The following is a 274,700-nucleotide window of genomic DNA, read 5'->3' as shown; positions in this document are numbered from 1 at the left end:
TTGTAAAACTACCTGCCAGTTGGAGAAAATCAGCAAAATCTGTGGATTTCCCGAAGACAGGGATAGCAATAGCGTGTGAAAGCGGGACGGAGATAGCCGCTCCCCATAAATACGGAATGGACCGCTCCAGCTGGCATGTGTTGTTTTGTTCAGTTCAGAGAACAAGTGCTCCAAGCAACAAGTGATCTGAAGAAGCAAGAACTGAGAAAAGGAAGCGAATAATAAACGCGAGAAGTCTCAGCAAGTGAAATAGTGGTTTTATTCCTGCAAGTAGCACCTACTACGCCTGACATAGTAAGGGCAAGCTCTCAACGGCAGTCATCATCGTCCGGTCAGCGCTCTCGAACACACACAAACGCATACAGTCCACTGCAATCCACCACAATCACGTTACATACTGACATAATGACAGTGCTAAAAATACTTTTTATCACGTAGGTGTATCCGTGTGATCTAACAACAGTAGACTCATGTTCAGAGCACCACCACCTACTCACATATTCCCACGACATACCTACATAAGGAATTGTTCACATTTAAATAAAATGAGTGCCTAGTGGCCGATGACATTTTACTTTTATTTTACGATCTAGGAATTATTGATAAATCGTGATCAGAAAAATGTATCAATCAAAAAAGAAAAAGATCAGAAAAATGTAGTACATACAAAAAATATTCGCTTTATAACATAGGTCAACGCCATAGTATGACTGAGCATGTTTTTTTTTATCCACAACGAGGAAGCTCTTGCCTGTATCTCATCTGATGGTACGTGATGATCAGGCCGAAGGTGGAAGCGAGCTTCACCCGGAATCCTCAACCACGGAGGAACTGGCTATCATACCTCTAACTGCCGGAACACAACAATGCATGCAATGAATGTTCTTCACATTGGCGTGACATTTCGGTTTGCGTTGCATGAAAGTTCAAGCGCGATGCAATTTGACATTTCAGTAATGGCTATATCTAGAGTCTCGGTAGTCTTTTTTTTTTTTTTTTTTTAATTTGCTGGTATGTCATTGTTACTATCGATATAGTGTGAAAAATGGAAAAACGGTCAGAGAAGAATAGTTGATGATGCGAGCACTGTGATATTTTTCTTCTGTTCATTATTATTTTGACATAATATCTGTCTGATATAATGTATACCATAGCAGAAAAACAGTTGATGGACCACATGGAATCATGACGTGAGTAAGAGTATGAGAAACGCAGTAAACTATTAATTCCGCATCGCAGGTGAAATTCGCGTCACTGTGTTCGAATATTTACATTAGAACTAAAATTTAACAAAACAGAATAACATATCAAGGTTTTTGTCACCTAATGTTAAAATATAAATATAGACTAGAGATCAGAAGCAGAACACAAGGTACTGGCGTTTTACAAGTGAAACTACTACTACTTACTAGCTCTATCTATTACCTACTTAAAATATTTTCGGAACCAATTTTGTTTTGGCACAGACGACCGTAGGTGTGACCTAGGCCCTTATAAACTTAGGTTCTTCATGACACTAATGATACGCAGACAAGACGGGCAGAGGCTAGTTCACACTAACAATTTGATGGCATCTGTTACTGAAGATGATAGGCATAATAGGTATGTCTACAAGTATGTCTGGAAATGTTTTTAATAATATCTATTCCTCACTGACACCTGTTACGACTCAGCGCCAGACACATCGATTCGTGGAGACGTTTAACTTTTTATGTCTCGGAATATTCGAGATGTTGTGAGTTGTGATACAATATATTATGTACGATGGTATCGTTATAATAGGATAGGATACGTGTATGGTTATTCATAAAGTAATTTTGTCTTTCTTAACGTCAATTTAGTTGTACTACAGTTCGCGTAGTTAATAAATAATAGTAAGCTGAGCTTTGCATTAATTGTGCGAGTGATCACTAAAAGTAGAATATAAACTGTCACACCTATACACCACTATCCATGTGCACTCATACAATTGCAAAACTCAGGCAAGCTGATCCGACGAATCACACAATTAATTTCTAAATGTTGACTTTTTCACAGTAGCCACGTCATACATAAATCGTTTCAGTATAAACTGTAACCTTAATCTCATACCGTATTCATGCATAAAATTTATCACTTCACCTCACTCAAGTAGTTTAGCCCTTAATTATCCAACCAAAACAATTAGTGGCCCGTTCCCATAAACATTATTGATGTCATAATGTGTCCCAGAAAATCCGCACTGAGGGTAAACATCCCATAGTTGCGCACGCATCTGTCCACCGACATTCATCATAGGATTAAGTTGATCCTTGTGTATATTATTTTTATTCGACCCTGGGGACGAATAGTGTCCATTTGCCAGATAAGCTCTAGTGATGTGCGAGTGGTATTTATGCTATCGTTAAAGGGTATAAAGTTTAGTAGCTTAATTATTATCATTTACGGGATCGCTACCATGTACCTTAATTGTGAGTTTCCGATATTTCAGCACTGTTGCATGCGACATGGTCACGGAATAACTGAGGAAATTTGCGGGTGAGATGTACATTGTACATGGTATTAAGGTACATGGTAGCAATCCCGTAAATAATAATTACTATGTTAGTGATCATGAAAGTTTAAAACAATAAGTTTAGTAGCTGCTCCTGCAACTTTCATTTAAGAATATTTCAGTGACAATATGTTATTGTGTCTGGTAGTTATGAAAAACCAGTAATATTTATATTACAAAATCATAATTATCAAGTTTTTGGGCTGGGTAAAATGTAATTACAGAGACTCACTAATTGCCTCTATCTGATATTGAGTACGATATCAGTCTTTAAACCAACCTACTCGACTTAACCGTAGAAAGCAAAGCAAAGTAGAGCTTTAAACTTAAATCACTGGCAACCAGTAAATAACTGTGTCACTACAAGAACTGTTTAGAGAGGGCATAACGAAACTTATCGATATAGCTATGTCACAACACTACTACACGTTCGGTCAAAATAATGTGGCACATTACGTTGTTACATTTAAACAAACGGTGAGCAGACGTAATCTCAAAAGAAAGATGCTACTGACCGCACGTATAAAGATTTATTATGGTAAGAAAATCTCGTAAGACGTTGAAACATGTAAACATCAATGCCTGTCAAAAGAATGAATATGTTTTTCAATACAATAACTTACAAGAGATAGTTAGGATGAGTTACACAACCTAACTTTGACCGTAACTTTAACGATAACCGGTATTTTTTGTATGGATTTTGACAGATTTTTGACGCTTGTCAAAGTTAAAGTAAAATGGTGAAACCCAGCCTTAATACATAGTCTCGTATCAAACGTTACATTGCCTACGCTCTAATTTTATCGTATACAATCATCATCATCATCAACAGCCCTTTACAGTCCACTGCTGGACTATGAGCCTCCTCCACTATAGTAGAGGGTTTTGCCATAATCCCCACGCTTGGCAGGCGGGTTGGAGTCGGTATCGTATACAATACCTTGTCATATCCACTCGATTTCATTATAAATCTTGTGTAAATTCACATTATTAGCAACATACCCTTATTAAATATTCAGTACCCAATCTCAGATGAACGTCAAATTATCTTCTCATGAAATTAATCAGGAGACGCCAATGTAGGTAACTGCTTCATGGTCGAAGTATTATAAGTAGATTAGGTTGGTACCCCTGTACTACAATACAATTTTCCGGCTGAGTTGCGCCTCCATACGGTCGGAATGCGAATTTCTGGTACGCTGTGACAGGAAGGTTGGATTGTCTGTAATCGTGTATGTTTTGGAAAAGGTGGTATAAAAACACTGTGTAGTGGGAACTACTGCAGCTGGTAATTTGACATCTTAAACGTAGATTAAGTTGGTACCCCTGTACTATAATACAATAATTTTCTGGCTGAGTTGCGCCTCCAAACAGTCGAAATTCGAATTTTGAAACCTGAAATCGTGTATGTTTTGGGCTTACCTCCAGTTTCTGCATTCAGAATGCTCATTCTTTACGTACGTGTGAGCTTGCATCTGTTTTCGTTTCTGAATTGATTGGAGATTACTCAAGCCGAATTTTAAAAGTGGATTTATTCTCAAAACAGAAAAAAATAGGATCGAGTTGAGTTTATGCTTTAATAGAGGATGAGCGAATGAGCAAGTTAAGAGTCTAGCAAGACCACGTTTTTTGGTAAGCTAAGAATTTCTACCATTTCATGTTTCAGTCAATACAATTAAGTACGACATATTTTTTTTTTACTTTTTCCAATAGGTTTATCTTTTAATTAATCTCAACTTCTCCTTCCGTCATGCCATTTTGAATTCATCAAATTGGCATCAGTGCAGTATCAAAATATTGTACGAAATCCGCTCAAGAATACTCGAAAAACCCTCAATTACTTCGCTCCCAAGTTTAGTAAATACGCGGCTCCGGTGCGGCGAGCTATTTCGTACTATAAATTTTAAACGAATGGTAATTGCGGTTTATTTTAACCGGTTCTCTTCGGTGATCGGAGTATCGTTATCAGAATAATATTGGCGTAAAAAACATTGAAAGCGGAGTTATTTATAAAATTTATAGTAATTATTTATAAGTACCTACCTACTTCATAATTTTATTTTTATTTGCATTTCAGCCAAAGGACGTCTACTGCTGGACACAGGTATCACCCATGGATTTCCATAATGACCGGTCCTGCGCTGCCCACTCATCTTACGAACTTTACCAGATTGTCGGTCCACCTAGTGTGGGCCTGCCTGCACTACGTCTTCCAGTCCGTGGTCGCCACTCGAGAACTTTTCTGCCCCAGCGGCCTTCAGCTCTACGAGCATGTGCCCTGCCCACTGCCACTTGATGAAAACATATTTTAAGATACTATTATTTTGTGATTTTACGATAGTGTTTTTGAAGCGGTTTTCTGTGACAGACCATTTTCTACGACTAAGGGGGTAAAACGGGATCCACGCGTACGAAGTCGCGGGTGGCTGCTAGTCTGTAATGAAATATTCTAAAATCACACTTATTACACCTGCTTAAGTTGCCCTATTGTCAAGCATGATGTACCGTTATCCCTACATGTCATTAGGAGTAACTGTACCTTGGCTTTAAACCTACACCTGTCATTAAAATGTTAACGAATATAACTTACTCGACTAAGATAGACTTAGCTAGTAAAACACAAAATTAAATTACCTTTAGAGAAACTGTCCACGGTTCCTTAGGTACAGTCAGCTTGAATTACTGAAAATGCATTAAACAAGTATTCATAATAAGAAAATCTGTGGCCTAGTGGTTAGAGACTTGAAATTTCGATCCAGAGTTTCAGAGTTTATGTCTTAGGTGATCACACACGAGAATTTTAAAATCACTTTCTTTGGTCTAAGTTAACCATAAAATTTGATGATAAAGGTTGTGAATACAGTTGTTTTCTTCACGCAAAAAATACTACTAGATGAAACTTCACAATGTCACATCATGTCATCACTCTACACATTTCGGGTACTTTTATTCGATTTTTTTGCAGACGAAGTCATAGGCAAAAGCTAGTATTCTAATAATGTTACGCAGGTAGCATGGTCCTCACTGTACACCTGCCTCCAACGTCGCATGCCCTGCATAATACAATGCGGTTGGTGCGTCCGCACGCTAAATCCCAATCCCAACTAATATTATAAATGCGAAAGTAACTCTGTCTGTCTGTCTGTCTGTCTGTCTGTCTGTCTGTCTGTCTGTCTGTTACGCTTTCCCGCTTAAACCTCGCAACCGATTTTGATGAAATTTGGCATAGAGATAGTTTGAGTCCCGGGAAAGAACATAGGATAGTTTTTATCCCGGTTTTTGAAACAGGGACGCGCGCGATAAAGTTTTTCTGTGACAGACAAAATTCCACGCGGGCGAAGCCGCGGGCGGAAAGCTAGTTTAATATAAATTAACCGGGATAACACTGTAATGGAATTAACTTCAATTTAAGCGACCTAACCAAATACTTTGATCTTGTTAACCGTGGTAACGCGGCTTAGTTATTAAAGTCACAACGAATGCCCCTAAGCTGGCCTTCCTCGGCAAAATTATTAATTTTGTCAAAAATTTCGGGATTTTGCAAGTTATTTTCACCCTATTGCCAAAAGAGTGGTTGTGTTTTTTATAAAACATGCAGTTAGCAGCGTAAATACTCGAGTTACTCAAAATATAACCATTTAGACAATGTTCTGCTTACTCGGTGATATTCATATTTTTTTTTATATTTTTCATTCTATGAACGCTCTAGTTTTTTCTAATTGGCGCCATAAAAATAGTAAAATGAAACTTTAACATCGTGAAATACACGCGTCCATGTTTGGGCAAAATAGAATGAAACTAAAAAGGTAAACTTTTATTTTTATTTTTTTTATGCTAGACAAGGCAGGTATTTGACCGCAATCGCACCTGGTGTTAAGTGAGATGCAGTCTAGGATGGTACATATCTAACTAAATGAAACACAAGGTATATGATAATAATATAGACCAGGCAGTCGTCAACTTTATTTCTAATTTAAATGTCAGTTAATTTCGCCGTACTGCGATTTATGTGCATGTAAGTTTTAAATAAATTAATAAATGCTTAACTATATTTTATGTTTATAATGAGCTTTTCTCTGCAAGCGGATTTCGGGAGTGTGTACTTATTTAACAGCCACGGTATGAATTTGGAATGAACTTATTTGAAACTATTGGTATACTAAAATGCGGTAATGACCCATCCATTACCGAATTTTAGACCGTTTCGACTATTTATTTAGTGGCATTTATCACAAGGTTATTTAAATCAGGTAAGATTAAAGTCAGTCCCAGTTATTATCTCTTGGTAGTTAATATAAATCAAAGTAGAGGTAAGGTGATTTGATAATATCTGACAGACTAGTAGTTTTACTCACTACTCCACCAATTCCTGCTGATCGTTCATTTCACCGACACGTTGTGAATTCGAAACATGTAGTCCAAACAATACGTGGCGCAAATACCCTGAACTGAACTGACTGAAATTCGAGTTACTGTTTCAAGTCCTATGAGTGTGTTGGAGCTGGAAACTGACCGTAGAGAAACATAAGCTAGTTTCTAAGTCATATTAAGCATTCAAGTTGACACGTCTGCTACCTACCTACTTGATTGTAGGTAAATTGTGGTGAAATTTCAAGAATCAAGGATCTGCCAAATTGTTAACCCGAATTGTTACCTATTAAACTTCTACTGAGAAGTGCCTGTGTTGTCTCTAAGCTGTGATAGAGCGAACTTTATCTGGCACGTGTATCGTAGGTAGGTCTGTGAAGAATTAGGATTATTTATATTATTATAATGATTTGCTAGGAAACCAAGCAAATATGTCCTACTAATTCTACATCCTACTACACGAGTATGCCTGATACCGTTTTCACTCTTTTCGACTTGGAAAAATGTTAACCATCAGCTCTACAAAAATCGCCTACATTAAGACAGCTACATGGACGACTCAATTAACTTTACAATTTCAACTTGTAACCATTAGACAGCAACTAATTAGTGAAACTTGATTTTATATACGATTAATCAAACAGAATAAACAAAAAACTTATTTAAGATAAAAACTTTACCGTCTCGACGACAAAACTTTAGTAAATTACTTAAACTTGAGCGAGTACCAACTGACAAAGAAGTGACGCTCGTCAAAATGAGTATCACTCTCGGATGAGTCTGATTACGGAAAATTAGTATCCATCTTGTTGAGAAAAGTACTTTCATAAAATATTGCATGATCCATTGTGATCCAGCGTAGACCTGAGGGCTGAGTGTGAGTTTTTATCAAACGCACTCACTAGTGAGCGCGTCAAAAAATGACATTTAATGTATGACGGATTGTACAGCGCTCCTAGTGGAAAACGTTCAAAAACTAAAAACAACAAACAAAAATTTTCATACATCATCATACTCACACTCAGCCCACTGACGTTCGTTTGCTGCATGTTGGAACAGGCTGAAAATACTTGGGAACTGAAGAACGCCAACTTCAAGAAGATTGATGGATGAAACTGATGAAACCGTCCTTTGTGGTGATCCTTGGGGAGTCCTACTCCAGCTACTCTCATCTTCTCATCCAAAATAAAGATACACCATTTTTTACTCAAATAGTAGGGGGTAAAATGAGCAACATTAAATTAGTAAAATTTTCGTTTAAAAATTGAATTGTTTAACCAGCGACAATTCCAATAAATGGTCCGTAATTTCACTTAATAGCTCCACCCGAATTACAATAGCCAATGATTTGCATTGGCCCCGTCGGAACTGAGCTAATCAGTGGGGGCTGTATTACAGCTGCATTTGGGCACAAACACAGCTTTTGTACAGCTATTTATTTATTTATTTATTTATTTTAACCCTTAATTACTCGCATAAAGAATCTTACATAACTGCTCGCATGGGGTCACAGATGACCCCAAATTGTGTGAGTAGTTTTTAATACATACTGAAATTTATAAGTAAATGAAACTATATTATTATAAAAATGCTTTATTTATTCTTTAATATCTATGGCTAATAACATGAATTTCTTACTAATTATACAAAAACAAGCTAAATTAAAATAATTGTCAATAATTAACAATTTGTACTTAGGTATACTAAGATCATAGGTAATACTAGTATTTTTTTAGGAACTCTCCGAATCATTCTTGTTACACTGTTGACAGTATATTTCAGAGTGATCATTGCACACAAATCTTGTACATTTCTTACATTTTCGATTCACTTGATTGTGCGGAGGATTGTTCGATCTCATTAGCGCTATCATGATCACTTTTTGTTATTTCATCTAACTCTGGCTCAGAACTCTACCCTCCAACTTCTTCTTCATCAGAAACATCTTCCAACCATTGCACAATTTGCAATTTTTTCCTATCTCTACTAACTCTGAAAAAAAAAGACAAAGTAGTAGTAAAACTGAATTTATCAATATTTTTATTGTTTAGAGCTGTAAAAACACATTTATAACAAACATTTATTCACTGAATATACAATAACACAAATATTATTCATAATACACAAAATAAATACATAAAACAAAAAACTTACCTCTTCCAAAAAAGTTACGTAATTACTCGCATGGGGTCACCACTCAAGAGCGCAGCGACGCATCCTTCCACTCCCGTGAATTAGTCGCTATCAAAATACAAACTAAGACGTGTTTTATGAAGCTACCGGGGGCGCGGAGGAAATCGGGCCGCGCCAAGTGCTTCATTTTTGAATCCGAAAATGCTTTGACCCCATGCGACTAATTAAGGGTTAAGGACAGCCAACAAAGCATACACCTTATCTAATATAACCTTAATACATCAAACATTATGTGGTGTTGCCTTACTTAAAGGCTGCCACGGCATGCAAATAAGTGTACTACTAATAGAAGGCAAACACAATTTCAATTTTCTTTTCTCTTTTACATAAATCATGTTTAGAGTCTACAGTTCGTTTCGGATACATAGTCCAATCTTTAGACTATTTATCCGAAACGAACAAGCCATGCAATACAGCTTTAAATTTACGAGGTGAATATGATATTATGTCGATGCTCCCAGAAGATGACCGTGACAGGCGGCTAAACTGCGATTGGATTCTATTGATTGTCGAAAAATGGCCCAAGTTAGTCCTAAACTCTTTTGCTCGGAAAGCCATATACCTAGACGGTCTAGCCAGTTTGTAAGGAGTGTTAAAATTAACCTGAGACAGTAGATCCCGGCAGTCGATTTGCCCATTAATAATTTTGTACAAAAAAAGGTGGTCATAAATTATTCTGCGATTGTCTAAACTATTTAAATTAAAGTATTTCAGTCTGGACTCATATGTAGGAAGGCGCTTTGCCAATCCACATTGATAAGATAGGTGCCAGAGGAATCTTTTTTGAATAGCCTCTAAACGACGCTTATGCACCTCATAATAAGGGGTCCATATTACACTGCAATACTCTAAACCAGAACGCACTAATGAATTATATATTTTTATTTTACTGCCAATTTTTTTGAAGTCCTTACAATTTCGCAATATAAAGCCTAAGAGTTTAAAACTTTTTTTAACTATCTTATCAACGTGGATATGGAAACGGAGCCTATTGTCTATATGGACTCCGAGGTCTCGAATAACTTCAACTTCTTTAATAACTTTGCTATTGATGGTAAACGACTTGTAGTATGGGGACTTTTTTCTAGAAAAATGTATAAAGTAACATTTATCCATATTAAGTTTCATGTTATTGGAATCACACCAAGATGAGAACCGATTTAAGTCTTGTTGAAGTAGAATCTGGTCATTGTCGTTCTTCTGTCGTTTAACTATTTTAAGATCGTCTGCGTATAAGTAAATTTGACAATGAAGAAAACAGGCTGCGACGTCGTTAACGAATATATTGAAAAACAATGGACCCAGATGCGAGCCCTGCGGGACGCCCGACGACGTCTTAAACGCATCTGATGTAAAACCATTCACAACCACCCTCGAGGACCGCTTAACCAGGTAAGATGCACACCATTTAAGCAAGCTGCCACCAATTCCGCAGTGGTGAAGCTTGGATATTAGAATTTGATGATCCACCCTGTCAAACGCCTTACTAAAGTCAGTATAAATGACGTCAACAGGCGTACTACGATCAACAGCTATGTTGTATGGCTCTTTGTGGGGACCTAGCATTGTTTCTCTTTTGGTAATGAGCTTTCAGAATGAGCTATTGAAATTGGGACAAATTAGGTACTCATAATTAAAGAACCTGAATTAATTATCGAGAAATATGATGTTTAAAGGAAGTTTTCTTGGCACTGTTTCTGTTAATAGTTAAAAAAAATCTAGATACTTAAAATTCTAATTTCTTCAAGTGAAGTAGTAAACCAAATAAAGCTTTTACTTTCGAAACACAACAATGCGACAAAAATACGTAGGCTGAGCTGTACCATCTTAATTTAACTTTAACAAACGTCAAACATTTGTCAAACTCCATACAAAAACACCGGTTATTGTCATAGTTACGGTTAAAGTAAGTTGGCAACAGCCTTAATACCACAAAAAGGTGAGAGCACATAAAAAAACTTCCGTCCAAATGGAGTGCTAAGCATCTAAATTAATAATTATTAACGGAGTCGCAGGTGTACACCGCTCTTAGGGTAATATTTCGCCTCGCAAATAATTTAACAACATTAATGCTTGCTGCAAAACTTTGAAATAAACCCACCCTTAAATTTAATTTAAGTAATCTTTACGGCTTTGTTTTACGTTTCAACGTTGGGGGATAAGCGGTTGAACGATTTTCAAACACTTAGGACTTGTTAAAGAATTAATTAGACTTTAATTAATGTATACTCGTACTAATATTGTCACGTACTGTAAAACGTAGTGTAAGTGGACAACCACTTGGTGGACCGTGGTGTAGTGAAGATCGCGGGAAGCAATTGGATGCGGGCAGCGCAGGGCCGGTGGAAATCCTTAGGGGAGACCTTTGTCCAGCAGTGGACGTCATTTGGTTGAAACGATAACATTTTATTTATTTATTTCATACACATATACAGACAAGTGGAGACCTTATGCAGGCCACTTATTTAACACTAGCTCTCCGCCCGCGGCTTCGCCTGCGTGTAATTTTTAGGTTTTTTATATAACCTATGACACTCAGCAATAATGTAGCTTTCTATTGGTAAAATAATATAAAAAATCGGTTCAGTAGATTCCGAGATTACCCCTTACAATTTAATAAAAATACAAACACACAAACTTTATCTCTTTATAATATTAGTTAAATTGATTAAAAAATCGATTTTTCCCAATAAAAAATGCGTCAATTTAGTTAAAAATTTGAAATGTTGCAAGTTTCAATGTTATGTACCTTTCATGATTAATTTTAGGATGCCAATGAACTCCGTTATTGATACAAAACGGTCACACAAACGCCCATCGATCCATAAATTTGTGGTTTGAAATACAGCGGATTAAACATCTCGAACTTAGTTATTTGTCCCGTTCGACAAACCAAATCCTTTCAAGAACATTGAGTCCCGTATTTATAGTAGTATTAAACTTATACCTTATCCATTTCCAATATCCAGGTTGGCAGTATAAAGGTACTATAATCATAATGTACATAGATTTCAGTATTCCCAGTTATCTCCTCAATCCGTCTTTCAAAGTTGGGGAGTGCAGGATCAATCTTTCATTTATTTTGCTGTGGTAAATTAGAGAAAGTCGTGCTTCTGCAGTGGAGATTAACTGGCCTGATGGTGATGATGATGCCCGGTTAACCCTCGTTGAAGCATGTCAGAGACTGGTAATAACAATGTATTCTTGCTTGATTAAAATAACGCTCTACCTAGGCAGATATTTACTAACCAGGTTCGAAGAAAACCCTGTCCGTTACAAAAGGGTGTGATTCTGGTCTTTTAATATTCATAAACCACTTTTTGTATGGGACCAACATTGAAAGAAATATTTCGCTTCAAATTATACTAACAGCTGATTGGTCAATTAATATGGAGCAGTCGCCATAGCAACAATGTTAACAGCATTGTTGTGTTCCGGCAGTTAGAGGTAAGATAGCCAGTTCCTCTGTGGTTGAGGATTCCGGGTGAAGCTTGCTTCCACCTTCGACCTGATCATCACTTACCAGTGACTACCACTTATCAGGTGAGATACAGGCCAAGAGCTTCCGTTGGGGATAAAAAAAGACCTTTTTTGTGTCAAGGAAATCAGCAGGTCGATTCCATAAAAATCTAAGTGCTAGATTCCTTGCTGATATCGAGTCTACTATCTTAATTTCTTTTATCGAGATAATCTTGGTGTGTAGTCGTTAATGGACGTGGTATATTTTTTATTACAAAAGGAAAAGTGTGCATTAGCGGGCATAAATTCCGAAGGTATTTACATCAATCTTCGGTAATGTTATGGGTGCCTTTTTATGGCTTTCTGGTTACAGTTTATGGTTTTGTTAACAGGTGTACATCGAGTTTTATCAACCAATAACCTAACTAATGGCCATAGATTCCATTATGACAGTAAAATTTTACGAACCTCGTGTGTCTTGGTTGATTTGCAACCATATGGTTCAATAAATTAATATAGGCATATTATTAACATAAGGGTTTCATTGGGCTTTTGAAAAACAACACACAGAACCCTTATCACTCTTGTGTCTGTCTGACCGACTGTCACAGTCAATTTTACCAGAAACTATTCGCACTTGGCGAACAGTGATTCGAAAACTCAATGAAAAAGTTAATTTTATAAATGTAATTTTATTTTATTTGGCAGGTCAATAATAAAAACTGTATGTCTTTCAAAATAAAAGCATTAAAATTTATGATATAAACTTTAGGGATTTTTTACTTAAAGTTGAGTGAATAAGCAAACTACAAAAGATGCGAGTATATTTCAGTGTCAGCGTTGAAAACGCTTATTTATAAACATAATATTTGATGCTGACGACCAAAACGAGTAGGTATTTAATTTCTTGCATGTACAGTCAAAGCCAAAAGTACTACATTCACTTATTTATCTATTCACAGCGCGGCAGCATGTCAATGAGAATACTTAGGCTAAGTTGAACCATCTTATTTTAACCGTGACTTTAACCATATTTGTTATGGATTGTTTTTTATGGACTTTGACAGACTTTTGACGTTTGTTAAACTTAAAGTAAGATGGTGCAACCCAGCCTTAAAACTTACAATGTTTCGTGTAGTTTCGTTTCTGGTTCGTAATAATACCGAAATAAAAACACATTTTAAAATGTTGTTTTTTTGGACCCACAGCTGTTACTGTGAATTTAATCACATTTCATCATCATCGTCATCATCATCTCAGCCATAGGACATCCACTGCTGAACATAGGCCTCCCCCAATGCTTTCCATGTTACCCGGTTGGTAGCGGCCTGCGACCAGCGCATTCCTGCTACCTTTATGATGTCGTCGGTCCACCTTGTGGGTGGACGTCACGGTTATTCACATTTGCTATTGACCAAAAACCTAAAGACAAAAAGAGCAAGCTTTCAAGAGGAGAGCGTATCTTTACCTTAAAGGCCGGCAACGCACCTGTAACGCCCCTGGGTCTGCGGGTGTTTATGGGCGACGGTAATCATTTACCATCAGGTGATCCGTCTGCTCGTTTGCCTCCTATCACATAAAAAAAAAATCTAATCCTTGAACTAAACACAGGCATTCAAAAATCCTTTTTAGCTCTACGCTAGACACTGATACAGAATTTAATGAATGACGCGGTTTCACCGAGGGAATTATAAAGAAAAACCTTTAATCCTCTTATTTCTTATTAAGGCTTGGTATTTCTGCTAAAGTAGGTATTTCGCGCTGTCAAAATCTGCGCGCGCAATACTTCGCCGAAGACAGCGCGCCAAAGAGCTCTCGCGACTACACAGTATATAAATACGCAGTTGGTTAGGTTAGGTTGACTTCCTTCCGTTCAAGCGTCACACTCACAGCACTTTCTAATACAAATCATATCCAAGTGATACAAATTAAAACAACTTTCAAAATTTTTGGGAATATATTTTAGAATCGAATAAATATAGAATATAACTGCCAAAGTAAACACGATTCAAAGAGGCGTGGCGTCACCCGACCTTCCGATAGTTCCGCGCCGGCTAAAAGAATTTTAAGATTACGTCACCCGACCTATCGGTAGATCCTCGGGAGCTCGAGCGATAGGAAAAACATTTTATGATCAGTTACTCGTAGTAGCGATTATTTAGAGCTTGGATAATAAATTATAGTTGTTGCAATTCACAAAGCTTTGCATTTAGTTAATTACATTAATCAGTACACGCATCAATTTTGTTCAGTGTTTTTGTTTATTAATATCATACTAAAATTGCATACATATTTTTTGTTTGTATTGGTCTGGGTGTTTTCTTTCCATAATTTATGTATAACGTATGTACAACCGATGTGAACAACGCCTCAACGTGACCACGACCGCTCTGCCAAGAGCGTAACGAATAAGAAGAAGTATGTACGGGGCTCTGTATCGAAAATCACTATGAGCAATGAGCATCACACACGGTTACCTGGAGTGCATTACCGCAGCAAATTTTTTACAAATGTTGTGCTTTAGAGAGTCGAGAGTATAGCAGAGATAATTAGTCCATCGTGAGCAGAAATTTGTCCACTAATAGCAAAATTCGTTCAAATTATAGTTTTAAAATTATTAGGAAAACATATTTTGCTAGGGTAACGTTTCAAACATTACCCTGGCAATTTTTTTTTTAAAGTCGTTCTATCCCGGAACCAAATACATGGATAGATAGCTCTTGTTGCGTAGTAATTTGTCTACGAATAGCAAAATTTGTTCGTGTTCCGGTTCTCAAGATATTTAGAATTTTGCTGGGGTAATGTTTTGTGATGTCCCAGATCTCGTAAATGGCTCAACGCAGAAGTTTGAAAAAAATACCAATGATAGACCTTGATATGTTCAAATTAGTTCAAACATTAGTCATTGATTTGAATGATAAACACCAGTGTAATTAAAGGATGACATTGCAAGGTGGTGCCAGTCCAGTCTTAAATCCGTTGATATATGCTGCATCTGCCATGTTTTTGGCTAAAAGATTCTTCTATCTTGCAGTTTAGACTTTTATTACAGACCTCAGACAGTATTTTTGGAAAACTTTTACGCATGGTGGAGGAAGGGACGCTCTAGAGACTCAAGTCTACAAGGAGTCACATCAACTCCAGTTTTAAATCCGTTGACATCTGCTGCATCTGCCATCTTTTTGGTTAGAAGATTCTTCCATCTTGCAGCGTAGACCTTTAGCTACAGACCTTAGACAGTATTTTTGAAACATTCTTACGCATGGTGGAGGAAGGGACGCTCTAGAGACTCAAGTCTACAAGGAGTCATATGAACTCCAGTTTTAAATCCGTTGACATCTGCTGCATCTGCCATCTTTTTGGTTAGAAGATTCTTCCATCTTGCAGCGTAGACCTTTAGCTACAGACCTTAGACAGTATTTTTTGAAAATTCTTACGCATGGTGGAGGAAGGGACGCTCTAGACACTCAAGTCTACAAGGAGTCACATGAACTCCAGTTTTAAATCCGTTGACATCTGCTGCATCTGCCATCTTTTTGGCTAGAAGATTCTTCTATCTTACAGCTTAGACCTTTAGCTACAGACCTTAGACAGTATTTTTTATTATTTATTTGTGTCAGTGTGCTCTTCTAAAGAGTGTAAGACGATTGTATGTAGGTACTATTAAAATGTAATTTTAACTCATTGGTTTTGTCTCATATTTGAGGAATGTACTATGTATCATGAGTAGAGTCTTCGTTTAAAAGGATGCGAACGATTTAAATTTCAATAGGTAGACAAAATTGATAATTCTTAATTATCAAAAATTTTAGCTTTCTCCAGTAACACTGATATTATTATACTGTGACTCATCAAAGTCATCATTGTCAAAAATATTGACAAATCGCGAACTGTCACGGCCAAAAAACTGACACGCGTCCGTCCTCCGTAAGCGCCACCGCGCGACTGATTGAGATTGTCCAAGCCGTCATGGACGATTTTTTCCACATTTTTTAACATAGTAACTAAATAAGACGCAATATAAAAATTTCATCCGTTAAAAGCCCTCAAGTTATTTCTGAACTTTAGTTTAGTAAAAGATTTAGAATCTCAAATCGCTTATTTTAAAAATAAAACCATAAATAGAAAACGAATAGAGGTAACTTTGGGAATTTATTCTATCGAGTCAACTTCATCAAATCGTGTTTCCATCCGTTAATAGCCCTAGAAAATATCCTCAACTATGCCCAATAAAAATCTTAGCCTTTAATTTTACTGTTTAGTACCTCAAAAATGAAAAATGAAAACCTCATTTTCGCCATTTTCTCTGCTACCCGGCCTTAACGCTTTTTGTGCCCATCTGTACGTACTTAATTAGGAAGAAGTGAGTACGACTTTGTGGCGTTTCCGCGGCAATTTGCGGTCCTATTAATGTCTTTGAGCTACAAAGAAGTAGGTATGCGGAGTCGATTTCTTATTAATCCGGTTGTAACTTCAAAAATGTTAAACATGTTTGGATATTAAACTTTCGCGTTCCATTTCCACTAAAATAGAAAGACACGTTAACGTGACGTTTATTAAACATTATTAATGTTTATTACATAATGTAACTCATTAATAAACGTCGCGTTAAGACCCGTGTCTTACTATTTTTGTTAAACATGTTCTTTTTTTAATAGTACAGTGTACTTACGAATTACTTGACAAATACTTAATAATTCTGCTACCTACAAAGGAAGAATAAAAATAATGATAAATCAATAGATTTATTTCAATAAAAGTTGGTATCTCAATCTCCCGAATCTTCTTGTTTTAAAACGTACAATCTTTAAATACCTTACCTGACCATACAATATGTGAAATAAACTTGCTAACTTTACTTTAATTATTTGTTTGATAGATTATGTTAGTCCCTGTGACAACTTTATCTAGATACCTAACTGAATCATTATTAGAGAACATTTCGTTGTAGGTGTCATTAATTTTCATAATAAGATTGATAATATTTTTCCACCGACACATTACAGAATTAAATTAATTTTGGTTTTAGCTTAACGTGGTGTCATAATTTATCATTTAGAATGCTTAATATCTAGAATTGTGGGATGACAAAAAAAAAGTATCTTCTTTAATAAGTGTTCCTATTGGATATTGAAGGTAAATACATTGATAGAACAATACGTTCTCACAGCGTAAAATCACTTGAATACCTAATATAATTATGATTTTTTTTTTAACTGAGGTTAAACTTTCCCAACCAACATCACAAAATAAGCAAAAAGAAGTTTATATTAATACTCACTCATAATCACAACTGAACATACGAGTCCTACAAAACTTATTTTGCTTATTTATTTTGATTTCGTTTCGTCTTAAATTAGCGATAGCTGGCAGTTTCACGCCAGGAATGTAGATGGCGTTGTGCTGCTTTAGCACGCGGTATCATTTGAATTTTGTCAATCGTTGATAATGCAAGGGAGCTCTTTGGCAATCAATAAATAGCGATCGCAATGCCGGCCGACGGGACAGAAAGGTTCTGGAATGGAGGCCGCGTACCGGAAAACGCAGCGTGGGACGTCCACCTACAAGGTGGACCGACGACATCGTAAAGGTAGCAGGGAAGCGCTGGACGCAGGCCGCTACCAATCGATCAACATGGAAAGCATTGGGGGAGGCCTATGTTCAGCAGTGGACGTCCTATGGCTGAAATGATGATGAAAAATGATGATCGCAATGCGAATGTTATAAATATATGTTGTGTATGTGTAAACGCTGTGCAGTAGATAAATAGTAGTATCAATATTTGCCAAAAATTTTTTAGTGTGATCTTACTTTGACCGAGTAAAGATCGCATTGAAGCAATTTCGAATGAAATAATTATTTCAACGATTTAATAAAAAAAAGGTAGAGTTAATTTAAAATAACGTAGGATTTTGATGATCCTAATTACCTATTTATTTCGATTGTAAAACTAATAGTAAGTGATTGTACCTTGTAAATGAACTTTTTTCATTAAATAATTCTTTCGACACATTTAATTTCTAGCCAATTACCATTAAATACTTTTAGGTATCGACTTGGCTACCTTTCTTGTAATTGATCACGCAGTAGTCAATTAGGTAATTACCATCCCATTTGTTTAAGCTTTACATCGAGCGTTCAAATTGAAGAAAACCAAACCAAATAGACCCCGCATAAAATGTTTTTGGCTTTCAGCAGTTTCTATTGCCTTGAAAACTCAAAATCTTCTACGATCAAATAATAATAAGTTTACAGTTTTATTCATACGTCCTACTATATTAGGTACGGGCAACTTTCGTTCCCACTGTTGCGACTCCTGTGTAGTCAGGTTCTACAGCTTGATCGCGAAATTAATCAGAAGAATATAAGAGGAATTCGAAGATAGGGTTACTGCCCTCCAGTAGAGACGACACTAATAGTGTCTGCTATGTCTGACATCTAAAATTTCCAATACGTACAAAACCCTTATTAATTACAGTCCAACTACAACGAATCGTCCTATCAGTGACATTGACAGGGGTCCGATTTTTGCCATGTTGGAAACTATGTAGTTGAGCGATGGTGGAGCCTATGTAAAGAGCAGGGCTTCTTTATTCTAAAATTATAGGCGCTGATGAATTTCACAATTTTTATTGACGACTTTCAAGTAATAGCACATTACACGCTTGTTTACCAATGTAAAGAGCAGGGCTTCTTTATTCTAAAATTATAGGCGCTGATGAATTTCACAATTTTTATTGACGACTTTCAAGTAATAGCACATTACACGCTTGCTTTGTCAATGAGTTTGGTGGGACAGTTTATATTTATATTTTTTCAGAAAAGAGCTGTAGCTCTCTTTTAAAAAGGCATCTATAAGCCTCAGTGGTCTCGCATCAAATACACGAACTCTAAACGCTAATAAATCTCCAATGGTGTTTTATTGTATCGAGTCGGAGTGTGGGGTGTTATCACAGCTGGGGTAAAATACGGCCCCGTCTGTTGTCTTGTTCGAATAAAAGAAGATTAAGCGGATATCTCGGAGGTAACCTTGTAAAATAAAACGTTACGTTTGCAGGTTGTATAATGGTTAACAGATTTTTTCTTCGCATTTTTCATTGTGAAGTGGGAAGAGAAACTTTTCTAGATTTAATTAATGTTGACATCATTTTATTACTCAGTATGCTATTACGATTGTGGTAAGTTGGTATTTTGCAATAATTTCACTTTAATGCTATTTGAGAGCCTATAATTAATAATTACAGAAAATAAATGAGTTGAGTGTCTTTTTTCATCATCGAACTGTTTATGTTTTCTAGCCCAATTTAGGTTAAAAATTCCGATATATTATAACCGATATGAACATCACTATACAATATTTTTTCTTTGACCAAAATGCTCCCTATATTATTTTTATTTTTCCCTGTCCTATTCAAAACGCCTATTCGACACAGAATTGATATTTTCTTATCTGGTTACGATATCCATACAAATATTGAGATATGCCATTGAGGTTTACCATAACTATAGATGGTAACTATGAAGGAATTTCCGAGAAACGTAATAATGTCATTTTGGTACCATAATATGAGCAGTCATGAAGCCTCTGATGGCGTATTGTTAAAATATGATATTCATCATAAATAGCATTTTATTATGTTTACCAAATAGCTGTTAGCTAGACATTATATTTGGCAAGGCCTTAGCTAAATTAAGGTCTATTTAGGGGCAATGCCACTTCACGCATACTTCAATAAAATGAAAATATTATAATGCATTTTTCTATACACCAATTTTTGTATCATATTTTATGAGCTATCATAGCTGGTTAGCTGTTATTTTGGCGTGAAGAAAGCAAATTGCAAATATTTTATATCAGCATGTGAATGAACGTGACTTTAAGTAGATATTTCAAGCTACAAAGTAGGAAGGAAGTAGCTTTTCATTACAGTTAATTACTTTAAGCTATTTCAAAACACCCACGCCAAGCGAGGAAATATTCGAGCTCGAAAAATAATATCATGTTTAGCTCAAAATACAGGAGCTGCTTTTCCAGGTCAATTGCAGCATAATACAAAATATTAGCAGTAGCTTATTCCAGGCATTTCAACATAATTGAAGTTTATACTCCTCCGGAACGCTGGCGTCGGCTATGTAATTTCATTATCACATCTTACCTATCTCAACGAAACCACGCTGACCGTGGCGTTCCGCAAGACTCCATACTTGGCCCACAACTATTGCTTATTACACAAAGGCTATCTAGCGTTAATTTTAAACTATAACGTCAAACAACATCTATTATAACTTACAAACTCGATATCAAATACAATCTTCGGGCGGATTCAGCTATGCGCATAATGAAAATCAGAAATTTAATAACGTTTCGCGCAAATAAAGTGCAATGAAACAACGCGGATAGCAGAAGAATTCCGGCTAACGTGTTTTAATTTTAAATTCCTCGGGTGAATTGGTATTTTCAGTACAGCGTGTATCTGGTAGGATTTTAAACAAATGTTTTAACGTGAAGAACGCGTTTTAAATTTTGTCCATTCGCGACATTGTAAAGAAAATATATTTTATTTATTAACTGATATCAATTTAACTGTAAAAGTTAGGTAGCAGCAATAAAGTATTAACACTATAATTATAGTTTTTACATACTCGAATCTTACACTGTTATTCCACTAATAAGTCCAATATCACACTATACCCAACAAGTCTGCACTGTAGTTACACAAAGCACCCTTCCCTGGCATAGTTAGTGAACTCTCACAGCAATCAAGCCATTTGTCCGCTGATTAACATAGTTTCCAAAAAGTTCCAGCTAAAAACTTATTTCTAACGGAATTCATTCCAACTGCATCCCTAGGGCACTAATTCCTGGAATCCGAGCATCAAATTCCAGACTGAGCATTTTGCTTCTTGAGTTGTGTTCCAGATACAGAATTTCTTGTTGTGGACTTTAAAAAGAAACTTTTAGAAGGAAAAATCTTAGCGCCATGCGCCATCCTGTTTTTAATCTTCTTTCTGTTTTTTTTTTTCACTTTTTAATTATTCATGTAGAGTTTTAAGCCATCCGTAAAAAGGCCTAAAATGTAAAAGAGCTTATTTTTATTCCGTCGCCCATACATTTTAATTTCCCTAAGATTTTAGTTGGGCTTGGCTTTTCAAGGTTATTAATTAACGCCCGCGGCTCTATTTGCGTGAAAGTAAAAATTAGATTTTTTTTTTACCTAACTGTTACCAAGTTACTCAATTTCATATCTAACCTGAATAAACGAAGCGCATGAAATTCAAAACTTTTAGATTTAATTTTTAGAAGGAAAATTTAAGAAGCACCTTGAAAAATACTCGTGTCTGGTTCTATCAATACAATATCAATTTTAAAACCCACTTTTTATGGTTTTGAATCTCGATACCTACTCTTTATAAACCTAGTATCCTTTTCTTACATTTATTAATACTAATAAAATGTTTTTCATGAATTAAAAAAACTGTAAACTTGAATATTACTTTGTAATGTTTCCGCTGCTAAATGAAAATTACGCAGCGTTTGAACAAATTGCTGTAGAACATAAAGCATAGTCTACAATGAACGGCGACGACGCGACACGTCGTTCGTTACTCTTTAATGTTTAAATTGAGCAGTTTGCCCGGGTGCGAACACAAACGGCGTGCGTTGCTTTTTTAACTTCGCCGGAACCGGCAGACACACTCCTGTACCCCACCTTACGTTCAATAGGTAAGATTGTACAACTCAAAGGATTTTTAACTCTAAGTTTTCACTAGTAAGGTCGATAATGGTAAAGAGAAAATTCTTTTTTGATACAGTACCTTTGTGAATTTGAGAACAGAAAGACTCCCGAAGTTAAAAGTTGCCAAGTTTATTCGACTTAGAAAATTATCTATGTATTATGTTTCGAAAGGAAAACTTTAACTTATTCCGTGTCTGAAAGCAAACCAGCGTAACTCGCAAATAAAATAAATTATTTTGCGGTGGGATCGTTACACATCCTCGCAAGATATTTTTTGATTACATAAGTACTTTAGCTTCAAGGTGATGTAACAGCTTTTAGTAACGGTTTTATTTTCACTAGCTTTGTACATGGTTTCATTCGTGTGAATTTTCGGCTGCCAGACATTTTTTTCGCATGTTCTGCCATCAAAAATACTTTTTATGGCCTTACCGAAGTCATAAATATGGAATATAAATATTTTTATATTCTTTAACTTCAGTAATAGGATCCCCTACATCTGTTCTTTCAGGTTTCTTTGACATTAAGTTCTTCCCTGTAAATCATCATAGTTAGTCAGTTTGTAGTTATTTAGCCATTTTCTAGTGAGAACGAACAGGTAGACATTATTATTTTTGAAAATGTTTCAAGTCATCTATGCATAAAAAATATTTTTAACCTGTCCGAATAAATTCAACTGGTAACCAACAATCAACCCTATATTTACCAAATTATTATCCAAACAATTTCGGTGGCTGTATTCAAATTGGCCGATTATTCCTCGCTTTAATTAGGTACGGGCAAAACCGGCATGATTATATTTTTTATATTTTTACGCGCGAATATTATAATTTGAAACTCGAACGTTTTTCGCGCCGGTGAGCGCGCGCTCGACTGTGCCCCGGACACATTTCCCTTTGTGCCCTTAAATCATTAAAGATTTGGCACCATCCAAAAATCCGTTATAAATATTTAGGGGCAGATTCATCTCGACAAACAAAGCAAAGAATGATCAAAAAGTATAATTAAAATCTGTTGTTCTTACAGTTTTCCCTCTGAACTTATTTCGGTGCTGTTATTCTGTATTCATAATTGAACCGAACTGTCTCGTTTTTCAATTTACCAAAACACTGAATGGGAAAAATGTTGAATAATGTTTTCTAAGACATAACTTCGGCTTAGTAAGCAAATAAGTTGGAATCATTAGCTTATAACGTAAAGTTTGTGAATTGCTTTCTCAAAAATTGGTTCCCGAACGGCAGTTTCGTTAGGAATTGAATTTTTAAATTAGTTCGCGAGGAAACTGTTGCCGAAGTTAGGGTAATACCACAGTGCCCAGTAACTATAACTGAATTTACTTTAGAGTCAACATTAAGTTTGTAGAGTATACTACAAATAATATGAACCTATACTTAGGGACATATTAAAACCTACATTTAAACTTATTACTAAAACAAGCTTCTGATCTCGGAGTCTTTCGCGCTACAGTTACCGAATTACACAATATTTTTTATTTTTATCTTGTCCCCAGTAAAACCAATTAGTTAAGTTTTGTTTACAAATTAAATAAAACTTACCTCTTATAACTTCAGTGATCTGCCTCTTATAAGCCCCGTCCAAATGGCTCTAGCTGTTTCGGATATTACCTAAAACAGACGAATAATTTAAAAAATACCGATCATTAGTATTCTACTAATAGTCTAGCTCTGCTAGCTTCTATTTTTACAAGCAACCGTAGCAGCAAGTCGAACCTTAATTTCGAACTCCTCCTATGTTCTTCTGATTAATTTCGTTGCGGGTCCAATGACAGTTTAACTTTCCCCCGGGACAAACTTGACCTTCATTGGTTGGGTTAGTGGCGGTTGTGGCGGTCAAGCTGTAGATCCTGGCTACACAGGAGTTGCAGTGGTGGGAACGAGAGGTGGCAATAGTCCCGTAACCGTAGCAGTTTCCATGATGCTGTGTGAACGCGCCCTTACCTATAACTTCGGCGCTTGCGTTTTGTTTAGTCTCCGCTTATTTCAGTCCGACTGGAACGTGAAGTTTGCGACAAAGAAGAGATGCTCAGCTTACTTACACGACATGTGATATTGTCTGCTCATTTACATTCGCTAAATGTGTACTATCTATACTTCTATACTAATATTATAAATGCGAAAGTAACTCTGTCTGTCTGTCTCGCTTTCACGCCTAAACCACTGAACAGATTTTGATGAAATTTGGCATAGGATAGTTTTTATACCGGTTTTTGAAACAGGGACGCGCGCGATAATGTTTTTCTGTAACAGACAAAATTCCACGCGGGCGAAGCCACGGGCGGCTGCTAGTCATTGATACAGCAGTAGCTACGCCACTGTTGGGGTTATTTGCTATTGATTGTTCGTGACGCCCAGTGGTTACAAAGGCCATCTTTGATTACGCAATTAATTTTACCGATAAAAGTGTAGGAGGTAGCCATTCTGTACTAATATTAGAACAGAGGTTCTTCTAATTAGTGTAACTTGAGGTTTCGGGGCTTAAATGTATAGTGAGCTATTTTTAGACAAATACAGTGTAGGTCAACGTCAAAAGTTCGTGACATCCAAAATAGCCCAAAAGTTCGCAATACGTTTTTGTTACAATTGGAATAAGGTTGTGTTGTCAACTTTTTGGCCACTTTGGGTGTCTGACTGTACTTTGCTCCTACTTTTTACTACTTACCTTTTACTCCTAATTGCTACGCAACCTTCATAAAAAAACAATAACTTTGAAAATGGTATAATCTTTAAACCAATTAAAAAGTCAAATCTTTTTCATTCAAAATCTATTTCTTAAAAATATGAATTCCCATTGGTCACGAATAAAAGCAATTTTAAAATGTCATAAGGAAAAAGATAGTAACCATGTAAAAATCAATAAGTTTTGATAACTTAACGAAAAAATCTAGATTCTTAGCGGTATGATCGCCTAAATTATGACGGTTCAATTTTGATCATCATTTTTGCGTAGAGAAATTGGAGTAAAGAACTATTTTAGATATTTTTTTTGTAAAAAAATAAAAGTAAACGGCATTCACTTCACTCACACTAATTCATCTAACATAAAATATAAGCAAATACTTACTTACGCGCCCAATCTGCTCCGGGAATAGGTATTCCATCAATTTCACTTCAATGAAAGCGTCCATTTATTATTCAAGGCTACATTAATTACCTTCAAACTTCGCCAGAAGACAGCAACCGAAAAGAACTTTGCTTTTAAATAAATTAAAACAAGTATACCCTCACTTTTGCCGGTATAGGACTTATAGGAAGTTAGTAGTTGCGATATATGAAGACAGAATTTCGGAGAATCTCTTTTGAACTACGGTCTGCTACTGCAATGTTAATTATTTTGGTGATGTATTCATCACAGTCAGTACCATGTCAAAAGTATTTACTTACCCTTAGACATGTAATAATAATTACTTTTTGCTCGTGGCTTTGCCCGTACGATGGAACTTGTTTGACAGAAAAAGTTTTCAGTTACAGAAATCTTCTTGGTAAATCTGAACCATGCAGATTCACTCTATTTTTTACCATATGAATAGCACAACAAACGTTTTTTTAAGTAACCTTCACTTGAGTTGATGAACTTTCAATTTGAAACAAACTTCACGCGAGCGAAGTCGCGGTCTCTAATAACCAAATTTTCCCCCAACACAATCTTGCACTGTCACACCAATTCTAACCCTGTAAAAGTGCCGTCTTAACTCCCGGCATTACGCCGCCGACGGCGAAGAAAAATGCCGCATAAAACCAAAGTCGGACACTGTGTACTTGTAAACATCTGGCTCGCCCGAAAGTGAGGACAGGAGCAGCGGCAATTACAGAGCGAGAGACATCTGCGCTGGCTTATATGCAATAAAGTAAGAAGACAAGGATTTAGGACTTGCAGTGGAGACGGCGCGATATATACGACCCGTGACGATGCCAGAGCTCTGAGAAATCGCCCGAAATGCTAGTGTCTAATGCTTTTTAATCTGACACCTTCAAGCGCATCCAACAAGAATAATGCTGGTTGGAAAACTAAATGAATATCAAAATGATAAATTAATAGTCTAAATACCAGAATAACCTAAAATACAAAACAATTGCCATCTAAATAAACTCTGATAGTGAATAATGGATGATATCATTTTTCGGCAGCGATTTTTTTATTGTGCCAAATTCAGAATGAATATTTCAAAGCGAAATGATTCGCTGAAGATAAATAAACGATATTTTTAGCAGCGACAGTTTCTGACTATTTCAGTACGAATAAAGATCGTTACTTAGAAGATTAGAGGAGGCCATTAATCAGCTTGTCTAAATATAAAATCGTAGGCAATCTGAAGTTACAAGTCACAGCTCATCCATTAATTCGTTGTTCCATCAGGCTGCTTTAATTAATAAATAAAGGCGGGAAAAAAAGCTAACGGCCCAGCGTCCTCGCGGCTTAATTAAAGTGCAGCGATTAAAATTTCTTCCGTTGGTTTATTAAAAAGTCGAAGTACTAAATGGCTGGAGTGGCGCTATGAGTCTTGGTGCTAACGCTTTGGAACCATTAGTATCAAGATGCTTTACGGACCACTTTAGCAGTTTAGGGTTAAAACAAAGGTTCGGGACACGTGCTAACGCTGCGGCGTAAGTAACTGCTGCCATCTTGTTTTTATTCTTTCCTGGAAAAGCGTTGAAACGGTTTATGTAACACTATTAAAAGAAAAGCTAGAGCAAGTTACCAACATGAAATTGCACTTGGTCGATTCCCAAAAGAGAGCAACTTAACGATTATGATGGTTGTAGTCTAATTAGATAGATACTTCAATTTTTTTTGCTGGGACTAATATTTTCTTTCAAGGCTGAGTTCATCTAACTTTGACTGTAACTTTTACAATAACCGGTGCTTTTTGTATGGAGTTAGACAGATTTTTCACTTTTGTTAACGTCAAAATAAGATAGTTCAACTCAGCCTTAAGTTAGATGAGAAACATTTGTGTTAAAGTTGTGTTGTGTAAAATAAAGTACCTAAATCCTCTTTATTATTAGGCAGGAAAATTAAAAATAATAACATCACATTTTCCCACGATATTGGTGACCTGAAGCAGGTGTGTGCCGACCACAGCAGCCAGTAAATCATCAGATCACCAGTGTTTCTGTTTGCATAGCGAAACCATAAAAAATGACGTATGGGCTGCATCAAGCGCGTACCTCACTGCGAAGCCTGATTTAATAGTTTCGTGTTTCGGTTTGAAAGGAAGGGAGCTCTGTGATATGGCATAAACTAGATATTTCTGACACAGGTGAGTGCCCAAAGATTTCTGTATAAGATTATATGATAATATTTTACTATCACCATAATTTTAGTTAACTGCTGGACGCTAGCCTTCACTAAAGAGCGCTACAATCAATAACATTAATGTGTAAAGAGGATGTCAGTAGATTTTTTTAAAATCTTTATTTGGACATCCTTATTTATTTACTGCTAGAATTATAGGAATCATCATTATCCATTACCATCATCATTTCAGCAACAGGATGTCCATTGTCCACTGAACTTAGACCTCCACCAATGATGGAAATCATGGATTGGCCGATTGGCAGCGGTATACATCCAGTGCCTTCTGTAACCTTTATGGGGTAATCTGTCCACCTTGAGGACCGGCAAATGCAGCGTGGGACTATAGAAATACCGATATTTTTTTGCGACTCTATCAGAAAGCGCCTAATTAAGACTTAACAAGACTAGATAAACAATCTTTCTCAATGTTGATAAGATCACCTTTCCACACGGTCTGTCTCTCTCCAAATATCGATGACGTCATCACCTTTGACACAACGAAATACAATCAATCAATTTTAGACTAGGCGCAGACCATCGATTTTTCGTCGGCCGATAGTTTAGTCAGGCAGTTGATCAGTATGGGCATGTATGGAAGTGCGCACATTACGCCGATTTGATTTGGCCGATTCTTCATACAATTTAAAACCGGGCACAGCTATCGGCCAACTAAAAATCGATGGTCTGCGCCTAGTCTAAACTGGTCAATCCCATTTCTTACTAAAAGAAATGCTTTCACGTTAATCATGTAGCTATTTTTAGTATTTCTTTACAACATCATCTTTATTCGAAATACCATTATTGTAATAAGAATAAGGTTCGTTCTAATCGCTTAACAAAACGGTAGCGCTTTTCCTCCATCAGTTACTTTCTGATCCCTTTTGTCTATGGTAAACAGTCATTAATTGGGTGAAAGTTAACACAAAGTAACAATTACTTCTCTAACAATGGAAAATTTTACGTATCATTTGATTTCAATAACAACAGAACTGTCAAAACAAAGTTACTTTTACGTATGTAAATATTGTTATTGTGACGAAACTTAATTATTCCTTCTGTCCTTTTCTATCTGTGTCTGTCTATACTATATTGCATTAAAATTAGTTTAAGCCTCAGATTTGTAGTCGGCCGATGGTTGGGCCCGATTCTAATTTGTATGAAGAATCAATCGGTGTAATGTGCGCACTTCCATACATGCCCAATTGGCCATACTGATAACTGCCCGACTAAACTATCGGCCAATCAAAAATCGATGGTCGGCGCCTAGGCTAAGAATTTAGGAAACTTTTTTATCGACAGAACTATTTACTTTCTTATCTTTAGTAATAATGATGTGGGAGGCAGAATATAAGGCTAGAAGTTAAAACTGATTTACTCGTGTGTTAGTAAATACGACAATAATAAACTTCATTTGAAATGAAACTTAAATAAGGATACGTAAATTACGAGTTTATTTTTAAACACGTGGGCAGTGTTGTGGACTTCGTTTTCATTATGAGAACCGAATTAAGTCACCCTGACATACTTTCATTAACATAACATTAGCTGTATTAAAAGTAAATTATGATTGTTCGAACATCAACAGAAATATGCTTAAATGTTTTATTTATGTATGTGTTGGATAAAATATTGAAAGCATTGAAGTTTATTGGTGACTCCCATCACTTACTGTCAACTTAAAGCTTCAATAAAAGATAGGTAAAGTACTTGTACTGACAATAGCATGTAAAAGTACCTAAACGCAGTGGCGTCTATCTCGTTGTAATACAGGCTATTTTGCAACAAAATGTACAGTCTGTGCTGTCGATACGTTGGCATAGACGCGCCTATGTAAATGCAATAAACATTACAAGAAACAAATGACGCTATTGAGTACAAGACAAATCGCGCGAATTCCCGCGCACGTCAGGTATCGCCCAACAAATGTTACCAATAAAGTGGCGTGTTGGGATCACGAGGCAAACATTGCGCCTTGTTCGAATGACACATTTTTCGCGTACCACCTTATAAGCTTTTGGAGGTCGCGTCATCGGCGCACCCACGTATGTTCAGGGGCTTTATTGACGGGTAACTTTCTTCAGGAATAAAGGGTTAGTTTTTTCAATAAGGCGGATTATCGTTTGTACTACAAAAGCTAAATTGTATTGAGTCTCAAGCGTTTGAGTCGTATGTAGTCGAAAGTAGTTAGAAAAAAATAGCCTATGTAGATTAACAATATTCGTAATATCTTGTAACTTTCTGACCACTGCAGAATTATGTGACTCTGGAGACATATTAATTAGAAAGGAAGAATTATACAATGGACATCACACAAAGACAAAAAGGTATAGACATAACAGTAGCACAATAGGTAATAACAATACGAAAGAAACCAAGAGTGAACTGAGCAGTGCCACCTTTTCGCAATAGGGATGCCCATTGCCTACTGCAACGGGACCCTACTCAGCATAGCCGTGATCTACAGTGAATAAGGCTACGACCCTGGTTTTCAGTACATCCTGTAGGCCTATGATGCACGCCGTGATAAGCTTTTATCGCGCCATCCAATTTATCGATTTAATGCGTTAAGCCCATAAGTTTCTCGTCAAAAATCATCGACCTGTAGGCCTAAGATGCGCGCCGTGATAACTTTTATCGACGTCAAAATGTATGGGCAAAATCGATAAAATGGCGTGATAACCGCTTATCGCGGCTCGCATCTTAGGCCTACAGAGCGTCGATGTGACGTCACGGCAGGTAGGCGCGCAGTTAACTCGACCGGATAAAAACAAATGAAAGAGGAAAACTGTACATAATTTAATATGTCCATTGTCCATATCACACACAACCATAAGATAATGTATTCATTTGTTCTCAGAAACCGCATATCAGCGGCACTTCATCCCCAGAGCTACACGCGATCGATTTGTCACCGCTGGGCTTTGTTCACCCAAAAGAGACTGTAAATAATGACAATGGATTACACTGTTTTCCCTTTTTATTAGGAAGGAGCAGATTAGGGCGGCAAAAACGGTATCCTGTTGTTTTTGTAACATCACAATGGTTGGATTCCCATTAACATTTTCTGTTGAGTGAATCGGGATTCGTTTGGCCCTTTTTGCGGCGATCCCGTTTTCAATACGGTAAGTTTTTTTTTCAATTGTGATACGTTTGCAAAAAATATTGACTGCTTTTGAAATGTAAATTAAGTTCGAAGAAATTTAAGTAAAGGGGTGATAGAGGCGATAGTAGCCCAAAAGTCATCTATAGACGGTTTGATCGACGAAGACCCGCCCTACCAATTTTCGGTCGAGGGAAGCGCGGGGTGCGGGGAGTTTGATCCGAGCAATCCGAGCGTCATTATTGTAGTGTGCGTGCACCATTCATGGATAATTTTGCGTATACCGATAACACTCAAACATTAGCGGAAGAATGGTGGGGCGCGTCTTCGTGGATGAAACGATCTATGTCTGCCAATTCGAGAGCAGCATTTCTTTAGCTTAGCTTTAGAGGTTATGGGAACAGAATTTGACTCTATTTTAGGAAAAGTATTTTTACACTCTTTATTAAAAAATATTATGGCATTGTGTTTTACATAATAATACATTAAAATTCTTATAACTAAGTTCGTTCTTAATTCTTATAATGTGTAGTTACTTTTAAAATACTTTGGTAAAAAATAAATAACACAACAAGACAGGAAAATTGTTTTCATTGTAATTAATCATTACAACTGGGTATTTTTCCACGAAAGCCGAAAAATGTATGTTAGAAAAAAAAACTAATTTTTTCGTGAAACAGTCGCAAGGTCATGTCCGACATTCATGTGTGTGTAGACTAAAATTCTAGATACTAGGTACTATGCCTCTTTACCCAGCTGCTAGCTATTAAATACAAATAACACCTTTTACACCCCTACTATTCAGCTTAACTCCTTAAATATTTACGCGCTGTAAATTTATGATTTAAACAGGTATCCAAAATGTTTGTAACTGCCTTTGACAACATTGACTCGGCACTTAATAGCTAATAGAGATCTTAGATCCGATTATTTACAGCTTACAGAACCAATTAAGATATTAATTTGGGTGAATTATTAATAATTCGTCCTACCTATTTATTAGTGACTTTAGTAAAACAACTAAAGTAAATAATGCAGAAGTTCTTCGCATTTTAGAGGCTTGAGGGTTTCGAGCGATTTTCAGCTTACCTACTTAGAGTAGGCGCACACCGTTGATTTTTAGTTGGCCGATAGTTGTGCCCGATTTTAAATTGTATGAAGAATCGGCCAAATCGAATCGGCGTAGTGTGCGCACTCCCATACATGCCTATATTGATCAACTGCCCGACTAAACTATCGGCCGACGAAAAATCAACGGTGTGCGCCTACTCTTACTTATTATTTTATTTCACGTTAATCATTAAATTCAATAGAAGTTATGTAAGATCTGTCAAAAGGATCTAAATTTATTTCTTTTCATACAAATTAATAATCCTAGTTTAGTTATTTTACTTCAGTAACACTCCACGTAGTCATCTGAAGCAGAAATTGGCAGTTCCGAAAAAAGGGTTTTGTAAACGAATCCTACATCGTCCCCGCGATAAATTCTAACATTAAAATAGACCCATACATTTGAATAATTTCCTTTACAATTCCTTCTCTATATTTTCTATGTAAAAACAACAACCGCTTAAGGGTTTTCATTAAAATAATTCATTTCATTAGGCCAGTGAAACACGCTAGCGCGTTTTTTTGAAATTAAATTACGTTACAAACTCCTCTCTGCGGTCTAAAACAAACAAACCAAAACAATTGAATTACACAAAAATTAAAAGCTCATATTTATTTTCGTCGGAATCTGAACTGAGATTATGCAAATGGACGTTATCGTGTCTGCCGGCGAATAAAACAAAAATATGCCCACATTTTAGATTTCACTTGTTTTCGAGTGGACAAAGTTGAATAGTGTTTTGTTTTTGAGCCTATTTCATTCATTTGTTTTTGTTGGTTTTTTTTTCATTTAATAAACGTTATTTTAAGCCGGTATGTTATTTGTATTAGTTATGACTATTCGGAGCCGGAATACCGAAATAAACCGGAGAGTTTCTTCTCGATTTAAACTATGATATTGTAAAATATTCGAGGAATATTAAAAAAAAATTTCTTTAATTTGGACAAAACAGTTTATTTTCCGCGTATACCTACGTTAAGGCTAAAACAACGATATTATTTTAGTACAAAACTTTTTTTTTTTAATATTTGAAATCTATAATTTTCAATTATGTAACCCGAGGCAATGTTTTCAATCTTCTTTAACAATGAACTAGTTTTCAATTTAATTTAAAATATATTTATCCTCACCCAAATCAGATTAACGTTATGAGTGAAAACAAAGTACGTAGGTACGTACTTAGGTACTTTACGTAACCTTTAAACCGTTTTAGACTTAGTGCCTACTAAAGCACTAATACCTACTTTATTTTAATATAACGCTAACAATAGCTCGAGTTTAACCCTATCCCGCCAGAATAAACGGACCCCACATATCTATTCTTTGCTTACGAATTTATCGACTTACCACCAGGGACAAGGGACTATCAATTTATAATGTGAACATCCCGCGACATATTAAAGGAAATATTTTGACATGATAATACAGGGACGGGTGCCTTTGTAATTTTCTATGCGATCCTAAGAAAACATTTCTGCCTCTCCGTAGTCAAGCGTATTATGTTGTAGGATGCATATTGGAAATTGCCCTTCGGACGTTGAGGACGGTTCCACTCGAAGGAGAGATGTGTAAGTTAATCGCTGAATTATATTGTAATACTGAGCAGGGTTTGTAATGTTGTAATAATGTATTTTCAGTTCATAGGAATAAATCTTTGTACATTATATTAAAAATACATCTTCTATAAAATGGTAATAGAGCTCATCAGCTACTTTTATCAATAGGACATACGTCACGTTACGTCAATGTCACTATGGCAGCAGCTTATTGGCTATAACGATACCGTTATTTTTTACAGTTTGAGATTTTCATATTAACAGTATGTGAAGAAACCGGTGACCGATCTGGTGTCACCGTCCAATCACAGCACGTAAGATACGTCACTCGAATTTCTGTGGAAGTCGTACAAAAAGCAGTGAACCAGATTACTGGCTTTGCCACAGATTTACAGCGATTATCTGCAGCTCTTGTAGAGCTAAGCAGTGATAGAGCGGTCGTAGTGCACGCGAGAGCGGTGATGGATTTAATGATAGTATAATGATGTATACGCATTAGGGTAATGTTAGAGTAATCAAATGTTAGAGATCTGTAATATTAGAGATATGATTGATGCTAATTAAATAGATAAATAAATATTGTGTTCTGTAATAGACGGTTTAAAATAATTTGAATAATCCTGTGGCTTTGTTTATATGTTTAGTGAGCAGAATCCATTTACAGTACGTAGGTACATAAAGAAGTTCAAAGTACAAAATTAATAGCGAAAGTACTAAAATAAAAAGCTCGTTCTATCGCATATTCTAATGTTTTTAATCTTTCAGATTGCATGTCTTACAATTATTAGAGAAGCGATTGTAGTCTCCGTCCAAATAATAGTTAATAATAGTTCATTTAACATTTAGATAAGTAGGTATGATACCTATCTAAATTTTTAATGAATATGCAAAGAGCTGATACCGCTAAAGGTAATTTTGACCTAATAGCACTGTTTAAAAACTAAGATTACAAATCGCTCAGTCACACGCTTCCTCACTGTACATGAACGAACAAAACGTATATCGGATTTGTGGCGCCTTTCGCTGTCTGCAGCGTGTAATGTAATCAATAACCTATTTTTAGGGTTCCGTAACCAGAGGGTAAAACGGGACCCTATTACTAAGGCTGGATTGCACCATCTTACTTTAAATTTAAAACGTCATCTGTCAAACTCCGTATAAAAAACATCTGCTAAAGTTATTGTTACGGTTAAAGTTAGGTGGTGCAACTCGGCCTAAGACTTCACTGTCTGCCTGTCTGTCACCAGGCTGTATCTCATGAACCGTGGTAGCGTAGCGTGGTAGTAGGTGGTAGGATGATGTATTTCTGTTGCCGCTACAACAACAAATACTAAAAACAAGTTTTTATAGTAAGGGAGCTCTCATACAGCAAACATTTGTCACACGGAACCCTTCGTGCACGAGTCCGACTCGCACTTGGCCGGTATTTTAAGTTGCGTCAAATTACAACGTTGATTGAACGTCGGCTTCGCTGTAATTTTTATTTTGTATTTATGATTATTTCCATTTTACTTACCTAATGGTCCCAATACGTAATAAGATAATGATGATTGATGCCATCATTAGCATTGTCTTATTTTAATATTTTCTTTTAATTTTATTTTAAGCCATTTTCAGTTTTTCCAGTATAAAATTATTCTTCATGAATTTTTCATTATGTCAAGTTTATAATTCGCTGTGTATTAATTCGCTTTTTTTAAAAGTTTTATTAAAAGTTTGGGTTTCTGAGACGATATTTATAGAAATTCACGAAACGTTTTTTTAATATTTTTAGATTTTAAATGAAACATTTTACTTAACCCTTTACACCCGACGCTATACGATCATGAGTTTGACTTTGAAAAATTCTAGACCACACCCGAAACCATTATAGAAGTTGTAAACGTGCGTTAAAAATATTCTACCCGGCCGTTTAATCGTATATCGTCCTTGTCGAGTCGCCTTAGTACACAAATGTGTTTAGCAGTAGTTCGCCAGCGAGATTAGTCCGTTTTTGTGTTGTTTGTCTTTGCCTAATCCCGCCCGCCCGCGCTAATCTACACGTGTTTGTCTAACATTATACTGTGAGATAAACCTACTATTTCTATTTATTTGCTACTTATCTCTACTGCAACATTTAGTAGGCACTTTCGTGCCGCGCCTGAAACGGCGTAGAATTGTTCCTGAATACACCTTAATGTCGGCTTTGAGTGACTGGAAGGTCTATTATACTTACCTACACACTTTTCTGCTTCATTCTATGATACTCTCTTCTACTACTACTGGGTGTATTAAGAGAAGATTATACGTGTATGGGTAGTTCAAGATAAAGTTACCTTAAGGATATTGAGGATTTAAAATTATCACATAAATAATAACTTTTGGTTTCATAGATCTCAGATAATGGACAGACATAGCGATTTGATTTTATTTGACAGTTACATGTCAGTTAAATATCTGTATCAGTAATTTTTGAAACAAGACCCTTTTAAAAGGTGGATATACCTATTACCAAAAGCATCGTAATGTAAAATATGCACCCTGTATTTCGTATTAAAAATAAATGAAACAACGAAAAAGTTTGACGCATGAGTGTTGGGCAATAAAAAAAACAAAACTAAGGTTTTATTTCTTTGAAAAACGATCAATGATCATATTGTACCTACCTACTCGTTGTACTGACTAAAAAAGTTTTTGTCACCTGCTTTTAATGTATATTATACTCGTATGTATTCATCACATGTATTCATGTAGCTTTTCAGACGAAAATACGAGCGTCTATTAATTACGAACCGGAAGACAGACGTTTGGTAATTAAAGATTCATTAATGACAAGTAATGACACAGTGTCATTTAGTTTAAGTTGATAAAAGCAGTTAAATTGTCTAAAAAAATTATCTAAAAAATTGTTAAATTTTATTTGGTTCACAGTTATTATTTTAAATACAAATCGAGATTTAATGTTTTATCATTTTTACGCCACTTCTGATGATGATATTACAACGAACATATAACGATATTTGTGGGCAAAGTTCAGTGTGCTTACCATGAGTTTACGTTAGGTGTCCTCGCTAGCGAGTACGTTAAAAAATGACGTTAAATGTATGACAGATTATACAGCGCCTCTAGCGGCTACTTCCAAGAACTAAAATCTTCATAGATTTTATTGACGTTACTCGCTATATCGAGCACGTCTAACGTAAACTCATGGTAAGCACACAGTTTTGACAACTTTGGTTTCGCTATCGTTTCGTATGTCGACGTGATTATGAAATTGGATCTGTCACTTTCACCAAATCGGACGCATAATGAATTTCTGCCACTATACCAATGACTTATTTGTGTTCCTAAAATAAATTACAGCTTTCAAAGTGGATTAAATGAATTTACCACACGGAAACGTTAAGTCAGTTGGTGTACAGTTGGGACCATAATTCAATCGAACTTCACATAGGGTTGCAAATTGAATTTTGCCGTATCGCACCACCTACGCTCCACAGAGCACCTAAAATAACATACGCTTCCTTTCCGCCCAGTTTCGTTGGCTAAGTCGGAGGCGAAAATTTTAAAATCACACGATATTATTTGGCGAAGTTTACTTTGGTGTTTAGCATTCTGTTGAGGCTGTTATCTTGCTTAAAATGTGGTTTATTCAAGTAAAAAGGGTTTGAGCATTTATGATGCTTAGAGCGAATAATTATATTCATAAGTTTTAAGATGAAAAAATACATGTTCGATAATACGAAATCGCAAAAATTAAAACAAATCTACATCACACAATGACAGGATGGCATATGGGAATTATGAATATTTTACCCATACAGATGTTTATCGGAGTATTTCACACCATTTGGGCGTAGAATCTGGTGTAAGTACTTACCTACTTGCTGTTGACAAATAGTCATTATATTGAAATATGTAACAGGCAAGAGTATAGCCATTAACAGATTTCCCCAAATACATGAAGATTGAAGGTATCTGCTGTTGGAAAATAACGTATGATAAAACTTACGAACTGCTAAAGCAACCAATGTGATATCGTATTCACACCTCAGATTTTTTCCAGTGATAATTTTACTTCACTTTATTTCGAAGGCAACTTTCGTTTGAGTGTTCCTGCTCCACAATAAAGTTTATGCACAATTTCATATTTCTATTTCGCAATGCTACGTGAGTCTACGGAGTTCGTTGAAAAATATCAGCGCAATTTTCTTGTAACTGAATTCATTCGTGGATCACTGATTCAATTTATACATGCAAGAAAAGTGTATAACTTTCCAAGGAATAGAGTGTAATTTAGTTTTTGTTTCGAATTGGGTGTTCGGGTTGGGAAAAGTATGAGTTTTAATTTAAATACGGTAAGGGAAAAATAGATTAAAGAACCGTTTACCCAACAATTACAAGTGGAAACCTTATTTGAGAAGCTTGTAGGTACTTGTATGGGGTGGAGGGTTGGTAACCTGAGACACAGGAATCTTCCTAGTTCAGGTATCAACCCACCAAAATTCTTACTTTGTTTTTCCTGATTGTTTATCATAATATTATCTGTTATGTTGTTGAGAAATAAACATTACTTTACTTTACTTTACTTTACTTAATTAACCCATTATAGACTGAGTTTTCCTAAAGTGACAGATTTTTGTTTTTTTGAAATATGTTCATAATTATGGTCTACATAATGCTATGCAAGCATTAAAAAAATGATCCGACCTGTAATCTAGAAAAAAAATGCTGGTACCATATGGTACCGCTAGCCTCTTACCGTGTCAGTCGGTTAAAACATAACTTTATCATGGAGTTTATAAAAATAGGGTAAATTATATATTTTATTATTATTATAATATGTATTAATATACAAGCAAATAACAGAAGTGATATTAAATGTAAAAAAAAACTATATATTGGGTAAGCAATATTCATTTTTATCTTTGAATATTCAAAAATTTGGAATGGAGCTTGGCATTGCACGCTGCACATAGCCCCACGTTACATTTTCTATACTCTTTTATTTTTCGAGAGTTGCAATTATCTTGAGTTCTTTCTATAAATATCTGCTTCGTCTTGGGACCTTCATCTTCCTCCAAAACTGCCAATGTTTCGTGTAAGTTACATCTAAAATAAATAAAAACCCATGGTTTTGTAAAGTATAGGAAATTATTTTACTTTATCTTCCTGTATACCTTATATACCATTGAATATATCACACACTTCCCAATAAATACAGTAAAAACTAAAAATCATAAAATAATTAAAAAGACACGGTAAGCGGCTAGCGGTACCGTACGGTACCAGTAATTTTGACATACAATATTTCCCATTATTATTACCTATCGACGTAATTTTACACCATTTTACAATAAGAGCACTTATGGAGAATACAAGATTGTAACAAAATCTGGGGGCACGGCAGTGCCCCCGCCAAGTCGAGCGCGAAGCAAACACTGCCGTACCATCTTTACTGGAACCATTTCGCCGCATTTTCAGGCCCCTATTTGAGAACCTCTGGATAAGACTAGAACGCAGAAATTTTCGTCATCTAGTAAGCTATAATCACATACTTAAAATCCAAAATTTCATGTCTGTAGGTCATTTAGTTCCAAAGTTAAGCGAAAGCAAAGTTTCGCATTTATGACACTCACTCACTGATGATCATCAAAATAGAACTAGTACTTCCCATAAACTCAGAGAGCTGAAATTTGGTACAGAGTTAGGGTTTAATGGCCACATAAAGGGAAAACTATAAAAACTAGGATAATCGAAGATCTGGAGTAACATCACATTTATAAATAATCAATACTCCTAGCGCCACACACCGTGGTGTTCGCCTGTACCGCTCACCGCTAGATGGCGCTAGCATTTTGAGCGTCGATTTTCTGCACCGCGTTGTCCAGATTTTTTTTCCTTTCTAGACCCCCCCGTCGATTAAGTTGAATATTGTGTAATTTGCATTTTATTGATTTCGTTTATTATATCGTGAGGTTTGCTAAGGTTAAGTTATTAAAACAATTTGATCTGATTCGTTGACCATTTTAAAGGTCGTTTTGAGTTTATTTGTGTAAATTGTGTTTATCGTTAAAAAAATGTCGATAATATTAAAAGACGACGACGTATAAATAATTATGCCACTTTCTACAAAAAGAAGTGAAATCCCACCAAAAACATTCTGTAAAAAACTAGCCAAGTCTCGATGGAGCTGTTGTTTATCTCTAAAAAGTAATGAAATCTAGACAAAGTCGTGCCAAGTCTATGCTTCCTTACTGCGATTTCTTTATTATTTATAGTTAATGTTGTGTGACTTGGCCGTCTGTCAGTCTGTTTGTTTCTGGTTCGCCTATACATAAGTATTATTGAAATACGCAGCTTTATCAAGCCTGGTGCAATGGTGTCACGGAGCACCTGGTTTTGTACCCTTCAACGGCCAAGTCACACAACATTAACTATAAATAATAAAGAAATCGCAGTAAGGAACCATAGACTTGGCACGACTTTGTCTAGATTTCATTACTTTTTAGAGATAAACAACAGCTCCATCGAGACTTGGCTAGTTTTTTACAGAATGTTTTTGGTGGGATTAGTATTTCACTATCACACAAAAAAAATATGATCACTTACTTGAATGGCGCGTCAATATTCAAGAGAAAATTTTGATGCGCTCACTTCAATCATCAATTACACACAACTGAAAAGAATAACTGTCAATTTTTATTCCTAGAAGCATAGACCATATCTATTGGCTACTACTTGCATCAATCAGAGCACTGCATCTTTTCACGTGTTAATGTATAGAGCCAAATTAAATCACACAAAAAAGTGGTACCATATGGGACCGCTAGTCTATAATGGGTTAATGTTTTTTTGAGGACTTCTACTGATAAACTTTTCCCAAAGATAACTTAAAATATTGGTCCTACATTTCCCGCGGTCAGCTGCTACCTGCAACCTTCACTAGATCGTCAGTCCACCGAACGGGTGACCCGCCTACACTAGGTCTTCCTATACTATTTGTGTTTAGTAAAGTTTTCGTAAAAGCAAATTATCTTTGTATTTACGAAATCTTCCCTCTATCAAATCTGGCAGCACCTGGACTGGAGTCTAAACAAACCTAAGATAACATTCAAATATAATTATTATTCTGTAATCAATCAACCCCTTTAGGATACCTAGAGTACGTAATAGCTTAATAGGAATGGGCCACAGTAGTGTAAGATTTGGAAGGAGCGCTTAAAATTGACAAACCTTATTGACGTATTATTATTTAAAATACCTATATTCGTATTACATTCTGACACGTCCTGAAATAGCAGTATTGCATTGTGAGATCTTTATAATTACTAGCGACATGTCCCGGCTTCGCACGGTTGCAATTGCAACCGTGCAAGCCGGTAAGTTTCTCTTCTATAATATGCATGTTTTCAACCGACTTCAAAAAAGGAGGAGGTTCTCAATTCGACCCGTATGTTTTTTTTTTTTTTTTCTATGTTTGTTACGCGATAACTCCGCCAATTATCAACCGATTTGAACAAATCTTTTTTCGGCGTATAGGTAATACCTCAAGGGTGGTCCCATTTAAATTTAATAATAGAAAAAACAACCCCCAAGGGTGGAAAATTGGGGATGAACTTTTTTATACGCAATATCTCCGCCGATTATAAATCAATTTGAACGATTATTTTTTTGTTGAATAGGTATTATCAAAAGGGTGGTTTCATGCGAATTTGAAGAAAATATTTCACCCCCAAGGGTGGAAAATTGGGGATGAACTTTTTTATACGCAATATTTTTAATTTTTAGTTTTTTTTTGTGTTCACGCATTTGAAGTCGGTTTTATTTTTTTTAAAAGTTAATTATTCTTTATTTACATATAAATCTTCCTCACTTATTTACTTCAATCACTCTTTCAAAAATCCGTTGCGTAGTTTTAAAGATCTAAGCACACATAGGGACAGACAGACAGGAAAGCAATTTTGTTTTATAATATTATAGTGATTGTAGAGTATTTGAAAGAGGTGGATAGATTTAAGATGCACATCTCATTTTACATAGCTGTACACATCAGCTGCTATCTCGAAAATTGACATAAAATTTTGGAATTCACACATTATCGTATTTTTTATACATATACTTTTTTTTTAAATTTTCCAATTTGGGTGGTTATCAATTCAGTTGGGCCTACTTTTCCTGTGTTTTTGTTGTGACTAAACTGTTTCAGTTTAATACCAAAAGCTTATGAATAAGTTATAGTCATTGACGAGAAATGAAACATCTGTTTTGTAAATAACCGAGCTGTACGGATCTATGTTTCAGTATAGTTTCTGATTTAATTGGTGTTTCATTAGGAAACACTAATTTAACTGCGGTTACTGTATGTTTTTCCTTGATTTTTTACGGATTTACAGAATGTATTATTTTGAATGATAAATAATATAAAGGCCTAAGTAAACTCTAGCAAATCAAATAAATGGATTAATGTTAACGTCTCAATTTTTAGGTATACAATATTTTGACATAGTACTTTATTAATTAAAAACATTTTTCTCACCTCAAACATACACATTATTTTTACTATTTACTTGTCCAAAGATAGGTATTTATATCCTAACCCACGATAATTAAAGCCACGATCGGCTAGAACGGCGAAGGGGTCGGACTGGCCGACTCGAGATCCGAGGAACGTGGGTTCAAATCCCACTGCCGCTCGACTATTGTGGTGAGCCCACTCATAACACAAGCATATTTTTAGCTTACCACGAAGCGAAGGGCTAATGGGTACTGGCTATCAAGCGCTTACATCCGATTGTATGATCCTACTATCCTAATATTATAAATGCGAAAGTTTGGATGTCAGGATGTCTGGATGTCTGGATGTCTGGATGTCTGGATGTCTGGATGTCTGGATGTCTGGATGTCTGGATGTCTGGATGTCTGGATGTCTGGATGTCTGGATGTCTGGATGTCTGGATGTCTGGATGTCTGGATGTCTGGATGTCTGGATGTCTGGATGTCTGGATGTCTGGATGTCTGGATGTCTGGATGTCTGGATGTTTGTTACTCTTTCACGCAAAAACACTGAACGGATTTTGTTGAAACATTACAGTATTATTGTTGGTAACCCAGATTAACATTATAGCCTATGATTTATGCCGATTTGTGACACTAAATTTCACGCGGTTGAAGCCGCGGGCAAAAGCTAGTTTTTAATAAAGCCAGCAAAACTATTGATGTTGTTCAAGCGCAAAACTCGACCCTTACCATGTCAACCGTAAGTCCACCTTATTTCCACTATTTTGTTTTCTGTAAGAAACAAATGAACGTTCTTTGATAATGGTACAAAGCTGACGAAGTATATTTATTAGCTATCCTTTTAAGGTCCGATTCCCTATCGCCGGATGGTTCATTACGTTCCCTTTTATCTATCCACTTACAAACAACTAGATTTCCCATAGGTTTCGAAATAAAAATATACGGCGACACCGATACTCAGGGGTATTGATGCGAAATATCAAATACTACGTGGAACTCGGAAGCGTCCAAGTATATTATAGATTTATTTGAATGGGACTTTAAAATGATAGTGAATTTTGAACCAAATCTACATTTACACCTAACCAAACTTCAGTCTTAAAAAAACACTGAACAAATCCAACATTGACTTTTTTCTTTATCACTGATACCACAGCATTGTTTTACCCAATATTATACCCTAAATGAAAAATAGTTCATATTTATATTTAAACGTGAATAAGCAATGTCATTTTGATTTTTCTAAAATATATTTTGCCGTAACTTTTTCCCCAATTCACTCTGTCACTTTTACGATGAAATCTTTTTTAGACATTGACATAACATTGACTTGTCTGTCCTAACCTGTGGTAGCAGCCCCTCTGAAAAAAACCAATTAAAAAAAGCTAAAGTCAAGAAAGCGACAGCTGGTGAGCTAAAGACTTTTTCCTCATTGTTTCTCTTTTGTCTGAGACGTTGTGGTTTTGTAATGTCAACATCATAATGATCTATACATTTTAAAGCACTTAAGAGTAGGCGCACACCGTTGATTTTTAGTTGGCCGATAGTTGTGCCCGATTTCAAATTGTATGAAGAATCGGCCAAATCTAATCGGCGTAGTGTGCGCACTCCCATACATGCCCATACTGATCAACAGCCCGACTAAACTATCGGCCGACGAAAAATCAACGGTGTGCGCCTACTCTAAAAAGAAGCACTTAAAATATCCGTGACGTTTGTAAAAAATAAACTTAGACTAGCTTTTGTTTGCATGTTTACCAGCGTGATTCGTCTGTCAAAGAAATACTTTATTACGCATTAAATAATAATATATTAAACCCGCAACATGTAAGAAAGACAAAGCACTCGATTTGAATACATAGCAGGTACGCATTTATGTGTAACGTTCTGTAAACGTAGTCGTCTTTCAGTATACCGGCCTTGATTATCGCTGTTAATATACTAACATTACCTGGAAACATAAATTGAAGGCATACGAGAAACACGATTTAATATTTCCCTTGTCTCAAGTACCGAATACCTATAACCAATTCAAGTAGATTTACACAAGGTTTCATAAGCATCAAATCGCATTTTAGAGGTTAATATTACTCTCATGTGCACTCAGCGCTAACGTAATACAATAGGCGAGTTCAATATAGGCTTATCGAGAACTCGAGACATCGAATAATCGAGACATCGAGTATCGGATGATCGACAAGTCGACATAACGCTTTGTTTTTAACGGTGCCAAAACAATATCGAGTTGTATTCGTGTAAACAAAAAACACGTTTGACATTCTTCGCAGTACCTACTTATTTGTTGTTTCCTTTCGCTTATAAACTAGCGCTTAGTATTATTACGATGTTATAGTGTTGACATGAAGGTGTTATTACATTGTAATAAGGTCAAAAGGATCAAATCCCTTTAGATTTAGGTAAATTAGGCGTCATGATTGATAAAAGATGGGCCTACCCAACGTATGGGCGGTGAGATAGGATAAGGCGTCTATCGGCGTTGGTTTTGGAAACTATATTAGGTATTTATCACACAATTTATGTAAAAAATCCAAAAAATAACTTTCTATAGCTCTTTGTTATCAGTAATTATGAGTACCTATGCAAGATTCCTGCACTTTTTGTTCTTCTGTAGCGTAGAAATCGACCGCCGACACTGTACCGATAATTATCTAGTGACGTAGGCACATAACGTAATGTGATGTATGCTACTGCGCCGCTTTTGAGTACATCCTCATTTAAGTTCCTTAATTGAAGGGCTACCAGTTGGAATCTACCAGTGCTTCTTTCATCTTTCTTGTTTCATATTTAAAAAGAAATGTAGCCAATTAAAAATTGGCACTCACAATTCTCGAGGAATCTTGTTAGTTCGTTGACGCCAAAATTAATCCTCCACTGGGACATCTTTTAAATCGCTAAAAGCTTTAACATCCATCCCCTTTTATCAGAACGATTGTACAAAACCACTCAACCCTTTTAAACCCCAATCCGAAGTGCGTCCGGTCGTTAGCAGACATTAATGGAATCCACCCGTTTACTCTCCCGTGAAAATAACAAGGAGTAAGGATTTTGGCGACTCAATCTGTTGTTCGCAACAAAATCTGTATTGGTGACGCGCTGACCTTGGTTATGGGTGCCCTCTCACCCTTCTATCGACACAACAACTGGGATCACAGGCTTATGAGCCGTTTCACATGACTCAATTGGATCGCACTTTGCGAAGTACGAAATGTTCTTTTCGAAAAACCTGATTGAATCAAATTAACTGGGGGCAAATACACGAAATTCAACAAAGAAATCTACATTCGTTCAGTATTCCTTATTAAAGCATATAAGAAAGATTAATTTCCTCATAATCAGATGCGACGCCTTTTATTCACTAAACCAAGACGGTCAAGTCTAGGCGTTGACTTTGGTTAACGCTTAGGAGTTTCTTAATTTTATTACAGATACAGCCATCATCAATGAAATCAGTATTATTGACGTGCTAACCTTGATTATCGATGCCATATCACCTTTATATCGACACATAACAACTTAGATCATAAGCATATCAGAGCTTATGAACCGTTTGACATGACTCAATTGCACCAAAGGTTTAATGCGCGCTTTATGAAAAAGCGAATCTTCTTTACGGAAAATAAGTTTGATCTATATTGATTTGATAATGATTTGGAAGCTCTTGGCCTGCACTTTACCTGACCAAAGGTGGTAGCGAGCCCGGAATGCTCAACCACAGAGGAACTGGTAATCTTATCTCCAACTGCCGGAACACAACAATGCTGTTAGCATTGTTGTTATGGCAACAGACTAAGAAAAGATGGTGTTAGCTAGCCAGGCTGACTTGGAACAAACCCTGCCTCCAAAACAACCTTACAGAAATATCTTACCACTAGACCACAGAGGCGGTTTGACCCAAGTTCTAAATAACCTGTGAGCTATTACGCATAACACGGAGTCCCTCCTAGAAATTGAATCAATAATAATATAAACTCAGTTAATAGATTGTAACTTAACATAAACTTTTGGACTATGGAAGCAGACTCAGCCCGCCTAAGCAAAGTAATATTCGTACGTAAACGTTATAACAGCTGTCAAAAATGCTACTTTGTCTAATGCTACTTATGCAGCACCAAAATTTCAGTTTGTGTCTACATAATAAAATATTGCTATCAGGCTCAATTGCTTGGTAAAAGTTATAGCGATTATGCAAGTGATGGGTAAACTTGCTTTTGTATTATCTAAGTTAATAAATATTATAATTATCATGAATGTTACTACTTTGCCGACCAGTCAAAGAATTTATAAATCAGAATCAGTTTTTTTCGAACAACAAAAAGAACAGTTACCAGTAGTTTTAAACTACCTATTTACAAATACCGGCACAATAAGGCAGGTCAGTGCGAGCTTAAATCACTGTCTTGGAACAGTCGACTAAGCTGCAGTGGTCGGGCGAACATAAAGATTTTCTAAACACAACTTGTAGGTACAGTCGAAAACAGTGCTATTTTATTACCATCCGTATTCCTGAGATGGTAAGAATCAAACTTTTTTCACATTTATTGCAAATTGTATTATGGCAAAGGAAAACATGATAGAGAACGCTCGTTCAGCGATTTTTTAATAAAAAGCTTTGCTACAGAGAGTTGATACTCTAAAGAGTATTTCAAATTGGAATACCTATGTAGTTTAAAAATTAAATCAAAGGGCAAAAAAATACCGAAAGTTCAACTTTATTCAAAAGCTCAAAAAAGTTCGTATCCGCGAAAAATATGGAATTCCACAAGTTTGTAACAGAAAAATGATATTCCCGGGAGCTTTCAAATGTTGAGGGCCGACCGTTTGCCCATGAGAGACATGTATCAAACAAAACTAAAAACTAACTTATGAATATTCCTGTGGCGTTAGTACATAAGCTAGGCAGTGTCAATCGTGTCCGCGCATGCGCCGTTCGGGCGCGAGCGCGGGCTTGTGTGTGGATTTTAGTAATTGGCCGACCGCCGACCGGTTTGAACCGCTCTCAGCCGCTCGCAACCGGTTTTTCCCGCTCGTGCCGATCGCGACACCTGTCATCGCGAACATTAAGCCTGTGCGTGTCAAACATAACGTTTAATGGAACCGTAATTTAAGTGAGTGTTAGCACTAAGGAACCCAGTTTTGGAGTTTGTTTCCATGTAAATAATAAATATTTAATACTGACAGTTTAGTAATAACTTTGCAATAAGTAATGTGTGTTGTTTATGTGTCGTCGTGTTTATGTGGATTGCTAGTTATAGGTGAGTACTTTTTGAATAATTTAACACTACTTTGTGATTAGTTTGAAATGTTTGTTAGGTGTTTGATAAAAATAAGAAAAAAAAAAAACAAAAATAAATTAAATTTTATTCAATATCAATTAAAAGTTCTAAAAAGTTTTAAGAACGTATTTTTTAAGTAGCAGAATATTTTAATAATAATTTTATGTCAAAAACAGTTATAATTTTGACTGATTTTTTTATCTTGAAAATAATTAATATCATTGTTTAATTAATTAATGAGACTAAAAATAATATTTAGTTAATTATGAATAAACATCAACTCTGAATGTAACTTATAAATAAGCACCATCATCTTTTGTAACCAATAGTTTAAAATATGTTTTATCTTTAATTAAATAAACTTATATTGTGAAAAAATTGCCAAACAGGAAAAATAATGTATGAGTAGATGCTTATTATTGGAGACAACGCAAAACTTTATCGTAAGTTCAGGAAATATAAAAAGATGGAATGGTACAATTATTATGGGAATTTCCTGTAGTTTAGCTTTCTTTTATTTAGAAGTAGGTACCTACTTAGCTTTTACCCGCACCTTAACTCGGGGAGTTTGGTCTTTCGTAGCATCAAAAAATATAATATTCTCAAAAATAAAAACATGTTACTGAATAATTATGAACTTTAAGGTCCATAACTTGAAAAAATAATTAGATTCCCAAACTAACATTTCAAACTAACCTGCTACGATGCCTTTTTAGTTTATTTTTTAATTAAAAAAAAACCTTTTTTTTTCTTCTTGGATGTTTTTTAAATTACCCAGAAAATCATGATAAATAGTAGACTTTCGCATTGACCAAATGAGGATTATGTCACGCCTGTTTAAGAATACTTTTCTATCCTTTTATACAATGGTGTTTGTTTATTCAGAATTTTACAATTCCAGCAAAACGATTTGTATTTGTATAACAAAATCTCCTGTATACCATTAATGTTTACATTGAATTGGGATGAAGGATCAGGTATCTCCCATTTATTGTGGAATAACGAGCCGCACCGGTTTTGCACGGGTTTTTAATTAAAGAATCAAACTTCCACCATATTCACCATATAAATAACCAAATATCGTATACCTACATTCTGAATTAACTATCATTGTATTCTGTCTTAATCTGAGTTGCACTACCTAACTTTGACGGTAACTATAACGATAACCGATGTTTTTGTATGGAGTTTGACAGATTTTTGACGTTTGTCAAAGTCAAAGTAAGATGGTGCAACTCAGCTTTAATATTCTGTTGTTAGAAAAGTAACTTTTTTTTAACTTAAATTGAAGAACAGACATTTTATTGGAATGGCATTAGGAAGACCCAACCTAATTCAAAAACTTTTATTTTATTGGAGATGTTTTTTTCTAAAAATACACAAGATCTATCATATACGTATACATTTGCGATTAAGTAGGTAACATTAACGAGATACCTACCGCAAAATTGATAAGTCACCTTCAACTGAGAACAGAGATACCCCTTAACCTGTCGTACTATAAAAAACTTTTATCTTTTCCAAAAAGATCAACAAACAAAATAAAGTCTAATAATAAACACTGCGCATTAACTAAAAAGTAAATTCACCGGATTGCAGTTCCAAATGGAACCAATTTAAAACCGCGGGAATGATGTCGCCACCGGACAATAATTTCGGGTGAATCGTGCGAATTGTGCATTCGGTCAATTCTAACTCGGGTGAAATTCGTGTGACGAGTTATTCGATTTGGATACTTTTTTATCCACAATGAGGAAGTTGTGGGCCTGCTGAACTGATGGAAAATGATGATCAGGCCGAAGGTGGAAGCGAGCTTCACCTGGAATCCTCAACCACAGAGGAACTCTATATCTTTCCTCTAAGAACTGGAACACGACAATGCTGTTAAAATTAATATGGAGAGAGAGGAACATAAAACAACCAACCAAACTGAAAAATCTATCCTCACTGGCAATAGAACCTGGGACCTCTAGGTATGAGCAGGTGGTCTTACTAACACACTAACCTCATCCCGAATTCTCTACTGGATTAGCAACGATTTTTGTGCTCGTTATTTGTTACTAACTTTGCCTTTCTTATCAGCTCCAAAAACTTTTTCTATCATAACTATAAATGAGGTACTAGATCCTTATCTTTTCAGCCTAGAATAGAAAAACTTTGTATCACAAAAAGTCTTTTTATTTCCAGAATAACTTACAAGTTAAGCGTCTCGCATGTTTTATAATTCGTTGAACACGAGGCGTGACTCAAATTTAAGACAGGTTACGAGCCCACAGCAATAAAATTACCATTAGGCAGAGTATTAAGAATAATTTTGGTAGAACATGATTTTAGCGAAATTACAGGTGTGTTCTCTCTTAATCTTGGAGTTGGTGGAAGTCTAATGTAATAAAGAATACGAAATAGGAATGTCAATTGTAAGTTTAAATGAGTTACATAATTTTCGATTGCTTTTAAACTTTCCTTTGGAGTGTAGATCAGCATTATAATGTAGCGTCTTTATAATCCATCATAACTATGAAAGAATTTTAACAATATTAGATCAACAAATAATATTAACAAGTGATCTAACCACTATACTAATATTATAAAACGCCCTCATCAATCAAATAGTAGTAGCACATAGCATGTTGACCCGTACACAAGTATCAGACTCAATAATCAACAATAGAGTCAAAGAGCATCTTGAATCGACAGTTAACCCTTAATTACTCGCATAAAGAATCTTACATTACTGCTCGCATGGGGTCACAGATGACCCCAAATTGTGTGAGTAGTTATTAATACATAATGAAATTTATAAGTAAATGAAACTATATTATTATAAAAATGCTTTATTTATTCTTTAATATCTAAAGGTAATAACATGAATTTCTTACTAATTATACAAAAACAAGCTAAATTAAAATAATTGTCAATAATTAACAATTTGTACTTAGGTATACTGAGATCATAGGTAATACTAGTATTTTTTAGGAACTCTCCGAATCATTCTTGTTACACTGTTGACAGTATATTTCAGAGTGATCATTGCACACAAATCTTGTACATTTCTTGCATTTTCGATTCACTTGATTGTGCGGAGGATTGCTCGATCTCATTAGCGCTATCATGATCAATTTTTGTTATTTCATCTAACTCTGGCTAAGAACTCGACCCTCCAACTTCTTTTTCATCAGAAACATCTTCCAACCATTGCACAATTTGTTATTTTTTCCTATCTCTACTAACTCTGAAATAAAAAAGACAAAGTAGTAGTAAAACTGAATTTATCAATATTTTTATTGTTTAGAGCTGTAAAAACACATTTATAACAAACATTTATTCATTGAATATACAATAAGACAAATATTATTCATAATACACAAAATAAATACATAAAACAAAAAACTTACCTCTTCCAAAAAAGTTACGTAATTACTCGCATGGGGTCACCACTTAAGAGCGCAGCGACGCATCCTTTCACTCCCGTGAATTAGTCGCTATCAAAATACAAACTAAGACGTATTTTATGAAGCTAGCGGGGGCGCGGAGGAAATCGGGCCGCGGCAAGTGCTTCATTTTTGAATCCGAAAATGCTTTGACCCCATGCGAGTAATTAAGGGTTAAGCGCCGTTTCAAAATACGCACTTATCTGACTCGTTTGACTCAGAGGTTGGTTCGGTAGACTAATAAGTTACGCGTAGCAAAAAATTCATGTTTTTGTTCTTTGTAATATTATGACATTGATTTGGTACATGAAATTATGATGTTGATTCGAGTAGACATCAAACCGTATGTCCGATTGAGATTTCAAACTATGCCCAAAATGAATGTGTAAGTACGAATTCAAAGTATATAACTTACTCGTATATATTTTAAGCTAAAACATAATATATTATCTAAAACCTTTTAGTAAAGCCCACTTTATAATGTATCGCTAAACGGTTTTTAAAATAAAACAAACAACGAAAGTGGCTAAACCGCTTTGAATATTGAATTTGAATGAGAAGATAACGATTCTATATTGTTATCGCAAGGGATTACGGGATTAAAGTAATTATTTATGTATATAGGTTATCCTGTTTAAAATTCCACGAGTATTGGTTGCTTGGAGTTCATGCTACAGTATAGCTGAATTTTCAGGATAATAAGGCATAAGTAAATTGGGATAAAATATAAAAATAAGTGTGAGAAAAATGTTAAGGTTCGGCAAAACTAACGAGTGCAGCCTGCGTGCGCGATGGCGATGGCGATCCAACTGATTTCTACTGGTCGTACATAACGTAACTCTATCTATACCTACTGACTGACTGACTGACTGACTGATTGACTGACATAGTGATCTCTCATCTCAACGCACAGCCCAAACCACTGGACGGATTGGGCTGAAATTTGGCATGCAGGTAGATGTCATGACGTAGGCATCCGCTAAGAAATGATTTTACGAAACTCCACCCCCAAGGGCGTAAAACGGGATCCACGCGTACGAAGTCGCGGTCGGTCGCTAGTGAGTTATATAAATGTAATGTGAAATGCAATATACTTAGTACAATCATACCCATCTTTCAGATAGGCCTAGCTAGTAGAGCATTTCAATTTTCCACGAATAAAGTTTTAATTCTCACGTCCGAAATACCGCAGTGTCTCAAGTCAAAAGTATTTGACCAGTGTGTGTTGCCAGTGATGGTGTTTGGCTCTGAGACGTGGTCGCTTACTATGGGCCTCATAAGAAGGCTCAAGGTCACCCAAAGAGCGATGGAGCGTGCTATGCTCGGAGTTTCCCTGCGTGATCGAATCAGAAATGAGGAGATCCGTAGGAGAACCAGAGTGACTGACATAGCCCGCAGAATCGCTAAAATCAAGTGGCAGTGGGCGGGGCACATAGCTCGAAGAGCTGATGGCCGCTGGGGCAGAAAAGTTCTTGAGTGGCGACCACGAGCTGGAAGACGTAGCGTGGGCAGGCCTCCCACTAGGTGGACCGACGATCTGGTGAAGGTCGCGGGAAGTACCTGGATGCAAGCGGCGCAGGACCGGTCTTTGTGGAAATCCTTGGGGGAGGCCTTTGTCCAGCAGTGGACGTCTTTCGGCTGAAACGACGAAAGTTTTAATATTGGTTTCAAAGGTACTGAAATTCACGCCTCAAAGTCTTGCAAAATTGAAACAGATCATATTGTGTACAACTTTATTATAACGTTGCAATTTTGACATCAAAACCGTTTAATATCACTGGATAAAAGGATCTGGTGCTAAATCTATCTATACTTATAATAAATCTGTAGAGAGGTCAATTCTGTACATGAAATATATTTTCAAAATGCAATCAGTAAAATTTTTGACAGTCTGTCTGTCTGTATGTTCCTTATAGAAACAAAAACTACTCGACGGATTTTAACGAAACTTGGTACAATTATTCTTCATACTCCTGGGCAGGTTATAGTACACTTAGGAATTCCCACGGAAACGGGATTTAGCGGGAAAATCCTTTTGTATGAAAAATCTAAACCGCTTAAGTAAGACGCTTGAAATTTGGCATGGAGGCACCTTAGTAAACTTAAAGCTTAGTTACAACAGGATATTGCAAAATTCCCACGGGACCGGGAGTTAGCGGGAAAAAACATTTGTATGAAAAAATATAAACCGCGTAAGATAGATGAAGGGGGTAAAACAGGATCCACGCGTACGAAGTCGCCGACGGCCGCTAGTATTTAATAAAGCTGCTGCTCTTAGAAACGTTCTAATTTCGTTCTCTACGTAATAAAGTAGCGCAGTGCTTGTAATTCAGCGTAAAATACTGAACGATATAATAATATTTCTTAAAGGGATAACGTTATTTACCGTTTGGCTCTAGATATTAAAAGGTATTAAACATAGCTTAGTGGTTTCGTTTGAGAGTTCTACTTGAAATAGACGGTCTAGTACGGTTTTTGTACACATACCTAATTCAAAAAAATATTTACTAACTTTTTACTTACGCCCGTATTCACAAACGATGCTTGCATATGTGAAGCAGCAAATCGAACACATAGCGTTTAATAGAGCTCTGTGATTGGTTCACATTCGTATATCACCCTGTGCGTTCACGCGCACTGTGAGACCGCATAGTAATGTTTGTGAATACGGGCGTTAATCTTCCATGTGACTCTACAAATTTTCTGCCACCAGAAAAATAATATAATTTTCTATAAAATACCATCTTGAAAAGCATTATAATTCTAAGCTTTATCTATCTATATAAATAAAAATGAAAACATGTTCGTTAGTCTGATTAAAACTCGAGAACGGCTGGGCCGATTGAGCTGATTTTGGTTTTAAAATGTTTTTCGTAGTCCAGGGTAGGTCTAAACGGTGAGCAAATACGCGCGCGATATTGTTTTTCTGTGACAGACAAAATTCCACGCGGGCGAAGCCGCGGGCGGAAAGCTAGTAGTCGATAAATCTAAGCATTTCGTTTTTTTTCATAGCATAATTCATAGCAGTAAATATCCCTTTCGAATACTTATACTGATTTAATGAAAGACAATTATATGTAACAATAGGTGAAATTGTCTTGGATTCATTAAATATTCAGAAAGTAATCGAGCGAGCTGTTGTAGGCCAATGGAGTAGGCTCAGTTCCAAAACCATTATAATGGCATTTGAAACTTTGGTAGGTATGGTTGTGTTTCTACGTAAAAATTCCCGTATTCACAAACGATGCTTGCTTGCAGCGAATCAAACGCGCAGCGTTTAATAGAGCTCTTTGTTTGGTTCGTGTGTCACCCTGTGCGTCCACATGCACTGTGAGACCTCATAGTAATGTTTGTGAATACGGGCGAAAGTCACCTTAATGTGCGTAGCTTCTGTAAAGCAAAGATTCTAAAGAGAGTTGACTCAAGCATGCCAAGCGCATCGCTTGGAAAGACAAATATCGTCTTTTGAATTCAACCCTATACAGCGTGCATGCTTTTTGTGTGTCTGATATGAAATAATCTTACTAAGATTACTCCAAGAACAAAAATTAGGGATTAGTACATACGAGCAAATGATACTAACAGTCACAACTTTTGTTTTTATTTGGATAACGTGCGGCACTTTTAATAGGTTTAAAAGTAAAATTATATGACGATTGATAAAATACGGTGTAAATATAAAATTAATTTAGGTTCTGCAGCTAGTAACTCATACAAAGTTTGGATAAATTTATTACTCGGTAGACTGGGGCGTGTGCCGTCTACCGTTTTACCTGCATTGTATTGGTCATAAATGCGTAATTATTGTTTTTCGTTTAGTGTTAGAGGTCAAACCTAGATATTGATATTGGTACCATTAGTTTTATAAACAAAGATTATTATAAACTGCGACAAAATGTGTCTTCTTTTCTTGTTAGGATTTGTTGTTTTTTAGTCACAAAATATTACTCTCAAAGACGTAAAATGAAATTTTGACTTCGATAATTCCTAGTAAGTAACTTTATGAGTCTTATTGAGTGCTTATTGATTTCTTATGAATTGCCACTTCAATAAGTTCAAAGTCTGGTGTAAAATTTATAAGAATTCATAAATTAATGTATTTTTGCAAGTAGGCTTTTAAAAGCACTTTTACTTGTCCCAGTATTAACTCTAATACCGCTTCAGGAAAATAAATGGGCCAGTGTTTAAAAAGTAATATTCGTCATGTTTAAAAATAATACCGAATGGATGTGGTAATGGTACTGAATATAACACGAATTATGTCGCCAAAGTAAAAGTTTTTATTTCCGTGGAACATAATTGCCGCGATTCAGTCGGAAGAGAAAATAAGTATTTTTTTCAGTTCAGTTGCTCCTAAATAATAAATTAAACATTTACATTTTTGTAGCAGCTAAGGTGATTTATAATGTATCTTGCAGTTTATAAACCGTTAAATAAAAATATTAATTTAAAAACTTACAAATTGCTTTTAAACCTCAGATACATAACAAGGATGAAAGAGTACAGTCAGACATTTCAGACCTTACTTTAGCGTAAGCGTGTGTTTGCGGATAAAGCGCCCCGATGCAAGGCGACACCCGTGTATTTTGGATGACACTGGATAATTATAATGCTGTTAACATTTTTGTTATGGCGACAGAATTAGGTAAGATGGTAGTAGCTAGCCAGGCGGACTTAGAACAAGCCCTACCACCAACCAAACCGAACAGAAAAATCTGCCCCCACTGGGAATCGAACCCGGGATCTCTGCGTCTGAAGCAGGTGGTCTTACGACTAGAACATAGAGGCGGTTAAATTTCACTGTTATCTACAATAAATCTATCACTAAACCAGTCACCACGTTTCTGAAGCACTTTATTTCATAAACATCCACGATTTCACTCACGTAAAATCTGAAAAGCTTTCAGAGTTCCAATTTTTTGCGTGCCACTAAGTGCCTCCGAACTGTCAAATAGTTGCATAAAACTGTCCTGTTTGACGTGATGGCGACGGCATCACGCATCTCTTTGTATTACACAGTGTTGCTGCTAGTGACATCTCGCTCGCTCAGTTCTTTGTTGCTCTATTCCGCTAGGTATAATAACTTTATGGCAACGTCACGCTCAAGTCCTTCTTTTCTATTACAGACGCCTTTAACTGTCAAATATGACAATTCAAATTACAGTAAAGCCAAACATGATTCCCTAAAATTAACCTGGAACGGCACATGTTCTTGATTTTCCTTATAACAATGATAGAGACATTCTCGGTAGAGCGTAATTGTTTTCTTACGTCGATATTGTACCTTGATAACTTACAATGTAAGCTTGACACCAATCTTTCGTTCTGGGAAAATGAAATATGGCGTCATTATTTCCCGTTCACTCGAGACAAGCCGCCATTTATTCGTATTTCTAGATTATAGAGCTGCCTAGAATATAAATATATTATTATACTAGCTTTTGCTCGCGTCTTCACCCGCGTGAAATTTAGTGCCACAGATTCGCATAAATTATAGCCTATATGTTAATCTGGATTAAAAATAATAATACTGTAAAGTTTCAACCAAATCCGTTCGGTAGTTTTTGCGTGAAAGAGTAACAAACATCCACACAAACTTTCACCTTTATAATATTAGTAGGATTTAGTGTTTATTTATTTGCATTAAAAACTTACGATCATACCTCGTACTTATATTATGTCTTACCTACCACTTGTGATTTAAATTTTTAGGGTGAAATGTCATCATCATCATCATTTCAGCCATAGGACGTCTACTGCTAAACATAGGCCTCCCCCAGTGATTTCCATAAAGGGATAATATTTCCAAAATGTGCATATTATTAAAAAATGCTTAATTATGTATGCAAAATTTTTGTTTTTTACCCGACTGCGTCAGAAGAAGGGATAAGTTTTTCTTTGTTACAAAAAGAAGAAAAAGGCATCAATGACTCGTACACTTCACAAACTCACGCTCGTCTCACACCGTTCAAAACAAAAGCGGTTATAATTAAGAGGCAATTGTGCCCCTTTCTCATGATATAACTCGATCGAACCGGTTTCCGATCACAGCGATAGGCTGTTATTATTTCCTGCGACCTTCGTCGGCGCCGGGGTGCCACGTGCGTGCGTCGTCGGACCGGGTGGCAACACGCGATCGTGCGTTTCAGGCTTTAGGGTGTACTCATGGTGCTGTTCTCGCCTTTACTCACGTATGAAGACATTATCGTGCGTTCAAAATTATTGTGCATAAAAACGGCCAGTTTTTTATAGTCCCTTGTGACTGAACCTTTTTAATCTGCTTGTGATGCTTATTTTATTTGAATTGAAAATGTATCTACTAGGATGTCATTTTGAAAGTTAAACCCACAATCCTAGTTTAAATAATATTTGGTGTTTCAGTGGCTAAATGTATTAAATTAATCGACTCTAAGCTAAAAATTATGGAATATATTTTCCTTTTATGTACAGTACATCAACGAAATTAAATTTTATTTCGTAGGCGAATTGTTTTAAACTTTGTACTGAAAATTTAATGTTTAAAATGTATAAATAAAACCGTAATTTTGTTATAGATGTATTTGCTAATATACTTTGCGGGTTTGCGGTATCATTGACCGCAAAATATGGCAAGCAAATTGGCATGAACCATCCACATATTATTAGTAAAATACTACCTGCAAGCATAGGCAATACATCACTTGGCTAAAAGCGTGATTATACGAACAACGTAATAGTCCCCCTACAATTTTAGATCGACAGGGAGTCTTTGTGGTTGGGGCCTACACGCAACCGTGTGTCAGGGCCCTAAGGCGTAGGCCACACCTTATTTCATGCACTGAGGTGCGTCGGGCCCTTTTTATAATAAAAAAAATGGCGACGTGCGAGTCAGACTCGGAAACTGTTATATTCTCATTTTTTGTTCAGATGTTTCTTTCCTGATATTTTTAATCTGAATAACTTTGTCTTACTCAAAAACCAATTTAACTGGCAAAAGTGAAATTTACAAATTACAACTTGGCTGTTCAAGATTTATTGTCGTTGGGAAGTAGGTATTTAGTGAAACCTAAAACTATGATGATTTATTTCCCACACTTGTGAGTTTTGTGCACTAAACTCTTAATAAAACAATGAAATTAAAAGTTTTCTGAGATAGTGCTTTTTATTGCACATTAGACAGAATGTCGAATCATCAAAACAGCATAACTTAGACACTACTGCAAATATCACAGAAATTATGGTAACTTTTCCTCTCCATTTACAACGTGCATGAAAAACAAGTGCTTATTTCACCCGCTTTGATCTCCCTATTTGCAAAACACAACTCTAGCTTATTATCACCGTAAAGTGTCTATGAGCTAATAAAACTGCAAAATTTACGATCAGCTCTCAAATATAAATTCATGTTGAACTAGCGTTTCAAAGCATGAATTGCGCAGTGATAAATTGTCTCTCACAAACGGATGATTGCCTGGATGAATTAGTTCATTCGCATAAAGAAGGTTATGATCCAATTCGCGACCCGCGTTTCTGTTGCGCTTAGTATTTGTAGGGTTATTTGAAACTAGGTAATCGAAAACATTGGATTTATATTAATAACGTTCCTGGTTATGTTACTTTTGTGTAGGAGAGAGTGTACAAGGAGAGAGTGCAACATCAAATTTGAAAACAAAAACCATTAATTTTTATAACAAAAATCACAAATTGGAATGAAACAATCCACAATATTCACAATAGTAATACGTATCTTGATCATTTCAGGTGCATATTACAGAACGGAGCTTAAAAGTCAATTCAAATTCAAGACTAAATTATTTATTAGACGAATCAATGGACATAGTCTGTGATTCGAGTGTTGAGCGTCGTGTTGCATGCAATTCAGACCTAAAACGTGTGCAAATTAGTCCAAATTCCTTTAACTTTCATCATCTTTACCAAATCTGACATAGATTTTAAGTTACAAGGAAAGTTAAATAATGTAGATCAAGTATCGAAACGTTGCTTTGTAAGACGCCAAGGCTTTTGCATAAAATTTGACGTTCGACCGCGGTTGATATTTTTAAGGGAAAAAACACAGACGTGTTCATTGGAGTAAAGAAAAGAGAAGGCTGACGGGAAGGCTGAAGGTTACCGATATTATTGAAGTTTGAGTGCTTGATATTATTTGTTCTATATTTGGCTAATAATTAGTAATATGAGAACGCTACCCTTTCTTTAGTAGCATATTAACTTTAATCTCACGAGCTCTAACTTGTACGACTAATTTTGTAACCTAAAATAGAAACTTATTTACGAAAATTTAGGCACTTTACTCGTATTAAGTAGATATAAATAAGTTCATTATAATAATTGCTGTAATTTTTATTGACCTCTCATTATTTCTATGCAGTATTTTTAGAAGGAACCGTTGTGACAAGCAGCAGATACGAGTAATTATCCTGTAAACACTGTAAATTACTGTAATTATACTACCAGTTCGGAATCATACTGAAATAAAACTTCTATCTTTTTTAAATAAATTACCCGATACCACATAACTAGAATGATACCTACATTTAAGACTCTAGGTTCCTGCTAAGTCCAGTATGATTTAATAACTCCGCTATGGGAGTCGACACGGGCAATCGTTCAAGCTGCACCAGGCGTGGATCTTTCATGTGTAGTATCTACACGTGACGAACAGTAATCATTATTTTCCTTGCGCGCTGTTAACTATTGGTATACCATCGAAAAGCAAATGTCTAACTAAATCCCAATAACCAAGGCGGGACCTACATTCAAAAGTCAGCCAGTCCGGTTCCTGCCAAGTCCAGTATGATTTAATAACTCCGCTCGGGGAGTCGACGCGGGCAATCGCTCAAGCTGCACCAGGCGTGAATCTTTCATGTGTAGGATGTAGTTGCTTGGACTTAGACCGGTTCCGTTTGAGTTATGTTCTGGGGTATGTGTTCGACAAATCTAAATCTAGAGCATGTTCCTAAGGCGTGTGGTCGATTGTGAAAGGGGGTGGAGATACAGTAGCGTCTTATTTTCTAGAGATAACAAACGATGGTTGAAATGGATCCGATAAAAGACATGACAGTGGACAAAAAGGCATTTGCTCAACTAATCACAAAATGATAAAAATATTCTATTCGTATTTCTCAGATGGCTTAACCCATTTAGACCGATAATTATTTTTGTAAATAATAATTGATTTCTCAGCAAGAACTTACAAAAGGAAGCATAAAAATCATAAAAAAAATATTTAAAAAAATAATCCATAAAAAGGGGGCCGTGGGGAGCCCGTACCATATAGGGTACAGTAGGTCTATATGCATGCAAAACATACTAGTTGTTCAAAGCAGGTTTTTTATTTATTTTTTGTATGACATAAAATAAAAATAAAATCACATAATCACCAGTATTACTCTTGGCATAGCTTGTAAGTCGTTTTATGTGGCACTAATCACATTTGGTTCTTTTTTCCTACCTTCTCCAAAGTTAGTGAGGATAGCTGAAGAAGACCTGGCTTCTTCTGACTTGTTACGTTTATTGCTATCAATAACCGCATTTAACAATACGATGACGGAAATTTAGCAAATCCATCGAAGAAAACTCTGAGGATAATTATTTACATTGACACTATCGTTATCGCCTGAATCTTCGAGTCTGATCACCATTAGCGGCCATCTGATAAGAAAGCAGTAAAAAAATACCAAAATTGCTTTGTTTGCTGAAATTATATTTTTTTTCTAGAGTTGTGGCAATCAAGTGAAGCATCAGTAGCCTAAAACAATGAAAAATAATAAAAATTAAATTACATTTTCTCGCATGATTTTGCTTATGCATAGACCTACTGTACCTTATAGGGTACACCTATTTTAGACTAGAAAAAATGGTATAAAAATAATCTCAATAATATTTTTTTCGTAGTTATGATATCTATTGTACTTTATTTTTGAAATAAAATTGATAAATAATATAATTTACCATGAATAATATGAAATATACCTTCTTGAATACATTGTAAATATTTTTTTTGTTTTCTGTCGAGGAATTTTAAAAATATTTCCGAAACCACCTGTTAAAACGCATTTTTAAATATTTTTATGTAAAATAATCACTTTAAGCTTACTGTCACAATCATTTTTACAAAATAACAACAGTTTGGTACTTCAAAATATTTTCAATAATATACCGTACCACATAGGGTACGGTAGGTCTAAATGGGTTAAGAAATTGGTGGCTCGAATTTGTCGCAAGAAAACCAAGACGACTGAGACCAGAGATTTTTATCAATGTATAATTAATATTTAAGACAAAAAATATTAATTATACAAAAGGAAGATTACGAAACGATTAGGTACATAATAATATGAATTATTAGTTTTGTCTTTTTCTACAAGTACAAGATGGCAAGCGCACAATTAGCTGTTAATGATAGAAGAATCTTACGCTCGTACTCACAAACGATACTTGCTTAAGTGAAGCAGCAAATTGAACGCACAGCGTTGAATAGATCTCTGTCATTGGTTCGTGTGACGCCTTGTGCGTGCACGCGCACTGTGAGACCTCATAGTAATGTTTGTGAATACGGGCAGGCTGAATAGGTGGAGGCTTGCACCACCTTACTCTTATCATAATTGTATCCATAACTGGTATTTTTGTAAGAAGTTTGACAGACTTTTGACGTTTGTTACATTAAAAGTAAAATGGTGCAACCCAGCCTTCAAGTCTAATTAACTTTTTTCAGTTCTCGAACGTTTTTGTTCGAAATATTTCGTACGTTTTGTTGTGGGTAAACAATTAATCATTATTTCGACGATACGGTGAGGGTGAGGATCTATTCTGTGATCGCTCAATTTATATTGAGGCATTTGTCATCTGTCAACGGAGTATTGAGAATTTGGTCCGTTGTTATTATTTGAACCTTATTTAGTAACGAGCTGTCCCGGCGAACTTCGTACCGCCAGTAAAAAGTTGTCTTAACTTATCTATAATATCGCAATACCTATTAATTTTTGAACGAATCCTGTTTGACACCGACAACCTATTTGACAATAGTTGGCACGGCAAACTTAAGTAAATTATTATAGTTTTTTTATTTTAATGATCAAATAATTTTTCAAATCGGTCCAGTGTAGTTTCGGAGCCGTTTCCTTTCAAACAAACAATCAAATCTTTCCGCTGTATACATAATATAATATAATATTATTATAGTTAACGTGCTAACGGTAGCAACTACCATGTTACTAATGTAGACTCTACAAATTGGTTGCTTCAAAGTGCTTTTAATGTAAGTATAATTATTTATCTCTCTATTTTTTTTTGTAGTAACTTACCTACCAATTTTCATACAAAAATTAAACGAGCAGTTTTTTACCATTACGTGGAAAAATTAATTGGCTGTATCATAATAAAAGGGCTCCATGATATCTTTCAAGTGCTTTGTATTGAAAGTACTACTAAGACTATTTACTTATGACCATTTTTATAAATTATTTAAATATTCGAGGAACCAAGTGCGACGTACCCACACGGTTGCCAACAAATCAGAATTCTGATGAATATTTTGATATAAAAACGCTCATACTATTAAAATAAGATAAAATTCCACAGTATTTAATATGTTGTGAAATATGCCTAGATTTTCGATTCTCAGAAAACCAGAACACAGTCTGCTAAACTAAATAAAGTTAGTGTTAATTTAGTGTACATTTTGTACATGATTACATGTAAGTACAAAATGTGTAGGTACCTACTAAGGTACCTTCTCATGCTTGAAGTATTATTTTACTTAAATTGTCGCGTACCGCAGCTCAGGTATTGGAAATTTGCTCTATTTTCTGCCCACAATACTTTGAATATGAGGTTGTGTTAAGTGTTCTTTTGCCATAAATACTTAGGTTTAAAGTCTGACAAGCTGTCTGTACAAAATTAAAGGTCTGACACGACACAAGTCAAGTGTTCGGCACTGAGTCGGTCCGCGCTGCCAAGTCTGGCGTAATAATAACCTCACCACCGCTGTGCATCTTATATGGTTGTGATAAAAATTGTTTTGCAACAAAATCTACAGTCTGTTATGCTGTATCATCATCATCATCATTTCAGCCACAGGACGTCCACTGCTGAACATAGGCCTCCCCCAATCCACAGCGCACGGTTGGTAGCGGCCTGCATCCAGCGCTCTCCTGCTACCTTTATCAGGTCGTCGGTCCACCTTGTGGATGGACGTCACACGTTGCGTTTTCCGATTCGTGGCCTCCACTTCAGAACCTTGCTGTCCCATCGGCCGTCAGTTTTGCGTACTATGTGCCCTGCCCATTGCCACTTGCTTGCTAATCCGTCGGGCTATGTCACCGACTTTAGTTCGTTTACGGATTTCCTCATTTCTGATTCGATCTCGTAAAGAAACACCGAGCCCTCTCAGCTTAGGTATTGGAGCTCTATTTTCTGTCCACAATACTTCTAATATAGTATTTTATGTGGTTGTGATAAGTATTGTTTTGCAACAAAATTTACAGTCTTATAGACAGTCCACTGCACAATATTAAAGGTCTTACACGACACAAGTCAAGTGCTCGGTACTGAGTCGGCCGCTGCCAAGTCCGGTGTGATTTAATAACTCTCCAACGAGCCGGCTCGTGAATATAATCGGCAACACTCGGGTGTGTTGTGAATCTTTCATGTGGAGATATTTTGTGGAGTGTTGTGTTGGAATTTTCATAATTATTGGTCTTGCAATAGTAGGAATTTGTAAATCAAACTCTCCATTATCTTGCAATGGTGTGGAGGCTACACGTACCGGAAAGCGCAACGTAGACGTATACCTACAAGGAGAACTAACAAACGAAACGAAAAAGGTAGCAAGACGGCGCTGGATGTAGGCTGCTACCAATCGGTCATTATGATCATTGGGGGAGGCCTATGTTCAGCAGTGGACGTCCTATGGATGATGATGATTCTCTTGCAAAAGAGTACAGTCACGGAATGAAAAGGTTCGTCAGTTTTCAAATTGATTCCTTCAACGAATCGCGAGCACATATTACCTTTTGAAACTATGTTACAGAATAATCTCGAGTTAGAGAAAATAATCTTTAACTGTTCGTCAGTAAAGTTCAAAATTATTCAGATCAAAGTTGTTTTTTTTTATGTGACATGAGGCAAACGAGCAGACGGTTTAACTTGTCAAGAAGATTATAATGATTGATAAACTAAAACCTTCTTGTTGATTCAACCTGTCATTATCTATTAAATAAAAAAACTACATTTTGTAACATTGCACTGATGGGATAGAAAAATAAACAAGCAAAACCTTATTCGTTAGCAAACGTCATATTTATTTAAATGTTAGCAGCACTGTTTCTTGCACGGTTATGTTGGCAGGTTTGACTCTTACAGTACCTAGTGCAAGCGAAAACCGACACTAAGGTGACGAACCTTTTCATTCCGCGACTGTACATATGAATCGAAAAATAAACTCTGTCAGTATTTTGAGACTAAACGGATTTAATTAATAAATCCTTGTAATATATTATAACCAAGTAGCCAGCCAAGTTTCAGGGTTGACAGCCGTAGCCGATTCGCGTGAGGATCAATTTTATCGGCGTCGTCATCGACTATTACCGGCACATCGCATTCGGTACACACATTCGCCATTAACGGACAACACGTTATACTCATTTTTATATACAGATTTTCAGTTTATTTCGCTCGCGTGGGTAACGGTTTGTCCGAATGGCAACCCCATTTAGCTATTCCTACCTTAGGTATAGTAAAGTACTGGTAATATTGAGTGCTAGTTTTCTACCAACGGTATCACGTTAAGTAAAATAAATGTTATCACATTATTTATTTAGCTAACAATCTTACATCTTACATTAAAATTTTCCCTGATAAAGTTTAGAGTCAATAATTTTGTATTCATGTTGGCTTTAAAAATGTATAAGGTTTTGTGTCAGAACATTTTTTTGCACTAAATAATTTGTTGCTTATTTTGTAAAAGACAATAATATACATTTTTATTTACAAATGGCCTTCAAAGACCTACAACCCTCCATTAATAAAAAAAATACATAATCACTTGAGTATAGGTATTCTAGTAGTATTACGCAGCAATGTTAATTATTCTGAGCATACCATAATGTCTGTATGCTAGTGTCTAAGTGATATTTCACCATTATTTTACTCAACAAATTAAATAATGTCAGAAATAACCTTATTTACCTTATCTAATTCAAAACACCATTTATAAACCTCACTAACCGTATTATTCTCCATTAACCCCATCGATCCACGCATTCCATCCTAATGTACAAAGTGTAATATCGCACACAGAACATGCGCCCGCTCCCTGCAGTCATTTTTCATTCGCAAATTACATACGTACACTCAACCACATAATAAACTGGATGATGTGTTATTTATGTAGCGAGAAAGCTTATTTTTTCTAACAGAGTTGAAAAAATGGGCCACCTTATTTTGTTTTGTTTCTTGTTACGTCGTTTGTACCTCAAAGAATGCTTAGGGTTACCCAATACTAAGTAACGATGTAGCGATTTCGCCGTAGCGAAAACAAGAACATATTTTTCTACGTTACAAGCCCGGATTTTCATGTTTAAAAATCTTGGAATAATTTTGCATCAGTTTTATTGTCATCCTTGGGACATTATAATATGAAAGAGCTTCTTTCACATGTTTATTTTATGAAGAAGTTTTAAACCTTGAGTTTCTTTAATCTTCTTGTTAGGTATTTTAGTCTTTGAGATCTAATCATCGCTGTATCCATTCACATTTCTCCGAAACATCTTTTGTAAACACGTTCAAGAAACTGTGAAGACCCTAAACAGCAAAAAATATTAATGAACATCGCCATTGAATACTGTATCAAAATGGCGACCGACCTTCCCTCCTTAATTAATTAATAAGGTACTATACCAAACACATTAATTACGGTACCTTAAGATGATAACTCACTTAAATTAATTATAAGGCAAAATTTCCTTTAATAAACCTTGTATACTTCACAAAAAAGGTAAATAAATTGCACTATTTTCTTTAGTAGCGTTCGGCGCGGTAGTTCCGTCTAGTATTAAGGCGTTATCGCTCGATCTTAACTGCCGTACTCCAAACTGAGTCCATACTGAAAATGATATACTTACCTCTAACTCAAACCCGAAACCGACCTTATCGTGAGTACCGAAAGGTTTAATTTGCATTGTTGAAGTTCCCAGGAAGCTACTATTATTTCTCATTATTAATTTGATAAGAAAAATGCGATGTGTATTTACGTAATTCTCGTCTCTATCACCTTGGATTTAAGGAGTAGAATGGTGTATAGTCGTTCAGAAGAAAGCTAACGATAGATAGCCGGTTTAAACCGGCCGTTTTGTTCAGATACGGTTTAATACGATCCTTTGTCGGCGCACAACAATGAAATACATTACCCTTTTAACACGCGCTGTCGGGTAAAACGCTCTGTTTCTAAATGTTGTGAGTATTGTTGTTTTATCTGAACTGTTTATTTCAACAAACATTCCGTTTTAGACGATGAAAGTGGATGATACGTACTTTTTAAAACAGACGTGACGTCGGGGTTTTTAAACGTTTGTTGACTCTAGTTTCAGTCTGAGCACGTGAATATGTAATATTTGATGTGAATGATAAACTGAAAATATTTACATTGTTGAAAGTTTTTATCAACGAATGTTATAAACATACTTTAACATAATGTTAAATGTAAATGAACGTAGGTATCACTCTTTATGTACTCGTATTTAGTAAAACGTGTTACCTACCTACTATTGCGCTTTAGTTGGTTCAATATTTAAAAGTAAGGCTCGCAACAAAGAATCTGTATCTTGATAGCTAGAAGGGACACCAAGGCTGAGTTGCACCACCTAATTTTGACGGTAACTATGACGATAACCGGTGTTTTTTGTATGGAGTTTGACAGATTTTTGACGTTTGTCAAAGTTAAAGTAAGATGGTGCAACCCAGCCTAAAAGTGCGAGATTTGATAGTAAGCATTTAAATCAGATAAACTAAACCATTTGTTACTTTTTTAGTTAACCCTTAAGTAACACCGTGGGGTAATTTTTTACCCCAGGCGCATAAAAATTGACATATCTTTTTTTCGAGCGAATCTAGTGCAATGTTGTTTTGTGTATTCTCAATGCAGTGTGCGCTTTAAGCTCGTAGACGCAGGATGTAAAAAAAATCATCCGTTTGGGTTGTACAGGTAGGTGGGGTAGAAATTTACCCCAGGGTGTTAGTTACGCATGCTTTAATTTATCATCACCTAACATGTTATTATTAGGTTTTTTACAGTATTTAAACAAAATGAGTAAATATTTATATGACAATTATGTAGCCCGTTGTCTCGAGAATGCAGAGAGATAAATAGACCTTGATTTACATGATACATTTCGAACTTTGAAGACATCCTCTCAGAACACAGCGTTCATAAATTCGACATAGAAATAGAGCTCAAATTGATAATTACGTGCATTCAGCGTGTATGACGTGTTTTGAAAAAAATAATAATTAGGAATAAAATAAATAAAAAATATTTTTTTATAATTTTATAAAAAATAGTGTTTTTTTTTTATTTTACTTTATTATAAAACCCGAAATTTTCATTATATTTCATTTTGTGTTTAAAATATGTATAAACAATCTATTCAACATCCGATTAGTATAAGTTTTTGGTTCCCACAATAACTTTCTAAGATTTTTCTAGAAGACCATTGTGGAGACTAATTATTTGCCAATGAAAAATTCTTTGTTTTTTGTTATGATTGATTTAAGATGTTTCTTTACGCTAGATAGACGTTCTTTTAAAGCAATCGTATAATTAAGTGAGTCCATTAATAGGTACATTGTAAATTACAAATTAAATTGATTTTAAATATTTACTGAATTTTTTTCAATTTCCGTTTGGGGTATTTTTTTACCCCAGGGTGTTCAAAGTGTAACCAAAAATAAGGATGTTACTTAAGGGTTAAGTATACAAGCCTGGTTGTGCCTTTAAAGGCTTCACAGTTCAGATAGCTAAAGTGATTTTCTAGTAACAGGTAAGTACTTAATATGAAAAGGTCTAAAATCTTTGGAACCCAACATTAAATCTACATAATCATAGAACTGTACATAAAACAAATAATTACTACCTTTGTCACATAATTACGCAGGACGCACCGGAATGCGAAATTAGTATACGTTTAATTTTTGCTTAAACGTCACCTCTGACATTTTGAATAGCTCTGCGGTTTCGACCACACCGCGGCACTTTTGTGACACGTAGGGTCACCATTTACAGGTGTTTACTAAAAAGCAGGACATATTTTTGGAAAGATCTCGAAAAATCCTTGTAATTTAAGGCCGCAGTGCGAAAATAAATACGTTCATAAGTTTTACGTTTGTCACACAAGTGTTTAAATTTGCTCATGGTCAAACTGGGAAGTCTCTCTAGTTTGACAAGAGCCAGAAAATAACAAAATATAGTCGTTTTCAAAAATATTTTTTGTATTAAGTTTGTAAAAATTATATGCAAAAGTATTCATTTTTATGTTTGAAAAAGGCCTATATGTCAAATTTTTGGAACTCCTTGACAGACAATAAGACTTAACTGACGAAAAGTAAAAAAGGACACGGTATGTCCGAAGGACAAATATGAACAGGTGGACACTCTAGTCGCAACAACGTACAAAGGTTGTAATTTCGAATTTGCGTGTGGAACCGTGAAGGGGACGCTACTGTTTAGTTTATGCCGAAAAAATAAAGCGACACTTCACGATCACATTTTGTTTTTTCGACGTTGAATGTTTAATTACGCTCGTGTAGATACGACTTTATATCACGTGCTGTATTTCGGACCCTCTTTTTATAAATTTAACCCTTAATAATTCAACAACTATGATTTCTTTAAAAAGTTGATTTTTTAATAGGTTTTAGTAAATAACTAAACACGTATTTTTTATTTTTGTTATTTTTTAATTAAGAAAGTAACAAAATTACAAAATAGGGAGTGTGACATATCTGTTACACTGTCTTAAAAGCGTTTCATACGTCTTAATGTTTTGTTTAAGACGTATGAAACGCTTTGAAACAATTGTTTTGTTTGTTGTAGCATAATGCTACGCCACACTTTTCACATAATGTTTGTGATACGCCAGCGCAGTTAGGGTACTTGCAACGAATCCTCTTTTCTGCCCATACAGGCCAATGCCCAACTTGGTCCTGTCGCACAGCTATCGGAGGGACATATTGGGCTGGACCTTTTCGTTTTTTGGCCACAATTTCAGGTTCAATGGTTCACCGTGTTGTGTTCGCTTTGGTACCATTTTGCACAATATTGTAGCAATCTATTCGCGAAAATCTGCTGAAGACAACAGCTGCGCATCTTGCGGGTTGTTCGCCTTGCGTACCCTTTTATATAAAATCCAGGCATTAGACATGACAAGGTCCAAGAATTTTTTTTCCAGGCGACTGTGGATATCTCCGATTCTTCTACACTGCCAACATACTCAACCGAGTAGCGTTTCGTTGTAAGTTTTTCTTTCTCCAGCGTACATTCAGTTTAGGCTTGCTTTGACGACGAGCTGATGGTCCTGGCTGAGAAGAAGATTCTATGGTAGCTGAAGGCTGAGAAGTACTTACATTGTGCTCTAAGTTCTCAATAATATCATCGATATCTAATCCTTCAACCACTTCAACAGCATCATCTTCGAACGGGTGCTCCAGATCTGGAATAAAGTCAGGGTCCGCAACGCTGTCGTCATCATCTTCATATCCGTCCCTGCTGACCTCATAATCAAAGAGATGTTGCTCAATTTCTTCTTCTCTTAGACTCCGAGAAGCCATTCTGTCAAATAATAAAACAAAGTTCAATTTACTGCACTAAGGGAACATTACAACGCAATGTAACAGAAATGTCACAAACAAATATTCGATGAATTTATCAAGAATTACGAAAAATTATGCGTTACTAACAACAAATAGTCATAATCATAAACTTACCTACTAGATTATGCAACAGCTTCGTAGTTTACTTCGATATAGTATTTTTTTTCGATTTTTCCATTTACGACTCGCGAACGGTTCTTACAAATTGGCGGGAAGTGACTTTCGTCCAACTTTTGATACAAGTAACGCCATCTCGTATGCACAAAAGGCACTAAAATGCATAGAACGGTTTGTCACCGTCGTGCGACATTGATTTAAAATGGAATAAAATTTATGTTTGGAATTTTATGAAGAAGTAATTGGTTTGTAACTGTTATGTCACACGGTGATATAAAGGGTAATTTGTTAAGCAAAACTTTTTAAATTTTTATTTAACCAAATTGAGGTAGGCAGGTAGGTATACGTAAAGGAATCGTAACTGATATAACAGTAAGGCTAAGTTGCACCTCCTAACTTTGACAGCAAATTTATCGATAACCGGTGCTTTTTGTATGGAGTTTGACAGATTTTTGACGTTTTTTAAAGTCGGATGGTGCAACGTCGGTTAAAAATAATTTAGAAATTTTTGTCTTAAGTACGGAATGTTCTAGAAAAGTTTACTTTGTTTAACAAAACAGCAAGTTGTTAGATACATTTTATCTCGAAATTGGCGCTGCAAAAGTATCCCTTTCATTTTACCGGTAACGCAACTCTGGAACCAAGCATTTTTTGCTTTTATCTAGATCAAGAATGTAAAGCACCACTAATGAACATAGTAAACAGTTGTGTCGCAAAACACTATGACATTAGTTCCCAAAGTGGGGTGCGCGCACCCCAGTGGAGGCGCAAAGACCTTTAAAGGGGGGCGCGGGCCATCTGTGTTCGTTCGTTCGTTTCAGCCAATTAATGACCTTTGTCCAGCAGTGGACACTGGCCTCCTCCAAGGTCTTTCACAATGCACGGTCCTGCGCTGCCCGCATCCAGGCTCTTTCCGCGACCTTTGCCAGATCTTCGGTCCACCTAGTAGGAGGCCTGCCCACGCTACGTCTTCCAGCCCGTGGTCGCCACTCGAGAACTTTTCTACCCCAACGGCCATCGTCTCTACGAGACATATAACCTCCTCCTCTTTTGAAGTCGGTTTAAAAAACCTGCGACCACTGAGAGAATGCATTCCAGACTGCTTGATACGACTACTAAATAAACTTGAGTCTTGACTGGAGGAGGAGGGGGGCGCAGAATTTTTTGTATGATCGAAAGCGGGTGCTTCTCAAATAAGTTTGGGAACCAATGCACTACGACATCAAAAAAAGGAAATAAAACTCGTAATCTTCTAAGCACTTACTCGGAATTTTTGTATAATTTAAAAAAGTAGTTTGCTTTCAAATATTTAATCTTATCTGAATCTTGTGCTTTGTTTAAAACTGTTATGTTAATTAAAGAAATATTTATCTTTATACGATTGTCACACGTCTCCGCGTCTTTCCGTTCTATACATGGCCAGAACGCACCCATAGGAAACTGCTCGTGTATATTTCGGAGTGCCTGTTTGTAAATCTGTGACTCCAAACTATACACGAATTTTGCGTACTGATCGTGTATAGTTTGGAGGAGCTTAGTAAAAAAAGTCATCTCCAAACTATACTCGATTAGTTTCTACTACACCACTTACACTTGACTAGAGTGTGTTTAGTTGATATTGATTTAGTAAAATTCAGTAAAATATGGAACTATATTTAAAATTACATTTATTTGATATTATTACATAAAATATTATTATTTTACTGAATCTACATATAATAAATCTAGATTTTTAAAACTATTGTAAATGGTTTTTTAAATTAAAATGATTAGGTAGATTTAAAATTAAATAACAATTTAATTAATATGAGAGAGAGTGAGAGAAGAAAGTTCAACGCGCATTAAATACAATATTATGCGAGACTTTAAATGCTAGGTTTGTATTGTCGGCCGTTTGGTGTAGTGGTTCGAAGTGGTAGCGGGTTCGATTCCCGCACAGTACAAACATTTGTGTGCATGAACATATTTGTTTGTATTGGACTCGGTGTTTTCTATGTATAATAAGTATGTATTTACAAAAAAAAAATATTTAATTATGTTTATATCCGTTGTCTAGTACCCATAGTACAAGCTTTGCTTAGTTTGGGACTAGAAGCGCAGTGTAAAATGTCTAAGGATATTTATTTATTTTATTTATTAACTTTTACCTCAAGAACAAAATCATTTTGACATTTTGACATATTTCCATACCTACAATTGGTGAAATATCAGCCCCAAAACAAATATCTTTTCTATGGCAGAATAAGAAACACCAAAAAATCCTTTATCAAAACAATGACACGTGTCGTAAGATGATTCAATGTTTAAAGTAGACACGCAGATAATATGAATTAATCTATCTATATAAATAAAAATGAATTGATGTTGGTTAGTCTGATTAAAACTCGAGAACGGCTGGGCCGATTGAGCTGATTTTGGTTTTAAAATGTTTGTCGTAGTCCAGGGTAGGTCTAAACGGTGAGCAAATACGCGCGCGATATTGTTTTTCTGTAACAGACAAAATTCCACGCGAGCGAAGCCGCGGGCGGAAAGCTAGTATGTAATAGAAAGAGAGGTCAATAAGTCAAAATGACTAGCATGCAACTACTCGCGTATAAATTGTAATCACGCACTTATTACAATACATACATGATTAGTCCGTATGCGTACTGGCGATGTATATTTTGGAGGAAGATAATTGACCTAAGTCACTACAAAGTATACGCGAGCAGTACGCAGCGTATGCGTACTGGTCGTGTATAGTTTGGAGGAGCTTAGTAAAAAAAGTCATATCCAAACTATACTCGATTAGTTTCACACCCTTGCGTTCTGGCTATGTATAGAATGGAAAGACGCCACGTCTCCACAGTAACAAGCCCTTAAGTTTATTTCATCTGCGTGTATCAGGATTTTGTAAATTTCATTCAAAAACCGCCCTAAAGGCCGTTATCTTGTCGTTTTCGCGTTTGTTACTCAGATTAAGTAACTTCCCGTTACACGCTGTCAAAGTCCCATTTAATTACTTAAACGATTTCGGGACACAAGAGGAAAGCGGCTTAAATAGTTTCACTAACCGAATCTGACACCACTACAGATTTTCGAACAACTCCAAACTCGGACGAGAAGGAAATTTTGTGTGTTAATTACATGAGGCGACTTTTAAATAACGTAAGAGTACATTTTGACATAGGTCACAAAAGAGCAATTAATAAGATAAATGTTAGGCTGAGTTCACTTAACTTTGACCGTAAGTTTGACGATAAACAGTGTTTTTTGTATGGATTTTGACAGCTTTTTGACGTTTGTTAAAGTTAAAGTAAGATGGTGTAACCCAGCCTTACTATCACACTGTATTTGGCAACATTGCATCGTACGCGCAATCTGTTTTCAGCTTACACAGAGCTCGTAGTAGCTACGAACGCGTAGTGCTACTATGCTACGAATGCTACGGTGACTACGGATCGCTCATACTACGAAGATGCGTTCAACTGACGGCGTTTACTTGTTTGTTTCTCTAAATTACTTTGTAATAATATTTAGTACGCCCAAAAAACTACGTCAATACAAACAGTAAAATTTAATGAAGACCAAAATAATTATAAGCACAAATTATCATTGTGTCGTCGAATGTCAAGCATGTCCTCCAAAAGATCCAAAAGCTAGACTAAAAATTAGTACCTTTACTTTCAATGTTTTAGTGCAAACTCATTTTAGTAAAATTTATAGTTTGCTTTCATTACAATTTAATTTGTAGAAGTGCATTTCCATTTACAAATCCTACTTCCACATGTGTAGAGCAAACTCTCTCAGGCACAGCTCATTCCATTAATTATAAAACAAGCTGGGTACACATAATTCCGAGGTATCAGCAACTAGTTGCCAAGTTGCCTGGTGAAGTTGTAGTGTGGATGTTGCGAACTCTCGTGAAGTTGCCTTTTACTTTCAAGTACCTACACACTTGCTTGCCAGACATTCGTACGTGTTTTGCACATATTGTTATTGTTAGTTTTTGCACATTGTGTGTTCTATTTCTTTAAGTACCTAGATAAACGTCGAAGAACTATTTTGATTAGGAGATCCTGGATTTAATGCCCAAAATGGAATCCAGAAATTTACTTCTAATGAGGGTTTTCGCGAATGAAAAATCCGCCAGATGGCAATACGTAGACGCGAGGTCCAAATGCTGCATGATTGGTTATTTTTGACATGACATTGACAGATATGTCAAAATCCATCAATCACGCAGCAGTCAGACCCCACATCCACGTCCCGCCATCTAGCGGATCTTTCATTTGCGAAAACCCTCATTGGTGCATCATTTACCTAGATGATTATGTGCTTTGAAAGTTACATTAAGGCGTTTGACCTGATTTAGGTACATAGACGTCCAATGCGAAGTCATGGTCTTGTGTTCATTATTCACAACCTATACACGACAAAACTGTTCATAATACAGTTCAAATTCGTATTAAACATTTTTTTTTACATTTTGCGTTGCATATTTTACTAATAGTACCGTGAACTCCTTCAAAAAGTTAATATACACCTTAACTTATCTTAAATTTTGCATGAAAATAAAAAAGGAGGTAATACAAAATCCTCGCAATTGAAATATGATTGCTACCGCCGCATAGCCTTACCTGATGGAGCGTCCTCCAAATTAATAAATTATGTTGTTAGATAAGTTACAACTAGTTCCCGAGTTACGTGACCAAGTTTACGAGTGTGTCCGTGACAAAGTCCTCATCCCGGTTTCTCGACCGCTTCTTGCTAAGTGAATTTTGATATGTTTCCACTTTGTTCAGGATTAGGCACGTCATTGTACTTCTCTGTCTTTTGTGAGGAGGATCTGTTTTCATGTTTGTACTTTACATTTTAAAGACAAAATTTGCTCTAATACTCTTGCTAATGATGGTATTAAATATTTTGTAGTTAAAATTGTGTTGTAATAATTTCCAACTTTACAGCAGCAAGGAGCTTATAAGTGTAGTGAAATAATATTTAAAGTTGATTATAATTATTGGGCACGTCAAAATTATGTAAAGAATTTGACGAGATTTACTTGCTTTGAAAAATTAATTTATATTAGCTTATTAATTTCACTGAGTAATATTCCAGTGCCTATAGAAATCTGATAATAATGCGTGTTAAATTGTGAATGGGATTCGTTTTATGAAAGTTATATTACATTACCTTAAACGGGCCAAAATATTTGCTCACATACCAAAGATTTAATTTTTATCATTCATCAACTTCTAATATTCATTACTGAATACCGAGCCAATACTTTTATTTGCGCAGAATTGTTAGAGAAAAATATTTCTATCCCAATGCCCGATATTGGTTTTAATATCCGAACTTTTGTAATATCGTCAAATGATTATCGGGAAGAAGCTATCGGAAAAAGGAGCTAATATTTTATCAGTCCAATTTTGAAGCGTGTCCAAAAGCTTCGGTCATTTAAACGGGAGAAGATCCCAATAACTTTGAAAGCTCCGTTGTGAATGAGCGGCCTTATTCTGAAAAGTTTAATGAAAATTAACTGATGATAAAATTAGCCAATAAAATGAAACAATGACGAAGGTGACTGAGTTTATTCCGCCACTTCTTCTCAGCATCAGCACATATTATTATGTTGTGCCGAAGTGGTGGTAGTAGGGCAAGCTATATTTAGGACATGTATAAGTGCCCTGGAAAGGGCCTATGTACTAAATAAACTATTTGATTTGATTTGAAAATTAACCAATGATAAACTAGAACTCTTTCATTTAACCTCTTGCCTCTGTATTTGCCTCTGTTTTCTATTTTAAAATAACAGAAACTAAGGCCGATTCAATTTAAAAATGGTAATGGAAAGTTACTGTGTATTTATGTCGGGGTAGAAGATAATTAAATTCTAACAATATTAGCATAATAGAGAAACAAGTTGAATTTAATTTTCTCAGAATATTGGACAAAACACCTAGTTTTTATTCAGCAGGCACTAGATGACTAGCATATTAAATTGCTGCTACAATTTTATAAGGGTAATAATATTGACAGTGCAGGCACAGAATAATAATAAGTACTACGTACAGAAGTTTTACTTCGCGAAGGTATTTAAAAAAATGTATGCTCAATGTCATTAACAATATGGTGTAATTTAGCCTGTCTCAAGAGTCAAGCACCATTTTGTTGACAAACGTCAGTGATCGGCACTGCGCCGAAGCTATAGGGCTGACTTCGGTAAAATGATGTGACGTGAGGTGCCAAACTGCGAAAAATGGCGGAGGAAATACATGATTTAGCATGAATTATTATGATAATATTAACTACTTATTTATCTCTCAGTGTCTTGAGGCAACTTAAAAAAGCACATTCTGTGTTTTTATTATTATTTAGGCAGTTAAATACTGCACAGTAATTAGTACACCATTTTCTTTATTTTCTTCCATCATACACAAGAATACGCGTGCGTGAGTCAATGTTCGCTCGTATGTGAGGCCTTGTCGAATAGTATCCTGTAGGTGGGCCATCGTGAGTGTTTTGTTTTCGATGTAAACTCGCGGAGATGAACAGACCTGGTGCAGGCTACAAAAAATACTCGTAGTATCTAATCTAGTATAGTTTGCGATTATGGAAAATGTACGTGCCAATAATAATGCCGACAATAACAACGATTTTCAATAATATCACAGTATTTTTTCATTTAGTAATTGGGTACATTTTGCCAAATGTTTCATTAACTAAGATTCGAAGTTAATCAAGACGAATCGATAGCTCCAGAATAAGGCTCTCGGAGTGAAGTCGAGTGCTTTCGTCTGACTTTTCTTATATAGCCTCTGTTAAAGCAGGGCTTGAAGCAAACCTAATAGATAAGGCTTATTGGTGCTTCGGATTAAGTGTTGGCGAAACGAGGAACAGTGTTTGGATTCGCAGCGCAGTTTAGAAGCCAGGATTAGATGGAGGGGGATAGCATGTTCTAGCTCGGCTAATGTACTTTTTCTCATTGCTTTCTTGTGGAGTAAACACAATATAGTATCTTCTTTTATAGGTCTGTTCTTTTATCTTTTGGTGTTGGTTTCGGCATTTTTCACAAATGTTGATGTTATTTAGCAATCTTCTTAAATTTTAAGAAAAAGCATGGAGTACTTTCATTGTCAGCCGTTTGGTGGTGGTTCAGAACGGATTACTATGCCGAAAGGTCTCAGGTTGGATTCCCGGCCGGGCAGAAATTGAAATAATGAATTTTAATTTCTGTGACGGGTCTGGGTGTTACTATGTGTAATATACATACCTATATGTATTAAAAAGTATGTTTATAATAATATACGTTGTCTAGTGCAAGCTTTAATTAGTTTGGGACTAGAGGCGCAGTGTAAAATGTCCAAGGATTTATTTATTTATTTATTATTCCTCCTACATTACTCATACATTTTAGGCTTCCATTTTTTTAACCAGAAACTTTATAATATATCAGTTACAGGGCAATATTAGTCATAAAGAAAACTTACTTGTATGAAAGGTACAAAAATGCAGTATATTTTCATGAAAAAAAGTTCTACCAATATGTCAGTCCTGTCAAGATTAAGCCCCTGCCTTAAGTCAGGGATTTCCAAACGATTTTGATTTATCGATTCTCTCTCGGCTCTTTATGGGACCGCTTTCTTGAATCTGTAAAACAATTCGACCTTCTAAGTTAACGCAATCATTATCGGAATTTATGTCTCATATTATGACATTCGAAAAGAAACAATATAAAAAAAACTAATCCTTTGAAGTAGGAATCTACTTCACATTGACCTAAAATCATCAATGTAAGAATGATGATGGTCTTTTAGCACAAGTGAGGAAAAAATCCATCGATTTTTGTCCATTTGCAATTGACCACGAAGTAAGGTGATAAAAAAAGTTAAGGAACCCTCAATTCAAAAATGATTCACACTTCACATGTGTATCTACCTACTACGCTTAATATACTACAATAATTATTCTACCATGCCGTTACAAATTACAAAACATGTTACTCGAATCTTCGGCACGCTCAAGAAAAACATTCTCACATTCCGAATAATTTTCGCTTCAAATGTAACAAACCGCCGAGCAAATCATCATCGATAAAGAAAATGTTAAAATTACACACAAAAAATGATACAACCAAATCGCAAGTGACAAAAATGAAGGAAAGAATATCATGATATCACTCCTCGGGCAAAGAGCCCAATTTTTCCCGCGGATGTGTTACAGGCATTGTACGCTCGCCAACAGAGGTACAGTGTTATTTTAGCACTTCGTTACTTCAACTTAAGGTTGAAAGACAGGTACATCTGCTGCTGACTGTACTCACACGAGTCGTGTTATATGCGAAGCATTCGTCTCACTTCATGCAAATGTAATTTCACAATATATCGCCTTTGACGATGAGAATTTTAAGATATGATACGAATTGGCGTTTATTCTAAGTTTTGATGCGTTGTGTTTTCTTTTGTAAAATATTACTTATTATTCTGTGGTATTACATTCATATTCCCTCAGTATTGTTTTATTCAGTATAATTTAGCTTTGTCTCATTAGTTTTTCAAAATGACGTGGTTCTTTTTCTAGAATATGAAGATGACTGTGTCCACACTCCACACCTAATGCTTTATGCCATACGTAAAATAACTTTTAGGAATATTAAGAACTTATTTATCGTTCAAAAACCAGAAAAAAAACCTCTTTTATATCAGTCACGGAGGTATTATATTTCTGATTAGTTGCGATAGTTCCAGTCTACTATGTTAACTGATTTACGAACAATTAAAAAAGTGTTCTGACCATGTATTCCACCTGAGAGTCGTACCCAAGACCGCTGGATCAACAACAACACATTGGTGCTATTATCGCTACAACACCATTTTAGACTGTGAAGCAAAAACGTGTGTAGCTTCATCCCAGCAGAATTTTCACGAGAATTCTTGTCAATATAATGTTATCAAACTGCGCCGCAAGAATTTGAAGCTTAATGAAAGTTTCCCGCATGCGTAGTGTACCAAACCTAATAAACTTCTAAAATTCAGGACCTTATTTAAAATTCTATCAAGCAGTTTCTATTAGCCGTGTGTTGGGCATAAGAGCGGAGACGTCTTGGGCTTGCCATGGAAGTGACGTGGAGTGTAATAACCACTCCAAATCCATTCCGTTGAAAGTCGGGAGGCTTGTTGAATTATGATTACAATGTTTAATATTAGGCTGGAATTCGTGATGGGATCGAAATGTTTATGTAGGAAAATATGAATTGTTTGACTTGTTAATATTTTCCTTATTCGACATTGAATATTCGAGTAAGTTACTTGCGTATCAATTTTACCGTACGATATTATGTTTATTTTTGTCTTACCCGTAATAATGAAGGTTTTCCTATACAAAATTTACTTTTAATATTAAGGGCCGAGTAACGGTCCTTGCAGAACACCTAACGAAGTTACAAACCGCGATCAAATATTTAAATCTTCATAAAATCCACGTGAAACACTCGTCCAAGAACAGGAAACTGAATTGCGAAAATTTAGAAGGTTAGAGGAAATGCGACATTCGGTGAATAAAGAACCCGGCTAGCTATTAAGCTTGGGGGTCACGCAAGAGCGGTGTAAAGGCCGAAATGGGGCCACAGGTCGCCCACTGAATCTAGTAGAGTTCGTAAAGTAAATATCGGGAATGGTTGTAAAGAGCTTAAATCGCAACCCTGAGTTATGGCCTGAAAATGTTTGGGAAGTCGGTGAAGTTTAAGAGAAAATACCTTAATAGAAAGGCTTTAGTAATAAAGTTTTGGCGGCTTTTATACTGCTTTTTGAGGGAGAAACCACATAAGTAACTTTGTAAGAGTACTGCACATTAAGTAGAATCATGATTATCCTTTTTCAAATACTCACGAAATCTCTCAAAAACGAACGAAAAGAGGGATAACTTTCCCCAATAAAGCACAATTGCGAAATTATCACAAAGATAAGTCACAAGAATCTTACAAATAGAAAGATTGAACATCAAATAAATCTTCTTCAGATATGTTTGTACCTACCATACGTCGGGAGCCTTCATGAAAGATTCTGTCGACCTAATAAAGTGTGGTGTCACTCCAGCCGAGGTCAATACAGTGCGGCTGACATGGAGTAAATGACATTTCGCTAAGAACTCCCTCTCAGGCAGAATTCGAGTGGCACTCACCAACCTCTTGACTTTACACGTCGTTTTGACTCTCACCCGCATCCCGGAGAAATTTAATCCGAGGACATGGGACAAGAAGGAATCGCACATATACGTTTTTGCGATATTCCCCTTGTCGTACTTCTTTTTTGTGGTATCATAGTAAAGGTCTAAGCGAGATCGCGTTGCCCGTTTGCGGATCTTCGCAAAAACATTTCTCACATACTGCTAAAGTTTTTTTCGGCCGGTCCTAAAATATAGTGTGTACGATACGAAACGTTACGTTCAGTGTTCCATTTTCCATTTTGTTATGGAAACAGCAATTGTCAAGGATTTGTTGGTCGATCGACTTTTTTGTTTGAAGCGGTGGCAGATTTTTCTTGTTTGAATTTTACACTTACAACGTAGTTTTATTGCAAAATAAAAAACTCTGATTACCTATATGAATGAGGCTTTGCTTTATTTTCACTTTTACATTGAAGAATTGTAACCATTTTTTTTTTGTTTACATCGCCTTTTCCCTAATCTTATAATTCTCAAATTAAAATGTTAAAAACACCCCAAGTAAATTGAAGAGTCTTCAACGGAAAAGTAGAGCGAAGGTAGACCAATTCAATTTACGAGTTAATAAACTCACCAAACTACTCCTAACTGAGAAACAAGAGAACATCCCCCACTTAAAACTTTTCCAGAACGGTTGTTCCATCTTTTAAGTGTTTTAAAAATTTCAACTTGACTGATGCCGTGTTTTACCAGGTTATTAAGCCGAGCCTCTAAAATTGCCAAGAACGTTAGTACGTCTTAATATTATCATAAAATATGCCAAATCCATTTAAGCACAGTTTTTCTTTCCAGCTTACTGGCCCGAAAATATTGTTATGGTGGAACGTCGGCTACGGAAATTTTAATAATGGCCGCGTACTTTGTGAGCGCATTGCTACTTTTTATGTATACGTAATAAAATTTTGACGGATGCTAAGTAAAAGAGGTTTCGTGAGAAATAACGGGATTAATAGTGTTAACTGCAGGGTTTTATCGAAGTAGGCGGATACACTCCTGTTTTGTTAGTAATTTATGAAATTTAAAATAAGAGATGATTGTCACGCAGCGGTCAAAAAAAGATCATGGGTGATTCTCAGCATGTGGGCTGAATGACGTCGCTAAAGGTCATTCTTAACTGTAGTCCGATCTATTTTGAAACACTAAAAGTGGTTGGCGGGAAACTAAAAATATCGTAAAGTTTTTGAAGGGAGATCAATCGTTTAGTTTTTTTTTCCACAACGAGGTTTTATTTTCATCCAGACATTACCACCTGTTCGGCTTTTTAGGTCGTCGGGCTACCGGACAGATTAGCGACACAACTACTGTTTGTCGAAATCTAGTTACCATTCAAAAACCATGCCAAGTACGTAGGTACGTGCTTACATTGATTCTGCGACAGATATTATAGCCGGAAATTTGTCATTAAAGCTTAATTATTATTTGGAATACCTTTACTTAATGTTACTACCTAAAAATCAAATAAAATGTAAATATAAATGGATGAATCTATCCCATTAAACAATAATCCCTAACGACCTGTGTATCACAAACAAATAAATGAATTTGAATTTCAACAAAATTCAAATTCAATATATTCCAAACCAATGAACAATTTTCACAACGATTATTTTAGTTCCGGAAACAGAAGTTGTTTTCCTTATCCTCCTGCGTACATTTGTCCTACACACAGTACATAGAAAATAGAAAAATCTGTTGGCTTCATTTTATTAGAAAACACTAAACTATGTAACTTTTAATGTTACTTGGTAACACTAATCTATAGTAAAAAATAAAAACGTCAACTATCATCTGTAATTTTGTCTAAAATGGCGTCTGTAGATAGATCTGTGACTGTGCGTCCGCGCAAAGGTAAATAAATCTTTATTCATCTATATAAATAATTAGTAAATATGTGTTATTTTGTGGTAAATAATATATTAGTTGTATAAACGAATGATTTGAAGTTCTACTTTGTTGAAGAAATAAATACTGTGGTCCTACCCTCAATTTCAGTTTTTATGTCCTCTGTAAAGTACAATAGCACGTAATTAATACTAAAATTCTAGAGTTCTGAAGTTCTATGTAAAGTACATTACGTAAATTTCAGTTTTTTAAAGCGGTTAAAAAGGATGTCATTGCAGATAATCTTTAATGATTCCGAATCGGACTTTTCTGGTGATGATTCTGATGAAAATCCTGAGTTTATCCCACCAAAATTCCAACAAAGAACAAATGACCACCGTATTAGTGAATCTAGTGGCTCGGATGAGGGAGAGATAGCTTTGATCACTCCTGTGGGTTCTCCAACACCTTATGCATCATCAGATTCCTCATATCTACCACCAACAAGAGGACGACTTAGTATTGCATCGCGGGATGTTCGTGTGGCTTTAGTCGTGGCCGTTGCCGAGGTGTTGGTTCGCCATCGGTATTTACGCCAGATAGCTATGCAAAACAATGCTAACACTCAAAATAGAAGGCCAAATGACACACTAAAAACAGAAATTTAAAAAAACGATGCAGTCTGCCTATTTTCCAGAATATAGTGTAAAACAATCGCGCTGCAGAAGCATTGGTTGTAATAAAAATCTACAGTTCTCTGCAAAAAATGTGTGATTTACCTGTGTTTCACTCCTAATCACAATTTTTTCACTAATTTCCATGTAGACTGATAAATACGAGTCTTAAAAACTAACTATTAAGAAGAACAGACTGATTTCTAATGTTTTTAATGTTTAATTATATTGATTTTGTAACAGAAAGTTTAATTTTGAGAATTATGTTGATAAATATTAGAATTTCGTTAATTTGATAAAGAACATTAAAAATAAATAATATACATCTAAAATTCTGATTTAAATAATCTATTATTTCTAGTATATTTTAGATTAACCCGCAAAAAATAGCTAAGTCCTTTACAAATGACATATTGATTAAATACCGTTGTCCTTTATAAAGAACATAGTGAAAAACAAGATTTTCCAATTTGATAATTTTTTTTCTATTTTTTTTATACTAACTTACTATAATGTAGTGCACTACAAAAGTTTCATAACGAAGCTTCAAAAAAAGTATGTCTGGTACTCAGGAGGTTATTAGTGGAACGTTTCCAATACAGGAAATTCTTGGTAAAAATCATTTCATTCTTCACAAAATTTTTATCACAATCTAAGTAAAAGCTTTAACTGACAGATATCGAGTTTGTAATGTTAAAAATTGAGGAAATTTCATTAAGGTTTTGATGGATACTGATGGATTTTCAAAATTCTTTTCCAATTTCACTTAATAAGTTCATATTTCGGGCTCTAGTAGGGTAATTCTTAAATATAATATTTATATCATAATGATTTTGACCCTTATTGGGTTGTGGAGAATTGACCGTACCGCAATTTTTCAATTTTCAGTCTGCTTGCAGTTAGAACTTTTTATGTCCACATATTTTATAAAACTCCTCTAGATGAAATATAACTTGGTTGTAAGCTCCAAAAAACTCCATGGGCAAATCTCTCGTAATTCCCAAATCGATGTACGTGGTAAGACAGTCGTGCTTATTAACTCCCACGAAAGTGATGTTTGCGTAGGATGCCGTTTTTTGGCTTATATTAGGCCTGGGCTTAACCCGTGGGCCACGCTCACCTCATCAATTTCCTTTACATTTTAGGGTTCCGTAGTCTGAATGAGCCTCTTATTAAAGGTTTCTAATGTACTCTTAACAGTCTCAAGCGTGATTTAACATAACATTTTCGCTCTCAAGATTTTGGGATACGTTTACAAATTTAATTCCACCCTATGTGAAATAAGTATGTGTTGTTAGAAAGAAAGAAAAACAATTATTATTTGGTTCAAAAACAGTCACAGATTATTAGATATTTGATAGAATGTTTATTGAACCAAAATGGCACCTACTCAGTGAGTTTATCAAAAAACAATAGTAAATTGGTTATTCATCAAATCACATTACCTACTCAAACTTCATTTCGTCTTGAATTATCACGGAACCAAAAAATAAGTTTGCCGATTCTCTCATTCCCATTTTTATTATTCCCGCGTCGGCCAATGTTTGAAGGCATTCCTTACTTATTCTTTTATTAATAAAACTTTACGCTCGCCCCGAGGCGGTTACAGCAATTTCACCGATTCGCCAGATTTTCGTGATTCTCATTCGAGAATTCTTAACGTAATAATGTGAGATTATCATCGTTACGACTCGGGATCTCGTTCTGCTTATCGAGAGTTTTTATCGATGTGGGTGAAGTATCTTTGGGAAATGAATTATTAATAATATCTTACTACACTTTTTCCGGGAAATATGACATGAACGTTTTCAAGGAAAAATAAGTGAATACTTGCCTATTCAATTTACTAATGCAATGTATCTATGGCCGCACTTAAATCTTTGTAGGTAAGTACGGCAGGAGAATTTGAATATAAATGATCGGAGATGTTTAATTATCTTATGAGAAATACAAAGATGTAGAGGGGTTTTTTATATGAAAGGAAAATTGAATACTTAAAGATGAATTTAAAAAAAATGTTTCAGTGGACGTTTACACAAACCAGATCGAAAGAAATCACAAAATTAATTTACCCTGTACTTTCAAGCTTTGCGATATTGAATTTTGTTTTAAAAGAAATACTGTTCAAAATCAATTAATTAATCAAAGAAAACATAATTTTGTTAACTGTAACCAAAACTGAACATTCCAGGAAAACATAATTCATTTGTCATCTGTTATTTTTATTATTTTTCCCGGAATTTATAACACTGTTTTCCGTTACGAATTCCAGTTGGAGTTACAGAAAAAAATTGCCTCAATGGTACCTTTCTACTTGCCATTTTAAAAGTAACTTTGTAGCATTAAATAAGCTAAATCTCACACTTAATTATGACTAAACGTTCTATAATACCATTGGTAGTAAACACAAGTAAATCTACGGCGAGAATCTTCCGCTACATTCGTAATTGGATTTACGGTCGCATCGCTGTGGGGCCGTCGGGCAGCAACTTTAGAATCCAATAAGTAATCATTCGCATCTCTGTGGGACTCCGACTGTAAAATTTAGTGTGCTATAAGTAAAATTTAAGCGTGCTATAAGCGTTATTAAATCCTTGTGCGAACGAAGTAATGTTAAAAGGGATAATAACGTGGAATGAAATAATGTACTCTTATACTTTTGGTAAAGTAAACAGGTTTTTATGTACCAAGTTTTCTTTAAATGTCAACTTAACTTTCCATTAAAAGTTGCCGGCAACTTTTATTGACCTTCTAAATAACGTCAATATTCTTTGACTCAGACAAAAACAGACAGACATGTGAATAAATAATAATCTTGAAGTTTTTGTAATTTTTATAAATGCGTTATTTTGGTTTGGTTCAGTGGGTACTAATATGAAAGAGAAACTGTTCGCAGTCTGCTTATTCTCAGTCAGTTTTCGGCTTCAGTTTTAAACTCCCTTGTTTTGTCTAGAGACTAACAGGAAAAATACTTATTATAGCCTCAACAGTGTGTTTAGTGCGAGTTTACACCAAACATCATCGCTAGCGGCTGCGTAAAAAAATGACATGCAATTTATAGCAGATTGTACGGCGTCTCTAGCGGATTTCAAGAACTAAAATCTTCGTAGATTTTTTGACGCACTCGCTAGCGATGACGTTCAAGGCAAACGAGCACTAAGAACACGGAAGACTACGTAATAGATACTGACGTAAACTGATTGATTGTATAATACCATAGCATGTCAGTACGAGCACGACCTATGTAGGTTTCTATTAATCTCTATCAGCCGGAACGCGACCTTGTCAAACTTTAATCTATTACTTATAATAAATCTGTAGAGAGGTCAATTCTGTACATGAAATATATTTTCAAAATAATTATCAGGGGGTGATTAGTGATCGATACTGATGGAAAAAATGCAATCAGTAAAATTTTTGTCTGTCTGTCTGTCTGTCTGTCTGTCTGTCTGTCCGTCTGTATGTTCCTTATAGAAACAAAAACTACTCGATGGATTTTAACGAAACTTGGCACAATTATTCTTTATACTCCTGGGCAGGTTATAGTATACTTAGGAATTCCCACGGGAAAAGGAATTTGCGGGAAAATCCTTTTGTATGAAAAATCTAAACCGCTTAAGTTAGACGCTTGAAATTTGGCATGTAGGTACCTTAGTAAACTTAAAGCTTAGTTACAACAAGTAATTCCCGAAATTCCCACGGGAACTGGAATTAGTAGGAAAATCCTTTTGTCTGAAAAATCTAAACCGCTTAAGTTAGACGCTTGAAATTTGGTATGTAGGTACCTTAGTAAACTTAAAGCTTAGTTACAACAGGATATTGCAAAATTCCCACAGGAACGGGAGTTAGCGGGAAAAAACATTTGTATGAAAAAATCTAAACCGCGCAAGATAGATGAAGGGGGTAAAACGGGATCCACGCGTACGAAGTCGCGGGCGGCCGCTAGTTACTTATAAATTTAGATTAATGAATTAGTGGCCGAGTTGGGGAACATTTGAGAAATATTAATAAGCACTCCAACTTTTCCCTGCTGTGTTTATGGACGGTAATTCGGGTGATATCTACGAGTATACAGGGTTATTTGAAAAAGAAAAAGCTTGCAGGACAGGAAATAAAAATATGTATATTTTTCCGCTCCAATGTTTATAAAACACGCATCATCAATTAAATCAGATAAGCAAACGAGCGTCACATTATTATTTTGATTATTAATGAGACATGCCCATTTTCACCATCAATCCCTAATTTTTAAGTGACCCCTAATGACAGCAAAATTCTTGTTATTTGTTACCATAGGGGTCACTTAAAAATTAGGGATTGATGGTGAAAATAGGAAATATACTTACAAATATCAGACAGTACCATAAAAACTTGAAAAATATTTTTGTCGAGTTTTTTTTAATTTATCGAGTTATGTTTGAATCGAGGAAAAAAAATGTTGCTGTATTATGTCGTCAGCTATCTACTCCTGCAAGGATGCTGGTGTTTTACAAAATAACCCTGTATTCCAGAATGCTTAAAAGCTCCCCTAATCCTATTGCCGAGCTGGAGTGAAAACTTACAAACTTAAAAAGCTTTGATCAAAGTTATTCGTCGGATTATGAATTGTTCTAGTTTGTTCGTTCTTGAATGGGTTTATCTAACTTTGCTGTATGAATTTATTGGTTAACAAATGGGGTTAAATAGGTCAGTTATATTTATATTTAATGGGTTGGAACATTTATGTTGTTAAGTAACTTTTCAAAGTTCTTGGCGTAGGAAGATGGACGTCCCACTGACGATCTCTAGACCACAGATGGTAGTGACTTTACTGAACAAATCCGTGATGTTTATTTATTCATGATTTGAGTATAATATTAATATAATAATTATGATTAGAAGTCAATTCATTAGTCTTACACAATTAACAAGAGATCAATGTTTTTAAGATCAAACTTAATCTACATAAACTTTCGGCAGGCGATAAACTGATATACAATAACTGTTTAATATCAATTATTTATCAGCCCACAAAATTTCGCTTAATGAAAACCAGTGTGCAGTTCAGTAACGAGCCAAATCAAAAATTAAAAAGGTAAACCCAGTTTATAAAACCGACATAACCGTTCCAAATTTGAATATCAAACAGAAATATTAATTACCTATTGAAAATTCAATTCCTTCCCGATTCAGCCAATCATCATTAATTTTAACGGCACTGCGGGCGGAGCTGATGTTGTATGGATATTATTTTGGAGCACGGTTAAAATCTGGAGTGCCGTTAAGAAAATAACCGCTGAATATTCACAAGTCTAAACACAGGGCCGGATCGCGTGGCGTGTTTTCATTAACATGATTGGACTGACCCCGTTTGTATGGAGTCTACATCGAGAACAATGAAAACAGGTTAACGCGTATTTCATAATAATCGCAGATTAGAGCATGCGGATAATCGCAGTGCTTTTTTTCCGTTAATTCCAATAAATTCACAATATGAATAAGTTTATAATAGACTAGGTAACTAGGATTAATTTAGCATATTATAAAATCAACGAAGCTATCCACATATTATAATTAGTTAAAAAAAAGTATAGCAGTGATAGTGGTATCTGTGCCTTTACAGATATCTGTGACTATTTCAAAGCGGAATGAAATTTGACCCAAAAGAAGATCGCAAAAACAAATGAACAAAGCCATTATAAACGAAACAAAAATAAACTTATTCAATTAGAATCGGCATCAATACATTGAAACTCTATTCAAATAAATACCGAGTGAACATTGAAAAACAATAGACGCGACAGTCAAATGAAACGGGGTAAAAAACGAGCGGCAGCTTTAGGTATATTTATTAAAATAACAAAGACTAAATAAAAACAGGATAAACGCGTCCATTTGTTGATATCGTATTACGGATTTGTATAGCCTAAGTGAAACAGAAAAACGGTTTGTGAGGGTGACAATAGTTTTTATTTTTAGATCATGTTTGTGCAAACGTATCTGAAGAGAAGATTTTGCGGAAAGTCTATTTGTCGGTGTCGCTCATTGCTTTGTTTTATCAATTTTTCAAATACGGGTTGATGGGAACCACAACAATAATAAGTCTTGGTTAATTCACTTGAATTGGCTAATGTATTAGGTATGCGAATATCAAATTAAAAAATAAATTAATCGTACTGTCACAGAAGCTAATGGATACAAGAAAAGAGAAAGAATTTATGGATTTTTTTGATAGAGACGAAAATTTAAATTAAATACTTCGAGTGTTCTGTTGAACAGGTTTGGCTAGGCAACTCTTGATGTTCTTCATAAAATGACGGGGGGCTATGACATGCAAAGTCCAATTTAAGGTATCGGACTATGTATGAGCCGTCTTAACTATTTGAGATATCCCAGTCTGACAGACAACGCGCCCTCAGAAGCATAGAATCATAATATTTCGTGACGTGTCGTGAAAAACAATACAAACTGCATAGAAACAATGGCAGTAAACATCGTATCCGTATTAAAAAAATCTAAAAATTAAAAATGGTAAAATCAAGTATTCAACAACAGTTATAAATACAAACTTTAAAGTGTATAATTAGTATGTGAGAGTGTTTGTGACTGTATACGTTATGTGGTGACTACAATACAACCCGTCCCGAAAAATACTCAAATTAACATTGTAGCAACATATTAATTAACTTCGAACGGTGTGACTGTTATATCGCCATAGTTTCCATACATCGATGGTGTCAATTAAATCCGTCAACAGATTCGTATCGGTGCACTGAAATGTTTGCGGACATCAGTTTTAATGTTACCCGCGTATTCATTTTCACGTCTTTTTATTGAAATGTATGCGAAATATTAATTCGGTGAAAATGTTCCACGACTAGCTTTTGTGCGCTGAAATATTGAGTTTACCTTATTTGGAACAAATAGAAAGTATGAAAAAGAATCCATTGGAAAATTATCTGAATTAAATGAAACATTAAAAATCCTTTCGTATTTGTAGAAAATGCTTTATAGAAGAATACCTACTTAATTTTTTGACAGATGGCCGTCAAAATGATTACTTACTATCACTATAGTTTCTTCTAATGTCAGTAAAATACTTTGTATAATTATCCTTATTGTATAAGAATGACTACATTTATAAATGGTCCTAATTAATTTAACTGACTATTCGCAACACGAAATAGAAACATTAATTAATTTTCCATTGTCCAATCATAAAAACAAAACTCAATACAAAATGAACTTTAAAACTTTCCATCATCGATCTCATTTTCTTCAACATAACAAGGCGTTTCCGAGAAATCACAATCAATAGAATGCTACAAGTGCATTTGACATTTTGAAGGTAGCGAAATCAGGTCAAGAAAAATCGATGGCGATTTTAAAATTTAATGTCGCACGCCAGACTGTGTCCCGTTTAAATCACTCAATCCATATCAGTATCTGATATTCACAGCATTTTATGTTTGGCACCTCAATTGAAACGAACAAGATGGCTGACATTTACGAGTGACGTTCGACACTGCAGCCTTTTCAGCTGTTTCTTTTATTGAAGGGAAAATTATTGTTTATTTAGTTTTAACTATATTTTGTTTGCAGCTCCACCCGTTGGTCTCTACCAATACCTTTCTACGAATTAGTTAGTACATAATATTCTCGGATGTAAAACACAGTATTATTTTCCAATTTGTGATCCAATACCTAAAAATATGGACTGCCATTAGGTTTTCGTCGAAAAAATAAATCGCGTTACCCCAACATTCGGAAAAAATAAACCAAATCCGGACGTAGGTATTTTGCAACTATTAAAAACTAATTGTTTTGGTGGAAAATAAAATAAATAGCCTACACAGTTTTTTCAAATTTGACAGAGTGAAACCAAGCACAAAATATAGGAATTGCAATATTATTCACAACACACCTGCTGGAAAATGACCACGTCATGCAAAATATTAGCAAGTCATTAGAGACCTATATCTTTAGTCTAGTGAATATAATTCGAGTACAGTCGACAGCACTTCAGGCTATAAAGGTTGCAAAATAGCATTATTTATTCCAACTACTATGATACCACAGTGCTTAGTTAGATGTGCTGCCTCTATAAATAATAATAATATGCGTATTCGATCTCCCACGCAGTGAAATGTTCGTGTGACGTCACGAGCACGATCAGACCCTAAGCTTCAACTTTGTACAAAAGTTATTACGCCCAGCATTAATTAACAGTCAAATCTCATAAGTATAAAATATTCTGCGTATTCCATATAACGTTTCAAATTAAATACCAAGATAATAAAACCATACATTAATTTAGTACGTTATCTTGTCTATGAAGAAATCCCTCAATTTATTTTCCGAGCTCTACGTAATAACAGTCCTTTATGAAATATAATATCGCAGTAACCTTTAATATGAAGGCTCGTGCAAACTATGTAATTCTCTGAACCTTAAGGTACTGGTACTGCGCCGGATAACTTAGTATGTACTACAAAGTTACGTATGAGCAAAGCTTTGTTTATTTAATGGACTAAACCGGCACCTGGAACGAAGCTTCTGGAATTTTCGCTGACTCCAAGTTTCTGCGGAGCGCGAAAGTGGGGAGGCAAGTACGAAGACGCCAAATTCGAAATAGAATCCATTTGTAACACTTGCAAATAAATGGACTGAAACAGAACTGGATTTTGAGAATAGAAGTAACATCTCGTTTAGAATAGTCTAGAAACTTACAGATTTTATTTTATTTATTTATTTTTATTTTATTTGCATAACAATGTTTCAACGGCATTTAATTATACAGTGTGAGTCACGTTAAAGTGTACATATGAAAATAGATGAAACAAGACCTATTTTTATCGACAAAAAAGAGGTCAAAATTTTTTTGAGATTGTTTTTTATTTTTTTATATATTTTTTTTTCTTGCAATTACTTATTGTAAAGAAAACGTAATAACTTTTAAACTAAGCGGTATATCCTGATAAAATAAAAACAGTAATAATGCTAAATAATAGGCAATACTAAAAAAATACATAAAATACACAAAAAAGGCCAACAAATAATAAAAAATGATACTTTTTGAAAAAAATCTGCTTTAAAAATTCGTGTTTTTTTGGTTATTGGATAAATTTCTCCAAAAAATGCCCCTATAACCGGTGGTTTTTTTTACTTTGTATTATTCTCTATCGTATTACCTTCGTAAAACCAAAAATCGCATGTCTCTATCCCTATCACAAAGTTTGCAATGATCGTTTGAACTAAGCCTCTCCGGGCGCGCCATTCAACGCTTCGTTAACAACAAAACTGAAAATGGCTCTAGATTTGTAATTTTGATAAAGACAAGTTAGATTTCAAATAAAAACAAAAGATTTTGAAGTAAAATAAGCATTTTAGTTAAAATTAAAATTGTCTCTACCTGAAGCGGAGAATAATGTTGTGGCAGGCCTTTGTTCAAACGATCATAGCAAATGTTGTGATAGCGATAGAGACATGCGATTTTTGGTTTTACAAATATAATACGGTAGAGAACTATAAAAAATAATGAAAACCACCGGTTATAGGGGCATTTTTTGGAGAAATTTATCAAATAACCAAAAAGACACGAATTTTTAAGCAGTTTTTTTTTTCAAAAAGTATCATTTTTTATTATTTGTTGGCCTTTTTTGTATATTTTATGTATTTTTTTAGTATTGCCTGTTATTTAGCATTATTACTGTTTTTATTTTATCAGGATCTACCGCTTAGTTTAAAAGTTATTACGTTTTCTTTACAATAAGTAATTGGAAGAAAAAAAATTCTATAAAAAATTAAAAAAAAATCTCAAAAATTTTTTGACCTCTTTTTTGTCGATAAAAACAGGTCTAGTTTCATCTGTTTTCATATGTACACTTTAACGTGACTCACACTGTATTTATTATTTAGATTTATTAATAACTAGCGGCCGCCCGCGACTTCGTACGCGTGGATCCCGTTTTACCCCCTTCATTTATCTTACGCGGTTTAGATTTTTTCATACAAATGTTTTTTTCCGCTAACTCCCGTTCCCGTGGGAATTTTGCAATATCCTGTTGTAACTAAGCTTCAAGTTTACTAAGGTACCTGCATGCCAAATTTCAAGCGCCTAACTTAAGCGGTTTAGATTTTTCATACAAATGTTTTTTCCCGCTAACTCCCGTTCCCGTGGGAATTTTGCAATATTCTGTTGTAACTAAGCTTTAAGTTTACTAAGGTACCTGCATGCCGAATTTCAAGCGTCTAACTTAAGCGGTTCAGATTTTTCATACAAAACGATTTTCCTGCTAATTCCCATTCCCGTGGGAATTCCTAAGTATCCCATAACCTGCCCAGGAGTATGAATAATAATTGTACCAAGTTTCGTTAAAATCCGTCGAGTAGTTTTTGTTTCTATAAGGAACATACAGACAGACAGACAGACAGACAGACAGACAAAAATTTTACTGATTGCATTTTTAGCATCAGTATCGATCACTAATCACCCCCTGATAGTTATTTTGAAAATATATTTAATGTACAGAATTGACCTCTCTACAGATTTATTATAAGTATAGATTTAGATTAATCAGTACACTTGATAGTAGATACATAAAATTCCACAGTTTCTTTAACAGTTCTATTCTATCATCTGTACTATTATTTCGTTTAAAACATAATATTGATTATGAGATTATTGTGTAGGTAACAGTGATGGGTAAGTGTATTCTTATCTTAATAAATTTCTTCCACATGACATCTCCAATATGGCATCTCTGTTGCCACCTAACAGGGATTCACAATATGGAACTGTGTAGCCGATACACTACAAGGGTATCTGAATGCGTTCCCATGAATTTGTATCGGCCAAATGGCCGAACGGCCGAACCCCAAACTGGAGCGGTGACGAAAACAAAAGACGGACAGAACTCAATTTAAAGTCAGGTGTGGGAATGTCAACAAAACCACCGGTTAAATTGTGGCAAATTAAATTCGAAAGCCGGGATGTGAATTGACCGAAACGAAGGTTGGACTAAACTATGTTTAGGGAAAAACTACTGAGCAAATATTTGGGATTGCTGCAGGCTCCAGTGACCTTTTAGTTTTTGAAATTTCAGCAATTTATGTAAAGTGTCCCCACTTTGCGTCCGCAACTTCGTCTGCGATATATTTTGTTGTTTTACGGCGTTTTAGACGTTTAAACTTGTCCGCTTTCGTGAGTGTGTCACACTGGAAATAGACTGGTTTATGCATTTCTAATGTGCGGGCTGTACTAGCCTTAGCGAGGGCAAACTATAAAGACAATAGGGCAACAAGTTATAATGCATTGATCATCATTTGAACTGCCTATTTACAGTCTGAATACTCGAATTACTATTTAAAATGAACGAATTTTGTTCAATTAGTCATTTCGTCGTTTAAGTTCTACCACACCGAGTAAATAATTTTTAGCAAGTTTTCAGGAGATTGAAAAAAAAATGTCAAAACCTCCAAAAAATGACTTATGTGGGGGTGTGGTGATAAAACTTAACCGACGATTTGCATCTAACTGGAATAAACCGTGCAGCGTTTTTCGCTAAGACTCGATGAAAAATCGTTTTTTATTTTTACCGAGTACACCTTTATACTGCATCTTAAAGTGCACTAAGCACAAAAATGTGGGATTATGGTCACAAAAGACGACTACTCGAAACTCATGTAATCCGCTTAAAACGAAACATTTACAAACGTAAGCTGTCTTAAACCTTTGAATACTAGAGGAAATGACGTTATTCTGAGAACGTTCTGCAATTCTAAACGATTTGACATATCAGGCTTTAAGCCGAGAAAAGCAGCCGGAAAATTCCGGTTAACTCCAGTTTTCAAGTAAGGTTCATGACGGCTTGACAAGTTTTATTTCATTCCTTTATTTAATAACCTATAAGTAATCAAAAGCGCTCGTAAACCAGTTTACTAGAGATTTTTCTGATATTGAAGACTTGAAGTACTCACTAAGATGTCTTAACATTTTTTAATAATTAACATAAACGCCTTTAGCACATACTCATTTTATGCACGTGTAGAGCGGAACTACAGATCAGCAGTGGTCATTGACTAGAATAATAATGTCACTATTTTTTGTATCGGTATTTCAGGAATGTATTTTCGATGTCAATATTGCGATAGTGACAGTATTCATCAATGAAAACTTTTTAGAATGTTATTTTGTCATTTTCTATCTACATCATATTTTTGATGGAAATTGGATTTGAAATACCATCGTACCAGTGATTTTTTGCTACCGTAAAATTCAGTGTTCCTATGGTAAAAGTTCGTAGTTTTAAAATGTAGACACGGGGTTCCGTACGGGACGTCGGTTGCGTGAAATTCTGCCTGTCAGTTAGGTACTTTATCGTGAATCCAGAGAGCTCTGTGTTTTTACGAAATAAAAATCTGCTGTTTTTTCAGTCTGTTCGTATACAATTTGAAAAAGTATTTTTTTTTAATTATTTATTTAATTTAATTACAAGGTTAGGCTTATAATCTAACATTTCTTATATCACTAAACATAAAAATGTTTGTTGTGACATTGCACATTCATCGCAATAGCTTATAAGTATGTATAAAAATTAATATTATAGGAGGGCGGTAGGTATCAATAAATTTGCCAGCTGGAGGTGAGTCGCACGACGCGATACTACGTCGACTCGGGTCGAGCGTTCCGCTAGTTATTTTTTTGCAACGTACCTACAGGGTGTCTTCATATTTATGTAATACAAGTTATACTTGTTCCAAAGAAAATTTTTTTTTATTATTTTATTTTAGTTAGTAAACTAGTATGACTGTGTAAGATGTGTAAGATGTGTAATAAGTGCATAGTTTGGTCAGAGGAAAGTTTTGTTATAGTTTTAGTAATTTATATTAAGGTAGTTAAGGGTAAGTTTTATCATTGTGTTATGTTATTTGTAGTTCAATTATTCCAAAGTTGTAAAGCAAATAGAGATTTATTTTACATATTTTCTCATCCACTGTTAGTTTAAGCAATGACAGGTCACGCGTCCTGTCATTTGCCTATAATCGCATCGGCGATGGCGATTGGCACGCGTTGGTTTGGTTGAAGCATTACTATTGTGGCGAAACCTGAAGTGGGTTCATAACACAATTATGTATTTATTTGGATTTCCTGAATAGGTTAAGGATTTGTGAACCACCTAGGGTCTAGGTGTCGACTTTATTATACCTGCCTAGCAAGAACTAAAAAAACCTGTTTGAATTATCATTGTAGAGCTGTGGTTTTCTGAATAAAGAAAAGTAAAAATATAACTTTTTAAAAAAAATAAAACCGACTTCAAATGCGTCAACACAAATAATACCTATTCAACAAAAAAATAATCGTTCAAATTGGTTCATAATCGGCGGAGATATTGCGTATAAAAAAGTTCATCCCCAATTTTCCACCCTTGGGGGTGAAATATTTTCTTCAAATTCGTATGAAACCACCCTTTTGATAATACCTATTCAACAAAAAAATAATCGTTCAAATTGGTTTATAATCGGCGGAGATATTGCGTATAAAAAAGTTCATCCCCAATTTTCCACCCTTGGGGGTTGTTTTTTTTATTATTAAATTTAAATGGGACCACCCTTGAGGTATTACCTATACGCCGAAAAAAGATTTGTTCAAATCGGTTCATAATTGGCGGAGTTATCGCGTAACAAACATAGAAAAAAAAAACATACGGGTCGAATTGAGAACCTCCTCCTTTTTTTGAAGTCGGTTGAAAATAAAATACTTTCGGATCCCCACCTTCTTGAGTTAGTAAGGTAACAAAAAGAAAACTGCTTATAAAACTTTCAACCACACTCTCACATTTCACATTACACCCGACTAAAACATTTCCAATAACAAAAAAGTTATTGCCCAAAAAACAATAAGTGTGCCGCCTAGAAAAATCAAACTCGACTGGGCCCGACGTGCAATTTGTTCGACTTATCCGTCAGGCTGCCGAACGCTTGACATAATGGTCCTTTGAGTGTAGCGAGATAGGCTGTTTGGAGGAGTGTTGATTTGACGCTTCTGTTACATCTTTAAGTAGGTACCTACTATAGGTACAATCAATATTTCTGCGCTTAAAAAATGGTTAAAAACGTATTAATATCACTATTTATATACTTATTTACTTGGAATTTTACATAAAAAAGTCCTTTACCGCACTTCGTCTATTCGCGACAAACTGAATTCCTAGGTAAGGATTTTCGTGTAGTTTTCACCAATAAGTAGGTACATACAGTGATTCATGAAAAAGGTTCTGTTTAATTTTTCAAGGAAAAATGTATACGATAACTATACATTTTTATTCCGATTTTTAAAGGTACTAGGTAAAACAAAGCATTTCTATCACAGATCGATAGTAGGTAAGAAGGTGAAACCGGGACAAAAGTTAGTTCATAATATTACGTTTAATTATCCTTCGACATTTTACACGCGCTTTCTACTAAGCAAAGCTAATGAAAATTTCTCCGAATTACTTAATTATCAAGGTAATATGAATACTGAGTATAACAGTTGATTTTGCTTGAATAATAGATACCTACATTGAGCAAGAAAACTTTTTCAATAAAATATTATAACAGTAAATAGGTAACTGGTTTATCTGGAAAATACAAATAGCTAAATAATCTTTGAAAAAAAATTTTGGATTCTAATGGCGAAATATGAAATGAGTCCATTCAATACAAATAAACAATAAAATCTTTCCACTTTATAATATTAGCGTAGATAAATAGCAAAAAACAATAACAGAATCATACCAACTCTCACAAAATACTGTTCATAATTGAAAAGCAGAATGAGGCACAAGCATTTTATTGCCTTTTCCATAAAAATCTGCCACTGCACTTTCGCTTGTGAATGGCGTAACACGTACAGCTTATTATTACAGGCGTAAAATTAAAATTTTACCGTCCCATTTACCTACTTTAGTGAAACACTTTATGATCTGGAATACGTATATTAATATTTTTATTAAAGCTGCTGAAAGCGCTTAGTGATGATTTGTGGAAACATAAAAGTATAACTTATAACACCTACACAGGAATATCCTGAAGTGATAGATATAATGATCTGTGAGCCAGTCTCTTAAGTTACGTGATGATCCTCACAGTGATTCTATAGGTCTACCTACCGCTTAAGTCGAAAATTAACTTCGAACTCCTCCTATGTTCTTCTGATTAATTTCGTTGCGGGTCCAATGACAGTTTAACTTTCCCCCGGGAGAAACTTGACCTTCACTGGTTGGGTTTTTATTGGCGGTCAAGCTGTAGATCCTGGCTGCACAGGAGTTGCAGTGGTGGGAAAGAGAGGTGGGAATAGTCCCGTTATAGCGCTTAAATCAGTCAGTACTTGAAGTATGGGTGCGGCACGGAAGGGTATTTTTGTAATGGTCAAATGTCAAATGCTCTGTCATGTTATAATTATGTCAATGTTACGGAAATGACTGAGTTAAGTTTTTATAGTAGTATGTACAAAGATAGTGATAAAACAATAAAATACGGTATTATAAGGCCAGTCTCCGTTTCATTGATTTCATCAATATGATTAAGCTATGAAACCCATTAATTTATATGTGGTAATGCAATTAAATTGTGTCCCCAAATTATGATAATTATTCATTCAATCGTGTATTCCAATAACATTTACTGATGTAAAATAATTTACAAATGGCATAATCAACCAGCCCGTATTTAGTATTTAGGTCTGTCATAAAACTGTTTGTTAGGACTTAAATCTTATAGCGGTTAAAATAATCATTTTACGTTTAGTTTTAGAAGCAACTTCGGTGTTTGTAAGAGCATGTCGTCATCAATTTTGCATTTGTATTTAGAAAAGGTGTGTGACAAAAACATTGATGTTTCCTCACAATATGAAAAATCAAAGTTTGCGTTGCCTAAAGGCACCATAACAGGTATTTCGTGGAAAAACTCATCGGATTCTGAAAGCTGCACGGTTTTTCAGTGGCAGTGGGCTAAAAAAATGACAACCAAACAATTCGAATAACGTCAACGATTTTAAGTCGCTATCGGCTCAAAACTTCATGGGATATCCCCGAATGACTCGTGAAGCCGTGACAGTTGCGTGGTAACAGAAAAAATGATTTTTGAAATAAAATTTCACTAAAATTATATTGTTTATTCATTTATACTAATATTATTCGTCGTCGTCTTTCGGCTGAAACGAACGAACGAACTAATATTATAAATGCGAAAGTAACTCTGTCTGTCTTGCTTTCACGCCTAATCCACTGAACCGATTTAAATTTGGCATAGAGATAGTTTGAGTCCCAGGAAAGGACATAGGATAGTTTTTATCCCGGTTTTTGAAACAGGGATGCGCGCTATAAAGTTTTTCTGTGGCAGTCAAAATTCCATGCGGGCGAAGCCGCGGCCGGAAAGCTAGTATTCCATAATTGAACCACTTGAAAATACCTGCAATTTCCGTATTGTCCGTACTTACCAAAACATATTTTTTAGGGCCAATCTGACAGTGGCGGTTTAAAACGTTTCATAGTCGTACATAGCTGCTATTTTTTATTTGCGCAATACCTTTATTTGCGTACTCTAACGTCACCATCCTTGTATTCAATCCGGTGTTATCCCGACTCGGCACTTCTCGTTCGGCAACCGCTCAGGTTCGAGACAAATGGGACGTCAGCCGCAGCGTCTCGCTGACAGGCGAAAATTGCTTTGATTTTCCAACGACTTCGATCAGTCAGCGCACTAACTAGAACCAATTTTTCAATACTTTATAAGTTTCATGCTAGCCTTACGTTACTTGTGTTTAACAAGCTATTTTTTATCGTACCTGCTTTGTTCTTGCTTTAGTTAAAGGTATAAAATTGATAAAGTAGGTACAATAAAACTTATCTTTCAGTAGGTAAATATTTTAACCCGTAAATTATTATGTAACATTATTTATGTTTCTTTTGTCTTTTCGTGTAAGCTTCGAGTAATTAAATAATGTTGAGTGTTAAAGGTTCATCGAAGAAGTATTGAAATTTAGGTTCATTGAGTGAAAAGTTTTTTTTCTACATATTAGTCCATTATTTTTACATGGGCATTAATTATTTCAAAAATGTATTTATTTGTTTAGGTACAGCAACATAATACTAATTAGTTTTTATAAATACCTACATTTCTTTTAAATAAAAGCTTTAAATTAGTTTTAAGACTTTGTTGCATTAATTTGATATCCAAGTAATATTTGTACTAATTTTTTTACAACAGATATTTTATTACAACCGGTGCGATCCGATCTCAGCTCCCTCCATTATAAACAGCTTGGAGACGATGAGACGTCAGGTACAAAATCTTGTCGAAATCCACAATCGATTTTGTGTAACTAAATCTCCATAGCAACATAAAGTAGAGAAAGAGGTAACTTAGGAACTACTAATAATTATATCTTGATTGCGATTGCATAGTAATGTACTAGTATTTTTTTATCCATAACGAGCAAGCTCTTGGCCTGTATCTCACATGTATGCAGTATTATATCATCTGTGGTAACGTATACCAATCATAGTAATGTGCTAAGTTTTAACATGAGTTTAGTTTGTAAAATAATTCGATGCCTTTTTATTGTAAAAAAACATGTTTCAAGTTGGCCCTCCTGTACAACGTTATTGTTTTTTTTTTCAGTAGTAGAAAAAATAAAATAGACAGATTTTAAACTGTTCAAGAACTAGATAGCATGAAATGATCCAACTTTTTTTCAAAACACATTATTTTTTAATATTTAGAAGGTAAAGCAAGCAAGCATCTTGCATTAGCTCTACTAACAACTAACCTGCACTGTGACAACGCTTACCGATTTTAAATTTCGATTGGCAAGATTAAGCGGAATCTAGGATTACGCCTGGATTATTTAAGCCGCGGTCGAACAACGCCGAACCAAATTGCCAGGTTCAGTGAGCTTGTTCCACTCGGTAAATAATTTTGTTTGAACTACGAGTTGTAACATCGGTTTGTTTAACGTCATTTGGTGAGCAGTTGAATAGTTTATCGGGGCCTTTATTTAAACAAACAGAATATTTAGTAGGGCTGTGACTGTCACCTTTTACTTTGGGACATTCGAAACTCTAGATAAACAACAATAATTAAATGTTCTTTCAGAATTACGATTTTGTGAAAATAAATTTTATTTTGCTTTCTAAAAACTTGTCAGTTAAAAAAGAAGTCACGCAACTAATCGTTCTATATTACTCACTTTTGACCAAAGACATGACAAACATTGTACAAAGTTTCCCGCGATTTTAGACTTTACTGCCTTAAGTTAAAACAGGTATTTTGAGGCCGGACTAAGATGCTAGGAACATGAGCTTTACCGGTTTTAGCTGTAAACAAATGAGGCTGTCAACCACAGGTGTGACGCTCGTGTGCGTAACGAATATTCGCGTGTTTTGTTACGCAGGGTGTGTCCTGAGCAACAGCGGGCTTAGAATATTTCGTAAGAAGCAAACGGTATTCTCTTTTCATTTGTAACGTACCTAGCTGTTAATAATTCACTAAAGCTACTCTAGGTGCTCGTAGCATAGCTCGTAGAGACGATGGCCGTTAGGGGCAGAAAGTTTCTCGAGTGGCGAACACGGGCTGGAAGACGAAGCGTGGGCAGGCCTCCTACTAGATGGACCGACGATCTGGTAAAGGTCGCGGAAAGAGCCTGGTTACGGGCAGCGCAGGACCGTTCATTGTGAAAAACCTTGGGGGAGGCCTTTGTCCAACAGTGGACGTCATTTGACTGAAACGAACGAACGAACTCTAGGTGACTAGGATATAATATACGTTATATTCAGCGTGTAAGGAACATGATTAACCACTTAAATACATCGACTGCCTTAGGTGAGACTTGTACTCTTGACTTCAACATTGATGGAACGATTACGTTAGGTTATAGAGAAAAATCACTTGGGAATTTCGACAGGGTAGCCAAATACATAATTTAGTAATTTCTAAAGGACTGGAGTTGCCAGGCAAGTGCGTGAATCAAATAATTTAAGTTTCATTTGTAAATGCTCTTATAATTTGAATATACTACTGAAATTAGGAGAGTATTACGCGTTGCTATCGCCTAAATGATTTTAATGTATTTTTATTTCATGGAAGATTTTAGGCTACTTATTATTTTTATTTATTCATTAACTCATCGTCGCTGACACTTAGCCCCCATCCCGACTTAATCGTCAATGTCTTGACGCGAGGCGCGCTCAATGTTTGCGAGTAATTAATTATTCCAATAGTAAGTGTTGCGATTACTCTCGAGAGCAAATAAACGAACCGTCTGCGCTCCACGACTTTATATTGTTACGGCAAATAAGTCAGAAGGGGGTTTGTACCCCAACACATAGAGGTGTTTTGATAAAGCATTCCATAAAAAACTTGCGCCCTGAAAGTCCTGAATCGCTCCACGGCTTTATAATGTTATAATCTTCTTCATCATCATTATCATCATCATCATTTCAGCCATAGGACGTGAACTGCTGAACATAGGCCTCCCCCAATGCTTTCCACGTTGATCGATTGGTAGCGGCCTGCGTCCAGCGCTTCCCTGCTACCTTTACGATGTCGTCTGTCCACCTTGTAGGTGGACGTCCTACGCTGCGTTTTGCGGTACGCGGCCTCCATTCCAGAACCTTGCTGCCCCATCGGCCGTCAGATCTATATTTTCTTACCCCAACACATTTAGAGGCACCTATTTTGTTAAAGCATTAAAATTAAGACTTGGGTTCTAAACAGTTTGATCAGAAATCTGCGTTCCACGACTCTATATTGTCACAGCAAGGACTACAGTTCAGTAGAAAAACTGTTTCATATTCTTTAAAGTCATGTCAAGATTAAAATTTAAATATAATCTACTCACCAGTTGTTCTTCTTTTCAAGTCAAGTCCATTGAAGAAAGCTGCGTCTGCCATTGGGTTGGGTTTCTTCGTTGTTCTGCAGACAAACAAAATTGACACTTAGCATCACCGTCATTACTATTCATATTTATCTAGTGGCTATAAACCCCAATTTGCATTATTAGCCGTAGCACATATGTAACAGGTATAAGTACGGTTACGGTTTTTCGTACGAAAATATGGAACAGAATTGTGCGAAAGTAAAACGTGTGTCCTTCCGAGAAGTGAAAGTGCTGAGTGGATTTTGATCGATGAGCTTTCGGTTTTCGCGGTAAAATCATTTGAATCGACGTGTTTTATGAACCCCTCGAGATTAACACACACACATTTCAATCACACATACACACACTTCGGCTGACGTTGACAGAAAAAGTTGAGTCTATTCGACGAAGAGGCGATCGAAAACAGGAATGCTAATTTTCAGGGCGACTTTGATGAGATGAGAATTACAGTTACCATAGAGTATTTGTAGTTTTTGTCCCACTTCAAATCTGAATCTAAATATACATATAACTCAAAGGTGACTGATTGACTAACTGACTGACATAGTGATCTATCAACGCACAGCCCAAACCACTGGACGGATCGGGCTGAAATTTGGCATGCAGGTAGATGTTATGACGTAGGCATCCGCTAAGAAAGGATTTTACGAAACTCCACCCCTAAGGGGGTAAAACGGGATCCACGCGTATGAAGTCGCGGGCGGCCGCTAGTATTTCTATAGAACTTCTTATCGTAACTCATGATCAATTTGTGCAATACAAATTACAAATATTCATTAAAAAACTGTCTAAGAATGTGTGTTTCTTAGCGAGCGAGTTGTGGCATCACTTTAGATTTTTTATAGTCAACTACTGAGTAATTCATTGTTTTTAAGCTTTTTAAAATTGATTTTACGAACATAACGCTTTTAGGCTGGGTTGCACCATCTTACTTTAACTTTGACACACGTCAAAAATCTGTCAAACTCCATACAAAAAACAACTCGGCCTTTATGTTTTCTTACATAAAAGTAAAATTTAATTTGAATTACCGTAACAAGCTTCCAAATTACCCAGGAAGAACAAGTTAGCTAACGACCAAAAATAATTTACGCCGAAAACTCCGCGCTCATAAAATAAATATTACCCACACACTTAAGTTAATCGGCGCCCTCAAAAGAAAACATCTCACACCTGAGCCTGCTCGGATATTTAATTATTTACCGACAAAATAATGTTATGCCATTAATTCACGCACTCGCTACACACATGTTCACTGTACAACTGCTTTTAAATAGCTCTGGGGCTACACAATTTTCTTGCAAATGCGTAAATGTAGAGTAATTTTAAATATTTGGTCAAGTGCACCTTTTATTGGGTGCAAAGATTTTCGTATGCTTGTGCATCTCATTATTTCTAAATGGTGTGTCACACAAAAAAATGGAGATGTGCTTTGCGCTAAAGAGATTTTTGTAAAAAGTGATCTTTAAAAAACTTTATACACATAATGCAGAATATGCGTACAGTTATTTAACATACATGACAGTACCAAGAGTTACATGCTTACCAAATTTACCAAGCTTTGCAATGTGATGTAGCTACAATTTAATATACAAATGTAAAAGCACTGTGGAACCGCGTTGACCACAGCCCTTTGGGACTTACATGATAAAACAAACTACCTGCTTTAAAACGTATTCCATAATTCTTTTCGCCTGCAATTACACTCGCTTCATTTGGCCCGTATGTAAAAGCATAAACTCGAAACATTTGAAGTTGGTTAAAAATAAAATTCCGCTTTGTACCCAACATTTTTGTCTGTTTCGTTTACGGTCGGGTGTTTAGACCGAACTGACAAACACAAACAAAATATCATGCAGCAGGGTTAGGTACCGCCCTGACCAATAAAATGTATACAATGTTGCCCCTAATTCGTTGCTGTACGGCTGGAAATTGAATGCATAATTTCAACTTTCAAGTGTTCGTGACTGTTCATTATAATTTTACTACTGGTCGCTTTAAAAGCTGGATTAAAGAAGCTTTTATTTAAAACATTCCGATAAAATGCTAGTTAAAGTGAAAACGACTCGCTAACAAAGTCTTTTGAAACGAGGTGGGGCAACGATAAGGATAAAAAGTTATGAATAGATAAACAACGACTGAATTAATTAATTCTTGCAAACGTTTCGAACGTCACAAATTATTCATGTGAAAATATCCTCGACAAAGTTCGACAGAAAAACTAATAGTTACCCAGCAGTAGTGACCGTTGTCCGTGCTTTGGCCAACAATAAAATGTACGACGAACTTTTTATACCAACATTCACAATACGTTTGCGGTTGTAGGCATAATACACTTTTACGATGACCAGGGACCGGGAAAAATAAAAGAGGGATAGCGCAAAAACTTCAATTACCCCACCTTCATTGAATTTAATGAAATCTGCGCAATGGCCACGGACGACTGAACAGGTGTATTTTTGTTTAATAAACGTTAAGACAAAAAGCGGCTGTTATCAAGGGTCGAGGACAAAAGGCACGAACCTTTTCTGCCCTTTTTCCTTGTCTCAAGATAAAAAGAGAGAGTGGATTAAACGCATAGATAGCCGTCAACCATAAAGAGATTCTACTCCGAGATAATTCAGAGAAAGTACGATGCTCCCAGCTATCTGAAAGAAAAAGGTTTTGTACGTCAATGTGTTTTTATGCAGGTGTCTATTAAGATAAATTTTATCGGTGCAATTTCCTTTTCGTTAATGCTTCTTGCTGATGTAAATGACTGAACAACAGAGTTATAGAAAAAACGTGGCCTAAAGCCTCGTACACACGCGAAGTTTAATGTGAAACTAGATTCTGTACTCATTTAAGGCGTACAGCGAATCCGGATACATTATTATGAATCTGTTCTGGAACGCACTGCCCTGCGGGCTTATGTGCTACGAAGTATTTATCCACTGAGAAACTTCAAAATATGATGATGCTAATTTGAAACCAATATGCCGTAACTTATGTCTTTACACATGTGCTAGTTTTCAGTCACAATACAGACACAAATTGAGGTTCGAAGAAGAATTTGGGTATTAGACAGTTTGATGTTTTCCGTGCGCATTCTTCTTTATAATACACAGCAGCTATACGTGTACAGTGTACACAAATGCAAGCTTGAGTAATTTGTTATTTAACCTTGTTTCGAAGGACAATTCAATAGTGGACACAGAAGCTAATTATTTGAGATTAAACTGTAGCTTTAAAACCACATAATACAGTTGAAACATTATTATACTGCGTACATATAGCCGCTACCAACCGGATAACATGGAAAGCATTGGGGGAGGCCTATGTTCAGCAGTGGACGTCCTATGGCTGAGATGATGATGATGATGTGCATATTATAGCGTATTGTAAACAAAGTAACTGATTACCTGATTCAGTTTAGATCGCATCATGTAAATACGGTTCTAATAAAGGTATCAAAACATAACAATATAGCTTGACGACACGTATACCACATAATGAATAGGTCCTACTAAATAAAATATACATTGATACTGGGCATTTATTGTGAGTTCGATATCAGTAATTATCGTTATTATGCCAAGCCCTTACCAATCAATAATTCGTAGTAAATGGCTGAAGGTTAGAACGCTCCTCATTACTCGGTCAAACAAACTCAATATCAAGTATTTCTGACAGAAAAGTATGTACTTGTACTAACTTGGCCCGTGAATATTTTATCAAACAGGGTTCAGAAAGATACGTCTATCCAGCTTTACTTTACTATTCTCTTTGTGCTGACTTAATTAGTGTCCCAGCAATGCCTATGGCTTCAAAGGTAAATACGAGATACATTATATTTCTTGAGTCCATCAGTCAAGAGAGGGACATTTTGAGAAAATTACGTATTTTTTTCCTTAGCAGGATATAAATGCGCTCTGTTTTAATAAGACGGAAAATAATAGAGGTGTAGGTATTTTTTCAGTGTTAATGTAAACATTAGGGCATTACCTTTTTATGGGTCTGTAAAGTTGGAAATAAATGGATCTGGGTAATGATGATGGACATAAAAATTTAGTGTTAATGTTACTCAGTCTGAAGAATACGGAAAATTATTCTACTTAAATTATTTTTTCACCTATTATTTTATACATGATATTATTAAGCAAGGTGGAAGAGGAGGCCTAAGTTTGAAGACGAACCCCTATGATATAGATACATAGACTAGGTATTAAGGTTGGGTTGCACTTTAAGTACCTATAACAAACGTCAAAAACTTTAAGTATAAAAAAATATGTCAAACTTCACACAAAAAACACCGGTTATCGGTATAGTTACGGTTAACGATAAGTGGTGCAACTCAGCCTAAGTAAATATAGGTACTATAATATGTTCAAAATACAGATTAGTTCTCAGTGATTTTATTTATTAAAAAACTCTATCTAAAACCTGCATCTAAACCAAAAGTAGTGGGCAGATAAATTCCTAATAGACTATCAAGTGGCGAACCGGGTCATCAATTATTGTATATTGGTTTAAGAGCCCGAGGTGGTTAAAAAATCAGCACTAAGCACTGCGAGCTTTGCTTTTTCCGCTGCTAAATTCTCAATTCTCATTGAATTCAGGAAAATCCGATAGCGAAATTGGAAATAACGTAGTGGTTTATTTTAACCATTCTTTCTCACTTGGTTTATTTTCGAATTTGAACCGTTCCAATGCCTCTGATATTTTTGCGGAGTGTGCATTAAATTTCGTATTCCCTTCGGAGATTTCTGTGCAATTATTTGTCTTTGGGATGCAGTTCGGTGCATGGCTGCAGTTCTCGATAGTGCTGAGACAATAAAACTCAAATGATTTCTTGCCTAGTTCCTGAATCTTAACGGGTGTATAGATTACGTGCGGTGCGATAGGTGTTTGAATTTTACGTTTGGGGCCGTCCATAAATTACGTCATCGATTTTTTCAGATTTTAGACCCCCCCCCTACAATCATCCTATCGTCATTTCTTAATAACCCCCCCCCCCCCCCTTCTCCCAAAATTGACGTCATTACCAGTTTGACAAAATTAAAACATTGCAGATTTGAGAAAAATAGGGTATTATATGATTAAAACACTTGGTTATAGAATCACCTTTTATTATTTTTTCTTTGGCAATAATCATTGATATGTATTATTATTCCCTATTTTTTACTTTTCTTTGGATAACTCCCACGGAGTTTTCACCCATTCTTTTAAATTCTGGATCACGGGTAATATCCCCGTATCCTCCCGATATTCGTTTTGGCTCGATTCATCCACGTCTTCAACCCACTCACTTACTAGGTGTGCTGGAAGAAATTTCTTTTTAGAAATAATCTTTTTGTACGTGAACAATAAACTATAAATAAATAAATATCGGTCGGCCGTTTGGTGTAGTGGTTCAGAACGGACTACTATGCCGAGAGGTCCCGGGTTTCCCGGCCGGGCAGAAATTGAAATGATGAATTTTAATTTCTGTGACGGGTCTGGGTGTAATGTATGTATGTATTGTATAATTATGTATTTAATAAAAAAAAAAAGTATATAAAGTAGTATATCCGTTAAGCTAGCACCCATAACACAAGCATTGAGTTGCTTACTTTGGGGCTAGCTGGTGCTGTGTGACAGACCAACCCCCCCCCTAATTTAGAATGACGTAATATATGGACGGCCCCTTTGCTGCATATCACGGCACATTTATACACTGGGGCATCTTATATTAGGTTAAGTGCAATTTTTGCATCTGTAAACATAATGTATTTTTAATTATAGCCCTTGACTTATACATACCTTCAGTCATAACTTATGAGAATTATAAATAATATCACTAACTTGTAGGTAACTAAATAATGACAAAGCTTACTTACTAGCTGGGTTTTTTGCCTATGACTGACTCGTTCTGTGTTCTTACCATGAGTTTACGTTAGGTGTGCTAGCTAGCGACTGCGTAAAAAAATTACATTAAATGTATGACATATTGTGCAGCTAGGGGTAGCGGCTACTTTCAAGAAATAAAATCTTCATAGATTTTTTTGACGTACTCGCTAGCGAGCACACCTCACGCAAACTCATGGTAAGCACACTGTAATATACAGTTCTCATTGGACTTTTTTTTAAAATAGTACCTATTACAACTTTGAAAGATGCGTAACTTGATGTGCATTTAATAATAATTTAATTTTTTTATCACTGTGCCACGTACTCGTATTTACATATATGTACAGAAGACGCAAAAACAACGATACATTTTAATAAGAAATGTCATAACACAAAATAAAAACAATTCAAAAGGAGCCCACTTATGTTTATTCGAAGAGATTATGAAGCTTCAATTGTTTTATTTTCGAACACTCGAGGAATAAAACTCGATCATCTTTTGTTTTGAGTTTTTGAGAGTCCATTTAGATTTTTAATTAATTGTGTAACTTGGTATAACGTCGTTGGGTTCATATTTCATTGGACAGTCAGGCTGAAAGAGATTTCTGTTACGGAGAAACAAGCGGATCGAATAATACATTAGAGGCACAGAAATATACGTCACCTTATCATACAATGCGTTGCTAATAAAATGATGTTTTACGGAGAACGCGGTATTTTTAGTTTGAATTTATATACCCATAATAATCATAACAAGTTAATGTATTAATATTTATAGGTACTTCAAGTGCTTCAACTTCACCGATTTCTCGTCTTAAGTTACATAAGCTTCGCTTCAATATAATTAGAGGTACGAAACATTATTAAATTAAATACCTACGCAAAATGAGATTGGAACTGATTGTATTTATATTGGAATATCTCTTTGATTAATAAATTACTCTATTTTAGATTTTTTTGCTGTAACAAAATTTTTAAATTAATTTATATCTAGTTGGAAACCAAACATCTGTTGGTACGCACATAAATAAAATATACACTTCACGCTTATTTATTATAAAGTAAGACGCACGACCCGTATCATTACAGCATAAATATAAATATATCCACGTATGGCTAAACTCGCATACGATCTCCAAAACATTATGTAGGTAATAAACTTTCCGTGTACCACCCAAGGTACACCCAGACACACGTCATAATACATAAATGAGCAGCCTTGTAGCAAGGGATCAGGGATCCTTACCGCAGGTCTCTTATGGGTACATGTTCTTGCTATGGAACATGTACATTATTACGTAAAGGAATTCGTGAACGGGTGAGATTTGATGGTCAATTTTAGATTAGCTATTTTGGGTTTGCGCATTCACTTGTCACATAACACATAGAAAGTGTGAGAACAGTTCACACACTTAATAACATACAATACCAACTCAGTTTTTCGAGCGTTTATTGGAAGATTAGCGACCGCCCGTGACTTCGTACGGGTGGATCCCGTTTTACCCCCTTAGGGATGGAGTTTCGTAAAATCCGTTCTTAGTGAGCACCTACGTTCTAAAAGGAACCCCCATGTAAAATTTGAGACTCCTAGCACTTCTAGTAATCTGAGATTTCGTGATCACTCATCACGAAATCTCAGATTACTAGAAGTAAAGTGAGAAAACTCGAAAGATTTATTTTTTGAGTTGATACAGTTTATTATCATGTAAGCTATACTACATTAATTAAAGCTGCTATATACATGCTGCTGCCTATAATTAAAAGAGCAATCAACTTAATGGAAAGAAGCTATCGTCGCCCAACGACAATTCAAACATTAGTGGGTTGCTAATGCATAGTCGATTATTCAAAGCCATATATCAAGTTAAAAAAAGTATTAGTAGTAAGCACTACCTATTTAAAAATTGTTGTATTTATTGTAGACTGATGTGCTGTCGATTTTTCATGATACCGAAGTTTCATTCAAGTGATGTACCTACATCTTAACCTAACTGAGAACCAAACTGAGGACCTTCCAGATGGGAAAATTGCGGGACGTCCGCGGAAGGCGCCTTGGTCGTTTCACTAGAAACGACCCACTACACTAGGTACTAACCCAAGGCGCCGACCACTATGCGGCAGAGGGAACACCCCAGGTTTTTAGTGGGTTCGAGCCCCACATAACCTGCCGTCCCCCGGCGGTAGGTATGGATAGGCCATTTTCCTGGGTAAAAAAAAAGATAGGAAAATTGGAAGACAGCAACGCCATATTATGGTAAATAATAGAGCCGGATAGTGTGAGATTTACCTAATATTTGATTATTAAAATTATTTCACCGATCCTTTTATCTAACGCATTAGTAAAACATGACCAAATATGATACATTTTTCGTTTCACAGTTTTCATCGGCACAAAAACCATAAAATGTAGGAGTACGATGTTTAAATTATTGCTAATACCACATCATGAATACATTATGTTAAAGCCCTTCTTGAGTTTTTTTTTTCACGAAAGAAATGCGACTGATGTGATACCTACAGATTTGTTTCTACGGTAGAGTGCACGAAATGAAAATAAGACATTATTAATCATATAACAATGTATCGGAACATTCATAGAACGCTGTAATAGTTGTTTTCAGGTGAATTTATAGTTGCACTCGTATTTATATCTAGAGTTCATGCCGTGCCGTGCCGCATTGCAGAGTACACCGAAAAGTGCTTGAATTTATGTCATTACGGGTAATTTCTTTATACTTTTGGCATGTGTTGTCACATTGCGAGGCTGCATAGTGCGCTCCAAATTCAACTTGTGCCTTTATAAAAGAATGCACATCCAGACTCAGGCTCTCTTTACGTTTTGCGTATAGTTCCGTTTATGTATTAACTAACTGTGCTCGCTACTTCGTACGCGTGAAAATAGTTTGAATAATATTTCCCGTTTTTGAAACATTTTCCTTTACTGCTCCGATAAATGAGTTACCGTAGAATGGGGTTACTTTGAATCACGGGATGACTTTGATCGAAACTTCCATTTTGTATAAAATCACGAATTGCGTAAAACGAAACGCAATTTGGTAGTTTTTTTTTTAGATTAGTAACACTGAAGAACTGTCAATTCCTTTTTTGAGAACACGCGGGAAATTCGCCTATTATTTTAATTAAAAAAGGTTAATATAATGTTATTCTCTATTTATAGCTAAATAATTGTGTTGCAAAACTTCATTGTGTACTTATTTATGTGATAGTAAAATGAAATTTCTAGATATACTCCATCATGTGGCCTATGATCGATTATCCCATACAGTGCTTAATGTTTTTCTAACTTCAAAGATAATGGAATGACTTGAGTTTGTTTGATGCGGGGTGTCATTGATAGGGTATATGGTGCGAGATTGATCAAAAATGATCAAATTATCCCCAGAGACTATACTCCTCTTTAAATGGTAATATCCACTGGTAGTCGAAGGTTTCAAATTTTTGGAATATAAAAAAGAATTCAAATTGGTTCGCGATGATATATCTGAAATTAGGAGAAGTGAAATAATTAATCTACCTGCCAAAACCAAAGCCTTTTGCAATTCTGGATAGTAACGTTGAATGTGTCCAATTTTTTTTATATTGATATTTCAGAACTTGTATGACTTAAGTGAATTTATATGACTTTTCTTATTGTTTTGATGCATAAATTTAATATTATTGATTTTTTTAAGACAAATTATTTTAATAATTATTTTTTAAATTTTATTTTGTAAAGTTTAACTATTTCTAAGTTCTTTTCGTTCGTAAAATCAATAAATAATACTGATTGAATGCTAAAATTTTAATACCAACATTTTAGTAACGAAATACAGTTAATTATTTGATGACTTACTAGATCAAAGTTACCCCATATGGCAAAAATGTCAATAACTATTTATCCCGTTGGCAGATTTTGATTTTTTTAAATATATTGGTATTATAATTGTGGTTACTTTCTATTTACGCAATAAAATCTGGGGATATCAAAGTAACCCCATTCTTCTTTTAGCTTTGATCACATACTTTTTATTTTTTTTCTCAAAATTGAGCTATATTTTTTCATTTTTTATTACACGAATCGAGAGTACTATAAAAACCGATTATTAGACTTTTTTTGTATTTTTTTACACCCACAAATTTAAAAGATATGGACCTTCAAAGTTCAAAATTGGCCAAAGTAACCCCATTCTACGGTATCCAACACAAAAAAATTTTTTCAAATAATAAAGATAGTACCTATAAAGGCCTGAATCACAGCACCATTTATTTATGGACGATACTTATTTTAAAAATTCTTGTAACAAAAGTGACTTATTGAGACACATAGCATTTAAAACAGAGGTGGAATTGTGTAAAGCAATCGTAATCATTTGACAGTTCATAACGTACGATAATGTCAGTTAAACAAAGCGTTTGACAGAATAATCGTACGTTATGAACTGTCAAATGATTACGATTGCTTTACACAATTCCACCTCAGAACTTAATCATGAATAATATCAGCTAAACAAAAATACCAGATAATTATTGCTGAAACAGTCTAATTTTGTTGGCGAAAACCATTATCGAATTTTTAATTACTTTGAAATGAATACACAAGTCACTGTCTTGCCGGCAGATGCGATCTAGTTCTAAACAGTTCTCGACTATTCATACAAACCTACTATATTTCCTACAGTTCTTTCAACAAAAGGCAAAAGGTATCTCGTATACAGCGCACAGGGTGTTTTTTCAAGTGCGTAATTTTAGTGAAACACAATGAATACTTACCAAATTCTCACTACTACGGGATTTGACAACACACACTTTTAAAAAAGGTAAAAAGGTATTTACCTTCCCGACGTTTCGACTCGGTTGCACGAGTCATGGTCGCGGGCAGACTGGAGAGATATGGCGTCGTCTGCTCCGGCGCAATGAATTTTCTTCACCCACCCGCATTGGTAATAATTTTTGTCCGTGGTACAGTCAGTCAGTTCGACAAACTAGAAATTATACTTAAAACTACTATAGTAACACTAAATTATAGTAAAAATGCAAAATGAAAGTTTACAATATTAAATTGAATAAGTACTTACTTACTAAATTAAATAGTGAAATTTTAAATTCCAATATAAGGAAAGTGATAACTATGAAAGTTTACCTTTTGTCAAGCCATGAAAATTGGTATGGGGGAAGGTACACAGGACCTATGAATACGATATCGTATGTAAATGAGGAATATCCCTTAAACTTTTAGAAGCCGATAAACCAACTTAACCTCCCAACTTTTCTTTCTCAACACTTAATATTACAAGACTGCGCCCCGTCATTGGCTGGGACTATCATTAAGAATTTTCATCACATCACCCGGGAGTCCCGCTAAATGTACCCTGGGGGTAGCAGTTGGGGACGGAGCTTTTTCTTGAATTTTTAAAGCACCCTTAATCCTGAGACTTGATTTTGAAGCGTAAGCGGAGGACGTTATTTAAATTTTTGAACGCAGGGTCGTTCAAAAATTTAAAAAACGCCATCCGCTTAAAATATGCTGGATATAGATTCTTTTGTTTTTCTAACCATGTAGCTCTGAAATTAATCAAATCAGCAACCTAATGTACCTACTGCGATTTTACAAAAAATAATCCAATATAGTCACATGAAATTAAGTATCAAAAAATCTTTATTTCCAATCGTGTAGGTACCACTCCCAGCTATTAAGCTTAAGCTTACCTGGATTGGTAAACAGAATAATATTATATTTTCAAAAAAGATAACATAAGAAAAATGATATTTTTGGAACTCTTTTTATCCAGGCATTGAACCTCTTTTGTACGAAAAATACAAAGCGCGAAATGTTGCAATTTGGAAACGATGAAAGCGACAGGAAACTGGAAAACTGTGTAATCAGTATATTTATTTACCGAGAGATTAACAATAATTAATGCAGATGAACCCAAGAGCGCAACAGCTGAACAAAGATATTTCACGGCGCATTTTCCAGAATAGTCAAAGGTGGAAGACGAAAATGAAAATAAAATGGAATTAAAAATTCTATAGTAAAAACTATTGAGTTAAAGATCAAATTTTCCCATTAATGTAATGATTCTTACGTCCAGTAGTGGACTGCTTTAAAGTTAATGACGATTATGTAAAATAAAAGGGCTTAAACTTAATGGATTTTAACGAAATAATTGTATGGAATTTTAAAACTTAAACCTCTGAAAAGAAGGTGGTAATATAGCGACTATATTTTGCTGCTTTTTCCCAACACTGGTCCACTTTATTGTCCTGAACATTTGACTTCAAAATTATATTGAAAATTGAAAAACAGGCCTCTTAAAGGCCTGAATGCAAAGAAGTAATTATTGAATTACTATTTTTACTTATCGCTATCCTGAAGGGATTTTAAAGTTGAACAATTCCCCATCATATAATAACTCATTGGGTTTTCATGGAATTCAAATAGAAAGCCAGATTAGTAAATTCTGCGAAACGATCATTGTCGGCTCAATTAAGGAAGATAATAATATATTTATTAGTTTTCCAGTGAAATGGCTTTATGGCTTTATATTGGCTTCGTCAATTAAGGGGACCATCTTGTTCCAACTGGCTCATTGGTTCTGGATATTTTACTAAATTTTATGTTCAAATGCTTTATTTCGAGCCTAAAAGCATATCATAATAATATTTCGTAACAAATACACATCTACGAATTTTCGTATTCGGATAATGAGTTTTGTTGTTTATGAATAAGAAGATGGAAGGATACATATTTTTTCAAAACCGCGCAAGATGTATTGTAAAAGTATAATATGCATATTGCATAAACACTTTGCTCAATTACATAACTACTTACTTACCTAGAACAAAATAAAAACGAGACGTTTCCATACGTCTTACTGATGACACCTTTTATGTAGGTAATAATTTTTTAAAAGATTTGATCCGTAATATCAATCCTTTTTGTTTGATTCACAGTTTCACGACGGCCATGTATAATTTTTAAAATTTCTACTTTTAATTTTTTTTATCCCTACCAGTTTCTACAATCAACAAATTTTAATCTCGCGTTATTTTACAACTTACACCAAACCCTCTAAGGTAGATACATAATACACAGGATGTTGTACTTTGTAGGTAAGATAATGGTCGTGGTCGGAGGTTTAGATTTCTTGGGTGCAAATTGACTTGGAAAATAAAATAAAACGTGTATTGCCAAAAGTGCGTGCTAAAAAGTTAAGTATCCCTAAAATGTCAGATGAAATTTTGCTTAATGGGCTGACAGCGTCAGTTATTGTTATGGTAGTAACAAAGATTTTTCTTTTGCTTGGTCGATATGATAAGAGCGATTAATTTTAACTTCAAATGTACAACAAGTAAGCATAATTATAAACTTGCGCCCGTATTCACAAGCGATGCTTGCTTAAGTGAAGCAGCAAATCGAACGCACAGCATTGAATAGAGCTCTGTTATTGGTTCGTGTGTCAACGTGTGTGTCCACGCGCACTGTGAGATCTCATAGTAATGTTTGTGAATACGGGCAATACTGCACAAAACTACTGTATAAAGTTTGTAAATGTACAAGAAAGATCTAAGTACCTAAAAGTACTATTGAAATATACTTTTCAAACCTTGTTTTCCATACGAAATAAATAACTTGCTTATGTACTTTATTCACTTCCATCGCTGGAGCATGTAGCTCTAGCGACTCCACTACGGCCATCCAACTAACGTACAACAATGGTGGAAGTCTTATATTGCTTCCCTCATTTCCACAATCAAATTATATTACGCCAAGGAAAAAGCTCTGCAGGTCTGCAGCTTTGAAAGCTCTTTTTACAAACTCTTTTAGTCAAGGGCTACAGGTAACGAGTATTATACAAAAACAACTTTAGTAATTTAATTTACCTTCTAATGCGTTGAGACAGCTGAAATTAAGGTTAAATTAAAGCGTAAGGTGAGCTTTTCGCTGTAAAGGTAAGTACACATTAGACTTATGACGCGTAACAGAATATTCTATTGCAAAAATGTGTCGTTATGTTGATAAACTGAATGGTTAGTTACAATGTCAAGTGCTACAATTCTGGAAAAATAAAAATCTTCAAATCATTATTCAAGCATGCCAGTCCAGGGCAAACTTTTACTACTTACTGAGTGCGTGGTTTTGAATTCTTTCCTTTTACGTGTAATTTAATGGCCTAATGTTGTACCCCTTATTTTTTTTATGCATAACAAAGCAGATATTTGACCGCAATCGCATCTGGTAATTTTGTACATTGAACAATATAGTGCAAACCAATAGCACTTCAACAAAAAAAATCTAATGATGTTTTAAAACTATAATGTGAAATTTACCTCAGCCTAATTCACCAATATAGGCAATTTATTCGCAGCAAGGATTTGGCGAGCATCCAAAAACTCCATTGGTCTCCAACGGGCCCCGTTTCAACGTTCGCAGAACTGTGGCATTACGGTAGACTTCGGGCATATTCGGGTGTCGCCTCCGAACCCGATAGCGACTCGCGTCGGGCACCTTTCATGGAAATTGGTGCTTGGGAATTTTGTGAAAAAGGCCACTTCTGTGGGCATTTGATACCGTGTGAAAGGAACCGGCCCTCTATGTGCTTAATTTCATTAATGCTCAATCTTAACTGCTACACAATAACGAATTTTTGGTATCCCTAATCCATTAAGTTATTAATTTGTAAAAGTTTTTGAATCTATGGGTGTCAGTCTTGGTATGGGAAACAAATTCAATTTCCTTGTTATTTTTTTTTAATTTTAACTGAATCTATGAGAATCAAAGTGGCCTTATGGACAAAGATATTTATAATATTAAAATGTGTAAAATAAAATTAAAAACAGGAACACGCCTCCAATTTACTAAAGGCAAATGAAGGACTTGGCCTACACTTCCCACGTTGGCCAATAAAATAAATTAAAAAAATACATTTTAAGAGAGCGAGAGCTCTCTCTAAGGAGTCTTTCCATAGTATATATTTTAAATGGCTGTTTTAAATCTAGTGAATTTATACATGAGTAAATATAAATGATGGTAGGAATGGGAGTGCTCACATTAGTCAATGTACGTGACATGTAAACACTGTTATTACACCCGTGGGACTTAATTAACTACGAACAAAATATCATTGAAAAAGTAACAACATACTGTTTGACCATTAAAATACCTTTTGTGCGTTTTATAATTTTTGAGGCATTTACTAATTTCAAAATGCGTTTGCATCAGTCTTATTAAGTCTTGCTGAATGCATCAGTCTTAGGGCGTTTTCAATTTAATCGTTTCATGTTGGATTTTTCCGTGCGTTTGCAAGACCGCACACTAACTATTGGTAGTTGTCAATTTTATTTCGACACAGTTATCGTAAAATTTACCGTGTAACGCACGGCGCGCGCGGCAAACGTCCGGCACGAAACGTCTATTGAAAGCGCCCTTACACAATACCCCGAATACTTCACTAAAGTGCTGATTTGTCAGAATAAAATATCACAGAATAAGTTACTTTTTATATTAAGGATATATTATACCTATTTATAAGTATTTGTAAATATTTGAATGTTTAACTTTAACTGAAACAACGCCATTAAATATCCCCTGCCATCTGCCTGCGTAATTGAAAACTTTTCACTTGATTAATATTGCGTAAAGTACATTTTCGTTTAGCCCCTCATTTCGAGCGGTGAATATTCAAGCAGGTGATTTAAATACAATTTATAATGCTTAACAGTGTTGACCAGACCTAAAATAACGGAAACTTTTACGGCGAACTTCACAAATAAATACATTTAAGTTCGAGTTTTCGAATCAGAATTGAAATACTGGGTAACTAATTTCAATTTCATGGGTAACGAAGCACTAAGACCGAAATTGTAGTTTATAGACGTTATAACAAGAAATGTATAATTAAGAAATTCCTTCTTGTCCCAATGATTACAGACTACTCGTTTATACTCATAGACTCAAAAGATTCTAGGAACGTTTTTCTAGGAAAATTGGTGTACTCGTACAGTTTGTTTATGACTATACAATCCTACGTAAGGCTAGTTATCTAAAAAGAATTATAATTTCATGCTAGCAATGACAGGTTAAGCCATCGATTCAATTAATCTTACCATGTCAGACCTTCATGTGACTCATGAACTCTGACAACATACAAATCCAGTTCAAACAACACGACAGAAGAAAAATTAGGTTACCACAATAAATTCATCAGAACAAAAAACCTGTCCGCATTGAGTTAGACAACCCAATACGTTATCGTAAAAAATAAACCTTGTCAAACATTTTCCAATTACGACCAAATGTTATACCAAACGTAAAAATACGTAAACAACGGCAAAACATTTTCGTCCTAATAATTCAATACCAACAAAGAAGGCTCGGCTTAATGATAAATTAATACACCGTCCATTATAAATTTGTTATTTGAGATAAAAACAAAACTCCCCGGCAGATCCTAAGTAATTAACAACGGGAGAATTTTTTTAACAAATTCACAATTTGACTTTTCCTTGTTTCAGACGGAGTGAGAGATGAATAAAGAAATATTAGGGTTAAGATGTAATCTGAGGGATTACTTTGAGTGCCCGGAATATTTTATATGACCGGCTTGGAAGATGGAGAGCTCTCTGAGAGCCAGCCCAACCCGGGTTCTGTCGCTGTGGACGCTCCTCCTCGGCACTTTTAACATTGCAGGTCAGTTTTATATATTTTTAAAAGAAGTGTGTATGTGTTCATATATTTTTTAAAAGAATATTGGTAAGTAATTTGTTTTTGCAATTACTGATAGTCCCGTGTCCCGTTAGCCCCTCGTACTAAGTCCCTCGTGCTTGTGTCACGAGTGGACTCGCCACAATGTGCCACAATTTGTGGCGAGTCCACTCGTTCGCACCTGCGTTCCTCGGATGACGAGTCGGTCAGTTCGACCCCTTCGCTTCTGGGCTAGTGTGGCTTCATAATTAAGACAGGTTCAAAATTAAAGAACGACGTACACTTACTTTACTTATGGACTTGGTAGTTCCACGATTGATTCAGATGTGTGAGACGTAGAACTCTAGAGACTATCTTATTTCTTATTAAACCCAAGAATCAGATATGTTGAAGCGCTAAGCAATCATATATGGTAAAATAATGTCAATACGTCAAGAAAAATAATTATACCATTACATACCTATTTTGTTAGGTTTGTCTATTATATCAGGGAATATTTTATAAAACTTGAAGCGCAGTCACTTCAAGTTTTATAAAATATTCCCTGATAATATTTAATGCATTTTAGTGTGTGATACAGAAAATAAGTCAAAAATAAGTAGTTAATAATAAACCAATCAGTCTTCAAAAATGAGTAAATTCATGTTAATGTGCACATTTACTATTGTCAACGTTGCGCTTCGCGCAAACTGCGAAATTTGTGCACACATTGTAATCAAGTCCGCTGTTTATAGAGTTGCTGTCACAATATTGTTAATATTCAATTTTACATAACGAAAAGTTTACAAATTGTTTCGACGTTTATCAAAAAATAATGATTTTTCGTCGTCATGGTAAGCTTAAATAAGTATTAAGTCGATATAAAATTAAACTTAACTTTGACCTTCTAACAAAGTAATACATACAAAAGTTCCCTTTTATCTTCGGCCCATCTTTTTAGGTTTTCGATACCAATCGCTCGCTCATTGACAAAATGAGAAATTAATTATAGCAGAATAGAGAACACAATATGGCCTTAATTCTGACTAACAAAGCCTGTTTTGTATCGGTTTACGCTCTTCGCTCAGCGGTAATATACCAATTTTGTGTTGGAGTGAAGTGTAGATTTTATCAAGTGAAACGGGTTGTGGTCTAAGTGTTGAAAGACACGAGAAGAATAAATTACACTCTAACTAATAAGAACTTGAACCTACATTCAGTAACACTTACTCATTCCATTTTCGTGGGTAAAAAAAAGTAAGGCATTGTGATTAAAAATATAGGGTAATTCCAGGATACATGCCCTAGTGGGATAGGTGCCGCGATTTTAAGTACACTATGTTACAAGCAACTTAGCATAAAGTTATAGTATGTATAATAGAAAGGGACTTCCCCGTACCACTTTTCGCCTCACAAACCATCAAAGAGTGCGTTCGTTTAGCCAGTGAGAGCAAAAATCTTCCGCGGCCAAACCTTAGCGAGCGTCGAAATAAAATTGGTAAGTGTCTTTTAATGAATAATTTTTTTGTCAGCTATAAAATGAAGCAGATATTTATATAATTTGATAGACTATCTTATAAATTAGATGGGATAGCTATGTTTAATTCAATTTTTAGTGTTATTATAATTTTTATTAAAAAAGGCACCTATCCTATGCTAAAAGGATAGTTGCCTAATTTTTTTTGGGTATAGATGCCCTTAGGGCCATGTCCCATGCTCCTAGGGGCATCTATCCTAACCTGCTCTTTTTGTCACAAGTAGCAAGTAAGAAGAAAGAATGTAGTACGGCTAACCTTAGGAAAGTAATAAATAGGGTGCCCTTCTGATCGAATTACCTCTTTTCCCGACTTCGGGTGGATGTACTATGTACTATTTTTAATAAAAAATATTAAATTTCATACTTAATTCATTTAATAACAAACAATCTTAAATAATAATACTTGGCTTGTTTGATTTCAAAAAGCATTTGATCTTTAGAATTCAAAAACTGTATTAACGAGTCATCTATCCCTGCATCAGGCATCTATCCTTTGAAGCAATCATACAGTGAGTCTTCTATCCCCCACATTAGGCGTCTATCCCACTTTTTAGAGGTCTATTAAAATGGTATTTACTCAGAATCGGTATAACTTAAACTAAAATAATTATAGTAATATCATAGACGAAAGACCAAAGTTTACAGATACTAAGGTCAAATTGTTGATAAAAACTTACTGACTGAGTTACAGAGCTGTTTCAAAAAGTGGGGCATCTATCCTGGACTTACCCTACATGTTGCAATAAAAATTCTATCAAAGGGCACCAACAAAAAAAAATGGAAGATAAGCATTATTAATGTCTATAAACAATGTTATGTTTGATAAAAATAAATGTAATTTAATGACGACTTCTACTAGAATACACGCTTGAATTAGGAACTGAACAGTATAGGTATGTGTTTACGACATTATCAAAGTAACAAAGATGGAGAAAATATAGACACTTACCTATGTTTTTAGCAACTAAACGGACTGCGGGCCAAGACTGCGGCACCTTAAATGCAAAAGTGTCATACATACCCATAATTTAAATCGTTTATAACTTAAGCCAAGCCCCTAAAAGGTTGGGTTGGACGGGAAAATCCCATTAAACAATAAATCTTCCCTTATGACTGGAAGTACGCTGCTGTTCATTAAAAGAAATTGTTTAATTTGCCGATATCGATTTTGCTAATGAGTATTGATAATAAATTAAGTTTATTATCATAATAGCTCTTTTAATATGTATAAAGAAGAGCTGATTGAGTACGGAATACAGAGAGGTTGATTACAGACCGCATAATATTTTCATTCGTAATCAGTGGAAAAGTAGGTACAAAACAATACAGAAATTATTGTTGTCAGTAGGAGAATTGTGGCACTCTTGAAATGCAAACAGTGAAATCTATCAACTCGCATTATTTTATTTTACATCAATAAAACACAATATTACTCTTAGGCTGAGTTGCACCACCTAACTTTGACGGTAACTTTAACGATAACCGGTGTTTTTTGTATGGAATTTGACAGATTTTTGACGTTTGTCAAAATAAAGTAAGATGGTGCAACCCAGCCTTAGTGTCACGAGGGGATCTGATAATGTAAGTGAAAATTAAGATTAATGTAAAGGCATTTGAAAAGGTAATCGTAAACGCCTTGTTTTCTTATTTAGAAATCTATAAAGGCTGATTTACACGTACTAAGTAGTTAAGTTAAAATTTAGTTACCTACACTTTACTAATTAATACGTAAATCAACCTTAATATGAAGTCCAATGCGCAAAATTGTAAAAAAATTGAACTAGGATTTCATACAGATTACAGTATGGTTTTATACTAATTAGAGGACACAACATAAAACACAAAAGTAAATCTAAAGTGAGAACGAAATGTTCTTTTTACGGGCGTAATTTACATCAGTAACAAAGCCGCAATGTAATTAAAACTAAGAACAATAACTTTCAGCACAATGAAATCAAACTTGATAGCGGTAATGTCGTGTTTCGTGAATAAATAGTTAGTTAGTTGCCTTTAACCTTGAATTAAGTTAAACAGGGTCGGTCCGTCTCAAGGACGCCACGGTCAATAATATTTCATGCAAACCATATACGGTCTTTGCATTCATTAGTTCCAGTTAGGGTGATAATGTTGTCGGTCATTAACCCATTTACTACAAATTCGTTGCAAAGTAGCTGTTAAAATCTTTATCAGTGTTTTCAACCTTTTTCGTGACACGACCCCCCTAGTATGAAATAATATTTAGCGACCCCCCGACCGTTCGCTTTTTTTCATGCATTTTACAATATTACAAAGATGTAGTAGGAACCGAATACTTGAGTCCATATAACATTATGCATTTGCATAATTAGATTTCGTATAAATCTATCTTTATAACTTTATAGATTTTTTTATTGAGGTAATTTTCACGATCTCTTGCGACCTCTTACAGAGGCTTCGCGACAGCTTACAGAAACTTCACGACCCCCCCAAAAACACTGCTGTATTTAATATCAAAAAATCCCAAAACACTATGTACTGTTTGATTGTCACTGATTATGACTATTCGTATTAGGTAACTACGCAAAACCATGACTGTGGTGCCGCGCTCCCCGAATCACAGAACGGGTGCGAATCTAAAAGAACAACATCTAGTTTTGTAGTAGTTCAAATCTTGAATCAGTTCAAAGGCGTTGCTCCGGGCGGTCTCCGAAGGTTCGGGTCTCTAAATTTTCGTCTGTTCAAGTTTGTGCGATTCTCAAGTGGCCAGAATTTGGTGAACGGTTTCGCACTTGCCTTTTTGCGTGAAAATTATGTTCGTATGATAAATAGTTCGATGACTAAGTATTTGGTATGTTTTGCTATTATTTTTAACATAGGTCTACATATTACTACGTCATCATCATCATCATTTGAGCCACAGGACGTCCACTATTGAATATAGGCCTCTCCCAATGATTTCCACATCGCTCGTTAGGTAGCGACCTGCGGTACCTATACACGTATTTAATAAGAACTCTTTGAAGAGAAGCTTGCCAATAAAATTTCTATAATTCTGGACTTTTTCTTACTAATAATATGAAGAATCGATGTATAAACTGAAATAAACAAAGAAAAATATATAAGCGCGAAATGATTGAGATTGATGACTTACCTTCAACTTAGAAAAATAACAAGGAATACAAAAACCTATCTAGATTAATAACAGAATCAAGCTTCCATAAATTTAAATCCTACACGTGCTTCCAATCCGAAACAAAATAGAATCAAATTCATTTCAACCCGCAAAATCTGAGCCGATTCAAATCAGAAGATTTCCCTTTGCCCTAGATATGCGGACTATTCAGGTCCACAGGGTGTGAGTATAACCAATAAATCATGCCCAAAAAGGGCTTATCTCTTAAGCAATCTGAGTATAGACTAAGCAAAGATATCTGTTTGAATTTGCTTAGTAAAATGCTACAGTAAAAGTTTATTCAACTTTCAGGAATAGGGATGTTTCCTGGGTCAAAAAGCAAGAGTTTTAATTAGTCCGTCAGTTAACTTATCAAAAAATACTCTACACGTATTTTTCACTTTTTCAAACTAATGAAAATTTAAAAAGATAAAGCGCGCCAAAGTTCATAAGAAGAGGCCCGTGACGTCAATGCGTGCATAAAAGTGCAGCACGTTGTGACGTCGTGCGGAACTTCAACGCACCATAACTATGTAATTATTTGTTAGATTGACAAATAAAAATATATGTGTCCAATATTTTTTGATATTAAACATGACGGACTAAAAAAATTTTTTTAGGGAACTAGCCTATTACACGAATGAAAGTTAACACAACTTTCAATCTAAATTAAAGAAAAATGAGTTTTAAAATCGCCCGAAGACGTAGAGCGGGCAGGCCCCTCACTAGGTGGACCAACGATTTGGTGAAGGTCGTAGGAAGAACCTGGATGCGGGCAGCGCAGAACCGGTAGTTATGGAAATCCTTGGGGGAGGCCTTTGTCCAGCAGTGGACGTCATTTGCCTGAAACACAACGAACGACGAGTTTGAAAATGTGGCAATGTGGAGAGAAGAAGTCCCAGTCGGTGGATAGAATCTGGTGAAGGTCACGAGAACCACCTGGATGCGGGTAGCACAAAACTTTGGGGGAGACCTTCTCCAACACTGGATGTCCTTGGAGTTTAAAAATACTGATGAATGTTGGATCATGATTTATTAGATTTGCTACAACATGGTTACGATTGTGCCCCAATACCGATCAAAATAGACAACTTAAAAACACCTACCTACATGTTATAAATAACATCAGATTATCCCATACGTTCCATTTTTCCTTGTATGCAGTGATAAGCTTTCTCCGCGACCCCGCGACACAATGTGACGCTACGTAACATATTGGACAATGTTAGTTGATGGTGTACAGAAAATGTTCGTAGATACCACCGTTTTAGTTCTTAAATTGATTTCTTTATAAAAATTACGTTATTATTTCAGTTTGGTCACAATTAAGCAAGTCATGATCGTTGGATCAAGTTTGAAAAAAAAATATTTTGATGTGAATCATAGTTATTTATAGTCTTAATTACTAACACATAAAGCCCTTTTCGGAATGCTTATTACATTAAACTCGTCCTAGGAATTTGGGACAGTCAAATGATTATAGATGTGACAATTGGGTCTAATATTTAGATAAGTTAAGTAATATATGTTCCAATGTTCGCTTAAGTAGCCCTAATAAATTTACTATGTTGAGCCCCTAGCTAATTGGAGCTAAATTCCATTTAACAGCTAAGATGCCCGTTTTTATTTCTTTTAAAGTTTCTCATACACTATTATGTCCGTATTCACAAACGATGCAGCAAATCGAACGCACTGCGTTGAATAGAGCTCTGTGATTGGTTCGTTTGTGACCCTGTGCGTCCACGCGCTCTGTGAGACCTCATAGTAGTGAATGCAGGCGTAAGTTGCATCGTTAGTCATGATTACATAAAATATTTTCAGTATAAAAAACAGTTCTTTTATTACACAATTTCGTAAACAGTTGTTGGATTTGCGCTAAACTTCTCACGCTGTATATTGGATGAATTGCGTCAAAATGAAATATACCGCTGAAGTTTACGGCGCAAAATGAAGTTCTGTTAGAAAGAAACATAATCGTCGAAACTTACTTAGAATAATTGAAAAATTACCATTTTACTTCTTCAACACGAGCTCGCAAAAGTTTACTCTGAATCGCACGGTATAAAATAAAGCGATGGGTACACACAAGCGCTTTAAAGCGTGAGCATGCTTGATAAAACATTTTTCGTTTTATTCCACCGAAAATTATTTATTGTAAATAGGTGGAATACATGTGGAAATGAGTTTGAAACATTATGATCTTAATAATCTACGACGACACAGACGACAGCTAATAGCTAAAAGCTAGTTGTAACAAGTGCTGTTTTTCCCCAAATAAGTATGTTGTCTGATTTTCTGTTGACTGTACAACTTTACAAAAACAGCAAAAACAAGAAAATTTTTTGGACTTCTTTTATCTATTGGAGAACCTAATATCGATGAAGGATGTGCCGAATAACAAACGTGCTGAGAATTTCACTTTATGTATCTGCCGATATTAATCCAATCCCACTGCTCGCTCATTCAGCAGTCCGTGTGTTACACTATCCGTTGAATATTTACAAGACGGCAGCGTGGCTTGTTTTCATTAGCACGATTGCCTCAACCCATTTTTGTAGTAAGTGTTGAATGTGAGTGGCTCGCCGGTGGCTAGGCTAAGTGTAAAGAATGTGCACTCGGCTTTATGTTTGAAGAAACTATATTCGTCCTGAATTTAGTAATTCGCATTTAAAAGAGTGTAAAATGCTTTTATTAGGAATAAATCTGAATAGATTCAAGTAATTTAAAATTCATTGTCATGTCTTCGCTAAGTTAAGTGAAATGTGACAGCATCTCAAGCTTTCATCTGCAGAATTATGAAATATATTTTAATACGATACTTGAGTAAGAAAGATTTCAGGCGAAAGAAGTTTTTGCATTTCATTTAAACAGAAGTTTGAAGTCTTCAATAGTTTCTTTGTGATAAAGGCTTTTCAACACGGGTCTGTGAGCCGGTCTCTTACAGACTAACCATACTTTTTTTGATATTGTGTTACAATAGATCGATAGGTTAGTAAGCATTTATAATGTATGCCTCTAGGTCCGCAATAATAAGGACAATCAGAACAATCAGAAAAAACCTGGCAGTTTTATGTTAAGCCTTTAATCTATTTTGCAATGTGATTTCGTGGAAAACTTAAAAGAGTTTTGTATAATACAAAATTCAGTACATTCTAGCTTACAATTTTTTAGGATTACCAAAAACTGAATTATTTAACGGTAAAGAACAAGTAAATTTTTGTTTTTCCCAGGGTGAGAAAAAGGACAAATACTCGTATTAAAACGAAAAACGGGATTTTTATTATTCTGTAACAAAGAACATTTTGAATATATAACTACAGGGCTTTTTATACCTAAATTATATTCTAGTATTTCCTCATTAAAATACAAATAAGTCTAAAACAGTATCCAACAAAATTCTAGCTATAAAGCTTTATTCTTTAGAAAGAGACACATTAACAAAGTGCACCGTTATCTTTGTACCTGAGTCGTACGTTTTATAAAATCTGTTCCAGTCACTGTTATGCAGCAAAATACAAGTTTAATGACGTCTTCCCGAGGAGCCGGGAACTTTATTAAGAATATTATGTTGAGCTTATAAAACTTACAAAGTCGGTGGTGGTGTGAAACTCGATCATGCTCTATCGTGTAATCCTGTGAAGTTAATGGTTTCTTTAGAAACATGATGTGATAGTTAATTTTCACTTAATACTGCCAAAATTGTTATAGCAGTAAGTATATTGTGTTCTTTGCAGTTGTAAATAGTCGTCTAATACATTTTCTAGAAAGAACATTTTTGATTTTCTGGAGGTCTGTTCGATTGTTGAGTTGAATTGATTGTGTGTTAAAATCAATAAAATATTTTGATTCGAGGAATAAATTTTCATAAATTACAGTCCTTATTCATGATTGACGTGTTTCACACATAAAAAAGTAATATGCGAAAGAACTTCGTAGGTTGTTTGAATTAGTAAGTTAGTTAGTTAGTAGTTGTTAGTCCATAAGTTTTTAATTATACACTACGGAACTCTGTACCAAGTTTTGATGTGTCCTTGACCAGTTACGAGTACGTGAACTAGGTTATTGTATGTTGTACCGTAGTACATGCTATTTAAAACTTTACAGCAGTAGCAGATACGAGCACGCAAGCGTAGCTCACATCTAATTTTGTACTTAAACTATTATTCATACATTATTTCAACTTTAGTAACACGTTTTTTTGCGCTTTCATATCTGACCACGCCATTGGAAGCTTACGGGTAACGTGGAAAAATAACCATAGAGGAGAAGAAGAAGAAGAACTTGATAGTGACCAAATTGAAATGCCACTACACTTATGTCAATATACTCTACGTTCAGGAATAATAAATTCATGGTATTTTATGTATTTGCCAGTTTTATTGAGGGCTATCGTTTTTATACTTAACAGTTGGCACCCCTGGCGATTGACAGGACCTTACTCTACAGTGGCGCCATCTTGATGAGTGCAAATGCGATAGTCTTCCTACCACTTTAGCGCTCACCAGTTGGTGCCACTGTCTTCGCAACTAGCAAGTGACAGGACCTTACTCTACAGTGGCGCTAACTGGTGAGCGCTAAAACGATAGCCCTCATTAGGTATACATCTATAATAAGTGATTACTGACATCTTCATGACGAGAATATTTGGTGATGTGGTGCCTAGATGTCTTGTGGAGAAATTTTCTAAACGTGAGCAGTTTTCTCTCTCCCAAATGCTTAGTTGAAATTGTGCAAGTTCAAGCTTCAAATTAAACAATATGACATCTTCATTAAACATTAATAGGTACATACATTTTACGACAAAAGTTGATTCGCCACACTTTACAAAATTCCTTAATTCGAAAGTAATAGAGACGAATTTACACATGCTTTTATTCGTGACGCATCGATTTTGTAGCAAATTGACCTTATTGACATTCGTTTGTTCGTTCGTTTCAGCCGAAAGACGTCCACTGCTGGACAAAGGCCTCTCCCAAGGATTTCCACAAAGACCGGTCCTGCGCCGCTTGCATCCAGGTACTTCCCGCGACCTTCACCAGATCGTCGGTCCACCTAGTGGGAGGCCTGCCCACGCTACGTCTTCCAGCTCGTGGTCGCCACTCAAGAACTTTCCTGCCCCAGCGGCCATCAGCTCTTCGAGCTATGTGCCCCGCCCACTGCCACTTGATTTTAGCGATTCTGCGGGCTATGTCAGTCACTCTGGTTCTCCTACGGATCTCCTCATTTCTGATTCGATCACGCAGGGAAACTCCGAGCATAGCACGCTCCATCGCTCTTTGGGTGACCTTGAGCCTTCTTATGAGGCCCATAGTAAGCGACCACGTCTCAGAGCCATACACCATCACTGGCAACACACACTGGTCAAATACTTTTGACTTGAGACACTGCGGTATTTCGGACGTGAGAATTTCGCGAAGCTTCCCGAACGCTGCCCAGCCGAGTTGGATTCGACGATTAACCTCTTTCTCGAAGTTGGACCTACCTAACTGGACTGTTTGTCCCAGGTATACATAATATTGACATTATTAACCCCCTATACTCTACTGTAGGCGTAACACATTTCAGAATCTATCGATCCGAAAGTACAGTCAGGTGGCGCTGACACGCGAGGCTCCATCTTCGACGCGACCCCAATCAACTCGGCAAACGTTATGATTAGCGCATTTTCCACAAATTAGGACAATTCATTAACCTGCCACAAACCTGAACGCGACTCAGCTTCGTTAATTTCACACGAGACTGGTCTTAAATCATTTTCTGGGCGGGTACGTTCAAATTTACCATGTAAAACTCCCAATTCTCGAAAGCAATTTTGTGAATTTTCGCCAATCGAGATATTATACGAGCGTGATACTTGCAATAAAGGGAACCTTTAAAATGGCGGCGGGCAATTGGAAACCGTTTGTCCGGACAATGATTTTCGGGCCGTTGGTGAAATCGTAATTGGCTGATGTTCAAATATTAAATACACCGCCGCGTTTACCTTTGACGGATCCTATATTATGACATCTGCCTACGTTTGAAGGCAACTTAATTATTGTATTCGTGATACAGTTTCATTTGTGAAATACAGAGTGGTTTGTTTGAGTTGCAGGCAACGGTAATGGCAACGCGGAACGAGTTATGTGCATTGTGCATGTTTATTTAAAAACCACGAAGCTCAATTTGTATTGTTACATATGGACGTAATTAAAATGAGAGTATGGTCTACTTTCATTGATTTCTCTTGTGAATTAATTTAATAGTCCAACTTTGTTCGTAGCATCGAGTGCTAAAGTTACGAGCTAGCGAGTGAATAGGTACTTATTGAGTATCGATCGCATTGCAAGCGAATGAAATATACGGATGCCATTTCTTTCGCTCGCTCCCAGAATACAGCCGAAAGAGCCATCAACGTTGCTCTAATAAATAAAGGAGCTGATACTCCCATCCCGGCTCACATTTTACACCTAAATATACGTCTGTAGTAAAAACGCCCCAGTTACCTGTGTTATTGCCATCGAAAGTTACAAGGACGCGTCTTTGACCTGAGCTACGGTGTTATCTAATAAAACTTATTACACACTAGAACCATAAATTTTACGTGTATATCCGACAGAGATCACGCACCTTTTTGCCGGCAGGCCAAGTGGCTCTTTCTCATGGTAAATACATATACGACGCACGCAAACCCCCACACACCGATTTATAAATGAAACGATACGAAACAATAAAAAACCCACAGCGGTGTCGATGCGAGGCTCTTTCAAAAGCGAACCCTTTGTTGGATACACAAAGACTGTTTTGCTTTGACGAGGGTAAGATATAGTTTTAGGCCGTATTGTTTTCTTTTCTGTGGAAGCAGAAAATGTTTCTGGTGAAAGTTTTAAATGCTGGAGCCAAAAATATTTTGCGCTGAAAGGTTTTAAATTGAATGGACTCACTTAAATCCGACATTTATTTAGCTGCATTCACAGTGCTTAGGTTAAATGTTTGAAGCATCTTTATTTACTCGTATTTCTATGTGTAAGTATGAAGTTTTGGCTGATAATGAGACTATCATGTATGTGACTATAAAAATAACTATGAATGAATAGTATCATACCTTTTTGTTAGATTTTTCAGTTTTCGTTGAACTTTTGTTAGATGAGATTTTATAACACAACTATCTTTTACAATAGAAAACCGACACAATAACTATTTCTCATAGAGGTCGTTATAGCCACGGTGTACGTAATATTAAGGTTTAATATGATTTCAAAGCGCTTTCATGAAGTTTACGTAAGAGCGCACCGTAAAAGCGGCAGATGCAAAAAAGAAAATGTGTTATCTCCCCTGAGACCTAAGTGCTATAACAGTTTGAAAACTGTCTTAAAAGTAAGTACGTAAAAGAAAACTGTAATAAAGATTTTAATAACTTATATTTTAAGCCCATTAAGTGCATAAACTCTCTTTTTGGGAAACATACAAAAATGCTTGTTTCTTGAAATTATAATCAAGTAATAAATAAGGAAATAATAATGCTTAAGCCCCATTGGATTGTATCGTTATGCCGGATGTAATTGATAGAAAATCCAAATATCGAAAATACCACTCATTCACCATACATAAGGTTACATAATAATAAATAATAATAAATCTTTGGACAATTTTCACACAGCGCCAGCTAGCTCCAAAGTAAGCAACTTAATGCTTGTGTTATGGGTGCTAGCTTAACGGATATACTACTTATATACTTTTTTTTAAATACATAAATATTATACATAGTCACACCCAGACCCGTCACAGAAATTAAAATTCATCATTTCAATTTCTGCCCGGCCGGGAATGGAACCCGGGACCTCTCGGCATAGTAGTCCGTTCTGAACCACTACACCAAACGGCCGACCAATATGTTACTAAATAGTAACTAGTATATAATATGTTACCAAATTCAGATTAATAGTAATTAGAATTGATGTACTCAACAAAGCAAGCAATTGCTTTGTCATCGGAAATCTGCTTGTTTCAAGCTGCACATTATCCTAATTAGTACATAATGTTCACCACTAATAAGCAATTTAGTAACCACCTAAGTTCAGTACACTTTCTAAAGCAGATAGTTGCGTGTTCTTTATTCATTCATTAAAGTATTACCTAAGTTTGCTGTTATAAGTTTAGGGTAATGTAGTCTTTGTAGCAGTACCTATGTTAGAAACACAAGTTACCAATGAAGTTCATTAATACAAACAAAAACAAAACGTCGTGACAAAATCCAACCGGTAAAGACAACAAATGTCATTCCTTCAAAACAAAACACAACTTAAAGTTAACAGGGCGCTGTATCCTGTTGTCGTCCACTCGAGTGAGCCACAATTAAGTGGCCTAACCGTATGATTGCGTGCGTTAACGCGTCGCGGATGATAGGCGGGCCTGGCCTTGGCGTTCCATGACACAGAGCCGGCATCCAGGCCGTAGGGCGGGGAGAGGAACCAGTTCATAGAAAGGTACGTTTGTCCTGTACAAAGGTCGCAGAAAGTATACTTTATTCGCAAAATGCGCACTTATTATTATTATTGGTTTTTGGGCCTTTATTTGCGCCAACTCGACCAGGTTTGATCTATTGTGGCAGCCCTTGTCTTTAGAGTTCACTGCTTAGTCCCGTTGAGTCTATAAATTGCAAATTCGCACTTGTCTTTACTGCAAAGGTTTGTTTGTCAATAGCATAAAAAAGTGCTCATTTTGCGAAGTGTCAAATCCATTTGTACTCTCGATCTCCGCGCCTCAGATCGGACAGAGTGTTAGAAACAAAATGAACTAACTAGAGTTGAATCTTACGGTCTATCGACACTGCGTTAGACATCTCTGTGCACACTGTGCAGGCAGTATACCCACTACCTAGTTCGATTGTAATACTTACTTTTTTCTGTATCTAATGAAGGTTAACGTGTCTATCGTCACAGATACCAATACAATCGCACGGGATCAAAAATAATTATATCTAATTAAACTTTTTCAAGGTAACTTAAAAAAAATTACCTTCTATCAAACTCACGAATCTGATGTTAACAGGTATTCTACATATTTACATACTGCGTATAAGATTTTTTAAATTTGAGTTTGTCACATATTTTGCTTAGTATCAAACATAATTATTTGGTCCACCTACTCATAATTTTTAATTAAAGCTTTGACCGATCTTCCTGCACTATGACATAACTCACGTGAGTTAAAGGTATCGCGTGTGAATAACAATACTCGTGAAATGTTAGGGCACAATTGAGGGCTTTTTAAGACATTTCATGCTTTGATAATTTTGTCATAATGCTCAGTTTCGTTTGGAGTATTTGGGGCAAACTTTTGAGGTTGGGGCTAGAGCATAACTATTTTTTTCCTATAAAAATATGAATAATGTGCCTTTTCTGGGACATTTATTTGAAGAATGCTAACTTTGTATATCTGAACTTTTTTACTATCTTAGAAGAGAGTTTATCAATTTGATGGTTAATAATAGTCATAACTTTATTTCTTTACTTGTTTGCTTCATAAATTGATATACAAAGCAAGCTTAATTTTCTGCCAGTTAACCTCGCTTAAGCTGACTAGCAATCTGTATCTCTGATATAACACGTCTTTTAAACTCTTCACAGGTGATGTTACGTAACCAAAATGTGACTTTCGGCGCGCGCCCAACGTGCAAATAAATCTATGTCACGGATATTGGACCTTTGCTCGTAATCGGTGGTTTTGTTGTGGTATTGTTTTTTCTCCTGCTCCTCGTTACCGACCAGCCCTAATAGGATTATACCTGTTAAAACTGGTTTTCCAAAGGTTTTGTTTTACAAATATTAGCCTTTTGCCGTTCAACTTAAGCGATAACAGCCCGATATCGAATAAAGCTAATGGGAATTTCATAGCTCGGTAATTCCATTCAATTAATTTTTAACGTTGGTCACATTTTGTGCTTTTATCCATTTTTGTGCAGTAAATTTTCTACCACAAAAGTGATACTGGGAAAGTAAAAAGTGAAAATACAAATAAGAAAATTTCAAAGGTAATTCACTGGATCAAAACTTATTTTGCACAAAAGTAAATCAAATTCTCATTCCACAAAGCGAACGGACGTACGAATATCGAATAAAGAAGTATTTTTAAATTGAAAAAACCCTCCTCGTTTTCCAATAAAATACAGAAAATCACCCGCTAAAGCTATTTAGATGATCGGGCCCGAGGAAATCTGAAAATATTTGGCCCCGACGTGATATGAATTACAATGGATCCACCTTTACGGACTGACCAGTACGCTGGACCTTATAAATTCTCTTTTATAACTTGTTGAAATAACGATAGAAATGAAGAGTGAATTGGATATTTCATATTTGTAGTTTTCTCCATGAATATCACCATTGGAACATAGATTAACAGCAACGTAAAATGTATGAAATGCAATTTCAAAAGGAGCTCTTCTCTTAAATATATTAAAAATATTGCGTGCTATTAAACGTTGCAGCCTCACAAAGACGTCATAATACGTCATGTTGGAAAATTCATCCCCACTGTAAGAGAAGGATGATGACTGGGTAATGAAATCGAAATTCTATTTAATCCGTCAGACAGATTAATAAAAAAAAATTGGACACATATATCCGTACCGCGCGGGAATAACTTGACATCTCGACCTGCACTTTTTTTTTTATTAGCTTAAGCGCTTCCTCTACCTTATACCCTACTGGTATAAAAAACTCAACTCGAAATACCCAAAAATACTTGAAATATAGCTCTTGTTCATAAGTAAATATCTCTAATTTAGGCAATAAATATTTGACATAACGATATATCCAATTAATATTATTCTTACAAACATTTATATTTCGATTTATCAATGTATGTCAGAACATGTATTTATTAATATCTCGACTTATACATTTATGGATTTTCGTTTTTAATTTGACAAAAACAGTTATCATGTTATGATCCCCTCTGAGTACTAAACACATCCATGATATGTGCAGTTGTCTTGTTATGCACGCAGTCAAGAGTTTGGATATTTGGAGTTATCCAGCTATTACCTTCGTATAATCATATTTTTATAATGTGTCATTAGCAGTTGTTAAAATATAACATTGTCAGGATTTCGAGCGTCTTTAAATATTTTTTACTTACCAACCCCTGAAATTTTTTTTTAAATATATTTAAGCGTTAATTATTACTTTTATTACTATTTTCAATAGTTTAAAACTAAATTAACGTTTAAATAGCAAGTTGAAAGAAGAAGGATAAGTTTAGTCATTAGGTAGATACTATCTACTAATGTTTTTTCATAACAGACTAATATTTCGTTTGACAACAGAATTTAAGTAAAAAATCTAATGATAAACTTTTAGGTCAATTTTAAGTTCCGGATAATTTTATTTTTATAGTCTATTTGACTTCAATGACATTATTTAGGAATAAATGATGAGGTAAAAGTAAGTAGGGTCGATACGCCAGATCTCGTCCATTTAGTGAGTTGGTAGATTTGAGGAATAAAAATAATATACAATTTTTCGTAATCATTTTGAACGAAAAATTGTTGTCATTATGCTCCCTTTAGTCTTTATAAGTAAAGTATGAAACTTGGTGTAAACCATTAGAAGTTTTAATATTATCTTAATAATACACTCGGCATCAAATAAATCGCACCTCCCGCGACAAGCACTTATCAAACGTATGCATCCCCACTTCCCACCAACATTGGTACCATTTGAAAGCCTAGTTCTAAACTTCATTTCATTAAAGGAAAGGTTTTTACCCCAAAAATGTGCCTTTACAAGGATCCAGAGTCACTTCTTCAAAAAATAGGTAGTTACGCTATAGCCCTTTTTTATGACTATAAAACTGTTAAGTTGGGATTAATCGCTATCCATCTGTTAAAGAGGACACGTGAGATCTTTATTTGATTTTATAACCATAAAAATTGGTCTAATTGATCCCAGAGGTGAGCCCAAAGAGAGGTCTATTTTCAAGTCACATTTATGGTATATGTTAATCATTTATTTAGAAATGAAATGTATTTTTCTTTAAGGATATTTATTGGGCTTTCAAATAACACCAATATTGTTGGGGTACCATGATTGTGTCAGAAGAAAATCTTTAAAGTTCGCGTCGCGGAAGGTGCGGTTTATTTGATGTTGAGTGTATTAATAAAATATAGAAAAAATGCATTCAAAATCACTAATTAATAACAGCATGGAAATAAAAAAATATAAATAAAATCTTACTAATTGGTATTCAAAATATTTAGGTATCACACGACTTAATAATTATAAACAGACATTATATTTTAGTTTATTTCATTTTTTGAAATTTCAATAGTATGGCTCAATTTGCAATATGGTATCCTCTCTAGGCACAGTTTGCTTTTTAATATTATTTACAACTTCTGTATTTAGAAATGTGGACGCAAATTGGCTATCACAAGGGTAAGCTACATTAAGAGCATGTATTAGCGTCCAGGAAAAGGCCTAAGTACTGAAAAAAATCTTTGTGTTCGATACGTCATGTAAATAACGTTTTACATGATATAAAACATGCATTGTTTTGTATATTTTAATATCTTAGACCCAGTTAGACCAGACCGCGATCACTTCTGACGCAAAGTGGAAATTGCATTGTAGTAAATTCGCATCCACCTTATTTTAAGTGTCATTTAATAAAATACAATCACCGATATCATTATCCGTATTGTATGGTTCATGGCTTATAGACTGCGGTAAATCCCAAACTAGACCTAAATATATTAAAAACTTACCTTGAAACGCGCACCTGCTCATGTGGGATTTATTTTTGGCAAAAACGGTAGCATGCTATAAGATTTTTTTAATGTGAGTTTACGTGTCATACATTCAGGGAATCATAGCAATAGCTTTCGTTCTAGAGTGATCCGTCATTTGGACGTGAACTGGACGGTGGACGCGAAAGGGCGTGTCGACCTTACGCAAAAATGTATCCAGCTAATTTTAATTATTTTAAGCTTAATGGTAAGCTTAAAATAATTAAAATTAATTGTGCTTGTTATGAAGCATGGCTTTTGTTCTTTTATTTGTCTTTTTTTAAATTTTAAGTAAACGTACAATTACCTGATCAAAAGCGATCATAATCTGCGATTATATTTGAATTTTCTAATAAATTTGCTACTATTTCATTGCAAAAGTGATAAAAATATGTTCTATTTTTATGTTTTGTTTTTTTACTTAAACTTCATTCAAAATAATTAACTTAAATACAATTTTTACACCTTAAATATTTGTTTTTCTTTGGTGAATAACTTGACAAGTCGTCGGTACACAACTTGACAAGTCTTTTTTTTAATAGATTAAGAAGATAATTTAATCAAATTCTTACGCCAATCGAAAGATATGCATCAAATTAGCTTATTTCAATCATAAAAATATCAATTATCATTAATTCCGATTTACCAGGGAACTCGTAAACTTTAAAATCGCTCCCCTGAAAAGTACGCAAAAATGACATGTCAAGTTATTCCCGCGCGGTACGGATATATTTTTTTAAAAACAATAATCGAATAATTACAGTATTATATTGAGTTGAAATGTCACGTGACATAACTTTTAAGAGTAAAAAAATTACTCAAGCGTGACGTAACGCGATTTCAATTCGATGTAGCACTGTTATTGTTTAATTATGAAAGAAAATAAAAAAAATGAGTAATATTTTCTAATTTTGTCATCTACGAGTAGCATGCAAAAACATTAGAAATAAAATTCCTAATTGATGATTTAATATTATCTTAACACTTACATATAACAAGTGCCAGTACTTACAAATAAAGTAGGCCGTTTATGTACGCTTCTAATGTAATTAACATAATCAAATCAAGTAAATGAGCAAACACATTATATTCAAAGTTCTGAATGTTATCAAAATCGTCAAACATTGTGCGACTCAAACTCCTTATTCATATGCAAAGAGGATTTGACTTACAAAGACTTGGAAGTTTAGAGGCACGTCAACGAAGATGTCGTATGTTAGGGAGCTGATAAACCTGGGAATTTTATATTAATAGAGAGTTACGTATACGCTTTGAAACTTCTATTAAACCTCTCAAAAGAGGTTGTTTTCCCAAATGATCGAAATCAATCCCATAAGCAAGTATTACATGCACTTAAATATGGTTTAAAAACTCACTTCGACAACAAATACAGAATTTAATTTACAGTTCTTTACTTACTATAAAAATGTATAAATTGTTCTATAGGAGAGAAAACATTTATTTCTAAACCACCATCCATTGTATATTCTATTTCGTATAATAATTTTATTTGTAACCGTAATTGTACCTTAAAATAGAAAAGTTAACGAAACACCTACATTTTCGAATTCGCAAAGTAAAATTTGATTATCTTCAGCTGAGTTCTCAATGGAAACTTGATGTATGAAACACATTATTATTCTTTGAATTCCAAACACGGAGCTAAGTTCAAGCCGAGTTCAGAGCCAATGCAATTATTCTTAGGTATTCATGGCTCAAACTTCGCAAGTTTGATCGTATTTGACACGACGCGCGAGTTTCACCAGATTCTTGTGAGCGTGAGCCAACTTCTCACTGAGCAAATTGAATGTTTAACAGTGTATAACTTGCTACACACCGCACACCACATTTATTTGCGCATAGTTTTCAATTTCAAATACGATCCTACGCTGGATATGATCAAACTATGGAGCTCTAGTTCATGGAAGTTACATGGATGATGTTTTAATTCACTCACGTAATGCTAAAGGAGCAGTTGGAGCGTTGCCACTTTGAACATTTTGTTGGTTACGTTTGACAGAATTTGGTCGGTACTTAAGGTATTAGATACCAAAATTGGGTTCTATATCGATACTAAAAAGTGTTATTGTCGATCAAATCACGGACGAATAATAATCATCCATAATAATACAAGAAACATAATAAATAACTAATTACGTTCGCATTAAGTTTAAACTCGAGTTAAATAGATACTTTTTGCGTTTAATGTACACAGCAATTTTTTTCCGACTTTCTTAACTCCAAAAATTTTGTGGGTCAAATTCTGAATACATTTGAGTATATTTACAAGACAAAAGTATCTATCTCTCTTTCTCTTTGTATTCATTCAAACATTGATAAATAAATAATAAACAAATAATTTTGAGTGACAGTTTAAACAATAGTTATTTATTTATTCGCAATGTTTATTAACATGCAACCGTGCAGATTGAAGAATAATATTGAAATCATTAATTTCATTGTTATGATTTAGTTGGACCGGAAAATTGAACAATTGGTTGTAAAAACTTTTGCTATCATTTATTTGTAAACAGTCGATTGGATTGTGTCAATTTGGCTTAAATAAACGTTTAATTAATAAAAACCTGGAATTTCAATTTTGATATTGCGCGATTTTAATTCCTTTTATATCAACAAAACCTTGTACTTAGTCAGTTGTTTGTTCAGTACTAATTTGTAAGCAATTTTGAACTAACTTCTCGAGGAGTTAGATTCTTGAAACTTTTAGGCACTCGGAATAAAAACTGAGATAACTCGTATATTTTTTTTTCTTGAACAACATCCTTATGCCTAACAGCAAATACCAACATTTCAGAAATGAAAAAATAAGTAGATTGTGTCTAAATTATTGATTAATCATGTAATCGAATGATAAATAATATCGATTAGTGTATCTAAATTCACTATGAATATACCCTTTAAGTAATCCAAATTAGGTTAAACATTTATATTATGACGTAACATTGACTGTATGCTTCCAAATATCAACCGAATAAAAATTCTGTACCTAGAATCCTAGATCCATTTCGGAATTACATGATCAATATTATATTTTATTAGAGTCAAATAGAGTAAGGAAAACGTTTATAAAACGCTTTATATAAACTCTTTCAGATCCAAATAGTGGTTTAGATTAGATTTCTTTGAAGTCTATTAGGTACATTTTTTGCCTTAAAAATATGAAATCTTAGTAATCGACGCATAAAGCGACAAAACTACACTACTTACTACACTTTTAAGAGCTAACATTAATTATCATTCTGAAACTACTTCTGAGACATCCTTGAATTTCGATTGAACGCGTTTCATCAAACACCATACCATTTATATCCGTGTGCGTGTAACAGCTCTAAAAGCTACATTATTCGAGAACTCCACCGAAGCACGCATGTCCTCAGGCTTACATGTGAGCTTGTACTATGTATAGTACATAGCCTCAGCAGGTGACGTCCCGTTTGTGTATCAATTTGCATGTAGTTACTGTTTGTTGTGACACGACGAAGACGTATTTAAGGCGGTGGGTTTGCTGCAGTACTTAGAATTAAATGCTCCACAGGGCGATGGCTTTTTGTGACATAACTTGCTTAGAACTTCTAGTTAGAACAGTAAGATCATGTGTTTAGAACAAGTTTATGAGATTTAATTTTAATGCACCTCATTGAAGTCAGTACGACAATATCCTACTAATATTATACATGCGAAAGTCTGGATGTCTGGATGTAAAGATGTCTGGATGTTTGTTACTCTTTCACGCAAAATCTTCTGAACGGATTTTGATGAAACTTTACAGTATTATTGTTTATAACCCAGAATAACATATAGGCTATAATTTATGACGATCTGTCACAAACTAAATTTACGCGGGTGAAGCCGCAGGCAAAAAGCTAGTTTTATACTAGTTTGACGAGAGATTTTACTTTGTATAGTAACATTACAGGTAAGCCTATTAGTGCTAATGGTATTATTTATTATCTGTTAAAAGCCCAATTAGGCACAAATTAGCACATTGTGTACTCTTTTGGATTTCAATAACCCTTTTAACGACTTATTTATTAACAAATCTTAACTAAAGTCAAACATAAATTATTATTATTTTTACTTCAATAAAAATAACTCCAGATCCGCACGAATTAATTACCTCACCAAAAGTAACAACAAATCCAACTCAGGTAGGAGTTACAACGTAAAATCAAATCCAAAACTTCATAGAATCACAACTGTCATTTCACTCTGCCCCAGTTATCCCACTATCCAAACCAAAAGGCATAACTACGACCCAACAGTTGATTATGCCGGTGGCAAAACCCCGAATTTACATTGCCAGATTGAGTTGTGTTATTTGCCATTCCCATCTTACCCTATATTCCCTTCTAAGCCCTTAAGTCTTTTCACCTGAGCCAAGGAGTCAAGGCTACTTCTGAGGTCACACTGATAAGATCAGCGATTTACCATTTTATTTTTTAAAACGAGGTCCTACGAGAAATAAATTACAGTGTTGTAAACGTACACGCTAAACCGTCGTTAAAGGTGGTTCCTGGGAAATATTTTATAGATCTCAATGAAAAATCTGATTAGCGACATTTTAAAAGTAGCTGAATTACGGGTTAGTTGTTAGCTTTTTAATTACTTGATGTAGGTTAAAGTTAAGTTGTTTATGTCTATAAATTAATCTTGCTGGCAGATTACTTCAAGTTAAGCGTATAATGGTAACATGCTATACTTATCAATTACGTAACACTTAACCTACTCAATATTGACATAGATTTTGAACTTATGTTCTCTCGTAGTTTGGTACTCGTAGTTTCAGAAGTTAAAAATCCAATGTGTAAATCTCTCAATCTTGTAGTTAAGTGAGTTGATAGTGATCATCAATGTGTAAGATTGAGGTTAGCATAGTCAGCCAAAGACGGCACATTAAACTATGCATTTTTGTTGTGAAATAGACCCTATTCCAACTACTTAAGACGCCACAGTACTTAGCTTGAGTGCTTCTTGTAGGAAACTATATCTAAATATACATAACTCAAAGGTGACTGGCTGATTGAATGACATAGTGATCTATCAACGCACAGCACAAACCACTGGACGGATCAGGCTGAAATTTGGCATGCAGGTAGATGTTATGACGTAGGCATCCGCTAAGAAAGGATTTTACGAAACTCCACCGCTAAGGGGGTAAAACGGGATCCACGCGTACTAATTCGCGGGCGGCCGCTAGTAAATAATAAAATTACGCACACGCTAACGCTACAAAACAACACCACATCCACAGCGCAACCAAAAGGCTGACTCTCATACGTCAATCGTCAATTCGCCTGTTTGCCGAACCGGCTCGGATCCATTATTCAAAAGCAACATTCGACAAATTCCAACGAATAAACAGTAATCCCAATTATAAAGACGCGGGAAGCGTTTCTGATGCTAATGCCATCGTCCCCTGAATAAATTAAGCATCCCGAAATCAGGATTCCAATTGTACGATATTATTAACGACTTGTTACAACTTTGTAAGTCGATTACGGCAAATATTTATCAAAACAAAAAGTTTTTTGAGTGACAGTCGGGGGTGACGTTTAATGAAGTATAGTCGTATTTAATTTTAAGGCTGGTTTGCATCATGTAACTTTAACTTAGACAAACGTCAAAAATCTGTCAAACTTCATACAAAAACCACCGGTTATTGTTAGTTACAGTTAAAGTTTGGTGATGCAACTCAGCCTAATTAGTGCTCCGTTATTTATAACTAATTACGAGTATATCCATGTTTTTTACCCACTCAATGTCATCTTATTGATGTTCATATGAAATAAGTATTTAGTTCCTTTAGGTAGGTACGCTAGAGGTGTGAAAAAGTTATTATCAAGATCAATAAATGTAGCACTGTAAGTTAAAAGTTAAAATCAACTAATTGACTATGAGACTTATTGGATTTTAATTAAATTGAATAATAAAATAAAATCCAAACTTGGTGAGTCAACCGCTAAATTATGCACGTACCTTTAGTGAAAGGATTCCATCAATTTGCCAACACAAACACTGAAGAACCCGCAAAAACAACTAACTAGTTTCAAAACTCCGAGAGCATTCTAAGAAATAAATAATGAAGGTACCATCTTCAGTCTCCAGTGCCGACGATTCCCACAAAAAACTTCAATTTGCTTTTCCTGTGCTTCATTATTGTAGTGCTTACTACTTAGGTAGATACTACTAAAGCATAACTTTTAAGTCGATGGAAACTACAAAGTTCGAAGGGCCGCTTTGAAATTTTAATTATGTTATTGAAAAGATATCGTATAACAACCGTGTGGTTCCGGCAGAGTTTAATTTCTATAAATCTAGGCTTTTTCAAGGCGAGAGTGAATAGGTATTTACAGGGCAGATATGTACCATCCTAGACTGCATCTCACTTAACACCAGGTACTATTGCGAACAAATACCTGCCTTGTCATGCATAAAAAAAACATCTCTGATCGGGCTCACTTGGACTTTGGTCCAACACCGCGGTGGGCAACCCTCTAGTTGGGTTCGCCACTGATCGGGCGCCTTATGCGCTCGATACGGCCCGATCGCGAACATCGGTCTGCGACCGACGATCGCCAAACGGCTAGAGTGCCTTCTGTACTCGCCACTCTGCCCGGTGAAGCTGGAAAAGCTCCACAAGCTACCAGCGCGCGTCCCTTCAAAAAAAAAAAAGAAGTCTTTGGGTCTTTGACCACCCCAACATTTCTCGTAGATATCATAAGAGCAACTAAGGGAGCCGGAGAAAACACGAACATCAGGTCTTCTCCAATCTAATCCATCTAGCAAATGTGGGGGGAGCGTGGGCCTAATCTTAATTAATTTATTGATAAGTAGGTAGGTACTATTCTTCTAAAATTGTTAATGTGAAAAATCTATTGTTCTGTGGTGATTATGGACTGGCAGTTATATCCAAAATTGAAAATTATGACATCCATAATATTAATATTAACGTTACTACTTGTTAGTTGAGACCAAAAATGTAATTTAATTGTTTTTAGGTAAACTTTTAATTGGACGGTAAGAAGTATTGGAGTAATTTTGTGGTCTAAGTTTTCATTGTAAGACAAACTTAAAATGAATCGTTCAGCTGTTGTTTTCTGACGAACATTGTCTTGCTTAATTTAATAAAACTAAATTATAGTTCTATGATTTCTTACACAAAATACTTGAAAAATTAAAGTAAGAATGAAATATTAAAAAACAAAGAAATAAGTCTAGACAGAGATCTACCCTGAAAATTCGTATTAAACACGTTTCAGTATAATTTACATTTTATGACCGTGAAACGTGATAAAAATTTTTTGCGATCGACTGTAACAAAAAAGTGGGAATCTATAAATCTATAAAAGCGAAATATCCCTGACTCACTCACTCACTCATCACGAAATCTCAGAAACTTACAACTGCTAGGAGTCTCAAATTTTGCATGGGGGTTCCTTTTAGATCGTAGGTGCTCGCTAAGACAGGATTTTTCAAACGTCAAACCGTACCGAAGTTGCGGGCGGACGTTGCTAGTGATCAATATTTTGTAAATTGGCCACAGCCGTTTTTTATGCATAACAAAGCAGGTATTTGACCGCAATCGCACCTGGTGTTAAGTGAGTGTTAGGTTCATTTTGTTACTACTCTACATCTATTCATATTCTCAAGCATAACATAATTGTAACCAAAACAAAAGAGGACGTGCGTGTCAATTGCTTACGTACAGTTCCCTTCCCTTTATCTTGTTAGATAAAAATGACTCTCTCTGAAATTAGTCTATAAACATTAAGAGGGAGCGTCGTATCATTACAGGGCTAATTTGTACAATCTCTACCGTGCACCCTTACACGCCCTTTATCTACTACGTGCACAATCCTCTCCATATAGGTTCCGGGGATTTTTGACAACGTTATGAGAAAGGAATAAAGGTCATTTTAGATTAAACGGGAGAAAGATATAATGAAGTAACAGAGTATTTGAATATGCTCGAACAATTTCATACGCTAACGTTTTCACAATATGTAGATAATAAATATGGGGTATTTAAGATTTTGGAATATGATTCACGGCGTTATACAATAGATCTTGATATTTATACTTGAATACACTTACATTACATACTTAGGTATCCTGAATGGCCTCCTAAACTTTTTATTTAACACTTAAGGACTCGCTAATGGGTCTAACGGACCCAGTACTTCAATTTTTGTGTAATAACTTTTAAAGTTTGACGTTTGCGATGTTGTCGCTCTTAGTACCTTTCCACGACATTGTAGCACAGCTAATAGCGGTCATAATCGTCAAATAGCCCACTGCATGTGATTGCTACAGACGAAAAATGTGTTTTTGAGTCCACTGGACCCGGTAAACAAAGTGATTTTTTTAATGTTTTATAGTAATTTCTCATTAATTGTCAATTGGTATAAGTAGACAAATCATAGTAGTTTACGAAAATAAACAAGGTATTTTTTTAAATAATTAATTACAGAAATTTTCAAAAATAACCTTAATTTTGCCAAAAAACCTTCAATTTTTTAAATAAGTTGTTATTTTAGAAAAAGGCAATAAATATGACTATTTGGTTTATTATTTTGTCTTTGTTTATATCATATTATCCTTCTAGTAAAGTAGTTTTAAATTTTATTAAGAGTTTTTGAAAAATACATAGGATTTTATATACTGGGTCCAGCGCACCCGGTAGCGAGTATGAATGTTACAAATTAAGGCGCGAGTCCTCAAGTGTTAATATCAGAAAGCAAACGTATTTCGATATTTCTAACTTACGAAACAAACGCGTATAAACTTTCACCCTGAATACCCTTTTCAAGTAACAAATGTTTCAATTTATGTTATTAGTATTACACAAAATACAAAAATAAAGAAAGTTATGGCATAGGTTATGTGGTCTATTAATACGTCACTTGTGAAGTTCAGACACATACTTGTAGGTACAGGTATAGTATGATGTGTTGTTGACTCTACCACCACTAGAACCTTCCACAAGTTTCCTCAAGTAGCTTATACTAAACGACAAAGAATTGTTTTCTTTCCGCTTCTATCATCCCTATTGTGGTTCACCCTACCTCATATTAAAATTGTTTTCTATGTTATGTCAAAGGCAATAGACAGGGCATATAGTACCTAGAACTGACGGTTGATGGGGCAGCAAGGTTCTGGAGTGGAGGCCGCGTACCGGAATACACAGCGTGCGACGCAAGGTGGACCGACGACCTCATAAAGGTAGCAGGAACGCGCTGTATCTAGGCCGCTACTAGCCGGGCGATGGAAATCATTGGGGGAGGCCTATGTTCAGCAGTGGACGTCCTGTGGCTGAAATGATGATAATAATTTATATTGTTAAAAACGAATATAGAAAAATACACCAACCCTTACAAAACGGGTGACTATTTACAGTTAGCTTCTGTCTACAGTTTTACCTAAGCAAATTTTAATTAACTATGACAAGTACCTTATTTAATTTTCACCCCTTGAAGTTCCAACCTCTACAATTATTTGCCAAGCATGACCGCAAAAGTTTAAGTGGGAAAAAATGTATCTTTCTCTTTCTTTTGAAGGCAGAAGAAAGGTACGGTCGACAGCACATCAGACTATATATTTTTGTTGCAAAATAGCAGTATTCAACTTGACGATTGTCACCGATAAAGGTTTTTTTTAACTACACTCGACATCAAATACGTAAATCGCACCTCCCGCGACAAGCACTTTCAAACGTATGCATCCCCACTTCCCACCAATTGGTACCATTTAAGTTTATTTATTGAACTTTCAAATAACGCTAATATTGTTGGGGCACCATAATTGTGTCAGAAGAAAATTTGATGCGATTTATTTGATGTGGAGTGTAGTTGGAAAACACTGAAGTGTCCCACATTTATGACATTAACAGGAGGGCACTACTATCAATACTGGATTATTAATTCCGATCACCACTTTGGACAGCACTGAAGTGAATTTACAGAAGGACGCTACTATCAATACCCACTAAGTTATAAGTTCTGATTTTTGCCACTTGAAGTTTTAGAACCGTTCTGCTGCACTAAAAATATCCACAGCTATAGCTCTATCACTTAACTCAGTCAATGCTTAAGGTATGGGAGCGGCACGGGAGGGGTAACATTGATATATTAAGACGTGACATGACATACAAAAACGAAATTCCGATCGACCAGCAGATCAAGCGCCGCAAGTGGAACTGGATTGGCCACACTCTCCGAAGGGATCCCGATCACATCCCCAAGCAGGCTCTGGATTGGAACCCCCAAGGAAAACGCAAACGTGGTCGCCCCAAGCAAACTTGGCGGCGCACTGTGGCAGACGAGGCGAAGAAGATCGGCAAGACTTGGAGCGAGATCAAACACATAGCTCAAGACCGAACGCGATGGAGGACTGTTGTGGACGCCCTCTGCCCCATCTAGGGGACATAGGACCATAAGTCAAGTAAGTCATGACATACAAATTTGAAGTCTCGACGTTTGACCGTCACAAAATCACACTCCCGTGCCGCTCTAATACCTCAGGCACTGACTGAGTTGCCCTAGAGTCTTTAGACCTATATTAGACCAATATAACCTTTTTATTCGAAACAACAAGTCATACATAAACTAAACCTAGTATCTCCGTGCATGTTAATCTAATAAAATCTCCTGTAATATTAAAAACTCGTTTTGCCGCGTGGAACTCCCCGCCAGCTCGTTTGTTTCTGGTATGAGTCCCAGGTGCGTGTTTCAGAGGCCAACTACTATACGTATGTTATACACGTTATACAGCGTACAATGTACACGGTACACACTTTTACACGGCGGACTTGTGTTGATACAAGCCGTAGTAAAAGATAAGTAGACAGCACAATTTGCACTGAACTTACACATACAATAATTACATTAGATAACAAATGTTTTCTTTTTACTTTTAATAAATGATAATCATTGATTTTATGTAGTTATAAGTCTAAAAAGTAGACTTTCATTAGCTACAGTTTGCACTAGTAAGCTTAGGCGCAGACCACCGACTTTTAGTTGGCCGATAGTTGGGCCCGATTCTAATTTGTATGAAGAATCGGTCGATACCAAATCGGTGTGTCTTCATACTTGCCCATACTGATTACCAGCCCGACTCAACTATCGGCCAACTAAAAATCGGTGGTCTGCGCCTTGGCTAAAGGTCGCTAGTTACACATTATGAACTCAGCTGATGCAGTAATAGTTACTTAATACTACCTATATGAAAATGTATGGTGTCGCTGCAGTCATTGCATTATGCAGGCAGCTGCATAATATGTCGTAGGTACCAAACGCGATGTCCTATCATAATCGTAGTACTTACGAACTTTCGATATCTCATAATTGTGGCAAAACTTTGTGGTGTGTGTGGAAAATTTTTCATAAAATGTTTAATAATATGGTACATTTTCAAACAACCTGACTGTTATTTTTAAGCTACGGTCGGCTATGTACTTATCTTCGTTCGTTCGTTCGTTTCAGCCGAAAGACGTCCACTGCTGGACAAAGGCCTCCCCCAAGGATTTCCACAAAGACCGATCCTGCGTGGCGACCACGAGCTGGAAGACGTAGCGTGGGCAGGCCTCCCACTAGGTGGACCGACGATCTGGTGAAGGTCGCGGGAAGTACCTGGATGCAAGCGGCGCAGGACCGGTCTTTGTACTTATCTTATTGTCAAGTTATTTATTATTCACGTTGCCGTTACAAGCGGTAATTAGGTAAACCTCAGTTTTCTTTTTGATGACATGGTATTATATTGAATACAACGTTGTGTATGACAAACAGTTTTTGGTCGCGTAACAAATGAGGAAGAAATAAAATGAAGGTATTTGTTTGTGGATTGTGTAGGTAAAAAAAGACCCCTTTACTACAAAAAAGTTAAGCCACGTTGAAAATTTAGGCACCATCTTACTATAACTTTGACAAACGTGAAAATCTGTCAAACTCCATACAAAAAACACCGGTTATCATTATAGTTACGGTCCAAGTTAGGTGGTGCATTTCAGCCTTATGCCCGTTTTATTGTGTGTATTCATCACAACCATCATAATTCACAATCTAGATCACCGCACTGCAATTGGAGTACTCCACTAGCTTCCATTGCAAGTGTCTGTGTATCTCAATAACACTCAATAACAAAATCAAATCAATGAAAACTCAATTTTAAATAGACGAAATAGTTTTTCCAGCCCTAAGCAATTTTCAATCGAATACTTATTCAGATTTAATCTGTTTCTTTAGAAATTAATACGGCATCCAAAAATTCCTGTAATTAAAACAGTGTAATCATACCTTTGACGAGGAATTAATTCCTCATAATTATACAAGTATACAGTGTGAGTCACGTTAAAGTGTACATATGAAAATAGATGAAACTAGACCTATTTTTATCGACAAAAAAGAGGTCAAAAAATTTTTGAGATTTTTTTTTAATTTTTTATCGAACTTTTTTTCTTCCAATTACTTATTGTAAAGAAAACGTAATAACTTTTAAACTAAGCGGTATATCGTGATAAAATAAAAACAGTAATAATGCTAAATAACAGGCGATACTGAAAAAATACATAAAATACCCAGAAAATGCCAACAAATAATAAAAAATGAGACTTTTTGAAAAAAATCTGCTTAAAAATTCGTATTTTTTTGGTTATTTGATAAATTTCTCAAAAAAATGCCCCTATAACAGGTGGTTTTTATTACTTTGTATTATTCTCTATCGTATTATCTTTGTAAAACCAAAAATCGCATGTCTTTATCCCTATCACAACATTTGCTATGATCGTTTGAACAAAGGCCTGCCACAACATTATTCTCCGCTACAGGTAGAGACAATTTTAATTTTAACTAAAATGCTTATTTTACTTCGAAATCTTTTGTTTTTATTTGAAATCTAACTTGTCTTTATCAAAATTACAAATCTAGAGCCATTTTCAGTTTCGTTGTTAACGAAGCGTTGAATGGCGCGCCCGGAGAGGCTTAGTTCAAACAATCATTGCAAACGTTGTGATAGGGATAGAGACATGCGATTTTTGGTTTTACGAAGGTAATACGATAGAGAATAATACAAAGTAATAAAAACCACCGGTTATAGGGGCATTTTTTGGAGAAATTTATCAAATAACCAAAAAAATACGAATTTTTAAGCAGATTTTTTTCAAAAAGTCTCATTTTTTATTATTTGTTGGCATTTTCTGGGTATTTTATGTATTTTTTCAGTATCGCCTGTTATTTAGCATTATTACTGTTTTTATTTTATCACGATATACCGCTTAGTTTAAAAGTTATTACGTTTTCTTTACAATAAGTAATTGGAAGAAAAAAAATTCGATAAAAAATTAAAAAAAAATCTCAAAAAATTTTTGACCTCTTTTTTGTCGATAAAAATAGGTCTAGTTTCATCTATTTTCATATGTACACTTTAACGTGACTCACACTGTATAATATAGGAGTTTAACGATCTGACGTCATACAACTTTAAAGCCACCGACACACGATAAGAGATCATTTGGTTTGATATCAACGCTCTTGTAATTTCTTTTAGTATATTATTATTACATTCTGAGACATCTGTAGTGCTTGATTTTCTTTTATTTCTATCTTTACGTAAATTTACGTAAAAATTAGTAAGATGCACTCTATCTTCTATTTTTCTGCTCTAGAGTTTCTGACTCTCTCTTTTGCCATGGAGTCAGAACCAATACTGATACTGTAAGTACCTAAAATTTTTCGATTCCATTCCTTCATAATTAAATTAGTAGTAAGTGTAGCTCTATGCCTAGTAATCGGTCGGGGTTTCGAGTCACAACTGCGGCAGTCGATTCGAGTCGATTTATTTAAATAAAAATCAGAGATCATTTACAAACAACTATATGGTTGAGGACTAAGGTTGAGTGAGGGTACGCTTCCACCTTCAACTGGTCATCAATTTCAGCAGTTGTAAATAAAAAAAATCCTGTATATTAACCCCCTTACTAATAAAACTTACACGCTCGGTGACCAGTGTTTTAAAGTGACGTTTAGTATGGAAATGTCATTTTAAAATAGTGATCAACAACTGTGTAACTTTTTATTAGTAAGGGGGTAAGTTTAAAGCTGAGTTGCACCACCTAACTTTGACCGTTTTCTGACGTTTGTCAAAACTAAATTAAGACGGTGCAACCCAGCTTTAGTAATCACCATCAGATCGTATACCATAAAGACCGTCTAAATTGAAATAAGGGCCATAAGCATGGCAGACAGACGTTTCACTCTGGTAAATTATCCTTGCATATTTTATTGTAAGGATAATAAGCTAGCAACTAGCATTGCCTCAGATTAATATTTATGTCTTCATTTCCTTGTTTAAATTTGTTTTACTGAATACACTTTAGAACCTTAATGGGGGCTACAAGTTTATTTAAACACTTTGAAGGTTTTTATTTCCTTATAAATTGGACGATAGACGTAGCGTGGGCAGGCCTCCCACTAGGTGGACCGACGATCTGGTGAAAGAACCTGGATGTGGGCAGCGCAGGACCCATCGTCATGGAAATCCTTGGGGGAGGCCTTTATCCAGCAATGGACGCAGTTAGGGTTTGTACCCGGGTAATCCCGGAACCGAAAGAACCGGGAAAACCCGGGTTTTTTCGACAGCTTAAGAACCGGGTTTTAAAAATTCAAAACCCGGTTCTTTCGGTACTTTCGGGTTTTGCATATTTATCTAAAAATCTGTTATAGGTATTAGGCATGAGTCGTAACAAGAACATTGCGAACGTATAGAGAACCTAAAGATATCAGATTAGCTACTAATAAAGTTTACCTACTTATTGGTTTTGTATTTTGTTTTTTTTTTATGAGATATGTAAATATTTTAAGCATTTTTCTTACAATTTTTTAAAATCACTGGCATATTTTTGTTTGCGCTTACGCTGCGACAGGTTATACAGAAGATTGACGAGTATAACTTGCCACTATGCTTGGCGTTCGTGGACTATGAGAAGGCCTTCGATTCGATTGAGACTTGGGCAGTGTTACAATCTCTCCAGCGGTGCCGTATTGACTATCGGTACGAGTATATCGAGGTGCTGAAGTGCTTGTACAAAAACGCCACCATGTCGGTCCGAGTACAGGAGCAGAGCACGAGGACGATTCCTCTGCAGTGAGGCGTTAGGCAGGGAGATGTTATATCTCCTAAACTGTTCACCACAGCATTGGAAGACGCTTTCAAACTCCTTGAATGGAAAGGATTCGGCATAAACATTAATGGCGAGTACATCACTCACCTTCGGTTTGCCCACGATACTGATTGTGGTCATGGCAGGCAGAATCGTTGTAAGATCTTGGCACAATGCTCAAAGACCTTAATCGAGTTTCCTAACAGGTAGGCCTGAGGATGAATATGGACAAAACAAAGCTTATGTCCAATGTCCATGTTGCGCCCTACCCAGTTTCGGTTGGGAGCTCAATCCTCGAGATTGTTGACGATCCAGCTAGGTAGGTCCAATTTCGAAAAGGGAGTCAATCGTCGAATCCAATTCGGCTAGGCAGCGTTCGGGTAATTACGCAACATCTTTTCATCCAAAATACCTCAGTGCCTGAGGACGAAAGTCTACAACCAATGTGTGTTACCAGTGATGACTTATGGCTCGGAAACGTGGCCTCTCACTATAGGCCTTATCGGCCATTCTCAGATGACCTAGTTTTTGCGTGTCCGGGCTGTTAAATCGTTAAAAATGACAAATTAGAGACATGCAAGTATTTTTATATGTTACTTAACAACCCCATCCAGTTGTGCATTAAATCATAGGCCTCTATTTTAAGTATTTGTGACTTAATTAATTTCATGAACCTCTGTTCTCTAATTACCATTACGCGTCCGCACACCGACTTAATGTTAAAACTTTGCTGTAATTTTTATGTCGTATAGATTTGGTTTACTCCATTCAACATTTTAAAGAGTACAAAAGATTGTCTTACGCATAGCAAAATATCTATTCAATAGAACCATTCTGTAAATAATTAGAATTAAAAAACTGCTTGTCCGAGCGAAAGTCCTAATTCCCGTGACGTTTTCTGTTTTTGGGCACACAAGCCTAAATAATAATATTTGACACATCATTTACGCGCGCGGCACGAGCCCTTAGTTAGTTCTAAGACCTGTTAGCAAGTAGACGTCTATTGCGTTGGCGTACCGTCGATGAATTGCGTAAGAGTATAATTACCATATCTTTGGTTTTCAATTTTTCTATTTACCATGTCCTTATTTTTATACTCGATTTTTGAAGGGCGATCCACGTTGTTAATTTAAATAGATTCAGTACTTTAGCCTTCATACGTTGTAGTAACACAGTATTTGCATACGCTGAAGATTTTGGAAATTTTGAAGAAAAACTATCGTTTTATAATTTCCATGTACTAATTACCGTATATTTATAATCACCGTTGTATGAAATTATTACCTGCAAATTGCACTCACGATTGAATAAGTATGATGATAAAATATGAAATATATCTAGACTTTCGCTTAACAACTGTACGGACTTTTCTTCCAATCTGACAATCAAAATTTAAAAAAACTTTCGTTAGAGTAACCTCGAAATAGATTCGATTTCATGACGAATGTTCAGCTTCAGTTGCTGCATGGTTGTTGGATTTAAGAGTATATTTTAACCCCTTAAGTGACCCACAAAAAGAAGTTACCTGGAGTGAAATCGGGGCTTTCTGATGGCCAGGAGATGTCACCCCTGCATGAAACATGTCTCGTACCAGATATTTATTTTTACTATTAGTATAATTGATATTAACATCTTAAATCATTAATTAATTCTAATATAATACCATTAACATCTATCCATAATACCTTTGCCCTAAGAAGATGAGATTTTCCAACAGTAACACTTACCTGGCGTGATCACATTAAGAACAAATCAACAGACAATGGGACTTTTCAAGGCAAGAGTGTATAGGCACTTTGTACCATCCTAAACTGCATCCTACCTGCTTTGTTATGCATAGAAAAACTTCGTGATATGCAATGGGTTCTGGACAGAAGAACCTTGGAGAACAAACTATATACAAATGGATCCTAAAACCCATGTAGACATGTCATCGACTTAGCCTCGCAAATGTAGAAATACTTTAACGTTTTCAAAATAAAGTTTTAAAAATCTTGAGCTGTGCACCTTGGTTTACAAAGTCCAGTGAAGTGATACCAAACGTCAAAGAGGGTGTGGAAAATCCTGTAAAGCTTACAACCAAAGACTAGACCTTCATGCAATCTATTTGCTGCATCCCTTCTAAATTCTAAGAATTCTGCATTTAGGCTCAGGAGAAAGCGAATAGCATCAATCTGAAAACTTAATGTAAAAGAATCGAGGTGACAAATCATGGGATATGCTGAGCTGGAACTGTCATTATTACAAATTCAATTTAATCTGATAATGGGTGATGGCTGATCGCAGATAGATTAAAAAGAGGAAAAATCACTTAAATCATTAATTAATTTTTCGATATATGCATATCCGAAAAATCAAATTTGTGAGATCTCCTGATCCATTATCTGTACGTTAAATCGTTTGTACCACATTGAAATCAAATAAATGATGATTAAGATTCTGATGAAATGTGACACGTAGCCCCTTCTGGCCGAAACTAAGTGTTCCTGTTATAGCCTCAATTATTGCAGTATACTGAAAATATCTTGATACAATAAATAATAGAAATGAGTGTTTTCCTTTTTCCAAAGGGTTATTAAGTGTACCTACAGCGTTTTTTATGACGCTACATATTTATATACAAATTTATCAATGCAAGATATTGTTTTCTTGCTATTTTACATATTTTTTCTAATTACCGTTAGATTAAGTATTAGCCTTATTTAATTACCGTGACCATAAAATTTTTGGGTCTCATTTACGCGAAAACCGCTTGGGATAATTTGACGCCTTAACGATTGTTAAATTCGTACTTTTCATGTGTTTCATATTTAAATGCGTTTAAGTCAATTAAGCCAAATTTCAAAAATGATATGGTAATTAGGCTGAGAACGCCTAATCGTGAGAATGACCGTTATACAGAAGCTCAAAATTGCACAGCGTGCTATGGAGAGGGCTATGCTCGGTGTTTCTTTACGAGATCGAATCAGAAATGAGGAGATCCGTAAATGAACTAAAATAGCGACTTTAGTTCATTTACGGATCTCCTCATTTCTATGTCAGCGGATTCAGCGGACATAGCCCGACGCGGACGCAGAACTGACGCCGCGTACCGGAAAACGCAGCGTGGAACGTCCACCCACAAGGTGGACCGACGACATCATAAAGGTAGCAGGGAAGCGCTGGACGCAGGCCGCTACCAATCGATCAACATGAAAAGCATTGGGGGAGGTTTATGTTCAGCAGTGGACGTCCTATCCTATGGTTTAAAATTAAATGATGATGATGATGATATTTTTGTGTGAGAGTTGGCAACACTCCTTCTCCTTTATTTGCTTTGCATCTGACAGTCAATATACAACGTGTCCCAAAATTCAAGGATAAGCCGGCGCCGCGGGGTAGACATAGTCATGACTACTTTAGGAAAAATAAGAAAAAAAATCTATCTCAATTATTTTTTAAGTTACACAATAAATAATGAAATTCGTCGAAAATTGACACCCCTTATGACGTTTTACATTACCACGGCCACAATTTTTCAAATACTTCTGTTTTTTTGTTTGTATCGGCAACTTAAGTAGTGCTGCTGTCCATCCCAATTCTTAAAATCCCCAGAATCCTTACAGTTTTTACACAAAAGTTAATCAAAATATGATATTTCCTTAAAATTTTGAACGATTTTTACCTTCACTCCACTTTGACTCGTCGTTTTGTAAAAAAAAAGTATGAACACTACTTCGGCAAGTTTTTTATAAAGTTGACGCAACTATCCAAGATTCCAAAATGGTATAATACTCTAAGAAAACTAGTCGCAAAAAAGATATGCGTACCATTTTTACAAGCACTTCGCTTGTTAGTTAGTATGCAACTGAATTTAAAACCAGTTCTCCTCAACCAATTGAGCTGAAATTTGATATGCTTCTGTAAGTACAATGACAATGCAATATTATGGTATCATTGAGCTGGATGGAGTCTGGAGGTGGCCATAGGAACTTCTAAACGAAACGGCGGAATCGCATCTAGTTTAGGTTCGTTGGATTTGTCTTTTCGAGCAATTTAGTGCTAGATGATGTCCAGGGTCCTGATAATGAAGTCAAGAGGTGGCCAGGAGCTGGCCATAGGAACTCCTAAACGAAACAGCGGAAGCTTATCGAGTTTGGGTTCGTTGGATTTGTCTTCCCGGGCACGTGGGCCATGAGATTGAGAAACAACTAAAAAGTTTAACATAAAGTTATAATCGCGCATGGAATTTATTCCTCTTTTTTTCTGTTTGCTTTCGCAAAAGCTTTCGAAATTATTTGAACCTTGCATACAATTATTTTTATCGTTAAATTCTTTCGTAAAATTTCGCATTAATGCTTGTTTTTAAATTTTTTTTTTACTATAACTTTATTTTACACTTTTTAGTAGGTTCTCAATCTCATGGTCCAAGTGCTCGGGAAATCAAATCCAACGAACCCAAACTCGATAAGCTTCCGCCATTTCGTTTAGGAGTTCCTTTGGCCAGCTCCTGGCCACCTCTTGACTTCATCATCAGGACCCTGGACATCATCTAGCACTAAAGTGCTCGAAAAGAAAAATCCAACGAACCCAAACTAGATGCGATTCCGCCGTTTCGTTTAGAAGTTCTTATGGTCACCTCCAGACTCCATCCAGCTCAATGGTACCATATTAATGCATTGTCATCGTACTTACATAACGTAACCAAATTTCAGGTCAATCGGTTGAGGAGAACTGGTCTTAAATTCAGTTGCAAGATTTGTCCCAGACTAACTAACAAGCGAAGTGCTTGTAAAAATGATACGCATATCTTTTTTGCGACTAGTTTTCTTAGAGTATTATACCATTTTGCAATCTTGGATAGTTGCGTCAACTTTATAAAAAACTTGCCGCAGTAGTGTTCATACTTTTTTTTTACAAAACGACGAGTCAAAGTGGAGTGAAAGTAAAAATCGTTCAAAATTTTAAGGAAATATCATATTTTGATTAACTTTTGTGTAAAAACTGCAAGGATTCTGGGGATTTTAAGAATGGGGATGGACAGCAGCACTACTTAAGTTGCCGATACAAACAAAAAAACAGAAGTATTTGAAAAATTGTGGCCGTGGTAATGTAAAATGTCATAAGGGGTGTCAATTTTCGACGAATTTCATTATTTATTGTGTAACTTAAAAAATAATTGAGATAGATTTTTTTTCTTATTTTTCCTAAAGTAGTCATGACTATGTCCATCCTACGGCGCCGGCTTATCCTTGAATTTTGGGACACGTTGTATAATTAGTCAAATATATCGATAAGTTGGATGAAAAAGACTGATTGTGGTACCTCAATTGAAAACTAATTATTTTACTTTTTTTTTATTTTTGGGAGTAGAATTTAGTAAAAATAGAAAAATATTGTAAATCATGTTTGTTGATTATTCCTAGTCTATTCAAAGAAGTGTTATTTCAATAAAAAAAACATAATCAAAATATTGTTTTTTTGGAATCGAAAGAACCGAAAAAACCGGGGCTCCCGGTTCTTATGACCACCAGACCCGAAAAACCCGGTTCCTCAAACCAGAACCGATTCTGCATTCCCTAGACGCAGTGTTGGCAAAAAGTTAATCTGATTAATGATTAAAAATTAATGATTAAAATCATAATCAAATCTTTTTGATTATGATTAGTTAATCATTAATAAAAAAATTTGATTAAGATTAATTAATCATAATCATTAATCGTTAATTTGATTATTTGATTAACTATCTACTATTTTTATAAGAAAAGGGCTGGGAGTGTATGAAAAGGTACCCGCGACTTATAAAATACTAGCTTTCCGCCCGCGGCTTCGCCCGCGTGGAATTTTGTCTGTCACAGAAAAACTTTATCGCGCGCGTCCCTGTTTCAAAAACCGGGATAAAAACTATCCTATGTTCTTTCCCGGGACTCAAACTATCTCTATGCCAAATTTCATCAAAATCGGTTGCGAGGTTTAAGCGGGAAAGCGTAACAGACAGACAGACAGACAGAGTTACTTTCGCATTTATAATATTAGTTGGGATCTAGCAAAGGGGGGATCTGGAGTTGTACTGTCGTTTTCCCAAAAAACTGCGTCAATTTTCACTACTCAAAACACTTAACGCACTAGTTTTGTTTCTCACAATTCCTTCTATTCTTCCGGTATCCTCCAGCAAAATTGGGTCAGGATAGAAGTTAAGCGGGCTGGCTGACGATAGGGGAGAAGTCCCGTCCATCCCAAGGTAGGCGCAAGCGTGGGCAATTCAACGGAAAGGTGGGGTTGCTAAACTAGGACGTTTTGTGTGTTGGGGAGGTGCAGGAGAGTTCGTAACAGAAGTTTCGGGGGGAGGCCCACGCGTGGGCAATTCAATAGAAGGGTGGGGTTGCTAAGCTAGGAGGTTTTGCGTGTTGGGGAGGTGCAGGAGAGTTCGTACCAGAAGTTTCGGGGGGAGGGCCACGCGTGGGCAATTCAATAGAAGGGTGGGGTTGCTAAGCTAGGAAGTTTTGCGTGTTGGGGAGGTGCAGGAGACTTCGTACCAGAAGTTTCGGGGAGAAGCCCACGCGTGGGCAATTCAATAGAAGGGTGGGGTTGCTAAACTAGGAGGTTTTGCGTGTTGGGGAGGTGCAGGAGACTTCGAACCAGAAGTTTCGGGGGGAAGTCCACGCGTGGGAAATTCAATAGAAGGGTGGGGTTGCTAAGCTAGGAGGTTTTGCGTGTTGGGGAGGTGCAGGAGACTTCGTACCAGAAGTTTCAGGGGAGGCTAGGGGTGGGGGGCAGGTGGTGGGAGTGTGGCATAGCTGGGCACCGTTAATCAAATAGTTAACTTCGTTAATCGTTAATCCGTTACTAAAAAAATTAACTTCGTTAAACGTTAAAACGTTACATTTCGGAAGATTTAACGCAAGTTAACGTTAATCGTTAATCCGTTAACATGTGATATTAAGACGAATAAAATACCAATAAATTCGAAAGCTTGTATCCTCTGTAGAATTTATTCCTCTTTTATGTTTGCGCTACAAGCTTTCCAAATTGTTTGAACCTTGCATAATATAAATTGTGGATTTTTAACTTCTTAATTAAGAAAATAAAAATCTAAAAAAAAACATATGATGTACATTACTATAAAAACTACCAACGAAAATTGTTTTGAACGAGATCTAGTAAGTAGTTTTTTTTTTATTACCTCGTAAATCGTAAACCGCTTACCTATTACCGCGTAATCTTTCATACAAATAACTTAAATTAAAAACAAAAATTTTAATCAATGGTACGGAACCCTTTGTGCGTGAGTCCGACACGTACTTGGCCGGTTTTTTTTTTTTCGTTTTAGTACAACTGCATTTCAGAATAAAAGCTTGTTTTTAAAAAAGTTTTTTAAATTATAATTTTATTATACAAGACAAATCCAACAAACCCAAACTCGATAAATTTCCTCCGTTTCGTTTAGGAATTCCTATGGCCACCTCCTCTCCATCATCAGGACCCTGGACATCATCTAGTACTAAAGTGCTCAAAAAGATAAATCCAACGAACCCAAATTCGATGCGATTCCGCCGTTTCATTTAGGAGTTTCTATGGCCGCCTCCTGACTCCATCATCAGACCAGTTCAATGGTACCATAACTGTAGGCGATGTAGGTCGATGGGTGAACGTAGGTGATAAGATGAAATGAAAAGTCTAGGTAGGAATATTGAAAATGCGGCGCGTCCGGGTGTGCGCACAAGTACGTTCGCAGATCACGAGAGTTCGACGACGAGACGACTGGCGGCTCTCGGCCGCGTGTGTGGCGCGGTGAGCCGCTAGAAGCTTCTGACCATAAAAGGATAGAGGCCTCCGGCCAATCAGCGGGCCGCATTGCTAACGGCTAGCTTGGAATGTTCTAGGCGCGCGATAATAACATTACCTACGCGCGCACCCAAATTCGCTTCTTATTATTTAATGATCCAAAAACACATACACACAGTGTAAGTTCGACATAATGGTCAATAACAGTGTACATTATTATTATTACGATGTAAATATACTCATAGGTTATTAAACATTCATACACATTTAGTTAATAGATCCCAAGCTACGTAAGTTTACTAGTTATTTAAGGATTAAATTAAGGAGAAAATTAAAATTTATTTATTTTGGTAACATAAAAAAAATCTTATGTAGGTAAGTACTTATTTAGTGGCCTTAATGGAATGATGTTTATTCAAAAATTCGTTAAAATACCTCTGCGCTTGCAAAAATCTTTTATTTCAAACGTAGCAACGAAACGAAGCAAAAAAGTTGACCGCGCTAGTGTTGTAAGTAAGAACCTCGAGTCTTAAAAGTCTTTGTTTCGAGACTTGAGTTTATTTTTAAGACTTCACATGAATCATTGAGCCTTCCGAGTCCTTTCGAGTATTTTAAGTTCTTTGAGCTAGACTGAATCATGACATGAACTTGAGTTGGTGTATACTAATAGGCAATAATTAGTGATTTCATATCATCATCCGTGTATTATATCCTGATTGAAAATAAAATAAATCGCACTATACAAATGTAATAATATCAATCAAATTGCATTAAACGCAAATAATCGAATCAAAAGTATCCATCTAAAGACTGACGATTTTCTTAATCAAAATGTTAAAACGGTCCAATAAAATAATAAACACAGTCCTTATTCATTGCTATTTTATTTTCTTCAAACTTTTAATAAGTAATATTCCAAGACTCGAGTGTCGTATCGTACAACACTAGCCGGCACAGCAAACGAACTTGTCGCCGCCATTAGGCCTCAGCCTCGAACTTAGCGGGCAGCGGGGCGGGAGCGGCGGCGGCGCTGGAGCGGGGCGGGCAACGCAGACCCGTTCTCGAAACAAGCGGGCAGCTCGCGCGGCGCTTTAGCGGCGAAGTGTTGTGTTCGGGGTTGTGTTGTCGAGATATTTGTTTTTATTCGCAAACGAAATGTCTGAACAACGGCGACAATTTTATTTCGATTCAAATTTATTCCTAACGTTCGATTTATTATGGGCAAAAGAAGGAGTGCGCTGCCCGCTCGTTGCCCGCTCCCTCGCCGCTGCCCGCTCGTTGCCCGCTACCGCCCCGCTGCCGCCCCGCTGCCGCGCCGCTGTTTTCGAGAACCGGTCTATTTGATTTTACGCATAAGATCCTGCCGCTCCCGCGCCGCCGCCGCCGCCGCCGCCCCGCTGCCCGCTAAGTTCGAGGCTGAGGCCTTAGGCCTCAGCCTCGAACTTAGCGGGCAGCGGGGCGGGAGCGGCGGCGGCGCTGGAGCGGGGCGGGCAACGCAGACCCGTTCTCGAAACAAGCGGGCAGCTCGCGCGGCGCTTTAGCGGCGAAGTGTTGTGTTCGGGGTTGTGTTGTCGAGATATTTGTTTTTATTCGCAAACGAAATGTCTGAACAACGGCGACAATTTTATTTCGATTCAAATTTATTCCTAACGCTCGATTTGTTGTGGCCAAAAGAAGGAGTGCGCTGCCCGCTCGTTGCCCGCTCCCTCGCCGCTGCCCGCTCGTTGCCCGCTGCCGCCCCGCTGCCGCGCCGCTGTTTTCGAGAACCGGTCTATTTGATTTTACGCATAAGATCCTGCCGCTCCCGCGCCGCCGCCGCCGCCGCCCCGCTGCCCGCTAAGTTCGAGGCTGAGGCCTTAGACACGTGCCGCCGGCCGCCGGCTAGCGCAATGTACAGTCACCAAAATAAAATTAAGAAATGCAACAAACTTTTTTTTACTATTAAAATTAAAATTGTGTTTATTGTTAAATCATAGGTACATAAGATAGGTCATAAATAAATACCAAGTTGGAACGGAAATGATTCGGAAATTTTATTTAACTAATTAGGTACCTACCTACCTCATCTACTTTTCTATTGTAATAGAAATGATGACATTAACGATTAATTTAAGAATGGACTTTGATTTAGGATAATTGGAATATCAATACAAACAAATTGAAGAGTTTTATTTGCTTCAATAGTCTAATTTAATGTTTCTACATAAATTGACTAGGCCATTGAATTACCTTCACAAAACAATAAGTTTGATTAATTTTTAATTATTATCTGTTATAGGATATTTTACCATGAAATACTCAACACCACAATTTAGATTCGAATCAATTGAAATCGAAAGCAAGCAGATAAAATAATAAATAAATAAGTTTATTTTTTGTCGACTGTACGCCTATGCCAACTTTTCGGCTCTTGCTTTGGCGACGTCGGCGTCTTTGTGTCAACAAAAGGCGTGCGGCTTGTCGGCATTTGTCGGCGCGTGCGCTTTGATTTAATTCAGTTTTTGACTAGCTTTCTTGTGTGAAGGTGCGTTTTGTAGTGCTCGTGAAGTGAACTATGACGCACAGGTGCACAAATGCAAATAAATTTACTAAGACGCGCCTTAAAAATCATGGCCTTTGCTGGTTGATTTTTCGATGGTATCGTGAATCCATTTTACTGTGATCAACATAAGATAATAAGGATAGACAACGATATGAGAGTAGGCCTGCAACATTGAAGTGATAGCTCGCCCAATCAGTTGATCAGCTAATCGGCTATCAGCTGTGACGACTGCTGTGAGGCCTGTGAGTTGTTATGACGTGAGTGTAAACAACAAAAAAGTGTGCAGTGGTAGTGATCGTTATGTGTGTTGTGTCTCGTGTTCCTGTGCAGAATGAATACACTACAGCTTTGTTGTGTGAGTAAAAAATACAGCATGTTCCATTATGTAAGACGCATTGAATTTTTATTTTTGCCAGAAAATGTAACTTTGTAAAATCATTATAAAACACATACCTACTGAAAATTTGGTGAACTTGTTCAGTGTACCGTATAGATGCCCCCATTAAACGGAATGTAGCTAGTTTAGAAGGACCCTGTATAGCCTACATTCAGGCACCATCAGTTACATATTCATACAAATGAAAGGCAAATCTAATAAGATAGTAGGTAAATTAGTTTCATAAGTAGCCATTTTAATTAATAATATTTAAATCTAGCTAACTTGTACCTACTCTAGGTGGCCATCTTCAACAATAACATTGCATTGTCATCGTACCTACTTACATAAGTATACCATACAGCTTAATCGGTTGAGAACTGAGGTGGAATTGTGTAAAGCAATCGTAATCATTTGACAGTTCATAACGTACGGTACGATAAAGTCAGTTATACAAAGCGTTTGACAGAATAATCGTACGTTATGAACTGTCAAATTATAACGATTGCTTTACACAATTCCACCTCTGGTCTTAAATTCAGTTGTAAATAAATAAAAAAATGCATTTTAATATATCGTTGCGTTAGTGATCTGATTACAAAAACTGTTGCTTTGGGTTCTGGAAGTTCTGGAAGCCCGAACGTACTTGTCAGAACGCGTTTTTCAGCGTGCCTGCTGTATCTTTTTGATAAATAGTAGGTACTGGATTAACGATTAACGGACTTAGGATACTTTAACGGAAGTTAACGAGTCCGTTAACAATTTTTAAAGTTAACTTAAAAGTTAATCCGTTAATAGAAATGTTAACTTCGTTAATTAACGATTAACGGATTAACGAGTTAATGCCCAGCTATGGAGTGTGGGGTTGCCAAGTAAGTGCTGGAACGGTAGGGGAAGTGGACTGATATCCTCCTACGGGAGGTCGGAAGACTGCACCGGAAGTTTCAGCGAGGGAAGGGGGCGGGGGGCAGTCTAGGTTACCTTATATTTATCTAGGTATGACCTGTCATAGAATTGTAGCCTAAAACCAAACATCTAATATTAGAATTCAATGTTTTAACATTGTTTTCGATAGAACATTTAAGAAGTTAATCAAGTTAATCAAATTAATGATTATTGATTAATAATTAACAAATTAATCATGATTATGATTACTTTTTTAATCATGATTATTTTAATCAGGATTAATTTAATCATAATTAAAATTAATCAAATTAATTAATTGATTAAAAAATTAATTGATTAGTGCCAACACTGAATGGACGTCATTTGACTGAAACGAACGAACAACATTGGACGAATGGATGAGTAGTACGAATATGAAATTTTCAATCCTTACCCAATCAATTCTCGATTAGTGCTACTAAAACTGCATGTTATTACACATGCAGTTTTAATTTAAGTACGCCCTTTTAACATTTATATTCTATGTCATATTTTTATCTGTCCTGAATGATATTTTTTATCTAATAAACTTAATCCTATTCGATAATATTTTCACTACACGATCATATTATTAAAGAGGAGATCTAAAGCTTTTGTCTAGTTATTTTAGTCAGTTTTATTGAAAGCTTTTATATTGAAATGGGGAATTGAAATGGGTTTATTCACACTATTTACTTATTTATCATACAATACGCAAACATACATGAATGCCGAAATTTTGGTTAAAATTGAATAAAAATTTTAGACAATTCATTGGAATTGGAAATTCAATTAACGATTAACGCCCGTATTCACAAACATTACTATGAGGTCTCACAGTGCGCATCGACGCACAGGGTGACACATGAACCGATCACAGAGCTCTATTCAACGCTGTGCGTTTTTTTTTTTTTTTTTTTTTTTTTTTTTATGTGATAGGAGGCAAACGAGTTTGATTTGCTGCTTCACTTAAGCAAGCATCGTTTGTGAATACGGGCATGAGTATAGAAAAAAATGTTAAGTAAGTATTATTATTCGGCATAATCAAGCTTATTAATCTCGATTATGACTTAAACGACTAACCGCAGTCACAGAAAACGTTCTGAAGTGTTAGTTTCTTATCAACTTATCCTTAAGATAACGGATCTTAATAAAACCTCCATCAATGTCGCCCTCAGTCTCTCCATTAACTTGACTCTATTAAGCTCTGTTGTCTTTCGACCGCAACCGCTATATTGTTCAACAAACTTAGATCTTAGCTCTCAAGGGTATTTCAGTAACCGATATTTTAAAAAGATAAAGTTATTGGTTTCTGTCGAGTTATATTTTTTATATTAGAAACGTAAGACCATTTTTATACCTAAGTATTTGTATTTTTTTTGTGTGGATGTGTTTCAACATTGTTAGATATTTAGCCTATTAAAGCAGAAAAATGCCGAGAGAGAGACCGTAATGTTATGTAGGTATGAGACTAGCTTTATATCTGCTGATACGCATTTCAAAGTTTAAACTAAAAGCATTAAGTATTTCAAACTTGTGAATAATTAAATTTTAACTGTCAGAAACAAGCTTGCATATTAATCAGGATTGTGATGTATACGTCTACTTAGTTGCTCTTTCAAAATAAGGCTATTATTTGACAGATGTAATTTAATCACTTTTAGAATCTCTACCAAAATCTCTGTTCCCAGATGGCTACTAAGACCGTTCGTTGAAGATTCTAAATATGACGAAAAAGTTTACTAAACATAAAGAAATATGAATAAGAAAAAATAAATTAGTAAAAAAGCAAAGAATAACAGGAACATTATTTGTACGGGGTTCCGTGAGCGCACAGTGCGCAGAAATGCGTGTCCCGCGGACAAAAGGCGTGATGATACGCTTACTTTATCGGCAATTTGTCCCGTGTCGCTCGTCGGCGCATTGTGCTTATAATTCACTCGAGACAACCCTTTGTAACAGGACGTTGAATAATCACCTCTATAAACATACGGTAAATAATAAAAAGCTACTTAACAGCCCTAATAATACGGTCGATGATCGTTTACTTGCCTCTATGTATATAAAGTTTAGCTAGCTAAATTAAGTGTTTTTTTTTTCGGATATATTGTGTTTGCAATTAAAATAGAGTAAGTTATTATTTTAATGAGATCGTAATGACTTACCCATAAAATAAACGGAGGTGCAGTAAATAACAGGGAACTTACCTGAAAAGATAAAAAATAACATTATACAACCATTTATTCACATAAATTACCCATAAAGCCAGCGTAGTCTCGTTTGTAACAAACTATTAGAAATATGAGCTTAAACTATCTCTATCATATTCAAAATTTACTATACACACTTTGAAAATGTAAAATATAATACGAGTACATAAGCACATAATATTTTTTCGCAAAAAGTTTTTCGCACAAAATTGTGAGCACATTTTCGGTATTCAGATTTTAAGCTCCGAATAACGGTGGGATCCTTTAATTTAAGGCTAAATGCTAGCAATAGTGAACAGAGCGTTCCATTGTTTGTAATTAGGATAGGTATACAAGTCTAAACGCCATCTACTTAGTAAAACAGCCGGCGCTGCGAGTGGAATACACGGTGTATTACCCCGCCCTTATTATGTTGTGGTGCAAGACACAAGCGGGTCTGTAAATGAAACAGCGTTAACCCATAAACTAGGAAAAGAAGTTTTGATTTTTTTATGTAGTTTTCGGAACTTAAGACCCAAGCGCTAAGGCTCAAAATGAAGTGACGTCTAGCTTGCATCATTTGAACGATAATCTCTAGTATTTATTTTGAATTAAATTTTACGTAAAGTTAGATCTCAAAGAATTATGACGTGGTGAATCGAATCAGGCTCGAAGTGAGTTTATATTTTTTGCGTTTGTCCACAAAAAAGATACTCAATTTGAACCTGATTTGATTTCGTAAAGACAACAATACTGCAAATAAGTCCAACCTTGAAAACTGATAATACGTATTGTTACATTTTCAATTAGCTGATACAGTTTGATACATAGCTTCTTGCATTTTTTACATTACTAGCATTTACTCAATGTATCAATAAAATACAAGCTTGCCAATGTATGAGATGTTCTCAGTGAAGGTCATCAAAAGTCACAAAAAAAACTCATAAAACTCATTTATTTCTGCAAATAGGCTTTTAAAAAGCACTTTTACACGTCCCAGTATTAATTCTACCACTGCTTCAGGACAATAAAATCTGCTTGTCGTCACAAACTTAGACCGCACACTAAGCGTTTAAGCCGCCACGTTAACATGCCGCTGCGGTGCGTTTCTCTTCTCTATCATGAATATTTATATCAGTGCCGCATCAATGTACTGCGATATTTAGCGCGCGTCTATACGTGAGGACCGTTTATTTTTAATTGCTCACGGCACGGGGCTTATCTTGTTAAGTCTCGGTGCGAGGCACTGTCCCACTGTGCAATGATAAATGGGACGGCGCGATGCATACAAAATGTCGAATTGCAATACGCTTCCGTGACTGCGGGGACAAGTGGGCCTGTAATTGGTTAAGGCTTTTGGTAAGTTGTATGCTAATATTTGCCGGTGCTTATCTTCTTTTCATTTATACCAGCGTATCTTATCCCAAGTCATATGCGTTCGAACTCTTAATTCTTTAACTATTTAAGTAGCTCTGGTCAGTTTGTGGAAAGGTACCTACATTGTTGGATAGATAGATTTTTAAAAATTTTGTTATACTGTTTTGACCTAAAAAAAAATCACCCCATATAACTAAAACAAACCACGAGTATATTCACGACTATATTTCAACGTAATACACACTGCAGCGAACATTCGGAAAAAACATTTCCCATTCTTTAACCGAAGGAATTCCCGAAATTCGCACTGTGCGAATCTGGAACATTCTAACACAGTACATGCAATCAATTCTGCACCTATCTAAACCGAACCTCAGTTTCAGTAAAATCGGAACGCAGTAAAACGAATCCGGCTGAAGTACGGTGACACAGTGCTACCGCGGGCACATTTTGACCCGCGCAAAAAACCCCAGAGTTCAACAGTTGGAAAATCGCCAGTATGACTGAGCAAAAAACACGCAAGCGATTCTAGTCCCTAAGGAGAAGAGAGAAGTTAATAGATTTCATTAATTAACCCGTTCACTGGACCGAGTGATTGCAATACAGTCCCAAGATAAAAAGTGACAATTCGCTCGCCCGGATTTCGAGTTACACCTTTTTACGTATGGGACGCGACTCGGTTAAGCCGCTTAGGGATCCGTGGGCGGATCAAACGCTTGTATAGAAAACCAAATGAGGAGAGCAAAAGGGCAAATAAGTAGATGATTACCCGATTACGAAAACGCGGTTATTTCGTATGTATTTTTTGCTTCCCCCTTCGAAATTGGAAGCGATTCGAAATGACTTGTAAAATACGCTCGTCGTTTTGTTGGGGTAAGGAAGTGAATTATTTAAATACTGTTTGAGTATGTCAGATTGGGGCTAATAGGTTAATGCCTTTTGAGAAAATAAAATTATTTTCCGCATACTTTTTCATCTGTTAATTTCTATACGAACGAATAATAAAATAAATACATGAATAGGAGATGATCCTATTAGCAGTACTAGTACTGCATCAATAAATATAATTCACACATACAAATAGGATGGTCAATAATTGTGACATATTAAGGCTGAGTTGCACCACCTTATTTTAACCGTAAAAATAACAATATCCGGTGCTTTTTGTATGCAGTTTGACAGATTGTTGACGTTTTTTAAACTGTACTTGGCAACATTGCGTCGTACGCGTATCTCCTCGCGACGCTCGCACGGAGCTCGTAGTAACTACGCTGCTACGAATGAGTAGTGCTATACTATGCTACGGTGACTACGGATCGCTCATACTACGAAGATGTGTTAAACTGATGGCGGTTATTTGTTTTTGTCTCGAGAAGAATATTATTCTAGGTACCTAGTACTTTAAATGAAAAAAAATCTAAGTTACACAAGAATAGGCACACTGTGAAAAAAAAGCAGGAACATCGCAACAAAACTTCCGATCCTTTTGTTCGGATCCTGTTCACGCTTGACCAGTTCGTTTTTCCTTTTTCCCTAAGCCTGTCGGTTGTACGTTAAGTATTGCCTTTTACCTGGAATAGAACTGAATTAAACTTTATAAAGCGTTCTCAGTTGAAATGTGGCTGTGCTCTTTGTGGCTTAGATCCTTGCATATGATAGTTTATACAGAATAATAGTTATTCGGTTTATTCTTTTCATTCTTTTGAAATGCTTTTACCTTCTCACCGTATTCACAAACGATGCTTGTTCAAGTGAAGCAGCAAATCGAACGCATAGCGTTGAATAGAGCTCTGTGATTGGTTCGTGTGTCACCCTGTGCGTCCACGCGCACTATGAGACCTCATAGTAATGTTTGTAAATATGGGCGTCATTCTCTTTCGGTTCGTTCCCACGGCAATCAGTTTTGGGGGATCCAGTAATGCAGGAACTGGACTGTCATGTGAACACACTTATGTATGTGTGATAGAAATTCAAATTACAAATTCGAACGAATCTTTTTTTTGCGGGACACTGCAAATGGGACATTCGTGTGAACGTTAATATGAAAACTAGCTAATTAAACGGGATCCTGCAACAACAATACCTTAACAATAATTATAACAGTTCCTGCAAAAAACGAGATAACTCTGTGGGCACAAGCCCTTTGATTAATACTGTGTGTCTTTATGAATCGAAGACTCAAACAATTTGATCTCAATAATGTGAGATGACACCAAATACATATTAATAAAATAACATTTTACTACAAGAAAGCGCATCGATATTTTTGTTTGATTTGTTAGTTGATTGTAAAAATATTTTACTTTATGATATTGTCCACCGAAATCTTCTTTCAATATTGTGAGTAACAAGAAAAAATCCTTTGACACTGAATATTCTAGTAAGTAAATAAACTTCTAAAGATATTTTGTTTTGATCTTACATTGGAAGCATGTTTAAATTGATTTATCATTTTCTTTGAAAGTATTGTTCCAATAACTCTTTTTATTATACTTTTTGTCTACGCCCAAGCCCTATGGATTTCAGTACACAAAAGAAAATCCTTTAGATTCATATTATCAGAATATAAAGTAACGATTGAGCTACTTTTCAGTATCGGCTAGTATTTCCATTGGTATACAAACAGACTTACAAAACAATACCTATTGTTTCTTTTGACCAGATCTTACTTAAAATAAAATACCGTAGACGTATCAGGTTAACAACTGTAGCGTCTTTATTGGCTCTGTGCACGATTACAGCGCCAACTAGCGTCCACAACTTTGTGGGCTCTGTCACATTGACATTTAGGTCGTATATTTGTGAAAAAATATCGAAATGAAAAAATAACAAATATTTTCGACTAATAAATTGTTGTTATACCACGATTTGGGTGGAAAATAAGTTTTGAAATCATTTTGGTCATTCAAATGTAATGAGGTAAGTCCAAAAAGTGTGTTTAATTTTGATTGTGTCAGGGTTTGTTTACTTCATTTATAGTTGTAGTTTTACAGTAAAACGAAAAGAAAAAGCTACTTTAACGGTTTCATTATATAACAGTAAATATATTTAAATGTTCCTGTATCGCTAGTAATAAATTAAATATCGTTTTCAGATCGACATGAGTATTGTTTTGAAGACCTGGGTTTGTGATGTTACAATATCAAATTCCAACCACAAACCGTATTTAAAGGAAAGTTGTTGGTATTGGCTGGACAAGTCCAAGATGTAGAAGAATTAAGAACAGAACAAGGGCAGAGTTCAATAATTCACGCTCTCATCATAAGGCAAACATCTGTGCACAACAACTACTGTTACTCATTTTTGTACTACCACGTTGTATAGTCTAGTTATTTCCAAATTGTAAACGGCTATTAAACCAGCCCCATCGAAATACAGTCCACTCTTTTATTTAAGTTCCCAGTAGGACCCTTTTCATGCGATTAATTAATGATATTAAAATGTATTATGTAGAATCGCTTTGCCATTTACAGATACATCTGATGACAGAGCTTACATTATTTCTACTTTTGACCAATATGAGCGCTGCGATAGATTAAGTTACCCTCACCTAGTACTTCGCACCCAGCGAATAGTGAATGTGACACTTACGATTTTAACATACGAAAATGTCTGATGTATACTTGTGACTACTTTAAGATTGAGGTTACTATTAATAATGATTTTTGAGTGAGTTATCAGTGTAGTTTTAAAAATGTAAATACTTATTATATTATTTTCAATTTAGTTTTAAGTTTCAATCAGTTGCAATCAATCAAATAAAATATACTTCTTTTTGACGATGACGAATTTGAATGTTCTAGTTTATTCAAGTTGGATTAACGTAATCGATATGTTTTATCCCATCAAAGCTGACAATAAAAATACCTGAATGTATGTGAATAAAAACTGGTTTTTAATAGATTTAAAAGACATAAAACGAAATCCATTAAATAAACCTTTCAGTCACCATAGAGACTGAACTGAACCAGACTTGATTGAAACTATACTATTCTGAAACAAAAAACGGATTAAAAATAACTGTAAACGGGCGGACTAATTCAAAGGGCCGGCGGCAGAACGCTCACACGGCGGCAATTTCAAACGAGCAGACTCAGAATATTTTTTTATTATACGGATACTATTATAGTGCTACGTGTCCCGATGAAAGGAATGTATTTTTTCCGTTTACGGTGTAGGGTCTGTGTATTTTCGAAGTTTGTTCGAATTTTAACATCTCTTATGATCACGTGACTCAGTTTTTTAATTAAAATATTTTACTAAGGTTTTGATGACGTCAAGGAACATCTAAATATATATAACTCAAAGGTGACTGACTGACTGACTGATTGACATAGTGATCTATCAACGCACAGCCCAAACCACTGGACGGATCGGGCTAAAATTTGGCATGCAGGTAGATGTTATGACGTAGGCAGCCGCTAAGAAAGGATTTTACGCAACTCCACCCCTAAGGGGTTAAATCGGGATCCACGCATACGAAGTCGCGATACATACTAGGTATGTCTAACTGATCATGAATGACAAGTTTGCGAAGTAATGTTTCGTGGTATGAAGTGTTGATTATGGTTGTATAGTTACGAGTAGGTACATGGCATTTATATTATTATTTTCTCTCTTTACTATCCTTCTATAGCTAAGGAGTATTTTTTAAATATGTAACCTTCGAATTAACTACCAATTAAAATTAATGCCTACGTCATAAGCGTGCCTTAATTTTAAGATTTTGTTGGCTAGCAGGCATTAGGCTAATATAAAATTAATTTTGGTAATTACTTTTGAACTTTCACGTTACATTAATAATGCAAAGACGTGTTAGATTATTGTATGATGTAGCAAATGTTACAATTTAACGTCTAATAAGTTCACCCACGTGAATTTCTGTTTGGCCTAGAAATACTCAATATCCATAAATGCTATTCTGATGTATAAAGAATCATCAAATCATTCAGTACTTTTCACGTGAAAGAGTTATAAACATACATCCAATCCATCGCAAGGGAAACGCAGCGTGAGACGTCCATTTACAAGGTGGACCGACGACACCGTAAAGGTAGCAGGGAAGCGCTGGATGCAGGCCGCTAACAATCGATCAACGTGGAAAGCATTAGGGGAGGCCTATGTTCAGCAGTGGACGTCCTATGGCTGAAATGATGATGATGATGATGATCCAATCCATCAATCCTTACCAACTTTCACATTTATATTATTAGTAGATTTTTCATTATTGAGTAGGTTTGTGTGCCTATACGTTGTGTAACATACGCCGAGTATTATTATTCGTTTCCATTTTTTGCGTGAAATTTATCGCTTACGAGTCGCAACTCACGCGTCGAACTCTACGTCACGTAAGCCCTAAGAAAAAGGTTGGCACGCTATTTTAAGCTGTTTTCACACTAGATGAGAGTTTATTTTATATTATTTACTAATAACATATGACAGAAAATGTAATGCTTTCGCACTCTTTGCTGATTTCAAGGTGTGCCAATGCTAGGAATTTTTATAGGTCGCCAAAATTTCTGGTATGTTCCCTTTGAGAAGAATTATTGAGAAGACTTGTTATGAATATTTCTGTCCTAAGAAATGTATGGAAGAACGGTACATTATTAAGCACCATAGAGATTTCGTAGAAAGCGAAATCCTTCAAAATGTAAAACAATACAATGTTAGTCACATAAACAAGTCATAGATACATTTATGTCTATACCTACTTGGCACTAAGATATAACAATTTGCCTAGATCAGCTTAACATACAAGCAACATAATTCCCATGACGACCTGTAAACGCCATGCGTCCATCCTTATTTATGGTCCAGAAGATCCCAGCTCAATCATAACAGCTCAATTTGCATCAGGTATCCAGTTGATGCCACGGTGATGGAATTTGATCAACAGGTTGTCAATTATGCAACAAGTCTGCGAGCACTAACGGTCTTCAGATTCTAAACTAGACTTGGATGATCAGGTTTCATGGAAGTTACTGGTAACTTCCAACCGCATCGTATAGGTCGCGCAACGAAAGTTGAGGCAAGCATTTACTCACACTGTTGTAATATTTTAAAATAGAACAGACTAATCCGAATATGCAAGACGTTAGCGCGGCAAGATTATACAGATATAAATATTTGCTTGTGTTGTTCAACTCTTGTTGCGCGACTTATAAAGTTATGTAAGAAAAAGTTAGGACGTTTTAAATCAATCAAAAGGTTTCAAATGTAAATTACATACTGGCCGTAATTCCTGTTTCGCGAAAAAAGTTTTCAAAATGTTATTCCAATTAACAACTTTATTACCAAAGTACGAAGATATTTCGATTTGCATTTGGGAGGCATTAGGTTGTTACGCAAAATATGTTTATAATTAGATGTCACATTTCACCTTATAATTGATTACACGTGATTTGCCTTACCACCTTGTTACGAGTGTATTAAATATAACATGTTTACGCAGATGATATGTTTTGCTTTTCTCGTGTTTTCTTGTTTCGAATAATTTACCTACATGGCAATTAAATCTCCTGAGTTACCTGATTTCTATTAACTTCTCGTTTTTATAGGCCTTACGAGTATTTTAACTTGTTGCTATGTAGTTACAATAACGTATGTACATAAATAAAAAGCTGTATATTTATTTCGAAAAACATAGTATAAGCATCCTACTCGGTAGACCGAGGTCGTGGAAAGGATCTAAATGCGGGCAGCGCAGCACTGGTTGTAATGGAAATCCTAGGGGCAGACCTTTATCCAGCAATGAATGACACTACGTTGAATGGAGAAGTTGAAAATGCTTGGTACCTAAAGAGATAAAAAAAATACCTGTTCCAGTCATAAAGATCAATCACGCATAAAAACTTCACGTCGTAAAAACGCAATGTGACAAACACTCATTGGGTATGAGCCTTAACAGCTGTCTATCCATCCACATCTCTCGTCACGTTCGGGAACAGTTGTTTCCAAAATCATTGGAAAGGCCTTTGTCCAGGAGTAATCGACGCTACGTTGAAAGAAGAAGTTATTGAAAATGCTTAGTGTCTAGATAAAAAATACCTGTGCCAGTCATAAAGATCAATCACGCGTAAAAACTTTACGTCGTAAAAACGCAACGTGACAAACACTCATTGGGTATGAGCCTTAACAGCTGTCTATCCATCCACATCTCGCGTCACGTCCGGGAACAGTTGTTTCAAATGTTCCTCGTAAACTTGTAGAATCGTGAGAGGCGTTTGCGAATTTTTATTTCCGAAGAATTGCTAGCGCTTATACGGTAATGTTCGGTAAGTTCGTGTCATGCCCTATAAGATTACACTTTATTGGTATTGACTTAGTGGCGGTTTTTGGAGGAAAATCTTTAGCGAGCACTTGGGGCTTTTTACTTTTTTATCATAAGATTTTTTTTAATTATGCCTTTTTATACGTCCCAGATAAGCCCTGAGACTGCTCCAGGACAAATAATATGGCCTCATTCTGACAAGAAATTCTATGCCTACCACACATTCACATAAATTTACGATTTCTATGTGAACTAATCGGTTTTCATACACTCTTTACTAAATTCAATGTAACTCGTATTATCCCAATTAATTAAGATGTATCAAATAATGACCCTCACGGTCATATTGCATAATTAAAAACTTGTAATTTCAAAGTTAAATTAATGAGTTTAAAACTCACTTATTTTTTAATTAATTGGGTGTAAAACCAGAAGCTAATTAAAAACCCTTCAAATATGGCACACGAACGCGGAATAAGGTCAACTCTCTTGGGCAGCAATTCTGGTATTGGTCGATAAAATAACATGTCGAAATGTGGCAATTATCGTAATTGACACCCTTGGTAGGTACCAATGTGGCCAGTATAGTACAGTAGGAGTCAATGGGTATCTACTTCTATAATTATACTACCCATGTCACAGCAAAAAAGAATAATTATGTCAATTCATATTCCACCAAAAACATTCTGTAAAAAACTAGCCAAGTCTCGATGGACCTGCTTGTTTATCTCTAAAAAGTAATGAAATCTAGACAAAGTCGTGCCAAGTCTATGGTTCTTTACTGCAATTTCTTTATTATTATAGTTAATGTTGTGTGACTTGGCCGTTGAAGGGTACAAAACCAGGTGGTCCATGACACCATTGCACCAATCTGTCGCCAGAACCGCTACCCATTGACGATGGAAAATTGCCACTTTGAAAACGTTGATTCAATAACCAGTCAAGTAGGCTTGATAAAGCTGCGTATTTCAATAATACTTTATGTATGATTATCTTATAAAGATTGTTCAACGGCCAAGTCACAATACATTAACTATAATAATAAAGAAATTGCAGTAAAGAACCATAGACTTGGCACGACTTTGTCTAGATTTCATTACTTTTTAGAGATAAACAAGCAGGTCCATCGAGACTTGGCTAGTTTTTTACAGAATGTTTTTGGTGGGATTTCACTTCTTTTTGTAGAAAGTGGCATAATTATTTAACGTATTTTCTTTTCAAATTATCGACATTTTTTGTACGATATTAAACACAAATAAACTAAACGACCTTTAAAATTGACAACAAAGCAGAAGTTGTTTTAATAACTTAACCTTAGCCAACCTCACCATAAACGAAATCAACGAAATTCAAATATTTACACAACATTCAACTTAATCGACGGGGGGATCTAGAAAGGAAAAATAATCTGGACACCGCGGTGCAGAAAAATGACGCTCAAAGTGCTAGCGCCATCTAGCGGTGAGCGGTATAGGCGAACACCACGGTGCCGGTGTGGCGCTAGTAGTATTGTTTATGAATGTGGTGTTACTCCAGATCTTCAATTTTCCTAGTTTTTATAGTTTTCCCTTTATGTAGTCATTAAACCCTAACTCTGTACCAAATTTCAGCTCTCTGAGTTTATGGGAAGTACTAGTTCTATTTTGATGATCATCAGTGAGTGAGTGTCATAAATGCGAAACTTTGTTTTCGCTTAACTTTGAAACTAAATGACCTACAGACTTGAAATTTTGGATTTTAAGTATGTGATTATAGCTTACTAGATAACGAAAATTTCAGCGTTCTGGTCTTATCCAAAGGTTCTCAAATAGAGGCCTGAAAATGCGGCGAAATGGTTCCAGTAAAGGATGGTACGGCAGTGTTTGCTACGCGCTCGACTTGGCGGGGGCACTGCCGTGCCCCCAGATGAAGCACCTACATGCAGATCGAACGTAAAATTAAGATACTATAACACTTTATTATTCACACACAACAAAGTGACAAATAAAGTGTTAAAGTATCCATCTTGTTTGATACTGATATGTAACTTAGGTTATTGCCATGCAAAAGCAGGTATTATCATTATAGCATCGCAATAGATATTTCTTTGAATTCTCGACCAATCTGCTGCAGCGCAGTCAAGTGGTGATATAGGCACTTTTGAACGATTTCACTCCAGCTTGTTCAAAAACCACTAGCTTAGAACTAAATGGCCACATAAAATCTTTTATTACAAATGTTATGGCTGTTCTATTTGTGCTCGTACAGTATGAAAACAATTACGATCAGGATTAATGAACCCTTCTGAAGGTTATTAAAACTTCGTTAAAATAACTCCTTTGAAGCGGTCCGATTGCGATGATTGGTGGGTGTGGAGTTTCATACTCAAACTATAAACGAGTTTATACATTAATAGCCGGGTTGGATGCGCGCCGTGATATACTTTATCGACGACAAAATGAATGGGCAAAATCGATAAAACGTCGTGATTTAACCGCTTATCGCGGCGCGCATCCTAGGCCTCTCTAGGTCATCCATGCTAGTATTAAGAATACGAAAATGTGGGTTTTTGCCTTTTCGCGCTTAAACCACTGAACTGATTACGTTGACAATTTGTTAACCCATCAAACCACAAGCGGTCGCATTAGACCGCGTAACAATTGATTTCTATTGTGTCTCGATTCGTGGGGCTTGAAGGGCCTTTTGGAAAGAAAACACTTTTATAGAATTTCTGTTGACTCAAACTCACGTAGGCGAAGCTAATTGATGTATCTTTTAAAAGAAATGATGCATTTATTTACGCTTACCTAATTTACCTTTTCTAAGAATAGAATCTGTTTGTTATCTGTGCTACCAGGAAAAGTGAAGCAAAATTAAAAAAACTGTGTCTCCGTAAAAACATTTTCCGGAAATTTTCCTCGAGTTTCACTTTTCTTTCGCAACAAACAATTGCAAGCGTCGATCCGGAACCAATTATAAAAGATAGAAAGAAAGAAAAAACATTAATTTCGTACCAAAATAAAAACAATACAAACAACATATAAAATACGTTTTATTCTCATATTACTTCATCATACCAGCATAATGGATCTGAGAGATTCTAAGGCCTTGTCCAGGAGAACGAATTCGCCGCGAATCCTACGCGCGTAGAATCATACTAGCTAGCAGCCAATATATTACGTCCATAAGACACGCGCGAGTTAAACATTCGCGCATAAATCGCGTCATACATAGGAACGCTCGTGTTCGCGCGAAGACATTCGCGGCGAATTCGGCATCCTGGATAAGGCCTAATAATTTCACATCACGTACGTCATTAAACAAGATTGACTAGACACTATTTAAGACTGATTTCTCAATATAGAGCTTATAAAGTCGAATTCCAAAAGCGTTCTCCAACAAATTCCTTCAAGACTTTTTCTGCTTCAGTAAATCAATGTAAGCTTTGAAGGCGACAACAGACGTCTTGTCAAAGTATTCTTATTAAATAACATCCAAATTTCCATAGCAATATAGGCATCAAAAGGAGAACACCCACTACTTTACTAACTTGTAGTAAATAAAGAAATCTTGTATTTGTATTTGTATGTGTATCAAGTTTTCCCGAATTTAAAATATTGCTGAATTTTTTTAGTCTAGTGAATTTTTTTTAGTAAAGGGGGAAGAAGAAAGATGAAAACCTTTAATTAAACTCACATTCTAGACAAGTCCGCGAAAAATCAGAACTAACAGATTAAATGTAGTTTCTGTTTTATAAAGTGGACTATTTTGAATTTATCTTCTTTTAAGAACCTATTCATATCATAAAGGTAGCAGGAAGGCACTGGACGCAAGTCGCTACCAACCAGGCATCATTGAAAGCATTGGGGGAGGCCTATTTTCAGCAGTGGACGTCCTATGGCTGAGATGATGATTATGATGATAAGAAGCTACTTTTCGTTCAACGAATAATTAAAAAAATTATGCCAAAAATGGTTAGCCAATTTATTACGGAAAACATCTGCCGACTGAAAATTGTCGAGACTCGCCCAATCTCACATATACCCGAATGTTTCCCCAATAAATCCAGCCAAGACAATTCTTCGGCAACAAAACAATTGCAAGCGTTGAGTCGAGACAAATGGCGTGATTAGCATTCTCGCCACCCCCTAAACGGGCGTTAAATAAAGAGGGAGGGATAGTTGGCCAGCTGACGATGTCTCTCTTAAACCGAGAACATTTAATTATTTCTTTCAGTGCTCTTTCTGGGGCGATTCTCGAACTGCTTTTTGCTTTATGTCTTTCAAAATTTCTATTGCATCAGCTCTCTTTGATGTTTAATTAATATCCACTATCTAGTTAAATTGCGTTACAAATACGTCACTAAAAGCATGTTTTCTTTTAAAATTGGTTTCAAATATTGAAATAAAACACTTAAATTGGGTGGCACCATACTTACTTACTTTAACAATAACGAACGTCAAAAATCTCCATAACAAAACACCGTGTTAGGTTATAATTACGGTTGAAGTAAGATTTTGCAACTTAGAAATAGACTTTTTTTCCCTAAAATGCAACTATCACCCGTATTCACGAACATTACTATGAGGTCTCACAGTGCGCGTGGATGCACAGGGTGATACATGAACCAATCACAGAGCTCTGTGTGCGTTAGACTTTTAATTTATACTCGTAAATGTTTCAAATTCCAAATAATACAAAAAAGCTCCAAATCCACCTAAACTCTGAGAAACTCCGAAAGCTTGTCGTGGGTCTGAACCGGAAATGTGAAGCGGAAACCGTGCCCCGGAAGGACGAACAAACATCAATACCCCCTTTGTTTAATAAGTAAATGACTTCAAAGAGTCGTCAGCGCTCGGGAAATCCTTTGATATATCGGGTCGTTAGTCAGACCATCTCCTTCTAGCCGATTCAGGTTGTTAATCGAGCTATTTGTCACCATCGCGTATCTTACGATTCGAGTTTCTCGAACGATTTCCGAAGAAATTGTGTTGAAAGAGATATTTCTTTGGTTGTTTGATATTGATTCTGTTTTGAAGTCATGGTATCTGTAATGTTTAACATGACTTTTATAATGTTGAATTATCACTTCACGGGATTTATTGCAACAATATCTATTTTAACGGTAAATAAAATATTTACCCTCCCGACGTTTCGGCTCGGTTGCACGAGTCATGGTCGCGGGCAGACTGAAGAGATGCGGTTTAAAATTTTATAATGTTGTAAGTTTACTTTATTAGCCTGCAACATCTTACTTTTATTACATCATCATTATCATTTCAGCCACAGGACGTCCACCTGAACATAGGGCTCCCCCAATGACTTCCACATCGCACGGTTGGTAGCGGCCTGCATCCAGCGCCTTCCTGCTACCTTTATCAGGTCGTTGGTCCACCTTGTGGGTGGACGTCCCACGCTGCGTTTTCCAGTACGTGGCCTCCACTCCAGAAAACGTCATCTTTACTACAACAAACGTCAAAAGTCTGTCAATCACAGGTTAAGTAAGATGGTGTAACTCAGCCTTACTTTATTTATACTCGTAGTAAAACTATTAACGAAGCTTCTTATTACTAAAGAGGATGTAGTTGAAGCTAGAAATATCGCTGAATAAATGTAAATATTTATCTTTTCTTTACAAAGGAGAGATAGATAATTTGCCTCATTTCAAATGCATTACTTTTGTAATTAAGGCAGTTCTTGTATATCAAACAAAAGCCAATTTTGTTACAATTCTATGAATTGTACGAGTATACATAAAATAATATTGTTTTAATTAAGAAGCACAATGTCCGTCTTTGTAGCAATTACTATAAATTATTTAATAAATATTACACAGTTTGCTAAGTGATATTTTTCAATAGTGTCACAGATGTTCTTAGTAGATTTAAATCAATGCATTTGTACACACCAAAACTACGGATTTTCAAAAAATACTAGTACCTAGCCTAGCAACATTGAAGATTATAGTCCACGATAATTTATTTGGCACTTTTATTACTGTGCTTATGTTATCGTAAAATCATATAAACAAGGATTATTAAGGTCCCAGTGTTTCCAACATTAATGAATTATCAAGTAAAAGATTGGTTTAAATAAATACATTAACAATCCAAAGCTATTTCAGCCAGTAAAGAAATTTCTCAAGGAAGCTACGTAGTATATTTTTTCCTTTTTGCTGTCTCAGCATAACTACTTAATGATATACCAAGAAACTAATTTCTAAGGACTAGTTCATACGAACGCGGAGCTTAACGTGGGACTGAAGTACGGTTTAGGAAAAGAAAAATGCAGGCATTTAAGACCCATCCTTTATCCTTTCTAGGAATGAAACTGTTCTGGGTTTCTTAGAAAGGTACTGTGCATAATGCTACACCTATTTATTTATCACAGCGAACCTACCAGAACCGGAATTAATTTCTGATGAATGACGATGTTTTTATATCAGAATTGGTAGCGCTTCGGCTACCACTTATGCTTTTACGTGTCAAATCATACAAATACAATTCATAAAATTTTGAGCTAAACTCTATGACGTGTCGTCTGTACAATGTATACTAATATTATAATGCGAAAGTAACTCTGTCTGTCTGTCTCGCTTTCACGCTGAAACCACTGAAAAGATTTTGATGAAATATGGTATAGAGATAGTTTTTATTCCGGTTTTTGAAACAGGGACGCGCGCGATAAAGTTTTTCTGTGACAGACAAAATTCCACACGGGCGAAGCCGCGGGCGGAAAGCTAGTCAGAGATAAATAGTTCGTCACACCAAAGGTAAAAATTTGACAACACATTCCAATAAAATTGTAATAAAGACGTGTTGCGAACTTATTGGCTACTTTCGGTATCACTACGAGTATTTGACCCTGTTAATTAAACGCATTGACACTCTACACGTCCTGCACCGAAACTCCGCATCAAGTTCCGCCAGTGTGAACGTACCCTAAAATGCTAAGCACCGAAATTTATGGCCACTTTGCTATCAACCTTCGTGCCGGTCTCTCGTTCATAACTGTAGTTGTTAACGATCAATCGAAGTGTAATGATACGTGTTCGGTGCCGCTTAACTATTCAACCTTGGCACAATTAAGTAATGACGGTAGACGTGATTTATGTCAGGTAGGTTAAGTAACGTTTCAAGTAGCCTATGGTTTGGATTTTGTGCCAGATATCTTTATTCTGGAGTAAAACATGACGGGACAAATTAAAGTTTTGTGACAGGAAATACAAGCGATCAATTATTGTTACACTCGTGGTATTCATAAATTTTTGCCAATACTATTTAATTTAATTATTGTAAAGAATAACTTTATTGATCTATTTTTCATCTCTTTCAAGCATGACCTATAGCAATTCGCCCTCGCTATGAAAGTTACGTATCTAAACCAGAATTAGGTAGATGTGACTCGTACATAACCTACGTCAATTAGCTACATTTAAAACAGGGTTCGAAAATATCCGATATTTATGATATATATCCGATATATATCGGATATATATCATAAATATCCGATATTTATGATATTTATCAGATATATATCTGATATATATCATAAGAATATTTTCGAACCCTAGGTTCGAAAATATCCGATATATATCCGATATTTATGATATATATCCGATATATATCGGATATATATCATAATATCAGATATATATCCGATATATATCGGATATATATCATAAGGATATTTTCGAACCCTGATTTAAAATAAATTATAAATATATTGCATATAATAAACCTATACATATACTAATGGTCGTGTATTTCTGTGAAATAAATGAATTGAATTATGTATTATTTCCAAAACGATCCTTGTAAATTCTTCCTTTGGATAATTTGTTATAATTTTATTTAAGTTCTTTTTCAGATATTTAAGGTTGCATCTCAGTATTATCTTTGGATCTTTATTCTACGAATCTACGAATGCTTAAGTCATTAACCTAATCTTTATTCCCACAACTATAATGTCTGTCCCACGCGTCAATATCAACTTAACCTCAGGTCTAAATTTAACCGATATTGTTGGCAGGTCTGCGACCGCCGCCGAGTGTCATGGCGGAGTCTCTAGACGCCGTGAAGGTGTCAGCAGTCTCTGGCGGCGAGGCGACACTGCCCTGTGACACTCGCTCGCCGCAGCCCACAGACGTGTTGCTGCTAGTCGTGTGGTATAAGGACGACGTGCCTATTTACAGGTAAGACTGTAACTATGTAGGATGATGGATACATATAGTATGTAATTGTAAATAATTTTTATGTAAGTTACTATTACTGACCCCGATAGCTGAAAGGGTGCATTTAACACTAAATGTTTCAAATATGAGATTTTTAAATTTCACGTTCCATTTCAACTAAAATAGAAAGACATGGGATTTGAGATACTCCCCCAATAAAATAATGAAAACCTAACATCATGGCTAAATAAGCTTATTTTATTGCAATGCAAGTGCTTTTTAGCAAATTAGCCTTGTTAGTAGAGGTTCATAATGGACTTATTTTTGTCTATACTTAGTATTAATTTCAATAAGCCGATTGTTGTGTAAACTTGTTAGGATTATACATATTGCGAAGGTGTTATAAAGGGGTTTTACTCAGGTAGGTACGAAACTACGGGCGTTGTATTCTGTCTAACGGATATAATTTTAAGATGAACGTACTAAAATTGCCTAGATACAATTTTTTTCTTTATAGTACTATAATCTTTATGACAACGAATAAATTATGAAAGCATTCTTCAAGACTAAAACAATACATTTTTTATATTTTCATCTTTCATAATATTATCTTGTTATCGCTTAAAGAAAACATTCTTATAATAACTTATAAGATAATAAAAATTATTTCATCCCTCATTATCTTGCTCTAAGTATAAAAGCCGAATTTCTCTTGGGTGTTTTAAGATAATGGACTTAACATTTTACGACAAAAGGTTCATATTTCTTGGCTGTTGAGTTGTGGAGAAGCATTTTAAGGCCACTTTGCTAAGTAGAGCAATCATATTTGAAAGCATCCTTATTAAGGCCTCAACACTAGGTTTGTTTTCAAAGTTTTTCCACGGGAATTTTAAATTGCTTTCTGTACTGGAGCACGTAGTACGCGGGTTGTATTTTTCTACTTTTCCCTGTAATAAGCTTGGGTCGCGTGCGGCGAACAAGGGCTTTACCACTACCACGGTTCTGCTTCTATTTTCCATTTTTTCTTTCTAACGACAGTTAGAAGACAATGTCAGAGGAATAATGTGATTGGAATGTAAAAGGGGTTGGTGGTTGAAGCAAGCAATCTAAATTATTTTTGCTTCTTTTTAAATGCGTTGCTACCGGAAAACGTAGCGTGAGACGTCCACCCACAAGGTGGACCGACAACCTGAAAAAGGTAGCAGGAAGGCGCTGGATGCAGGCCGCTACCAACCGTGCAATATGGAAGTCATTGGGGGAGGCCTTTGTTCAGCAGTGGACGTCCTATGGCTGAAATGATGATGAAATGCGTTGCTGATATTATTTTTACTTGACACATTTTTCGAAGAATGTATACTGAAGTATTTGTAGAGAAATAACAATGAAAAGCAATTAACAAAAAGAAATGGGCCTAATTAAGAAACAAAAGTAAATTAACTGAAATAATTAAATCTATTATATTTTCGTTCTGATCTTTCATTTCGTTAAGTGAATGTAAAGAAACTTGGTTTCGACTACGACGTCAATAGTAGCGTAGGTGTACACACGTCTATAGCAAGGTGTATGTAGGTATTGCTAAATCAAATCTGACAACGTGTGCATATTTTATAAATCGCTCAAGCGTACATCTCTTATGCATGGGCGTGGGCCATGTAGCCAAATTAGTTGGCTCAAATGTTGGTGTCAACAAAACGTTTGATCAGATGAGACCGCGTTTTGTTTGCTGAAAATTTTGTTTGAACAAAGTTCTTTGGCTCTGTGACGACATCTGATGTTAGCTGCTTTTGAATTTATAGTGCGTAGTGTTTATAGAGATTGAATCTATGCAGGTACGAGTTTGGAATATTGAGGAACAATTATAAGCGCGAGTATATCATAATGTCAAAACAATAATTAATTCGTGTAGCAAAAAGGTGACTTCATCATCATCATCATCATTTCAGCCATAGGACGTCCACTGCTGAACATAGGCCTCCCCCAATGCTTTCCATGTTGATCGATTGGTAGCGGCCTGCGTCCAGCGCTTCCCTGCTACCTTTACGATGTCGTCGGTAAAGGTGACTTGCCTACCCAAAAATCTGTATAAGTACATAATAAATTAATTTCATTCATGAAAAAAGTGAATTAAGGTTATTAGCAAAAACACATTCTATTTTTTTTTCTTCATTTACCTACAATCACGTCAAAGTACAAGTTAAAAAAAATACCTAAGTAGATAAGCAATGAGACTCACAGAAAAATATTTATGCGAGGTTTATTTATCCCGTACGCGAAGCAATTTCAGGAGTTGTTTCCGAAATATTTCTGTATATCTCAGTAAAAATAGATGGAAATAATTCCCAATACTGTATTGTATCGGGGAGCGAATGTTGAATCAGTCGTAAAAACGCCGAAAAAGGTTGCCTGATAATGGTAATAAATCTGAAGATCCGAATATCTGCAGGGCCCAGGGAGTTCACACGAAATTAACATTTTGCAATAACAAATCAATTCGCAAACAAAATTACCGGTTATTCCAATGTTTATGGATAAACAAGTTTAGTTCAAAGCGCCGCTGCCTTCGGTTTCAAATTTAAAACAATAATAAATGTTGCTGAGATTTAATTTCAGCACAAGTTCTTCCTAGAAATAATTTCTAGCTAAATCTTTTAAAACAAGGCAAGACTAGTTACAATCATAAATATAGTTTGTATTCAAATTAACCCCACCATAGTAGCACGATTGTATGATTTTGAGACTATTATAAACCAATCGGTATATTATTGAGCCATTTTGGACGCCTTTAACGGCTAATTTGTCAGTATAATTATGACTTTACTTGGTACAATCCAAGTAGAAAATGACTTAATAGCACCCATCAGAAAAATGTTTCAATTTTCAATATCTTATTTGAGGAAAACACGGTATTTTTTTTTAATTTTCTGTTGTTGAATATTTTGACTGTAAGGCAAAGTACAATTTGTAGGTACCAATTATTAGAAATGTAGGGAGGAATTCAATTAGGTGATCGAGTTAATCGAAATAGTATTGCGTGGCTTACTTTGTATTTATTTAAAGCAAGATACTTTTGTATTTGTAAAAAAAATAGTAGAGTTCGTATCCTAATTTTAATTCGGTATAGCGTAAGAGTCACAATAGCTACAAAAAAGAAATGATTTAACAAACTTAATGAACAACTTCTAGCATTGCAGAACCTACCTTTCATTCAAAGGTCAGTGACGTTCCAGGGAACCTTTATTTTTCATTCAAGGAATTATGAAAATAAACTCTGTATCCACCTTTACTTTGATAAAATCCTTTATCCTTTTTACTCTGGCTACATTCTTTCAGGTCTTTATAAATATCTGTGAAAACCTTTTTTGGAAGCGTTATCAGTTCGCGCTCACAGATAAACATTCTGAATATTTCCAGCCACATTAATTCGTCCACAAAGCGAGCCGGCCATTTTGTTTAACCTGTGACATGATTGTATAAAGTCACCAGCCGTATAACCAGCGACGTTTTTCCGCACAGTGACCCTTGTTAGCCGATGTGCGTGGCCATCAATCGGAAAATCGCTTGATGGCACCGCGCATGACTCCGCAAAAGATGGCCGCGTGGGAGACTTCTTTTCGATGACTCGGGCTTTTGTGGCCGTTATAAAATTATGTGGAATGGCTATTTGGAGACGGTTGATACATCATTTATTCTTAATATGACTTATTAAAAGACTTATGTTAGAGGTTAAATCCGCCTTTTGCATGTGGAAAAGGTCGTGCTTTTGCACTAGACCAATAATGACCGAATGATGAGGACGAGAGACTTATTTTGAGATAAAAAAGTCGACTAGTGCGACTGAACTGCTTGAAATGGTATGAGTAAAATATGGCTCATGTTATACCCAAACCAAGGTAAAGAATATCTGAAAGCTATTTTTATGCAATACAGCTTTGGTTAGTTTAGGATAGTGCTATTAACATGATAATATGACACGTCGTTAACTTTTATTAGGTATCAACGGTGTACCTACCTATCTCGTAGGCGATAAGTACCTTTGTAATAAGAGTAAATTACCTACATCACAACCCACGTTTAGGTACGTTTATTTCTTTGTTTTTTCTTTATTCTGTTGTTTTATTCAGTTGTCAAGTTGTGTTGTAAATATCTACTATGGTTTTTTTTCAGTCATATTTTTGTTCAAATCTGTGGTCTAGATCTGTGTAAAAACATCTGACTATAATTCCTATGGCAAAAGCTCTCCTTAGGAACTCTACTTACTAAGCCCATCGACAGCCCGACTTGGTGTCGGTGGATGTATTTAAAACGACTCATGTCCACGACCTGTACTTTTTTATGCCATTTAACAACATGTCAACGACTCATATCACGGAGTCGGCGGTATAGATGACCCACGCTGAACTGTCCCGCCAAACTCAATGACAGGGGGGCGCTACCATCGTTCAACTATATGGTTTCCAACATGGCAAAAATCGGAACTAGCGATCTGGTATTGACGGTGGCGCCCCACTGTCAATGTCATGCATAGGACAGTTCAGTATTTTGGAACTATAGGTGCGTAGACTGCATTAGGTTCAAGCTAGAAAAGAAGCTAAAATTTGTGTGACAGTGGAACCTTTTTATTTTTTCATTTATTTTATTTTAACCGGTGGTTGTGAAAAGAAAATAAAGCTAGTGGTTTGGGCATAACTCACCAGCACATGCTGGTGACGGCCATTTCTCATGGCACGTCAAAGCGCGGCTCATTGAGGACGCAGCACGGAGTCGTATTAATTTTATTAAAATATATTTTTGGTTAAAAATAAATCGCATTTGTCCAAAACAGAACTGCAGAACAAATTAAAGACTAAAATCTAGTAAAAAAGCTTCAGCTTTACATCTGACAAATGCATATTATTATACTACTTACTTATTCTAAAGGTATCAATTCAGGTCTGCACCTTTGTGTACTCTAAATGGAGTTATAAAAAATCAGGCCAGCTGATCTCTATAGAACTACAGGAATTACAAATTCATGAATCTGAAGAAAATATCGTCAGTTTCATAAGCAAGTAAGCATTAAATAAGTTAGCTACATCATTTGCTACTTAGCTCACCTCGTAAACCTACGTCGTTTTCTTGTGTTTTCATTCAAAACACTATTAACCATTTAAGAAAACCCCCACAGAGTCCAGCTTCCTTGCGCATAAAGGAGCCACTACATCACATACTAAGCTCGAATAAATAAACGCTGCACAGCTCTACTCGTATCTGTACATTTTCCTTATAGACTAAGAGCTAGTGTACGCTAAACTTACGTCATTTTATAAAAGCTGAAAGTTTGTCAGCGTATGCTCCCAATATAGGTTAAAATGTTGGTACATCATGAAGTTTGGGTCATCGTGGCTTTGGCAGCTACTCTCAAAAGATTGTCTGGCAAGGACTAAGCCTAACTTTTACGGTGGCCTTTGCTGTATATTCATTGGACTGTAATTCTACTTACGTTGTACCATAAAAGCAGATTTTTGTATAGTATTTGGGAAATGATTAGAAGTTATTTCCTCATGAGCCAGACAGGTTTGACAGTTCCAACTCCTTGCCAGACAATCTTTTGAGGGTAGCTGCCAAAGCCACGATGACCCAAACTTCAAACTTTCAGCTTTTATATGACGTAGGTCTGGCGTTCACCAGCTCTTAGTCTATTACGATACGGTTGCACGTCCCAATGACGGATTATGACGAATATCGTGTACTTTGTATAGTTCTTTCAGAGCCACGTCGAAGTTGATTGATGGTTTGCGGTTAGCATGAACGGGTTGGTCGTGTGGAGCAAGTGGCAGCGGTTTATTGAGTTTGGTAGCACTGTTTGGATGTTCGTGAAAAAGCACGTCAGATGTTGACTTTGACGTTAACACTGATCTTATTCTCACTGAACTCTAACACTAAGTTAAGGTGCAGTTGTAACACTTGATGTACAGTTTTAGGCCCGGTTTCCACCAAGGTGGAGTAGAGCGGAGAATTTTAATTGTAATAACCGATTAAAAACTCGAAAAAACTACATCAAACCTTTTCAAACAAAAGTTTTTACATAAATAAAATACGTAAAACTGGTATTATGGGACCAAAAACGCAATCATCAACGAAAACAGCAAACTGAGTTTTCAATCATTCTACAAATATTATTGTAGTAATAAATTTGAGTTATCTTACATCATCATTTATTTTCATCACTATCATTACATGTTAAAAATGCGAAAGTTTGTATTTGTCTGGATGTTAACATGTTTGTTACTCTTCCACGCAAAAACTACTAAACGGATTTTAATGAAAATTTACAGTAGTGTTGTTTATAACCCAGAATAACATATAGGCTATTATTTATGACGATCTGTGACAAACTAAATTTTACGCGGATGAAGCCGCGGGCAAAAGTTAGTTATTTAATAAAGCGTGTTTCTTTTTTCAGTAAAAATATTAAAACACATTCAACAACGAAATAATATGGCGCGAATGAATTTCAACTATTTCATAAACTATGTGACGTTTTATGAAAACTAAGCGCCTTGCGGCAACACCTATAAAATATTTATGAGCTGTTTCAATACAATTTTCAGTTTATTATCGTCTTTATTACCTGTACGTAGAGTTCATACTTTTTTATTTGTCACCAAAAATGTTTAGGGGACACGATATTAGGGCAAGACTAAAATACATACTTTAGTGTCTAATGGTTTTTGGATGTTGATATTTTTTGGTAAATTATACCAACACTAATTCTTAATTTTTCATTTCATTGTTTTGTGTTGTGTACAATAAAGCGTTTTATTTATTACTAGCTGACCCGGCGAACTTCGTACCGCCTTAGCGTAGAGATTTTCTTTATATTTTTTTCCGTAAAAACCTTGTACAGAGTATTAGAAAACTACAAAAAAAAATCAGCCAAATCGGTCAAGCCGTTTTCATGTTATGTCGTGACAACGGAAAACGGGTTTCATTTTTATATATATAGATTATCTCCTATTGGTTTTTTAATGAATTTAATTTAGTAGTCTATTATTACAACTATATAGGTATTTTTAATAAATCCTATATCTGAAGTAGACATACATTGAGAATAAGGGATGGCTGAACTTATAAACTATGAGTTTGATTACACCGGTCAACAAAAAAAAAATTTTTTTATGCGCGTGAATTTTACTTATTATATTCTGATTATATAAGCAAAATTATATAAAAAAGTGCGATTACAAATCGAAAATATTTGCTTTTTAAGAAGTTATAGCGATTTGAATTTTCCATCTTCATAGTAGAATGTCTCTAAAGATGCACGTCACATTCTCATTGGGATATATTTATAAATAATTATGGGGGCTTATTCGCAAGAACAAGGGGCACGCTTTCATCAAAATGTAGTGGGATTTGAGAGACGACGTTACCAAGGCCAGTATACTGAAAGCATGATAGGGTTAGATTTTTATGAAAAAAATCTTCTATGGAACATGACAAAAAATTTGAACTTTTCATTTTTAATAAATATTTGGACTCTATTTTAATTTTTCTCTTGTGAGAATGAATCTTAAATGGATGTTTGTTATGTTTTAATAATTAGAAAGAATGAATGAAAGAAAGAAAAAAAATTTCAGCAACAAATTAAATCATCTCTATGTTCATGTTTCATACATTCATTGATATGAATTTTTCTATTTTTTACACATAAAAGCAAATTCAGAAAAAAAAAATGTTGTTATTCTTGTTTCTAGGTTATAAAACAATAAAAATAAGCTATGCATAACCCGTGCGCAAAAATACTGTAGACAGTTGTTATCAATTTTGTCCATATTTAAAAAAAAAACTCAAAACTCGACCCAATTTCAGCCCTAATATTCTGTTCTTTGAATTCAACTAATAAACACCTCAATCTATGCTTAAAGTTAAATCAAGTTCAGTTCTGCATTACTTTTCAGAAGGTATTTCTTTCATACCCAATTCTTCTTCTTCTTCTTTCCGTGCCTCTTCCCATTATTTGGGGTCGGCCCTCCTCGTTCTCATGCGCCATTAAATTCTTTAATAAATAATTTTAATTCTTTCATACCCAATTAAATTTAAAAAATTGTCCACAGCTACGACGCCCGCGTCAAGACAACATCCGCCCACTGGTCTGATAACATTCTAGCTGGGCGGGCGAAGTGGCAAGTGACTCAGCCATCCATGCTGAGGATACACGACGTCGTGGCCTCCGACCGAGCTCTGTACCGGTGTAGAGTCGACTTCAAGATATCGCCTACAAGGAACCACAAGATCATCCTTGATGTTATAGGTGAGTATTACTGTTATTTATCTTTATTTGTCGGCCCAGTCAGTGGGCGGAATTAGACCGACAACATTCTAGGAGACCCTTATTATTTTACTAACTGAACTAATTACAAATTATGTAGGTACCTTTTTGTGACTCATTTTATCAGCGATAACTGAAGTATACTAAACTAAACAAAAACACGTTTCATCATCATCAACAGCCCTTTACAGTCCACTGCTGGACTATGAGCCTCCTCCACATAGTGGAGGGTTTAGCCATAATCCCCAGGCTCGGCAGGCGGGTTGGAGATCGCAGTTTAAAAGATTGATGTCACATTGAAAATCACGTTTAGTCTTTTATATTCCATCAGGTAGGTAGGTAGGTACTTGGTTTTTTTAATAAAATTAATAAAGCAATAAGTTAATTGTAACTAAATTAGGTTAACTGTAGTTTACAGCTTATTCTACAATCAACAAGTTTCTACAAAATGTCATTAACACGATACCAACATCAAAGCTTGAAGATTTGAAACTAACAAAACAATGCTAAATATTAAGCAAGCGCCAGTGGATTTATATTAATTAATGGATGCCCGGCGATCGCTCCGCTAATCCTGGATAACTGTGCAATTGGTCTATAATAGGATTATTGGGAAACTTGAATATGCGGTTCATCTCAAAGAGCTGACCGCTGGCAACTCTTCGCCAGCTTAGGCATATTGAAAGGCAATATAATACAAGACCGGAGCCTTATTGAGAACATACGCTGTATAGATGGATATCTTGGGGTAATTAATCTTTACGGAATTGTGCTCCTACCATTTTGCTGGATATTTAGTTGGGGAATAGACTACGTTATTCAAGGACTAATATACAACACTTTTATCATTTAAAATGAATTTTTATGATTTATGATTTTAAACTTAAATTTTAAAAACTACTTTTAAACCGAAACGTCAAGCCGTGAGTACATAAAGTAAGTACCTACATAAAGTAAATCAGTAATAAACGTCGCGTTAAGACCCGTGTCTTACTATTTTAATTTTTATGGTTGTTATTTAGGTGTTACTCAGTGGGCACATAGAAGAAATTTAAGAACGAGATTAGAACAAGTACCATCTGAATAAAATGAAACTTATGATATTACCTAATAGCTTTAGTGAAGTTTTAAAAACATAATTTCATCAAACTGTAGATTTTGCCTCGGAATGAGTGCGGCGTTAAGTGATTTTTCGTAAAATTTACAGCTCAAGATGACAACAGCTGTAAAATAATGAGATACTTAATACACGTAGGTGTCGACTATGCCACCGATGGCTTTTATAATGTCAAAATGTCTACTTATCATCAGCCAAGTAGCTTATTGCGGTACTTAAAAAGTCCAAGATATTATTACCGTGTGAGGGCTATGTATAAATTAATAGTGTTGTGAACAAAGATAAAAATATCGGTAAATATGTTCAACCATTATTTTGGGAAGCTTTCGAAATAAAAACTGCTGCGAGGGCATCGCGCTGATCTAATGGACAACGTGTCCCGTCCGACACGTTACACGGTCAGCAATATGTGTTTTTGGAGACGAAGCGAAAAATATTACTTTTAGTATGGACATTTTATAAATAAACTAAAAAATGTAGAGACAGTCACGTTTATTACTTTGTTATTCAGCCACATTTTTTCATGACCAGCATCATAAGCTGAAATTATCAGTCGAGGTATTGGGATCGATTTCTAGATAAAATAATAAGTGGATGAGAAAATAATATACACCACGGACAACTCAAATCAATAAATCAAATTATATAAGCAAGATGGAATGGTATTGGTATTTTGTGATGAAATAAAATTTTATAAAATATTCAATTGAGACAGGTAGCAAATAAGAAACAACGCCTACACATCACAAGATGAAGACTGACAAAATCAACATAAAAGGAATCCTATAATTAAGAGCAAATTAATTTAAAAAATTCCATTGAGAATATCCTTGTGACAAAAATAAAACGACACATAACTTAATGAGAGTTATTAATTTAGCTTTTAATATTGCTTTTCTAATCTACTGTGACCTCACTACCGTGTTAACTATCTATTTAACATGAAACTGATTTATTTATTTATATTAACCGACAGACATTGGTGACTAAGTTTGTTGCAGTGCTTCTTCTCAGCATTTGCCAAATGTTGGTCTCGGAGCACTAGTAAAAAGATTATGAGTCATGTAGAGGCTCCTTAAGAGCAAAATATTTGAGGATTTGTAAGTACTATTTAAATAGTCTATACAAATAAAGTTTGGACTTTGACTTTGAAATATTACTGTTGAGCGTCTGTCACTAGTATGTCGCCAACATAAACTCCGTTCACAAATTCTCGTAGAATTTATGCTTCTGATATTACGACGTGCAATCATGAATTTCAAATTCAACTTTGACATTCAGACCTCACGTAGATCTACTTCATTTTAAGTAGATACAGAAGCATAGCAGCTACAGAAGCATTTATCTGCAGTGCAAAACTGTCATACAGTTAGTGCTACTAACGTTCCATTTAAAATGTATAGCGACTGTTTCGAATTCGCATCTGAATAAGTTGGCCATCTCTCTGGCGAGTGCCTGATGGTTCTTAAACATTCAAGTGGCTATTTATTTATAACTCACAAACTGTCTGTCTGTAGTGTGAATTTAATATTTTATTTGCGAACTTAGTGCGGATCAGAAAAATTGGTAAATGTACGAGTATGAAAATCTAAAGTAGGGAATAGAAACATCAGTATAGAGACCATATTGAGCGTCGCGAGTTTACCATATTTCTTTAAATAAAACAAACAAACAGTACCTACTGTTAGAAAATAGATCATAGTGCGGAAAACATAATATAAGTACCTACTTCTAAAATAACATTTAATACGAGTAACAGTACTTGATGAGGTGTCTATATCGTCGCAAGCAATAATAAACGGCACATGAGATTATTTTTGCAGAAAATTAGCAGCTATACAAACAACTAAGTACATTTTTAGCTGGCTAGCTTGATGTGCTATCGTCAGTACCTACCTAGTACGTATAAAACTATCAAGACTATAATTCCTATGGTTTTTATACATCAAAAAATTCCAATAATTATCTTTTCATTACAGTAAAAGCTTTCCACCATAAAAGCAAAAAACAAGGAAAGTTATTAAAGCGAACATTAATGGCCCCCAAAAATGTTATTTTCTTCTAATTATATTTTTCCGCATCCTTCCCGATGTTCTTGAGATCGCAGGTCGGCCATCTAAATTATGACAAGCGCCGTCGAAAAATGTCAGCTTCAGTTTTGGTGGAAAATATTAGAAGAATTTAATATTGTTTCGCATTTTTAGGGGGTGTACGTTTGTAGGTATACTACGTTTGGATTTTATAGTAATAAGCGACGATAACGGAAATTGGGGGCGTTTGGCGGAAAATAGCGCTAGCAAGTAAAATGGCGTCCTTTTAGCGGTACGTGCTGTCACTGTCAAAAAAATGTATGGGAAACGTCACTTTTAGCAAACGTGTGCCGAAAACATGCTAAAGTTTTTTAGAAAATTCTAACAATGCTAATTATCGGCTGAACGCAGCCATTGTTAATGATATTTTAAATATTTTAACATCGTTATATTTGCTTCAACTTCTGAAATCGGCGAATCTTGCAGTCATAAGTGATAACAAAATAACTGCTATCTCACCAAATAACGTTTTATTATCAATGAAATATTTACGAGGAAAACATTTGTAATAAAACTCAAAATAGAGAACAGAAAGTTTCCTGCTCTCTATTTTGAGGTTTATTACGTTACGGTACGTGTAAGTTTAGTTAGGTTGCATGAAAATATTGAAGGTTTTATGAATTTGTCTAAGCAACGTAGGTAACGTATCGCAGCGAGTCAAGTGAATTTGAAGTCAATATCTGGCTCGAAGGACCAAAACACTTTATTACACTGCGCACTGTAAATTACTTATTTAAACTAAGAGTATTATTTCTAGCAGAGAGTTAGAGACTCAGTTTTTTTTTTAAATTCAAGCCACATGAATTCATAATTATCTGAATAAAGTGAAGTGACTACTGTTCGCATCAAACATCATTATCAAGGTCTGCCCTCAACTCCCACTCCGCTGTCAACATTTGACATCTTGACGATGTTGCTTTCGTTCAATTTAATATCGCCTACATTTAGATAAATATTATATCATTGACTACCCTTCATCACTTTTTGCTTACGTAATTTGATCCCTATTACTATTATTCTTTCATTAGTAACTGGAAACAGCGGGCGTTACGGCGCCATGTTTTCTAATTTAATCATTCCTTTGGTTCTTGTTTAGAATTCTTAAATAAGAAATCTGTATAATTTGAGTTGCGTTATCCATCTACTAATAAACTGTTGAAAGTTTTCTAAAACCACAAATATCACTATCAGAACCAAACTATTATTTTAAAAAACGCGTTTCCTAAACCTAAATTACTAGTGAAAGTCTATTTTGTATAGAAAATAAGTCTACTGTAATATACGCGTGTATTGTGAAAGAATGTTTCACTGTTTTAGGAGGCAATATCCGTCGTGAGGCCATATTTCAGCTGTAAATAAATTCTAATAAGACGAGTTTCGTAAACAATTTCGCCAAATAGAATTTGAAATCATTTTGATAGAATGCCTGTGGATTTTTCATGTTGATAGGGCAACGTTTTTAATATTTTCCTTGTAAGAAATAACAGTCTTAGCAATGTTTTACTGTTTTAACGAGAGCTAATAAATCAAAGTGCATGTGTGGGTATACAGTGACCACAGGGGCTTGCATGTCAACGTGCATACTAGTATTTCCAAGGTTAAACTGTTACTAACTTCCTAGAAAAGCAAGAGAATATAAAGTCATAAAACAAACGCAGTCGTCCACTGCAGTTACGGTTTTGCAAAATTGCACCATCAACGTTTAACATATCTAGGGGAGAAAAAAGTAGTACTACAGTGAAAATTGCTGTGAAGGGAATTTACACGGTTAAATTACTAGAAAATTGCTTTCTAGGATCAGAATTGCGTGCAACCTACTTACTAACGCTGTTATGCCGTGAACGATCGAAAATATTCCGCTGCAGGGGTGGTGACGTCACTCTTTTTAAAAAAACATAACCCTCCTACTGGCGCAGCCGGGTAAAAATATGTGTCGCACAGAACAACCAAAAATATTGCATCTGTAGGTTTTAACAACGATAAGAATTGTATTAATTTTAGACATTTTTTTTAACTTTAACTGGGTATTTTTGTCAGAAACACGATAAGATTTATACAAAGTAATAGTTGGATATAAGCCCCAAATCATTGGTGACTATAATATTTTTAATTTATATAACTTGAATAACTGGAATTGTATACTTTGCGAAATAAGGCATTTAGTTAAGAAAACAAACGTGAAACTTTCCTTTTTGAAGTTGTACTTAGTAAATACGAGTATGTCATGTAAACTCCACAGTAGTTTGCTCCAGTCTTAATTTCATCTAAGCTAATGGCCCCTGGGATTGCAATCATCTCAAGAAACTTAATTATGGTTTAAAATGCATGAGTATAAATGTGCAACAAAACACAATTTGTCTTACCACAAACTATACCAAGAATACTAAATTTCCTAGACGATTAGCCATGTAGCTTAATTTAGTTATGAATACACCACAAAGTCACAGTGCAAGGCAGACCAGTAGATCCACTAGAAGAGTATCTGTACACGGAAACACAATAAAATGCTCTCTTTCTGAAATGTTAAACCTGATAATAATATTTATTTATGTTATACAAACCGTAAAATTTGCAAATTTTACCAATTTAATAGAGTAGGACGCCAAGCGGCTCACCGGTGAATCTAGAACAATAAAATGTATATTGTGTCTAGAGTCTCCGTAGTCAAAGACTTAATCTATACTAATATTATAAATGCGAAAGTAACTCTGTCTGTCTGTCTGTGTCTCGCTTTCACGCCTAAACCACTGACCCGATTTTGATGAAATTTTGCATAGAGATAGTTTGAGTCCCGGGAAAGGATATAGGATAGTTTTTATCCAGGTTTTTGAAACAGGGACGCGCGCGATAAAGTTTTTCTGTGACAGACAAAATTCCACGACAAAAAACCAACGCGATCACACGCGATCAGCCAGCGTGCAGCGATGGCGATCAGACTTAAATGCATTGATCGCAATCGCTGCACGCTGGCTGATCGCGTGTGATCGCGTTGGTTTGTCCGAACGTTAAGTGCGATATCTACTTGTTTTAGCACCTATCGCACCATGCTCACAGAGCCAAATCTACTAAACTTAGTGAGTAGACTTACTTTAACAATGTCCATTGCGTACATATTACCAGAACGGATTAACTTGCCCACCGAGTTGAAACACGGCGAACACTGCTAGAGTTATTAATTAACCGCCGAAATGTTTCAATTTATATTCAAAACACATTCGCACCATTTATCGTGGGCAATTTGGACTGCTTGTTTTTATTTTACATGATAATTTGACCGTGCTATACAAAAACTATATTGCACAGGTAATTAAGGAATATCTAGCAAAAGAATAGAATAGGAATTATTTATGCGTCTAAAAAATATCTGAATCATACATCTGACTGCTCTTTTTTCAATAAAAACAAATACCTACATTCTGAAGATCTTTGATATTTCTATTCACAAACTACATCTCTCACTAAACGAAGCGAAAAACTTTAATAAATCGGAAGGCCTAAGCAATTGACCGCTGGATGAAATCGCGGACCCATAAAATGTTTTGTATTTCTTTCTCGTTCACCAAAAGTCCAGATAATACGGTAAAATAGCGTTTGAATTTGAAAAGGGCTGATAAAATGCACGACTGATAGAAAAGAAGATTCTGATTTAGACGAAGATTAATGAGCGTGAACGACTGTCTTTGCGCTTACCAACTGATAATTTAGTTCGATCAACGAGGAGATTCGTTGTATGGAGACTTCAGAACTTGGATTACATAAGCTTCCATAATCGGACTAATCGTATAGGTAAACGATAAATTTCTCGTTCAAAAATCAGCAGTCTTCTCTTTGCAATGGCAAAAAAGTCACATCACTCGCCATTAATTTACAATAATAAAAGATGCAAGGACTGGAATGCCAATTGGCATGGACCACCCTTACTGGACGCCTTTTTAGGATTCTCTTGTAAAATTATCTTTGCTCGTTCTGTTAGTACCTAATGAAGCTCCCTTTGCAAACAAAACTAACCCCTTTAAAGTTACTACATTCCGTACCACAAACTTCTGATAAAAAAATAAACTAACTAATACACGACGTTTGATTTGAAACCTTACTGCTCAAAGCTTAGGAGCGCTACAAACACAGGTAGTCGTTCAGTAGATTGAACGTTGGAACGGAGATTGTGATAAATTTAGGGCACGCACGGTGGGGATTCACCATAATTGAGTTACCCTACATTAAACTTTTTCCTCTGGACTGTATATTGCTAAAATAAAAGGCTTCCCTGGCACAAAATTACTTTGGTCCCGGACTTCGGAGCAATCTTATCGACGATATTGTGATTTTTTGAGATGAGCCGTTTTATATTCGACAGTGACGTTATTGAATCAGAGACAATGGATATTGGTTTTTGTTTTGTTCAACAGAAGAATGGAAATCTCCGATATAATGCCGATAAGATTGTCTATTCGAGATGAAACAATTACAACTTGACGAATTGGTTTATTGGTGAAATTGGGACGCAAAATACGGGATTCTTATGAAGTTATGTATTATATCTCATCATTATTAATTTACTTAAATGTAATATATCTGATAAACATGTAAGTAAAGAATTGGTTTAATGATTAATTTAATATGAGTATCACATAAATATCGCTAATGATATTTGTAGAATCAGTACAACCCTAATAGAGTATAATTTCAGAACATAAACTTAAAGTATTATAATTTCAATAAATTCAAACAATCGCAATTTCCGTTGAAAACTTTAGGTTGCTCTAAATAGGCCATAAATCCGTACTAGCAGCTATTACATAATTCGACTAGGTAATAAAACAAAAGAATTATTACGCTAATAAAGCCGAACTGGCCACGAGCCAAAACTCAGTACATGGGCAAATATGGGTAAACCCGCTGGGCAAATGGCTACTTTATTGTGATCTGACCGCGAGCGTTAGATACGAACTATTTGTATCGCTAATGCGAACATTTCGCAATTTGGTGCCAGTAAAAGCGTGTGCACGATTTTAAACCTTCATTGGAAAGAAACAAAAACTGTTTTTTCGTAAAAAATAATCTCAAAAGCTCAGCAGGGTTACTCCGTTACACCGTTTACGTAGTTTCGAGTCTGTCACTGTCACTCGTGCTGGTATCTCGCTTAGCGTGAGAGGGATGAAAAACTCGAAACATTTCCTACTTGCATTAATACACCAATTCTATATTAAGATAGACCTGTTAAGGTCCTGAGACCTTAATTAAATGAGAATATAATCGAAATTCTAGGACATCATGTCCTTTGACCATCGACATAATTATTCGAATACCCAAACGATAGTGTAATTGGATATCGTTGAATTATTAACACGAAGGTCTCTTGCTGAAACCTTGTATCACCCGAAATAGATTTTGATTTAACAACAGCTAAGATCTATATTAAGGCTGGGTTGCACCATCTCACTTTAACTTTGACAACGTCAAAAATCTGTCAAACTTCTTACAAAATACATCGGTTATCGTTATAGTCACGCTTAAACTTGGATGGTACAACTCAGCCTAAGTGGCGACACTCAAAGTTTAATTAAGTACTAGACTGTGAATCCTTGAATATGAAAATTACGACCGATCACATAACGTTTCTGCCCGTGTGATTTGGATTGAGTTTTCGTCTCTTTATACTATCTATTATTACTTCTTTACTTATATTATACATGCGAAAGTAACTCTGTCTGTCTGTCTGTCTGTCTGTCTTGCTTTCACGACTAAACCACTGAACCGATTTTGATTAAATTTGGCATAGAGATAGTTTGAGCCTCGGGAAAGGACATAGGTTAGTTTTTATCCCGGTTTTTGAAACAGGGACGCGCGCGATAATGTTTTTCTGTGACAGACAAAATTCCACGCGGGCGAAGCCGCGGGCGGTAAGCTAGTTTTTTATAAGTCATACTTTCGTAACAAGATATTTAAAATTAGATTACCTTAATTAAGGCACCCCTACCTTATTAAATATTCAGTTTAATCCCGTTTATGTGTTCTTGACTTATGTTACATTCTCGTGTTATTCTTGGAATTTATAACCATAATTTGTTACAGAGTTGCCGGAAAAGCCGAAGATTTTCGATGAGAGAGACAAAGAAGTCGTGGGCGTAGCTGGGCCCTACATAGAAGACACGAGCCTAAAACTTACCTGTGTTGTAAGTGGAGGTAAAACTGTTACATAGTTGTACATTTTTATGTTATTAATTGTTAAATTTAAGTAAGTCTAAGTAAAAAATATTCTGTGATGAAATAACTCAGACTGGCTTCCCATGACAGATTTCGATTCAGAAAAATCAATTTATTACAATTATTAACTTGTAACTAGAAAAAAATTACTGGTTTGTCAAAGTCTACCTAGCAGTCAGAACATTCGCCAAACAAGCGAAAGGTCATGCGTTCACATAACTACCTGAGATATTCAGTTTTATACATAAAAAGTTATGTTTGATAAAAAATAAATCATTAGAATTTAAAAATACACTACAAGTAGGTACCTACTCTACAAAATATTTTGTGCCTTATTGAGTTGGTCAGACAAAAGAAATTCGGGGTCTCTTGAGAGAAACGGAGATTTTACTAATATTATTTATATAATTTCTTTATTAGAGGTTTTTCAGCAAAATAACTTAGTAATCTAGACGAATACTTAAACTTTTTTATAATACTCGCTATTTTCCAAACAATCACTCATGGGAATTATAAATAAACATGTCGAGTGTTTTGTGGGCTGTTGATAATTGTTTCAATTATTTTATGCTATGCATGACCGAATTTTGAGTATCATTGAGGTCAAAATTAATTGGATAGCTTGATGAGTGCCTATTAGAAAAGTAGTTAGTAGGTAGGTATTATTATTTATGAAAATAGCGCTAAGTGAAATAGGCAAAATTACCCCATTGCGACAAACGTTATTGCCTTGACTTAATTGTATGAATACTGGTTTAAGGTTACAGAATGAACAATTGCGTTAGGGTAAAATTACCGACAGACGATCTGAGTGATAAGAAAGTTTTCTTCGAGCGTGCGAGTATGATGATCAATATAATAATTGTTTTTCATGTAAATTTGATATTTTAGGTTTGAAAAGAAAACCTATCAAGAATGCTTTTGACAGCGGATTGATCGCCAATTTATAATTTTTCAAATAGCTGCTTCGTCAGTAACATCTTTTAATTACACACTACACATACAAACTATGCACTATTTCAGAATATTAGAAAATATTTTCCAATATTACGTCGACCACATTGTCTTGAGTTAATTTATGTACTGGTACGGTATGTATGCGATCATGAGTTTTGAAGGCAGCCAAAACAAAATTGCCCAGTTCAAAACTCAGCCTTATTTTCAGTTCCATAAGTATGTAATAATATTGGTTTTCCCTAGGTAACCCTCTCCCACGCCTCCGATGGTGGCGCGACGACAAAGTCATAGCTACCCTCATGCCAGTCGACGACGGCTCTGGCCTCAACTCCTTGGAACTCCGGATACCGAAGCTCACCAGGGAATATTTCGAAGCAGTGTACACCTGCACAGCTGATAATACGCTGCTAGTCCAGCCGTTGAGGGTCAACGTCCAGATTCAGCTGTACTGTAAGTATTCTTTATAAAATAATAATAAAATAAATATTTTTGGACAATTTCACACAGCGCTATCTAGCATCAACGTAAGCAATTAATATGCTTGTGTTATGGGTGCTAGCTTAACGGATATACTATAATATAATATACTTTTTAAATACGTACATACAGTGTGAGTCACGTTAAAGTGTACATATGAAAATAGATGAAACTAGACCTATTTTTATCGACAAAAAAGAGGTCAAAAAATTGTTGAGATTTTTTTTTAATTTTTTATAGAATTTTTTTTCTTCAAATTACTTATTGTAAAGAAAACGTAATAACTTTTAAACTAAGCGGTATATCCTGATAAAATAAAAACAGTAATAATGCTAAATAACAGGCGATACTAAAAAAATACATAAAATACACAAAAAATGCCAACAAATAATAAAAAATGATACTTTTTGAAAAAAATCTGCTTAAAAATTCGTGTTTTTTTGGTTATTTTATAAATTTCTCCAAAAAATGCCCCTATAACCGGTAGTTTTTATTACTTTGTATTATTTTCTATCGTATTATCTTTGTAAAACCAAAAATCGCATGTCTCTATCCCTATCACAACATTTGCAATGATCGTTTGAACTAAGCCTCTCCGGGCGCGCCATTCAACGCTTCGTTAACAACAAAACTGAAAATGGCTCTAGATTTGTAATTTTGATAAAGACAAGTTAGATTTCAAATAAAAACAAAAGATTTCGAAGTAAAATAAGCATTTTAGTTAAAATTAAAATTGTCTCTACCTGTAGCGGAGAATAATGTTGTGGCAGGCCTTTGTTCAAACGATCATAGCAAATGTTGTGATAGTGATAGAGACATGCGATTTTTGGTTTTAAAAAGATAATACGATAGAAAATAATACAAAGTAATAAAAACCACCGGTTATAGGGGCATTTTTTGGAGAAATTTATAAAATAACCAAAAAAAACACGAATTTTTAAGCAGATTTTTTTCAAAAAGTATCATTTTTATTATTTGTTGGCATTTTTTGTGTATTTTTTTAGTATCGCCTGTTATTTAGCATTATTACTGATTTTATTTTATCAGGATATACCGCTTAGTTTAAAAGTTATTACGTTTTCTTTACAATAAGTAATTTGAAGAAAAAAAATTCTATAAAAAATTAAAAAAAAATCTCAAAAATTTTTGGACCTCTTTTTTGTCGATAAAAATAGGTCTAGTTTCATCTATTTTCATATGTACACTTTAACGTGACTCACACTGTATAGACATAGTAACATCCAGACCCGTCACAGAAATTAAAATGCATCATTTCAATTTCTGCCCGGCCGGGAATCGAACCCGGGACCTCTCGGCATAGTAGTCCGTTTTAGAACCACTACACCAAACGGCCGAGACCGATTCTTTAAGATTACGGTCTCCTATTTAACGCTATACGTGGCTTACGAATTCAGCGTCAAACGTTCCCATCGACGCCGAAATCAATGTCTGAGGCTCAGAACTCATGGCGCAATTTTCACCAGCGCCCGCGGCGGTTGCGGGCCCGCGGCTTCTGAAGAATGCAGATACTTATGTAAAATCCAGTGCACAACTCACGGCGATTTTCGCTCGCGCGAGAATTCATTGTGACGCAGCCTACGGTGGTTATAGGAGACCATAGGACCCACTTATTAGCCTACGAAGGACTTGGAATCGGCGGATTTATTTTTTATTTTAAAAGAATTATGTCGAGGAATGACGCCGGTCGCCAGGCGACTTTTGACAACATGTCAAGTCGGCGGGTTTGCTGTGTAGACTGCATTATGCTATAAACTAACTTTATGTAGGTTAAAACGCGTTTTTTTATCTTGATGGTTGCATTGTAGTTGGAAATTCTTCGCCCGGTTCTGTGGTCTCATTTAAATGTTAGTAAGTTGTCCAGTTTTTCAGACAGTTAGTTGTGTCTGACCTTATAATGAAGAATCTGTTCCGAAGTAACTTTTTGCATTTAAGCATCTGTTTTTGCTTAACATCAAAACTCTATGGTTGCGGAAAAACGAAAGAAAATTTTAATACATTTTCAGTCCACAATTTTAAATCTATCATGTAATACCTTATGTCAGTTTGGTCAGCTACCATTCGGTAAGAATAAGATTTACACAAATTTTAGACTGTCTCATGGAAAAAGTATCGAACTTAGGTAAGACTGGTAGGTACATAAATCGATTTATATTTGAACGATTCGACATGAACTGTCTGCTACGTAAGAAAACTTTATTACTTTCTAGAATACTGTTAAACAGTCTGAATTCAACTTTAATAAATGTTGATTTATTTAAGTCAAAGTCGGCGAGCAATTACGAATATTAATGAACTTTGATATTTAATTATTTATCTCCAACATTTCCATGAATTAATACGAGTAATTTCCCTTCGAACAATGTTCCAACCACTTACAATATTATGCTGGGATTGCTACGAAATATATCATATGGAGGTGATACAGGGTATATTGGGGGGTAAAAGGTCGCCATGACAATGGACCTATATGGTTCTTAACCTCATTTACAAGGGGGTATTGTGGTGAAGGTATCCTCATAACGGCCCGGACAGTGGGACTAAGTTAAATATTTCATTTATGATATTTGAATATGTGATTTACTCTGCGAAGCTAGCGAATTTGAGAGGAAAAGCTTATAGTTCATTTTAAGTTTGTATTTAAATTATTTTGTGCCTATCCGGTTGTTTTATGTGTTAGAGCGTACTGAAATAATATTATTATTATATTTTGTAAAGAAGATAATTAAAATTATGAATATTATGTTATACGAAATCGGAAATATTTCAATAAACTATTATTTATTTTGGTATCTAAACTTAGGTGGTTTATAAACGTAAAAATACAATCATGCTCCATATACGAGTACATTATATTTATACCTAGTTGTGAAAAATAATTCATATTTAAAATGTATTGAAAGCTAAAGCCAGCAGGTGCTCATGATAAAATGTTTTATCTGTCTACCTCGAAATAAAAGTAATGCTGTCCCCTCTAAAATCTTGAATAGAAACAGATTCTACTAAAAACTTACATTAAATTCACTAACCGCAGAACAAAAACATATTATTATTCATTACCCGTCTCAGCTCGTTAATCATTACTGTAATATTCCAGATAGAACACCAAATATTACCTGTAATTAATTGCTCCGTATTCGTCTTCCTTACTGGATATTAGCGATCCGCCACGTCCCTAGCGCCGGGCGTTTGTCTAACAAACCGCGTTGGCACATTATGAGCGGTGACAGGCACTGCGTCATCGGCTACGTGAGATATTAGGACGAGCACCTGCAGGCCTATACAGGGTGGTTCGACCTTACTCTATTTTATAAACGCTAAATGTCACCTTGTGTCTATTGTGATAGGTAAAATTTTGCAATTAAAACGTTTTTCTTACTGGATATTAGCGATCCGCCACGTCCCTAGCGCCGGGCGTTTGTCTAACAAACCGCGTTGGCACATTATGAGCGAAGACAGGCACTGCGTCATCGGCTACTCTATCAAACGCTAAAATGTCACCTTGTGTCTGTTGTGATAGGTGCAATTAAAAAAAAGCGTTTAATCTAATGTGATGCCCAATCTCAAACAAACGACAACGTGATATATTAGGACGAGTACCTGTAAAGCCTATACAGGATTACAGGATGACCATTTATTGGTTGACGCAACAAAGTCCTAAATCTTTTTCAGTAGTGATAAATGCGAATTTTCAATAAATATGAATTCTAATTCTACCAATACATTTTCATATAAAATGTTGCCAAGACTAGACCATAATGGCTCGCATTGTGGAAAGTTATCAGAACTCAAAGCCAAGCTTCTGACTTTACAAGCCCTCTAAACTCTAGACCGCAGTTAAAATATGTGACGCTGCCGTTAACTTTGCATTTATTAAATGATGATGATATGACACCCTTTATGTAAGCTACTAATACTTGTGGTGCCTCTAGTAAGTAATGAGGCCAGAAACTAACGCGTAAAACGTTCAATGATATCTCTAATATTCGTCAAAATTTAAATTGCTGACCAAATGTCACGTCGATTCAGTAGCAGCGTAGCACAAACACGGATTCGCAGCAGCAATCCACTAAACTGCTCACGTGCGAGCAGCTAATATAGATTTGCAGGTGCTCGCTCTAATGTCACACGGCGCCGAGCACGTATCCTGGGCCACGACACAGGGCCTGTCACCGGTGATAGTAATTCAACAGTTTTTTTACTTTTGTGTAGATTTGTCAAAGGAAAAAGGCATAATTATTTACTAATGGAATTATGCACCAAAAGTGTCCGATGTATTAACAATTTTTTAGTGACACTTAGGCTTAGTTGCACCACCAAACTTTGACCGTAACTATGACCATAACCGGTGTTTTTTTGTATGGAGTTTGGCAGATTTTTGACCATTGTCAAAGTTAAAGTAAGATGGTGCAACCCAGCCTTAATCTCTAACACACGAAAATAACAAATTGCTCTGAATAGTCTAAATTTGTTACCTGCGCCATATTAGCCCAATACCATCCTTTAAATTCACTCATAAAACCTGCAATAATGTCCCCAACATCCCAGAAAAATAGTGGAACTTCAAAGCCGCAATACTCCTCGCTCATCACCACTGTTATTGCAAAACGGAATCCACGTAAATCCTGGAGATTAACCTAGATCAGAGGCTGTCTGCCGCGGATTATCTCAAATATGACAGGCGCTGGTACCGCCGAGTTCTTTTGTGCACATCGCGGCCAAACCATTAGTTTTTATTTGCAGACATTGTTCCAGTGACGGCATTGCTTTGTCGGCCACCAGGAAATTATTCTCCATTAAAACATAACTTGTGATGTCATTTTCCCCGTAATGCGCGGTAAAGGTATGTTTATATTAATACGGGACGTACGCGGGGCGTTCCACGTTTGTTTAAGATGGCATTGTGTATGTTTGTCTACATATAATTAACTATTTATTGTAAGTACCTTTATATTAGGGGTGGAATGCCACCATAAGTTTTGATGAAGTATAATCTCCTTGTAGTCCAAAAGAAACCCATTTTTCCAAACTGTTTAATCGATTAGCTAATAAAATTTATAAGGGGAACAGATTCATTTTACTTTGGATATTTATACCATGTACCTAAATTAGAAAATTTAAGCACTGGAATCAACATCTTTGTTATCCTCGGATCGGACATTTTAACATACTGTATTCACGCGATATGTGTGTTGTCAGGCACTGTGACATCACACGAGTGGGGCATAGGTATACCTACGACAACATTCTTATGTGACACGGGCCGTTTCATTACCACGTATGTCGCACGCCCCGCAAATGCCACATTGTATTGTGAATATACCCTAAACCGCCGTTGTTCAACCTTCAACCGTTCAGAAAACTCGGGTATTTTACTTATTACACCTTTGTGGTTAATGCAACTAATGGAAAGGCATTAGTCGCTTTGTCGCCTAATGCTTGGAACGTTTCTTATTTTGATAGTTAAATTGGTTCATTGTGTTTAGTACATTACTGTCACGTTTTGCGTTGGCGTTTAAACACCAAACTGATGGGCCCGATATAACTTTTACAATACATTAACAGGTATTGTGTTTATTTATAGAAAATGATAAATGATGAACGACGTTTTATTTGTCTCTACAATATCATTATTTAATTTTGTGGCTACATTAACAATGTTTTGTATTTATTTTTAAATTAAAATAACTTTTTATCAAGGCGAAAGTGAATAGGCACTTATAAGCCAGGTATGTACAATTCCAGACTGCATCTCACTTAGCATCAGGAGCGATTGCAGTCAAATGCCTGCGTTGTTCAACATAAAAAAAAAACAAAAAAAATGGTTCAGAGAAGATTTCGGTGACTGTTAAAATAATTAGTGTGCACCATTAATCGGCACGAATAATATCAAAAATTACACCCTCGGGAAATGATTCAAGTCACGACATGTCACGTCAGTAATCATAATAATGTCACTTAAATTAACAGCAGCGGCTGACAAATGAATGGAAGCCTCGTGTATGCATGTTTTGTATGAGAGGTAACTTTGATGTGTTTAGATTGTGTGTTTATTTCGTCAAAGTGCTTTCAATTCAAGCACTTATCATAATAAATATTTTGTATTGATCGCTAATGCTAGTTGTATGGGTAATCAGCAGTAATAACATAAGTATTTTTTTGTTTACTGGTAGTAAGTTAGTTATCTTAAAATGTGTAAACACAATGTCTTATTTTTCTACAGCTAACTAGATAAACGTAAAAATCTGAATAATATTTTTCATGCGAACTACACTCGCGAGCAAAAGTATGGAATCACTTGCATGAAGTTGTTTCCACGCGATCTTGTGTTCTAACGAATTTGTTAGTAACAAAAAAAGTGGCACCATTTTAAAGATTAAACTTTTAACTTTAAACTGATACCAAATTTATTTAAATCACATCAGTATTTAAAAAGATATCCCGGTTAATGTGAAGAAGTAAGGAAAAAGACATGTATCAACTCTTTGATACGTCGAGACTTGCGGCCTATTTACCCCCTATAAAAGCACGTGTTTTCGGATTTTGCTTTTACACGTTGATCCTTACACATCTCCGCTTCTTTTGACACTTTACCTGGGATTCTACACCTTCAGAAGCAGCACAAATCGTTGCACTATTGCGAGAAGAGCTCAGCCAGCGGGCTGTCGCACGTCAGCTCCACATAAGCCAGTCCTGGGTTTCGAAAGTTTTAAGACGCTTTCGGGAGACTGGTGGCTTTATCCCGAAACCAAGTTCTGAACAGCGCCGGTGCACATCGCAGAGGGATGACCGTTTTTTCATGTCAACCTCTCTATAAAATCGTCATTTGACTGGTATCGACGTCCAGCAAGAGCTCAGAAATGTTCGTAGGGTAGCTGTTAGCAAGTGGACAGTTCGTCTAAGATATAAGTAATACAATTTGACTGCAAAAAGGCCTGCCACGGGCTCGAAACTGACGGCAGGTCACCGATAAGCACGCTTTCAATTAGCTCGCACTTATTTTGATGGGAAGGCGAGTAATGGAGGCGAGTTTTGTTCTCTGCAGACTGTGTTTGCAGTGCAGCAGTCGAAGAGGTCGGGTCTATAGGCGGCCTGAGGAGAGATTTGTGCAGTGCTGGTTCGCTGAAACAGTGGCTTATAGGGGTGGCTTGCTCGACTTCCCATCGAGATGTGTACGAGCAAATTGAAAGCGTGCTTATCGGTGACCTGCCGTCAGTTTCGAGCCCGTGGCAGGCCTTTTTGGAGTCAAATTGTATTACTTATATCTTAGACGAACTGTCCACTTGCTAACAGCTACCCTACGAACATTTCTGAGCTCTTGCTGGACGTCGATACCAGTCAAATGACGATTTTATAGAGAGGTTGACATGAAAAAACGGTCATCCCTCTGCGATGTGCACCGGCGCTGTTCAGAACTTGGTTTCGGGATAAAGCCACCAGTCTCCCGAAAGCGTCTTAAAACTTTCGAAACCCAGGACTGGCTTATGTGGAGCTGACGTGCGACAGCCCGCTGGCTGAGCTCTTCTTGCAATAGTGCAACGATTTGTACTGCTTCTGAAGGTGTAGAATCCCAGGTAAAGTGTCAAAAGAAGCGGAAATGTGTAAGGATCAACGTGTGAAAGCAAAAATCCGAAAACACGTGCTTTTATAGGGGGTAAATAGGCCGCAACTCGCGACGTATCAAACAGTTGATACATGTCTTTTTCCTTACTTCTTTACATCAGCCGGGATATCTTTTTAAATACTGGTGTTAAATGAATTTGGTATCAATTTAAAGTTAAAAGATTAATCTTTAAAATGGTGCTACCTTTTTTGTTACTAACAAATTCGTTAGTTCACAAGATCGCGTGGAAACAACTTCATGTAAGTGATTCCATACTTTTGCTCGCAAGTGTATATATTATGTACACAATCACTCTTTTAAATTAAAAAATATGTTATTTAAAGAAAAAATTAAAAGTAATTGTCAGCACGCAATTTCACGTAATTTATGTCTATTTGATAACTGAATGTTTTTTTTTCTTTGTCCCCACAGTGAGACCTCTAATAGTGGAGATTCTGGCGAGAGAACAGCCGTTATCAGTTGGACAGGAGGCTGAACTGGCCTGCAAGGCAGTTGGTGCCAGGCCCCCCGCCATCATCTCCTGGTGGTTAGATGAGAAGCCCCTGATTGCTCATTCACAAAAGGTTCGTTTACAGAAATATATCAAATCTGTTCTTTTATTATTTTTTTATTACGTGAACAATGTAGATAAACTTAAAAGACAATACTATTTCATGTTGTTTCAATGTACTTGAATAGCATGAAATTTTAAGAAAAAGAATTGTTATAAGCTCATGTTCTTGTTTAAAAATAATGTTCATGAAAGTTTAATGAAAAATGTAGTAATTGTTATAACTCTTAAAACTTTTTAAATTGCATGTTCAAATCCCAAATAACAAGAAATGTATTTAAAAAAAATGGAAGAGAAAGTTTTAGTAGCTCGTGTGTCTTTTGTGTTGCCTTTTCACGTCAAATTCATTGAATTGATTTGGATTTGGTGTTGAGGAAAAACATCGTTTTGGAGCTGTGGCAAAGCTGTGAACAAAAGCTAGTCCTTAATAAGAACTTTTGTTTCAGAACTCAGAAGACCGTAACGAAACGGTATCGCTTCTACGCTGGACACCCCAGATGGAGCACGACGGCCGAATACTGACGTGTAGAGCGGCGCATGTAAAGCTCGAACACACTACAATAGAGACTACTATGTCCCTCAATTTGCACTGTGAGTTACATTGTACAGACTTGAACAAGTTCCGTCGAGTTCATTATACCGTGAAAAGTTGCCAGTTTTGGATTTAGCCAGATCTTTGGCTAAATCCAAAACCGGCAATTTATGGCATTTATGGGTAGCATTTATCGGGATAATAATTTTAGGAGAAGAAATGCTTGATAATTCTGATGAACATTTTATAGTGCCCATCTAGGAGTATATTTAAATAGCCCAATGGTTTAGGTGTCGGACTGCCGACTCGAAGTTCGCTAGTTTGATTCCTGTTGACCGCTGAACTAATGTAGTGAACACAGACCCAACATAACATCATACATAATATAACTGAAGAATCATAATAAATGTATTTAACTAGAAAGATATTAGTAATTTTTGCATCATACAAATTACTAGATTACTAAACATAATATTCAAAGATACGAGTATCTGGAACATTTTCTCATATATTGACTTTTCTTCAACAGATGTGCCAATAGTAGTCCTGGAGCTAGGCTCCAAGTTAAACCCTAACGACATTGAAGAAGGCGACGACGTGTACTTCGAGTGCGTGGTGCGAGCAAATCCCCCGGCCTACAAAGTTGTGTGGGAACACAATGTAAGTGTTTTTGATACTACCTTTTGGAAATTATAAAATTAACTTCAAGATGAGTAGAGCATTCACTTGTAACAGAACAACGAGCCGCTCTATGATAAAAATATGTTCTAGTGTTCGCTCTTTCACGAACCAAACGTCGTACATTTTATCTGTTGTACAATACAGATTTATAAGAACGTTACATCACATAGAAGAGCTCTAGTCAATACTCACTTTAAGGGTTTGTATAAAAAATTAAGTACACAATAACTTTTGGTAAACTCAATCATAGATTAGGTTGTGTTGTGTCAATATTCGGATCAATCACATTCACAGGTTTATTCTTGAGTATACATTGATAGAGTTCATTCATGGGACTTTAACACCTATGCAATCGTATAAGATTGTGTCACTCCACTCTATATCGATATATTATGTGCTCTACTTTAAACGTTAATACTTATTTACAAAATTAGAGGAATAAAAGCGAAATATAGGTAAGGATTTTTCACTTATCTTTGTATACTGTTTGTATTGAAGGATTTTATTGTGATATGAAATATATCTTAATCTTTTTCACGCGAAAAAAACTTTTTATTGTTACGTCATGATATTTTTCAAAATGGAGAAAACTTTGAAAGTACAATTAATAGAGTCATCAAATTCTAAAACAAAGATATATCTTTTTTACTATTCAGTTAAGTATATCATTCAGTGACTAGAATACTGACCGGCCACTGCAAACTAAACAAACATAAATCGAACATGAACATGACCGAGGAAACTCTGTGCAGATTCTGCCATACAGAAGAAGAAACGGCCATGCATGTTCTTTGCTCATGCTTCCCGCTTATGAGCAAAAGAAGTATCCATCTCGGGCGACACATCATGCACCCGGATGAGATAGCAGATATCACGCTCCAAAGAATCTGGAAAATAGACTCAACGGGACTAAGCAGTGAACTCTAAAGACAAGGGCTGCCACAATAGATCAAACCTGGTCGAGTTGGCGCAAATAAAGGCCCAAAAACCAATAGTAAATAAGTATATCATAATATTGAGTTCTATTTCGGGATCCGTAATTATAGCTACCAAAAGATTTAGCGGAGATACTTTACGAACTTATTTGCTAACTGAAAACATCTTGTACATTATCGCTGAAGAAAATAACTTTTTTGTCGTCGATTTTATCTACTTTTACCCGGGATAACACACAACACTTAGTTTATCTTTGTTTTGTTATTACGGTAAATCCATTAAATCAAACTAAATATTTTTGTATTAGAGATAAATAAGATGAAAAGAAATATACAGTTTATCAGTAGGTAGTTTAGTAGTATTTGTGATTGATTGTGACACGAAACTTGTTGATGATGAAAAAGTATAATAAAACAATGTAAATTATTCTGATGAATACCTAATGAATTCCTACCATACAAACGGTGGATCTTAACTTTACGAACCCTGTTTATAATAACACAGAATAATGGAATCTTGAAAAATTTTCTATTTGCCTCTGGTAAATTAGAAAGATTCATGCTCCAGCAGTGGAGCCTAATCTTATGATGATGACCTTTCAAGCAGTCTCCTTGCAGAACGAAGTGATGACGCACAACCATAGCCGGGTCAGCGCACCTGGCCTTTCAGGGGTGTCGCGGGAGCTTGATTTCTATTTTGTCTCAATTCGGGGGGCTTGAAGGGCTACATGATTTGATGATGATGATCCTTCAAGCAAAGTCTCCTTCCAGAACCAAGTAATAATGCACAACCAAATGGCCGGCGTCATAGCCGGGTCAGCGCACCTAGCCTTACAAGGGGTGTCCCGAGAGCTTGATTTCTATTTTGTCTCAATTCGCGGGGTTTCAAGGGCTACATAATTTGATGATAAATCCTTCAAGCAAAGTCTCCTTCAGGAACCAAGTGATGACGCACAACCAAAGGGCCGGCGTCATAGCCGGGTCAGCGCACCTGGCCTTACAAGGGATGTCCCGAGAGCTTGATTTCTATTTTGTTTCGATTCGCGGGGTCGGAAGAGCTACATGATTTGATGATAAATCCTTCAAGCAAAGTTTCCTTCCAGAACCAAGTGATGACGCACAACCAAAGGGCCGGCGTCATAGCCGGGTCAGCGCACCTGGCCTTACAAGGGGTGTCCCGGGAACAGGCCGGCCGGTACGTGTGTACTGCGAGCAACGTCGAGGGCGATGGGAAGTCTCAACCGGTCAATCTACAAGTTATTTGTAAGTTTCAGCTTTTTTTACTAACTTTAGGAATTAGTACGACACGTATTTAATTAATTACTTTATTTTTTAAATGGATGATTTTATGTGTATCAACGACATGAATGTCCAATTAGACATCAATTTTCTCAACTCCATGTGAGGGATAATTAATTGCAAAAAAGGAACTAGCTAACGTAGGTTGTTTACTTTAGGCATTCACGAAGAACATGATTCATCATTTTGAAAATGTTGTATCAAGTCATGAAACAAAATGTTTCTTTCAAGACTTGATGGTAGGATAAAGCCATTAACCGTAAAAAAATGGATGAGATTTGGGTGGCATGGATATTTTTTTCTTATAACGTAAATTCAATACATGTAAATAAAATTCGAAGCATCCAAAATAATTTCAAAATATAATAAAATTTATTTACAAACAAAGCAACTTCAACGTTTCGGTAGCTTATAAACACAAATTTCAAATTCCGCGTTAAAATATTCGAACCAACAATCCTGAAAGTTAAAAAGGTTCGGCGGCAGGGTTAAAATTTCGGGTCAAGCTGTAAAATTTAAGCGGAGCGCCCGTGTCGCAGCGATAACCGGCTAGGGGTTAATTCCCGCCATATATCGCGAGATTACCCCATACATTCATTATTGCTTTGACGAACATAATACTTCATTACCAACATGTTTAAGCTTGAAGCAAAACATAATTTGGAACGGTGCTGATAAGTTAAACGTTCAACGTAGTGATTGGAGTTTGCCCCAGTTTAGTTTGCGTATTTGTATGAGCTTTCAAAAAATAATTCGCGTACTATTTTTTAGTATTTAATTATAGACTTTAGAGCTACTGAAATCTGAGATTTTTGGGTTTTTGAGGTAAATGGGCTTTTAGGACTTTTCATACATGGAGGCTTATTCTTTACACAAATTAAACCTCGTTTATAAATTCGTAAACAAATGCATATTTCAAAGTGCTATTGAGAGTAAAATAATAATATTTTACAACTAAATATTTCATCCATTTACACAGCATTAATTTCAGCCTACGTAATAAATGTGCTGATTAATATCAATGGCGTTATGACGAGTGTTTATCCAGTAGTAAAGCTTTTTGAACATACTCCAATAATATTCCACAAAACCACTAATTAAATAATTATTCAAATTATCAGTGAACGGCAATTGATCGAATCCTGTCGAATATTCTGACATTTCCAACTGTGTACTTGACTGTACGAATATGTGTGCACATAAAATCGTGTGTATATTGACGACAAATATCAATTTCATCGGATGAATACCCAAACAAATGGCTTTCACAATGCAGCTTGTTAATTTTACCACCATTAGTGCCATATTGGAAATAACGAAGCAGCGTAGATAATTAAAAGGGAAACATAAGCTGAACAACAGTGTTATTTCAACACGCGTTTCAGTTCTGGATGAAATTAGCGCGACTGTTCGTGTTTGTTTACTAGATTCCAGATATTGATGGGTTTGGATGGACAAAACGGTATGTGAATTTGATAACTAACTGAATTGTTTGATAGAGGAAACAAAAGTTACTAAATAAATCATCTTACATTATTGTGATAGGCTGCAAATAGTCTGAAAATTAACCTGAAAATTATTCTAGGTAAGAGCAAAGATGATGACTGGGTAACACTTTTGAGTAAAAATTCTACTCAAGCGTGACATAACGCGCCATTTCAACTCGATGTAGCACTGTTATTATTTAATTATGAAAGAAAATAAAAAATATGAGTCTAATATTTTCTAATTATCTGTCTGACGGACGTATAACTGTGTCATCTAGCTAGCCTATTGGGGCATCGGATTACGACAGAACAGCAAAGTAGTTAATTTTTCGTTAAACATAGATACGAGTATTACCGGAAGCTTGTTGGTAGAGTCTTCCAGTGATTTGGCCCACATTTAGCTTGGAACACGGGTCACGTCATTGGATTGAATTTTTTAATATTTTTCCTTCTACCAACTGGGCCCACTCTAAGTTTCTAGAGTAGTTTGTTGTTGAGTTGGTGTTTAATTTATAAGTAAAAACTAAAAATAAAAATTGGAAGAAAAAGTATTTAAAAATTCTATCCTGCGACTTGGCCCGTGGACCAAGCTAAAAGTGGGCCAAGTCACTGGAAGACTCAATTGGAATTCCGTATAACTTTGTATCCGAAATGGTCCGAATGATTTCTGAGAACCAAACACTATTCCCGTAATCTTTAATTAAACATGACGTCAATTTGCTTTGCTATGGCGCATAGTAGAATGCCAGTTCTCATTCTCATCACAGATCGCTTTCCGACCTGCCGACTATAAACAGACTGAAAGGGACATTTCCATTTGAGGGCGGAGGGTCGGAGGGCTAGCACGCAATAACCCCGTGTATGCGTCCCTCTGTGCTGAATCAAAGTTGTCGATACTGTATTGCATACATTTGCAAGTAACGTGCCGTAGACCGGCATTCAATTTGCGATGCTGGCTACATAGTGCGAGGAGTTAAGCAAGATCATTTGATACGCTGTGATAAATATACAGAACTTGTACTATGAGAAACTGCAGTTCAGAAAGTTGTAGAACGTTCTTGAGCAAACCATTGGATTTTAATATAATTCATGCACAAAATAAAAGTAAAAGAAATAGGTAAAGTTTTTTTTATGGGACAAGAGGCAAACGATTAGTGTGTGCAACAGCCTACCAAGATTGAGTAGGTATTAATTTAACGTTAGCTACGATAGCTTATGTAACTTTTACTAACGTAGTGACTTGAGTACCTACATAACTGGACATTTTAGTAATTATTACGTCAAAAATTGATATTTAAATAACACCGTACATGCATTGACTCTCAGAGTTAGATTTATATTAGTTCTTTTGTTTCAAAATTGTCTAAACTTTATTCTTTGAGCTGTATTCATGGGGTGCCGGTAGGCTTGTGTTCCTATGAATTGATGTACTCTCAACCCAGTCAGATGTAAATATTGACATGGTATATCATAAATATTCTATGACTATGCCACTGTTACTTAGTAGATAGCCCACAAATAGCCGGCCGAAACGGTTTTGATTCGACTGCGAATAATATGCAGTGAGGATATAGAAACTTTTTTAATTTTACTCGTATTACGGTGCTCAGACTAAATTTGTCAGTTTATGTATATGGTATCTTTTCGGTCTTTTTAGAATATCAGTTTGTTGGCCGTTTGGTGTAGTGGTTCGAAACGGACTACTATGCCGAGAGGTCCGGGTTCGATTCCCGACCGGTCAAAAATTAAATTAACACTCATAACCTAAGCATTAAGTTGTTTACTTTGGGGCTAGCTGGCGCTGTGTGTAATTGTCCAAAGATTTAAAAAGATGTAGAAAAAAGTTTTTTTAAATAACTTGATGAATTCCGAATAGTCTCGACTGTTAAGTATTTAATAATAAACGTCCTAAGGTTGAAATTACTGTGTTCAAATTATTCGTTTACGAGTCATAAACCTAGTCGTAATAATAATGGCATTATATTATTAATATAATGGATACAGGAAATTAACAATAACAAAATGAGCCTGAATGATAACTTACTGTAAAAATATCAAAAAAATAAATAAAAAATAAGGTTCACTTTTGACTGGCCCTTTTTATACCAATTTGACCCAGTATTGACAAGTGACATGGACATTCCAGTGAAAAAACGTGGCAGTCGTGAGATGACTGACAGTCAATGGCACATTGGCACTAACATGTGACGTCATCAGATTTAAAGTCTGAACCATTTTGATATCGTGGCGGACTAAAAATTATTGAATGAACCTCTTTTTTATTAACATTTCCAAGTCTTTATAAAAAGCCTATTGCTAAATACGTTTCATACATGAAAAAAAAAGTTGTAATTTTATTTGTGAAACTATTTCATCCTTTGATCTTAATGAATCTTTACAAGTATCTCAAAGGTTGGAACTTCGTATAATCAAATTTTAACACGAGCCGATGTTTGCCCTTTGTATAATTAATTGATCAAATCAACCGATGCTGGCAAATTAATTCAATAACACTAGTTTGCATACAGGGTTAGTTTGGAGCGACAAACGTTCAGAGTAAACACATAATTTGTAATTCAATATGTTATCAATCGATTCCGCAAGATAATCAAGTTAGTGGATGCCGGTGGGTAAACAGAAACATTTTTACTATAAATAGATATCAAGGCCTATTTAGTGAGAAGACTGAACGCGACTGAAGTCTTTCAAGGCCACTGTAAATGAGTATTTGATGTGTTTATCTTTTTATTAATGTAGAAGGTTTTTTGTTCCCAAATTAGTTTTGATATTTTGAGATTTCATTCAGGTTTTTTCGAATATCATGAATAGCTTATTATGTCGTGTAATTACGTATCGGAATGTACCTACGTATTTTATAACGCCCACGAAACCTGCCCCAGTGCTCTTAAAATAATATAATATGATACTAAATCAATTAACTGACAAGCATTTACATCTCCCACACGTTTTACAGTAGGTACCCATCAAACTTTTATCTGTCACCTTACAACCCTGTAACATTCACGAAAGTGGAAGATACTATTAATAAAGAAAAGCCAGAAAGCATCATTTTTGAGCCAACTTGCGTCCGAAGAACACTAATATTTTTCAATTGATCACATTTTTCCTTCTCTCCTTAGATAAGCCGGTATGCACAAACCCCCTAACTGCCATCGTTGGGGCAGCATTCAACGAAGCTGCCAAAGTGACGTGTGAGGTGGACGCATTCCCTCCGCCCAAGAACTTCCAGTGGACTCTGAATAACTCTATGGGGACTACTGAACTGGACGCGGTAAGATACTTTAACTGGTGGTGGAATTGATGCCACCATATTTTGAACTTTACTCAGACAACGTTCAAAACCAATGAAAAATATTTTTCTCTATACCGGTTCATATTTAAAGGGTTGTCGTAAAATTGCTAGGGGATGATGTAATTTATTTTATCCCCGACAGTGAAGTTCGTTATTGAATCATGTGAAATTAAATCTGCGGGATTCTTTGTTCAACAGCTCCAATTTCAAATTGAAATCCATAACATGACAACTATTATTACAAGTTCATTTTTTTCAGTATAATAACACAGGTACTATTGGATTAATAATACGACACCGTTAATATTTTTCACATTCTATACTGTGAGTAGATAAAAGTATCAGACTTACCATAGCACGTACGATGGTGAAGGCTTCCAGCTACGACTGCCTTACGTTGACCTGAAACCAAAATTTTATTTTGAATTTCCTTCAACAGTCAAAATTCACGGTGGACAGCGCGGGCCGATCCATCCTGACATATACTCCTACAGTAGAGACCGACTACGGGTCCCTATCCTGCAGAGCCACCAATCTAGCTGGGCAGCAGATTGAGCCCTGCCGGTATAACTTACTACCAGCTGTGAGGCCAGACCCTCCATTCAACTGCTCAACAGTCAACCTGACTGACGACTCAGCTGAACTACGATGTGTTGCTGGTACGTTTCAGAACTTTTACTAGATAAAACCTTTTCTCAATTATGACATAGGTACTGGCAGCATAAAAATGTATAAAGAAAAAAAAACTTTGAACTTTTTACTCAACACTTTTTTGTTGGCCATTCGGACAAAGTAATTAAAATATTGTGCCTAAATATTTTTGAATTTCGAATTTGTCGACTACATTTTTCCCGACCTAACTCTATTTCACTTTTTTGTTTGTTTGTTTTGTGATACTGGCCATCAAGAATTTTGATGAAAGTATCTGTTTTTATTACGAGTAAAAAAACCTTCTTTTGTTTAGTTTGGCGCGAGCCGTTTGCAATTGTAACTTTTCTAAGCGCGCTTTCAAATTAGAAATTTTGAGCCGGACGTATGTCATGCTTTTGCAAGACCGTAAATTGTATGACAACTGCGTCGGAATAAAATTGACAATTAAGGCCGGGTAACAGAGAAAATGGCGAAAATGAGGTTTTCATTTTTCATTTTTGAGGTACTAAACAGTAAAATAAAAGGCTAAGATTTTTTTTGGGCATAGTTGAGGATATTTTCTAGGGCTATTAACGGATGGAAACACGATTTGATGAAGTTGACTCGATAGAATAAATTCCCAAAGTTACCTCTATTCGTTTTCTAATTATGGTTTTATTTTTAAAATAAGCGATTTGAGATTCTGAATCTTTTACTAAACTAAAGTTCAGAAATAACTTGAGGGCTTTTAACGGATGAAATTTTTATATTGCGTCTTATTTAGTTACTATGTTAAAAAATGTGGAAAAAATCGCCCATGACGGCTTGGACAATCTCAATCAGTCGCGCGGTGGCGCTTACGGAGGACGGACGCGTGCCAGTTTTTTGGCCGTGACAGTTCTCGATTTGTCAATATTTTTGACAATGATGACTTTGATGAGTCACAGTATACTAATACCAGTGTTACTGGAGAAAACTAAAATTTTTGATAATTAAGAATTCTGAATTTTGTCTACCTATTGAAATTTAAATCGTTGGCATCCTTTTAAACTAAGACTCTACTCATGATACATTCCTCAAATATGAGACAAAACCAATGAGTTAAAATTACATTTTAATAGTACCTACATACAATCGTCTTCACTCTTTAGAAGAGCACACTGACACAAATAAATAATAAAAAATTAGGTCAGTGGGTCAAATATAGGGGCAGCTGCACGTCACTGAAAGACGATTCTGTTTAATCGGCATCTGGGCTGGAGAATATGAATCCTTGCTTACAGATGCAGATGTAAATAGAGTTATAATTGGACAAATTTTACATGAAATGTTTAACAGAACTCAGTTAAAAGACACATACATGGAATACCAATAAGGTTGCGGAGGGAAAGCTACCTATTATAAACTAGCGGCCGCCCGCGACTTCGTACGCGTGGACCTCGTTTTACCCCCGTTAGATATGATGTTTTACCTCATTTTACCCATGTTGATAGATGGCGTTTCACGGTTTCCCCCGAATGAATATTTACGAACGTCATACCGTAGTTTGTCCAGTGCTGTAGATTTTAACCAATGACGATAGATGGCGCTTTTAGACACGTCTTATTTATTTATTGAAATTTATTTGCCACATATCGTCATAATGTTAATCTGGGTTATAAACAATAATACTGTAAAGTTTCAACAAAATCCGTTCAGTAGTTTTTGCGTGAAAGAGTAACAAACATCCAGACATCATGACATCCAGACATCCAAACTTTCGCCTTTATAATATTAGTAGGATATTTCACAATCCAAACTAATATTTACTATTTAGCATTTACTTACAGTAAATATTAGTTTGGATCGTGAAATATTTAAAATAAAAAAAAGAATAAAACAAAATAGGGTTTCAAATTACCTATCTATAATCTAACAAAGAGGTAAAGTTTGTGTGTTTGTATATTTGTTAAATTGTAAGGGGTAATCTCGGGATCTACTGAACTGATTTTAAAAAATCTTTCACCAATAGAAAGCCACATTATATCTGAGTGTAATAGGTTATATAAAAACCAAAAAATTCCACGCGGGCGAAGCGGCGGGCGGAAAGCTAGTTTATTTATAATTATGTAAGAGCATAATTATTAAAGTCGAAGTCAAACATTCTTTATTTGTGTGGACCTATATTAACGAGAGATTACAAGAGATTACAAGGCGTCAAATATTTCAAGAAAAAAATTAAAAACTATTATAAAGCTAAATTTTGCTCTCATGGAGCCTTTGCCTACTCTGACAAATTAAGACTTAGAGAAGAAACTAATAATAAAACTATTTAACTGTCCTGCAATGAAAAGCTTGATCGGGTACAACACCTCAAGTTATTTCAGAACTTGATTTCATTCAACGACTCCGAATATCAAATCGCTTAGGTATCTAAAGTCAAACGATTCTGAAATGTCAAGTGGACTAATGAATAACCCATTAAGATAGTAGCGCCCTCCTGTCAATATCTGTCCCTCCTGTCACATACCTGGAACGATAGAGTTTTGAACAACTAATAAAAATGCTTTGTCCTAAATGACTGACGGATATCGTAGAGACCTGAAAGTTGGAAGGTGTGTTCTTTTTATGACGTAGGCATCTCATAAGAAAAGATTTTCCGAAATGGGGTCATGAAATGAAGGGGGTGAAAAAAGGGGGCAAAGTTTGTATGGGACAAAGTGATTCCTTGGTTCAATCTACTTGAAATTTAGTTTAACAATACCTTAATATAATTCATGAAAGACGTGTGGAACGGGTAGAAAGTAATTTTGGCAGTCATTTTCTTCGAAGTTGATATCAATACTACATAGTGCCTTTGATTTAATTACTTTTTATTTTTACAAGTGTTTGAAAAATCCATTTCAGATTGTGTTCAATGTCAAGTGAAATCTCAAATTGAAATGTCTCAATCTCAATGAGGAGACTCTGTATTTATTCCTAGAATTCCCCAAACACCGTCAAATTACCCTTTCGAATTGTGAGTGTGACGCTTGAAGGGAAGGAAGTCAACCTAACCTAACCAACTGCGTATTTCTATACTGTGTAGCTGGAAATTGTGGCGGGAGCTCTTTGACGCGCTGTTTTCGGCGAAGAATTGCGCGCGCAGATTTTGACAGCGCGAAATACCTACTTTAGAAGAAATACCAAGCCTTAACAGTTAGTGTGCGGACGTCTAATTTGAAGGAATCCTAATTTAGTTAACTTTCTGTAGCTAACTTGCATGAGACCGCGTTAAAATTGTGTTTCCGTGACATATTTAGATAATACTTGAAGGATTATTATCCCATAGGTTACGACGGCGGTCTTCACACCATATACTTCGTCGAGGCGTGGGAGACTGGGACGCTAATTGCCAATGCTTCTACCCCGACCCCCACTTGGAAGTTACGAGGTCTGGGCTCAGGGAAAGCCTTGAAGCTTGTGTTCTATGCTCACAATGCGAGGGGGAGATCTGAAACTACTACGTTGAGAGTACACACGCTCTCGCGGTTGGCGTTACATACAGGTTGGTAATATAATTATTATTTATATTTTTTCAATTGTTGACACCTGTTGTCTTACGCGTTCCAATATACTGTAAAATATTCATCATTTTAAAAATATTATTTTTTATAATTTAGTCTAATTTGCAAAAACTGGTAGCTTTAAAATTATAATGGAAAGAGTATCAATAATTAAGGAGCTTTTAAAAGCCTAACTGAAAATTAATTAACTTTAATCATTTTGGGTAAATAGGGATTACAGCTTTGATGTTTTGATTAAGCCTTACAGTTTTCATAAGAAATAAGTAAATAATTTTAATATTTTGATTACCAGTTGTGTTAATATGATCATAAATTACCTGTACTCTTGACAAGTCAGTCTAAGATTTCAATCAGCCTCAAAAATATATGTAATAATTATCATTGATTAAGTTATTTTAGACCGAAAAAAATCTCTATGTACGAAAATATTTTGTGATTTCCCTTTAGTAAGTTAATTGGAACTTTTTCAAGTTTCAGCATTTGCTATTGTTATTAGGTTACGTTAGATGTCGCCACTTCGTTCAAACCCTCATAATTGAAGAATAGTTACTATTCGGACGTGTTAGGTTCGACCAAACTAACGCGATCAGCCAGCGTGCGCGATGGCGATCAATGCATTTTAGTCTGATCGCCATCGTGCACGCCGGCTGCACGCGTTGGTTTGGCCGAACCTTTAACCCTTCGTGATTTCGCGCCTTTTTATTACCACAGACATAAATTACGAAAAACCATTCTGTGACGTGTATAAACGATCTTCATTTGTTTATTTTACTTTTTTTTAAACAGAAGCAAAGGCATCCGCCGGCAACGTCGACACCAGCTGGGCGCTCGGGATCATAGCTGGCACCATCGGGACCCTAGCAGCGGTGGCTGTCATAGCGCTGCTCGCTAGGAGAAGGCACCACCGGCCTATGCAGTACGAAGGTAGGTGTTATTTGTAAGTGCACTGTTCTTTAACTGTTTTCTAACTTCAAAAAAGTCTAAGAGCTTGTTCATTGGAGGCATCCCGATTTTTGCAGGATCTCATTTAATAGTATGCGTGTTTTAATTCTTCGTGAGGTACAGGCCAATTGCAAGGTTTTAAAACGATTAAGTACTTTTTACCCAAATAGGTACGAAGAAATTTTAAACTTTGAAATAAAATTCAAAACAAGAGTACATTGACGTAGGTGTTATCTACAAAATCCTTCCAAACACGAACGCCTTTTAGAAACGGTATTGGCTTCGTACAGTTGCAAGAAATACAGTTTCATTGCAAATTCGCCTCTATCCCAACTGCATAAGGTGCTACGGTATTTAGCTTGATATACCGTCCGTACATTGTAGGCGCTTAGCGTGTTACCCAGTAGCTTTAGAAGTAATAGCCAAAGTTTATTTTACGACAAAATTACCACCTCTGACGAAAATGTTTACCGCATTTTAAAATTTACCAAATTACTCACTCAACTTGCAAATGGATATTTTAATAGGCCGATTGTAAATTTTATGACACGATTACACTAAAATCTTTTGCCTTCTAAAGTGTTTCTTTGATAATAATATGTTAGTTAGTTGGACCACAAAAATTTAACTTTTTAATAATCTGGATTATTCATAGGAATACTAGTCACAATCCAGAAAAACTCAGTAGCTGTACTTTTTCTATTTATCACTCACTAGCTTTCCGCCCGCGGTTTCGCCCGCCTGTTATTATGTCTGTCACAGAAATCGCGCGTCCCTGTTTCAAAAACCGGGATAAAAACTATCTCATGTCCTTTCCCGGGACTCAAACTATCTCTATGCCAAATTTCATCAAAATCGGTTCAGTGGTTTAGGCGTAAAAGCAAGACAGAGTTACTTTCGCATTTATAATATTAGTATAGATGTGGCTACATTAGTGCTAGAACCTCTGTGAGTACATTTAACATACCCGTACACAACCGAGTTTGTGTATGAATGTACATACATAGGCGCTTTCTTACCAGAAATATTTTCCTGTAACGAATTCTTACAGGAAAATGATTTTAACAATAGTTATTAAGCCACAATACTGACTCACTGAATAACCAAGACTGACTTTTAATTGAAAGTAATATTGGTAAATCACGACCAGTGATTTCTTTTAACGAAAAAGCAGACAATGAAATTTTGAAAAGAGGAAAATGCCTTTGTTTTCGGTGAAAATCTTTCTATATTTCCAAGCACACCTTTCATGTACTACTAATATTATAAAGAGGTAAAGTTTGTGTGTTTGTATATTTGTTAAATTGTAAGGGGTAATCTCGGGATATACTGAACCGATTTTAAAAATTATTTCACCAATAGAAAGCCACATTATTGCTGAGTGTCATAGATTATCTATAAAACCGAAAAATTCCACTCGGGCGAAGCCGCGGGCGGAAAGCTAGTGTACTAATAAAGCAATTTGCAATAGGAGTAGATATTAGAAGTAAACTTTATTTACCTACCAACAACCAAACGTAAATACTAAGAAAGTAAGTTAACATTGATTTAAAATACAAACTGTATATGGATACAACATTAATCGGTGTAAGTGAAATTATTGCAAATCGTTTTGTGGGAATGGAATCTCGTTTAATATTTGGATTAAATTAAATTTACAAACTCCCAATTTTCATGAAACGTTTATTTATTAATTGACGTTCATGTTATTTTATATTTCGATGTGTGTATCTTGATTGCAAATTAAAATTGTTTAAACGTAAAATCTCAATTAATTATCATACATTCAATTATTACATATTTTTGTAGATATTTATGGCAATAAAATATCAAGGTGACGATTTGACGCACATCATTTCTGTGACAGACCGTAGTTCACGCATTCACGCAGGCAAAGCCACGGGCAAAAGTGATTCTATCACATAATTACGTTATTATTAAACGATTGTACGATTTTACAAAATAAAGGACAAAACGCACCACCAAGCGACAGAAGCTCATAACAGAACTATTGATTCCAAATACCAAACCTCTCAAGTATTAAGCCCGACTGGAACCAAAACAACAAAGTTTCCATGCATCCAGAGCTAACCGGAGCTTCTGTATTTCAAACGCGCTGAAAGCCGCACAATGCGTACAATAGCACGGAACGCCGAACGCATTAGTAAGTAAATTGTTTCGCCCAATATAAAAGAGAGCCAAATAAATCGGAATCGCGGCCGGAGTTCACTGGCGAACACACAGTGGAGACAGATAAAGTAGAGTCACTTTTACTGATATCTAGTTTGTACTTAAAGTCTGTTCGCCGAGAGTTGATAAAAAAAATTAAATATCAGAGGTTCTAAACTCATTATCAATTGCGGCCCGCTAATTATTTTTGTCGATATAATGAAAAAGTTGGTAGATTATTTGGCCTGACCCAATTATTTACCAAAATCTACTAAACGATTTCGCACTACTAAATCATCGTTCTCTTTGCCTCAAATCTACCAAAAAAGTAGAAATCTATTAAAAGTGGTCACGCTGTGGCCACCGCCGCCCGCCGGCCGGGGCGCTTGACGACAGCTACGTGGTTCGTACCATGGTACTCAGTGCGCGTTGTGACAAACGACGCCCGCCATACAGAATGCGATAATTAAGCGACAGTCGCTATTGCAAGACATTTCATAATATTCATCAACTCTCGGCGAACAGACTTTAGCACTGGAAAACATAAATGCTGAATTTGTATGACTGATTGTAGGTACTTGTACTTACACAGCTAGGCTTATGTCGTTCTGTTATGAAAAATACTCCCATAAATATGCAGTACAAAAACGACGTTCAATTTATTAATTGTTATGGAACCTCAAAATTTTTATACTTCTAATTATTTCTTCTCATTATTTTATGAAAAAAATCTGAGTTGGTCAGCTGTTTTTGCCATTTGTTAGTTTTATCATCATAGCATTACTATGGTATACAGTTATGAGTTATGACTGTATCTAAGGAGTAGTATTACTTCTCAGTTACTTGAATTCTGTAGCATATTAAATATGCTACAGAATTCAAGTAACTGAGAAGTAATACTTCAAATTTTGACTTGTAGATCAGTCCTATTTCCATTATGACATACTAAAGTCTACGGCAAATAGAGGTCTTTTGATGGCGTTACTTTGTATAAACTCAAGTGTCAAACTTATTTAATAAATTAAGTGTGTAAAAAACAAATTGAGCGCACCTACCGCCCCTAATTTCGCTACCCAAACACTAGCAGATCTAACTCGCGTGACTGGAATATTGGAACTCGCTGCATTTCGGCCGTGATTTATGTACTTCTGCATTTCTACTGATATTGCAGATGTTTCGTCACACCACGACATTTTTATTAAGTTTACGCTGCGAGCGGAGCGGACTGTTTATTAAAATTTTGATATCAAGTGCGCTGTGTGACTGCGACCAGCTTCGAAACCAGCTGGGTGAAACTAAAAACTTTGGACGGATTGAATTTTATGTCCAAGCTGCTGTTTGGAAATAAATTCAAGTTGCGGTCATATAAAATGTTGGTATTATTTTGCCATTTTAAAGTTTATCCGAGATAATATTTCGCAGATCCAAAATAAACATAACAAAAATCATAAGCCAACTTTCAAAGCGCCTGAAACTAAAACTTCGGGTTTAAAACCCACACGAATCATTTCATTAGCCCAAAACTAAGTAAATATAAATAAATAAATAAATATAAATCACTTCAGGAACTTAATTGATCTACTGCTGTCGTTGAAACTTTTTTTAGACGCAGAATTAGATAGTCTTTTTGTTAGAAAATTTCATTCAGGTTATTAAATTTCTACTGTAGGAGAAAACATCTAAAATTTTTCAGAGGCAGAAAATTTGTCCGAATGATTTGGGGTAGCCTGATGTTCACATGTTTCCCCTTTAGTCGCCTCTTACGACATCCACGAGAACATAGAGACAGTTTATCAAAACCGAAATTACTTACCACACACAATCGTCAAAACCGAGTAATTTCATTCGCTCGAATTTTTGTCATTCTTCGTTTACAACACTGTAATTCTTTCGCTTTTATGGGCAAATTCGCGAAATGTGCCAGGCTAGTGCCAGGCGGATTTCAGGATCTAAAGTGAATGGCGTGACTCTAACCCATAGTACCTATGTCGTGGGAAACAATCGACATATAGTTTTATCATTTTATTTGTCACCCATGCTATCCCATTTGCAATGGGCGTGCGGTAAATCACGTGAATGTATTACACAGATGTTTGAATAAGACAGGTTAATAAACTTTATACGAGCTTGGCTTGCAAATTTCGTGGGCTATACCTAAACGGGAAAGCTAACTTTTGTCTTTTAAGAATAAGATACTCATATAAAATATGTATATTTTTTGTAGCCAAGAAATAAATATTTCAATGCTGCCTGAGACTCGAAATATCAATATTTAAGACTTAAACTTTGACAATTATTTCTTCCTTTCCAGAACCTGACAGGCATTTGGTTTATCAAAACTCAGCTAGATTCGAAAATGACACTGCATTTGCAAACGTGTATTTTGTATTTAGTACTCATTTAAGTATATTTGATTTAGCTCGAATTAATATTAAAACAAACAATATTTCCAATAAAATATTAGTTTTCAGGAAATAAAAAGTTCATAGTTTTTACACGATTCATGCAAATCAAAAGAGAGTTATGATTTAAAAACATTAATTCTCAAAATAGACTAGTCGTAATACAACGAAAAAATTCGCGGTAACATTTCGAGTACTGATTGGATTTGCTTTACCGTTATCAGTCACGAATATCGTCGGTTTTAACGAATTATTCAGCAATACAAAATACGTTCGCCTAAAATAAAATTTTGGCTGTATTCTGTAGACCCAATTTGGTCGGTTGATCAAAGCGTTAGTTCTGCTAAACGAGAAAATTTTCGAAAAAAGTTATCGATATAAAGGCTCTCGTCCACACTATCGACAAATGAAGTAACTAAATTACAATATTTGAATAATATTGAGAGCCCGTAAAAAATATAGTACACGAGACGTGAGTGCAGCGTGACTTTTTGTATAATTTATTCACGAATATCCAGGTGTGGGGGCGCAGAGTAAGGTCGGTGTTTTGACTTTGAATGGAAAATACCTAATTTGATTATTTACATGTCGCTTAAAATGACCCTATCTATCAAATGGCCTAATCTACACTAATATTCTACAGAGGAAAGCTTTGATTATTTGTTTGTTTGTATTGAATAGGCTCGGAAACTACTGGACTGATTTAACAAGTTCTTTTACCTATAAAACTCTACATTATTTCTGGTGAACACAGGTGGTACGAAATTCGCCAGGTCAGCTAGTACGAGGGGTGTTAAAAAAAGTAATGAAAATGGGATATTTAGATCGTGTTCAGTTGAATGTGATTCTTAAATGCAATGGTGAACTATTTTGTTTAGAGTTAAGTTTGCCTTAGTTTAAAAAAAAATCTGTTTATTGTAAATAAAGACCCCTTCACTGTGAAAAAAAAATGGTGAACTTAAATGATTTTTTATCAGTTTTTAACTTATAATTAGGCTACCTATTCAATTTTTTTCAGATTGTTGTGATGGCTAGAAATATTCCATTCTCATTACTTTTTGAACAACCGTAGTACCTACGTTAGGGCAAAAAAGCGTACCAATATTTGAAATAAAATAAATAAGTTTACTAACGCTTTCTCTACTAACACTGTTACTGATTTAGCATATTATAATTCTTACTATCGAAATAGTACCTACGAGGTACTTCCACAGCTCTAGGCTGAAATGTCGAGTCAGTTTGGGCTAGATTTAGTTAATATGCGTGGGTTTATTGGTGAGTACTGGATTGCATTTGACTGGTGTAGGTGGGAGGCTTACTGGGGCTTAAATTAGTAAATGCTTTTGCTAATGGGTTGCCCTAAATATTATATCAGATTACATTGTTTTAAGTAACAGCTGTACCTACCTACATTCCTTGGAAAAAGCGGTATCATAAATTTTTTTTAGTGAATGAGTGAAGGTTAAAACTTGAAAGTTTTAATAGCTGTATTCATTATTAGAATGTATTATACAATCTACACACCAAACCCTTCGACCGACCAACATGAGTCGTCGACTTTCTTCATGTTGTCAAAAGTAATAGATTTTTTTTTTTTTTTTAAAGATTATTAGTAATTTGTTATTACACAAATTACTAATATTCTCGTTAGCCCCTCGTACTAAGCTAAATATGCTTGTGTCACGAGTGAGCTCACCACAATAGTCGAGCGGCGGCGGGGACCGAACCCGCGTTCCCCGGATCACGAGTCGGCCAGTCCGACCCCTTCACCGTTCGGCTATCGTGGCTCAAAAAAATTACAAGTCGTCCACTTGTTTCCTTTGAAATATATCCGCTGTCACTAAACTGGGCTTGGTGGGTAGAGGCCTTTATGATGACTTACAGTATATAAATATAAAATAAATAAATAAATCTTTGGACAATTTCACACAGCGCCAGCTAGCCCCAAAGTAAGCAACTTAATGCTTGTGTTATGGGTGCTAGCTTAACGGATATACTACTTAAATACTTTTTTTTTTTAAATACATACATATTATACATAGTAACACCCAGACCCGTCACAGAAATTAAAATTCATCACTTCAATTTCACAGTTTTATTAAAATAAACATTTTATTATTTCGTTTAACCTAAGCGTATACATAACGTAGGCCAGGATTTTGTTATACATAGCAATAACCCCGTTAAAGTATCGGTAAGAAAGTAATTATCTCGTACTCGGAAGCAAAAAGGACAAATACCCAATATCCTGTTAACATCTCGCTTTAATTACAGACTTATTCATTCCCCTGCATTGTTCCAGCTCCGCTACAAACCGTGAAGGGGTACAAAACGACGATCCACAACACAAACCACTCGCCGATGCAACCGGACGATAAAAACCCAGACGTTGTGCCGCTGGGTAAAGGTTAGTACATATCACAGCTCTAGATAAAGGGCAGAATAACTCGGAATAATCCAAAATCTAGTTAGCCATCATCAACTTGAACTCTTCGCAAGCTCACCTGCCTCGTTCAGAAAAGCATGGCACCAATCTATCAAGGATCCATAAAAAAAAATCTATCAATGATGTGAGTTTGTGATGGTCGATGTTTGTTTTTCTAGATCTAGAATTAATTTAAAAAAAATCTAATGTTTTGTTAAATGCACCAAACGGAATGGAAAGCCTTGCTTTATACTTAAATTATAAGTGTAATTGTTTGTTGTTCCAAAATAAACTAAAAAGAAAATCAGAATCTGCGTCAAAAATCACGTGAACTACTCGATGTTCTTGTAAAATTAAAATTTTGAGTTGTAATTACTGTTTATCTAGGTGTACGTATAATTTAACCCTGTTTAGGCTCTGTACGATATAAAATTGTCACCATAATTAAAATTTGAATTAAAGTGCTAAGGTGCTAGGAACAAGTAACTACAACAATCATCATTAAGAAATTGGGCCGTAAAACTGTGTCATAGCATGCTTTAACTAATGAATTCCACGACACTTTTTAAAATTACATTTTACTCGTAGTTAAACCGGTGCTGTAGGTTAGTCTTAGTCGCATTATTACGAATCTTGGAAAAATCGCAGACTACGTGCAAGTGGCTTAAAAAGTGCCAAATAAAGCGTAAAAAATATCCACACTGACTTTTAAATTATAAAAAGTCTAAAACGAATGAAAAACACGTATTGTAGAATATTGTGTGTGGCAATAATAAAATTGCTTTTGGCCAGTAAGTAACTTACCACGAAAGATCTTTTCATGCTTGTTCAATTAGGTACCAGTGACAAAAATATTTACAGGGATAAAAACCCATTGAAATACGATTCTATCTATTTGGATCGAGAGTGCGAGCCATAAATAGAAATCAATTTGGGAAACTGTCTGACATTTGAGTCCTCAGAGTACAATACAACGAACTTTATATTTTTAGGAACAAAACGAGCGTGAAATTACGAATCGATTGACATCGGAAAATTGTTTTGATAACATAATTCGAATAATAGAACATAAATTTATTGACAGATGATAGAGAGAGTTATGCTTCAAATATTAGATGTTTCATTTCATTTTTTTTTTTTTTTTCTTATACCATTTACATTATCTATCTAAGTATGTACAAAACGGACTATGGACTACGGATCTATTTACGAAAACTGTTATAAAATATTACGTAAAAACTTATTTATTAGCTGATTTTTTACTGTTTTTTGTTGATACATGGTTCCATGAATCAATAAATGATTGAAATTAAAACAAGAAAATTTTAACGTTGTTTGTTTAGACCACAAATGTATGAGTAAGTGGATATGAGGATGGATTCTTGACTTTTAGTGAAAATAATTATTATTTAATAAACGACGTCGGCGAATTACTTTGAACTGTCTGATTCGTCGTAAGAAAAATGTGTAGGTACTTCCTTACATCAAAGTACTACCGAACCACGATAATGGTTTACCCATCACGGACAAGCTTTTGGCATGCAACTCACTTGATAGAAAGTGATGATCAGGCAAGTGGAAGAGAGCTTCACACGACATACTCAAATGTTGCGAGTACCTGTAACAACCGAAACACAACATTGTAGTTATGGTAACAGATTTAGGTAAGATATTAAGTTGCACATATTTATCTTAGTATATTTTGGCCCAGATTTCAACTGCACCCGGGACTCCGAGCGGCCACCAGAGCCGCCTCCTTACGGTGCAGTAGTGTCTCCACCTGTCGGTTCTTCCAGAAGTGTACACAGTCTTCATCAGCACGAAGTACGGTCTACCACTCCCCACACGCCCAACACGCCGGCGTCTGATGCTCAGGTAAAATGTGATTTATGTTAGTAAGCTTAATGGTTATATTGGAAAGACTCGGGATAGATTTCGACGAAAATAGTTACTAGTTTTGGTTGTATCAAGCTTGAAAAACATGTCGGAGATAATAGAATAAACTCCTAACTTAAACTAATTTGTTAGAAAAATACTAAAATCCTGAATATTTCTGACCGCGGTACAAAAGGAAATGCCATCTTTTACATGCATATAGATCGGTTTTCTATAATTAAAATTTTATTGTTTCTGTGTGAAAAAGAAACAAACATTTTAATCCTCACACATTTCCTTATAAAAATGGTATTATGTGAAACTTATTTCCTGCTTGTAGTACATTATCGTATATGAAGTACCTACCTACCAACAGGATTAGCGTTGAAACTTACATTCACAACAACCTGAGTTTTAGGAATCCCAAATTCCTTTAGTTTGCTATCCGAATGTCGGTTATGGATTTTTTTATCATCATAATCATCTTTGTGCTCAAAACAAACCATTATTCACAGAGCATCGGAACCTTAGCGGAAGACCGTCGCAGCGTGACCAGTGGCACCCTCTCCCGGCGGAGAGAGGTGGTCACGACGCGGACGCCATTGCTAGCCAATGCGCGGGAGAGCTGCGTTTAGATATATCGAGCACGCTAACTTTGAATTAAGGGAAACTGCTAGCTGATTTTTTATATTTTTTTGTTTCCTTTTTAATAAATAACTTTTTATGGCAGTGTTTTTGTTCGTTATTCGTTTTTTTCTTTTTCCTGATAGTAACAACTTGTATGTGATTTTTGTTTAATTTTCTTAATTATTAGTAAATCGTGGTCATCACTAAAATAAACTTGATCAATTTATTTCGCGTTGGTTCGACTTTACACCGTTTGGGATTTTTTTGTTATCTATTTTTCTTCTACATTATTTTAAAGTTTCTAGGCATTGCCAAAATAATTTATATGAATATGTATGTATGTTTTAAAAGTTGTTTTTAAGTAAATTTTTATACTTTCTTCGAAAGTTCATTACAAGTTCGTATTCTACTTTACAGAACGTAACTTTTGTATAATTTGATGTCTAGCTAACAAATTTTTTTTTTTTTTTTCTGAATATCATAGTATAATACTATGAATAAAACATTCTAAAAATACGTTTATTGCCTGTTAATTGTATATGGTAATTTTTTCATCGTTTCATCCCTGTTGATAAAATTTATCCATGCCTTTTTGGATGTTTCGAAATATTCGTTGTAAATAAATAAAAAACATCGAATTAAGTAAATAAAGACTGTTCCGATCGTTTCCTTTGATGTAAAGTTAGAATAAAATTGTAAATATTGACATGAAGATAAATATATTTTACGATAGGATACCACTTCCACGAAGAAAATGTTAGCAATTAATATATTAATATTTCATGAAAATCTGTGGCACTCACAATTATCAAAGAATTTCAAGATATGTATTTTCCCCTACAAGGTTAAATAAAATCTACGTGTTACTTTTTATATTCTCATAATTTTAAATGTACCTTGTTTTTTTATGGTAAAACGATGTTAAACAAATTAATATTTTAATAGTAAAATCTATAAACATCTTAGTTTATTTTCCTTCTTAAAGTATCCGAATGTAATTAATAGCTCGGAACACAAACGACAATAAGGTATTCCGCATGGGAATATTAATTTAAAAATAGATCATTTTATAATTTCTTAACGCACTCAAAAGTAGGAAAAATATTTGGGATACATATCTTCGGATGGCAACAAGTATGGCTGATCACAGCATGTAATATACATACGTACATAAATAAGTTGATATTAATTTGTAATACTTTTTTTACCGATGTTTTTAATCACTGTGTACCTAATGAAACACAAGTTAAAATTAATGATAACGTTTTCATACAATTATTTAGACTGCTGATGTTTAACGTCTTATTTTATTTTTTGTAGTAGATAACTATGAAAATAATAGTCTGCTTTTGGAAGATCAAATTGGAAATGTCTTGAATATACCTGTTGAAGACAGTGAGGGATCAGAGGTTTAGCCGTGCAAAAGAGTGAAAAAATATCCAAGTAAATTTTAATTCGTACCGTTGCCGCGTTGCTAAGACACTACAAACAAGACAGCAGTCAAAACAGAATTCTTGAAGAAAAATAAAAAATATCAAAAACAAAGAGGTTCGGTTTGCCACAATACCTTTTGGTGTTGGTGCTTGATTGGTTGTATTTTCTTTAAAATAAAGTTTTTGGAAACTGCATTATCCCCGTTACTTTTAAAAGTAAAAGTTTTTGGTAAAAGTTGCCTCCCGAAAGTTATGTAACCGGTTAGTGTAATCGAAGATTTTTACATCAAATGATTGTAAATAAATTTATATGTAATATGTTACATTTAAATGAGAATCATACGAATATAATGATATATTAATTTTAAATTAAATGAATTCACTGTGATGCTATAAAAATATTTATAAATAGTACTGTTATCTTTGAACTGGTACACTTATAAATTGTAAATATTCTATTATTAGTAATAAGGTGAATATCGAAGAGAACATTTTGAAGTTTTTTTAGATAGATAATGGTCCGAAAGAACTTGTATTGTTATTTTGTTATGTTTTGCAACTATATATTTATTTACACTCTGTATCATTTGATTTATTACTCTATTTGTAAATATTCAATGTTTATAATTAATTTGTGAATACTAAGTTCAACGAATAAGTTAATTGATTGTAAAATTTTGTGATTTTTTCAAAGACTTCTTGACATATCGTAAATATTAAGCAGATATGTGTAAAATTTCTTGGAGTAATAAATTTGCCTGTCAGCAAACTGATTCTGTATTTCATTTATCATTTGAAATCCATTTAAGTGGTTATCTTTTATTTTTCATAAATCTTAAATGATGGTTATAAAGCACGATCTCTACTTTTTTCATCAAGCCTGGGATAGCAATCTTTCTGAGGTCGTCGATCCATCAAGCGGGTGGGTATCCTAATCCTACGTTAACATGTAACTACATGAACAGGCAAAAGGTCGTCGGTCCATCAAGCAGGCAAGATGAACCTTAATTGACACAAAAATGTTTATTAATAGCACTTATAACCACCTGATCTGCATCAAGGTAAAACCCGTAATCTTTGCACCTCACAAACGCGAATCACAAAATCTATAACCCCAAAATGACAATGGATCCTTAAAGGGGCGTTACATCACAAAGACATTCATCCCTAACGTTTCCATCGCGACGAAAAACATCAAAGGACGAAACACCTCACATAAACAGTCGAAAGAAAAACACATTCAATCAGAGTCGAACCAAAAAGGGTGCCGGAATCAATCCACTAATTTCTTGTGAAGAACACGAAACCTATCTCACATTGTCGCCTCCGAAAGAACTCAAAGGGAGTAACCCAAGCCATTGTCGACGTGATAAGAATTCTCCCTCCATTTTGTACGTGAGAGTTTAATGAGAAAGCATCATTGGCCCTGATAAACGCTTGTAGTTGAAAACCTAATCTTCGGCGCTCGTTTCGACGACGAAAATAATGCCAGAGATAACATTGAGAAATAAAAAAAAGTGATAAACGCAAAGATAAACGTTTGGGGTTAGACAATGAAGTCGGTTTTATTAAGATTGTCTCAATTCGTCTTTGCACAAAAGATGAAGCCGAGTTGTGATACATAAAAAGACGATGTTTATTTTATTTCAGAATAAAATATGAGAGGCAATTATTGTTGTTATGTGGAAAGCCGTATTCTCTATGTACGAAAATAACTCAGCATGAGATAAATGGTTGTGTCGGATGTTAGCGTATTTTGATTGGATCATTTAAAAGTAATCAAAGTCAGTCTATTATTAGGTGACCTCCTATTAAATAAGTAGGATCATGTTAGAATTATGCATGAAAATAATTGACTGTTATTTTATGTAAATATCGTTGGCCCCAAATACGAGCGGTGAACCTAAAATTTTCTGCTGTTGGGCACTCATACTGCGAATAAACTGAAAATTTTATTCCCAATCAAACTTCGGGCGAACACAATCAGCTCTCCTCAAACGGTCGTCGGTCAAGCGCAAAAAGCCCGTCGGCCATTGGTTCGTATGCTCGATCTTGTAATAACTGGCTCGAACCGGTTTTGGGCGGTAATATCTCGCTTTCAGGGGCGTAGCTAGGGCAAACGGGCATTTAGAGACCTAGGTTAAAGGCTGGAAGGTAAAAACACTTCCAATCTTGACGTTTGAAAGTGTGATTTTGCTAAAAGGAAATTTTATGGTGCTCACTCTTGGGCCTTTTATGAGGCAGGTAAAGAACCTTCAGATAATATCTAGATTCTTGCAACGTTGCAGACTTGTTGTCATGTCCCAGAAGTAGGTATATTTTAATCCAAGTCTTCATTCGTAACACCGCATATAAAATGTGTATGGTTGAATAAGAATTTGAGTTTACCTGTCATCCAGATGATCCGCAATAAGTTGAAGAAGCAAACGGTGTAGTGGACAGATTTATAAAAAACGCAAATTTCATTCGTAACATCTATGATTGATGAAGAATATACTGTAGAGCTATGCTGGCAAAGAGTTCCACATTTTATTTGTAAACGCCTTAAACAGCAGTCACGCTTACCATGTAAAATAGGTATTTTACTATGCATCTGCTTAACTGTGTGGAGTGTATAAACTTGAGTGAGTACGAACCAATAGGTCGCTGGAAGAACCTGTATGCGGACAGCGCAGGGCCGGTCTTTGTGGAAATCCTTGGGGGAGGCCTTTGACCAGCAATGGACATTATTTGTTTGAAACGAACGAACTAACCAATAACCTTGAATGCGTGTCTGTTCCAGGCAGTTTTGCACGAATTAGCCTACGGTTTGTCGGTAGCGTGCGACCCCTGTGCGCATATGTACGCGTAATTGATGTGCCTGCCTTCAATTTACGCCGCACGTAAACGAACGTATTTTACCACCGCTTTAGTGCGTGGAAATGAAAAAAAAAGTGCAATATATCGCATATTTTGTTAAACACTGAATTTATGGTCACCGTAAATCTTTTTGAGCAGTTTGAATACAAATGGTTTGTTTGTTTACAGACGTTTAACGTAGTAAACATATTGATTCATTTAAACTTAAGGTTTTTCATAGGCTATAATGTTTTTGATGCATCGGTGTGATTGATTTAGCCGCATCTGGTAATAAAGACTAAGTACATTACACTTGCAATTTGAAGATTTCAGGCCTACTGCATTTTACATTCCTTAAAAATATATTATTGAATAATATGTAGGTACCTTCCTAAGTTTCTTTGGGTAAACGAATACATACAAACTGGAAAGTTTTTAGAACCAGAGATAGAAACACGACTTTAACTAAAGTATTTTTAGATATTTAATGAAATACTGGCTACAGTTACCTAAATAGAACAACTTTAATTATAACTACATGGCAATGAATTAAATGCATCCTATGCAGAATTTTAAACAAATTGAATCAATTACTATTTCTATGTCAAAGGACAACGTGGTCGGAGACGCAGTAAAACACAATCACACTATTTAATTGTTTTTGAAGTTAATGAAATTATATCAATACTAGCATTTGCCCGCGGCTTCACCCGCGTGAAATTTAGTTTTAGTTCACAGATCGTCATAATTTATTCTGCGTTATAACCAATAATACTGTAAAGTTTCATCAAAATCCGTTAAGCAGTTTTTGCGTGAAAGAGTAACAAACGTGTTAACATCCAGACATCCATACAAACTTTCGCATTTATAATATTAGTAAGATATATTAAGGCTGTGTTGCACCACCTAACTTTGACCTTAACTATGACGATAACATAATTATTGACAAAGTTAAAGTACCTAAGATGGTGCAACCCAGCCTTAGATTTACTTGTTTACGTCAGAATGGCTTGATCAATATCAAATGATCCCTTAAAAATACCCTTAGCAGTAAGTTACATTTTTTCTTCTAATATTTGCACAGCAAAACAAAATTGAATTTTCGGATACATCCAGTTTATTCTGTAATCTATTTTATTGATACCGTTTGATAGAGCTGATGAAGCACTTTCAGATCAGTGTTTACTGATCAGTGTTTAAACTGTACAAGATATATTAAAACTGTTTAGTTTTAATATATCTTGTACAGTTTAAAAATAATAAAGTGAGATCACTTATCGTTTCCACCCTGTAAGTATGTAAATATTCCTCCTCCATTCTTTACTTTATAAATAGACTAGCAGTGCCCGCGACTTCGTACGCGTGAAAATGATTTTTGCTCTGCACCTATTACTCGTGGTGTGATGATATATAGCCTATAGCCTTCCTCGATAAATGGGCTATCTAATACTGAATGAATTTTTCAAATCAGACCGGTAGTTCCTGAGATTAGCGCGTTCAAGTAAACAAACAAACAAACTCTTCAGCTTTATAATATTAGTATAGACTTTTCCTCAATTCTCAATATCTAAATATAATATACATATAACTCAAAGGTGACTGACTGACTGACTGACTGACTGACATAGTGACAAACCACTGGATGGATCGGGCTGAAATTGCAGGTAGATGTTACGACGTAGGCATCCGCTAAGAAAGGATTTTACGAAACTCCACCCCTAATGGGGTAAAACGGGATCCACGCGTACGAAGTCGCGCCTGGCCGCTAGTTTTTACATAAAGCTAACATACTAGTTAACATAAATGACCCAGTCAATTGATTGAAACGCCACCGAAGATGACCATTACTCCGCACACTAAAGACATGGCCCTCTGGGTCCATTTGTGTAATTAATAGTACCGCCTTTCGATTTAACGGCAGCTCGTAATTGCTAATCCCATTCTATCTGGAGACTTTGTTTATTATGATTGGATTGTCATCAGAGCTCTTCAAAAACAAAGTGGATTGTTTTTGAATTAACTTTATAAATTACTGTTTGAGTATTCTTAAATAAAAGAAAATATCTGACGATAAAAATAAATATCTAGAAATTCTTCTAGCTGAAGAGACTTTTTATTATAAGCATTATGAGTATAGTTGTCAAAGCCAATTAGTATTAATTGGAGGACACTCTAGTCTAGAGTACTAGGTACTTAATATTTCTAGTACCAAGTACCAACTTAGTTTATAAATAAAATTGGTATTGTCGTAGAAAACCCGATCGCTTACAAATCTCTCGAGCCCTTACGTACACGAGGCTAATTGAAAAATTAACAAGTAAATAACAATCCCACACTACGTCTTCCCCCAATAGGTGGACCGACGATCTGGTTAAGGTCGCGGGAAGTACCTGGATGCGGGCAGCGCAGGACCGGTCATTATGGAAATCCTTGGGGGAGGCCTTGGTCATTTGGCTGAGACGATGGAACGAAATAAACAAGATCACTTCTCAAAAATTTATCTATCTATCTATTATAAAAGCGAAAGGTCACTGACTCACTCACTTATCACGAAATCTCAGAAACTACAAGTGCTAGGAGTCTAAAATTTTGCATGGGGGTTCCTTTTACGTAGAACGTAGGTGCTCACTAAGACGGGATTTCGCAAAATTCTAAGGGGGTATAAACGGTGTCCACGCGCGCTAGTCTTTATATAAAAACCACGACAATTTATTCCAACGGGTCATTTTATAACCATGCTGAATAAGAGCGTATCTGAAAAATCCGATGAATTCCTCCCGGTAGTCAATTGTTACTTTCCTTTGGCCATTGTTTGCTCAAAACAAAAGGCTTGCGCCTCTTGTTTTTGTTTCCTACGACCATTGTGATGCCTTATCGACAGTTGGAGCCAGAGACACTGGTGTGAATAGAATGATAGCGGTTTCCCATTGAATACCTAAAACTGAAGGAAAGTAGTGGGCAGAAAACAACAATACAACTATCCACAGTGTTGTGAATAAGCTTTGTTGCGTCATTAACACTCTAATGGTACTCTTACGCCTGTATTCACAAACGATGCTTGCTTAAGTGAAGCAGCAAATTGAACGCACAGCGTTGAATAGAGCTCTATGATTGGTTGGTGTGTGAGCCTGTGCGTCCACACGCACTGTGAGACCTCATAGTAATGTTTGTGAATACGGGCGACAGTGTAGTAAGTAAGCTGTGTTGCATCTACTCTAATAGTACTCTTAAATGCTAGTTTAAGTTACGGGTTCGAATCCCGAGGGAGGCACGATGAGCGTGAAAAGAAGAAAGAAGTTCAATTCTTGTTTTACTTGCCATTTTACATTATTTTCCACTTTTTGGAGTCGGTTTTAACTATAAAAATATATTTATTTCGCTAATGTATAAAAATTATGCAGTGACATAACACCATTTAATGTAGCTATATCATTTACTATCTCTATAATATTTGTGAACGAATTATCAAAATAGAATTTACTTTCTCACAAAATCTCATATTATCTGACAGACAATTTAATATTGGAATGTGCTTTATTTCCTTTTGATTATAGTCTCATAAGGAAAATCGTAAGTCTTTTCCGTATTATCGAAATCCCTGGCAATAGTATAACGATTCTAAAATTATGTAGTAATTAAAGTGACGGAATGAGTCTATACCTACTCCTATGTAGTTTAGGAACATTAATAGGTACCTGGACATGACATGAGCTCCCCTGGCTGAATTTTTTAAATAGACTTCGGACGCGGGTCGGCCGTAACAAGGACAATTTTTTCAGGTCGGGATTCTTGGATGGCTCAAACTTGGAGTGCAAGTGTGGTTTTGTTCCCCAGTCGACGTAGCACATGATGTCCCAGTCGCAGGAAGATTTAATGAAGGCTGCTGACAACGCCACTCTTGTGGCGGAGTTTTGGGCTGATGAAACTGTGTAGGTTTGTGGTCGACATGACAAGAAGAAGAAGAATATAGATACCTGTGAAGTTTAAGTGCTTTTGACTGCACATCAGATCAGACTACACATTTTTGTTGCAAAATGTCACTTATCTAAATATATATAGGGTAATTCCAGGATACATGCCCCAGTGGGATAGGTGCCGCGATTGTAAGTACACTATGTTACAAGCAACTTAGCCTAAAGTTATAGTACGTATAATAGAAAGGGACCTCCCCGTACCACTTTGAGCCTCGCAAACCATCAAAGAGTGGGTTCGTTTAGCCAGTGAGAGCAAAAATCTTCCGCGGCCAGACCTTATCGAGCGTCGAAATAATATTGGTAAGTATCTTATAATGGATAATTTTTTTGTCAGTTGTAAAATGAAGCAGATTTTTATAAAATTTGATAGACTATCTTATAAATTATACGGGATAGCTATGTTTAATTCGATTTTTAGTGTTATTATATTTTTTTATTAAAAAAGGCACCTATCCTATGCTAAAAGGATAGTTGCCAAATTTTTTTTGGGTATAGATGCCCTTAGGGCCATGTCCCATGCACCTAGGGGCATCTATCCTAACCTGCTCTTTTTGTCACAGGTAGCAAGTAAGAAGAAAAAAAACTAGTACGGCTAACCTTAGGAAAGTAATAAATAGGGTGCCCTTCTGATCGAATAACCTATTTACCCGACTGCGCTAGAAGGAGGGCTATGTGTTTCGGTACGTATTATTTTTAATAAAAAATATTAAATTTCATTTTTAATTAACAGTCATAAGTAATAATACTTGGCTTGTTTGATTTCAAAATGAATTTTTGATCCTTAGAATTCAAAAACTGTATTAACGAGTCATCTATCCTTGCATCAGGCATCTATCCTTTGAAGAAATCATACAGTGAGTCTTCTATCCCCCACATTAGGCGTCTATCCCACTTTTAAGAGGTCAATTAAAATGGTATTTACTCAGAATCGGTCTAACTTAAACTAAAATAATTATGGTAATATCATAGACAAAAGACCAAAGTTTACAGATACTAAGATCAAATTGTTGATAAAAACTTACTGACTGAGTTACAGAGCTGTTTCAAAAAGTGGGGCATCTATCCTGGACTTACCCTAATGCAAAGTTGACTGACTGACTAACTGACTGACATAATGATCTAATCAACGCACAGCCCAAACCACTGGACGGATCGGGCTGAAATTTGGCATGCAGGTAGATGTTATGACGTAGGCATCCGCTAAAAAAGGATTTTACAAAACTCCACCCTTAAGGGGGTAAAACGCGTCCGAAGTCGCGGGCGGCCGCTAGTTACAAATATGATAAGATGCAGCAGTGTTTCTTAACGTGTCGTCGTCCGTACCTCAATTTCCATCTAACTAATCTACGATAATTTTATCTATCCCCTCACAAACATTCCTAGCTAACAAACCCCGGTAAATCGGAATCTCAAATGCATGTTGACTGAACTAAGTGGAGTGCTTTGGAGATGCACGCACCATTACTGCAGCTCGAATATTTGCGGACGGACGCTCCGGGCACTATTCAATTATATTACAATCCATCATAGATCTGGAACATTCTCTTGAAAGTTTGCATATGGCTACTATTACGGTATTAATCGGACCATTTGGTTACGTCAACGTGTCTTATGGGATAATTGAAGCTTGAACAGTTTGCCACAATGGATCATAAAATTTAGCGTCTAAGCCCGTTTTCACCATCAATCCCTAATTTTTAAGTGACTCCTATGGTTTTCATAAGGGCCTGATAGTGAAAACGGGCATGACACTGCTAAACTGCTATGTTTTTGTTAATTTTACTGTATCACTATTTTATTCGCTTTGAAATTATTTTGAGACATACCTACTATTAAAAAAGCGGATGACGTGTGTAGCAAGTTAAGTTCGTGTTGCTGAGTCTTATGCAGCATTAATACGAGGTGCTGATTAGAAATAAACATTTAGTTATTATTTTTTACTTTTTTTACTATACCTAGCACAATTATTATATTCTGTGACTATATTAGAGTTAGATGGAGCCAAACGAGGTAATCAGATCTAACAAATCCGTATATCTGCAGGACCTATAAAAGCTTGATAGGCCAATCATATATACCTCGACTATTTCCATAAAATCCATGTTAGAATGAAAGCTGGATCCATCGTGATTGGACGCAATTGGACACGTTAGGTACGGCTGTGTGTAAACAACTTTTATTTGCCCGCGAGACGAGATTCCACAGTAACGAGTATCGATAGAACATCGATACTAATTTACAAATAGAAAAAAAGACGAAACAAATCGAGTTTTCGGAATGAAAATGCCGCATGCGGGCGAATGATGTGAAAATGTAACGCTCGCCGTCGAGGTGAAATAAAATAAATGTAACGTTAAATTATCAAGTAATACAGAAGTATTTTTATATCCGAGATAAAGTGCAAGTCACCCTGATACTTAGACTTGGGATGTGTGCTGTACAATTTTATTAATGTGAGAGTACTCTGTCTGCCTATCTGTTATTTCTTATGCTAAACCATATAACCGTGTGCTTACCATGAGTTAACGTTAGGTGTGCTCGCTAGCGAGTGCGTAAAAAATGACATTAAAATGTATTACTTATTGTGCAGCGCTCTTAGCGGCTACTTTAAAGAAATAAAATCTTCACAGATTTTGTTCACGTACTCGCTAGCGAGCACACCTCACGTATGCATAGATCTTTACATCGGGATAAAAACTTTCCTATATTTTTTCCGGGGTATCAAACTAGTCAGTGGCGGATTTACCAATAGGCCAAGTAGGCCAGTGCCTAGGGCGGCAGATTTAGAAGGGCGGCAAATTTAGCAATATTTTTTTTACAGAAAAAAAAAATATAATTATACGTTATACACAATCCATATATAAATAAACGATTAATAAACGCACTGTAATAATATACAGTGTGAGTCACGTTAAAATGTACATATGAAAACAGATGAAACTAGACCTATTTTTATCGACAAAAAAGAGGTCAAAAAATGTTTGTGATTTTTTTTAAATTTTTTGTAGAATTTTTTTTCTTCCAATTACTTATTGTAAAGAAAACGTAATAACTTTTTAACTAAGCGGTATATCCTGATAAAATAAAAACAGTAATAATGCTAAATAACAGGCAATACTAAAAAAATACATAAAATACATAAAAAAGGCCAACAAATAATAAAAAATGATACTTTTTGAAAAAAATCTGCTTTTAAATTCGTGTTTTTTTGGTTATTTGATAAATTTCTCCAAAAAATGCCCCTATAACAGGTGGTTTTTATTAATTTGTATTATTCTCTATCGTATTACCTTCGTATAACCAAAAATCGCATGTCTCTATCCCTATCACAACGTTTGCAATGATCGTTTCAACTAAGCCTCTCCGGGCGCGCCATTCAACGCTTCGTTAACAACGAAACTGAAAATGGCTCTAGATTTGTTATTTTGATAAAGACAAGTTAGATTTCAAATAAAAACAAAAGATTTCGAAGTAAAATAAGCATTTTAGTTAAAATTAAAATTGTTTCTAACTGTAGCGGAGAATAATGTAGTGGCAGGCCTTTGTTCAAACGATCATAGCAAATGTTGTGATAGGGATAGAGACATGCGATTTTTGGTTTTACAAAGATAATACGATGGAGAATAATACAAAGTAATAAAAACCACCTGTTATAGGGGCATTTTTTGGAGAAATTTATCAAATAACGAAAAAAACACGAATTTTAAAGCAGATTTTTTTCAAAAAGTATCATTTTTTATTATTTATTGGCCTTTTTTGTGTATTTTATGTATTTTTTTAGTATTACCTGTTATTTAGCATTATTACTGTTTTTATTTTATCAGGATATACCGCTTAGTTTAAAAGTTATTACGTTTTCTTTACAATAAGTAATTGGAAGAAAAAAAATTCTATAAAAAATTAAAAAAAAATCACAAAAATTTTTTGACCTCTTTTTTGTCGACAAAAATAGGTCTAGTTTCATCTATTTACATATGTACACTTTAACGTGACTCACACTGTATACTTAGATACTTATGTGATCATGAATTTTAAAATATTCCAATAGCGTTTCGGGCACAGGATCTTCGGAGCCTAGCACGAGCACCATCTCTCCACAACTTCATGTATAATTATGGTTTTACACATAAAATTAATTTTACAATTAAAATAAATTGCACTAAATTTCCTTTAAATTGCAATAGCTAAAGTTCTACAAAAATGTACAGTTTTCGTTTCCTAGAATTTTCAAAAGTGAATTTTCTTCTGGGCCACCCTGTATTACCAAGCCTTGGTCTTTCTGTTTACCTTTAAGTAGTTCTCAGCTAATTATACTGGCTTCGCATGGCTCTGTGCACACCGGTGACAAATTTTTCAGGTGAGAGAAGCTTTTCTTGCTTAAAACGGGTTAAAAACTATCTACGATCTACTTTAATTCAAGAAAAGCTTAATGCTTTATCTCTTTCTCTTTTCTTTTCTTCTCTTTTTTTTTCTTTTTCTCTATTTTTTTCTTTTTTTTTCTTTTTTGTGTTTTCATACGACGATATAATTAATGATAATCTCGCAAGAAAATAATGTAAAACTTATTTCGTCGGCTGATTGCAAGAAGTCATTAACTACAAAAAGTCATTAAGTGTCCATACTAGCATGGCGATATTGGCCGCGACTTATACTATATTATGCAAAAATCGCTAAATGGATATCTGCCGTACTTTGGAAGATTTATTTTTGTAAAACTTGATAAATCCAGTTTCGTCAATTTTTATAGCATTAAAATAATTATTGTCCATTAATGATTTTGTGTCGTAACATAGTCGATACACACTTTGTTTTGACTAACTGCCAGAACTTAATAAAGATTTATAATGACTTTTTGTGTAAAAAACTTTGGAACTAAATAGTGATAAAATCTGAGTTATGTCTACAAACTGTTTTCGAGAGTCATCACGAACCGTCTCGCTCGTAGGTTCGATGACTTCCAGCCTCCCGAAAAGGTTATAGTACCATAGACCACATCCATACGCTGCGACAGGTTATACAGAAGACTGAGGAGTATTACTTGCCACTATGCTTGGCGTTCGTGGATTATGAGAAGGCGGTGCCGTATTGACTATCAGTATATCGAGGTGCTGAAGTGCTTGTACAAAAACGCCACCATGTCGGTCCGAGTACAGGAGCAGAGCACGAAGGCGATTCCACTGCAGCGAGGCGTTAGGCAGGGAGATGTTATATCTCCGAAACTGTTCACCGCTGCATTGGAAGACGCTTTCCAACTCCTGGAATGGAAAGGATTCGGCATAAATATTAATGGCGAGTACATCACTCACCATCGGTTTGCCGACGATATTGTGGTCATGGCAGAATCGTTGGAAGATCTTGGCACAATGCTCGAAGACCTTAATCGAGTTTCCCAACAGGTAGGCCTGAGGATGAACATGGACAAAACGAAGCTTATGTCGAATGTCCATGTTGCGCCCTACCCAGTTTCAGTTGGGAGCTCAACTCTCGAGATTGTTGACAAGTATGTCTACCTCGGACAAACGATCCAGCTAGGTAGGTCCAATTGAGAATACAACTCGGCTGGGCAGCGTTCGGGAAACTACGTAACATCTTTTCGTCCAAAATACCGCAGTGCCTGAAGACGAAAGTCTACAACCAATGTGTGTTACCAGTGATAACTTATGGCTCGGAAACGTGGCCTCTCACTATAGGCCTTATACAGAAGCTGAAAGTTGCACAGCGTGCTATGGAGAGGGCTATGGCTATGCTTGGTGTTTCTTTGCGAGATCGAATCAGAAATGAGGAAATCCGTAAACGAACTAAAGTCGCTGACATAGCCCGACGGATTAGAAAGCTGAAGTGGCATTGGACAGGGCATATAGTACGCAGAACTGATGGCCGATGGGGCAGCAAGGTTCTGGAATGGAGGCCGCGTACCGGAAAACGCAGCGTGGGACGTCCACCTACAAGGTGGACCGACGACATCGTAAAGGTAGCAGGGAAGCGCTGGTAGCAGGGAAGCGCTGGATACAGGCCGCTACCAATCGATCAACGTGGAAAGCATTAGGGGAGGCTTATGTTCAGCAGTGGACGTCCTATGGCTGAAATGATGATTATGATTGTTTATTATATCGCACCCTTAATAATGAATGGGCACAACTCCAAAATTCAGTTTTTTGGGAAAAGCCAAAAAACCAATCGGCGGCTCGCGGTTTTTTACACAATTGCCTCTAAAATCTTTATTTTATCAGCTACAACTTTCAAATTAAGCATACTTCATCACTGGTATCTGTTATATAATTTGACATAAGATATTTTTGAAAATATTGATTATGAGTATTTAAAAAAATTGTTTGAAAAAATATTTCAAAGTTAGGCCTTTATTTTACTATTTCTGCTGTTGTGATTTTGGGTATTACTTGTACTTGTGCCCATTTAATCCTTAGGCTGAATTGTTTTATATGGCATATTCCCTAATATTGCTCTCTAATATTTAAAAATAAGTGTATTATTCGATTTTTATATTGATTTACGCCCAATAACATTGGGGACAGTTATTGTGTGGTATAGTAGCTTATAGCCAATTCAGTATAAGAGTAGGGTGCTGAATACTAGAAAATTATTAGATATGTCGAATTAGATTCAAATAAAGACTATTAGCTATTTCTCTGAGAAAACCGATGATGAAAATACTAATTTTATGCATTCAAAATATGTTTACTTAGATAGATAGGGACTCTTACCCTATAAAAAATATGCTTTTCATCAAATAAAGAAAAAACCTACAAAAACTTTTTCTGCAAGGTTTTCTGTTATGGATTTGTTCAGGATAATCACTTATTAAAGTCCAACAGCCAGTACCTTGGTATCTTTTTTCCACTATCCTGCTGTCCTGGTGGAAGGAACCGTTCTCCTTGTCCCATACTATAATCACCCACATTATGTGGGAATCAGTTCAAATGGCTATTGTAAAAAATACAATTTAATACTCACATTGGCGTGTGTAATTTTTGAAGGATTTTAGCAACCAAATTTGAACACAAGAATATCCATTCTGGTGTTCTAACATTCCCAAAAAAATATTTTACTACTAAAACACCTTTGTCCAGCCAGCAGTGGACGTCTTTCGGCTGAAACGAACGAACGAACGAAAACACCTTAGCCATGCTTCAGATTCAATTTGTGTTATATGGTTTACAAATACAGTCTTTTATAAGAGCACGGATTTGCAGTCCATCGAAGATAGCTGCTTTTAATTTTTCCGTACTCATCATCATTTTGCTTTTGATCATTTTAGTGATTAGAAAGCTCAATACATATCTTTGGCCCTCCAAATAGAAGCCCTTTACGTCCTGCTTGACTTCAGTATTGCAAAGAGTCTAGGTACACAAGGTTTACGACGATATTGGACACCCAATATTTATTATTTTGTACAATTTTTATCCCAAAGTATGCTTGGTTTGTTATCACAAACTCCGTGATCTTTTTTCTTTGCTTTTGTGTACAATATTTGCCACATATTAATAAAAACTGTTAGTGGTGTTAACACAAAATTTCATTACGAACTCATATTTTTTAAGACAAAAAGCACTTTAGAACTTAAATTTAGACAAACTGAAAATTTCAAGGTCTAATAGCTGATCAGTAAAATTGTAGTAACTTAATACGTGAAAAGATAATTTTAAAATAAATTCGATGTATCCTCAGTCCTCAGAATTTGAGTGATTAATTAGCATCCATTTTTGTGACCGTAATAAATTAATGAATAATATAATTAAAAATTATAACACTATCATATTAAAGTAATTCACCTTTTGGCTGACTAGTGCGTTTATTCATAAAATAAACAAAGAAAAAAGCCAACGCGAGCCCCGAGCGAACGTTAATAGCCTTAACACGTAGGTATGTATCTTATTTTATTAATCATTAGTTTATTTGTCGAGAAGTATTTCATAACCACCGCTTTATTTCTTAGCATCGCGATAAAACATTCTATAGGCTCCTAATCAACCAATAGGTATGAAAATTAATACCAAGAAGCAAATTACTTTTATAGGAGAGTTGTAAATTTAACTACAAACACGCATCCATGGTCCGCCTAACTAAAGTTAAAGTTTTATTTTATAATTTTCTATGATTTACGGGACTTTATCAATATAATAAAAATGAAAATGTAACATATTATTAGAAATATATGGAATTAATTAGTCTTAGCTCACTAACACTTACTTAAGTTTGTCACACAAAGGCACAACTCCAAATTGGACCACAGTCGCGGGGGCCGGATTCGACAAATATCGGCATGTCTCTGATTCAGCCCTTCTAGCGGGAAGATAGACGAAAGTATGGAAGGGGCACAAAATGTAGAACTCTTTTATCTGATCATTGTTTTCGATTTCTGTGAAAGCCATCTTGTAGAACTGACGAAAATGTGCCTCTCTAGTACAAAAAGTAAAAAACCAAAAATTTTGAGTTGTGCCCCTATATCATTAAGGGTGCGATATTATTTTAAACGAAATTTAACTTGATTTAACATGTATCACGGTAATCCGTTAAAGTAAAAAGTAATTACTTCTTGGTTTGTTATAGTTGGCCGTCAGTCAAAAGACATTAACTTCATATTTTGATTTTTTAAAAATACTGTGTACGTTATTTTGAAATGCCAGTAACTAAAAATGATTACTAAGACTTATTTTTATGTATCGGCATTTTCATTGCGGCGCTACCTATTATATTTTTTTTTAAATGGCTTTTTGTCTCTCCAAACTTCAAGTCAAGTCAAGTCAAAATTTCTTTATTTGTTTAGACTAATAAATAGTTCTTACAAATCGTCATTTTGCTCTTAAGGAGCCTCTACATGTCTCATAATCTTTTTACCCTACCAGCGCTTCGAGACCAACATTTGGCAAGTGCTGAGAAGAAGCGCCGCAACAAACTCAGTCACCACTGTCTGCCGGTTAATATAAATAAATAGAAATAGCAGTAGTAGGTACATTCGATTCAGGAGCAGTTCACTGAATTTACCATGCATTCTTGTATAGTGTATCTTATAAGAATGGGTATACAAAATTGCGTGGCATATTAAACAAGGTAGTGACGTGCTAATATCTAGACTTACAGATTACATACTCAAATACTAGTAGAAATGACTCTCATACATAAGTTGGAATAACTTGGATTGACCAGTCCCCGAAAGCAGCGCCTGTTCACAGACATGACGAGTGAACCAGCCATCGCTTCACTCGACCATATTAGAGGGAATGTAACGACCCGCCTCACTACGCCACCACCCCAGAGACATTTTAGTGAGAATGACAATACCAAGTTATCTCTTAGAGAAAAAAAAACTAATAATAAAGCTAAGTAACAGTCCAGATTGAGAAGCATGACACTATAACATTTTAGAAAATTAGATTAGTTTATACATTACTTTTCATAGCACGATTTTAATTCTTTTTAGTGCGAGCATGAGAGGACCATAATCCTACTCCCAGGATGACTTATCATTAAGAAAATCTCGAGTTGTATAATAGGCTTTTTTAAGCATGTGATCTTTAACTATACCTTTAAATTTATTGTACGGTAGCTCTTTATATTTATCAGGGACTTTGTTATAAAAATGGATACCTTGTCCCATAAAGGTGGCAAACACTTTATTAAGTCTAAAAGCGGGTATAGCCAATTTATTTTTATTTCTAGTATTGATTTGGTGAATATCACTTTTCTTTTTGAATTCATTAATATTTTGTTGAATAAATAGAATACAGTTTAAGATGTATTGTGAAGCGGCCGTGAGAATGCCAATTTCTTTAAACAATTCTCTAAGGGACGCTCTTGATTTCATTTTATACAAGTATCTTATGGCACGTTTTTGCAGAATAAATATTGTTTCAAAATCTGCAGCTTTGCCCCATAGCATGATTCCATATGACATTAGGCTATGAAAGTAGCTAAAGTAGACTAAGCGAGCTGTTGATACATCGGTTAATGACCGTATCCTTTTTATTGCAAAAGCCGCTGAGCTGAGCTTTCCCGCCAGAGTTTCTATATGGGAGCCCCACTGGAGTTTTGAATCCAGGGTAATTCCCAGAAATACAGTAGATTCTACCAGATCGATTGCATTATTATTAAGTTCTATTTGGGTACTAACTGTTTTTACGTTAGGCAAAGAGAATTTTATACATTTTGTTTTCTTTGCATTCAGTTGTAGATTATTTGTAGTGAACCAACTTAAAACTCTTGTTAGTGCATTATTTACATCGTCAAAGTTATTTTTACTTCTATCAATATTAAAAATCAAAGATGTGTCATCAGCAAATAACACGATTTCGCAAGAGTCTTTAACAAAATATGGTAGATCATTAATGTATATAAGAAACAAGAATGGACCCAGAATGGACCCCTGCGGAACTCCCATTTTCACAGGTGACCCAGAAGACAAAACACCATTTATGTCGACTTTTTGAACTCTAAAGTTTAAATAGGATTGTATTAAATCCAAAGCCGAGTCCTTTACCCCATAATAGTGCAGTTTGCGAATTAGCGTTTGATGTTCTACGCAGTCAAAAGCTTTTGAGAGATCACAGAAGACCCCTAGTGCATTTTGAGAATTTTCCCAAGCCTCGAAGATATGTTTAAGTAGTGCAACCCCGGCATCGGTGGTGGAACGACCCTTGGTAAAACCATATTGTTCACTATGAAATAGTTTATTACAGCCAAAGTGAATCATAAGTTGCTCCTGTATGATTTTTTCAAAAATCTTGCTCAAAGCGGGCAAGATAGAAATGGGTCTATAATTGCCAGGGTCGGTTTTGCTACCAGACTTAAATAATGGCATTAGTCTACTGTGTTTCATGAGGTCGGGGAAGATTCCCTTCTCTATGCAATTATTGAATATTATCGCTAACTGTGGGGAAATTATATCAATAATGTGTTTGACTATCTTGACAGAGATGCCCCAGATATCAGTTGTACTCTTTACATTTAAAAGATTAAAAGTTTTAGTGATATCTAATGGAGTAATATGTTTAAAAGAGAAGTGCGAGTCACAGGGTGTCACGTGGGTTTTCAATATTTCTTCAGCCTCGGAGGGAGATGACTTTAAGTTGGCAGTTGTTGCTGAAGCTATATTAACAAAAAATTTGTTAAAAGCTTCTGCTACATCTTTATCTGCAGATATCAAATTATCGTGAACTTTGAGAGAAAAGTCATTATCTCTTGGTTTTAGTTTACCAGTCTCTCGGTTGATAACATTCCAAGTTTCTTTTATTTTATTACTGGCGTTTCCTATCTTGTCCCGAATATAAAAAGACTTAGCCATGAAGCAAACTTTCTTAAAAATTTTTGAATACTTTTTCACATGCTCAAGAAAAGATATACTATTATTATACTTTTTCATGCCATAAAGCTCATATAACGTATTTCGACTTTTGTATATTCCCTTAGTAGCCCAGTCACTAAACTTAGATTTGGTATTTGGTTTTAATGGCTTTACAGTAAAAACTTTGTCATGTTCGGTTTTAATACATTCGAAAAGGTTATTGTAAAGAGCATCTGGGTCTCCCTGCACGTACGGCACTAAATGCAATTTATTTCCAAGATTATTCTTAAAACGTTCTAGACGACTAATGGTTACAGGTCTACATACGGCATTTTTGTTACTTGTATTATTAGAATTATTAAAAATAAATTCTACTTTAATACCACAGTGATCTGACGTAAGATTGTGTATGACAGCTTTTTTGTCAGGGACACAGCTAGAGAAAATATTATCTAGACAAGTAGCTGTGGTTTCCGTAATTCTAGTTGGCTCCTTAAATTGACTAAACAAATTAAATGACTTAAAAAGGGAAAGTAGTCTTACAGAATATGATGATGAGCTATCTAGTAAATTGACGTTAAAATCTCCACAAACTAAGACCTTTTTGTTGCTGTTACAAGTTTTATTAAGAGCATCCTCAATAGCCGCTTCAAAAATACCAAAGTCCCCAGAAGGGGGTCTATACACACATACAATGATGTAACTCTCAAGCTCGACACAGGAAATTTCGATAACACGCTCAACTGATAGCCCTACTACATCTTTGCGTTCTTTACATTTAATATTATTATTGACAAATATTAAGGAGCCTCCGTGAATGGCAGACTTCCTGTAAAACGCGCTACATAACTGATAATTATCTATGTAAAGAGAGCTTTCATATTTCTTAAGCCAGTGTTCAGTAATACACATTACATTAATGTCAAAACTTTTTAAGAAAAGCTCTAATTCTAAAACTTTGCTGGTCAAGCCTTGAATATTTTGATGAACAATCTTGAATGTTCCAGACTTGGCCTTTGTCGAGTGCCTCATTAAGCTATTTCTCGAAATCATGTTTCTGCTAGTTAATGACTTCTTGCAATCAGCCGACGATTTGATCTCATTGCCTGTCACCATTAACTGGATTGTTAACATGTTATATTTTATTAGTAATTGTTTGTACTGTTTTTATACTGTTAAGTGCAATAAAAAATATTTAACAAAAACAACAATGTTTACTGACCACACATTATTTTGTCTGTGTTCATATAGTGTAGGTATTTTTAAGTAGTGCCTTTCCCCACCTTTTGATTAGTAGGTACGTTTTTAGTCTCTAACTCTTCAGTACATAGCGGGTTGCAATAATAATCTAGTAACTGACAGAGATATCATTAAGTTCACAATCATACTAATAACGGGATTAAACTAACGAATTGAATTTCAAAAGTCAGTAGGGGCGGCAAAAATTGAATGGCCTACTAGCGGCAAATTTGTAAATCCGCCACTGAAACTAGTAACTAGTCTAGTATAGTTGTTTGAAAGGAGGACCCGCGATAAAGTCTTCCTAAGACAGACCAAAATTAACTAGTTTTAATATAATACAGAGTTTAGTCCGTAGAAATGCTAAATAGCCACCGGTTTATTCCAGAACTAGACGTTCAAAGTTCACAATTTAATCTCCTCTGGCAATCCACTTGAGCTGGGACATCCAGCAGCTAAGCGCTTAGCTGAGCTGAAACATCTGCAGCCAGTAATTGTACCACGTGTTGCATATTTTTACAGACTTTTAATAAATAATTTCTATCTAGATCATAGATCCATGCAATTGCTGTAGTATTTTTAATTCCAGTTTAGGAAGAGATATCTTCCTAGTAAGTTATAATCTCTCTTTCCTTTTAGTTTTGGAAAATTATTTAAAGTGCATTAGGCATTTGGGTGTTTACTTTGTTAATTGAAAACAGTTGAAAGTGAGTGACAGTTTTATAGGAAATCCACACATTTCTCTTGTGTGTGGTTTTTATAAAAACATAATTCTTTTTGATTGCACAATGAGTAAAACTTTATATTAATGGTGCAGGAGGAAAACCAACAAAAATTAATAAAGTTAGTACTCTAAAAATAACAAAAGATGACATTTGCTATTAACCTTTAGAAACGGGTAGGATTATTGTTTTCCCGGAATACATTTATTAAATTACAATGCAAGAGCGAAGAAAAGAAAACACTCGATATTCAGAAAATGTAACGTTACAATCCGCCCGCCCACGGAAGCCGTTGGATGCGAAATCTCTAAATCCGCTATTTGGACACGTTTGTGACGAATGTGTGGCGAAAATAAAGCGACAGCACTAACGTGGTTAATGCTAGAACAAACTTGGACATGCTAGTTTTCCTGTTATTCTAGCCTGAGCGCTCTATGAAGGGAAAATCAAAGTTGGTTTGGATTATGACATACTCTGATTATTTGGAAACTTAATCTTTGCTTTCTACAAAATAAAAACTATAGGTCTAGCGCTTAATTGAAATTTAAGGTTTTGTTTTGTGACGGTCAAACGTCAGCGAGACTTCAGATAGCCTTCAAAGAAAAACGGTCACGCCCCATACAAAAAAACCCAGACCCGACAGACATAGCTCAGTATTTTGGTCATGTCTTAATTAGTTAAATTATGTATTTTTTATATTCGAAATCTATGTAGTACGCACTCGCTGAAATAATATTTTGTATATCTGAAAGTGTTGTGAATGCTTATACTAAAACGTTTGTTTTTATTTGTATAGAGAACAATAGTGTCTAGACAAACCTAAAGAGGATTTAGGACGCTATTTGGATCAAATATGTAATTGCTCAATAATGAATAATAAATAAAAAAAATAATTATAAAACCAAAATATTACCGTTTGTTTTTGTTCAGGCGTTATACAAAAACGAATACAAAATGCCTATTTATCACCAATATTGGTAAATGTATGTACCTAAATGTCTATTACAGCTTCTATGGAATATATCTAGATGACTTGGAGATACAGCCGGATTATACAGGGTGGAAACGAGAAGTTACAAAATCCAAAAATTCAATGTTATCAGCTTCCATAATCTGTAACCTATTATTGGCACCATTTGAAAGAGCTCGTGAAGCACTTTCAGAAACAGTAACTAGTTTTTCGATATCTTGTATAGTTTAGAAATAATCGAGTGACATCACTTATCGTTCCATATGTAAAACCACCCTGTATAATCCGGCTGTATCTCCAGGTCACCTAGATACATTCCATAGCAGCTGTAATAGACATTTAGGTACATACATTTACCAATTTTGGTGATAAATAGGCATTTTGTATTAGTTTTTGTATAACGCCTGAACAAAAACAAAGGGTGATATTTTGGTGTTAAACATAGATTTCGAATATAAAAAATATATAATTTAACTAATTATGACATGACAAAAAAACTGAGGTATGTCTCGTTTCTGTCGGGTCTGGGTTTTTTTTGTATGGGGCGTGACCGTTCTTCTTTCTATGCTCTGTAACTTATCAATGCCACTCCCATACCTACCTCTGGCACTGACTTATTTAAGTGCTATACATATAGTTTAGGGGCAATACTCCTTCTGTAGTAGCTATTATAATCCGTGTAACTAGTGTCAAAACTTACTTCAATAGAACAAAATGGTCCTCCTGACTCATCCTCCAAAGGTCAGAGTCAATTTTACTTCCGCAACGTTGATTTGAGTTTGTTACGATATTAACAACTATCAAAATATGATAACCACTCGTTTTAAATAATACTAATTCTGAAAGATTTATTAAGCTCATTAAAAGCAAAAAAGGTTCTGATATTACACCACCAATGTTCTGCAACGGTTCACTAAGAAACCAAGCCAACATATTAAACATGCATTAAACCGAAATGAATAATCATTCCAGCTAATAACATCTAGCCTTCGTCTGGCATACAGATGAGAAACAGACAATCCGTGCTCACACAACTTGAAATATTCCCGGTCCAATTACAGTAATGGCGGATAACCGGCTGCATTTGCTCCGGGTAACACCCCGCAGCGAAGATTAAGATGTTGCGACGCTATTAATATTTGTTGAGTTATTTTGGGACGTATAGCAAGTTTAATATATTGGCAATGTTTGACTTGACCTTCATTGGTTGGGTTTTTATGGCGGTCAAGCTGTAGATCCTGGCTACACAGGAGTTGCAGTGGTGGGAACGAGACGTGGGAATAGTCCCATTAATATTGGCAATGTTTATTTCAAAAAGGTCATCATCATTTTTATCATTTTCAGCCATAGGACGTCCGATGCTGAACATAGGCTTCCCCCAATGATTTTCACATCGCACGGTTGAAAGTTGGCCAATAAATTGGTAAACAACTTTGTAAAGTTACTCCTAATCAATAGAACTGTTTCATGTCAATCAGATGACGTCCAACGGTGGATAAAGACGTCACCCCCTAAGAATTTCCACAACGACTGTGCTGCCTGCGTACATGGGCTTCTCTTCACTAGATCGTCAGTTCACCGAGTGTTTAAATATATTTAATTGATAGCCGCTTATTATTAACATCTCAGTTTTACAAAGGATCCTTTACAATAACAATTCCTGGATCACATCATCAAAACGTTGATTGAATATTGATTGACTTGTTGATTAATATTGTTTCTGTAGTACTCAATTATTGAAAATGTCTTATGAATAGGCTTTAAAGATTAATAAAGTACTGAGACAAAGCCCAGGGCGTTTCAGTCCGATGACATTCAATTAGTCTCTTTACTGAAGTTATTTAAACGACTCCATTAACACTTTGACAATCTCCGAAACATCAAAGAATTTAAAGATTTGAATAATCGTTTTCCGAACCGTTTACAATCAAAACTTTGTGATTGTTCGCCGAAAATCGGGACGTGTCCTTAAACCTTAATTAAGTCTTTAATTACTTAACAGAATTAAATCATAATTAGGCCGTTCTTGCCTCTGACACCTGGATAGCAGGTTAGCAGATAAACAGGGAGAATAACTCGGTTGTCAGAACCCAACAATTGTTAAAACAACCAAATCCCTCCCAAAGTTACATGCTAAATAAATAAGCTCCTTCTGAAGAACTAAGATAACAACTTTGCAGTTAAGAGGGAGTTCTAGCTTGAGTTATTGTATTAATTAATTTAATTTACGTTTGCAGAACTATCTTGGAACTGCGTTTTTTAACAGAGATATTCAAGATAGTTTAGTAATTTCAAGAGGCGAGGCATGAATTGTCACGCAAACACGAGAGTTATCAATATGTGAATAGTTCTACACGCTTAATAGATATAAGTATTAATATTCAGTCTCAAAATTAAAATAAGCCAGACTTGGAGACTCGGTGTACGCCTTTGTGCTTTTAGATTATATTTTAGGAAAGATTTTATTAAAGAAATAATTCAGTCTCTTGGATAATCATAGTGTTTCATTAGGTTATAAGATACACATAATTACAATATTTCAATATTTAATATAATGTAATTCAATACGACTTAGTGCTAAGAAATTCACATGGAATTCGATTAAAACCTTTCTGAACAAGTTAGTAACTTTAGTTTATTAATTACAAAGGAAGTAATTTGCACAAACATTTCAAGAGCTTCGCCTTAAGTGAAGGGCCCGAAACGAGTGAGCAACTTGCCGTCTTAATTGACGCCAGGACAAACTTGGAAATATTAATATTTGTCAAGGGCGGAGGCAAAATAAACACAGTTAAGCTTCAGCCAAACCAACGCGTGCAGATCGCGTCGGCGATGGCGTTCACTGAGCGTGCATAGCCACCGCGACCAATAACAGGACGCGTTGATGTGACTCATCGCTACATATTCAAACACGACATCGTGTGCTTACCATGAGTTTACGTTAGGCGTGCTAGGGGCGCTGTAAAATCTATCATACATTTAATTTCATTTTTTTACGCAGTCACTAGCGAGCACACGTAACGTAAACTTATGGTAAGCACACTGATCGCCATCGCCATCGCGCACGCATGCTACACGCGTTGGTTTGGCCGAACCTTGTCTGTACTCAGCAGCGACATGTCAGTTGAGGTAATTAATAGTGAGTTTGGGAAGTTGGGGGTTTCAAAAAGTTATGCCAATATGCATGATGTGAAATATATGATGCCAGGTTTGAGATGATCACTTAGTCTTTTAGGGAATCACAGTTTATCTTTAATTTTAGACTGCTACGTCATAGTTAATTAGTATTATTGTCCAACTAAGCAACGGACTCAACTTTTAATTTCTTCATGAGAAAATATTAAATTAGAGAATTATATTTTAATAAGAAGCCGCGTCCTTTTCTAGGAAAAATGTTTTACCTATCAACGTTTACATTAATTTACTATAAAAGATGATAAAGAATAAAATTTTAATCAGAATTTAAACGGGCAAACAAATCTCCCCGCAAGTAATCACGTCATACAATTCCTAAACGTCATTGCGATATAAAATACTTCATTTCCTGGAAAACAGAATAATCTGTCTTTATCAAGTTTAACTTACGCCCGTGTGTTGTGAAGACAAACGGTGTTATTCTCACGTAATACGGGCGTACATACTCTGTATAACGATTTGATGCATTCTACTATATTCATCTCGTTTATTCGTTCGAGAATTCTTGTGTGAGAAAAAGATAGACAGATCTAAATTTGCGAAACCTTGGACTCCTTTTACGGAGAATCCCTTGTTTACACTTTACGATTTTCTAGAAATATTTTTCAATTGTAAAACTAACAACTGAACCATACTTACTTAATAAAGTTACAAAAAATATACAACGTGTTAATGAAAAAGCGCAAAACCTGAAATAAGTTAAAAAATATTTTAATTATGCCGTGTTACTTAACTCTATTATCAGAGGTGAATGAACTATCTACGTTAACTAATAACCTACTCATAGGCGTGCATGCCTTGAAATCAGCGTGTAAAACGTCAATACGTTTCCAGAAATGCGTAAAAAAGAGATAACAAGTGCGCGGGGTGAAAACAAAAACAATGAATATCTTTGTAAATAATCCCCGAAAATTAATTTTAATAATTTACATAATTCTTTTATAATAAAAATAAGTTAGGGTGTCTGAGATTTTGCGCTTTTTCATTAACACGTTGTATTGAATGCTCCATCTGTTGTTATAGGTAAACAAAAAAAAAACAATTAGTAATTGATGTAAACAAACGCTTGACTTCTCCTCAGCCAACCCGAAATAGGTAATTGTTCCCGAGAAATAAGTTAGTCGAAATTCTCGGAACACAACTGAGTGCTACGGGACTATTCCCACCTCTCGTTCCCACCACTGCAACTCCTGTGTAGCCAGGATCTACAGCTTGAACGCCATAAAAACCCAACCAATGAAGGTCAAGTTTGTCCCGGGGGAAAGTTAAACTGTCATTGGACCCGCAACGAAATTAATCAGAAGAACATAGGAGGAGTTCGAAATTAAGGTATTACACCTGAATGTTAGTCCAACAATTATCAATATTGTCTGACCATGTAAATGGCCCCAGCAACAAATGGCCCCGTCAACTCCAGTGCGTGCACCGTCAGTGGGGTCTATCACGGGAGCCGTCTTACCCCTGGAATATTGTCTGTTGCACCTGATTGCTCTTCTGAGTCGTTGTCGAATTCCGTTTCAATGTTTCAGTTATGATGAGCTTGATCTTCTTGTATTTTATATTTTATTATTTAGATGCATAACTCAAATGTTGTTTGAAGAGATCTTTAAAATGTAAATGGTTGCTAAAGGGGAGACCACGTAGCGTAAAAAGTCTACTTATTAGTTAAACCGATAATAAATCTACGATGATTTGATGAAATAATAAATCTTTAGATAGAAATAAACTTGGTTTTATTTTATCAAAGTAATATAACAAAAGAAACGCGCACACCGTGACCATAGACCGGAGAGAGTAGAGATGTGCATAGACAACACAAAACGAGTTGCGTTCACACTTCATCATGCTCCCCTGGACGCGAACGTTTTGTGGTTAAGCCCATTGATGCAGTAAAGTCTTCATGTTTCGGTCTGTGAAGTCCTTTTGTCAGCGCATCTGCAACCATGTCTCTTGTGCATAGATATCGAACGGAAATTTGGTTCGCAGCAATTTTTTCTCGCACGAAGTGGTAACGCACGTCAATATGCTTGCTGCGCGCGTGATACATTGAGTTTCCTGAAAGATTAATCGCACTCTGGTTATCACAATAGAGAACAGTTGGAATACCTTTGTGACTCGGCCAGAACTCTTCTTCCAGTTGTTTTAGGCAAAGAGCTTCCTGTATTGCAGAAGATAATGACATGTATTCCGCCTCAGTACTAGATAATGCTATGGTCTGTTGTTTTTTGGAATTCCAGCTTATTGCAGCACCCTGGAACTTAAAGAGATAACCAGTGCAGGACCTGCGGTCTTCAATGTCATTTGCCCAGTCCGCATCACAATATCCATGTACATTTTCTTCCATCTGTTTTTTGTAAGTAAGTTTCATGTTCACTGTACCCTTCAAGTACCTTAAGACTCTCTTAACAGCTGTCCAGTGTTCACTAGTGGGTTGATTATTGTATCTGCTCAAATAATTCACTATATAGGTGATATCAGGTCTAGTACCTTGTGACAAGTACAGTAAGCAACCAATCACCTCTTGATATGGTACATTTTTCAAGATGTCCTGTTCATTTTCAGCCTTTGTTAGTTTTATATTTGCATCACAAGGTGTAAACACTGGTTTGCAGTTCTGCATTTCGAAACGAGTTAGTATCATTTCAATGTACAGTGATTGATCAATTGAGATCTCATTATATTTTTGTGTTATTCTAAATCCAACACAATGTTTGGCGATTCCCAAGTCTTTCATACAAAATCTGTCTTCTAATTTTGATTTTATAGTCCGTTCAGTATCTTCATTGTTAAAGAAGTATAATAAGTCATCGACATAAACAGCTATAAACAGTATGTCCTTCTCATCTATGATGCGATAGTAAACACAAGGGTCAACCTTTGAACGATTCATTCCAATTTCCACCAATGCAGTGTTTAGTTTTTTATTCCACTGCCTGCTTGCTTGTTTTAATCCATAAATAGACTTGTTCAATTTACACACTTTCTCTTTATTTTCATAACCAGGTGGTGAAGTCATGTATATTTCTTCATCCAGTTCACCCTGTAAAAATGCTGTCACTGCATCCATTTGATGAATTTTTAAACCATGTTTTGTAGCTAAGCTGATCAAATATCTTATTGAACTATACCGGACTACAGGTGCGTATACTTCATGATAATCAATACCCTTGACCTGCTTATAGCCCTTAATAACAAGTCTAGCTTTATAACGTGTTACAGATCCATTTTCGTCCGTCTTTGTTTTAAATACCCATTTGCAGGGAATGGCGGTTTTGCCTTCTGGTAAGTTAACTGATGTCCATGTGTTATTCTTAATTAAAGATTGATATTCTTCATTCATTGCCTCTTGCCATTTATCAGCCTTCTCACTACTAAGAGCTTCTTCTACGCTTTGTGGATCTTTGTATAGTAAACTCTCTGTTGACTCACCACTCATACATATCATAGATGTGGGAGATTGATCATTCTGGTATATTTCTAACCGCCGTGGTCTCAAGTTCATATTATGACGAGGTGGAGAATCCAGTGTTTCATCGGGTGAGCATGTTTCATCATTAACATCCACAAATTCAGCAGAATCATTTATGCAGGAATCATCAGAAGGATTATTAGGTGTATTTTCTGTCTCAAAATTATTACTTCCTCTTTCAGCTTCAACATGTTCTTCAAATATTGGTAAGTATTCTATCTTTTTTATTTTGTTTTCTTCTTTACTCTCATTGTTTATTGTATTAACTTCTTTTTCTTGTTTATTTTCTGTTTCATTTTCAGGTACATCATCAACTCTATTTTTCTGTACTGTGCCTTCTAGAAATACAACATCTCGGCTTATGACTGCAAGTTTTGTTTTAGGGTCTATGAACCGATAGCCTTTAGTGCAATCGCTATAACCTACAAAGATTAGCTTACGTGACTTCGCATTCAGCTTTGTTCTGTTCTCTTTAGGTATGTGTACCATAGCATCGCATCCAAAGATCTTCATGTGGCTTAAATCAGGTTTCTTTCCAGTCCATACTTCATGTGGTGTCATGTCAGAGAGAGCTCGAGTTGGTGAACGGTTGATTATGTATGCAGCCGTGGCCACTGCTTCAGCCCAGTATGTGTCCTGTAAGTTAGCATTTAAAATCATACATTTGGCTCGCTCAATTAAAGTTCTGTTCATCCTCTCGCTAAGGCCATTTTGTTCTGGAGTATATGGAGTAGATGTTTGATGTAAAATGCCATGTGTTTTGAGGTACAAATCAAATTTTCTATTTTTATATTCTGTACCATTATCTGTTCTAATGATTTTAATCTTTTTGTCTAATTCATTTTCTACTCTGTTTTTAAATTCTAGGAATTTATCAAAAACTTCTGATTTATGTTTAATGAAGTAGACATGCACCCTTCGGGAAAAATCATCGATAAATGTGACTACATACCTGGCACCTCCAATTGAAGCATGTTTCATTGGCCCGCATACATCACTATGTACAAGTTCTAATAGGTCAGTTGCACGGGAGCCTTCACTAGGAAATGGTTTCCTGGTTTGCTTACCCTCAAGACAAGTTATGCAGATGCATTTGGTCATTTTCGATGATAAGTTTACACCTTCAGTACAGCTAGGCATTTTATTTATGTCTCCAAAATTCAAATGACCCATCCTTTGATGCCACAAAAATGTATCTTCAGTTTTAGCTGTCATAGCATGTACATCATCTTTTTGGTTACAAGCATTTAACAGGTAGGTATCATTGAAAAGGTTTGCTGTTGCTGCTAAAACATTAGCTTTATTATAAATCTGACAACCATTTTTATTAAATGCCAATTTACAGCCACTTTTTATTATTTTCCCAACTGATAATAGATTTGTTTTCAGATCTGGAACATACAAAACTTCTCTCACTAGTATTTTTTCTGTGCTGCCATTTTTTGCCAGTGCTTCTATCAAAACATTGCCAGAGCATTCAACTTTCAATAACTTGTTATCAGCAATACGAATACTTGATACAGGTGGCGGTCTGATCTCATGAAGCCATTCCCGGTGCATCGTCATGTGCATGGAGGCGCCAGAGTCTACGTACCAGTTCATTGTGTCATTCTTTGAGCATGCAGAAAATGCAGCAAAATAACCAGTATTTTCATCAGATTTTGCATTATCTTTCTTGTGCTAACAATTTTTGCTGAGATGACCATATTTGTTGCAGGTAAAACATCTTGGTCCTTTTTTATTAGTACTTTGCTGGTTGCCTTTGGGATAATTCTTTGTATAAAATGCAGAAGTAGTGTCTGATTCTGTCGACTGTATTTCTTGTAATAGTTTAATTTTCATTCCAGAACTTTCCAATCCCATTATCATTGGCTTGTATACCTCAGGCAATCCCGCCAGCATCAGAGTACCCAACCACTCATCGTCTACGTAAAATTTTATATTTCTTAATTTGTGTGCCGCTGTCATTATTTTATTTACGTATTCTTCAACTGATGAACTATTTTCCAAGTTTGTGTTTACAAGTTCTTTTAATAATCCCACTTTTCGTGTCAATCCACTGTCTTCAAACGCTCGAGCTAAATTGTCCCATAATTCTTTAGCATTTTCAGCATCTTGGATGTGAACATATAGTATTGGGTCGATCAACAATATCAGCTTGGACTTAGCTTTAGTATCTTGCTTTACTGACTCAGGTTTATCGATATTTGGCGCAGTCAAAATACAGTCGTACAATTCCTCGTGTTGTAGGTAAGCTTTGACTGCAAACTCCAGCTTGCCCAATTTTCTCGACCCGTGAGTTTTGCAATTGACATCATTGGATTGTTGTTAGTCATATTTCAAATAACATTTGAGCTGAAATTGCTGAAAAATGAAAATTTTCCACGGACCGAAAGTGAGGTTATGTTTTACTTAAAACTTTTACTTTTTTACTTTTACGTTAATTACTTTTAAAATACTACGCGACAGGCGTGGGGCGGCCCATAACCTGATGAAATAATAAATCTTTAGATAGAAATAAACTTGGTTTTATTTTATCAAAGTAATATAACAAAAGAAACGCGCACACCGTGACCATAGACCGGAGAGAGTAGAGATGTGCATAGACAACACAAAACGAGTTGCGTTCACACTTCATCATGATTGGAAGCTGCTAAAAGAAAAAGATCAGGATATTAAGCTTTATGGCAATTGCCTTCCATTTGCTGAATATAGCTTTAACTTTAAGAAAAAAAGTCATTATTAACAAACATGATTACGGTTAGTAAGTAAAAAGTTTAAAGTTTCTGGTTGGATGACGCTTCTTCGATCAAGCGCCCGGACAACAAGCAGTAAGCCCCAGAAAACTACTAGGTATACTATTCCCACCTATACATATGGGAATGAGAGGTGTCTCATTCCCACTTCTGAAACTGCTGTGTACATACTGCTGAATCTACAGCTGACTTACAGTGTAATACTAGTGTACACAGCATTATGTTTATGTTTATAGTTCACGAAAACAAAAAAAAATCTCAAGTAAAATTTTGTTTGAACAAGACGGCCAAAAGCTTTCAGGCCATTACTATCTATTCCAGGATATCGTGCTATTTTTGTTCCAGTTCTAAGTTTAGCAAAACTGACAAAAGGCATGAAAGGCTCAAATTGGCCTTTGTGCATAGAGTTTTGTAGCGATTTTGCTTTGTATTAATAAAACTTTTGTTCCTTGTAAACGGCTCGGGCACCTTTTTTACGGGGAATTTCGTTACACGCTCTTTTTGTGTAAACATATTTTAGTCTTTGTGAAGGATTTAACATTTTCCTTTCTGTCCAAACTGGACATAAACGTTTTAGAACGCCGTTTCGTCTCTACAGAACACAGCAAAGAAAGTATTTACAGTTAGCGTCAAAATAAGCGGAGCATTTAACGAATCTATACTTCTATACTAATAGGTATTATAAATGCGAAAGTAACTCTGTCTGTCTGTCTTTCTGTCTGTCCTTCTTTACGCCTAAACCACTAAATCAATTTTGAACAGAGATAGTTTGAGTCCCGGGAAAGGACATGGGAAAGTTTTTATCCCGGTTTTTGAAACAGAGACGCGCGCTATAAACTTTTTCTGTGACAGACAAAATTCCATGCGGGCGAAGCCGCGGGCGGGAATCTTGTTCAAAATATTTTAGCATTCCTAACTAAACTGACAAGTTAATATTAAGTTTATTTACTAGGAAACGGATGTTTACTCACATGTTTGTTTTTCTAGATAAAATACCAAACGCTCTAACATTTTAGATGCTCTAAATGTAAATTAAATAGTTTAACATTAACGAGCAATACTTAACGTCCTATTTAATTGTACGCCGAATCCCCTGCGCACCAAAACAAAGCGGTAAAATTCAACAAGAGATAATTGGTGGAGCTGATATTTCAGCTTGATTAATAACATTATAAATCAGCCCGAAATCCCGGCCTTAATGTTAAAATAAAAACGGCAATTTAGATTAAAACAAGACGATTTTGGCTTTTATAAAATTAATAACGAATATCAAGACTTTAAATGTTTCCCTTTTACATTTCCGATTACATTATGCATTAGCTACTATGTAGATCTAGGTAACTATAAACTCTTGTCAGATAAGTTTTTATGTGCTAAAGAGATTTGCTCACTTTGTTTTTGACACGTGTGCACAAAGAGTTGATTTTTAATTTAAAAAATAGTCGTTAAGCTGAGTATACTATACTAATCTATCTATATAAATAAAAATGAATTGCTGTTCGTTAGTCTGATTAAAACTCGCGAACGGCTGGGCCGATTGAGCTGATTTTGGTTTTAAAATGTTTGTCGTAGTCCAGGGTAGGTCTAAACGGTGAGCAAATAAGGAAAAATTGCGATGGCATATTTATTGCCTTTAAGGCGGAACAGAGTTCGCCGGGTCAGCTAGTCTATACTAATTTTATAAATGTGAAAGTTACTCTGTCTTGCTTTCACGCCTAAACCACTGAACCGATTTTGATAAAATTTGGCATAGATATAGTTTGAGTCCTGGGAAAGGATAAGATAGTTTTATCCCGGTTTTTGAAACAGGGACGCGCGCGATAACGTTTTTCTGTGACAGACAAAATTCCACGCGGGCGAAGCCGCATTAGGCCGGCGTAAAGTATAATTTCAGTCACTGTACATATCTATGCTTACTTGATTTTATTTTAGTTTGATTACGTTACAATTTCAACCAAAACACGTGACATTTCTTTGAATTTATGAAGTGTATTTTCTATTGACCAGGGGAATATGTAGAATTAGAATTTTAATTACACAAACAGAGACGCGAGATTCTACTTGTATATGTTATTAAAGCTAAAATCTAAATGCCATCACGTCAAGCAACTATACCTTGAAATTAATAGTCATTCTGACACACGGATTGTATGCTTCAAAGCGAAAGCTCCAAGTGATGTGAGGCAACATGGAAGCGTATTATGTAACGACAAAGGCTGTTACATAGTGAATATTATGTATCTCAGTAAATCAAAGCAATGTGGGTGTGTTTGTTGATGGTAGGAAATGTTATCAAGCCTCGGTGATTTTGATGGATATTAAAGATTTGATTTGGATATTTTTGACTCGCAGAATATAAGATTTAAATATGATATTTAATTCAGAGATGCATCTTGGGACGTCCACTCACAAGCCAGACCGACGACCACATAAAAGTAGCAGGAAGGCGCTGGATGTAGGCCGCTACCAACTGGGCGATATGGAAATCATTGGGGGAGACTTATGTTCAGCAGTGGACGTACCTGAGGCTCGAATGATGATGATGAAGATGAAATTCAATTTTAAATATTTTACTGACATGTGTAGAGCAAGACATTAATAAAAGTAATAGAGGTAATTATATTATTAAAGTATTTTTTAAGTATAGTACAAGTAAAATATTTTTACAAACCTTATTAGGTTCAACAATTAGGTAACAAACAAATCAATTGAAAATGAAGAACCTATTCAAGCAAGCTTTTGATACATAAATAGATTTTTGTTTCGTTCCTCTGAAAATAATTCCCAAATAAAACCTTGACTTATAAAAATATCGTTCCCAAATAGAAACTACACAATTCTCAAGTGACATAAGCTACTATTCTATTCATGCTTCCCGAGGGAGTGCGATAGTTTCGCTATGACGAAAACAGATCCGAGTAAATACAAATAAAGATTATAAAGAAAAGAAAATTATTTTCGAAAATAGGTTAAAATTTCATTATCAACATGAAGTTTTAAGACGCTTGGAGAGTGAAATCGATACTACAATAATGTTGCTAAAGATCTTGAGTGTTTTTAGAAAGATGCTGACTATCAGTACGTATAGACGTATAAGTACTTTGATTGCAATAATTGAAAGTTAAATGTTAAAATATACAGGGTGGCCCAGAAGAAAAATCACTTTTGAAAATTCAAGGAAACGAAAACTCTACATTTTTATAGAACTTTAACTATTGCAATTTAAAGGAAATTTTACGCAATTTATTTTTAAATTTACCTTTATTAAATTACATCGCCCAGGAGATTTCCTTGACGCTTACAACATTCGATCAACATGTATCAAAATCTTGGAATGCGTTCGTTAGAATTACCTCGAAACCTATTTTCAATTTTTTGTCGAATGCTCGGCTTCAGTTGCTGCATGGTTGTTGGATTATAAAAGTATACTCTATTTTTAATGTAACACCACAAAAAAGAATTTTCTGCAGTGAGATCAGGGCTTCCTGGAGGCCAGGAGATGTCACCCCTACCTGAAGTTATTTTTTTGTGGGAACATGTCTCTTACCATCTAAATGCACTCATTTCAAGTGTGACACGTAGCCCCATCTTGATGAAACCAAGTGCTTCGGTCATAACCTTGCGAATCTTTTCAGCCTACCAGTATAGCGCTCTCAAAAATTAATCATGAAAGGATGATTAATTTTTGATGCAACAAACCAATTAAGCAGGGGTTAAGTCCCACTGCCTCTAAGAAGCGCTAATCTCATTCCAGCAGACTTCTTTTTGTGGGCTTACCTTATGAGCAGAGTATACTCTAATAATCCAAAAACTCTGCAGCATTCATCTATCCTGAATCCATTTCGAGGTAACTCTAGATAACGAAAGTTTTCCAAAATTTTTATGTATGTTGACCGAATGTTGTAAACGTCAAGGGAATCACATGTACGATAAAATTTTTAAAAGAAAGTAAATTTTAAAATAAATTGCACTAAATTTCCTTTGAATTGCAATAGTTAAAGTTGTATAAAAATTTACAGTTTTCGTGAAAAGTGAATTTTCTTCTGGGCCACCCTGTATTTTCCACCATTATACCACAAATTCTACCTAAAGCTGGTTTCACATACAGGTAATAAATAGCTATTAGGTATGCTAAAGAACTCGTACCTATGCAGCTATGTCACTTGAAGAAATTAAAAATAATACTCTTGATCGAAATGTGTAGTCAAAGCTTATTAAAAATATTGACTTCAATCCAAAGAAGAAACATGTACCTACGTGACGACATGACAACATGACGTAAATAAATTGCAAAAAAATGTTTTTTAGATTAGTACCTACTTCAATAAATAATAAAGCCACAAGATCATTTTTTTAATTTTGCTTGAGATTATGCTCAGCCTGCTACAGCATGATCAAATAAAACCTAAGTGTGGATGAGCCTTAATTTTCAGATACCGCACCTGGTACCAAGTTTGACGTACGAGCTTACTATCGTTTCGCATAATAATTCGGAATGCTTACCTAATGCTCGAAATATAGAGAAAAAGGTCCATTTAGCCTCTAGTTTACATGATATCTCGTGTTGAATCCAGATAATGGGAGTCATTTATTGTATAGCTTTTTGTTGATATGGCGATTATTATTATCAATAACTTCTCCCGTGAGAAGTTTGGTAGCAGATAGATTTACTTGTGATTTCTGCGAAAACAACAAAAGTCCGACTATCAGAGACTACTTTTTCGTTCTTACACCTTTAGTTTATATGTAGGTACGAAGGACGGCAAGAGCTAAACATTATCTCAAATACCTGAAGTAGATAGGTTATTATTATTATTGGTTTTTGGGCCTTCATTTGCGCCAGCTCGACCAGGTTTGATCTATTGTGGCAGCCCTTGTCTTTAGAGTTCACTGCTTAGTCCCGTTGAGTCTATAAATTTCCAGATTCTTTGGAGCGTGATATCTGCTATCTCATCCGGGTGCATGGTGTCGATGAAGTAGATAGGTACTGTTAGAGGCTGCAAAAATATAATATTTTCTGATATCAACTATAACATGTAGCAATTTTAAGAAGTAGCTTCCTTTATTCTAACGTGAAATATTTTGGCTGAAACTTAGATACCAAACATTTAAACTGTCAAATAAAGACACTTACCTGCAAACGAAAAGCAAGTCACAACGTTTATCTCTTAGCACTTGTTTAATTTTTAAAGCTGAATTAATAACAGACTAAAGAATGTTCCCGAAAAGAAATAAAAGGCAAAGAATGTTCAAACCTCTCCACAACAAATAAACACTGTTTCAAACAAACGCATTGTTGTATAATTTTCACACTGAAAAATCTCTCTCTGTGAATTAAATTCACTTGAAAATTACTTGCATCACGAGAAACATCTTTTTTGTGAGTTCTGCACGTTTCGCTTTTGTTTTTTCCCCGTTTCTGGTGTAAAAGTATTTTCGAGGCTTGTGAATGCTATTCGTAGAGAAAACTTTATAATGACGAAAAATAAAAATATGAAGTCCAGGACAACATTAGTCAGTATAAAGGTTTTTTTATACCTACATATTATTATTGACCCAATTATGAATTCTGAACTTAGGACACATACTTTCCTGCACACAAGAAAGCTGTTAAATAAAACAACATTTACATAAATAATAAGTCATAGATACTTAATAGGCAAATTGATAATTGACACAACCGTGCAATTACACCGCACGATGATTTGACGTTTCTAAGATGAATTACTTAAACTAACGTACAAATTGATAACAAAAGTACATAATATTAGAAAAAATATAAGAGAAATGTGAGTTAGTCCAGCTAGTTTCATAGGCAAACGAAACTGAAAACTGTTAAAAAGTGAATACTTCAAATAAACAAACGCAAGCCTAGCGGGCGCGAGAAGCTATAACAGTGGCGACAAAACCAACGAGTGTAGCCCGCGTTCGCGATGGCGATGACCATCAATAGAAATTATAGGATCGCCATCGCCATCGCCATCGCGCACGCGGGCTGCACGCGTTGGTTTGGTCGAACCTTAACAGTGACGACCGCCCGCGACATATTGGTGCATTAAGCCCCGATGTAGATCAGCGGTGGCCGTACTCGGGATTTGCGAAATTTATTCCCACGACCCGAATACCGCCCCTGTAGGCCGCAGGCGACGGATTTAAAGAGACAGGATGCGACTTGACACCTTATTTTAACACCTTTTAATGAGTTATTAAAATATCCTTTATGATTTGGACAAGTTTTTGTTAATAAATTGCTTTGAGTAGAGCAAAATAAAACGGTTCTCTTGAGAGCATTATTTGAGACAAATGGACAACATTTTTGTTTTGAAAGTAGGTACCAGATTTAGGTAGAGATTAAAAAGTAACCTGAAATACGAGTATTAACCTAATTTTGCTCTATTGAAAAAGTATTGTATAATTTTCGTAAGAATTATCTTTTGTGATACCGAGATCTCTCCTAGATGTACGGTTCAGTTTTTTGCAATAGTCTTTAAACATTCACAATTAATCTGGCAAACCTGTTATGGCAAAATTCATCGCTGTATAAATTATTACTAGCTTTCCGCCCGCGGCTTCGCCTCGTGGAATTTTGTCTGTCACAGAAAAGCTTTATCGCGCGCGTCCCTGTTTCAAAAACCGGGATAAAAACTATCCTAAGTCCTTTCCCGGGACTCAAACTATCTCTATGGCAAATTTCAACAAAATCGGTTCAGTGGTTTAGGCGTGAAAGAGAGACAGACAGACAGAGTTACTTTCGCATTTAATTACATTTATTAGATGTGTCTTAATTTGCAAAGAAAACCTGTCTTTTCCATACATTTTACATCCACGCCATCATCCCATGTCGGCCGTTCACCGGCCCACGTACCCGTTTCGATTACATTGACGTCGCAGTTCCGCAGAAAAAAGATAAGTATTGGCTCCTAATGTTTTGGTTACGAGTCGCCCGAGACCTGCCGCCGGTCCTGGCCCGCTATTTGCTAATACGTTTTTGGTGACGGCGGATTTTTTTAAATTTGGAATTCTGGCGGTTTGGTTGAGGGGGTTTTGACACTAAGGCTGACACCACCTAACTCGGTAACGGTAACTATGACGATAACTGGTGCTTTTCATGGCGCAAATCTCTTAACTTCTCAGCCCCCAAGCGGCTACCGCGTAACAATTGATTATTATCTATTGTGTCTAGATTCGTGATGCTTGAAGGATTAATTGAGGGCAAAAGGTGCTCTCTTACGCCAGATTATAAGACAACAATTGTTGCAAAATGAAAGATAATAATTATTATTACAACTTTACACGGTACACTGCATGGCTAGATAAATGCTAAATGATCGCGTATATTGCTTGTATCCTATTTTAACCGAAGCCTGTTCCACTTGCTTCTTACCCAGCCGGGTCCAAAGCGTTTTGGTCCCTTGCCAAGGCCATCCAATCAAACTTCTGTCGCCCCAGCCTGCCACCACTGCTGAAACCCGATGGCTCACTGGCTCACTCTGCTGAAGAAAAGGCGAACCTTTTTGCCACCCTGTTCGCTGATAACTCACGTCTTGACGTCGCAGGCAAAACGCCACCCTCATTATCCCCTGCCTCCTTCACCATGCGTGAGGTCCGCATACGGCAGAGAGAGGTTTTAAATGTCTTGCGTTCTCTTGACGTAAATAAAGCCAGTGGACCCGACGGAATTCCGGCAATTGTCCTGCGTAACTGTGCGCCGGAGTTGTCTCCTATTCTGACACGCCTGTATCGACTCTCACTTGAGACTGGACTAGTCCCTAAATCATGGAAGCTTGCAAACGTACAGCCCGTACCTAAAAAGGGCAGTCGTGCTGACCCAACTAATTACAGACCTATCTCTGTTACGTCTATACTCTGCAAGATAATGGAACGTGTCCTCAATGGCCGAATCCTGTCATACCTTGAAGAAAATGTGTCATACATTGAACCTTCTCAGCGACCGTCAGTATGGGTTTCGGTATAGTCGTTCTACAGGTGATCTTCTCGTGTATGCCACACACTTATGGAGCGAGGCCATTGAGAAACATGGTGAAGCCCTTGCCGTGTCACTGGACGTATCAAAGGCGTTTGACAGAGTCTGGCACGGCAGCCTATTAAACAAGCTTCCATCTTTTGGAATCCCTGTTGGCTTGTGCAAATGGATCTCCGATTTTCTTGAGGGACGATCAATAAGAGTAGTCCTTGAGGGCTACACTTCTAGTCAACAACCTATTGACGCTGGCGTCCCTCAGGGTTCGGTGCTGTCTGCAACTCTTTTTCTACTGCATATCAACGATCTGCTCAAACCCGGCACCTTTGGGTACGCAGATGACACGACAGTGACAGCCAATTATATATCCAACGCAAAAGCCAACAGGCGTGAGGTCGAGTCTTGTCGTGAGTCCTTAATTGAACGCTTAAATTTGGCCCTTCAGGATGTCTCTGATTGGGGCGATGCCAACCTGGTCCAATTTAACGCGTCAAAAACACAGGCGTGTCTGTTCTCCGCAAAACGAAGTCCATTTCTTATGGCTCCAACATTCCGAGGTGTGCCTGTCAAAATCACCGAGCGACTGCAACTCTTGGGCATTGAAATGTCCAGCAAGCTGAACTTTGGCGAGTACATCGAATCCATAGCGAAAACTGCTGCCAAAAAACTTGGTATCCTCTCGAGGGCAAGGCAGTACTTCTCCAAGAAGCAAAGGCTGCAGCTTTATAAAGCACAGATCCGACCTTGCATGGAATACTGCTGCCACCTCTGGGACGGCTCTGCCAAGAAACATTTGGCTACTTTGGATTCGGTGGAAAGGCGTGCCAGAAGACTTATCGACAGCCCTACCCTTGTTGAAGCGGCGCTCCAGGAACTTGACCATCGCCGTAAGGTAGCATCCCTATCGGTTTTCTACAGGCTACACTTCGGAGAATGTGCGAAAGAATTACACGAATTAATTCCACCAGCCCCCTTCCATCATCGGGGAACCAGACGCAGGTTAGCGTACCATCCCTATATTGTTGACATTCCACCAGCTCGCACTAAGCGTTTCGATGACTCTTTTATAATGCGAACAGCTAGGGACTGGAATTCGTTGCCTGCTGCTGTCTTTCCTTGAGTGAAGAAGCACTTACAGGGCAGATATGTACCATCCTAGACTGCATCCCACTTAACATCAGGTGCGATTGTGGTCAAATACCTGCCTTGTTATGCATAAAAAAAAAAAAAAACTTTAGAAATCAATGAAGTGCTAAGAATACATCCTCGTCTTTGTAATATTTAAGCTAACGTTTGTCTTGTTTGGGACTAGTATAGACTGTAGCCTATTCAGGAATATACAAGGCTGAAGTATTCAAACATAGCTTCAAAAATTTCTTTGGATAATAATATCGTACTATTGAAACTACCTAATAGGTACAGATCTTTGATCGTACCCGTGTGGTCACTTGGTCAGATCGCATCAATCTATAATATCAATAGTAATGTTATAAATGCGAAAGTAACTCTGTCTGTCTGTCTGTCCTGCTTTCACGCCTAAACCACTGAACCGATTTTGTTGAAATTTGGCATAGAGATAGTTTGAGTCCCGAAAAGGACATAGGATAGTTTTTATCCCCGTTTTTGAAACAGGGACGCGCGCGATAAAGTTTTTCTGTGACAGACAAAATTCTACGCGGGCAAAGCCGCGGGCGGAAAGCTAGTACAAAATATTTAAAGAGACCGACAATCTTGTTAATAAATGATGCAGCTGCGTTCACTTTTTTTAATAAATAATACAAATAAATATTCTTCGACATTTTTACACTGCGCCTCCTAGTCCCAAACTAGGCAAAGCTTGTACTATGGGTACTAGACAACGGATATAAACATACTTAAATACTTTTTATTTATAAATACATACATAGGTATACATATTAGTAACTTTGACCTGACCGCAGAGCTCAGAACGCATCCAGGGTGGCAAAATGTTTATAATTTAAAAATATCTTAGATTATTTTAACTGTCATACAAATCGGATTTTATAACATTTATTTTGTATGAAAATTAAAAAAATTAAAATGATGATATCAAATTTCTGACTTCACCATACCATTAATATGACCATGTTAACATGGGCTAGTGTCGGCTCATATACCCATTTACCTAACACCCTGTAGAGTAAGAGATCACGAAGTAAATCCGTGTACAGCAAAATTTATAAAAACAAAAGAACGCTTAATACAGCCTCATCCCATATTCAATATTGTCAAACAGTATAAGAATGAGAAAGATTTAATGAGATTCGAAATTCAAAACATCCGCAAGTAATTTCTGCCATTCAAATAAAATGTCCTTTGATGTTGTTCCGAAACCGTTTGAACTGTCGTGTCGATGCGACTCCCCATTTTAATGACTCCGTGGAATTCTAATTATTTCGATTTGTCTACAGTGTTTTTATTTGATTCACAGAGAGTTCATTTTAGATAAGGTTTTTTAAATGTTGCAGTCTTGTTAAGTGAAATGTTATTATACATTTTAAGCGTTTTTGAGTACCATTCAGTCACATTTTTCACTTTAAATAAATATTTATTTCTTCTATTTGATAAAGATTCATCAAGCTTTCAGCAGTTGCATAAAAATTGAAAGTAACTTTGTGATGGATCTCTGTATTGGTATT

At 35.7% G+C, this 274,700-nt stretch overlaps 1 protein-coding gene across 1 annotated transcript; it reads left to right on the top strand.

Moving 5' to 3' along the window:
- Window positions 1-46,814: 46,814 nt before the first annotated feature.
- Window positions 46,815-232,578, top strand: LOC135073065 (nephrin-like). Its single transcript, XM_063967080.1, has 17 exons — window positions 46,815-47,145; window positions 118,560-118,734; window positions 181,813-181,975; window positions 190,051-190,247; window positions 199,545-199,655; window positions 200,877-201,083; window positions 209,164-209,315; window positions 209,749-209,893; window positions 210,364-210,494; window positions 212,554-212,713; window positions 217,377-217,528; window positions 217,989-218,208; window positions 221,490-221,705; window positions 222,511-222,648; window positions 229,540-229,644; window positions 231,374-231,537; window positions 232,053-232,578. Exons 2-17 carry the CDS (start codon window positions 118,656-118,658, stop codon window positions 232,170-232,172), a joined length of 2,460 nt encoding a protein of 819 aa, XP_063823150.1. The 5' UTR covers window positions 46,815-47,145; window positions 118,560-118,655; the 3' UTR covers window positions 232,173-232,578.
- Window positions 232,579-274,700: the final 42,122 nt, after the last annotated feature.

Source organism: Ostrinia nubilalis, chromosome 7 (assembly GCF_963855985.1).
Source record: "Ostrinia nubilalis chromosome 7, ilOstNubi1.1, whole genome shotgun sequence".
NCBI lineage: Eukaryota > Metazoa > Arthropoda > Insecta > Lepidoptera > Crambidae > Ostrinia > Ostrinia nubilalis.
This window is presented reverse-complemented; position numbering and strand designations above follow the sequence as displayed.

Excerpts from the sequence above, each read along its gene's own strand:
- LOC135073065 (XM_063967080.1), top strand. The coding sequence starts at position 118,656 with ATGGAGAGCTCTCTGAGAGCCAGCCCAACCCGGGTTCTGTCGCTGTGG. Across the intron at positions 210,495-212,553 it reads AAGTTGTGTGGGAACACAAT|AACCAAGTGATGACGCACAA; the intron begins GTAAGTGTTTTT and ends GTTTCCTTCCAG. Across the intron at positions 221,706-222,510 it reads GCGGTTGGCGTTACATACAG|AAGCAAAGGCATCCGCCGGC; the intron begins GTTGGTAATATA and ends TTTTTTAAACAG.